At 41.1% G+C, this 288,358-nt stretch overlaps 4 protein-coding genes across 10 annotated transcripts; 2 read left to right on the top strand and 2 right to left on the bottom strand.

Moving 5' to 3' along the window:
- Nucleotides 1-7,570: 7,570 nt before the first annotated feature.
- Nucleotides 7,571-161,491, top strand: GREB1L (GREB1 like retinoic acid receptor coactivator). Of its 2 annotated transcripts, XM_079982605.1 has the most exons (35): nt 7,571-7,707; nt 25,152-25,233; nt 81,355-81,454; nt 92,813-92,969; nt 93,119-93,316; nt 98,972-99,148; nt 102,159-102,335; nt 104,264-104,401; nt 110,737-110,868; nt 113,074-113,211; nt 114,689-114,838; nt 116,924-117,061; nt 120,845-121,030; nt 123,546-123,869; nt 126,440-126,568; nt 128,551-128,685; nt 130,223-130,420; nt 131,411-131,591; nt 132,618-132,810; nt 135,348-135,481; nt 136,244-136,583; nt 140,885-141,000; nt 142,521-142,765; nt 144,479-145,032; nt 145,838-145,940; nt 146,593-146,748; nt 146,895-147,034; nt 148,693-148,854; nt 149,778-149,982; nt 150,854-151,019; nt 151,482-151,709; nt 153,094-153,235; nt 155,469-155,669; nt 156,124-156,262; nt 157,479-161,491. In XM_079982605.1, exons 4-35 carry the CDS (start codon nt 92,816-92,818, stop codon nt 157,640-157,642), a joined length of 5,943 nt encoding a protein of 1,980 aa, XP_079838731.1. In that variant the 5' UTR covers nt 7,571-7,707; nt 25,152-25,233; nt 81,355-81,454; nt 92,813-92,815; the 3' UTR covers nt 157,643-161,491. The 2 variants fall into 2 exon arrangements, with proteins under 2 accessions (XP_079838731.1, XP_079838732.1); XM_079982606.1 differs by lacking the exon at nt 104,264-104,401 and having other exon boundaries at nt 92,813-92,981; nt 135,345-135,481.
- A 341-nt stretch (nt 161,492-161,832) lies between these two features.
- On the bottom strand, nt 161,833-181,631 carry ESCO1 (establishment of sister chromatid cohesion N-acetyltransferase 1). Of its 5 annotated transcripts, none has more exons than XM_079982622.1 (12): nt 181,550-181,631; nt 180,330-180,529; nt 177,454-177,558; nt 175,318-177,350; nt 174,548-174,659; nt 172,691-172,757; nt 170,350-170,464; nt 169,619-169,750; nt 166,936-167,025; nt 164,861-165,001; nt 163,843-164,030; nt 161,833-162,676 (listed from the first exon to the last, which is right to left on the bottom strand). In XM_079982622.1, the coding sequence occupies exons 4-12, from the start codon at nt 177,346-177,348 to the stop codon at nt 162,529-162,531; spliced, it is 3,024 nt and encodes a 1,007-aa protein (XP_079838748.1). In that variant the 5' UTR covers nt 177,349-177,350; nt 177,454-177,558; nt 180,330-180,529; nt 181,550-181,631; the 3' UTR covers nt 161,833-162,528. The 5 variants fall into 5 exon arrangements, 4 of the variants coding, with proteins under 4 accessions (XP_079838748.1, XP_079838749.1, XP_079838750.1 ...); XM_079982623.1 differs by lacking the exon at nt 181,550-181,631 and adding an exon at nt 179,571-179,680 and having other exon boundaries at nt 177,454-177,555; nt 180,330-180,643; XM_079982624.1 differs by lacking the exon at nt 181,550-181,631 and having other exon boundaries at nt 177,454-177,503; nt 180,330-180,644.
- A 2,792-nt stretch (nt 181,632-184,423) lies between these two features.
- ABHD3 (abhydrolase domain containing 3, phospholipase) lies at nt 184,424-198,865 on the bottom strand. Its single transcript, XM_079982746.1, has 9 exons — nt 198,170-198,865; nt 196,735-196,898; nt 194,467-194,649; nt 193,281-193,326; nt 188,841-188,953; nt 186,772-186,945; nt 186,544-186,592; nt 186,295-186,460; nt 184,424-185,248 (listed from the first exon to the last, which is right to left on the bottom strand). The coding sequence occupies exons 1-9, from the start codon at nt 198,314-198,316 to the stop codon at nt 185,070-185,072; spliced, it is 1,221 nt and encodes a 406-aa protein (XP_079838872.1). The 5' UTR covers nt 198,317-198,865; the 3' UTR covers nt 184,424-185,069.
- Nucleotides 198,866-203,668: 4,803 nt separating this feature from the next.
- Nucleotides 203,669-246,217, top strand: MIB1 (MIB E3 ubiquitin protein ligase 1). Of its 2 annotated transcripts, XM_079982627.1 has the most exons (22): nt 203,669-204,116; nt 206,706-206,877; nt 207,164-207,293; nt 210,933-211,037; nt 213,379-213,445; nt 214,148-214,352; nt 214,673-214,856; nt 216,280-216,424; nt 217,651-217,784; nt 218,679-218,786; nt 219,779-219,976; nt 221,746-221,897; nt 232,322-232,454; nt 234,148-234,234; nt 235,726-235,887; nt 237,160-237,341; nt 239,672-239,864; nt 240,823-240,901; nt 241,375-241,488; nt 241,675-241,775; nt 242,977-243,002; nt 243,784-246,217. In XM_079982627.1, exons 1-22 carry the CDS (start codon nt 203,888-203,890, stop codon nt 243,812-243,814), a joined length of 2,937 nt encoding a protein of 978 aa, XP_079838753.1. In that variant the 5' UTR covers nt 203,669-203,887; the 3' UTR covers nt 243,815-246,217. The 2 variants fall into 2 exon arrangements, with proteins under 2 accessions (XP_079838753.1, XP_079838752.1); XM_079982626.1 differs by lacking the exon at nt 242,977-243,002 and having other exon boundaries at nt 203,671-204,116.
- The last annotated feature ends 42,141 nt before the right edge of the window (nt 246,218-288,358 follow it).

Here is a 288,358-nt window from a genome sequence, read left to right on the forward strand (position 1 = left end):
ATATCCATAAAATGGGATTATCCTAATCCCATTACTTCCCTCCTCCCCTCTCCCCTGGTTCCTTACATTTCTTTTTTAAATACATATCATTTCTACTCCAAATTTCTATTTTAACCTCAAGTTTACTGTACCATCTCTAAAATTACAAGTGTTTTTAAAATCCTGCCAATGTATTAAGATGTTTACAGTACTTTTTGTAAATATTTCCCATTCTTTTTTAAATTTCTCGTCATCTTGGTTTCTGAGCTTTCCAGTTAATTTCGCCATTTCAGCATAGTCCATTAACTTGGTTTGCCAATCTTCTTTGGTTGGGACTGCTTCCTCTTTCCATCTTTGGGCTAGCAATATCCCGGCGGCCATCGTAGCATATGGGGACTTAACGTTCCTCATCATCCTGGAAAAAGGTGACAAGTGGAGTACCACGGGGTTATTTTCCAGGGCCGTTGTTCAACAGCTTTATAAACGACATGAATAAGGGTATTGAGAAGATGCTCGTTAAATTTGAAGATGACACCAAACTGGGAGGGATAGACAAAATCAGGATTTAAGATGACCTCAACAGACTGGAGAATAGGGACCAAACCAACAAAACGAATTTCAATAGAGACAAACATAAGGCTCTGCACTTAGGCAGGAAGAAGCAGCTGCACAAATATAAGATGAGGGACACATACAATAGATTGCCAGTAGTACATATGAAAAGAATCTAGGGTCTTAGTAGACTACAAGCTTACAAAGAGTCAACAGTGTGATGCAGCAGCAAAACAACAACACTAATGCTATTCTGGGCTGCATCAACAGAAGTCTAGTGTCCTGATCGAGGGAAGTAATAGCACCACTCTATTCTGCCTTGGTCAGACCACACCTGGACCACACCATTCTGGACACCACAATTTAAGAAGGATAGTAACAAGCTAGAACATGTACAGAGGAGCATGACCAAGATTATCAAGAGTCTAGAATCCAAGCCTTATAAGGAACGCTTGAGGAAATTGGGTGTGTTTAGCCTGGAAAAAAGGAGACTGAGAGGAGATATGATAGCCATCTTCAAATATCTCTAGAGTTGGCACATGGAGGATGGAGCAAGCTTGCTTTCTCCTGCTCTGGAGGCTAAGACCTGAACCAATGGCGTCAAATTAAAAGAAATTAGATTCCAGCTAAACATCAGGAAGATATTTCTGACAGTAAGGGCTGTTAGGCAGTGGAACAGATTCCCTCGGAAGGTGGTGGGACTCTCCTTGCTTGGAGGTTATTAAGCAGAGCTTGGATAGCCACCTGCCATGTATCATTTAGTTGAGATTCCTGTATTTCAGGGGGCTGGACTAGATGACCCTCAGAGTCCCTTCCAGTTCACAATTCTATGATTCTGAGTAGACATGTATAGGATTGTAGCACCATTGTATTATCCTCGGTGGGAGCCTAACAGGGAATGTGGTGCCACTATTGTCAATTGCTGTAAGGTAAACTGAGAACTCATGTGGGCAATCATTCTGCAATTCTTCAGGATAAGTCTATTTGAAATAAAATCCAGACAGACTTCATACTGCCCAGCAGACAGGGTAACCAGGATGCCAGGATGGGGCTCCTCATTTAAAAATAAAATTAATGTGAGCCATGAATGAGTTACATGGAACTCAGTAGCAGCTTGTCAAATTGGGAATTCTGCCTAAGGGTTCCTTTATTTTCCTTTCCTTTCCTTATCTTTTCGTTTTTGTTTTTTGTGCCTTTCCATCCACGAGGACTCTCAGAAATAAAAACAATCAAATAAATAAAGATTTTTAAAAATGGTTAAGGGGACAGTGGGCAACCTTGTCTTCATAGTGCCTCTCCTCCCAAGACATCCTGGGCTGCCTTAACTAACGAGTAAGAGCTTTGGTAGGTGTCTGAGGGCTGGGATTTGACCTTTTCTGTTCCTAATTATCACCATTCTAGAGAACATAATCAATGTATTTTATTTCCAAGCACTCCCTGCTGCAGCGTGGCTCTGAAACAGCCTGTGTTTTATTGAAATGTTGTTATAGGCATGCTGGCCTTCCCCTTCTGTCATTATTACTGTTTTTCACTGGTTTATTTATTCTTCTGACACTTTCCTTCGTTCTGCATTTGGGCTAAATCCAGCATTAAGCCTTTCTGCAATGTGGGCTCATTGGCACTAGGTGTCACAATCCTTGCGTTTATTTTGTAGTGTGTGTTTTTCTAGAGCTGTCGATCAGTTTGTTTAATTAAGAAAGTACAACAAGGTGCAAATTATGGGGGGGGGGGCTGTAACACACCATTTTAATTTGCCTGTTTGAATTAGTCCTTTTCAGAACCACCACCAAAAACCTGTGTAAAGAAATTCAGAACTCAGGATGTATTTTAGGCCAACATCTATTAAAATGAATTGAATGTCATTTAAGGTATCCCATGGCAGGGTGGTATAGAAAATGGGGTGGGAAATGCATTGCATAGAAAATGCATCGCGAATTTTAGTAACTATACTTCATTATTACTGTTCATCTGAAATCAAACTTCTCTCAATATTTTCATGGGCCTGCATTTTCAATATAACATACAATGGTTAGCTATGCAATGGAAGGATTATTTGGACCGAAACTTTTGTCTGAAAGATGGGCACCATTGTATCCTGCTCTGACTGAATGCTTCATTAGCACCAAACTGCATATTATACTTATTTATTTTATTTATGTAAAATTGATATCCCAGCCTTTAACACAAGTGACTGCAGGACAGGTCACACTCACATATAAACAATACAATCACTGGGATCATTCAGGATTTGGAACTAAGTGTCATCAGTATATTGATGGCACCCATCTCTGTCACTCTGTTCCATCGGTATCAGGAGAGGCAGAGAACTAAATTTAAGATTAGAGAAACCAAAATGGTCAGATTCAACCATTCCTGAGCTCAGTTGGATGCTACTTGCACAGGTTGAGTTGGCCAATTTTCTTCATCTGCAGAAGGTGTGGGATGGAAGAGAATTAAAAAATGTGTAATGCAGGGGACAGGGGTCTGTCCTGTCCCTTGGTGCATGGCCTGTTCCCTGTGCTCCACACAGCTGCTTCCAAAGACTCTGCAGGTTCAGGGTGTGGGTTGGTAAAGGCTGGGCACTTATGGCAGAAACCAATTGCTGCCTTGGACCTGGCCTGGTGACGTTCCAATATGGGATCAGGGTTGTAGCCATGCAGCTTACACAATGAATACCTCTGTCTGGGCCTGTTGTGGTACTGTTGAAAAGGTCTTCACTGCCTCCTTGGGCCACAATGATTAGATCCTGAGAGCCAGGAGTGACTTATGAGGCTGGTGATTTTTATGAGGCTGGTGACTTATGAGGCTTGTGATTTGCCATTTTAAAAAAAGTGCAGCAAGGATTGTGGAAACTAGCATGCAGGCAATATGATAGCTGCTTGCTCCTGTTTATGAACCCATGGAGCCCAAAGATATTAAACTCACTGTTCAGTAAATGTCAAGGCTGAATTTCATCATGTTCTCCCAGAACATTTCTGTCTTTTGATTACAATCTATGAAAAGCAAGCAAGGTTGAAGCCAGACTGTTGGGTGAGCTTAGTTCCTGTTTACATTAATTGTCAAGTCATGACTGTTGATTTCAGTGGGATTGATTTCAATGGGAAGGAACCAAGTCCAAACCATTGTTTTGCTTTTTGTTGGGGGCAATTAAGCAGCAGCCACAAGTGTTGTGTATACACTTAGGTTATCCTGATATTTCCATGTGAAGAGTGACTAAGATGCCACAGGGTTCCTTCCAAGTTTGTTTTTCTGTGTCCATACGGAGTTCCCAGATGCATATGTTCAGATGTTTAAAGATCTTTGCACACAGCTATATGAAACCCACACTCTTAATGAAAACACGTGTACTCATAGCAATTGTGATGCTGTCCTAAATAAGCAACCTGCTCTCTCTCTCTCTCTTTCTAAGAAATGCCTCACAGATGTATGCCTTTGAACTATCTGCAGAAGTGGTTGCATGCCAGTTGCTCAACTTAGGTCTGTTGGGAGAGTGACTCAGTGGGAGGAAAGATAAAGAAAGTATGTCAACACTGGTTGTAAGAAACCTTCTTTCAACTTTCATCTCCTTGAGAACCTTATCTCCTGGATCTACTTCTTTTCTCTGTGGCAGTGGTCTTGAATTATGAAACCCAAGAACTTGATGCACACTCCAGTACTGTTATGAAGTGTGTATCTGTCAGATTATCCTCCGTCATCTCAGACACAATGAGATAAAAAGACAGACATAGCCATAAGGAACAGAATTCAGAGGGGGGTTTTTTTGTTGATCTTGCTGCAGAGGCTTCATGACCTTCAGTGAGCCTGCTAACTTCTGTATCTCAATCTTGCATCAACGAAAGAGTGATAGGAATACTTCCCTCCCCCCTGTCTTTGCTTTAACCTTCTGCTCTAGCTTCACTAGCACCACTGGCTCTGCAGAAAAGGGGGCATTGCGCTGCCAAAGTGGTTTAGGTTTTTCAACAACCTTTTGTGCAAATGTAACAGCTTACATGCACTTCAAGGACCTTGTGGTGATCAGTGCTAGAACAGGTGAATGTATATGAAGTGGGTCTTTTTTGTGAAAACTTCTACAAGCAACATGAGATTATTTACATCCATCATTTTTATCATGGGAGGGGAGTATGTTGAGATGGGAACAGTGTCTTCAGTTAAGGATGTTCCACACTCCTGCCTGAATCCCTCCAGTTTGAACCCAATTATCACTGTCTCCCTCCCCTCTAGGGTCCCTGGAAGCCTGCGTAAGGCTATTATAATAAAGTCTATTGCAATAAGGGGGGGGGTGGAATTGATGCTAATGTAATGGATGACATAAGATTTGCAAAGGCTAATTGAAAGCAGCATCAGCAGAGATGAACAAGCCACATTAATCTGAACAGTGAGCTGCTAGCTTGGGCCCTCCTCCAGAAAAGTACAAACAGTCTGGTAGCCTCGCAATTGGGAATCGAGATCTCTCTAGGCCTTTGACTGTTTAGTGAAGTGTACTAGAACTCTTTCATTCCCATGTATTAAAATCATCAGTACACTTAGAATTCCAGGAAGGGGGTGGTGGTCAAGCCTCCTCTCTAGGTCTCCTCCAACTGTGGACACCTATGCAGTTGTGGAACCCAGAACTGAGCCCAGTACTCTAGATGCAGTCTCATCTGTGCAGAATAGAGCAGAACTATAGCATGTGGGGGAGAGTGAGTGTACAAGCATCTCTGATGCAAGCCCATTGTTAATCTTCAAGATACTCAGATATATCAAACACACTGGAACTTAATTGTGACTGTAGAAGGAACCTGTGAGCATCTGGGAAGATTTATGTGGATACATGTGCACCCACAGGAACCACGTTGGTGACCCCTGGTGTGCAGGACAGCCTTAATTGACTTAATCCCTTCCAGTTGTTGTTGGGCTACATCATCTCAAGCACCACAACCAATGATCAGGAATGAAGAGATGGTCAGGGATGATGAGAGTTGTAGTCCAACAACATCTGTAGGCTGGGGTATGATAAAATTGCAATGTGGTCAGCACTTGGGGGGGGGGAAGTGTCAGGATAAGATGGGTTTATACAATGAACTCTATTGTAGCTTGCAATTCAAATAATATAAAGTATACCAAGTGCATCAAGATTTTTCAAAAACGTACCAGACTGTAATTATGCGTTATTTTAGTTTACACCAGCACAGCCTCTGAACTTTGGGTGCAAGGATGCCTCTGCTTTAGGTAATGGAATGTTTTAATTTGTTCTTTTTGACTCGCCTCCCCAGCATCCTACTCTGCAACTGCCAGCAAAGTTGTTGTTCTATCATGTAAGAAAAAGAGCTACTTATGTCATTCTCAGCCCCAAGGAGAGAAACAAGCCAAGGGATCATTTCTGGCTAAGCTCTTGATATCTCAATCTCCAAGGCTAGAGGCGCTCCCCTTCTGAAGGACAAGCAGGAAGGTGAGGGCGGGGGGGAGGAGGAGGAGGAATGGGTATGAGGTGGGTGGTCCAACTGAACAAAAGCCCATCTCTGACATCTTTCCCTCCTTCCTTCCTCTTCAGCTTCAAATAAGCCTTCACGGCGGCCTCTTCTGACTCTCACTGCTTTACTTTCTTCTATACTCCATCCCTGTCCTTTGACCCCCCAGCTCTAGGCCAAGTCTATCTGTGATCCCGAGAGGAACTCTCTGGCAACATTCTCAGTTCAATTTCTAGCACTGTTGCGAAACCCTCAACAAATTTAACTAGGGAGTAATCCCTACTGAAGAAGGTAGGGCCTATTTCCAAGAAAAGGTTACAGCTATATCCTCTCATTTGTCCATCATGCCAACCTAAGGCATGCAGAAGTGTGGTTTCCAGACCAGACTGAGGCCTACTTAGCTTCAGCAAAGGTAGGCTTGCCACACGCCAGGAAAATTACAGTGGTACCTTGGGTTAAGAACTTAATTCATTCCGGAGGTCCGTTCTTAACCTGAAACTGTTCTTAACCTGAACACCACTTTAGCTAATGGGGCCTCCCGCTGCCGCTGGAGCACGATTTCTGTTCTCATCCTGTAACCTGAAGCGTCTGTAACCTGAAGCGTATGTAACCCGAGGTACTACTGTACTGGCATGTCCTGGTTTTCAGGTGCAAAAATGGTGTGGGGGGAATTTTGCAGAAGTGGCAAAATGTTTTCCCCCTAAAAGCTTAACAATTTTGGTGGTTTTCTTAAAAAAACAACAAAAACCCTGAGCTTTGCGGGTGTCAGGAATTTTACTTTTTGAAATATGGCAACCCTAAAAAGGGGTGGTGCCGTCCCATAGAATCGCACGGGAAAGCTGCAATCCTGGGCACGTTTATTTGGGAATAAGCCCATTGAAGTCAACATTTCCTGCTGAGTAAATATGCAGAGGGGATCCCACTGCACTGCACTGCATAGCAAAGCCTCTGCCCATTTTCCCAGGTGCGGAGCAATGCAAACAAACGCAAGGAAGGTCTTTGTTCTGTCCGTTTACAACATCAAATTCAACATCACTTCAGAAAGCCTCTCCTAATCTAAGTTAGGATTGTGGTCCGTGCGGAATCTGGTGGCGATAGCGTATTCCAGAGTACAAGGTTGCGCTATTGTGCTCGTGTCCGCGCGCGCGCGCCCCCAACCCACACGCGCGCACAGCCACCCCTCAAACGTGGCCGGAATCCGCGCGAGAGCCACGACTCTTTGCCCTACTTCTTTCTCCCCCTCTCCGGGACTCTTCCTGAGGCGGAAAGGCGACGCGCTACCAAACCCCACTGAGGCGAGTGGGACGTTTCCGACCACGAGAGCCTCAAAACGCCCTTTCCTCGCCCCCAGTCAGCATGAGGCAAGGAAGACGCCTCTCCTGCCTGCCTCCCTCCCTGTCAGAGCCCCCTCGGAAGAGCTCGAAGGGCCGAATGGACGCGGAGCCCGAGAGCGCGGCTCGGACGCCCCTGGGTCTCTGCCCCTCCCGCCCGGCGAGCCAAGAGGGGCGGCCCCGGCCATGCCAGCCCCCTGTCAGTCTCCGCCCCTCGGCTGGGCCGCTCCTCCTCCTCAGAGCCAGCGCCAGAGAGGCAGCCGGAGAGCGCCAAGCCGATCGCCTTCGGAGAGTTTCGCGGAGCAGCTGTGCGGGAGGGGGCGGGCGGCACGGAAGGCAGAGACGGGGGTCCGGCGAGACCCCCGAGACCCTGCGCTCCTTTTCCTGCTCCTCGCACGGTAAGGAAACACAAGCGACCCCACTTCCCGCAAGGGGGGGGGGCGCTTCGCTTGCCTTTGCTCTGGTGGGATGTTGCAATAACAACAGCGACAATAATTAATAAAAAGCGGCCGGGGCGGGGAAGGGAAGAAGGGGGGGGAAGGGGGGGGTTCGCCGCTCGCTCCTCTCCCGGGAACGGCAGGCCGGGCCGGGCTGCACCAGGAGAGGAAGGGGCTGCGCTTGGAAGGGCTTGTTGAGGGCTCGGGGGGGGGGGTCGTCGGTTCTACATTCCCAGTAAACGTCACTACTTTGGGTGCAAAATGCGCCTCCTTGGGCTGGGGTGGTCGGGCTGCTTTGGGCTGAGGGACCCAGCAAAGTCCACTTTGGACCCAGTTGGAGAGAAGGGAGATTGCAAAAGCGGGGGGCGGAGGGAGAGAGGACCCGGGCGGGAGATCGTGGCCTGCCCCCGAGCCTTGGTCGTCGTCGTCCCCCCCCCGAAGAAGGCTGCATGTGGGTGTCAGATTCGCCAACAGACGGTGCGCCTGGCCCGAGCCCTTCGCTTCCCCCCAAACTTGCTAGGCCAGCCCTCTGCCAACAGGAGGCTTCGCGCGGAGCGACGAGCCTCTGGCCGCGAGAGGCTGATCAGCGCGCTCCGAGTGGGGCGAATCGATCCATCGGGGACGAATGAATTAAACCCACGCGGGAGGAAGTGGGTTGGAAACAATAGATAGTGACTCGCGCGTGTTTCTTTGGACTTGCCTTACCTCGCGCTCCCGGATAGTCTTCTTCCGTGTCGCTGGAAAGTTTTGGGATCCCTTTCGGAGACACGCAGCTGTGGTGACAGTTGGAGGTGACAGGCGCTTCTCTCCGACGGGAGGCGGGCAGGGGGAATTAAAATATAAATAAAAGGAATCGGCAGGAGGGTATTCCTCCTCCGCCCATTCCTGCAACATTTTTGCTCTTGGCGCTCTTTGGGGTTCATAGTTCTTTGGTGGGTGGGTGGGTGAATGAGGATGGCTTTTACGGTACCAATTGGGTTGCTTTCCCCCCTGTTGCAAACTACCAAGTACAGATGCGAGGGAGAAAGAAGTATATTTAGTGTAAAATAAACAAACAAACAAAAAACAACACAGAACTGTGCATGATATCGCTGCTGGGTCCTAAATTTACGGGTGTAAATTTGAAGTAGGAGGAAGGCGGTTGCAGAAGTGCCAAAGTCTGTACAGTGCTGTACTTGCCCGGAACTAGGGAATTGTTCCAGAACACTCAGGGAAACATTTCTATCCTGAATACATACCAGGCTTCACAGTTTTTACTGGACTCAATAATACATGCAGTACCCTGTTTGTTATTTAGTAATATAGACAGATTCTATGCAGATTTACTCCATGGATTTCAGCCGAACAAAATTCCAAGTAGTGGGGTTCCAGTCTCTAGGACTGAATTAAGGATGGCTGGCTGAGAGCACTTATCCTGAGAATGCCTTAATCAGTGCAATACTTTGCATATTTTCTTGGAAGTAAATTCCATCCACAGGGTTTAATGGTACTTGCTTCCAGGAAAACTTGTGTAGGTCTGCTGTCTTGATCTGGAACTCATCCCTTCATAATGCTGATAGTGTAGGATAAAAACCAGAAGAGAGCTGCAGTTGAACTGATTTGCCTGCATCACTTTTTTTGGTTTTTTTATACAGATGTGAAAAATGCAAAATAGAGCTGTAATCCTATGCATACTTATTCAGGAGTGATTCTGCTTGAGCCCAATGGTTCTCAGTAACCATGCATCAATGCCCCATAATAAAAACAGTCTCATGGAAAAAGTCATGGAGTTCAGATTATTTACTTTCTAGTAAATGACTTATATTTGTTTTGCCATCAAATTTATGTCTGTTGCTAATTTTAACAGCTGATATTTTTAAACACCCCATTTTTACTGCTTACTCACTGTTTGTCAATTCATGTTTTAAATATCACGGTTGTGCTTCCTTTTTATTTGTGTTTTAATGTGTTGTGCATGGGTTATAGGATGTAGGTACCCCGATTCCAATATTATGAGTAAGGAGATATATTGTGGTGCAAGACAGATGGTCTGTTGAAGGAGTCAGGGTTAGATATTTAAGAGCTTTCCCTTATTTGTTCTGTTTCCCTCCCAAAGAAACCCAGATTGTGTTGTCAGCAAACCTTTATGCCTGGTGCTGCTGTTCTTGAATGCCACCCAGGACCTGAGCCTGGATGAGGCTGTTGATCTTGCTGGAAATTGGAGACCTCTCTCTTTTGTCTAGGATAGTCAACACAGCACTCTTCAGATGCTGTTGGAATCCAACTGTCATCAGCCCCATCCAGCATCGCCAATGATCAGGGTCATCTGACTGGGTTGCCCCAGCTACTCTGGGAGGCTTCCAACATCTAGAGGGTACCACATTGACTGCCATTGCCATAGTCTATTTTTGATACCATCTCACCTAGCTGGACAGAATGGCAGTTTTTAGGGACCCTTTTTGGTGTATCATCTATCCTGCTGCCCAACAGTATCCCGGCCACAGGTGATAGAAATGGCCTTGGGGTCCTCCTGATAGATATAGCTCAGGACTTCATTGTCACCAAGACAACCATGGGGTTGTTACAAGTCATCTAGGCCCTTTCACATGTAGTAGGGCACACACTCAGTGGTTGTGATCAGTTGTATAGTGTGTGTGTGTGTGCGCACACACATTTTTTACTATTTCCTTGTCATGGTTATCTGGTAACACTGGAATGGGGAACATTGGGCCTTCCAGATGTTGTTAGACTCAGGGACATCTTGAGGGCCATAGGTCACTCCCCTCTGCAGTAATTTTTAGGCTATTGATGACCTTAATGTTTTGGGAGCTGAAGGACTTGTTCAGATTACCTTTGGCATCTGATGGATCCAATGGTTTTCAAACTGCCCTGGGAGATTTTCTTGCTGACATGGCTTGCATTTTTGCTGATACCCTGGTCAGTCTCTGGAATTTGGACTTAATCTGGGTAATCAACCCAGGCTTTCCTAGGTGTTCTGTCCTGCTGGTTAGAACCATATCAGCTCCCTTGTTTTCCAGGGAGCTTGGGAATCAGCTGGTGGATTAACTGGGATACAGATGGAGTAGAAGCTGATAACAAGTCTGATGAAATGCTGGCTAGAGCCATTTGAAGGCCTACTTGGTGGTAAAGGTAGTGTGGAAAAAGAAATACTTTTCTGTTCTCTGCTAATATTACACCTGTGCTGCCTTAGCCTAGTGGAGCTTTTCTAAATAATAAGACATTTTCTCCATCTCGACCCACGGGCAGATTATCTTCAAAAACCAATTGCAGCACCCTTGGTAGACATTTTTCAGATAAAATCATTTGCTTATGCCCCATCTCCAGTTATTCGGTTACAGGAATAAGCCTATAGATCTAGCTGGTTAGTATTGTATGGACAAATTTACGTTATGGATGTACAAGGCATGCTTGAAGAGGTACTGGCTCTCACCTATCCCTCTAACTCTTGCCCATTATGGCTTACAAAAAGTAGCTGAGAGGAAGCAGGTGGGGGGGGGTCTGGGAGGTACCTTTGGAGGTTGGAGCAAGTTTTTCTCGCTTCGTTGAGTGGGGTGGTCATGGAGTTATTTCTGGAGAGCCCCTCCAGCTTCACTTTTTTTTAGCAATTAAGGTCTTAGTCCAATACTTTTATCTGATACTTCCCCACCTTCTGAGGCTAGGTGGATGGTTAATGTAGAGAGGTGCCTGAATTATGGAACATTCTTCTTTTTCAACTCATTGACTTGTCAATTTTAATCTGCTACTTTACTTGTTTCTTTAGAAGTGTTTTACTATTTTATTTTTATGTGATTTGTTTTATTTCTATGTGGTTTTCTTGGGAGCCTTAAGGCAAGTGTAAAATTCAGAATACAAATAATGGACTGCAACATAATACTCCAATTCTAAACACATTTCTTTAGTATTAATTTCCAATGAATTTTGTGGAATGTACTGCCAACCGAGTATGCTTAGAGAGCACAGCTTGAGGCTCTAGTCATAAACAAGGGGTTTACTTGCGTTTAAATGTATAATCTCTAGTTAAATTGTGGTAAGACTAAATCATGTGTGAAAATATGTAGGTAGTTTATTTGGATGATCTGATGAACAACTATGCTACGTCACTGACACTGGGATCTTGCACTTGACTTTAAAAGTAGCCTAGTGAAAAGTAATGCAATCTTAATGGGTTGAAGGGCAGGTAAACAGCTCATACAGTGTTTTTTTTTAAAAAAAACAACAACAACAACACCCAGCCTGAAATTCTTTGTAGTTCAAGCTGCAGGTTGCACAATCTAGTTCTGTCCCATTGCATAGAGGTCAGTGGGACAAAATGGTTAAGTACATGTACTTCAAATAAGTGACTTGCGTTTTACTTTTGTCATTAGTTCAGTTCAGAAGTGGGAGCACACACTATTGTTTGCCAGCCAATTTAGCAACTAGATTTTCGGATTTATGGATTGAAAGGTTGATTGATTTAGCTTATATACTCCTTCATATTTCAACAGAAACCTCTAAGTGGTTTACATATCCCAACGACAAAAAAAATATAAATATAAATATAAAATATAATACTAATTCCACATTCATAATTCCACATACTACTCCTCCCACATTTCAAGTAACACAATTAAGTAACGATAAGTATCTCAAACAATGTACATAGTACATAGTAAAATAAATACGAACTACAATCACACTCTCCTTACACTCACCATATCACTTTAGGCACACAATTCTCACTTCAATTTTTAAAAAATAACTAACTAACCAATAAGCAGGTGCAGAAAAACAAATGCAACAACAACAACCCCTCATCCTGAAACCACTAACTTCCATCCAGTTCTTGGAATTAACTGGTTTATTTGAACAAAGTTCACTACATACTTCAAACATCTCTGAACTACACTTGAAAGTAGTTCCAATAATTGCTGGGTGAATGAAAGGTTCATTTTGGTGTAAAATTATGAACAATTCATATTTGTTCCCTCCCTCCAGTCCTAGATTTCATTTAAAACAAAAAGTAAGTCAATCAGACATATATAACAAAGTTAGAAAGCAAACTATGGAAGAAATGTTCTAAGGTTTATTAGGTTGATATGGAGGTGCTGCTGTTGCTAAGGTTGCTTAGCGACTTAATCACCATGGTTAAGCAACCAACAGGAAGGAACAAGAGGCATTTCCTGTATTTTCCTTGCTGAAGAATTTTGCTGTCTTCCAATACTGGCACAAAGTGCAGGAACCAAGTGCATGATGCCTTGTGACATTAACAGCTGTGTGGCAAGCAAAAATTAAACAGGGTTAGCCTTTTCTGGCATGGAATTACAATTTTAGGGGAAGCATCACCTGTTAATATTCTGTCTGTCAAACATTTTATTATATGATTATGGTCCCAATTTACTTTTAGACCCTTTACTTCATCACACAGCTTGTAACATTCTGAATGCGAAAGACAAACTTTTTATGAACTAAAAAGTTAATTTGGATAAACTTGAACTGAACTACCGTATATTTCAGTGTATAAGACTAGGGGTTTTTTAGGTTTAAAATTGGGGCTCATCTTATACATGGGTAGTGCTGAGGGGTGTTTTCTTAATTTGGAGTCCCCAAAAATAGGGGGCATCTTATACATGGGAGTTTCTTATACATGGAAAAATACAGTACTTTATTTTGTAGAAGGAAAAACTTAATCTGGAACCAGCTCCTTTTAGACAGGATGAACTTGAACTCAAACTGCTTCCTTTTTGGAGTGAACTTTCCAAGCACCGTTTCCACCCAGTTTCTCACCAAGGAAATGCCCCTCTTTTCACCTAGGGAGTTAAGGACCTTCCCCATAAACAGACTCTCTCCCTGCAGGGAGTCTGGCACAGCCACTAGCACACCTAATGCTTACCACCTTGCAGGGGGCATCCCTGTCAGATAAATATAAAAACAAACTCCCTTCAAGAATAATAATACTCTAAGAACAACACAGAAGAGGGTAGTGCCCTTGCTCTTATGACAACCCCAAAGTGAAAACCCAAAAGGAATTATCCCCTTTGGTGTCACCCTTTTGGATCTAATCCCTGCCCACTAGGGTTGCCCAACCACATTATCGTGGTTTGCTTTTTTATATCTATGTGCATCAAATGCATAGGCATAGCCAGAGGGTGCAGGGGGGGGCAGCTGCCCACCTAAATCAAGTAAATAAATAAAAATAACTAACTAACCAACCAACCAACAAGGTCACAGATAGCTCAGTTCTGCCCCCCCCCGAAAACCTAGTCCTGCCCCCTAACATAAATCCTGGAGCAAATGATGATCAGTTGCTTAAAATCTTGTCGACCACTGTCACACCTTCATGAGAGTATTAATAAATGAAATATTTTTTATTAAAAAACACTGAACTGAAGTTTTAAAAAACAGCAACATTAGAAATCAGTGTATTCTACAACAAAAGCTTTTCAAGTAAGTGTTATGGCACTTTGAACACAGTCAAACTTATATCTGCCTCATCTGTTATCTTTTAGATGTCAGGTAAAGTCTGTGTGTTTCTATGGACTGCTGGTGGCCGATTTGTTTATAGTTTAGGCTGTTTGGTTCAATGTGTAGAGTTAATTTTACCACTTTTCTCATCATGGAATCGTAGTGAAAGGAAAAAAGTACCTAGTGGAATCTTCCCATCTATTGTCCCCAATCCATGTCATTTTGCTCAGTGTCGTATATAATGATGGGTAGGAAACCTGTGACCCTCAGAGTATTGGTGGGCCACAGCTGGTGATGCTTAGGTACACTGACTTAATGTTTCTGAAAGGAAAGCTTGGCAAGCAGTCGTTAGCGGAGGAAGAGGAGTGCGGGGGCAGCACACGGCTACCGGCAGCGTGATCCCGGTAGGGTGCCATCGCGGCTGCCCCCCGCCCTCACTGGGTGCCACACCCCTGCAGACGGCGTGCCCTGCCCCGCCCCTGCAGTTGGTAAATCTGGAAAACATCCAGCTACAGCCAGTATGCAGACTGAGTGTGTTGCTTCCCAAGACATCTGTCATAGTGGTTCCATGAATAAATCTCAACTGAGTTTAGCTATAGAAAGTGTTGTGTGAAAACTGTAACAATGCAATTGTAGGCATATTTATACAAGTGTTAGTCCCACTGACTTCAGTGAATAAAAGTCCTCTGGGTTACAGCAGAGACCCTACAATGAGACCCTATATTTTCCTTTCAATGTTTTCTTTAGAAACATTTATATAAGCAATGCTTTAAATGTCAAACCATATTTTAACTTTTAAAAATCCCAAACTAGGAGTGCCATTTTGAATCCCCATGACGGGGTGAGCTCCCGTTGCTCAGTCCCTGCTCCTGCCAACCTAGCAGTTTGAAAGCATGTCAAAGTGCAAGTAGATAAATAGGTACCGCTCCGGCGGGAAGGTAAACGGCGTTTCCATGCACTGCTCTGGTTCGCCAGAAGCGGCTTAGTCTTGCTGGCTGTACGCCGGCTCCCTCGGCCAATAAAACGAGATGAGCGCCGCAACCCCAGAGTCGGTCACGACTTGACCTAATGGTCAGGGGTCCCTTTACCTTTACCTAAAACCAAAGATTCTGATGGAAATAGAACATACTTCCTGTTTTCTTCCTTTCAGCCTACCTAAACAAGCCATTGCCTTAAAAAAAGACAGAAAGAGTGGGCAGAGTACTGTTGCACTCAAGCTCTGCTTTCAGACTTCCCACAGGCATCTTGCTAGCCACTGTGAAGATGCTGGACTGGATGGGTCATTGGCTTGATTCAGTAGGCTTTCCTTTTGTTCTCAAGTAGAAAGCAGAGTGCAGTCAGATGGTGTTAGCATATTTGCCGAGTCCATGCTTTTGCTTATTCAGGGATCCTTCCCTTCTGAACCTTTGGAACTGCTTCTAGATGTTGGTGAAAAGAGGCAACAGATTCTGCTCCCTACATGTTGTGCATACTTCAAAGCTTCTGCAAGAAGGGCTTGCCCATTCCTGGCCCACTACTCTTCTCCCTCACTGCCCTAACTAGGGCTTCCTCTCCTTCCCTTGAGGAGCTTCTTCCATGAGGAAGAGATTAGAAGGCTGCCTGTCGTAGAGTGTGCCTTGGTGCGAAGGCAGTGTTACGTTAAGCCAGGCATCCCCAAACTCGTCCCTCCAGACTCCCATGATCCCTAGCTAACAGGACCAGTGATCAGGGATGATGGGTATTGTAGTCCCAAAACATCTGAAGGGCCGAGTTTGCCTATGCCTGTGCTAAGCCCTGCACCGCAATGATTTTTCCCCCCATTTTGACTGGCTGAAATGAACTAGGAACAGCACAGCTCCATAATACAGCATGGTTTAATTGAACGTCTCTACTTTTTGCCTGGTTACCAGGCATTGTAGTGCCTGATTAATTGGAGTCATTAAAAACAAACAAATCATATGGTGAAGATTAAAAAGAAAGACGGGGGTCATAGCTTCATCTTAAAGCACTTGCCTTTAAAGGTACCAGATTCAATTACCAGTCTCTCCTGGTAGAGGAGAGAAAGATCCTTGTTTAAAACCCTGGAGCTGCACCCAGCCAATGTAGACAATCCTGAGCTACGTGGACAAATGATCTGACTTGGTATAAATCAGTTGCCTAGGTAATACCAACCAAATGTTGTTGGCCCCAGTAAAAATGCATACTAAAAACGTCCACACAGTTGTTGTTTTTAACTTGGGTAGCTGTTGTCTCTCTCCATCACAACAAGCATCAGGGATGAACATTGCTGGAGACCTGCCAAGGCCTGTGTCTCAGCAGAGAACCCCTTGACCCTCAATTGCTCTCAAAAGCCTGTTTATCTGTGCTCTGTAAGTGAGGGAGCCATGACAGCAGCAGCAGCACCAGGAGGAGCTTCTGCTTACATTATCCTCTTCCTTTGGACTGCTGTGCATATTGGACCCAGAAGAAGAGTCCAAAAGAATAGGCAATGGAGATAGAGGCAAGGTGGGTCCATTCAAGGTGGCGGGAACTGATGGGTCTTGCCTGGGGATACCACCCACAAGCTGGAATTGGCACTCCTCCCCTTGTTACATGGGATCTTGCTTTCTCCAATTCTCCATTTTTTTCCTGTTGTCATTCCCACTGAGTTCCCTAGTTAATGTTTTTAGGACTGTGCCCTTGACTGTCTGTTTACAGCTTTACGAGATACTTGTACCAACTGCTGGGGCTGCATGAGAAGTATGGCATGTAACTTTTCCCCATTGGAGACGATGCACTAGCTAGATTGCAAAATGTTGCTATCAATCAGTCCCTCTAATAACAAACTCGAGTGTTGACTGCTGATGGAAGTGGAGCCAAAACAGGAAAACTGGGAAATAAGAAGGGTGATATCAGTATGTCCAGGGGAACTACAGGGTTTGCAGAAGCACAAAAATGGTTTTAGGAACCCCCAAAACCTAAGAGGAGAATTACAACTAAAAGGGAAAAGCCCATTGAGTACTGAGCAGACTTAATGGCCACAGATGGTTCAGTATCGTAACAGTGGAAAAGAGAAAAGAAAGAATAAAAATATAAAATGAAGGGAGGGGGCATGGAATGGTCTCCTGGGGGAGGCCATGGCCAGCTGGAACCCCAGTAAGGACTACTCCTGCTAGGGCAGGGGTCTGCAACCTTTAAGACAAAAACAGCCACTTGGACCCGTTTCCGAAGAAAAAAAAAACTGGGAGCCGCAAAACCATTACAACATTTAAAACAAATATATCTCCGGAGCCGCGATCTGATAGCGGGCAGGAAGGTGATGTCGGGACGGTGCGTGACTAATGCACATACCGCCCCCATGCGACGTCACAGCCAGTACAGCGCCCGCCACAGTGGGGAGTGTCGGGGCGCACAATGCGCCTCCTCCCCTCGCTAGTATCCACCCCGGAGCCGCGGCAAAGGTGTAAAAGAGCCACATGCGGCTCCGGAGCCGCGGGTTGCTGACCCCTGTGCTAGGGGACAAGTAGACATTGCAACATTTGGTAGCAGATCTCACATAGGTATAATTTTAAAGCACAGTAGCGAAAGAAGGCATCTTTCCAACTCTGGAATGGGTTTGCTTCAGTGCCATGAAGATTGCATGCTACTCCAGTTGTGGAGCGAACTGTGTACTTACCTGGTGATAATCCGTTGAGTCTTTCTTTGATATGCATTGTACATCCATTTGATTTTTTTTTTTTTTGAAAAAAATCACCCCAAATTCTTTCACATTAAATGATCAGTCCACTGCTGTGAAATAATTCCCTCCCACCACCCCCGCCTGAGACTGATAGTGGAGAAAGCTGTTACAAAAGTCATTTTGATGGCTGGTTATTCTAGCTGCATACACTTTGAATAGAACGTTTTGTGTCTTGGAACAGAATCCAGCTGTCTGTCTACTTGGCACAGCTTGTGACCAGGAACACATTCTACCAGTTCTTTGAAAACCAGAACATTGGTTTCTGAGTGCAATTCAGGAATTTTGTTTCAGTTTCCCCTCCCCACCCTACCCGAAAGTTCTCTGTGATTGATCGTGACTCTTTAACAATTCCCCACCCCCAATGTTAAGGACAACCGAGAGAGCTGATTGAAATAGCATTATCTGGCTTGGGCTTTGTTTTGCTTTTGAGTCTGGAATCTGTTTAATCTATGCGGCACAGCAACAAAAGGCAGGCTTTGCTGAAATTTAGTACAATACCTTGCATTTAATACATAATCTACATAGAGCAATTGGGATCTAAGAAATTTTAAATAAAGGTTATCACTAGGGTCTCTTCCCTTCTGCAGGTGGAATCACCTGGAAAAAAACACCTCTAATACAGATCTTAATGTATTCTTAGCCACTCTTATTCTTCTTCCTAGTGAACTTTTGCAAGCTAGAAGACAAGAGCAGCCTGCCTGTAAAGGTTTCCTTGTTTATTTAATTTGTCACCTCACCCCATCCTGAAGAGATCCAAATTCACAGATGGCTCCTGTCTCCCTTACAAACACTGTCTTGCACACTAGCTGATAAGTCTGTGTTCATAACCTCAGTGTGATTCGCAATTAGCTGTAGTGTTGCTACTGCCACTGATGCCAAATGGGGATAAGGGGAGGGGGCCGACTCTGGGAATAAAGGTAAGGGGTGAAAGGATAAAGCAACTTGCGAGCCAGCTGTTCTCCTGGAATGTCTAGCGAATGGTATTTACAACTTGCCTCAGGGTGATGATGGGCTACACAATGAACTTAATTTCTGAGTTTGGAATAAATATTTCATTCATGTAAAAGGATAGGCACTCAATCTTCACGGGGGTTAAGGAGACCCTTGAGGACGTGGAAGAGTTACTGGGGAGGAGGTCATGCATTGCTGGGATTCTGGTACCTCTGGTGGTTTGGGGTTTGGAGGGGTCAAAGACCTGCTATTATTTCTGTAGCCGAGTCCTGTCTCCAGCATTCTAGAGCTGCCTAATTAGCATGAAAGGGGAGCTTTTTAGCCACAGTATGCTTGAAAGATTGTAAGAAAAATGAAAACACAAGGCACTTGAGTTTCAAGAGAATAGCATGAAGGCAGCAGTGTACCTAGGGGTTGACTAGGTTGGCCCCTGCCAAGGGTGCAAGCCCAGGGGGGTGCAAAAATCTCACCTCTCCACTCTGGCTCAGAGTTGCTTTGAGCCTGCCCACTCACCGGGCAGAAGGGTCAATGGAGGAGGAGGAGGAGAAGGGGAAGGAGAGGCGGAGCAGAGCAGACGTGACCCCGATGGCTGCAGAGGAAAGGTGCCATAGCACAAACTTTTGGGATTTCTGGTCCATGGTCTCTCCAAGCTTTGGAGGAGCCAATGCAGCTCCTTGCCAAGGGTGCAAGGGATCCTAGGCATGTGTCTGCGTGTGGGTTCTGTTATGTACAATGGAACTTCATGGAAAACACAACTTAATTCACTCTGAAATATGTTATTGGAGCACTCCAAGGAATTTGCCCTTGTATGTGCACAGAAAATAGTAGATATTGCTGAAAGGCAACATTGATCACAGTGATGCATCCCTAATTGTTATTGTATAATTATCAGATGATTGTATAATCTTAGAATGGGTGTGACAGTCATGAAGGGACCCTGAACTTTGCATTTGCCTCTACACTACTGTCTGCAACACTCCTGTTGGGATGGAAACTCCCACCCACAGCTCCACTTTATCAGAAGATGGTAAGAAGCAGCTGTCCTCCTGATTCATGTGTAGTGAAGTGGTCCTGTTACCCAGTCTTCTGCTCAGGGAGTAGCATATAACAAATACAATCTATATAAAAGAAAATGCAAACTTAAAACCATGCAATCTAAAAGCAGCATTGTAGATAAAAATAGCAGCAGAAATTTTTATTTTATTTATTATGTGCACCTTCACCTGATGGTCCCAGGGCAGAGAATACATACATGTACTAAACCCAAAAATTCACAATATAAAACTAAACAGAATGCATGCACATCATTAGTCAGTATTAGCCACACCCGCCAAACACCTTTTGGTACTAATAGCCCTTGTGATGAGGAACAAATGTGGCTTTAATGCTGTGGTCCTAGGAGCTGTTTTGTGACGCTATTATTGTGTAAGTTTGGTCACTGAAACTCCCCTTTCTGTCTTTCTTTCTGTTGGTACCTGCTGGCAGGGAGCTAGTAGAAAACAAGATACCTACCACTACCTATTTTTGAAGGTCCCCACTACATATATCATCAGTAGGCATGCATGAAAGGATTGGAAAGGAAAAGAAGAATTATTATTTTAAGGGATCTCATACTCCCGCCCCCTTCATTTTCCCGAATAGAAGCCGCACCTTTAAAATTCAAGGGGGGAAAAAGAAAAAAAGACAATACCTGAATATAAGCCGTTCCCTTAAAATTCCTCAGGCACTCACACCCGTTCCGTTTTACCGTGTGTCTGTTTCAGCAGTAATATCATAAAAACCAGTTTCTGTAAGGTTGCGAATTTAAGCCACACTTTAACTTTTCACGGTTGGAATTTGGAAAAAAAGTGAGGCTTATATTCGGGCCAATATGGTAAGTTTCACCCTCATTTCCTGGTTCTGAGACTAGCAGCTGCTTTGGCACTCAGCTTTTTATTGTTGGGCACAGGATTGTTGGGTTCAGGATTGGGCATAGCTGTGATGTTGCCCTTTTGTGCCCTGTATTCTGCCATCAGACTGAGATCTGGTATCCATTATATTCCTTGCAAAGAGAAAGGTGCACGTTGTACTCCTCACACAAAGAAAAGGTGCAATTTCTAAAATATAGAAGGCTTTGATAAAGAGGATGGTCCCTCCACCACAACCAGTCACCACCAAGATCATCCAGCAGTTTCATGGAGATTTTCTTGATTATTGGTATTAATCTAAGTGCTTGCTTAGATTACACCCATGAGAGGCAATGCCTGGGACCAATTTAAAGTGTTCTCTCTCTTTTTTCCAATAGAGACACTTTTTAAACAACAGCTGTGTGATTAAAAAAAATTGACGGACATAGGTACCGTAATTTTGTATTTATCTTTTTGTAAATTGCTTTGAGGTTTTTGTTTTGTTTTGTTTTGTTTACAATCAAGAGGTATATAAATACATGTCAGTAAAGGGCTTAATAACTTGAACTAGGCATTTGTGAGAAGCATAGCCCAAAGTTAGGAAATAACTTTGACTCACTTTTATGGATAAATCCGCACCTATTGAATATCTGCCTGTTCCACATGTGTTAAAATCACAGTGGCTCCACCAGGGAAAAAGCAGCAATCCCAGGGTGCATAATAAGTAATAGCTATCGCAACAGCTCAGTGTTAGGACCTGTGTCTAGTGTCAGGTTGAGCTCTGCCTTATATAAGGTGAGTTATTTTAAGGTTACCAGATTTTTTTCAGTGAATCCGGGGACACTTTTCAAGTTCAATGGATTTTGTATGGGGACTGATTTGTAAATCCAGGGACTGTCCCCAGGAAACGGGGACGTCTGGTAACCTTAAGTTAATTGCACCAGTATTATGCTTGCTAAAGAAAAATAATATCTAGTCTCATCATAATTCATGCAAAAAAGGTGAACCTACCTAATCTGCACTTTCTGAAACAAATACGCAGTCTGAAACACAGGCATTCTTCTAAATCTGCACTTCTCTGAATTTTGCAATGCAGTTCTCCAGCCAAGTAAAGAGTACAAAAATCCATATGCCTCAACATGGTGTCCTTGATGTGTTTTGTACTCCCATCAGCTCCAGCCAGCTTGGAAAACTGGGAGTTGAAGTCCATAACTTGAGGACACCAGATTGGGGGGAGATGACCTAGAGGACTTGGATGATAATTCCAGGTGTGGGTTGCAATGGAGAGAAAAAATGCAATACAGTTTGTACGTTTCATCAGCACTCATCTATTTTATGTTTTCCCTATTCTCATACTGAATTCCCTATTCTCTAGTACAGTGGTACATTGGGTTACATACGCTTCAGGTTACATATGCTTCAGGTTACAGACTCCGCTAACCCAGAAATAGTACCTTGGGTTAAGAACTTTGCTTCAGGATGAGAACAGAAATCATGCAGCAGCAGAAGAAGGCCCCATTAGCTAAAGTGGTGCTTCAGGTTAAGAACAGTTTCAGGTTAAGAACGGACCTCCAAAACGAATTAAATACTTAACCCGAGGTACCACTGTATGTACGTTTCATCAGCACTCATCTATTTTATGTTTTCACTATTCTCATACTGAATTCCCTATTCTCTAGTACAGTGGTACCTCAGGTTACATACGCTTCAGGTTACATACACTTCAGGTTACAGACTCCGCTAACCCAGAAATAGTATCTCGGGTTAAGAACTTTGCTTCAGGATGAGAACAGAAATCACGCGGTGACGTGGCAGCAGCAGGAGGCCCCATTAGCTGAAGTGCTGCTTCAGGTTAAGAACAGTTTCAGATTAAGAACGGACCTCCGGAATGAATTAAGTACGTAACCAGAGGTACCACTGTACTGAAAATATTCTAGTGTTTGACAATAGTAGTGACCTCTTTTTATTAATGAAACAAAGCCTCTTTTTGTTACCTGCATATGTTTCTTGAGAAGGAGGAGTCGGCTGCATAGTTAGGGCATGTTCTGCTTACCGCAGTCTCCACACAGATCTGCAGTTGTCTTTAAACCAGGATAGTTGCGAAATTGCTACGGCAGTGAAGGGATTTCCAGATGCTCCATACGCTCTCCTTCCACAGTTCTTGGTTCTGTGCGTGGTTAATTCTTATCTGCTTACTGTGAACTGCATCCAAAACATGAATATATGTTCAGTTTTACAAGCTGATTCTGAAGGTTCTTGTGCGGAGGCCAGCCCTTTTGATGTCAGCCGCACTTATCTCCAAGTAAGCATCCTTAAGACTGCAGCCTTAGCTGACTGTCTTGCTCCCTGTCCTCAGTTCTGAGACTGACCTTCACCATTTCCGAGTGCAAATTGTGAGTTCTGAGTAACTCTGTATAATGTCAGGAAAGAGAACAGCTGCTTATCAGGAGAATTGGATTACATGTGCGACATTGAAATAGGTGAGTGGGAGGTTGCCTTCAGCCATTAATGACATAAAAAAGAGCATATGGAGGGAAAATTAGTGTAGTTTGCTGGTGAGATTTGGGGAAATATATATAAAAGACTTCTAATTCCCCATCCAGGTTGTAACTGTTACAATACAAATGGTAATGGTGAGTGAATTACTGCTGTGGCAGTTAAATGATGACATCTAAGGACGCATTAGATGGGATCCAAAGAGTCTTTATAAGCAAGAATGCTTATTTTGTTTATTTAGCATTTCTGTACCATTTATCTGCAGTTTTCAAAGGAAAATCCAAGTGCTGCTCAAAATATGAAAGCTGCAACAATAATTGGAAAAAACCCACTTTCAACAAGCAATAAAACTTCACAAATAAACTGAAAAAGATTGTTTTTTAAGAGCAGGTGTTGGTATTGAAAAGCACAGGAGATAAGGTCAAACCCTTGCTGTGCCACACAAGACAAAGACTAGTGAGGTGGAGCTGCCATCCTAAAGTGCTCTCTTTTGGTAGCAGTCCAGCAATTTGGAACAGATGGACTGCCAGACAGTGCCATATACTCCTGAAGAATTTGATGATCAATTTCATCAGAAGCCACTGAAAGGTCCAGAAGAGTGAACAGTTTCTTTCCCTCTGTTTCTGTCTCCATCTGTCTCTTCTCTCTCTCTCTCTCTCTCTCTCTCTCTCTCTCTCTCTCTCACACACACACACACACACACACACCAGTTTGTGAATAGGGACAAAACAATGTGGCTTCTCACTTTAGCTCAGTTCTAAACCCTGACTGGACTGAGTCTAGAAAATCCATTCAATACGTGGTTTACTTGTACTGTTTGCTTGATCATTTTCTTCAAGAGAGAGGCTTCCTGTTTTGGGCTTTAAATGTCTGCAGAAAACATTTGTATGCCACCTAGCTTCTGCACTCAGTTAAGAAATTACTGTAATGGCTAGCTGATCTCAGATTTTAAATTTTACATGCTTTCTATTGTATATGTGTATGGTTGTTGCAAACTGTTTATATATTTTTTAATTAAAAGCAGTATGCAAATACTTTGAATGAATGAATGAATGAATAGACAGTTCCCTGCCTCATAGGCCAGAACGTGGGTTTGACAAGCTTGAATAATGAGCTTGTTGTGCCTTTTAGGAACAAGAAAGGAGGAAGAGAGTTGTAGCAAAAAAACATTCCTCGTGAGTAAGTGTTTTAAGAAAATAATATTTCTTAGGTTCAGATGTCTGCATCAGTTTGAGTGCAGTTTCTTTCCTTGATATGTATGCAATCAGGGCCATATCACAATTACAATACACATTTATATTTGGAGAACCTGTGTTGAGAAAGCATGTGATTCAGGGAAACCTTTACACAATTAAAAAGGAAGTAAGTCAGGTGGGTCTATAAATTAAATGCAGTAGTTCTAAATGAATTTAATGAAAAAATTAGAATGGACGTTTGTTATGTAGGAAACTGAAAACGTATGCTCATTGAGAATAATGTTAGTAAATGTCTTGCCATTGTTGGTTTTATGCTGTATTAATACATATGTTCACAGAATACAAGTTAATGTAAGTTTTTTCAGAAGCCATGGAATGGCTAAGCAGTGCAATTGTACACCTGATTACAATTGTGAAATCAGGTATGCATGTTGTGTTAGGTATAATAACCTCAGCAGAACCTTTGCATGATCTTACAGGACCTATCAAATTCCATGTTTTTACATTGCTGAGTGTGTTGCGAATATGTGTGTATACAAAAAATGATTCTTTTAAATATGATTTTAATATACTTTTATTAACTGGTGATTCTGTAAATTATTGCAAGCTGAAGACACTGGCTATCTTGAGATAAACGGTGAGCACGTTATTATTTTAAGTTTTAAGTATTGTGAAGATAAATGTTCAATTTGTTCATTATATTTTTTAATACAACTATTTATTTATTTTTGTATGTAGAACTTATGCATAAGGCACTGCTGTACAGGAATACATGCCCCTGAGAGAAGCAGACCAAGCTGAAACACATCTGGCATTCCAGGTATTCAACAAACATCACTGAAGAATATTAAGAAAATTAACAAGCTATGCTGAGTTTTTCCGTCTTAGTCCTGTCATTATATGTTTTTTGCACATGCTGTGATTACATTATTATTATATTTTTACAGTTCATCTTTTTAGCAATCTGAAATTTCTGTTTCCTATAGCTTTTGTTTAAAAGTTGTACATCCTTAGTTGTTGTTTTTAATTGTATCCTTTTTATTTTTTTTCATTATACGGTTCAACTTTTTTGAATTGTTTGTATTCCATAAACACTCGTAGGCATTATAGCCACCAGGTTTAGTCTATAAATTGGTTGACACGATAGCATATTTACCGTTCATAGTTTGTTTGCTTTGCCTTTTGTTTCTGTTTCTCACCTTAAAAAAGGGGGCTGGCCACATGAACCAGAAAAACTGTCTGCGGACAAACGTTGGCTCCCTCGGCTAGTAAAGCGAGATGAGCGCCGCAACCCCAGAGTCGTTCACAACTGGACTTAACTGTCAGGGGTCCTTTACCTTTAAGAAGCCCTAAAAGAGTTGAGCCCAGGCTGTTTAAAACACTGTCTCTTGTCATATGAACTGGCCCAAATGCTTCAATTGGCAGCAAAGACCCTCCCATCCCCAGCTGGGGCACAGTGAGTGGGCATACAAGAGGACCTTTTCAGTGCTGATACCATGGCTTTGGAAATCCCTGCAGAGGCAACTAATCTCCTTTTTGCCTTTCAATGGGAAGTGAAGATGCTGCTGTCCATGTGGGTATTGGTTCATTGTTTGTTTCTAAATGTAGGGCCTTCTTAGGAATTAGTTTAAATTTAATGACTTCTAGGCTCTCTTTGTTGATTGGAGTGATAATTGCTCCTGGTTTGTTTTTAGCTGTGTTTTATTTATTTTTTTATATTGCTTTGTTGGGTGTCTTTTATGATTACCCGGTACTTTGAAGGTCCCATTTTGGGGATGTGAAAGAAGTTGCATTATATGATGATATAAAAGCCTTGTCAAACTGATTTTTTCATAATGACTTTCTTATATAGTGGTTTTGAATGTGTAACAGCTTCTCCCTGCCCCCTTCCCCCCTCCAGCTGTATCTGGTGCTGCTGCAATGTGTGGGAGGCAACGTGAACCAGTGGTTAGATTACATATTCCCTATAATATTTCTGTGGAGTCAAGATTATAGCTCGTTTTAAACGTAATTCTTCACTGAAATTTCCTCTGCCACTTGCTGAATTGCAATTTGCACAGCTGCTGCAGATCAAAGTTGGCGGAGGAGTATGTGCTTGGAGTTGTTTTGGGAAATCACCCGTTTAAGTTGACATGAGGCTTGGAAACTATTCAAATGTGGTGAGAAGGCATCTCATGCTGCTCGCAGCATCATCAAACACAGGAAGTCAGGAAGTGGGCTGGAGTAACATATAGAAAGAAAAGGAAAATAGTCTTATTGTGAAAGTTCCCTTCTGTACAGTTACTGGGAGAGCCAACAGGAAAGAGTCTGTTTCTACTACAGTGGTACCTTAGTTTAAGAACAGCTTAGTTTATGAACAACTTGGATTAAGAACGCTGCAAACCCAGAAGTAGGTGTTTTGGTTTGTGAACTTTGCCTTGGAAGCAGAACATGTTCCGCTTTCTGTTGAGTGTGTTCCATTTGTAAATTGAGTCCCCTGCTGCTATGGGAAAGCACATCTTGGTTTAAGAATGCTTTGGTTTAAGAACGGACTTCCAGAACGGATTAAGTTCGTAAACCAAGGTACCATTGTACTACTCAGAACACAGAATGAAACAATCTGAGTATTCTCTTTTAGTGCAGAATTACCTCCCACTCTCGGACATAGTTATAGCTGGTTAACTAAGGAAGGGGACCAACCCCTCCCAAATGAACAACAGTTTAGATAAAAACAGATAAAATGTGAATACGGGAATCCACAAGTGTACCGTGGCTAGCCCATCCTTAGTGGGGTACTGTGATAATGCCTCTTACACATCACAGAGAAACATGTGGATACTCCTGTGTGGGTCTACAGCAGCCTCCCCCAACCTGGTGCCCTCCTGATGTTTTGGACTACAGTGCTGGCTGTGACTGATGGGAGTTGTACTCCAAAACACCAGAGGGCACCAGACTGGGGGAGGCTGATCTGCAGGTTGCCTTACCAACTGCATAAGACAGTCAATGCTTGTGAAGCAAAGCTCACTTATTACTTTTATGCAGCCTGAACCTAGGTATGTGCAGCAGCATAGCTAGCCGCCTGGGGCGATGTGTGCGCCCTGTGCCCGGGGGCAGAGCAAGCTGCCCATGGGGTGGGGTGACCTGGGCAGGGCGCAATGCAGAGACTCCCCCTCAGCTGTAGGGCGGTTGAGGGGGAGGCAATGGGCAGACGCAAGCTCCACACTGCCGTTTCGGGCAGAGCATGCAGGCACCCGAGCCACCATGTCAGTCCCAGAAGAGATGTGTGGCTCGGTCAAGCTGCAGGCCCTGTGGTAAGTGCTGCCCCCCATGATGTGGCACCCAGTGCACCCCGTACCCCCCAAACTATGCCTTTGGTCATGTGTACTCAGGAGCAAGCCTCACTGTGCTTGGAGGAATTTAGTTCCAAATATGGAATGTATAGGAACCCAGTCATAGCGTTTGAACACATCGTTACTTAGGCTATGTTGTCATATTTGAGGCTTTTTCCTCATGCTGTTCTTATCTGGGATTTGGCTGTTTAGAAATAACCGTGGGTTTATTTAGATAGTTTATTTAAGAAGTAGAGTGGTTTGCTTTGCATAAAATGCAAAAACAATAAACTGTTAGGAGTTGCTTGCTTAGCGTCTTCATTTCACTGGCACTTGCCAAAGTACGTTGCTGCAGCTGCTGTGTGCAAAAGTGGGTGTGTAACGATGTGGAAAAATCAGATTGCAAAGCAGTGCACATTGACTGCAGACAACTGATGAGAAGAGTGGTCTCTCTTAATAGTTATCTAATACCCTCAGTGAGAACTTTATTGTTTGATCAGACCAAGGTCCATCTAGTTCTGCATTGTGTGTTTCTACCAGGGGCCAGTCAGACCTGCAGGAAATTCACAGCCGGGACAGGAGGATGATAGCTATGCTCTGTTGTTTCTCCCCAGGAGCTGGCATGCAGAGTTATGCTACTCTATACCTGGAGATTTCATTTAGCATTCATGGTGGGGGATGAACCTTGGGTAGAGTACAGTAGTGAACAATGTGTACATGTAGTATTTGCCACTTCAGCTCTGTGAATCTACATGTATGTGTGTGTGTGTGCATGCACGCGCACACACAACGAGAGACAGAGGTTTTGTCCCATTTCTGGAACCCTAGAATATATGCACCAGAAACAGTGACTTGTTGCCACACCCAGTACAGTGAAAGTACCGTTACCACCTGTGCATGACTTGTCCTGCTCTTTGTCTGCTTGGAACTATACAAACTTCAATTAGTAAAGGCGCAGAAGGGCTTGATGGTCAAGCTGTGGATTTCTTTCATCATTTATTAGAATTGCATTTTAGCTTGTTTTGTTGCATTTTATCCTAGATATCTTTGACATTGAAAGGCAGGATATAAATATCAAAAATAAATTTCTGGGCTGAAATGAGACTGATTATAGAATCCTAGAGTCGGGGGCGGCCTTTCTAGTCCAGGCCTATAGTTGATGACTGAAATCTAGTGCTAGAGAGTCCCTAAAAGATGGGTATTCAACATCTGCTTAAAGACCTCTAGTGAGGGTTGGCCCACTACCCCTCTAGGTAAATACAGTGGTACCTCAGGTTAAGAACTTAATCCGTTCTGGAGGTCTGTTCTTAACCTGAAACTGTTCTTAACCTGAGGTACCACTTTAGCTAATGGGGCCTCCTGCTGCTGCCGCACCGCTGCCGTGTGATTTCTGTTCTCTTCCTGAAACAAAGTTCTTAACCTGAGGTACTATTTCTGGGTTAGTGGAGTCTGTAACCTGAAGCGTCTGTAACCTGAAGTGTCTGTAACCCGAGATACCACCATAGTTCAATTATTGAACTGCCCTAGCATCAAGGCATTTCTCCTACTAGTCAGTCAACATCTTCATCCCTGTAACTTTCTTCCTAGTTGTAGTCCTTCCCTTTGGGGCAGCAGAGAATACATGGCCTGTCAAATGTTTTGAAGTAGAGTGCTCTAAAGACTCTAAAGACCTCTCACAAATTCTGTTTTCTAGCTGAAACATACCCAATATACTTCAACCTTTCCTTGTTTGCCATACCTTTGACCATCGTCATTGCCCTTCCCGGAACCCTTTCCAATTTGTCATCCTCTGGGGTAGAGAGCCCCTTTGAGCTAGAGGGCTGCAATCCCTTGTGGTTGGATTCCAAAGGAGAGTGGTAGCCAGAGGCAAAAGGTGGACAGAGCAAAGGATGCAACTCTTACCTTTGCAAGACTACATTCCAGACATGTGAAACTCGGAGGTTTGTACACCCCCACACCCTATATATCATCCACCCAGGCAAGCAAGAGGCATAATCACAGTTCAAGAACACATTCCAACTAGGAAAAAGCACTCAAGGTGGGAACAGATCAGGGGCAGTGAAGGGTGGGGCCTGAGGAAGGGGGGGGGCTTGGCCTAGAGACAGTCCTGAGGGCTATAGATAGCTATGAGGAGGCTTCATTTTGCTCCTGGGCCTGAGGTTCTCCCCCCACCCCAAATATACTTTCTCCTCAAAGCAGAGTGCCCAGCACTGTATGTAGTGCAGATGAGGTCTGACTATTGTTCTAAATCTCTCTCTCTCCCTCTCTCTTTGTGTGTGTGTATGTGTGACATCAACACCATACATTTAAAACACATTTTAAGTGCATGGCTCCCCTCAAAGAAGCTTGGGAACTTTTGTTTATTATTTGTGCTGGGAATAGTAGCTCTGTGAGGGGTAAACTATAGTTCCCTGCATTCTTCTTGGGAAGCCATGTGCTTTAAATGTATGGTGTGGTTGTGACCCAGGTCTTAAGGCAATTTACAGACATACCTTAAAAATAGATAAAAGATATATTTAAAACAATGCAAAATTGTTTGGCAGAGGTGTTTTCATCCAGAGGGGAATGCTTGTTGAAACAAAAATGTCTTCCATTTTTTCTGGAAGAATAGTTGGTTAGAGTGTGGTGCTGGCAACAGCAAGGTCGTAGGTTCGATCCCCATATGGGACAGCTGTATATTCCTGCATTGCAGGGAGTTGGACTAGATCAGTGTTTCCCAACCTTGGGCCTCCAGCTGTTTTTGGACTACAACTCCCATCAACCTTAGCTAGCAAGACCAGTGGTCAGGGATGATGGGAATTGTAGTCCAAAAACAGCTGGAGGCCCAAGGTTGGGAAACACTGGACTAGATGATCCTCAAGGTCCCTTCCAAATCTACAATTCTATGATTTTCAGTACTGGCTAGTCAAGAATAAAGTGAGACTAAACCTTGTTGTCTGACTACACCCATTCTGGCCTCTGATACGGCTTTATATTTTGGTTAGCATCACAGGGAGAAATGAGACAAGCATGGTCTATGCACACTTGGTTCTACTGGTGCCCGCTGCCGGTGCTTTTTTCCTTAAAAAAAAAGTTTAGGGGTACTCTCATTTTCCTACTCATATCAAAATACTGCCCCTCAATGAGGCCAAACTTAGATTCACAAAATGTTTAGGGGCATGCGCACCCCTGCATCCCCCCAGAAAAAAGCACCGCCTGCTGCCATTTTGCTCCTCCTTTTCCTCAGTTATTGCCCATTGTAGTGCCTGTATTTATTTGTTTTCCTGTGCTCTCCCCCCATCCAATTTGCTTCTTGCATCATGCCTATTTGATTATAAGCGCAGGAGACAAATGTAGCAACGCTTTAAGTGACAACATCATTGCAGAATAAGACGACCAGGACCTGGCTGCTTTCCCAATTGGTATTTGTTTTCTTTGGAGGTGAGGCTTGGTGGAAATGGACTCTTTAGTCAAGGTTGTTAGCTGAGTTTGGCATATCAGGGAGTCTATGGGGCTGTGTGTCCCAAAGCTTAGGAGTCAAACAGATGAGTCCTTTTTGGGAAAGGCACAGCACAGTCAGTAATGGACACACAAGCTAAAGCATTTGCAGACCACATGCTGTGGACAGCTTTACCCCTCTTCCTTTTTTTATTTGACCATATGTTTTGTAGTCTATAGGGGTTTTTTTCCCACCTAGTGCTGCTGACGCCTTTTCGTCTGGAATGTGTAAATGTTGTTAATGTGAGCTAGGAGGCAGAAAGTGGCCTCTTCTTCTTTACTTTTTTGTTTTGTTTTTAAGTGTATGTACACTGTGTGGACTGAATTCAAGCACACACTGTAGGTACTGCATTGAGTTGGCGAAACAGGACGTGCAAAACCTATTTGGCATCCCTTGTGAAAACAGCTTAAGAATGTGTTGGTAACAGATCAAGGGGCCCCCTACTTTAAACAGATGATCAGCTACTGTCTTGAGAAGTTAGTATCTTTCCATCACATTTTTGGGGGTAAAGAAGATCATAACTGTAAATCTTGTTTTATTGCAGGTCACTCGTGTGGATAATTTTAACTCTGTCTCTTTGTAGCTAGGCCTCTGGTAACCCACTTGCATGAAATGGGGTCAAACAAACGTGTTTGTTCTTTCTTGATCCTAATCTGAATTGAGCCAAAGGGCTCCTTCCCTCTCCTCCCTGTACTTGTCTCATCCTTCATTCTTTCTTCCCCTTCTCCACAGCCAGGACAGTCCTTCACCAGATTTCCCTCTGGGATACAAATGTTGATAGCATTTTGGAATTCCTGTTAGATCTTCTCTCTCTCTACTCCTTGCATCCCCCCCCCGCCCCCCAGTTTCCAGTGTTTATTCTTGATTGGTGAAACTTGCAGACATTTTGGAGCCATTTAGGCTTTACTTAAATAAAGTAGAAATGTGAAGGATGCAAAGGAATACTAATCTTTGTTTGTTTGTTTGTTTGTTTGTTTGTTTGTTTGTTTGTTCTGGAGCTTAAACACAAATATAATACAATTATACTGGTAAAGGGTGTGGGAGAATCACCCCCCCCTTAATCAAGATACCTTCATTAACTGAGTTGCCTTTACTACTGTGTAAATAATCTAGCAGTATCTTCTAGTGTTTTGCAGGCTGGTTTAGATGGCTGTGTTGTAATCTTTGCAATCCTTGCAAAAAAGTAAACTTGCTAGGTGAGGTTGCAAGCTTTCTTGTGACGTTTATTACTGTTAATTCCCTATGTCAAAGTCTGTATTTCCCCCTCCCCCCTCCCCAAGGTCTCTTGGTATGCATATAGTTCTACTTATGTGCATAGATACCACACAGATAAAAACAGACCCTATGGTTGCAGCTTTACATTGTCATGGTTTTATGTTGCTGGGTTTTTTTTTTAAAGGCAGTGTATGTCAGGTTTGCGGTCTGGGGCTGAAGTACTTAGGAAAAATAAGGCAGAAAGCCTTGAACTCTGGCAGGTTCCAGGCACATGTGAATCTAATCATTTCCTTATGTGGCAAAGGAGAGTTGCATTGCTGCTTTTGCTTTCTTTTTAAAAAAGAAATGGGGGAGTTAGGATCCCTCTCTGAGAGATCTAGATTATTTTTAAAGAACTAAGTGATCAAAGCCTGGAAAGCGTGATTTTTTTAAAGCTAGTAACTTTAACCACTTTAATCATGTGCTTTCAAGGTTTAAAATGCCAGCTTTAGCGGAAACATTCACAGCTGAGCTGATTTCAGTCCCTCTTTAAAACTCACCATTTTGGAGAACGACATTGTTTTCTTACATTAAATCAGAAATGAGCAGGGGAAATAACATGTAGTAAAAGACTTATGCCTTCTTCAGCTTGTTGCTTAGTAACAGAAAATACCTCCTAAGCTTATTTTTGTTGTGGGGAGGGATGAAACCTGAATCAGTGACCATCTGTCCTGAGATGGTTGGCTTCCTATTGAATTAGCTTTTGTCTCTCTCAAACAATTGGTTCTCTTTAGGGCCCATATACAATCCCAAATACCACTGGTGGCATCTCTTCCCTCCCGAATCCCGTCATTTGTAAACACTGGATAGCTGTATTTTAACACTGTAGTTTAACTGATAGTAATAACAGACACTCTGGAATTACAGGAGGTAATATCACTGATTGAATAATTGTGCTAAAGCTTTAAGCGCTGATGCCTTTGTGTGTTTTTTTAAAAAAAGAGCAGGGGAGCCAATTGGTGTTCTCTGTTTAAAAAAACCAAAACACTTATTATCATTTTAGTTTGTATACAGTATTTTCAAAACAATACAAGTAGAATGCATTGGCATTTCCAACATTTGGTTTCAGAAGTGGATTTAAATAATTTATATAAGGCTAGCTGTTTTATACTTCTTTAAAAGTGACAAGCTAGAGATTGGAAATGGTCCTGAATTTATCTGTGCTCTGGCCTTGATTCAAGTTTATCTGTAGGCACAAGCACTCTGAATGAGTAAATGGGCATCTACATTCTATTTCAGCATTGAGGCATGTTGAATGTACTACTGCATGCGTGGCCTAGTCATCAATATTTAAGTGGTTGTCACTATATTTTTCAACTCTTCAATAAATTCAGTTGTCCACTGCAGTCATAGATGGTGTGGTTCAGGACAATCTTAAACAATGTTCATAAGATATCCCAGTACTGACTAGGGCTAGATCTCATTAGCTTCAGAGACTGAACCACCTAATTTCTGCTAAGAAAAGAAACTGAGAGATCCCTGCTAAAACACAATACTTATTTGAAGGTGCACATTTTTAAGCATTAAACAAGTAGAGCTGTTCATAAGCATAATTTTCTTTTTATTATTTTTTAATGGTAGATAGCAGCATATTCAATGTGTTGTTTTTTTCTTATGTTGACAAGTTTTTCTGCTTCATGTAAGCAGAACAAATAAGTTATGCTCTTGAGCATCATAATACTTCCGGTTCAAACTAACATTTCAAGTAACATTTTGTATTGTCTCTAGCCTACCAAAACAATTCCTCTGATAATGTATATATTTGGGAGAATTGACAAAAAGAATTCATTTGCTATCCTACTTGTATCCTAACCAGATACTTTGTGTTACTATGTTCTTCATAAAAAAGAAGGAAGCACTAGATTTCCAAACTTTACTGTTGGAAAGTTTACTTTCCCTACTGCTCAGTTTAAAAGACAAAGAAGAAATACTTAGGATCAAGTGGCAACTCATAGATAAGGTTTTGTTTTTGTTTTTAAAAAAGAACATTCTGCCAAAAATAGTAGTATACCCAAAACAGAATAAAATTGGCCACTACTTTCCCACATTACAGTACCATGATCTATAACATACTTTATTTCTGCTTCTCACACAGATCACGAGTGGCATTGGCAGGTTTCTTTAAGCTTTCTGAGCCTCTACTTCTAGCCTCTATTTCCCAGTCTCTAAAATAGTAATAAACATACAGTGGTACCTCGGGTTAAGAACTTAAATTCGTTCTGGAGGTCCGTTCTCAACCTGAAGCACCACTTTAGCTAATGGGGCCTCCTGCTGCTGCCTCGCCGCCGGAACACGATTTCTGTTCTCATCCTGAAGCAAAGTTCTTAACCTGAAGTACTATTTCTGGGTTAGCGGAGTCTGTAACCTGAAGTGTATGTAACCTGAAGCATATGAACCCGAGGTACCACTGTAGTTGCTTATAGTTGTGAAGCTTCATGTTCCCCTCCACCATTTATAAGGGTGGAGAGAGAGAGAGGTTTTGTGGGTTTTTAAAAAAAGTTTTTTACCCTTTGTTGGTTAAAGGTTAACTTGGTATACCTACAAAAGTATGCCATTTTATTCCACACATGAGAGAGCACTAAACTACATGGATTATGATTTGGGGTTCAGGACTATAACTCACAGTACCATTCAGGGCTAGCTCACTGTGGTTTGCTTGGGAAGTTTACACTGGAGAAAGCAGTCCTATTTGGCATGGGTAATCAAGAGTAAGGCTGGAATTGCTCTTAGCTGTCATTCAGGTTTCCTTTCAAAGTCCAAGGACCCGCTGAGAAAAACAAAAAGCTAATGAAAGCTGACTGTATTCCAGCCTAAACCCCGGAGAATCTGAAATGAAGTCCTGACTGTTGGTGTATTCTTATTCTTCTACATTCTAATGGTTACTAAGGTAACTGGTTTTTAGAGGTTTCACATCTTCATTGTCAAGTATTTCCTACTCTTACTGTTACTGTTTTCAAATTAGGGCAATTTGAACAATGCTTTTTTTGAATGAGAACAAAAAGGGGAATCAAATGTTAATTGATGTAATGAATCAGTCGCATTCTCTTTTTATCAACTATAGTACGTTTTGTAGAAAAAGGTAAAAAAAAAGAAAAAAGAAGCCCTGTGTCTTCCTTGTCTTTTTTCCTACAGGAGGCAATCAGGATGAAGTAGTAATTACTTTTGAAACGTGTATGCTGCAATAGTGTGTGCTAGCTAATAACTCAATCCTCTGATATACCTATTGATAATTGCAGATTGGGAGGTGGATACTTCACATTAAGCATTTTTAAAAGCTGAAAAATTATTGACTCTGTCTTAACCTATGTTGGTATGGTTTGTGCTCTCCTGAGCTCAGATATTCCGTGAAGAGACGGGCATAATAAATAAAGCTTACTGGCATAAGTGTTACAGTTACTATAGTATGAATTTTAAAATTGAGTTTGATCCAGGATTTATACATTGTGTTAGAACAGACCCGCTGACATTTAATGGGGCTGAAGTTAGTTGTGATTCATTTACATTTTATTGATTTCAGTGGGTCTATATGTGAAGTATGATATGTCTGGATCCAGCCCACAATATTTATCAGTGAGAGATCCTGAGCTAGACATAATTTGGTAACCCCTGCTCAAACTGGATGAAATCTAACAGAGTCTGATCTTCCCCTTCAGCCCTCTATGCTCCTGAAAAATATGCTCCAGAGGATTGGTGAAACCTCTGGAGCGGATTAGGGGAACGTAAGAAAAGGGAGGAATAGTGGAAGCCCCATTGCATTAGCAATGAGCTATACATGCCATCTAAATTATTGGGATTCTGACCAACCAGTGGCGTAGCGTGGGGGGTGCAGGGGGGGCCGGCCGCACCGGGCGCAACATCTGGGGGTTAGGGAAATCCACGGGTTAGGGGGCGCAAATCCACGGGTTAGGGGGCGCAAATCCATGTGTTAGGGGGCGCAAATTACTTGCCTTGCCCTGGGTGCTGATAACCCACGCTACGCCACTGTGACCAACTACAGAGTTGTCCTATGAATTGTGGAATAAGGTACTGTATTCCCACAAAAATATTAATGGAGTCAACTTCTGAGGCAAAATTCTGAGGGTTTGGAAGGCTGCATTTGGTCCCAGGGTGCAAGGTTTCTCCACCACTGGTGTAGACAATACTGTAATGGTCTGACTTAGGTCACAGCCATACCAGGTATTTGGAACAGCATTATACCACTTTAAACAGTCTTAGCTTCCCCTAAAGTGTCCTGGGGAATGTAGTTTGTTAGGGGTGGTGAGAGTTGTTAGGAGGCCCCTTATTCCCCTCAAAGAGATACAATTGCCATAGTTCCCTGGGAAGAAGAATTGATTGAACTACAGGCAACCCACTCACCCTGAATTTACGTGGGGTTTACGTTCCAAGGCAATGTGTATTTACCATATTTTTCCGCCTATTTGGGGGGATTCAGATTTAAGAAAATGGGGGGAGATATATCCATACATAAGACATCCCCTAATTTTTGACATTACTTTTTAGGGGGGAAAACCTAGTCTTATACAAGGAAAAATACTGTAAGTGAAATCGCATATATTTGAGACACCATCAAAAAAGCCTGTAAACATCGCATTCTGCCTCTGCCCCACCCTGAACATTCAGAGCTGTCCAAATTGGCTTAGGTTGGCACCATCCCACCAAATTTGATAAAGTCCTGTCAGATGAGGTGGCAATATTTTCAGAGGTGTCCATCCTGCCTCAAATTGGATAAAGTCAAGTCAAAATCGCTTTTCGCTCCACCATCTTGATTCAGAATGGCTGCTGGGTACCCAAACAACAATGAAGACTTTCACTCTCACTTTGGGAGCCCTTGTGCCAAATTTGGAGGTTATATCTCGAGAGGTGGTCGAACCTATAGAGAACACATGGGCATTGCTGTTGTTGGCATCCATCTGCTTTGAGAGACAGCGCATGGACAAATGGACAAACTCCTTTTCACAGTATGTAGTAGACAATGGCATTTATATGAAATACACACAGAGGTTTCTTATTACTTTCCCTTACAAAATGACACTGTGAGGAAACATTTTACCACACCTTGATTTTAAAATTTGGCAGGCTGCCAGCTAAAGTTGCCTCAGGGTCTGGATCTGGTCTTTGGGCTGCCAGTTTGCCCTTCGTAATATAAACCAGGGCTGTGACAAATAGGGATGGAATTTTCTGCAAATCTTGATGTCAAGCTTATTCACACACAATTGTTTTTTTTCTAATTCCTATCTCACTCCTTAATCTTGACAAGAAGCAATTTTCCTCCCTCCAGTTCTGCTAAAATGTGAACAATTCTTTCATTATTATATGTGCATTATTATTTGCAAATATAAGCTTCCTAAAGTAACCAGAGCTTAAACAGATACAAGCAGCAAATATATAACTGTGTAAAATTGTATAAAACTGCACATAACTGTATAAATATACTTACAAAACTATGCTGCAGAAACATTACCTCATGGGGCTTAACCTTTTTATACATATTAAATGTATAACAGGCAAATATATATTTCATATAATTAGTTGGGCTTAAAAAAAAAGAGTGCAACAACAACTCTGACATGAGAGGGCACGAGGTGCAAGAGGCAGTCTGGTGTGATGGGGTCACAAACATAATCTTTTCATAAACCCATCTAAAACAGAATTATTCTCTCTTCCTAGTGGCAACATACCTCTTCTCTCTCATACGCACACACACTCCTCTCACTTCTCCCTCTCTCTCTCACATCATTCACAGGTGAAAAACTTAGGAGGCAATTTCAGAAATTTGGAGGACTGGCTGAAAGATTATAGGACGGAGTCCTGCTACCACAGAGATGGCAGCAGAATAAGAGCAACTACTAAAGGAAGAGTGGCCACTGGTAAATTTCTCCCTCTGAACTTTTCACTTGGGTTATTAGTTCATTTATCAAATTTATTGAAGGACTTTATGAGCCACCACCCTTTCCCTCCCGAAAGTTGAGCCGGAACTTCTCATTTGAGAGCTTTTGACTCAGTTCTTAAATTCCAAACAAGATGCCACCACCTTCAGCAAATAAAAAAGTTATTAAACTTCTTTGTAACTGCAACCAAATAATAATCTGGGATGCATTTTATAAATGCATGGCTTGTTTATGAGCTTGTAAAGTTCCAGTTCCAGTTTACAGGTTGATACCAAACCTGAACCCTTCTCTGACCCATACAAAGACTGTAACGTAGGTTTATAAACTGAAAGCTCTGATCATTGCTATGTTAGGCCTCCCCTCACCCATCAATGTCCTATAACTTTCATCCTGAAAGTAAACATTTGTTCTTCTAACACACACGCCTGCACTACTGGAAAAGTATCATGGTTTATGAAAGTGGAACCAGTGCATGTCACTTGAAGCTTTTCATGCTGGCATGAAATTAATTTGTAAATGGCCCATACACTTACTATGAAAAGTCCGATTTTCACATGGAAATTTGATAAAAGTTTGTTTTTATCTCTTACAAAGTTTATTTTACTTAGGGAGAGAGGTGGCTGCTAAAACTTGTCTGTTAGTTGTTAGGAGATATTTTTTATTGGTAGCTAAAATGATTGTGCCCAAGATCTGACTACTAACACCTCTTCCCCTTTAGTATAGTAAAGGGCTCCTGCCAACCTAGCAGTTCTAAAGCACGTCAAAGTGCAAGTAGATAAATAGGTACCACTCGGGCGGGAAGGTAAACGGCATTTCCGTGCTCTGCTCTGGTTCGCCAGAAGCGGCTTAGTCATGCTGGCCACATGACCCGGAAGCTGTCTGCGGACAAACGCCGGCTCCCTTGGCCAATAGAGTGAGATGAGCGCCACAACCCCAGAGTCGGTCACGACTGGACCTAATGGTCAGGGGTCCTTTTACCTTTACCTATAGTAAAGGGAGCAGATTGAGACCATACCTTGGAAGGGACAGGGAATCATTTATGATCATGATTTCTTAATTATTATTTTTAAAATATATATATATTTATATACCACCCTTCATCTAAAGATCACAGGGCGATTCACAACATAAAAATCAAAATGAGAACACAAAATACATAACAAGAAAACCAATAGCAAATCAATAACACCCCTCCTCCCACAAACACAATTAAAAGCCATACGTTGTTTAATCAGCCAAAGGCCTGGATGTATAGAGAAACATTTTTGCCTTGTGCCTATAGATATGTAATGAAGGTGCCAGGTGAGCCACCTTGGGGAGAGCGTTCCACAAATGGGGCATCACCGCAAAAAAGACCTCTTTCTTGTGTTGTCACTCTCTGAATCTCTCATGGAGGAGGCACACAAAGAAGTGCCTCAGATGACAGTCGCAGGATCTGGGTCGGTTCATATGGGAGGAGGTGGTCCTTGAGATATTGTGGCCCTGAGCAGGTTTTATAGGTCAAAACCAGCACTTTGATTTGGGCCCGGAAACTGACTGGCAGGTAGTTCAGGATTGATGTTATATGTGCAAACAGTCTTGAGCTGGTGAGCAACATGGCTGCTGCAATGAAGATGTAGACTCGGGGGCCTATGGAGGGTGTCTTGCCATCAGGCCTTTCAAAACATGGAGCCAGCACTATTTCTGTGTAGATTAAGAGGTCAGCCTGCTGATTTCTGTGGTCAGTGGAGGGTTATCTTTTGGATTGTGCCCCTTTATGTGGCAAATAGTGATCAAGCAAGAGACGGCAGACTATTTCATAATGGGCACTCCTGCTCAAAGTAGAAGGGGGCAGAAAGACAATTGGTTTCCAGTATCTTGGTATGAATACTTACGCTCCTGCTGCGCTTGAGTTCGTTTCTGGTAGCAGGCACTTCAGATAGATCAAGATTGCCCACACAAAGATCCAAATCTAAGCTGAAAGAAGGTGGTCTTTGTGCAGTGGGTAGAAGTGGAATAGATATGGAATTCTGATTGCTCTTCTGACTTAATCTGTCTTCTTAAGTAATGCCCTTACATTTTTCATGGTATTTACTTGAGAGTCATTTCTAGATCTCTTTTTGGTAAGAAAAAACTCTTCCAGCTTTTTTCATGTGATATTGTTTTAAAAACCTTGCAATTGGGAATGGCCTTACTTCCTCACATAAGCTGACATTTGAGACAGATGCATCTTGCAACTGTGCCAGCTTGTTTCCAAGGACTCATCAGAGTGAGCATCCTTGAAGCTCAGCATTAGGTACCAAAATTGTCAATGCTTATGGTAGTCAAGTTGAACACAGTTCTGTGATAAAATTATATTGTTTCCCTGTTTACTTTCAGTTATGTAACTTCTAACAACAATGTTGTTATAACTGCCTTTATTACTTTGTAACTTTAGAAACTTTTAAATGTGTTAATGTCATCTTCAAAGCTTTTCCATTGGGATATACTAAACATCCAAATTCTGGAAACAAAGAAGTGGCTTCTGTATTGGGAAGAAAACACAGTTAATCTATTATGTTGTCTGTTTGCTATGCATTTGGACACTTCTTAAGCTATTGCAACCAAATTTTGCATGATATCAAGGAGATCAAGCAGCAGGTTTTCATATATGTTTGGGTACAATTGGATGCCAATCTGAATCAAAGTGGCAGACTGAATCTTTCAAATGGCACTGGTTTTTTGGTTTCTTAAAATTTCTTAAGGGACGCAGGTGGCGCTGTGGGTTAAAGCCTCAGCGCCTAGGACTTGCCGATCGAAAGGTCGGCGGTTCGAATCCCTGCGGCGGGGTGCGCTCCCGCTGCTCGGTCCCAGCGCCTGCCAACCTAGCAGTTCGAAAGCACCTCCGGGTGCAAGTAGATAAATAGGGACCGCTTACCAGCGGGAAGGTAAACGGCGTTTCCGTGTGCGGCTCTGGCTCGCCAGAGCAGCGATGTCACGCTGGCCACGTGACCCGGAGTGTCTCCGGACAGCGCTGGCCCCTGGCCTCTTAAGTGAGATGGGCGCACAACCCCAGAGTCTGTCAAGACTGGCCCGTACGGGCAGGGGTACCTTTACCTTTACCTAAAATTTCTTAAATGCTGTGTAGAAGACTACTAGTAATGCTATCATCCTATCAAATTTGCAGCAGACATTCCTTCTCATAATGATCAATGTGGAAGGGATGGGAAGATTCATCCTCCTTTTTACTTAAAGAGAAGAGTGATGAGCCAATGTTTGTGCAGGGCTTTTTTGTGATTTCCTAAATCAGGAGTGGGGAACCTCAGGCCCAAGGGCTGAATGCAGTCCTCTCCATCCAGCCCTCAGAACTAGTCCCAGGCCACATCCCTCAGCCACACACCCATCAGGTGCTTTTGTGTGGTTGGAATCTGTTGAACTATGATAATGCCTCTTTCTTGGATGGGTGGATGGAGGATAAAGAGGTGTGTGTGTGTGTGTGTGTGTGTGTGTGTGTGTATAGTATCCTCTGACTTTTATGTGGTCAAAATGTAACTGTAGAAAGGTAAGAGTAACATGCATTGCCCTGCCCACTTTTCTTTCTGACCCTACCCATCACTGGCAAGCAACTCCCAGAAGATGGTCCATGAGGAAATGGGATGGAGGAAGTTTCCCACTCCTAGGCTAAACCACGGTTAAGTTGGGGTGGAAAGGCTACAGCCCTTCAGTTCTTTTTGGACTACAGCTCCCATCATCCCTTACCACTGAAAAAGTTCATAGAGGTGACTTCTATCTGTGCAAATGTTCTCTTTCAAAGTTTAGCTTAAATTCCAAGTAATGAGCAACCCCTTCAGAAGACAGTACTGACTTTCAACTCTCCTCCATACAGCTCTGACACATTTATTTATTCATTTTTAGCTTGTCTTGGCATTTCCCACTTTTGGCAATCAGCTCTAACTAGTTTGTGAGACAGGATGACACCACTGGGCCCAAATAGCACAAGCTGTGTGGGATGCTAACAGTGTGTGTTTGCACTCAGTAGCGTTGCACAGATTGTGCTGGGGGGTTGTGTGAAAGGCAGACAGCATCTGACACATTGCCATATGTTGCCCGCCACAGAGGTGATGTTTATTTCCTTCAGCTGTATTGTTCTTTCCGCCTGTGTTTGTCTGCATATCATCTTGCAGAATTAATCAGGGTGGTCTTGTGGTCTTAAGTGCTGATCTGATATTGGTTCCTGAATTCTTGCCAAGGTGGTAAATTTGCAGTGAGGATATCTGCATGTTGTCTGTAGTATTCTAGAAATCATTTTACATGCACTTCCAATTGTTGGTGAGAGCTATATTCTTCTCACTTCAGACCATAGTTTGTAGGAACAGAATTCAGAATCAGGAATGATTCTCTTCTCTGAAACTCCAGCTTGTGAGAAACATTGAAATTAATTGATAGCGGTGCAGTGGTACCTCAGGTTAAGAACTTAATTTGTTCTGGAGGTCCGTTCTTAACCTGAAACTATTCTTAACCTGAAGCACCACTTTAGCTAATGGGGCCTCCAGCTGCCACTGCACTGCACAATTTCTGCTCTCATCCTGAAGCAAAGTTCTTAACCCGAGGTATTATTTCTGGGTTAGCGGAGTCTGTAACCTGAAGCGTCTGTAACCTGAAGCGTCTGCAACCCGAGGTACCACTGTATTTGGGATGAATTATTCCATTAACTTAAAAAATAAATAAATCTGGCTGCCTTATAAAAAATGGTTAATCTATTGCTTGTTCATTCGGAAAGTTTTCAGTGTGTAATAATTTTTAAATGTTATAAGCGTATTCTCCTGGTATTTAACTTTTGGCAGTAAAACACTCTGTGTAATCACATCTGGTTTTGCAACACCACCTATTTCATGCTGAGAAGGCCCATTTCAAATTCTGGATGTTCGTTTCCCTATTAACTTTTGTTCCATTAAGGGCTTATCCACACTCTTTCCTCCACTCTTTTTAGGCATGGTCCGTGATTTAAAACATCGTGTCCAAGTGCCCCTTCTGTTGTTGTTGCTCTGGAGCTTTCCTTGTGAAAACTCTGTATTTAAAACCCATGGAAATCCCGAATTGACATTTGCTCCAATTCATCTTTAAAGAGCGGGTTTTCACAAGGAAAGCTTGGGGCAAAAACACACACACACAAAACACACTTGGAGCATTAAAGTGTGGACCTCTGCTGTCTGAAAGGAGCAGGTCAAAAGGTAAATGTGGATAAACCGTATGAGTTAGATGTTTTTAGATTTATTCATGTTGTTGTCACCTTGAACATAAATGAGAATGTCTAATGGTGTACCTTAGTTCCTACCAGTGGTTTGTGGTCAGTGGACTAAGGAGACTAGGCTAGTCCCCTAAATGTTCCTGGTAAATTAGAGTATTAAAGTATTTAAAGCCCAATGCCTCCTTTCCAAAGCCCAGGAAGCTTCTGCCTGGCTTAGGGAGGAAGGGCGATGCTCATGCACAGGACATTGGGACGTCCCATCCCCCCCGCCGGAATCGCCTTTGCATACTCATGTCTCTGGCCCTAACTGTTCCCCTATGAAAAATTTCACTGCACATCACTGGTTTCTACCTTTACAGGGGTTGTACTTGAGACTAAAAATAACTTTGCATAATATACGGCTTTATAATTAGTGTGAACATGTAAGATCTAGAGTAGTAGTAGGATACCATACACGTGTTATTTTAACAAATATGTAAACAGATACAGCTGAAGGGAAGGGCTGTAGCTCAGTAGTAGAGCATTTGCTTTACACGCAGAAAGTCCCAGGTTCCATTTTTGTCCTTCTCCAGGTTGGGCTGGAAATGTCCCCTTTCTGAAAGTCAGTGTACACAGTAATGAGTGTACACAATAATATGAATCAACACAATGCACTTTCCTTGTGTTCCAGGCTGTGAGCATAGCACTGCAAAAATACAGTTTCCTAAATTTTTAGACTTTAGCTCTTATCAGCTGCTCAGTTTGCTACTTCTGGAAGAGAATGAGGTGTTTAGGAACTTCAGGACACGCTTATCAACCATTTCCTTTGTAACAGGTGAATTGGAAAAAAATGTATATGTGGGGAAAATACATAGGAGCTTTCCATCAGAACCTTGTAAATGAGGATAGGATAGAATGGCCCTGCAGTTGGCAAAGAAGGGCCTAGGCACTAGAGCTGTCAGCACCTCTAGAGCACTCAAGAATCATGCTAACATCTTGGCATAATTTGAAGTTGGGCCTTTGGCATGATTGCATTTTCCCTAAGAAGTTGGCACTCCCAGTGCTTGGTGCTCCTTTGACATGGTTCTTTTGCTGCACTTTCTATAATTTATGAAGCCGTAAAAAAGTCCTTGTGTAGAAGAGATACTCTGTGGAAGGTAAGAGAACCTCTTTGTGGAACAAATCAAGATTTATTTATTTATTTATTTATTTATTTATTTATTTATTTATTTATGGTCAGGGAAAAACTCTTTGCCATTGATACATTTGACTTCTCATAAGTTCATTTGATTTCTCATAATAGAATGTATAAGATTCAATAGCATTCCCACTGGGGAATTAATGTAATTCAATCGTTGTTGCAGATTAGGTATGGTTTTGAGAGTCTGTCTTCCTCTAAGCAGTGTGCAGTACAGGAGTTTTTCCATCTGTTTACTTGGATTATGGCTGCAACATGCTGTGCTCTTTGTGATTACTAGGAACATGTGAATTGTGAGGGCAAAGAGTCTAATTCATGATTATGGCCTGTGGTTGTAAAAATGCATGGGTCATGGCCGCTGAATTTTATTAAATTTTACTGGCATCTAACAAAACTAGCTGTGGCTTAGGCAAGCAGGTCTGCTAACTCGGTTTTGTGGTTGCCGGTGGATTCTTTGCAGAGGAAACCAAACGTACTCTCTCATTTTTAAAATGTCCACAGCTAAGCTTTATTGACCATTTCTGTGTGGCTCCTCCATTGTGTTTGCACATATTTCAGAAACTTGACACTTTGCTAAACTCTTGGTTTGCAAATCCATAAGCATAAATTTTGCTGCAGGGACTACCTGTCCTTACGGGTGTGGAAATTAGCTATCTTATTCTCAGTGAAAGTCTTTTGCCCTGCTAGTCCTTTAATGCAGAACAATGATCCTATGTTGTCTGAAGTGTTTTTGTCCCTGTACATTTTAATACAGGTATATTGGGGAAACTGCCAGTAGGCATAACGGGAAGCTGCCACTGGACTCCTTTTCTGATTCTGTATCCAGGTTTACTGTGTGTTTTATAAAGGCTTTATTTTTTGCGGGGGTGTGGGGAACACCACTTGTGTCAAAGTGATCGATCCTTTGTTGTGTGAAATTGTGAAGTGTTTGTTCATGTATTTCTCAGGAGGATTTGTCAAAAATCTCTCTCACTCCCCACTCCCCAGAAAAATACAGGCCAAGAAGCTGAGTGCATATCACAAGATAACAGTGGCAGCCACAGCACACCTTTTCCGAGCAATTGCCAGGACAACATTTTAGCCAAAGGGGGTCCTTGGATCCCATTAGTGATCCTTCTACTGCTTATGTCACATGGGAGGGAGAGGAAATTGCTAATCCAGTTTCTTTGTTTGGACATAGCAGAAAACATTCCACCCCATGTTTCATGAGTGCCACCTCTTACTCGTTGTGTAGAAGAGAGCTTTCAGCAGAAGCACATGCACTGCTAGCAAAAAGTCCCGGGTTCAGTCCCTGGCATCTCAGAAAAGGCTCTGTCTCAGACCACTAAAAGCTATTGCTAGTCATTGTAGACAATAGCCAGCGAACCTTTTACAGCCTAAGGACTGCATTTCCTTGCGATCAGCATCCTTGGGACCATATGCCAGTGGCAGGTGGGGCAGTGGATGTGGCTCTTATCTTTGTACATCAGGCTACAGTTAAGCCACACACAAGGTCTGTTTTTCCTATGCGTATCTCTCTCCATCTAGGCAAGCATGACGCATTGTTGCCATTCAAGGACGTATTCTAGCGAGGCAAAAGAATTGGAGGCGTTGCTATGGAGAGTTCCAAGGCCTAGAGAGGCCTGACAGGCTGCTTTGGGCTCCTGGGCTTGAGGTTCTCTTCCATTGTTGCAGATAAGACTCAGCTGGATGGATTAATGTTTTGACTTGGCTGAAGGGAACATCCTACATTGTCGCCACAGCATAACAATCTGTGATGGGAGACCTGTTCTCCTTTGCATCCAATTAATGTTAGCTTTGGGACTGCTTTCAACAATATGTTTTCTCATGTCAGATGCTTAAAACATGTAAAGGGAGCAGATAGAAAATGGCCATAGGCATGCATTTTTATTTTTATTTTGTAATTTTGTGCCGTTTTGAGAGATAAAGCTAGCAACAACTATTAGCCATAATGACTATTTTCTTCTTCACTGTTGGAGGCGTTATGCCTCTGACCAGTTGCTGGGAATCACAGATGGGCAACATACTGTTGTGCTTGGAGGATTCCCACAGGCATCTGGTTGGCCACTATAAGAACAGGATTCTGGACTACACAGGCCATTGGCCTGATCCAGCAGGCTCTTCTTAAGTTGCCTCCAGCACCCTTTTCTGCCATCTTGTGCTCCTCTTCAGTTAGAAAGACAGATCTGCAGCTATTTCTTGGTCCCTTCCCTGCAATTCTTTTTCAGGATATATGTAGTAAAATATAATACCAGAAGAAGGAAAGTCCAGGATTTTCTCTTCCTCTGCTTTACAGTAATCACAGTGGTACTTCAGGTTACAGACGCTTCAGGTTACAGACGCTTCAGGTTACAGACTCCACTAACCCAGAAATATTACCTCGGGTTAAGAACTTTGCTTCAGGATGAGAACAGAAATCGTGCGGCAGCAGCAGGAGGCCCCATTAGCTAAAGTGGTACCTCAGGTTAAGAACAGTTTCAGGTTAAGAACGGACCTCCAGAATGAATTAAGTTCTTAACCCGAGGTACCACTGTACATGAAATTGTGCTATTTCTGTGTAATATGGTGGGGTGCTATATAATTGTTATGAGCTTCAGAGGTTTTTTTCTTTTGTGTCTGCACTTTGAATTTTCCTGTATACTATACCTTCCTTTCTTCCTTGTGGATTTTTGTTGTTGTTGCAAACCCAGTTATTTTTTAAAAATAGGTGATGATGCTTGTCTTTTAAGGCGTTGCTATAATTTTAAAATACTTTGTTGCTCATTTCAATATCTTAAAACGGCAAGGGGGTAATGTGGTTTCCACACCCAATGACAGGAGCCTCAAAATCCTGTCCCAAGACATTTTATAGCAGCAAAAAGAAATAAGTAATTTCCTAAACTTGCCCTTTTTACCTATGGAGGCTATAAAAATTGTTAATGCAAATGATGTTGCCTTCTGTTGTGTGATGGTAATTGGAAATGGATCACTGCGGTTTATGAGGCACTTACCCTTTCGGGTGCACAATAAATGGTTCACTTTGAGTGATGTTTCCTCATCTGATTTCCTCTTCTTTCACACCAGAAAAAGTGGGTAGAAGAACCAAAGATAAACATGGAGTTGATTTTGAAGTTGACATAATTTTTGTAAGCTGTGAATTTATGTTTATCATGTGTTTGCTAGAGCAGAGGTAAAGATTATAGGAGGTCATCTTCTTTATACCTTAGTTTGTTTTCTTGGCTGTGTGCTACACCAAAGATGCTACACCATCTTTGATTTCCAACCTCCCGCCCCATTCTTTTATTTCAAACGGTTTCACTTTGTTCTGCAATGAAACCTTTCATTGTGATCCTTTATTTGTTACTCTATTGATGTTTTGGACAGCAGGAGACATTTGAGGATGTTACAATAATCACATCATACCCTGTTTCATATTTCTCCACATTAACCTCTACAATCTTATTGCAATAATCAAGGAACTGATGAAATTCACGGTGTGAATTTACATATTCTTTACTCATTTCAAATGTTACTTTTAAATCTCCTATGACCCCTCCCCTCCAAAAAATCTGGGGTCACATCTGATTCTACATAGCAGGTCATTTAACACTTTTTGACAATGCTGTGCATAGTGTTAACATATTAACATGCTTACTGGGTTTAAATAATCTAGATATTGGATTCTGGTGGAGCAGAGTTACTGAAAAATCTTTTAGTTTCTCCGTTGAAGTTCCTGTCCTGCAGCTCAAGTTTCCAAATGCAAGTGAAATGCATGGTAAAATAAATGGTAGAGTAAGTCTGTTTGATTCTACTCACTTAAGTGTAATTGGTTTCTAAGTTCTCACTGTACTTTAGCATGACTGTTTAATGATTTTTCTCTCATCAGTCACTTCTGTAAAGGTGTGATGTTGTTTTACTCAGTAGGCTGTCACTCGGCTTCTTTGCACTTCAAAAAGATCTAAGCTTGCAGATTATGACTTTGCTATTTCCTGTTTAATTGTTATATACTTAAAAGGATTCCTTGTTTTAAAACCGTATGGTAATGAACACAAGTATAAATCCTTCAGACCTGCAAGTCTATAAAGTTTTGATATCTCTTGTCATTCTTCCTCTTCTTTTGAAGATTCGTGTAATCAAATTCTGCATTCGCTTTTCATTTCTGTGGAACAGATCAGACTTGAAAAATCTCTCCACGTTGAGTGGCCTGAAGACTTAGTTGCATGGGGAAAGTAAATCTGGCCCAGAGCATCTTCAGCCATAGGAGCCACTATGTGCTGGCAATTCATGTGAGCATGCAGCACACTTTTCAGTTCATGCAGATTGCTTTCCAGACAAACATCTGCAATGTGGCTGCCTCTCTGAAGGTGCTGTGCTGATGGGCTGGCATGGACTCACTTCTTTGCCTTCTAGCATCTGTGGTAGCAGTGGCCAGCATGTGGCAGGTAATCCGTGGCAGCAGCTGCACAGGAGTATGGCAGATGAGCCCTGAAAACTGTGTAGCTGGATGAGCAGCAGACAGGCCACAGTGGCAGAAGGATGGTGTCACCATCACCAGAGGGGTACTAGCTGAAGGATACCTGAAAGACCATCTCACTCTTGAGGGCCTCCTGCAGATCCCATCTTACAGGAGGTCCATTCTACCGCAATATAGGAACCAGACCTTTAGTGTTGAAGCACCTACCCTTTGGAATCCCCCCCTTTAGGCAAGAAACAGATACTGTCTCAGTTGTCTTTTCAGCACCTACTGCAGACTTTCCTCTTCAAACAAGCCTTTTAAGTAGGTATCTTACTCATTGTGCACTTGAATTGGAATTTTGGCAAACACACAAACGTCAACACAGCTAATCACAATTCCAAGAATAAATTTAATAAATAATATTAATGCTTATAGACTTAAAAAATGGCACCAGTATTGAGACACACATTCAGTATGACTCTGGACACTGTGTCTGGCCTTTCTAAAACATAAAATGGTACTAGAGAACCTGGATAGCCACGGTTTAGATCAACAGTGGAAGGAAAAACTATAGTCCTCTTAAAATTGTTCTGTGCTATAATCAAGATGCTATTTTCCACTCCCAGGCTATTTTGCATAATGAGTAATGCTATAGAACAAGGGTAGCCACTGTGGTGTCATCCCAGATGTTTCTGGATTATAACTCCCATAATTCCTTGGCCATGGTGGCTGTGGCTGATGGGAGTTATGATCTGTCCAGCAGCATTTTATTTACAACATTTCTATATATATATAATCTCTAAGTGATGTATAGAAAACTCAAGCAACATCAGACAACTTAAACAACAGATGTTACAGAAATATGCAGATATCTTATAGAAATGTTACACTGGACATAATTAATAATAAATATAAACCAGTATCATTTCTTTCACCGTTGGACACACCTTCCCTCTCAACCTCCTGGCTCTGACCCAGGGTCCAAACACACTCTGAGCTCGCCTGCAATCTGAAGGGTACTACATGGGTTATTCCTGTAGTTGAGTAAAATGATTTACATATTGAGGTGCTGTCAATAAATAAAATGGTCTCACACTCTGTTATGCATTAAGAAATGTGTTATGAAGTTTATTAAACACTGTAAGTAATAAGGGAGCCAAGATACTCAGAAAGTAAATAATAAATGATTATGTTTGATATGAAAGCAGATAAATACGTAGAAACAGACTTCCACTACTAAAGTGAATCTGCATAAAAATGTCCACAAATCTTTTCAGTATATTGGCATTTATTTGTAATTTATGATTTGGAGTACATGGTGGAACAACACTGAACAAAATGTACCCCTTGAAGATAAGAATTGTTGTAAATGTCTATGTTGGTGAGAACAGCATGCACTGAAGAAAAGTTATTCAGATGCATTTTAATCATTATCAGATTGAAGTCTTTTGCATTTGTATGTATGTGTTATATATACAAGTATTATTTACATATCTACAGTGGTACCTCAGGTTAAGTACTTAATTCGTTCCGGAGGTCCGTTCTTAACCTGAAACTGTTCTTAACCTGAAGCACCACTTTAGCTAATGGGGCCTCCTGCTGCTGCCACGCCACCGGAGCCCAATTTCTGTTCTCATCCTGAAGCAAAGTTCTTAACCTGAGGTAATATTTCTGGGTTAGCGGAGTGTGTAACCTGAAGCGAATGTAACCTGAAGCATATGTAACCCAAGGTACCACTGTACTATATCTGTAAAAAAAATTTATGGGAGGGAATATTTTCTAGGATTGATCCTGAGATAACTTGTGTTTTGCAGAAGGGCCCCTTCTGTCCATGGAAAGAGGTTTCATCCAGTGGAGGAGGCCTGCTGCAAATGGACAGGGAAGACAATTTTCACTCTGCCCTTTCCAACAGCCCCTTTTCCACCTCCCACATGGTTATAGAGGGTCTCCAAACACCCTGGACCAGATTTTCTAGGTGCTGGTGCTGATTCTGTTGCTATGTGCAACCTGATCCAGTCTGCCGGGTTGGAAATCATGGCAGCTTGAAAAGCAGATCAACCTGTTAAGATCGTGGTGGGTGGGAGAACGGAAATACTTCCTGTTTCAGCTGCTTGGTGGGTGGAAGAAGGGGGGCAGATAATCCATAGCAGCAATTCCAAAATGTATACAGTGGTACCTCGGGTTACATACGCTTCAGGTTACAGACTCCCCTAACCCAGAAATAGTGCTTCAGGTTAAGAACTTTGCATCAGGATGACCCAGAAAGCGTGCTCCGGCGGCGCGGCGGCAGCAGGAGGCCCCATTAGCTAAAGTGGTGCTTCAGGTTAAGAACAGTTTCAGGTTTAAGTACAAACCTCCAGAATGAATTAAGTACTTAACCTGAGGTACCACTGTACTTGGGAGTAAGTTCCATTGAGTACATCTGGACTTAGTCCCTGGGTAAGTAGGTGCAGGATTGCAGGCTAAAGCAAATATATTTTTTAAAAGAGCTACCCATGCACTCAGTTTTCCAGGTGATACCAGTTAACATATTTGAGAGACAAGTCCAAACGTTACAGGAATATTGGCAGCAACCACAAAGGTTGGATGAGGCTTTTGTTTGAGCCAACCTTACAAAATGGAGGCAACACTTCAGCTATGGGTGAGTAGGAAAGAGTAGAAAGTAGATCATAAAAAGTGTGTGTTTTGTTTTTCACATATACGAAACACTTTGTCAAGATTAGAGTCTTAGACCTTTGTGAAATAAGAGAGACAGGACCTCAAGACAAGTATAAGAGAAGGCAAGTATCTAGATACGGTAGGCACAATTCTCTTCTCCCTCCCCAAATTTAAAAATTGAAGACCCAGTCCCATCTTTGAATCAAAAACGTTTCCCTTTGAAGTGCAAGAGTAAGAACTGACTACCCTCCACAGAAGAACCCTGATTCTCGTGGACTCCCAGTGTTTCCAAGTGTACCATGTACGTAATTGGAAGGAAGAAAATCCAGAACAGTGAGATGGAGACATGAAAGATGCAGTCTTCTCTGTGGGCTTAGCATTTTAGGCTCGCAGGATCTTTAATTTTCACAGGACATTAGTCTCCTGGCTTACCATTTTGAAACTAGTGTACAGTAGTAAGATGTGTGTTTCTAAATAGCATTCATTCAAAATGTCTCCAGGCAAATTACAATTAAAATTCCAAACATGGAATGCCACAAATTCAGATGTGTAAACATCATAAAACCAATACCAACCACAAAACCCGACTGTAAAAGTGTAACAACAGAATCCCTGTTCAAGAAACAACCTCAATAAACCATATTAAGCCACCAGCTGAGAAAATATGTAAAAACTCTTAAAATGGTAAAAGTGTTGCTACCATAAATGCTACCTAACTACTGGAACTACTACTTTAGAAGACATCTGAAGGCAGCCCTGTTTAGGGAAGCTTTTAATGTTTGATGTATTACAGTATTTTAATATTTTTTTGGAAGCTGCCCAGAGTGGCTGTGGAAGCCCAGCCAGATGGGTGGGGTATAAATAAATTATTATTATTATTATTATTACTGGAAAACTGCTGAAAAGCAGGGTGGGTTGGTGGAGAAAAGCCTTTACCTGGTGCCAAAATGTGGGCTCTAGGGAGAGCACTCCATTTTTATTTTTATTTGCTTTTTAATATGTTTCTTAAACAAATAACATGTACATGGGTATATATAAATTAATTTAAGCAAATCAAAGCTGTTAAATGGAATTTTTGGCAGGATGGAACTTTCCTCCTCAATATGGATTCCTCCTTCCTTTTCCCTCATGTAATAAGGGATGGTTGAAGCTCCATTCTTTTTTTGTTTATCTTTATAACACGCACATAAACGGAAATGATTTTGTGGGATGTGGAAAATATGCTGAATTGCAATAATAGGAAAACAGCACTTTAATTGGCCACTAGTAATGATTTATTTTAATAAAGAGCTATATAACCTCGAATGGAGTGCTCCTCAAGTTAAGGACCCTCTAATGCTGGGAAATTATGTGAGATGTCTTCACTCCAAAAGAATGTCACTACTGTAAGAAGTATTTTGGAGAATACAAATACTTTTAAAATCCGTGTTGCTAATGTGCAGTTAAATTGGAGTTCTATTTTTTATCTTTGAAGAGTTGCTGCAGTTAGTCTAAGAGTCTTTTGCGTTGATAGTACTTTGTTTTAGAGACATACTTTTGCTGTGAACCAGCAGTGTAGAATAGCCATGAACTTCAGTGGCTGTGATTTATACTGTAGATATGACAGTGCTTCATTGCATTTTAGTTTTCTTTCACATGCCTCCATTGTCCTTCGGTTGCCCTCTCCTTTAGGGCCAGGGGAGCACTGTTTCTGGGAGAGAACAGGAGAAGGACACTTAACCCCTCTTCTGCCTGCTGCTTTCCCCTCAGCCCTTGTTCCAGATGGAAAGGGAACCCTTTTGTATAAAGATGTGTTCTTTGTCCTGGGGGCCAGCTGAATAACGTTTGTGTGCCTGGGGCACACCACAAAACAATGCTTCTGTTCCCCTTCCCCAGTCAAGGTGCCAGTCTGGGGCAAAGCTGGTCCAGGGTTTTATGTTTTTCCACCAGAGCAAGAAAATTCCAGAAGGACCTCACCCGCCTCCCTGGGAGTAAAAATAGTAGTAATAAATTAAACAGTTCAATCCTATACATATCTTCTCAGTAGTAAGTCTCACAGAGTTCAGAGGGATTTACTCCAGGTAAGAGTGCATAGGACTGCAATCTAAGAACTAAAAATGTTCTGCCTTTTCAAGATACTGCAAACCTCATGCTGTCTAATGGTAGGACTGTATCTGAAAGGCAAGCCACTTACCGTAATGGTTCTGTATGCACAGCTGTCCATGGCGGCACAGGTCAATTCTGTGTCCAGGGCAGCTGTCTACCAGCTTCATCTGGTATGCAGGCTGAGACCCTACCTGCCTGCAGACTGTCTCTCCAGAGTGGTGCATGCTCTGGTTATCTCCTGCTTAGATTACTGCAATGCACTCTACATGGGGCTACCTTTGAAGGTGACCCGGAAACTGCAACTAATCCAGAATGCAGCAGCTAGACTGGTGACTGGGAGTGGCTGCCGAGACCATATAACACTGATCCTGAAAGACCTACATTGGCTCCCGGTAGGTTTCTGAGCACAATTCAAAGTGTTGGTGCTGACCTTTAAAGCCCTAAACGGCCTTGGCCCAGTATACCTGAAGGAGCGCCTCTACCTTCATCGTTCAGCCCGGACACGGAGGTCCAGCGCTGAGGGCCTTCTGGTGGTTCCCTCACTGCGAGATGTGAAGTTACAGGGAACCAGGCAGAAGGCCTTCCTGCCCTGTGGAACGCACCCCCCATGAGATGTCAAGGAAATAAACAACTATCAGACATCTGAAAGCAGCCCTGTTTAGGGAAGTTTTTAATGTTTGAAGTTTTATTCTGCTTTTAATGTTCTCTTGAAAGCTGCCCAGGGTGGCAGGGGAAAAACCAGGAATAATAATAATAATAATAATTAATAATAAAAATAAAAATAAAAAAATGGGGGTGGGGGACTAGTTCCAATGGCAGTCCTCTCTCTTACACTTTACCACCTACTTCACCGGACACAATTTCTAATCCCAAAAGGGATTAAGGGATTTTGACCCTTCAGATGTGGTTGGACTCTGGAGTCCCTTTAGTCCCAGCCAGCATTTCCAGAGGTCAAGTTGTAGTCCAACAACATCTGAAGGGCTGCAGGTTGTCCGTCTCAGGCCTTCTTAAGGGGGCTCCTGATAGCAAGTGCAGCAAAGAGGTTCTGTTGTTAATTTTTCTCTCTTTTTTAAAACAATCTTCAGTAATATGTAAGTTTGGTTCTTAAAATCTTGTGGCAAAAGCTTTAGTTTTCATTAGGGCATGTCTACTTTGTGGTCGTCTTTTGTTCTGACTGATTTTTAGTGTATAGGATTATATACCAAGATAAAACAGGTATTCATTGCATGGACTTTGCATATCTTTCAGTTGTATAAATTCTGCCATTGTTCTGACTCCACAGTTTCCCATGGTCTTCCCTGTGGACTATCATGAATTTTGCAGGGGGTGCCGTGCAGCTGGTGTGATGTAGACATGAAATCCTATTGTCTGTAGTCTTTAAAAAAAGGAGGCATGGAATTAGAATGTGTTGGGCAATGAGGAACAAGTGTGTCAATCATCTGGGGAGAATGGACATTTCAGAAGTTTGGGTCTGTGTTCAAGTATGTGAGGGAGGGTTTGAGTTGAGTAATCAACTCATTCGATTTTAAGTTGCTTACATTAATTGTTGCTTCATAAGGTTATGCAAGCCTTCCCCCCCTTTTTTTTTTGCCTGTGTTACCTATTGCATCATCACATATGTTCAAAAGTTCACCAAGATTTCAGAAAGAAATCCTTGTATAGTAGTACCGGGTCATGTGTTTTCCAAAATGTTTTCATCACTTCTTCTCTAGAGTGAAGAAGCATATGCAAAGGGCCAAAGCATATGTTCTGCATTTAACATAAATGTGAATGTAGCACCTTTTGAGGCAAATATGAAATGATTAACCCTCCTGCACCTGCAGTCCTGATCTAGCTCTGTCCACAGCTGCTATTTAAACAGACACACAGTTTGATTTACATTAGTGGTGTGGTAGCCACCAAGTACTGATAGCGCTGAAAGCACTAAACTAGAGTTGGGAGACCTCTGCTCCCAGCAGATGTTGTTGCACTCCCAGCTCCCATTAGCCCAAACCTGTGGCCCGTAGTCAGGAAGTTGTAGTCCAGCAACTTCTGGTGGGATGCAGGTTTCCCACACTTGGGATCATGTTGAAGGATCCTATAGCATGGATACTTCAGTTCTGGCTTTGCACAGTGAGAACTGCCTTGGGAGGGGTGATGGTGCTATGAGAAAGGGAATCACATCATCAGGTCATTCCATATGGCCTAGTTTTCCCATCATTACCCAGAGCAGTGCCATAGAGGAAGAAGAGATACAGTCGTACCTTGGTTCTTGAATGGAATCCGTTCTGGAAGTCCGTGCGACTTCTGAAAACATTCGAAAACCAAGGCGTGGCTTCCAATTCGCTGCAGGAGCTTCCTGCACTCAATCGGAAGCCGCGGAAGCTTCCAAAAAACGTTCGCAAACCAGAACACTCATTTTCTGGTTAGCGGCGTTCGGGAGCCAAATAATTCGAGTTGCAAGGTGTTCAAGAACCAAGGTACGACTGTATTGAAGTTGTTTCCAGGCTGCTAAAGTAACATCAGAAGGGACATCAAGTGAGCAGTATGACTGCTTTATGCCCTTTGTTATCCCCAGAGCCTTAAATGTTAACTGTGTGTCATCACATAAATATGCTGCAGCGTTTAATATTTTGATTCTTTTAAATGCAGCGGTTGCCAAAGTGTACCATCCTGGGCCCTGGCAAACTCTTTTTTTAATTAACCCTTCTAAAACGAGTCTCCCCCTTCACACACATAACGAACAGCTGAAGAGGGCTCTGGTTGCTTTTCCTGTCTTGCCCCAGAGGGTTGGGAATAAGTCCAACCATAATTTCTAAATGCAATTAGACAGGAAAGTCTGAATGCAGATGTGGCACAATTCAAGGAGCATCGGTCACGCCTCTAGAAGATATGCATTAGCCGAGGCTCCTGCCCCACTTGCTGAAGTGCTGGCTCCCTTTGCAAACTGAGCGCTCTGCAATCATTCAGGATCCCTAGGGATGTACGTACTCTTGGTTTTCTATGCTCTAGCTCTGCTTAGGAAAGAAAGCAGAGCATGTTAACCATGAGACGTTTGATAGGGACAGTTGAAACTTTTCAGGAAAATTGGTAGATAAACTGCTTGGTTCTGCTTTTTATGGGGTTTCATTAGCCTGCTTTTTTCTAGTTCTTGGAGAAGGCTAATCTTTAGAACATTCTACAGCAGACAGTGCAAACAAATATTTCTATGATGCAAGCCCAGAACCAAACAGTCAAGGTTATAGCGGTACAGATAAACTTGAAAAGTTCGCTGAGTTCTCATATCTTGTGTGCGGCTGCTTTTCTTGGCAGTCTCAACAAAAGGGTGTACAGGATGCCATAACCTTTTGCTGTTCTGGTACAGCTCTCTAAAGGCTCTAGTCTAGCTTCCTCCACAAGCAGGTCACCAAGAGAACTGAAACAAAGGTCACTAAGAGAACTGAAAGATGTTCATCCTGCCCTCCCTGTTCCTAGCAGCCTCTGTCCTGCTCTGATTTTGGTGATTTGGTTCAGGAAGAAATAATTGATGTAAATAAGAAATCCACACAAGTTCTGTTTCTTTCCCTGCTTGTACATAGAGTATACCAAAGAACGAGGGGAACATAGAAGCATATATCTATATCATCTATATCTATATCATCTATCTCTATCTCCATCTCCATCTCCATCTCTATCTATATATATCTTGTCAATTTGCATATGTGTAATAGCAGTCATCCTAATTGAACATGCATGTAATGCCTCACCAGTCAGCATGACTAGAATGAGTGATGCTTTATAGTATTAAAGTGTTGCAACATATTTTTATTTATTAGAAATAATTGTCTGTAGCCATTGGATTTGGAGTACTCATATCTACTTTCTCCACCCTGTACAAAATCTTAGGTACCTCTATCAGGGATCCTCCTTACTCCCCTTTTCTCTAAACTAAGAAGTCCAAAGGTTGTAACCCTTCCTCATAGAGGAATTTCTCCAGCCTCGTGATCATTTTGTTTGACATTTTTTTAATCTTACCCACCTTTCCAATATCCCTTTTGAGGTGAGGCAGCCAGAACTGTGAACAGTTTTCCAAGTGCAATCACACCATAGATTTGTATGCAGGCATTTTTATTTTCAAGCCCATTCCTAATTATCCCTAACCTGGAATTAACCTTTTTATCAACTGCCACACTATGGGTCAGGTCAATGTTTTCATCAAGTTCGTTTCTGTTCAGTAACCGCTCGTTTTTTTCTCTTTTACACTTGCTTATATTGAATCGCATGTGCCATTCCCCCCCCCCCATCCACCCTGTTTAGACATATCCTTTTGCAGCTATTTGCAATCCATTTTTGTTTCAACCACACTGAGCAATTAGGTATCATCCGCAAACCTGACTGCTCACTCCTAACCCCTAACTCTAGATAGTTTATGAACAAGTTAAACAAATATACCGGTAATTTTAAGGAAGTTTTAAGGAACTATCTCATCACAGCCTGAAGAAGTAACCTACAAAGTTCACCTCATCACTCAAGGCAGAATTCACAGCCTTTTCTATCCAAATAGCCAGTCACTGTCAAGAAGAACAAGACAGTCAGCCTGATTCCATAGATTCATATTCATAGATCAGTGAAAGCCACATTCTATCTCATTTAAGATGAAAACGGTTATTTTCATTTTTATAAAATGTGCCTAAAAACTCTTTTCACTTAATACCAGGGTAGTGCTTCATTTGTATTTGAAAACTGCCTACCATACAGCTTCAACTGAACAAAGTACTATAGTTTTGAATACTTCATGATGTAAAATGACAATTTTGACAGTCTTTCCATTCCTGTAAATGCCTTTGCCAACCTCGTGCCCTCCAAATGTTTTGGACTACAAATCCCATTAGTTGGCTGAGGCTCCCATTAGCTGGCTGTGAATTTTAATTCAAAACATCTGGATAGCACCATGCTGGCAAAGGCTGCTGAAAGCACTTGAACTTGAGCAATTTTAATATTGCTGAAGGGCCTGTACTATTTCCAAACAAAAATGAGATGCCGCTCATCAAGGTAATTATCTAGAGATAATTGTAATACAGTGGTACCTTGGGTTACATACGCTTCAGGTTACATACACTTCAGGTTACAGAATCCGCTAACCCAGAAATAGTGCTTCAGATTAAGAACTTTGCTTCAGGATAAAAACAGAAATTGTACTCTGGCGGCTCGGCAGCAGCAGGATGCCCCATTAGCTAAAGTGGTGCTTCAGGTTAAGAACAGTTTCAGGTTAAGAACGGACCTCCAGAACGAAGTAAGTACTTAACCTGAGGTACCACTGTATAAGGCAGGATTTACAGCTTCCGGGACCTGAACAACTGCTCAGATCTTATTTACTGCTCAGTAAGGTTTTTATGGCTCTGGAATATTCTTCATTGTACACACAACAGACACCTGGTAATTTTTAACTGCATTGTATTTCTTCTGTTTCGTAGCTTAGTTCACCTTCTGGCATTCTTGCCTTATTCTCATTCTTTGGCTCATTTCTGTCAACTAAGCAAGATATCTTGTATGCAATTATACAGAATGGGTGGTAGTAACTCCTCCTGATACTTAAAACATTTATGTTGTAAGTGAATATCTACTTTTCTCTCCTCCCCTCCCTTGCCGGTGAACACATTGGTACCAATGGCCCTTGGCATGACTATGCTTTCCAGCTTCACAATTTCCACATTCTTGCAGAAATGTCCATCCTTTAGCACTTAAAAACTGTTCTACAGACTGCAGAACATTTTCTTTTATAGACTTAAGATATTTTTGTACTACCCATTAATTATATTTCCAGGATTGTTACAAAAAAGCAATGCAAGCATTGCACTGAGTAGGTGATGGAAGCACCAGTGTCAATGGTGGTGAAGTCTATTTTGTTAGCTCTGGTATAATGTGTGTTCTAGCAAATACATCTGTGACACACGAAGAAATATTCTAGCAACACAAAATGTGCAGACCATAGTGGGGGTGGCATAGGAGTGGTTGTTGCAGGCGCAAAATTGTCAGGGGCACAACATTTCAATACCTGGTGTTGCCTGAATACAGCACTTCCATTGAAAATGTCTTCTCCAGGAAGTGACCTCTCCAGACAACAGAACAAATCTCTTTATTTTCTTATCAATGTGGCTGCAATCTCTTGGGTAATAAGGATGCTATTAGGCAATTGAATGCACATGCATACTCTGTTTCCCTCCGTCCCCCTCTATACGGCTCCGGGCACTATCAACCCATGCTACGCCACTGGCAGAACAGCCTCAAAAAAGAAAGGAAGATGTGAAGGGCAGGGTGAACTCTCTAACAGCTGGGCATTGTGTTCATCCCTGCTTCTGCAGGGATCGGCTACACAATTGTGTTCTCCACAGGAAATTTGGCTGCATGGCAGATCCAGTTACATCTCTACCAGCACCACACATGTCATATATGATGCCAGAAGTGGGGCATTTGGGCATGGTTCAGGGCAAACTCCCTCATGAGCCCAACTGAGACCCATTCTGGGCTAAATTTGACCTGTTGGCTAGAAATCCCCTCCCCTCCTCACAGCTCTATCGACTTGTTATGGCATGTGCTTCCAGATGTAGTTGAAGTTCAGTAGGCTGTTGTCTATGGAAGCATATTCTGTTAAGAAACAGGTGATGTCCAAGAAGTGGCACCTCTCTAGCAGAGCAAGTCATGTTGAATTTATCTACCATTCCCTTTCATGGGAGTTGCCTGAGTTAAAGAAAGCCAACAGAGCAAAGAATATGTGGAAGACAAACATATACATATGTTGGTTTCCCTGCCTCTGTTTCTGCTTTAATAATCTGTCCACTGCTGGTCCACAAATTTGCTATGTGGTGGTGGGCGTGTTTGTTTTTAAGCAAAACTTAGTGGAGTTTTAAAGAGTGTTGTGTATGAATTAGTGCTGGGTATGCTACTCAAGTGGAAACAGGAGATCACTGGCTATTTGCTTAAGTTTCTCTTGTGTGTATATCTAAAATATAAAATCCCCTTTCAACATGTGTATATTCAAAGTCCCTTGTCAATAAAACTCATCTGGGTTTAAGATCCGGTTTAGTGTAATTAGCTAACTTCTTCGCGGTGCTTTTAGGTTAACTCTAGCAACACAATGGTTGATCTGGTAACCATTATATTTGTTTAACTGCTGTAAAGTAAGTTCCTAACAATAGATTCTTACACTTAAATAGCAGTGGAAGAGGACTGGTGCCCCCATCCATCATTTAGGTCTTCCCCTCCTGCTGTCTCTACTGATAGGCAGTTCTGCTGATGTTGATAGTTGGCAAAAAGAGATAAGGAAGTGGGAATGAGGGATCAAAACAATCTTCTGTCCTGCCCCCGAGGAAATAAGGAAAAACTCCTCTCTCAATGAACTTCTTTGTCAAGGGTGCCAAAGATGAATTGTGTTCATGGCACACAGCAGTGTTTCCTCCACTTTGATGGACTAGGATGTCTTCCCTCTGATCTGTGGCAGGACAGACTTTGCAAGGGGGGGGGGAACCTTAAAAGGCTTTACTGTCATTACCTTGCTGCCTTCAGTGCAAGCTTTGGAGTATACCCCTAGGTCAAGCAGTGGCTGTTCAAAGTTGTTGCCCCATGGACCTGATTCCAAGGAGCATTCCTGAGCACTTGCTGTTCGAGGCTTCTTTAGAAGCACTGAGTTCTTTACTTCTTGAAAAGCAGAAAACATTACTCTTTGGAGTGTGTGATTATGATCCTGAAATATGGATGGCTTTTCTTATAAAACAGTATTGTGCTCCAGGGAAATTCAGATTTCCCCCCTTATCAGCATTTGACTGTGGCTGACCAAAGAACAGGGAGGAAACAACACCAAAGCAAAATCAGTTATGGAGCTGAGTTCAAGTTACCCAGGTTGCAATTGTATGACCTGGGGTAAGTATAGGAAGGTTTGATATAGCTGTAAAATAAATTAAAACTGAGAAAATTTTTTAAAAGTAATATTTAGATTTTTTTCTCATCAGAGGTAGAGCTCAGCTAAAGTGCAGATTCTTCTCGGAAAACCACAAGAAATTGCTTCTGTTGAGCTGACCTCCCATTCACCTCCTGCTAGTTCTGAAACACATACAGTACTCCTGCACTCTTCATCCCAAGTACACTGTGTCTGTTTTCAACTGCACACTTCCCAATTTAATGAGAACAATCTCTAGGATGTGTTCAGTGTACGCTCTTCAGATATATACAAAAAGAACATTGATAACTTTGTTGTTGAATCTTGTGTTGCTGCAGGCCACTTGGAATCTTTCCCTAACACTCTCTTATTCTCAACATTTACTTTTTAAAAAGCAGGTTTGCTTTATATTGGTGAGGAGCCTGAAATCATGGAAATGTACCTGTCCAATCAAAAACATTTGAAAGTAGCATATTTTAAATAAGCACTGTTTTCTTTAACAATTAAACTTTTAAAAAGTACTGTATATGCATTATGGAAATAGGAAAGGGTAGCATGATCTTGCTACGCTTGATTTTCTCCACCTTTCAGCTTCGATAGGCAAGCACTAAATGCCATGCGAGTAGGTTCAATTTGGTAGGCCCTTAATTGCATTTGAAGTATATTGGCTTCACCAACTTGTCTGAAAGCTTCAGATACAAATTTTGTCCTGTGAAGAATAAAACTATACCGTAATTTTTTTTCAGTTTTTCTCTTCTATCTTATCCATCAACAACTAATTATACTGATTTAAAAATTCTAGTTTTGAGTCCTGTTTTAGGGCTTAGACACAGAAACATAGTAACTGAATGAGCAGACATACAGATTCCCCCAGTTTCTGGGTTCATCTATCAGCTGACTTTCTGTCTAGATGTCTAAAGGTAGAAGGTGATTACATCATTACTGTAACAACTGCTTCTTTTTTCTGTTGCTTCTCTTTCTCTGCCCCAGGTTCTAGACCCTGTTTCCATAACAAACATAAATCTGGAACCTGGGATGTAGGGGAAATGCACTTGTTTTCGGCCCACATCTGGCATGTGGAATCTGGAGCCAGAAACAGAGCTAGAGCTGAAGCAGAAAGAGCTGGAGATTAACAGTTCCCTTTGGAGCTCACTAACCCAGTGAAGGTCCAGAGGAGACTAAGGCTATGTACACATTGCTGTTTACTCTGGCTTGAGTGGGCTCCCACCAACTGGCATTTGAAGTCATGCACAGATGACGATATCCGCAATCCATATCTATCCTGTAGTATCTTGTTTGATACATTTCCCCACTAAACCAGCTGTGTTATTCCATTTGAAAACAGAAGGCACAGTTAAGCTGAAGTGTAGACATTTCAGAGAGCCATAGCACATGCGCAGCTGACAGCTTCATTGAATTGGGGTTTGAGGGTTGCAGGGGCAGGAAAACAAACACATAATACAGATTGGGTGAATATATCCCCCACTGTGTTTACAGCAATGTAAAAATGAGTATTGAGCCGTAGCACCGGGGGTGGGGGGGGTGGGGTGGGGTGGGGTGGGGTGGGATGACCTCACTGTATCTTAGCCTCAGAGCCTCCTTTATATGGTCCTCTCCTGGACTGCTGGCTCAGGATGCAGTCAAGCGGGCTTTTTGTGCAATGCAAGAAGAGGATATGGAGTTTCCACCTACAAGATCCCTAAGTGAACCCTTCTTCCATATCTCAAGTTTGCTGGACACAAGGAAGGGTCTCTTCCACAGAAGTGCCCTGGTGTGGATTTTATATATTTGAGATATAAAATCTGCTTGTTTCTTTTTAGGCACCAGGTTAAGATGTTGTTGTTTTTAAGTGAGCTGCTGACCTGAGTGGTGGCTGAAAGTTCTGGCTCTTTTATTCTTATTCCAGTTTATTGCTGCTGTTTTGTTCTCAGGTGCTGCTGTTTTTATTGACTACTGTTGTTGGCTAGTGTGTCATTTTATGTGTCCACTATGTGCTTTTATATTCATATTGTGAGCTTACCAGGATTGCCTGTCATGGACAGAAAGCTGAGATAAATGTGTGAATAAACTTTCCCTGATCAGTGTCGTATATATCTCAGAATTATTTAGGCAGAGGGATTGTGTGCTATGCAGAAGTTTATTTGTATGTGCTTTAAAGCAAACAAAAAACATTTGGATATGAGAAATTAAAAAATAGGTGGAAAGTTATTTCCTGTTGTCTTAAAAATGTTGTTTTGGACTTCAGCTGCTGCTGTTGCTGCTACAATTTGTTCTTGTTGGTGTATGGTATGTGTTGTATTTCTTGCATCATGAAGTACTGTACACCACTCCGAGCACCGAGGCTGAAAAGCAACTAAGAAATGTATTACCGTATTTTTTGCTCCATAAGACTCACTTTTTAAAAAGTAAGGGGAAATGTGTGTGCGTCTTATGGAGTGAATGCAGGCTGCGCAGCTATCACAGAAGCCAAAACAGCAAGAGGGATTGCTGCTTTCACTGTGCAGCGATCCCTTTTGCTGTTCTGGCTTCTGAGATTCAGAATATTTTTTTTCTTGTTTTTCTCCTCCAAAAACTAGGTGCGTCTTGTGGTCTGGTGCATCTTATAGAGCGAAAAATACGGTAATAAGCAAACAGTAAATAAAAACCTGCTATTTCAATAAATCTTGGCCTGAATATCAGTGGTGTCACTGAATAAAGGGGCGTCATCTTAAAAATGGGCTAGAGTTTTAATGCATATGCATCTTTGAAAAAAATCATTTGTGGCTGCTTCCTACAGGGAGAATGGTGATTGACTGTGATCTGCTGACTACATTCTGAATTCATGGAGAACAAGTTACTGAACACACTACTGTTTCCCAAGCAAATACAGAGAGAATGCTGGCATGGGCAAGGTTGTGTTGACCTTACCTAGAGGTCTGTCCACTGACTGACATGTTTCAAAGGTTAAACTAACTGTGGTAGAAATGTAGTCAGTCGCGCACTGGCATTTTTCCAAACCACACTGCAGCGTGCAATATCCAGGAGTGCTCTCTTTGGCAGGGGCCTCCTACCATTGCCTTCCTGCTTTCTACTTTTTCACTTTAAAAAATGGGTGTCAGTTGTACCAGGGACAATTGAGCAGAAAAAGAGAGAAGAGGGACCTGTACTCACCAAAGGACACACAAATAGCATTTTTTAAATCTCCCTCCACTTTCAATTTTATTATTATTATTTTATTTCACTAATCCTCTTGCCCCCCAATTTTTGTGTGTGCTGCCACTGAAAGACTTTGGCATAAGGGCCCCCGCCCCAAGCAGCTGCATCTGGATTCATTGACTGGGTAACCCTGTGGTCCTCCCAGAACTTTTAGTACTGAAGTGGCTCAGGAAGAGAACATGAGAGTTGGATTTGCAACAGCCTGGGATTTCCCATTGTGTAGTGGGGTTCATGTTCTCCGTTGGGGCGCAGTGGTGTGTGTTTTCAGGAATGTTGAATTAAGAAAAAATTGATGAGATTGTGACCCGATTTAGCACATTTATTAAGCTTATGTTCAGTCAACAAAGGCTAAAAAAAGAAGAGGTACACTATTATTATTATTATTATTATTATTATTATTATTTATTTTAAAAATACCTTTCAAGGTTTGTCTTATCGTGAAGAGTACTTGAACAAAAATATTTATTGGGGGGGAGCACCAAAAAAGCAAATATAATGGGGTTTAAATACTGTATTTATATTTCAATAATAATAATATTATAATAATTTATTATTTATACCCCACCCATCTGGCTGAGTTTTCCCAGCCACAAGTTCAAAGCTTTATGGGGGAAACATTTTTATCAGAACACTTGTGTATATATATTCAGACGTAACAACTTCATAGCATAAGTTTGCCTTGCATTGTTTACATTTTAAAGCAGAAAAAAATGAAGATATTGGTAACTGTAAATGCCCTCACTTTAGTGTGGGTGTGTAGCTTTTTTGAGGTAGTGCCTGAAAAAATTAAATGCTGCTTTGGGTAGCTTTCAGTTTGGCTGGAGTTACGTTAATAATTAATTGTATAGAATGGTGCTTGCAAGCTTTCTGAGAAGGCAAGGGTTAAACTATGTGCTGCTCTTATATTTGTTCTGAGGCCTTTTTTGTGCAACGTGCCCTTTCTCCATCATGCTGCAGGTGTGCTGTGACTGTCTGCAAAGTTAGTAAGAAGGCTATACTCCATGGTGGAGATAAAGAGTTAGAACAGTTTTGGTGTCCATTGAGTTAAGAGAGAGAGAATTTTCACTCTTTTGCTAGTGTAGTAATGATTTTTGTTTTATCATTTGCTGACTTTGTATTTCTTCTGAAGGAGCAGGTGCTTGGCTTGACTTCTTTGTTACTAGAAGTCCAAGTGTCCTCTGTGGCTAGGAGTGCCTTTAATGAGCTTCATCTGGCTCTCTATTTACGGCCATTCCTAGATGGAGATATCCTGACCACTGTAGTCCACGCATTGGTCACGTGGAAGCTAGATTACTATATTGAGCTCTGGCCTCTATGGCTGCCACTGAGTCTGTTTCAGAAGCTCCAGCTGGTGCAAAATGAGGCAGTCAGACTGCTGATGGCAGCTTCTGGTCAAGAACATGTGACACCATTGTTAAAAACAGCTGTGCTGGCTGCCTAATAATACAGACCCAGGTTGAAGGTTCTTGTATTAAATTTCTAAAGCCCCGAACAACTTAGGTCCAGGGTACTTCTGGAGCCTCCTGATTCCTTATATTCCAGCTTGATCCCTGAGATCATATGCAGGAGTGTCATTGGTCACCTGAGTTGGTGAGGCTCATTTGACAACAGCAAAAACTGAACCTTTACTGTCATTGGCCCAGTCCTGTGGAATAGATTCAGCAGGTGCCTTCTGTGCCAACTTTTAAATGCCTGCTGCATTAAAAGGTCTACACAGGCAAGTATGAGTACATCCTTCCACAATGGTTAATTGATGCCTATTTTAAACCTTTTACGGTTTTCATAGCATGTTTGTATTTTATTGCATTTTATTGTATTGCTTTACATTTTGTTTTACTTATTTAAAAATATTGATATATTTTAATGATGCATTATATAAACAAACAAACAAACAAACAAACCAGTCATGTGTAAAATTGTGTTTTATTGTAGCTTCCAGTAGCTGATACCTTTTGAACAGGATACCTAAGGAGAGCTTAGGGCTTATAAACTTCAGTGGTGCAATTAAAATATTAATGTGTGTCAAAGCAGGCATGTTAGGTCATGTTTACACAAACTGATGGTTGAGAAGCACTGTGAGCCACAGGAAGGCAGCAGCAGCAGCAATTGGCTCTGGAGGCAGCCCTGTTTCATAAATCAAGCCTGAGGCAACCGGGATAGCACTTGGCTGCACCCACTTACTCCGTTGATAGACCTTTGGCAGTTACCGAGTGCCAGCTCTTTCCTGAGCACTGCCTGCTTTACTGTGTCAACAGCTAAGGCCAGAGCCAGCTGTGCAAGTCTAGAGAGTCGGTAAACACTGGATGGTTATAGAAAGCATAACAATTGGCTGCTGTTGTCCAAACCTGAGATTGTGGTTAAAGATCTTACATTCTTAAGCAAGATCTGAAACCATAGGATGAACCTTGGGTTACAGAGTAGAGGACTGACCTGCTGGGAGCCTGAAGGCCCTGCTTCTCTCCATTTGGCTTGTGGCAGGGGCCTCACAGGCTCCATAAAGGACTGCGACTGCTGCTGCTGCTGCTGCTGGGCAGAGAGGGCTCGTTTTTCTTTTTTTAATTGCTTTTGTTTTTTATCTATGTCATTTTAAATTGTGATTGATCTTAATGCTGTATTCTTAGTTTTAGATTTTATGATTTATGTATGTGGAAATTGTTTTCCATTTGGTTGTGTACTTTTTGATGTGTTTTAGTTATTGCTTATGACTTTTGTTATGTTGGTAATTATGCAAATCTTGTAATGTTGTAAGCTACCTTGAGCATTGTTTTAAATATGGAAAGGCGATATACAAATAAAATGATGATGGTGAAAAATGATGATGATCTGGTTCAGACAACATGCTTAGGCAAACCTTGGTTTAGCTGCCATGCATAAAGAACCAGGGAGGCGCAAAGTGGGTAAGAGCTCCTATCTGGGGAAATGGCGCCTTTACACAGGCCCAGTAAGCCATAGTTTAGCTTACCATGTGTGTTTACCAGGCCACAGAATGCAACAATTTTACAACAAAATAATGTCAAAAGCCATTTGCTGTCTGAGAGGAGAATGAATTGTTTTGAACCTTATTGATATTTCAGTAGCTGTAACAAGGCACTAAGGTAACCAGACTAAGCAATAACAGCTTCTTAGAGGCCATACATGGTTGTCAAGTTAGATCAGGCTACAGCAAGAGCTTTCCAAACTGTCTGTTGTGACACGTTAGGGTGTCGGCTGCAGTGTGTAGATGTGTCGGACGAACGTTCCCCACACTCTTCCTGGGGCTGGAAAGGGTTAGGTTAACTTCTGGTTTGCTAGTAAAGCTGAATTACTGTGTCGCTAAATGATGCAAAACTGAATTACTGTATCGTGAAATGATGCACGTCCAAAAAGTGTGTCACCAACTTGAAAAGTTTGACTTTGAATTGAAGGAAGTTTCTCTTCCTTGCTTTAGATATGGAATACAGTATTTTTTCTTCACTACCTGCCCTCCCCCCGCCACCAGCCCAGCAAAAATGGCACTCTCAACACAGTGGGTGGTTCTGCAGTTAAGGTTGATACTACTTTTGGAACAATTGCTTCCAAGCTAAGGTGAGCACTAGCAATCATTGCCAGCAAACATCTGAAAGGGAAGGTTGCTGGTGCTAACAGCATAAACAATTATATTGTCTTGGCTTCCATTTCTGCCCCACAACTAGTTGTATCTCTGAATATTAGGACAGCTTGTATTTCATATTGTAAGAAATGTGGGTTGGATATATAGTATGGGCATATAGATGCAAAATATTTATGCTTGTCTATTTTTATCCCGCAAATTAAATTAAAAGCAGATCCACCTTCCTCTAAGGATGTTAGCAGTTGAGTTCAGCTGTTGTAGTCCTATGTATTGATTTTGGTTTAGCTATTTAGAAAAATCCAATTCTATATTAAGAAATCCTGAACTAACTTTTTAAGAAAAAGATTTCTATATGCTTAAAATAATTTACCTAAGAGTAAACATCATTGAACTGATTGGTACTTACACAAGGAATAACACAAGAGATCCAGGAAGCTGCCTTTATACTGAATCAGACCCCTGGTTCATCTAGCTCAGTATTGTCTGCAGAAGGCTCTATGCTGATTGCCAATAGCCTTATCTGTAGATATCAGGGATTTTCCTTGGAGTTGAATGTAGGGCCGGCTCACACATGAGGCAAGATGAGGCACCTGTCTCGGGTGGCAGGATTCATAGGGGCAGCAGAGCTGTTCTCTGAGGAATGCATTGCCTGCTGCTGCTGCCGCCTTTACAGCAGCCTTTCAGCGGATAGGAGGCATTGGTGGTCTCTTCCCACCCTTGTTCCCCATGTAGATCTTTAGTTCTACCTCGTTCCTGATATAGATCTTCAGTCACCCCATCTTCCCTGGAAGGGGGGGCGTCATTTTATGTTTCACCTTGGGCAGAAACTGTCTTTGACTGGCCCTGCTTGCATGCCAAGCATGTGTTCTACCATTAAGTTATGGCTGCTTCCTCAAGTAACTTCTTTAGGAACACACTGTTAGAGTTTAATTGCTTTTAATTAGTTTAACAGGAATAGGTGATTTATGTCCTTGTGGCAATTTTTAAAAGCCCAAAACAAACTCTATCTCAAGTTTCCCTGGGGGTGAAATGCAAAATTATACATTCTATTGCAAATATTGCTGACTTCTAAAACATTAATTCCTAATGTGAGTGAATTTGCCAAAATCTTGCAAGATCTCTCGTGCTGCATGACCTCTCACAAGATTTGAGCAAGATAGCTCTGGAAATTGGTGCCAACGCTGCTTCTGGCAGCAGGAGCAGCAGGAGCAGAAGGGCAGGTGGGGCTTGTGGGCCTTGTGGGCCTTGTGGGCTTCCACCACCAGAGGCAGCTGTTTCACCCCACTTCCACTTCATGGGTAGGTTGGCCCTGATTGCTACATAAATTATTACTACACCCTAAGGCAGTGTTTTCCAACCTGTGTGCCATGACCCACAAATGAGTTGCAAAGCCTGTTCAAGTGGGTCATTGGCTTTATAAGTAAACCCAAAATAATTATAACTTTTAGTCCTTAACTGGTATGGTGAATACCTCTGACAGCTTTTGTAGGCGTGCTATAATGCTTGGTAAAGGTAAAGGTAAAGGGACCCCTGGCCATTAGGTCCAGTCGTGACCGACTCTGGGGTTGCGGCGCTCATCTCGCTTTATTGGCCGAGGGAGCCGGCGTACAGCATGACAAAGCCACTTCTGGCAAACCAGAGCAGCGCATGGAAACGCCGTTTACCTTCCCGCCAGAGCAGTACCTATTTATTTACTTGCACTTTGACGTGCTTTCGAACTGCTAGGTTGGCAGGAGCAGGGACTGAACAACAGGAGCTCACCCCGTTGTGGGGATTCGAACTGCCGACCTTCTGATTGGCAAGTCCTAGGCTCTGTGGTTTAACCCACAGCGCCACCCGCGTCCCTTGTTAGGAGAGCTCTATTTCTTCTCACAGAGCTACAATTCCCAGAGTTCCCTGGGAAGAGAGGTTGTTAAACCCCTCTGGGAATTGTAGCTCTGTGAGAAGAAATAGGGCTCTCCTAACAACTCTACGAACCTTTCACAAACTACACACTTGTGTCACCATACATTTTTACAATATGTTTTATAATATATTTTATCGTTTATAAAGTAATATTCTGAAAACAGACAGTTGGTGTTCTTGCATTCCCATAAGCAAAACGATGAAGAGGTCCACATGAATAGTGGTCTGGAGCAAATGTTTGCCATTAAAATGTATGGAACTGATGGCAGCCAAAGACCTAAGGTCTGCATTTCTAGCGACAATAACTCTTATGGGTCACACCACAACAAGCCATTTTGGTTATGTCAAAAAGGCTGGGAGCCACTGTACTGGAAGAAGCAAAGATCACCAGTGTTGAAGCAATGATTCTTCAACATCAACTTCGTTGGACTGGTCATGTTGTGCGGATGCATGATCATCTTCCAAAGCAACTACTCTATTTCAAACTTAAAAATGGAAAGCGTAATGCTGGTGGTCAACAAAAGAGGTTTAAAGACTGTCTCAAGGCAAATCTATCTATATCTATCTATATCTATCTAACTATCTATCTATCTAGTAGTATAAACATTGACAACTGGGAAACACTGGCTGTGAGCGCTCCAGTTGGAGAACAGCCTTTACCAAATGTGTCATGGGCTTTGAAGACACTTGAACTCAGGACACAAGGGAGAAATGTGCTAAGGCACGCTTGACAAATCCACACTGTGCTAAACTTCCACCTGGAAACCAATGTCCCCACCATGGAAGGACGTGTGGATCCAGAACTGGCCTCCACAGTCACTTACAGACTCATTGTTAAAACCATGTTTATGGAAGACAATCTTACTCGGCTGCGAGGGATCGCCAAAGAAGAAGGCTTGATTAAGCATGCTTGATTTCTGTAGGAGTCAAACATAAATGCCCCATGAATGGTAGAAGGATAATTTGCTTATATAACAACAACCAGTGTTATTAACTTATACTGTAAGACGGCAAAAGGTTTATTTGTGAGACTTGTAAATCACCTCATTCTGGAACTGCACAGTTGAGTGTCAGACAGTAAATTGCAATGAGCTGGACAGCAAATCTTAAAATCATTACAGGTCTTTAAATTGTCACAAAGTTTAAAGGGGAAAGGGACCAAATTGCCTGGTAAATTGGATGCAGTAAAGAAAGTGTTACCTCCAGTAATGTCTCATGAGTCTTGGTGTCATCACAGTTTCATTGCTTCTAATGCTGCACAGTAAATGTGCGCTGGGTTAATGAAGATCATTTCTTGATGTGTCAGAATGACCCCTTTGTTCCCAATTTTATTCTTTTGTTGCCAGTACCTAATCTGTTTTTGTATTATCAGATTCAGGGATCTCACAATGCTAATTCTAGCAATGGTATTTATCTGGAATGTTGCCTTTTGTTTACTAGTTTTACCAGGCCCCCAGTGCTTTTCTTTGGTCATCTGGTATCTCCCACTAATGTGATTTGCGCTCCTGGGCTCTGCAGGTTGTCATGAGCTTTTATTAGGGAATTAGACCAGGGCCTGCCACCCTGGTCGCTGGTGAATCTGCAGGATAGCTTTTTGTGTGTTTTCTTTTCTTTGCCACCTTCATTTTGAAAAACATGAACTTAAACGTTGTGTGTTCCTTCTCATTGTGTTTGATTCTCAACTCTTTAGAATTTATTAGCCAAAAGGCATCCCTCTAAAATTGAGGAAATTTCCATAGCACCAAAGTTTATGTAGTTCTGACTCTGAGCTATTGTTCCTACAAGTTGGGGCACTTTTCCTGTATAGAGATTTGTCATTGTTTTGACAATCTTGTTTTATATGTAATTACACTGCACATTCGCAATCAATAGGATTTTTTCCCTTTCAAAAATTAGGACCCTTGTCAGGCTGTGGCTTGCTGAAATAAGGGACATTGGTTGTGAAATGTGGTCTTTTTAAAAGAAGGCGAATGTAGCAATCCAGTTTGAAAATAATCTTGAGAATAATCAGCCATTCAAAGCACTTTTACAGCAAAATTGATAAAATGAATCATTTTACTCTTTTTATTGATGCCAGTTTGGTGTTTTTAGCAGTGGCAAACTTTGAATTTGACTCTTGTGATCTTTGGATCACATACTGAAGCTGCAATCCTGTGTACTAAGGAGTAAGACCACTGAACACACTGGGAATTACTTTTGTCTAATGCAAAACTGATTCAAACTGTGTTTACTTGAAAGCAAATTTTATTGAAATCAGTGGGTCTTACTTCCAGGTTAAGGTGGTTCAAGAGTTGGGGGGTAATTACAGCAAAGTGGTGGCTTCAGTGAAAATAAACGTTAAGGTTTGCTGTTGCTTGTTTTAATTCTCAAATTGGAAAGAATGTAACTTTGATATTCACTGTATTTACTGGGCATCATCATTAATCACTAGAGCTAGATTTTGGTCAAACCACAGTGCTTTGCTTTGAAAACCACTCTAAAGAATGCAGTTACAGGAGGTATCTGATAATATGGGTAAAACATATAAATAGAGTTGTTGTGCCCTGACAGCTGTTTAAGAAGATGCCTGCGGTGCATAAAATTTCCATTTCCCTTGAAATTGTATGTGCATCTTAGCAAAAATTTGAAATGCATTCTGTGCATTGCCTAGTATAGGGCATGTTGTTAGTTTAAGTGACTTTGTATGTACTAAAAATCAGATTCATTCTAGGGTATAATCAGTGCTTTTTTTCTTAAAGAAATGTTTAGGGGTACTCTCATTTTCCTACTCATATTGAAATACTGCCCCTCAATGAGGCCAAACTTAGATTCACAAAATGTTTAGGGGTATGCATACCCCAAAAGCACTGGGGGTCACGAAGAGTCGGACACGACTAAATGACTAAACAAGAACAACATAATATGTATGACATGGAAAGAATCTGTTCTCACGTATACAAATGTTACACAATTTTAATTCCATGGGTTTCCAGTGCTTAATTAGGAACATTCTGGTTTACAAATAGCTCTTAATTGTAGATTGATTTAAAGAGACAAATTGTGCAAGACTCTAGTCTGGAACTTTTCTTTGAAACAAAATGGGTTATATACAAAGACTGTTGTTCTCTCTCTCTCTCTTTTTTTCTCTTTTCCAAAGTTGGCAGACTTTACAGCTCTGACCAGAGGCCAAAAGGAAGATAAATGACACCAAACCCTCTTGTATTTTTGCAATGTTTTAAACCCTGGGGTTTAGCTGAAGGGACTTAAGGAGTTTTTGAAGTGCAAATAGGTTGGTGAAGGGAAAGCCCTTTCAGAGTTTCATTTTGATGGATTTTTTTCCTGGGTGGACTTTTTGGCACTGACTGTGATCTGGAAAGCTACAGGGTGTTTTTATTTTGTTTTTGATCAACCATGCAATAAGAACTTGCCATGGGGTGTACTTTTTCTGCATTCATATTGATCCTATTGTGTTTAAAAGTAGTTAATTTAATGGGCTGTTGTTGGGTGTGTGTGGTTTTTTTAAAAAAACCCCCACCGAATAAGACATCGGTTAATGGAAGTTGTCGTTTCAAGGTCATGTTCCAGTTCTAGCAACTTCTTTTTTGAATAAAAGGTTCCTGTAGAATAAAGAAATGAGTTTGGTCTCAGCTTTCCATAGAGCATCATGTGCACACCAAAGTCCCCCAGGAGGAATGAACAAATCTGTCCCTTTTCAGTTCTCGAAGTTGCTCATTTTTCAGTCTTAAATTTTGCAACAAGGTGGAATTTATTTGTTTTTTTAAAAAATCATCATGAAAATCCATCAACATTTTAGTACAAATTTATCCATAAACATGTGCAAAAATCTGCACATTTTATATGCAGTTTTGACTAATATGCATTTTTTAAAGCGATAAGTTAATGTATGTTGTTTTCACTAACATACACATTTGTATGCACACTTCACCCTGGACGTTGCTTTTTGTACACATTACATGGCTGGAAAGCTGCATTGCAAAGTTCAGAGAAATGTGAATTTCCAAGACTGGCTGTGTTTCAGTTCAAATATTCTTTCAAACAGTGTGAAATGTGAACTGAATCAAATTTCTTCTCCCCCCCCCCCCGCCTGCAGAGATAGTAGTGTATGACTTAACTGGAAAGCAATGGTAGTTTATGACATAACTGCTGACTAAAATGCAAATAACATAATTTATGTTTTGAAGAATTCTGTGCACACTAATAGGGCACATAGGGGAAGCTACTTCCATGCAAATGTGCATAGGATTATGTTGTACAGTGTACGGTTTTAAATCTTTTTTAAAATATTAAACCACCATAGCTGGTCAAAGTTTTTTTTTGGGGGGGGGGTTCTGTTTCAGAACCTCTCCTGTTTCAAAGAGTGTCTAATTAAATATTTGTTGCCTGGGAAAGTTAATTTAAAGGCTTCTCACTTGCCTGGAGAAACTTAATTTAGCCTGGGTCTCTTGCTACTGATACTGAGTGTTTACTATGCCTCTGTTGTCATGAAACAACCCTAAAGTTTTCTACCTATGTTGGATCATGATAATACATAAAAGGTGGACTTTTTAGACCAAGAAGTGCTAATCTGCTGTGATTACTTTCAGAAGGAAGCTGAACCAGTCTCTCTACTTACCCATATAATTACTGGCAAACTTCAGCTTCAACCTAATCACATTTACTAGGGAGAAAATCTCATTGAACCTCATACTTACTTCTGAGTAAACTTGCTCTGCATGGCAGTCTAATCTGAACATGTCAGTAACTGGCCAGTGACTACTTAGTTTCTACAATTTCTCTGGATTAATCTAAAATGTTTGGATATTTGCACTCTGTCAACCAAAGGCTGCCTTGTTTATTTTAATGGAACAAGTTCTTCTACCTCTGCTTTTGAAGGATGTCATGCTATCTCTGCATGGGAAGCAGGCCTACAAAGGTCTATATAGCACATAATTGGACATAATTTGCTAATTCCTCTGTTGGTGCATATATAAGGGGAGGGGAACTCGCTCAAAATACTTAGTGATATTTAACTCCCTAGTATTGCTTGAAGCCTTGATTGAAGCAGGGGCCCCTTCCTGATATCAATAGGCAGGGAATTGCAAAGTGTAGGTGCTGCCAGGCTAAAAGATGGAATATGGAGATCATGTCTTGCATGTCTTTCTTTGCTTATTTAGTCCTTACCTGGTTGGTCCAATTCCTTAGTGTTCAGTGTTCAATGACTCCATTAATGTAGTTGTATATGTTAGCATATGTTACTGATACATGCTTCCTTTTTTTTTTGTTTGTTTTTTTTGTTTGTTTTTTTTTTTTTTGGCTGATATTATTTTCTCTCTCTTTTGGAAAGTTTAATAAAAATTCATTTAAAAATTACAGTTTTCAAAATACCCTCCACTCCTACTTTACTTTGCAGTTCCCTTAAGTTGCAGATGTTTTTGATCCCCAAAACATTTGCTGTTATACCTGTTCTTTATAAGGCTTGGAATGAAAGAAATCTTTAAATTTAGTGGCTGCATTGAGATGTAATAAAAATTAGCATCAAGTGTGCCTCAGATTCATGCAAGCCACCCTTCCCTCTTCAGGATGCAAGGAGGAGACTGGAAGTTTCTGTTTCTCTTTTAGATTAACCACAGTTTATCATATCATCTGGACCCTAAACTAGTTAATCTTAACTATAGTTTGTTGAGACAAGACAGCTTTATAACTAATACTTTGAAATTTGCTTACTTGAACACACTGCATTTTGTTGAGCTCTGGATGTCATGATAAACTACGTGCAGCTAATCTATGTTGGGGTGGGGGAGACTTCCAAACTCCCTCATAGGAGCACTGGCAGGGGAGGAAGAGTTAACAAGCCTATGGTTTAGCTTTATGTCTGAAGAAGGCTAATATTTGACCATGTGTTTAGGGCTCTTACTTTGCTTTCTGTTTGTAACTCATTAGGGACTTAACTAATGCATATGGTGCCAAATGGTATGTTGGAATCACACAAATGTATAATTCATTAAAAATGTTGGACCAATTGATCCATTCCTTTCAACAATACTGTTTTCCCCTTGTTTCCTCATTATAATCAATATTGATTTTTTCCCCTTTGTTGTTTTGAGGAGTAAGTAACCCTGTTATCTAGCAAAGGTTGTTCTGCACTTATAATTTGATTGGGAGGAAATAAAATTTACCCTTTCCCTAGAAAGAAATGAGTACTTTCAGTCCATAGTTTTCTCTTAGTAGAAAGGAATGACTGTTTTCATATGTGGCGTCTCATTAGTTTGTTGCTGGGAGATCTTAATATGACCTTCCTTTGTTAGAGAAGTGATTTATAGCTATTCACAGCATCCTTTTCTTTCTTTTATCTTTCTTTTTTGCATCCCAAGCTACACATTGTGTAATGACTAATTGCACTTATGAGTAAACGTTTAAAGACTAGAGTGAATGTACATGGTATGATTATGTTCTGGGTCTGCTGTTGTCCCTTTAATTTCAAACAAACAAACAAACAAAAACAAACAAATCTGCTCTAAAATGTCAGCTGAACCATACTGCAAATGTATTTAACAGTTCTAGCTCTTAAATAAAAATAAATTTTATTTTAAAGTTTGGTTTTTTTACTATTAATCTCCATACTTTGTGTGCATATTAGTAAATACACATCATTCTCCATTACTTCTTGCATTGAAACAAAGTGATTACCTGAAAATGTGTATTTGGGTTCCTACTGAGGTTGTCCTCTGTTTTAAAGTGCAATTCACAGAGTGGATGAATTGCATGGGTCTCAGCCTTTAGCTTATAAACTGCACAACATAAGTGTATGGAAAAATGCAAAGTTTGTTAATAAATATTATTTTTTTAAAAAATGCAAAGTTCGAAAGTGTTATTCAAATTATTACTAAATTGTTTTCTCTGTAACTGCTTTTCTTGTTTCACATCTGAGAGGTTTACGATGTGGCAACCCTCAGAAGAACGCAGTGTTAAGGTTGCTGTTGTATTTCTCCCTTGAGTTCCTAGAGGTGATGTTATCTTTTGTTCATGCAGCAGTATGGTCATTTCTAAGAGCATCTGTCACTTGAGGATGTATAAGATGGATGAGTCTCAAGTGGACTGCTAGTTGAAGCAAATGGTGAAAATAAGAAAAGACAAAGGGGCTGGAGGCTTTCAGAGCAGGCAGGCAACAAGGAAGCACAGTTAGGAAGGAAGGCAGTACCAAAAGAAAGCACCAAGATGGATCATATGTTGTCATCAAGACTTTTTAGTAGGTGTAAGAATCAGAGCTGGTCATCAAAATCATGGTAAAAAACATCTCATCAGCTTTTTTATTTGTATTTTGCCATCAGCAGGAGAGTCAGAACGGTGATTGTCTCTCTGTATAGGAAAATAGCCTCTTTATTCTGCAGCACTGAAACAGCATGGTATTTTTTAATGTTGTGTTTTGTGCATGGGTGATATGCATTAGGCCATACTCTTCAAGCCCTTTCCAAAAAAAAAAAGAAGGAAAGAAAGAGCCCAGACAGCTCTACTTCGTGGTTCAAACTGTTGTTGCCTGATTTTCTTCCTCATGAAAAAAGCGATCGGGTTTTGTTAGTTGCTTAGTTTAATAGGAAGTTTTGCCTGATTATATCATTAGCACTCGTGCTTTCAGAAGAAAGAAAGCATTTAAATTGTAAACATTTGGAATTACTCCCCGTTGTTTCAATTCAAAAGCTAGCTCCATGATTTCTTAGTGAAGCTTAATTGTGTTTGATATGTCTTACGGAATGAAAATGATTTTATTTACTTTTTTAACTGCTGATGCTTTAGCTGTCTCATAAGAGCAGACATACAGATGAGAGTGCTCTTCTACTTTTGACAAGCTTTCAGAGGTGTCAAAACTGTTGGCTTGAATAAACGACTCTGTCAAATTGCTTGCTGTGTTGTGGGGTGGGGGAAGCAGGGGTAGAAAAGGCAAAGAAATTAAGATGATTAGAAGCTTTAAAGCTTCACAAATGGTAGAGTAGCTCCCTTCTCAATGGATGTAAATAATAGATGAAAGACTGAGAATGACAACAAAGGATCAGGGTGCTTAAGAGAATGTGTGCAGCTTGAATAGAGGTCTGTGGCCCAGGGCCAAAGGTCTTAGCTTTGAGTGTAATTAGAAGAAAATACAAAGATGTCATTACTAGCAGGTGAAATGTTCAGCACGTGGCCCCAAAAATAGTGATTTCTGCCCTGAAGGAACTGTATTGTGGACTTCAAAAATAGTAAATAATAATAAGTAAAGTCTTTGCAGGGTTCTGCAGTTTGGTCAAAAACCATGTAGCTTGACTTCGATGTCCGTCTCACGTTTGCAGTAGTTTTAAAAACTGGCAGTGTGGAAAGTTGGTGCACCTTAGAGAAAGAGAGAGCAAGAGAGAGAGAGAGCGCTGCAAATGGGAAATGGGGCAAATAAAGAGTTTAGTGTGACTGACTTGATCCCAGGCTCTTTTGTGTGATAGTGGCAGACCTGTCTCCTACTCTACTGGGAAGCTAGAGTCTTAAATTATTCTTAGCACCATACTTTTTGGGAAGCTGTGGAAAGCAGTTAAAGTCTCTGTTTTTACAGTATTCTGCTTCCAGTTCCTCAGCACTATACTATTGGCATGATTTTTAAATTGTGTGCTGCTTGAAAATCAAGTTGTTCTGCTTATAGGACACAGTCCACCCAAAAATAATAATTATAGAAAACCTACCCAATAAGATATAATTAATGGAACTGCATCTCAAGGTCATGTTCCATTGTCAGCAACTACTTTGAAAGACAAAAGGAAATGTGTTTGGACTCTTGGAGACAGCTGTACGTTGCTCGATTAGATAATAAATAGGGTTTGTGGGAGGGTGTTATTGGTTGGTGTTTGTTTTATTATGTATTTTGTATTCTCATTTTGTATTTTTATGTTGTGAAACACCCTGTGATCTTTGGATGAAGGGCAGTATGCAAATTTTAATAATAATAATAATAATGTTCCCAATATGCCATGCTTCATGGAAAGGAGGCGGAAATTACATGACCACATGGTGATGGTGACTTAAAAAATGGATTGTTTAATGGCTTGAACCATGTAGTCTGGCCACACTTTTAAGCTGGGTTTTCCCACACTTCTGCAACCACTCAGAAATCTTGGCAAAGCTTTGCAAGAGTGTAGCTGATTTCTACAGACAATTGGTTCTCCATGTGGTTAAAACCATCCACGCAGGGAGTTTCTATGTTACCACATGATAGATGGTTATGTGATATCCCACTCCCAAGGATTTAATCGGAATCATTTTAATGCAAGTATGCTTACGCTTGTGTCAGCAGTCTATGAATGCAGATTAGTGATGGACTTCTATTTTTTTTCTTTCATTACTGAGTTTTCATCCAACCTTTTCTCCAAGAAGCACAAGGAGTAGCATTGACTTACCTCCTTTCCATTTCATTCTCTCAATAACACTGTGGGGTTGATTAGACAGAGAAAGAGTGACTGGTTGAAGGTCACCCAATGAGCTTCATAGCTGAGTGGGGATTTGAACTCTGGTCTCCCAGGTCTTGACACTTTAACCCCTACACCACACTGGCTTTTCCAAAGCAAGTTTCACTCTGTGGCACACTTCTTAGAACTTGTCACTGGTATTCAGCATTTGATTTCCAGGTTCTAGTATTCTCTCTTAAATGAAAAGCTTCTCTTACACAGAGTTTCTACTCATGGCATGTGAAAACAGTACAACAGTGGCATCAGTATGACAGCTGTATACAGGTCTTGAATGTTGGGTTTTTTGACATTGTTTAAATTAGTGGTTGCCTTTTTATCACAAATAACAATATTCTTTCTGTAAAACTATGGGAGAAAATGGATGTCACACTAAGGTCACTTAGCAGCATACTAGTTGCCCTAGAGAAGCCTCAGGAAGCCACGTCTATGATTCTTGCTCTGGTTCCATAACAGATTGTTGCTGTAGTTCCAGTCCTTTCTGTTGCTCAACAAGCTTCTGGTACTACAACTGTGGTGCTGTATTTGATATTGTGCAACCTTAATTTTTGCCCTTATGCTAGTGCAACAGCCCTTGCACTGGTGGACAGAGGGTGCCAAATCTGGGCCTATGCTCCCAAAATTTGGGTATTTTTATGAAGGGGAAATGTTGCCTGACAAATCTTTTGAGCATACTAAAGTTAAAATATTTATAAAATGTCACTCTGCTCTTAATCATCCTAATATGCATATAATATGCACCTTAACCCAGGCATCTCTGCTAGTGGCACAGAACTTTAGTTCTATGAGTAAAATTAGGTGGTTTTATTTCAAGTAACAGATTTTGCTGTAGCAAATGGAATTATAATTTCAAATGTGTATTAGAAAGCAAAGTAACTCCTCAAATATTAAAACTGTTCTCCTGCTCATCAGTGTTAGAAAACGTTTTAAGCAAATGTCTTCACTATAGCAAATCTGGAGAATGAAAACTTTTTATTTGATTCCAAAAGAAAACAGACATTTCATATTTCTTAACTTTTGATTTAGAACCACTCACCCTTGTGTTAGGCCAAATTGACACAAGGGAGTATCCATATTGTATTCAATTGAAATACAAACTGCCTGGAGACTGCTTGATGATCCATTGTGTTACTATATGAAGTGGTTTATTTGATATTTGGTTTTTCAGTGTTTTCAGTAGTTTTCAAACATGAGAGATTGCAATATTTTATTATAGCAGCAGTTTCTGGAGTTTTGCTGTTTCTCAGAAATGTGTTTGATCTATACTATAATTAGATCTATAGCAAAAAATGGAGCAACTACTAAGTGGGTTTGCCATATGAGAATTTTGTTTTCAGGCTTGTTTGTTGCTACAAATAATATTATTGGTTCTCTGCCATTTTCAATTATTTTAAACTATTTTTTTTTTATTTTACAGATCTTTAAAACTTTCGCCAATCTGGATCAAGTGGCAGAATACCTTTGAACAATTGTCCATCATGAATACATTTAGAAAAGGTTGAAAGGAATACAAAAAGGTAGTGTTATTTTCACATTCAGAATGCAGCTTGTATAATTACTGTATGCATTTATCATTGGTGACTTCATCGTCTTCAATAGCAGCGAGAGAAGTACAAAGATGTATTTTTCCTCAGCCTTCTAACATAGACATTTTCCTCAGAAGCATTCAATTACATTATCAATTTCAAAGTTTTAATTTGCACACGAATTCATACCTCTTAGGTTAGTGTGTGCCTCTGTGATGTTATTGTAACATGAGCATAAACATCAGACCTTGTGGAACCTTGTATCATTCCTAGTTACTTTACACTCTGGTAAAAACCATTAGTCATTGAATCAAGTTACTTATTTGTTGCAATAAATGTCTTTAAACTTTGAATATGCTGGGGGTTTTTTAAAAAAAAGCATAAATATTTTTGCTGAAATGTCAAACTAAAAGGTGTTTTTTTTGTCTTGCACACAAAACTTTCATTTTATATTTCAAAACTACTAGACAAAAGACAGTAAACATGGGCTTTGTATATTTTAAATCATGTGTAATACCAATACTAAGCAAGATACAGTTCGTATCCATTGTTAGTTATAAAGCTGACCCACACAAATGAATGGATTTAAGGACCTAAGGCCATTGATTTCAGTGGGTCTCTGGTGAGTATTCTGCGTATGAGTAATGTTGGATATCACACAATATACAGTCATACCTTGTGTTGTGTTCTGCTCTTGCTACGGACTTTCAGCTTATGAACACGGCAACCCCGGAAATGTTTACTTCCGGGTTCGTCGCCCGCACATGCGCAGACGCCATCTGCATGCTACGTGCAGAAGCGGCGCTCTAGTTGTGGACTTTTCGGAGTGTGAATGGCACCCCGAAATGGATTAAGTCCACAACTAGAGGTACCACTGTATATTATTAGTCTTTATCTTAATATTGGTTCAGTTATTTTGTATAAACATTTATATGCTGCCTTCCTAGTGCAAAAGGGGAACTATTACCACACATACATATATAAAAAAACCCCAAACCATCATTACAGAAGCAAACTAAGAAAATAGTAACAAAATGGAGAACTAGCATTCAAAAAAAGTCCTGCCAAACTCAAAATGTTTTCAGCGGAGAGAGGTGCCATAAATGAGGGAGTATTAGAGTAAAATCGAGTTCTACAATTTGAGTGCTGCCCTTGAGAATGCCCCCCTATGCTTCAGATGGGAGCTGGGCAGCTAAGAGGGCATTTCCTGATGCTCTCAGAATCTGGGCAGGAACATACAGGCCTGTTCTTCTATACAAGTCCAAAGGTATTTGTTTAAAAGTGTCAAGCTGAGTTTAGGGAAGATTAGATTTTGTCCAATTCTAGTCCTACTCAGAGTAGTCTCGTTGAAATTAATAAACATGACTAACTTAGGTTGATTAATTTCAGTGCACCTACTCTGAGTAAAACTTAGTTGTACAACCCATTGTATTTATAGATCTCTTCATGCATCCAGAGGTGCCCCAAATTGATTTACAGGAATAAAATAAGATATATGTTCCAGTCCTTTGAACCAGGCCTGGGAACAAACTGACAGCCAGTGCACTTGATTTGCTCCGAAAAGATAGTCTCCCTCAACAGTTCAGCCACCATCTTTTGTACCACCTACAGTTTTCAGAGGCAACCCTATGTAAAACACATTCCGGTAATCCAATCTTGCTGCAACCAAGTCTTGTAAGACCACGGCTGGGTCTGCCTTCCCCAGTAATGGGCATAGTTGGCACATCAGCTGAAGCAGGACAAAAACACTACCACTCCCTTAGCATCCAACACTATAGCTTTATCTGAGAGATGTCCTGAACTAACCTGCTTCTTCAAGGTGAGTGCAACTGCACCCAGAATGGGCTGAGCCTGAGTCAGCAAGCTTTCTGACTAGAAGCACTGCTCTCCTGTCTAGTTTAAGTTCCATTTTGTTTACTTATGTCTAGTCTGTTACACTACAAGAAAAGAATTAAAAACAGTTGGCATGGTATTTGTAAACTGTAACTGTGCATTTTTGCAAATTGAAATCAGATATATTCTTTCAATTGCAAACGCTACATTGGTAGGCTTTTTTTAGTGTATTAAGAGGATGGGAGATTCTGTGATAGAGATCACCGCTTGTTCCTTCTATCTAGAAATTCATGCTATAATCCATAAACTGTGGGTTCTTTTAGCCCAATGTTTAATGAAAACAAGATTTATGTTCTGCTCTCTCAGAAATATAAAATATGTAAAGATATGGGGAGCTGGGTAAAAGAAGCAGAAGGGAAAGTATGTGATTGATATTTTAATATGTGGAAGGAAAATAAAGAGGAATCCACTGACCTCTTCCTTGCTACGGGTCAGTTGAAGAGGCTTGATTTCGTTTATATGGAACATTGGACTCCTATTGTCTCTTGTTGTACTTAAGTATCCTAGTATTTCCAAGAGGCCAAAGATCTATTCCTGTTTTATGACCTGTTGTATCCTTAGGGGCAGGAGGCCCAACAGAGTATTCAGGCCCAAATGAACAAGAGGGTCATTGCCATAGTCCAGGTCTTAATTGTTGCTTCTTGGTTACCACACAGACAGCAAGCCAACTCTCAGAAAGATTTTAGAAGCGAACATCTGGAGCATAGTAGCTGTAGTGTGGGGTGGGGGTGGGGAGAAAGGCTCCCTGCATTTTGTTTCACCAGGTGCTAGGAGGAAGCAACATTAGCCTTTTTGGATATGGGAGGCAAGTTCTGTGGCCCCTGAAGTTAGGTTACAACAATTGAAGAGGTCAAAGGACAGCTGAGTGGGGTCAATGAGACACCATGGGGTGTATTTTGTTACTTAGTAAAAGGGGAGACATCCTAAAACCTTAAAGGGTTCTCTTGAAATCTGTGTCGTGAAAAGGTTTTATGGGTCTGATGGTGGAAAGGAAGAAGTGCTGATTTACCTAAGGAATGCTTGCTTTTGTCTAAATTAAAGGATAATCCTTCCCAAATGTTTGCAGCTGTGGTAGTGCAGTCGATGTAGGAATGGAAAGCATGATTACAGAATTGAAGGACATTCACTTTCACTTCCTAAAGTTTTACTTTCAAGTTGGTTTTTCCCTCCTCATAACGACTTGAGACACTCTGTAGTCCAGATTAATTAAGCACTTTAAACTCAATTGAGTTCAATGGGAGAGTTGAGAATATGCTTGCTTCTCTCAGTTGAAATGAATGGAACTGGCTATGGCTAGATTGTGCTCATTGAGAAGATGTTGAAAGGAAGAGCTTGCATTTCTAAAAGGAAAATGCTCTTTTCCTCAGAGTGCTGCGTTTGGACCACCAAATAGCCATTTTTTCTTCAATTTACAACTAAGCTTTTGTATGTACAGTATATAAGCGAAGAGTGCTAAGACCAAGAGGAAGGCAAGGGAGTTAAGTTATTGACATTTGCCCCAAAATGTCGAAATGTGCTCATCAATGAGAACGATAGCTTTATCTGGAATCAAACTATTTGCCTGACATGTTCACCACCTATAGCAGCCAAATAAGTCCTGTGCCTTGCTTGTTGTTTTGCACAAGTGCTCAGTTGCATTGGAAAATATTAACATTTAGAAAATAAGAGAGTGGTGGTTTTAAAACCAGCAGTTTCTGGTGGGTTTTATTTTGGTGCTGGAGGCAGATGAGAGAAAATTAAGAGATACATACATTTCGTTACAAAACATGGTTATCTAAAGAAGTTTTGACAATGGAACTCTGGAACACTGATTTTTAGTGCTGCCTCTATTAGGAATTTTGGCTAGCCATGGTATTTTTGTTATTCATATATTTTTAGTAATCTTTTGTCACTTATATTGATGTTATGTTGCAAACCACTTATTATTTTATGTGAAAGACAGCCTATAAATATTTGAATAAGATAAATAAGAGGGAACATCCTTCCTCTGTTTCGTGTCTCCCTTTAACCTAAGATATAGAGTTGTTCCATTCTTTCCTTTGTTCTACTTGAGCACATGGAGAGAAACTGGGAAACCCCTACGGCTCCTCTGATCTTGTCAAGCCTAGGAGAATGGGATAAACTTTTCTCATACGCCTGGAAATTTATGAGGTCCCTTGTTAGCACCTTTAACCAATTCAGGCTGCAATCCTGTATAAATATGTGTTTCATTATTTTTAATTGAAGATTAAAAATGCCTTCTTCTTTTTTTGCATGATTTTAAAATGTCCTTTTGAGTTCCCCTACCCCCCAGTGAAAATTCATTTTGAAATGGGCCTAGGACTTTTCCTAGCCCTCTGTTTACTAGGGCATTTGTGGTAAAGCCCCAATAAGCTCAATTAGTAAGTTAAAGTATGGTAAGTTGACTTCATTATTTGACATGCAAGAGTAAGGCACTGCTCGATGCAAATGGTCAGTCTTTAAAGGTAAAGGGACCCCTGGCCGTTAGGACCAGTCATGGACGACTCTGGGGTTGCGGCACTCATCCCGCTTTATTGGCTGAGGGAGCCGGCATACAGCTTCTGGGTCATGTGGCCAGCATGACTAAGCCGCTTCCGGCAAACCAGAGCAGCACACGGAAACACCGTTTACCTTCCCCCTGGAACGGTTCCTATTTATCTACTTGCACTTTGCTTTTGAACATGCCTTTGAACTGCTAGGTTGGCAGGAGCAGGGACCGAACAATGGAAGCTCACCCCGTTGTGGGGATTCGAACCACTGACCTTCTGTTTGGCAAGCCCTAGGCTCTGTTGTTTAGACCTCAGTGCCACCTGCGCCCGTCTTTACTACATTACAAAACGGCTACAGCATGTAAGCCAGAAATCCCTATGTTGATGATAGAGCAGCACTGATTTGCCTGCGATTTCTGTGAATAACTAAGAGTTTTCCATAACTGAGGTAAATAAGAAGTAGATTACATGAATTAAATTAAGCATGACTTCCACGACTTTAAAATTTCTGTGCAACAAATAATTATCAAATGTTGTAGAAGGACGATCTCATTCTAGACTTCATTCTAGGCTAATGGAAAACTAGGTTATGAGTGCTACATGTTTGTACATGTAAGGAGGATATGTTTGCAAAAATAGTTACATAATTGATAGAGCAGCCTATGGGGTAATTAATCACTATGCACGTGCAGTTACATGATCAGTTTATTATAATAAATTGGCTACAGTTTTGTATAGTGCAAGGGTATGTGTGAGTCTAAGGAAAATAATCATTTCCCATCATCTAGAGCAAGGATGGGGGAACATGTGGCTCTCTCCAGAGAGCCAGTGTGGTGTAGTGGTTAAGAGCAGTAGTCTTGTAATCTGGAGAACTGGGTTCGCGTCTCCGCTCCTCCACATGCAGCTGTTGGGTGACCTTGGGCTAGTCACACTTCTTTGAAGTCTCTCAGCCCCACTCACCTCACAGAGTGTTTGTTGTGGGGGAGGAAGGGAAAGGAGAATGTTAACCGCTTTGAGACTCCTGAAGGGGAGTGAAAGGCGGGATATCAAATCCAAAAAACTCCTCCTCCAGATGTTGTTGGACTATAACTTCCATAAACTCTGGCCAACATGGCCCAACGTCTGAAGGCCTGAAGCATCCCATTCCTGGTCTTAGGGAATAGCCATTGAATTGTCTGCTTTATTCTCTTTGTGAAGTAAGTTTCTCATCTACTAAGTGGTGTAGCGTGGAGGGCAGGGGAGCCATGGCCCTGGGCAAAAATTCTGAGGGGGCGCAACCAAGCACCCCTATGCAGGTGCTCGCTCCCCCAGGGACCCCTGCTCTGCCCTGGTGGAGGTGGCAGAACAGCCTGTCAGGAGGCTGCTCCCATCGCCACACAGGCGTGTCCTGGCGGCCCCCATCTCGGCCCTTGCCTGCCTGCCACTGGGCGTCTTTGGACCCAGAGCCTGGCCTGGCCTTCCTGCCATGGCTACGACCCCAGCAGAGGTCAGCGACCACAGAGGCTCCATGCAGGCTGGGCAGAGGGCTTGGTCTGCCTTCCTTGTACTCTCAAGGGTAGATTCCTGAGGGCAGGCCGCCCTTTAGTCTCCAGGCCAGGCTGCACTGAGCCCTGCCCCCTCGCTGAATGGCCACCAGGCCAGTGCTTGCTTGCTCCTTGCTCAGTGTGCTGTGCTCCCCAGACAGCAGTGGGAGCAGCCCAGGCCCATGGTGAACAGCCACGGATGGAGGGAGGTGGGCAAGGGGTGACTCCAGAGTAGCCCGGCATAGCACGACATTCCTCTCCGCAAACTAAAACATATTTACGACATCCTGGAGCCTGTGGAACTAAAACCTGTGGCTTTTAACAATTTTAATTTGCTTGATCTCGTTTTATTTAAAAACCTATTTATAAACCAAATTCCTTTTGGAGGAGTTCATTTTTTTAGTTTTATCATAGTTGTTGAAACACTGTTTGCTAATGCAAGAAGTTCAAGTGTCTTGCAATAGCCTTTTCAGGCCAAGCCACGTCCTTGAGAGCAAGACTGCATGATGAGCATGTTTAGATGCAATTTTAGGAGGAGCAACTACTACAAGAGCTGGCACTAGATCATTAGTATGCAAATTAAAAAGGCTCTGTGCCAGTATAGAGCCTTGTGCCCTGAGAAGCACTAACTGGGGTGGCCATGCACCCATCTATGCCACAACAAACATGAAGTGAAGTTTCAGTATAAAGCTTTTTAATTAAAAGAAGAACTGCCTTTTATCCATGGTTGTAGATGCGAGTTGAGCCCACATTCACAGTGTATTGTAGCAAAGCAGATTTCAGGTCAATGAACCTTCTGCATAATTGGCTCCTAATGTGTTTAGGACAGGGGTACCCAAACTGAGCTTAATACAGTGTGTTGCAAACTATAACATGCACATACAGACACATATATACTGTCTTTCCCCCAGCAGTGGAGAGAGGGAAGAAAAAGGGGGAGACAAACATATACACACAAACACTTCCTTTAACCTTTTTTTGCTGGTTTGTTTACTACCCTCATCAAGAGGTTTGTGCCAACTTGGTGTTATGTTCCTGTTCATATTTTTTGAACTTAAAGGTTGACAGACAACCTTTATTACCACTAATATGTAATGTACTTTACAATGTTCCTGACATATTTCAGCTTCCTGGATTTCCCCCCCATCTTAATTTAATTTGCATTTAATTTAATTTGCATTTAACTTGCATTTAATTTTAATGGTTCAAAGAACATCAGGCAAAATGGTTGGCCCTCACGCATGTTCACTTCATCAAATCTGGCCCTTTTTGAAAAAGGTTTGGACACCACTGTCCTAAAACAAAGGCCCAGCGTAAGGACTTCAGCATATGGTGAAAGCTGTGCAGTGCAGATGCCAGACATCTGGGGAGGGAGTTCTACAACTTAGGGACTGTCACAGAGAATGCCCTCTCTTGGCTCCTATTCCCCACTCTTCTGAAGGTTGTGGAACTATCAAGAGTAAGCCCTTTTAAGTGTTAGCTGTTTTAAAATTATATTATGCCGGTTTGATTAGGTCTTTTACTATGGCTCATTTTATCATTTATTTTTCTTGTACTGTAGGATGGTATTTTAATGTGTCTAATTTTTTAAAGTATATATATTAATACTGTGTTAAAACTTACTCCATGAGGACAGTTGCTCTTAAATGCAGTTTGTAAATCTTCTAAATCATTAAATCGAAAAAGTAATTTTCAAAATTTGTTACCAGAAACTGGCACATTACAGGTTTTTTTTTTATAAAGTGGTTAGACAGAAGCATGGTGGAGAGCGTTATTGAGTTATCAGCATGTAATCTAAAAAAAATTGAACATTTATGTTGAGAGTCGCTATCCCTCTGAGTATCAGCTCATGAGAACAAGCAAGACTAATATGATTATGGCCTGCTAGAGAATTCCCCAGAGCCTTCTGTCTGGATAATGCTGGAGATGGATATCTGGGCTAGCAGGACCTATGATGTGAGTCAGTAAAATGGTTCTTTTGTTTTTATTGGTAAAGTTTTCATACTCTCTGCAAAGTAGGGTTGACTGGGGTTTCTGAAAGGTTGTGGATCTCTGTGTGATGCAAGCTCAGTTGCATACATTCAGGATGACTGCAATACATTGCACCCCCTGATCTGCTGTCCAATCTGCTGCCACCCCCACTGCTTTTTATTGCCCCGAACTCTGTTTCCCCTCCTCAGAATTACTGCTGTGGTGGTAGCAGTTGCGGCACTCCTCTTTTTCTTCCTTGGCTTACATTTTAGCTTGTTGTTTCCTTTGCTGCTGCTTTAAAAGCAGGCAGAACCCAGCTTGCACTGTCCACATTCATACTGTACTTTTAAAGCATAGTGATACCACTTTAACAGTGAAAGCTTTCCCCAAAGAATTATGTGAATAGTAGTTTCAGGGTGCTGAGAGTTGTTGGGAGACCCCTATTCCCCTTCCAGAGCTACCCTTCCCGTAATATTTTAACAATCAATCCTTCATGACGGGGAACTCTTAAAAATTGTAGCTTTGTGAAGGGAATAGGGGCCTCCTAACAACTCTCAGACCCTTAACAAACTACAGCTCCCAGAATTCTTTGGGGGAAGCCAATACAGTGGTACCTCGGGTTAAGTACTTAATTCGTTCCGGAGGTCCGTACTTAACCTGAAACTGTTCTTAACCTAAAGCACCACTTTAGCTAATGGGGCCTCCTGCTGCCACCGCACTGCCGAAGCCCGATTTCTGTTCTTATCCTGGAGCAAAGTTCTTAACCTGAAGCACTATTTATGGCTTAGTGGAGTGTGTAACCTGAAGCATATGTAACCTGAAGCGTATGTAACCCAAGGTACCACTGTACTGTTTAAAGTAGCATCATAGAGCTTTCAGTGTTTTCTGTGAATGTGGCCATTATGTTGCTGTGTTGATGGTGAGGACCCTGTGTGTGTGTGTGTGTGTGTGTGTGTGTGTGTGTGTGTGTGTGTTTTTCCCTCAGAACAGGGCATTCCAGACACTCACACAGCCTGAAGCTTGGGCCTCAGTTTGCCAAATGGAAGGATTGAGCCTCAAGTTAGAGCTTAAATGGTGTGGGAGAAGCATGTGGGAATCATATCGAGGATTTAGGATCTGGGAAGCTGGGGAAGAACTAATTCTTCAGGTGTAGGTGCCAGGCAGGTGGATCTGTAAGGTTTGTTGGTTTTCACAAGGCATAGAAAATCCTCGTAAATTCTGATCACAGTTGCATTAAGCTGGATACAAGATTATTGTTGTCCATGATAAAAACTGTACTTTCTGTTATATTGAAGACCAACCAACCTACTGTAACCAACCTACTGTAAATTTGTAACCAACCTACTGTAAATTTGCTGGGAGTGAAAAAATGACCCACCCATGTTATCTAATAATCCTGTGTCTGATTAAAACAAATGGGTCTTGCCATGGCAGTCTGGCAGAGCACTTGGGGAAAAAACCTGCCTGAGGTTTACAGTTACAGTATTTTGCTGGAATACGTATAGTATATTTCAGTAGATGAATCAGATACTAATAAATTATTTTCAGTATGCTGTCATCTCTAGTAACATTGTGAAGACTTACTAGGCTTTACCTATTAATTATCACAGGAGGTGCAGTAGATCCTATCTTCAAAGTTGGCTATTTAGAAATGCAAAGCAAGTTGTTTTGTAAAGGCGAAGCCTTCATTAGTGGAAGGCTAAAGGTACAAGTTACTGCATAAATTGTTACATAAATCCTTTATGTGTGTATATACTGTATACACATCGAAATCCATAATTCATGTTGTTTCCTTAGTACCATGAAAGTATGATATGTATAGTTAAAAAAAAATCCTTGGGTTTAAATTTAGTTTTTTCTTATCAACCTGATACAGTTGTAGCCAAAACATTAACAGTTTGCATTCCAATTAGATCTTTGAAAAACAGCAGAAGCATTCCTGTTCCAAAGTTGCTGAATGTTTAATAATGGCAATTTGGGCAGAAAAGCCAGCCTAAACTAAGTTATTTTAAAATTTTCAAGTTAAGCAGGTGCTTGTAGCACTTCTGTTAAAATAAACTAAATTATCATGATCATATCCAGAATTACTAGCAAGCCAATGCCTTAACACCAATTTTCCTAAGTTTAGATGATAATTAGAGCAGTGCAGGAATCAGTTTTAGGCCACTATCTATGTATTTCATTCTAATTCACTGATTGCCTCTGCTTCAAAACAGTAAGAACCCTGCAAGCACAATTTTGCTGGCTTCTGTGCTTAGACCTGATTTAGCTCACTTTGCATGACATTGAGCCTACCCTTAATGCATATTTTCAAAGTCGATCAGGTAATATTAATGGGGAGGAACTTCAAAAAATACAGATCTCTGGGTTAAGATATTGGCACTAGAAATTGGCTCTGCACTGGGAGTTGTCTGACAATCTATCCTAGGGACGTGCTTCATGGTTCCTGGCTTATTTGACATCTTCACCTTCCTCCGCTCATTTCTTTCTCTTTTGCATTTCTTTCTACTTCATAAGGAGGGAGGCAAGAGCACCTCCTACTTGGGCACATAAGTGAGGATGGAGAATTAAACAGGACCTATAGCTTGTACTTTGCCAGACACATCACCTGCTTAACCTCTCTCTCATGGATATTTCTGCCGCGCTTCCTTTTGCATAGCAAGCCATTCCTGTCAAAACAGAATTCTAATCAAGTTTTGTTAGGCTATGGAAGGATAGAAAATAATAAAACAAGAAGTGTTCCCGAAATACATTGTTTTCACTATTTAACCTTGAATATATCTACTGTATAAGCTTCCTATTCAGACAGGCCTTTGGAAATGAAGGGGCAGGTGTTGTTTACAACTGAGCTGCTATCAGGGCAAACTGTGTTTGGATGCTGGTTTTAAATGTGTGTGTCGTTGCATTTTAACTGTTGTTGTTAACTTATTTGGTTTTTGTTACTTTGTATTCTATAATTATGTTTTTAAAAGTTGAATCCCAGTTTGAGAGAAGGGCGGGATATAAATAAATAAATAAATAAATAAATAAATAAATAAATAAAATTAAATAAATAAATAAATAAATAAATAAATAAATAAATAAATAAATAAGATAGAGCTGGCCTTGATCTTTTGCTGAACATTCCCTCTACCCCAGGTGAAACTGGAAATGGCAGTTTTCTTTTCTTTTCTTTTCTTTTTTTACATGGAGACTGGTGTACAAGCCGATATATTGCAGCACTTTTCAGTGACAGGAAGAACTCTATCAGTGAAAGGCAGATTGGCCGGCTTGAACAAAAACAAGAACAGTCCGTGCTTTCCATTATGTTGTTTTTATGGTTTTCTTTGCCACTGCTAATATTTTATCCTTCATGTGTGCACTATGCAAAACATTTGTTCATTCATCACTTCTTGTTTCCTGTAATTCTGGGATGTGTGTCTGCATATTTAACCCTAAATCTCTCTTACCAACCCTTTAAATTTGTTTTTCAGAACATGGGGAATTCGTATGCAGGGCAACTGAAATCTGCCCGTTTTGAAGAAGCCCTGCACAACTCGATAGAGGCCTCTCTAAGATGCAATAGTGTGGTTCCTCGCCCCATCTTCTCTCAGCTGTATCTTGACCCTGAGCAGCCGATTTTGCCGGAAGGTAACCAAGCAAGTATGGCATGTTTCAGTTGCCCTTCTTATCCTGGATAAAACGTTGCATATTTTTCGTTGAAAATAACTGCCTAAATATCTTCTCCTACCGTCACTTAAATGCAGGCCTCTTGTCTTTTTTTAAATAATGCTTTCTAGACGTTAAACCAAAAGTGGAAGAGCTGGACAAAGAATTGATGCAACGTTACACCCAGAATGGAATTTTGGATTTTTCTACTAGCCAAATAATTAATGAAATGGAAGAAGATGAGGAGGATGAAGACATGTCTGATTCCAATAGTCCACCAATCCCATATTCACAAAAACCTGCCCCAGAAGGGTCTTGCACTACTGATGGTTGGTTTAAGCCTTACTTATCTAAGACTTAACTTGAATTAGAATTTTTCTTTTGCAAAAGGCTACACATAGGCAGTTATGATAGCATTAATGTATAGCATTTTCCCGAAGGATAGCCATATTAGTCTGTTACAGCAAAAGCAACAGAGTTGTGTGTCATCTTGGAGTTAGCAATGCAATTATGTAAATGTCTACTTCAAAGTTCTACTAAGTTCAACAGGCTTACTCCTGAGTAAATAGATACAGGAGTTCCATCTTGCATAACAATTTTCTTAGTCTTCAAGTTGCCACAAAACTCTGAATTGCATTAATTTAATGTATGCAGCTGTGATTCTGTGCTCAGTTACATGTCCACGGCTTTCCATTCAGTCTGAATGAGCTTTTGTTGTATGTAAAGTAGATGCAAAATGTTTTGATCTTTTTGTAATTCATACGACTTTGAATTGCAAGCAATAATTGTGACAGTTAACGTTGTATTGCTTGAGGATATTTTAGTGCCCATAGTAGCAGGCCAGCCGGCCCATGAGGCAAGGTGAGGTGGCAGGATCTGCAGGTGGAGCAAATCAGTTTCCAAGGAACGTATTGCTATTTAAATCCAAAAATTTATAGTAAACCTGGGAAATGCTTTAACAAGAAGACTTTAATAGGCTACAGTGAGCATTTGTAATATTCCTATAAAATTATAAATGAAATTAATATCTATGGACAGCTTCTTTATAAACAAGGCTGCCTTAGTTTGTGATTTTTCTGGAGTGTTGCAATAAGATGTGGGCAAATGTTGTTGTTTTTCCTTACCCACACACCTTTGTTCAGTTTCCCATCACCTTAATAGCTGCTGGTTTCATGATTAGTGTCCTTAACAGAGCATCCAGGATATGTGTCAAGCACAAATAATACCAGTCAAGTTGTTTGGTTGTAAACTGCCATTTTTCTGCACTGTGTGAGAGCTGACACCTTAATTTCAGCACCAATTAGGTAGCCAGGTATTTAATACCTGATCAGCTGCTGTGAAGTTGAAAGTGGAAGAGACTGTGAATTGCAATTCTTATGCAGATCTTGGTGGGTAATTTCTTATGCCTTATCTTAAAGCAGCACAATAACAGGTCTGTACCCCACAGAGGGGATGTTAATTGTTAGTGTTAAGAAAAGAGGAGTGGGGAGTGGAGAAAGGGATGCAATCTTTGCTTTACACAGCATCAGTGCTTTTGTTTTATTTTCACAGCTGTGTTGGTCAAACTCCTTTCCTTTTAGCATATGAGTTCTGTGAGGTTTTTATTTTATTTTAGATGAGGTGATTGTAGAATGCAGTCTCTCATTGGCTAAAAAAACAGTCACTGAAGTTTTTTGGAAAGACAGAAATATTTTAGCAATTTGTTCATACTTAATGTCTTTATCGTTTTGCTTTATCATTAACATGTTGCTTTGCATTATTGAGGTGTTCAGCAAACTTTTCCAGTGTGTTTTTGCAAGGCCTGGAGAAGTAACAGTCATGTTTGCAGAATGCACTGAGGGATTTAGTATTTCAGTGCTCCACACTGGAGGCAAAGATTCACCCCTTGAAATTTACATAAGGTGCTACTTCACTTCATCATCCCTCCACAGATTTTTGTGCGTGTATCAAGTCCCCATGAAATAAGTGGCAAAGTTCAAGTATTTAAAATAATAATAATTCCCATTTGAATACATTTATTATAGAATTTATTAGTTGTTTTACGTTAGCGATGGCAAAGCAGTATCCCAAAAGGTGGAGGAATCCTTTAAAACAAGAAAAAATAATAAAATCAATATAGATACCAGTAGTAAAATTCAAGGTATTTGACAATGGACATGGCTATATAATGGTAACTGTAACCATGTGGAAGTTTAATTATTCAGTTGCTTACAAGTTCATTTTAAATTCTATATTCCATGCCTTTAAAGTCGACCAACAAATGTAAACATTCAAGAACCAATGCTTGTCTTTTCAAAAGATGTTTGTTAAAGACAGCGAAGACCTTAGAGCCCTTAACCTTACATTCTGGATATCATGATTGATCTAGTTCAGTGGGTCACAATTAGCTAAGTACTGCGACCCCCCCTGTTTTTCAAAAGTCAAGCCATGGACCCCCTACTTTTGAAAATTTTGATATCTCTATTGTAGTTTTTGCTATGTGAATGGTGGTTCAGACCCCCTGGGAAGGTTATGCAGACTTCCAGGGGTCTACGGACAACCATTTTGGAACCACTGGTCTAGATGGTGTACATGCATTCAATGTAACCATGGATAGTATAAATGTGTATGCCCCTTGTGAATGTAAGCATGTTGCCATCAGTCAGTTACCGGTATATTAGACAAAATAGGTAATAAACACCTGCTGTCGGTTACATTGTTTGCGATCTAGCAAAAGTTCACTCCAATAGCATAGTCAGGCCACTGGGATTCGAATCAAACTATGTCCCATCAACTTCAATAGGTTTTAAGCAAGAATTTTTTTTTAAGATACATGTTTTAATATAGTTTTTATTAAACTTTTTTGTGTTGCAAAACAAACAGGTAAACAGAGAAAAGTGCATCTACACTCTCCATTTTCAATTCATTGTCTTTTTCAAAGTTCGGTTCCATTTAGTGAGATACATTGTTGTCATAGATATCTTGCATTTGGGGGAAAGGGGGAGGGGCATTTTTTTCAGATAATAATTTATAATAATAATAATTTATTATTTATACCCCGCCCATCTGGCTGAGCTTCCGCAGCCACTCTGGGTGGCTCCCAATCGAGTGCCAAAAACAATACAGCATTAAACATTAAAAACTTCCCTAAACAGGGCTGCCTTCAGATGTCTTAGATTAAATAATTTGTGAAACAGAAAGGAAAGTTGGTTGTGTTGATCCATAAGGAAAAAAATCCATGTTCAGGCCTAATAAAGATAGATAGCCTGGCCATAGTTTTACACACAATTTGAGATTACTCTTGTTAAACTGTGGGGGATGTTGATTCAGTTGCTCTTGGGGCAACCCCATCTGCATTTCTTTAGAAGAAAATGTAAGATTTTTTTTACTTCAGAGAAGTAGATTTGCATTCCTTAATGATTTCTTGCTTTGAGCTAACACTGACATTCCTGGTCCAAAATGCTATTGTCTTTGCTGAGACAATACCAGAAGTGCAAACAAACTCTTGAGTACTTAAGGAAAATAACAATGAACTCTGCCTTAAAACAACAACCACTAATGGTTTGTGTCAGCTAAAATGGAACAGGTTGCCTAGCTTCAGAACTTTTCAAATGTTAAGAATATCATTAAATGCTGTAACTCTTATATTCTTGGGAGTTCAGAGGCCAAGTTTAAGCTTCAGCTGTAGATACAAAATAAACAGCATCTCACATATATTTAATCTTTAATTTCTAGTTATATAAATATATGTGAGCTTGTCTGGGAGCTTTTTATTGACCGCAGAACAGAATAAGAATGCTTTGAGTAAAGTAATAAATATATTTGGTGTATTTTCTCTTGGAATGATGCATTTAATTTGAACATGCTTATTTTTCTTTCTATTCCATATTTCCCCTCCCTCTTACCTAAAATGTCCCAAGTAGGAAGGGATATCTATCCATTGTAAAGAGTTGCATCTGGCCCTCCAGATGTTTTGTGACTACAACTCCCATCATCCCTGACCACTGGTCCTGTTAGCTAGAGATGATGGGAATTGTAGCCACAAAACATCTGGAGGGCTGAGTTTGCCTATGCCTGTCATAAATCCTGGCTACGCCCATGGTGTATTGTCAACTGTTTTAAGTCCTGCGCTATTCTCTTTGCTGATTCTTCATGTGAAAGTTTTAATCTGCCCTTAGATAAAGTAAATCTACCAATGGGGATAAATTTACAGCTTCTTCTGACCAGGAAGACCAGAAGCTGTTTTTCAGCTGCTTCTACCTTCTAATGGGGTAGCAAAAAGCTACCCTTTAGCTGTTACTGGACTACAGCACCCATAATCCCTGACCATTAGCTTTTCTGATTGGAGCTGCTGAGAGTTGCAATGAAAATCTAGTATTAGTAGAGCTTACACAAGTAAACATGTATTACTATTCTTTCCTAAATGGAGAAGAAATTGTTGGCAAGGATGAGTTTTTGGGGGTTTTTAAACCACAAAATTAACAATACTTAACTGTTGTAGATGTAATAGAATAGAATCAACATTTTAAAATCAGGTGGTGGTGGTGGTTCTTGTTATTTCTTACCTACTTACCTACTCTTCATCCAGAATAGGCTACAACAATTTATAAGTACAATAATAAAATCAGGTAAAACCACAATCAACAGAATAGTGTATATCCTAAAAAATAAACCTCAGGAGACAAAGTCCCAGGGTAAAGAGGGAACATCTTCATAGGCCAAAAAGTGCATTATGAAGGTGCCAGATGCACATCCATGGGGAGGGGAGATATTCCACAGGTTAGGGCCTTGGTCATATACAACCCTGAACTTCTGAGAGCCGTGGAACTAGGAGCAGCTCTCCTCACCCCTACTACATAATAGCAGAGAGTCTTTTGTGCTGATAAAAGCTTCTTGCAGACAGGTTCAGGGAGCCTTTGTTCAAATACTATGCTTAAAATTCACTCAAACCAGATGGCTTTAGTAATGTCAAATGCAATACAGTATTTGAACTTTCAAGAGTTAATACTCATTCAGGCACACCCACATACGGTGGAATAATGATGATAGCAAATAAGACATCAAAGCTGCTTGCTTATCACTTGTGGTATTTGTTTCCCTTATCAGTCATCTCTGGGTAATTCTGGCCATGGCAATGCTCTTTATATAACACAGCAGTAATCACTACTGTAAGTCCCAGCAAGAACTCTGAGACAGTATCTTCAATAACAGCTGTCAAAGATAACTCTGAATGTGTGCATAACTTTGTTTAACTTGAGATATTTATATCCCAACTCATCGCAAAACTTTGAGGCAACTTACAATATATAAAAACATAAGAGAATTAAATATAAACAACACTATAGTCAGTTTGATTCCCTCCTCCGGAAAAATGAATTTTTTTAAAAAAATGTGTCCTTCGGAAAGATGATAGTTGCAAATAATAAATATTCAGGATTGTAACCCCAATTTATGGGAAATAAAAACCTGGGGAAATATTTCGATGTCGCTAAAATTTCCAGTAGAAATATTGGTTTAAAAGGCAAAACAAGTCTGCTTCATTGCCAGTAGCTATCGCCCTACAATTCAGTGGGTCAGACTGAATTGTAAAGGGAGAGAGAAAGGGGCCTGTACTCTTTCTTTGCGCCTGCCTTGCCTCTGAGATACACTGAGAAAACCTCACTGTTAATTTATCAACAGGTTTTTCACAAAAAAATGTGGAATAAAATTTAATAGGACAAATATTACTGTATTTCATGGTAGTTGCTTAACACACAAACTGCTATCTTCTGTCACAGGTCTACATTTGTTTCATAAATTACTAATTTGTCTAGTGCCCTTTGTCCATAGACTTTATAGGGCTTGGTGAAATATTGAAGCAGGGCAGGCAATTGTTTCATGAGATCTTTTGCATGGAGGGCGTGGCAGTATTAGGCTTAGTTGTTCTCCTTAGTTGCTCTGAGTAAGTGGATCAAGACGACAGTAAATCACTTGTAGATATTTCATGATGTATTATTTCTTTTCAGGTTTTTGTCAAGCAGGCAAAGATTTGAGGTTAGTTTCGCTGTGTATGGAACAGATCGATATCCCAGCAGGATTCCTGTTAGTAGGAGCCAAGTCTCCAAACCTTCCCGAGCACATTCTAGTCTGTGCTGTTGACAAGAGGTTTTTGCCAGATGACCATGGAAAAAATGCACTTTTAGGTAAAAGGTTTTCATTAATTATTCTTCATGTTTTATGATAAATGTATAATTGACCAAAGCTTTGGGTTAATGGTAGGCTAGGCCAATTCAGTACATGGATTTCTCACCGGAATATGCAGACATTTGTTTTTAAAGCTTTTTATAAACAAAGCATGAATCCAGTTTTTCAATTTTAATATCATTAAAGCAAGGGTGGGGAGCCTCTAACTATCCAGATGTCATTAGACCAACTCCCATCAGCCCTAGCCAGCATGGCCAATGGTCAGGTATGATGAGAGTTGTAGTCCACCAACATCTGGAAGATAAGAGGTTTCTTACACTTGTGTAAGATTTCCCAAATCCTCAAAATATCCTGCAGTCCTGTACCTACTTAACCTGGTTTTAAGCCCATGGAAATCAGTGGGACTGACTTTTGAGGACACATGTAAAAGATTGCCCTGATTGTTTCTCATACTTGCCATAGAAGTCCATGCCCCATTATGTGCAGCCCATTGTTGACCAGAGGTTTAAATAACCACTTTCTGCTTAATAGGGGCAGCAAGCAATTGCCCCAGATGAGTGTTTCAGCTCTTGGGTGGAGTTTCTCTAGGCTAGGATCAGGTTTATCAAGTGAGGATAGGCGTGATTCAGTAGAGCCTATTTGTGACAGGAATGTAGAATCTGAGATAGTCCAAGGCCAGAGGCAGGAATTTGGTTTGCTGGACACAGAGGGAAGATAAGGGCTCTGGAGTCTGGAACACGCTGGACAAGTATTTTGACCCCTGGGAAAGATGATGCCTGGATCATAACATAGGAGCTCCAGGTCTTCATGACATGTTGCTCAGACTGGGACATCAGTTATACAGAGAAGAATTGCATGTTGTTGGAATCTGGGTGGTGGTGGTGCCTACTTTTTGCTGACTCAGAAACCACCAGCTTTTAATTTCTTACACCAGGGGTGAGGAAATATCTCTCCAGATATTGCTGATCTGTAGCTCCCCACAAGGTGCCTACTTCAAACCATGGTTCATGAGGCTGCTTTGTTTACATAAACCATACAAATATTAACCACAGATCGGGGTTCAGATAACATGCTAGACTGAGTTTAGTGGAAATCAGAAGCAAATACCCTTGAGCTCCTCCGCAAAGCTGTAGTGGAGAAGGAGACTTGGACTGTGTCAGACCAGCATGGCTACCACCTGAATACAAATACTTGTTTGCATACTCAGTTTGCTTTCCACAAATGAAGAGATTTGCACATACCCTTTGCATCCTACATGCATTTTAAGCTGTCACTTGAGTTTCTCCCCTCACCAGTATCTTGAGGTTTTATTAAAACATGTAAAGACAAATTCCGCATGTGTGGCCTGTCCCATTTTCAGAACTACATTCTTGGTTCCCCCTGCATCAGCTTGTCTGGGGGTGGTTTGGAAATCCTACATCCCTAAATTCCATCCTATCTGTGCCTTGGCTTGCTCTGAGCTGGAGTGCTGGCTGTTCTTATAAGGCACTCCATGTCCAATCATTTTGAGGAATGGAGGCAATAAATTGGCTGTTTCCAGAGTTTTCTTACATTTCATATGCACCAAGCTTCAATTTTCTATATTGAAACCCACAATGAATGTGTGAGCTAGTTTGGCAATGTTTTCCAAGTATCCTTACATAAATTATAAATATTACTTCTTGAATAGCTTATAGATAACAGGGCTGAGCAATTCATCAGACCCTTCTGATTGGGCTGTGGGGTTTTAGAAACCTCATAAATTTTCTGCTTAATTCAACAAAAAGTGAATTTCTAGTCATTACAGAAGAATTAGGTTTGACATGGTGGTGGTAAAAATTCCCAAGGATTGGATGCAAGCAAGGATGAAAGTATCCCCACACAAATGTGGTTCACGATTTCAAGTTCTGAACCAAATTTTTCTACATCTGGGAGCATAATAATGTAATATTTTCAAATAATAATGCTGCTGAATACATTAGTTGTGGTCATTGTAGCTTGCCTTCTGTCAGATTCAAGAAATAAAAAATGAACTGTTGATTAGGCAGCTAAAACAACCCTCGCTGAGTCCCTAGCTCATGGCTCATGTGTTGTGTGGGTCCTGCTGTTGAACACGTTGTCTAAACGCAGATTATAATCACCAGGGGACAATGTTTAGGAGATGGTTTTGTTACACCTCACTGGCCGATTGTCATTTGCCTTCTGTCGTCATGCAAAGTCCTCTTTGAAATCAGTAGGAAATCTACAATGGGTCAAGGATAATATATAGCCCTAACTTTATCCAGTAGAGCCCAATTAAAGATGTAATTTAGGCCACCTTGCGAAACTAGTTTGACCTTATGACCTTTCTTCCCAAGTCTTTTATGTTTAGAAGAGATTACAGTACTCTTTGGAGTGCTGAGCTTTCAACTTCTGTTTCAATGGTACTAAGTGCCTTGCCTCAAATATTTACTTATTTATGTCCTGTCAGAACCCCCTGTAAAAGGGAAAAGTCTGCTGTGAAAACATTACTTCTTACATCAGGGAATTCTGTGGACTAGAGAATATTGATTTCTCTCTCCCATCCACTGTAACTACTTTAAATCCTTTTTCCACATAAAATAAATCCAAGGGAAACCAAGGCAGCATTAACAGAAAACTTGAGACGAACATTGGGTTCTGGGTAGAAAATACGATCTTTGCATTCTAAAGCTGGCAAAGAAATATTGTTTTGTGGAAGGATACTGAGGATCTTAACAGAACTATCTGCTCCTCCTAATACTGTAGTGTTGATCTTCTAGAATGTACAAGAACAGGTGGAATCAAGGCTGGTGACCTGGGGAGTAATGATGAAGCTAGATGTCTCTCTTATCCTTTGTTTGTTCTTCAAGCTATTTGTGTGCAACTGGGAATATATTTGTTTCCAAGCAGGAATCTGGTGCATACAATTAGTATAAGAAGCAAAATGAAGAGTTGGGATTGAATTGTTTTACTTCACAGAATATTTTGTGAAGGATTTGATCTGTATTTTCTTTCCCCACCGCTCCTCAGGTTTTTCTGGGAACTGTATAGGCTGTGGAGAAAGAGGATTTCGATATTTCACTGAATTTTCCAACCACATTAACTTGAAGCTCACCACTCAGCCAAAGAAGCAGAAGCACTTAAAGTACTACCTAGTAAGGAGCTCCCAAGGTGTGCTGTCAAAGGGACCTTTAATATGCTGGAAAGGTAACAAGCATCCTGTTAGATACATACCCTTTATTTTGGTTTAGAGAACTTTAAATGTAGCTTGACTAAATAGTAAGTTGCTGAAGACCCAGAAACATAATAAGATGCCCTGAAAGTTTGCTATCCCTGCATGATTGTTTGCATACATCCATGAACAACTGCTGCAGAAATATTCAGAACAATTGATGACAATGTAGTAAGTGAAAGTATTGGATAGACTAGTTCAATATTTCTTAACCTGGAATGATCCAGATGTTTTGGAATGCAATTTCTATCACTCCCAGCCAGCATGGTCGATGGGGATCTATTGGCCAGAACATATGAGGGGCACCAAGTTGAGGAAGACTGAGCTACAACTTCAGCTCAGGTTAGAGTTTAGAGCTCAGTTTAAAGGAAGTAGAGTTAACAATAACACCTTTTCTGATACCTGTTCATAAATATTTATTATGTTTTTATCTCACCCTTCCAACAAAGCATTCAAAGCAGCTAACATAGTTTCCTTTCTTTATTCTCACAACAACCCTGTGTGGTAGGTTAGGCTGAGAGAGAGTAGCCACATTGACATAGTTTATTGTGATGTGCACATGCTGGAACAATGTTCTCCCTGGGCTCACATACTCCACGCGAGGACGAGGACTTTTGCAGCATCTGCTCTCAGTTTCCTTTAATCTCTGTTTTGTTTTTGTTTTGTGTGTGTGTGTGTGTGATAAACCGCAGTCTGATAGAGACAATAAACTGATTGAGATTAAAGGAAGTTGAAATTAGATGCTACCAATGTCCTCCTCCGAGCTGTGTGGGAGGAGAGAAGGAACCTGGGCTCGTTTTAGCTCATTTGTGTTATGCCAAACCATGTTTTAGTGTCATGTGCAACAGAGTTGGTGTGTGCCTGAGACCATTCCTTGTACTTCATAGCTGACTATAGTTAGGTTTTAAGACCCAGGCCCTCCCCATTTGCTGTTTAACACTCTTTTCAACAACACACACTGGCCTTCACTAAACGAACACTAAGAGCTTTGTGAAAACTGCGGAAATCAAAAATTTGGTCAATGTTAATAGAAAGATCAGCTTCAGCACAAAGAGCCTGAAGTCAATCAATCAAACCTTTATTGCATTAGCATACAGCCATAGCAGGATAAAACAAACTAAAAATGGTGTAGACAAGCAACCAAACAAGATTCAAAAGTCAAATAATGTGTTTCAAGAACATTTGACAGTGATGGGCATAGATGGACCTATGCCAGAATTTAAACTTTTTCATTTTGCTTTGTGATTGCCTGAGAGATGAGATCAGAGAGAACAAGAACCCTGGGCAGATGTTAGCCAGTCCTCTGGATGTTTACAAAAGGCTTTCAATTAGCCAGCCATGCAGTGGAATTCCCTAGTTGTCTTAATATTCCTGGTCGTGTGCAATTGCACTTAGTGTTGCTACTCCCTCACCTTCCTGCTCTGTCCTGTTCCCACATGTGGCTTTCAAAAAGCCTTGAGTCTATAACTCTGTGCTTTATTCCATTGCTTCCCCGGTGCAACATTCTAGGTGCACACAAGTGCAGAAGCACTGGTTTTGCAGTTATGTAGAAGCCCTTTCTTTTGTTGCTATACATTTTTAAAAAATTACTTTTGACTTGCATAATATACCACGGAATGGTGTTGTTATTTGGATTGATATTGAGCTCTCTTTGTGTGAAGATGTTCTCTCTCTTAAATCACCCTTGAGTTTTCCTAACAAAGCAGAAGGCTCATATTTGCTGCATGGAATTTAACAGCTTTCTTAGCTGAAAACAGCCCTTTTCTGACAAAATTCCAAGTGTTCCTTTTGAATGAATTTTTATATCTAGCATTTCAAAAATGTTTAAAAAGATTTGTTGATGTTTTTAAACTTCCTTTTTTTGCTGAATTGTGAAACCTGGCTGCCTTAATATGTATTGTAGCTACTTCACTTGCAGAATGTAGAAGCAGGCCATCTTCTTCTGCTAGCCATTCTGCTAAACCTAGTTCTTCAGCGTCTCCATCTGTGACCCCTGAGAGTGGAACAGCTAATGGATACAAGCCAGGGTTCACTCAGACAGGTAAACACTATGAGTTAATTGTATCCTAGAGCTGACACTTGATGAAGCAGTGACTGTGCTGTCTGTTGTGACTCACATCATATGGCTTGGGGTTGGCCGGAAGCCAAAGGCACGAGCCATCCAAGTGTGAGGAGTCTTCAGCACACAATGCATCTCACTGTGGCTTGTGCAGAAGACCTTCTAAAGCCCCCCTGAAATGAATCAAGGTTGTGCTTGGGAGATTCCAGCTTATGTGTTTCTCATGCCAAAGACAGATCAACTGGGAAGAAATGTTTTCCCAGTATTTAAATGGTCCATCGTTTAGGTAACACTTCAGTTAGGATCTCAATGAACAGCTGTTCGGATGAAAACTCTTGTTTTAGTTTTGGTTATGTTGTGTTTAATAAATTCATAGGCTCCTTTAAATTGCCACTGGTGTCTTAAAGGAAGTAAGTTGCAGGCTGTGTTTGGATGACAATCTGATGCTTCATAAACTATTTTATGATGCTACGAATGAGCATTGGAGTTGAGCACTTACCCTCCCGGCCTGTCTCTCCTTGCTCCTCTCATGTGCTGGTTAACCAGCATTCAGCCTCTAATATTAAGCCTCTGGTTGTATTAATCTCTAGGTTAATAAAAGCCAGAATCTTTGCACCAAAGTTGACATGCAGTGTGGGGCAAAAGAGACAGGGCGAAGAAGGTGTGTCTGAGTCCAGTGTCATAAAAAATAGTATATGTAGCCTCAGTTATCCTAGAAAGACCACATATAGCCAATGCAGATAATTCATTTAACTTTGGTTAAAAGACTGAGAGCAGGCCAAGCGATCACACACGTCATTCCCCCTCTCTATTATTGAGCTCAAATTTTACCCACCTGCTTTAATGGTATTTAAGTGACAGCAACTGTTAGCCATGGTTAAGAGTTCTTTTGCACAGGCTCATATTTTCAAATGGCATGCTTCAATAAATAAATATAAATGTATTTTTTTTGTACCTATAGTGCAACATTAAGTGGTAGAACAGAGTTGGCACATTCTATTGAATTGTCTGAAGTCTATGTAGAATTACATAAGCTCTCAAGGTAAATTGAATTCTTCATTGGCCAGAATCCTGATGAAAAGGGTTTGGTTTTTTTAATCACCGGAAAGTTTGTTTTCTCCTACTACACCATATGTCTTGGCCAAATAGGAGTTCTGGGACCACATGGCAGGAAACGATCCTGGTTCCCTCCAGATGTTTGGTACTACAACTCCCATCAGTCCCAGCCTGCTGACCTGGGAAGACTGGTTTGTGCCAATGACAACTCTGGCCATAAAGGTTTACATTGTAAATGTGCCTGTATCTAAGAAAAAGATCAGAAACCAAGACTTGGTTTTCAAACAGCTTAGTTCCTGAACATTTTGGCTTCCGAATGTCACAAGCCTGGAAGTGACTGTTCCAGTTTGCGAACTATTTTTGGAAGCCGAACATCTGACGGGCTTCCACAGCTTCTGATTGGCTGCAGGAACTTCCTGCAGCCAATCAGAAGCCGTGATTTGGTTTTCAAACATTTTGGAAGTCGAACGGACTTCCAGAACGGATTCCATTCAACTTCCGAGGTACGACTGTACTTTATTTGTTCTCCAGTGATGTCAACAATAAAAAAATACTGGGTTTCAAGAGTCTGTATTTCGACACACTTGAAGCAATGTAAATCATTATTACATTGTGTTTGAAACTTCTAGACCAGATTATTAAGGCTACAGCCCTGTCCACACTTTTCTGGGAACAAGACCCATTGATTTCAGTGGGAATTATTTCTGGGTGACTCTACTGTAAGAAGCCCCAAACCCAATGCAAAGAACGTTTTCTCTGTGTTTTGTGTGTGAGAGAAGAGAGAACAGGGGGTAGGGAGAGAGAAATATTGGCTTTGAGGCTTCTTGGCATAGAAACATGTAGTCATAGGAGAACCTATTCTACCTAGAACAGAGGTGGCCAACTCCCAAGAGACTGCGATCTACTCACAGAGTTAACAACTGGCAGTGATCTACCCCTTTTCGGGGGGGTTCAGGTCAAAGTTGTTCAGCTTTTTTTAGGGAGGAGGAAAGCCCCGTTTTCTAGTGGTTCAGGTCGAAGTTGGTAAAAAATTTTGGGGGAGGAGGAAAACCCATTTTTTAGGGATTCAGGTCAAACTTGTTGAGCTTCTTTGGGGAGGGAGCCAGTGATCTACCAGTGATCTACCACAGATGTCCAGTGATCTACCAGTAGATATGATCTACCTGTTGGATGTGCCTGACCTAGAATAATGAGTAATCTTATTACGCCTGCCAAGTCAATAAGCGTACCTTCTATGCTCTCCTTTTGCCTTATCAGCTCATCATTATTTTCATTTGGTTTGTTCTTCCACATCACTGTTTGTTTGTCAGGTCATAGCTGTCAAACCCTTTTTACCTCCTGCTAGAGTTATAATCTTTCAATGAAGACACTTATCACGTTACCTTCATCAATAAATACAAATGCCACCTAATATAATAAAAATTCAAGTTTTATTACATACACCAATCCTGAGGAGCCATGGCTTTTGATAGGATATGAGATTTATATTGTTTATTTAGAACATTTGTATGCTGATTTTCTCCCCAGTAAGTCACGGAAGGCAGCTAACAATAACTCGTTAAAATACCATTAAATCAATCACAGAAATGAAACTGAAGGAAACAGACAGAAAAACATTATCTCACAGTACAAAACTGGAAATAAACAAGCTACAGCACATTTAAAAACAATTCAGCCCTCTTTTACCAGCATGCCAGTCAGATCAAAGCTTCACCAAAAGCAGACCAGAAGAATAAAAAAGTTAAGTGACAAATGTTTGAGTTGTCTTTGCCTGGTGCCTAAAAGAGAATTTAACAATGTCTCAGGCCAATTCCTTGTCATTCAAAAAAATGGAGTGCAGAAACAAAAAAGGCTGCTTGGAGGGTGACTAGTTCATAAATTCCATGTGTTGAAATTGATTCCCTTTTTCAGGTGCATTTTACTATGCTCATTGTAGACAAGGCCAATGGGATTAGGAAATACACAAGATGAGTCTGTTAGGAAGGAGGAGGAACTGGAGTACACAGAATACCACTTTGCAACTTTCATTTTTGACAGTGATATATAGCTGGCTGATGGGAATTGTTGTCCAAAACATCTGAAGGAAACCAGGTTGGCAAATGATTCTATAGGTAGGATGTACAAGATGACAAGGCTCCTGTTCCTCCAACAGTTGGGGATTTCTAGAGGTGCAACTTGTCATGCAGGGGTAAGAAAACTGTTCCTGTTGCCTCTTCTACATAACTATAAAATGCACAGGAGTCCTATGAAAACATCCGGTCCCTGAATCTGGATACCTTACTCATGTTTTCAAATGAAAACCGTCATTTTCTTTTAGGATCCTCACACCCAGTGCTTGTGCATCATTGTGTGTTAGGGTTGTTTTTCTAACAAACTTCTAAGCATTGTATATTTTTAATATTTTAGTTCTTATTTATTTAATTTTATCACTTATACGTTAACGCTCCTAAAATTTACTAAATGCGGAAATTGAGAACAAGGCAGCCTCTGCCCAAAGGCTTGCACTCTAAAACGCATAGCAGAAAAGGAAATAGGGCAGGGCAGGGAAGTGGAAAATAAGTCGAGAGCTTCTGTTCTAGAAATGCTTCGTATTGGGCTTTATATTTACACATAATTCCTGTTGTGTTTCTTTGTAGCTACAGAGTTAAGACTGTTGCCTGAATATAACTAACCCGCAGAGATTATTGTTGTCGTTTTAGTCACTTTCACTATATAAGTCTGTACAGTATATGAAAAAATATGACCACTGGTTTGCCTTATACTGCAGCTTCTAGCTACCTTGGTGACTGGAACCATGATATGTAGATCTTTGTCATGCTGCTGTTAGTTTTTCCAAGCAGAATGGGATATATCCACCCCATATTAGCCCACAATTGAGTGATTCTGGAAGATATGGTAGTGCAAGAGGGTGCTCTTCCAGATTTCTTTGCCATGCTTCCCTGCACTGATCGTTCTCAAAAAGCATCAGTTTTATAGCGCAGTCAGACTTTTGGCAAATGATATTAAATTCCTGTGTCTATTCCTCACCATCATTATTCCAGCTGGCAAACAGCCCCCTTCTACCTCTCTTCCCCTCCCCAGCACTGCACTGGTTGTTCTCAGAGTGTTGTGTTATCTCTGGGGTATTTAATTTCTGCCTTCTGCTTTTTCTCAGTGGTTATTTTCACTGGGGCTGATGTAGGCTGAAACAAACAGGCCCTGTTTACTTTCCTTCATCTGCACAGTGAAATCCAGCATGCATTGTTTTCAAGGAAAAGTCCACTCCAATTAAATGCATATTGCGTAATCTGTTTTGCTTCTGTTAATTATGGGGAGGCGATGGTCATAATTATCCAGGGCTTTCCATGTGGAAATCATGATTAGACTGAATCATTCTGTTGCTGATGGCTTATGAGTCTGACGAGGACTCAGAGGACTGGAGAAGAATTATGGGCTATCACCGTGAAATGGGAGCATTGTCTCAGTTTACCTGCTGTTAATGGGGCACCCTTCTGAATGATAACTAGGCATTATTGAGCTCATCACTTACTTTAAAAGGAGAAAATGGGGCAACAGGATATTGCCTGAGGTGCTTTATATACACATGGGGCAGTGTGAAACTGCGTGGTGCAGGGGGTTCCTACACTTTGGGTGCCTATGGTAGCCAGCAAAACAGTAGCGGACACCAGGATATTTCACCAGTGAAAGAGTCCTGGTATCAACTAATACACCTCTAAAATTGATCATGAAGTCAGGGGTGGCTCTCTGGGTTGGAGACTGTTCTTGCACTGACACTACACCTTGGAAATGAAGCCTGCCTAGGTGTGAAATCATCCTCACACTGTTGTGCTGCAACTTCAGCTTCCCAAGTGCCTCCAAATCTAGTGCAACCCTGGGAAGATCCCTCCTAAGTTCCTAGGTTGAAAGGAAGGGTGTGTTTATCATATCTGCCAGAAGGTGGTAGACCCCTCTCCATGGCCAGCGTAATTGTGGACTCTAACTTGGAGCTTTCCCAGTCCCCCAGAACCAACTTTGTGATTCTGAGCTTGATGACCTAAGACATCCCCTACGGCAAGTGAGGCAGCAGCAACCACTAGTAATCTGGTGCGTGCGTGATAGGGTTGCCATATTTCGAAGAGCAAAAAAGAGGACACATTTGCCGACTTCTACTTTTAACTATGAATCGCTATGCAGACTCTCATTTTACATACCCATGCAAAAGAGGACATGTCCTGGGAAAAGAAGACATATGGCAACCCTAGCTGGCAGCAGGGAAGAGAAGCTAAAAGGATCTTATCCTGGGATTAAATTGACGTTCAGAACTCGATGGAATGCACATGTCCCCAAAACCTGGTGAAATAACTTGGGTGAGCTAAGCTACTGGCCCTAGCAAATACTAATGAAAATCTTGCGTACTCTCCTGAATCAGGTTCTCTTTATCTTCTGTTCAGCTTTCATAGATTTTCTGTGCTTATGCAGCAGTTGTTGAATTCTGGTAGCTTTGAGCATTGTATAAACTTTTCCTTCTACCCTAGTCTGGTCAAAGAGGCTTTTGAAACACCACCGACATCTATACTACCGAAGAATAAAGTATGTGGGATAAGCACCCATTCCCTGGGCAGTGCTCCTTCTCTATATCATACCATATCTGACACCTGTGTCCAGTGTAATTTTTGGCAAATACCGGTAGTTATTTCTGAAATTCTCTGGTTTCTGGAAGCTATTTTTTTCTTCAGGTGGTTAGTATATGCTATGGTCAAGTACAACAACAAATCTATAGGATCATGAGTCACTCAGTTCTGATCTTGGCTTTATTTAATTGGGCCGTTCGTGATTTATTTCTGCTTTGCATATCTGATAAATGGAAAGTGTACCTACTTGCAAGCTCTATGAGTTTAATTTACAGGCTTGTATCCACTTACCTAGGAGTAAACTCCATTTAACGCAATGGGACTTATTTTCAAGTAGAAATATACAGACTTGTTTGTAAGTCTCGTAAAAGATGAAACTGCTTACTTGGATGAAACCTTAGTTGAATACATGAGAGTATGTATTAGTAACTTGTTCCAGGATTTAAACCACTTTCATAGTAAGTATTAAAAATATATAAATGCCTTGAATGTGTTATAAGTTTACAATTGCATTGAATGTGCTATAAGCGGTAAGTATATGATATGTTTGTAAATAATCAGCATTTGCAATGAGCTCATGTAAGTGACATCTTAGGAAAATTCAAAGATAATGTAGATTTTGTAAAGTAGTTTCAACAATCTCTTTGACAGACTCCTCAGTGTTCAGTCCAGCACCCTCTTCGTCTGCTAATTTAAGTGGAATTCAAGATTTGTCTCGGAATAAGAACATAGTGAAACCACTTGCTTTGCCGGTACAACTTGTAGGAAACACATTTGCAACAGGTAACATGTCTTCCCCTGAGTTCAGGAGGGCTGATATAAAGTTATCTGTGTGAGGAAAAGGAGTCAGCTTGCATTCACCTAAATTTATAAAGTTGTATGTTAATTTTCTCAAAACATAGATCTATTAGCTATGCAATTTTCTTTCTGAAACAAGATACCACAACAATCAAATGTTTGATATCTCTCTAAAAGGTTGCTGTTATCCACACATTATTTTCATAATAATCATACAGTGGTTTCTCGCAAGACGAAAAGAATCCGTTCCGCGAGTTTCTTCGTCTAGCGGTTTTTTCGTCTTGCGAATCAAGCCCATTAGTGGCTTAGCGGATTAGTGCTATTAGCGGCTTTTAGCGGCTTAGCGGCTTAGAAAAAGGGGGGGAGGGGGGGGAGTCGGAAAAACTCACAAGACATTTTCGTCTTGCAAAGCAAGCCCATAGGGAAATTCGTCTTGCGAAGCACCTCCAAAACGGAAAACCCTTTCGTCTAGCGGGTTTTTCATCTTGCGAGGCATTCATCTTGCGGGGCAACACTGTACTGATGTGTGTGAGACCTTTATTTATTCTGTTTATGTATTTGTTTACAAAAATAGTTATATACTGCATACAGATCACAGTGATTTACATTTCCTCCAAGGAGATGAAGGTGTCATATCTCCCCTTTTTATCTTCATGTCCTATGATGTAGATTGGACTGAGATAGTGGCCGGATTTGCACATAACACTAAGCCATGGTTAACATTAGCCAATGTTTAGAAACTAACAACATATTGTGACTTAAAAACATGGTTTGTTCATGGTTAATACACCATGGCTAAGCTGCTGAACCAGAATCAGATAATCAAAATGTGGTTTAGCATGACATGTGCTTCATATCACAGTGGGAATTTGAACCTGGGTCTTCCCAGTTCTAGTCTGATAATCTGACTCTCATCATCAACAGATTAACAGTGCTGTGCACCAATTTATTCATTTAGTAAATAATAAATTAACTAAAACACAAAGTCAAAGCAGCATGGGCACTGCCCAAACATCTGGTTTCCACAATTGGTTTGTAGTAGTTGGTAATCAGGGACGCGGGTGGCGCTGTGGGTAAAACCTCAGTGCCTAGGACTTGCCGATCGTATGGTCGGCGGTTCGAATCCCCGCGGCGGGGTGAGCTCCCGTCTTTCAGTCCCAGCTCCTGCCCACCTAGCAGTTTGAAAGCACCCCTAAGTGCAAGTAGATAAATAGGTACCGCTTCATAGCGGGAAGGTAAACGGCGTTTCCGTGTGCTGCTCTGGTGCTGGCTCGCCAGAGCAGCTTTGTCACGCTGGCCACGTGACCCGGAAGTGTCTCCGGACAGTGCTGGCTCCCGGCCTCTTAAGCGAGATGTGCGCACAACCCTAGAGTCAGACACGACTGGCCTGTACGGGCAGGGGTACCTTTACCTTTACCTTTAGTTGGTAATCAGGCTTGCTAATTCTTGTAATAGGGGACCCTTCCAGAATCCTATGACTGGAAGAATATTAGCACGTCGGGATCGCCCCTCTTTCCAAAATGTTCAGTGGTTGGAAAACGATGGATATAAATAATCTCACGTAGGGCTTGTGAAAATTCCTCCTCCTAGGCAACTATTAAAGTTACAGGAGCGTTGTCCTCTTTTGCATCTAGCTGCTCAGGGCACTCTGACATGAACAAAGACTGTATAGAACTGTGCTTGATGAATTTCACCCCTTCCTAGTACATAGATTTCTTTTGTGTATCCAAATTCATATCTGAGCATTTTGTCCAGGTACTTAATGTACCTTCTGGGAAAATAGTGTTTCAGTCATTAAGGCTCTAAATATAGTTGTGTTTCATAAAATGAGACTAAAACACTTTAAAAAAACTAACAATTCTTGGGGGATCTAGTCAAGGCAAACTAAAATGATCAGATGCCTTTTTACTAGGACTGCCAACAGATTTACCTGAGAGTAAGCTCCACTGAACCGAGTGGGATTTAACTTTTGGGTAGACTTGCATAGGATTGTGCTGATCCCACTTTGTTCTTAACTTTATAGTTTATGCTAGAAAATATAGAAGCCCTACACAACGGTTCAAATGCATAGGGCGCAATTTGTGCATACATTGCTTTTATCAGCTTATTGTAGCCTTTCTAGGTTCTTCAATATGCATGTTCATTTGCCAACAGTCACCTAATGGGTACTCTGTATTTTGTTACATTCAGCTCCCCTGTCTCTGCGTGCCACTGATGTTGCTAGTGGAAACAACCATGGAGGAAGGACTAATGTGATAAGCTCTACAGTCTCCCGACCTGTGCCTCACTCGATGTCTCCTGGCCCTAGCAATGCAGCTGGGGAGCCAGGTAAACAGCAACAACACAAAACCCTCTGAATTTGTAATTACCGTATTTTTCGCTCTATAAGACGCACCAGACCACAAGACGTACCTAGTTTTTGGAGGAGGAAAACAAGGGGAAAAATATTCTGAATCTCAGAAGCCAGAACAACAAGAGGGATCGCTGCACAGCGAAAACAGCAATCCCTCTTGCTGTTCTGGCTTCTGGGATAGCTGTGCAGCCTGCAATCGCTCCATAAGACGCACACACATTTCCCCTTACTTTTTAGGAGGGAAAAAGTGAGTCTTATAGAGCAAAAAATACGGTATTTCAATGTAGCCTCAGTGCGTCTGCGGTTAACATTCAAATAATCAGAGTTTTGAATGAATAAGAGTGCTGCACCATATTGGAATGGAGTGCAAAAGAAACACTGTTTGGATGAAACTAGAGGCATTTCAGACATTTAGTGCCTGTAATAATGTTCTGGGCTGCCCCTCAATGCTCCCACTTACAGTGGCCACACCTCCCAGCCTTGCATGATCCAAAAAGAGGGTTGCTTTTCTTATAAGCCCAGCTGATCACTGCACTCTGCAGGAGTGGGCCTCCAGATGGTACCTGATCAGGAAGTCATTCAGCACAATACAGGAAGTGGCAACTGCCCTTTGGAATTCCCTCCTGCTAAATATTAGGCAGGCATCGTCTCTGCTTGTCCTTTTGGTGACTACTGAGGGCCTTCCTTTTTCAACAAGCCTTTTAAGTTCAGATCATTCCCAGTCGGCACCTGTACTGGAATTGCTTCTTAAATGTTTTTGTGTTTGTAGATGCTTTGGTTGTTTTTCATGGAGGGGGGTGCTTTTGAGTGGGAAGGCAGGATGTAAATTTAATAAATTAATGGTGATCCTAATCCCTGATCTGCAATGCTGAGGGAGTGGTGTGGAAGTGTCCCTCCTCTGGATACTGGTGCTGTGGAAGCCCCTGCTGTACCTGCAGAAGACTTGAGCTGATTTGCATGAACAATGTTCTTTCTAGTGGTAACCAGTAAAAGGCCCTGAAATGGGAGCTTTTCAGAAGCAAAGTGCGTCAGTCCAAGATCAGCCGGATTTTTAAGGCACCTCATTTTCTGAACAAGAGTTGAGGTCCCTCTGCTGCGCTAGCCTACAGCTGACACAGCAAAAATTTTAAAAGGGAGCAAAAACTATCCACTTCCTTCTTCCCTGACCAGAAATACATTCATATATGGTGGTGATTCTGTTGCTTTGAGCAAACCCAGGTGAGAATTAGGATTGCTCTGTCTTTTCCTCCTTGCCTGATTGTGGGTTCCCCGTAACTGGAACACTTGCTCATTTCTGAGGCAATTAAAAGTGTTAAGGGATCACTGGACCTTACTGGACAAATCACCTATTGTCAAGCTCCCGTTGCACATTTGTTTGGGTTTCTGTTTAAATTAGTGCAAGCTCTCATCTCTATCTCTTCTTTGTTTCGTTTGTGCATTGTTTCAACCTAGCATCCATGTCCAGTTCTGGCCCCCCCAAGAAACGACACCGGGGATGGTCCCCTGGATCACCAGCCGCTCCTCCTCCGCCGCCGCCGCCACCTCCTCCTCCTCCTGGCTTAGTTGTGCCTGTTCCTGCCATTCGACCTCTTCCGAGATCAGGCAAGATCCTAAGATGTGCCTTTGTCCACACTAAATTTGTCTCACTTCTCTGCAACCAAAAGAACTAATAGCACTGTGACCCACCTGGCTTAAACCCATCACTAAGTGTTTTCAAATGCATTTACAAATACATTATTGTTAGATGAGATAATTGGGTACGTCAGCATGCCCTCTTCTCCATGACGTGGAAAACGTTACTCCCAAATGTCAACACTTCATAATTGGCGAAGTTCAGTTGTCTTTTGCGTTCAGAGTAGACCCACTGAAATCCATGGACACAATTAACTTAGCTCCATAGTGCAGTAGTAAAACTTTGCAAAGCTAAGCAGGGTCCAGTATGGTTTTAAATTGGATGGGGGACTGTGTGTTGAGATTCCTGCGTTCCTGGACTAGATAACCCTCAGCGTTCCTTCCAACTCTATGATTCCATGAATTTGTTAGTTGGATGTAGCCCATTACTTTAAAATTGCATTCCTCTCTGTGTAGTTACTGCTTTACTGGGCTATCAATAAAGCTAAATGCATTTATCAGTCAAATACTCCATTTAAATCAAATGCAAAATTACATGCATATTTGCACACATCAGCTGTCTCATAGTCCTGCCTTCCAGTGTTCACTCATCCAGTGTTCACAGTGCAGTCATTCACCCATCATTTGCCACTACTTATTACTAGTACTTTGTGCATTCCTTTCTTTTGAGTTTTTCTGATCTGCAGTATATTTAAAATTATTAACCCCTATATGTATTCTGGAGCACAGTTGGATTTAACAAGAGCCTTTTTGATAGCAGAACGTTACAGTCACATTCTGGATGGAAATATGGGTTTAAGTTCCATGCTTCTCTTCCTAAGGGGCAACGTACAAATCCATTCACAACTCAGCAGCTCCAAAAACCAGTCTGCATGTGCATCTATGAAATGTGCTCTCTGTGCCATTTTTTGCTGGTAATTTTAAAGTCTGAATTTCTATAATGAAACTTCTCTTTATTAGAATATTAAAATTCAGATTGCACATAATTGACATGTACGTAAAATCACATATGTATTTTTCAAACCCATGTCTTGTGGTTTGGAAATATAGTGGGTGATAATCAGTGTTAGTTGTACTCTGAATGGATCCAGTGAAGTTAAGCAACATAGCTAACTTAGGTCCATTAATTGCAATGGGTCTACTCTGAGTAGGACTTAGTTGAGTATCATGCACCTTATGGGCACACATGGGATTTAAATTCTGCTACACAGAGAAAATGAGAAAGCATCTTTTGTGCTCAAGCCACTCCCTCATTTCTGTGGGATTACTTTGAAGTATGTTGTTAATGGATAACAGTAGTCCATACTAAGAGGGTATCAATTTTAAATAATCCAGTTCCTGGTTGATTAAAAACCCTTGTATAAATCAAGGAAGATACGTGTAGCTTCAAAACAGCAACCTTGTTTTACCTTTGAGCAACTTCGAGATTATTGCAGATCATGAGGGAAGCCTTACAATTACATAAAAGATGAGGATTATATCTAGCTCTTAAAATGCATTTGGGGTCTTCTTTTACTTTAAAAACCACCGTGGCTCCTTCATGATGAAAGCTTAATTTTAATGTTTGTGATTTCAGAAGCATGTAAACCAATGTTCAATTGGCAGACTGTGTTTAGTTCTCTGATCAGCATGTCATCAGTCATAGGTTAGCATGGACTCTCATCCTTTCTTTATGCTGACAGGTAGCCGTAAAAGGTGGCCCCAGTGAACAGCTCCTAGCCCAGCACCTGGCTTTGTAAGAAGATGCATATTCCTCTTTGGCCCCTTTAGTTTTCCCCCTCACCCTTAGCTACAAACAATACAGTAACTCCTTTTATATATATATAGAAAAAGGTCATTTGTTTTATGGGGTGGAGTTAAGGAAGGGTATTTGGTTCTTTATTTAAATTTGTTATAGCTGCTAGAGGAAATGCAGAAGTGTTTTGAATTTTATTGTGATTAATGATCAGTGGAAATGGGAGGGGTTTTCTTTCCCCTTAAATTGTTCGTAGGGCCAAATCACAGTATGAGTCTTTTAGTAATGGGAGTTTTCTTTCCCCTTTCTGTATTTTATAGAGCCTCTTTTGTCAGTCCCAGTTCCTCAATCAATGTTAACTGGAATTTTACAGCCTCAGCCCATCCCTGCAGGGGAGACTGTAATAGTTCCTGAAAATCTGCTGAATAACTCAGGAGTCAGGCCAGTAATACTGATAGGTAAGCTCAGAATATGAAATAAAACCATCTGATGTTATGTTTTGAGTTTGTTTTTTGTTTATTAAAAAAAAAAACTTTTGAAATCTAAATATTGCAGCTATTCATCTGTGAAACACAGTAAGAATCCAGTTCACTCCTTTTTCTTGCTGGAGAGCAGCCAGACCATTTCCAAACATTCCAAATGTGTCATCCCAGGGATGTTCTGTGTTAACTGAAGAATGTTTTATCATTTGAAACCCATTGCTGAAGCCTAACATGAAAGAGGCTATCTGTGCGTCATATTTGGCTCTTGAGTGAGGAACTAAAGGAAATAAGCTCTTTGTGCAGCCTGTGAGATAATTTATCCTTGACATTAGAACTGTGCTTTAATTAGCAGAGAATTTAATCATTGAAAAGCAGCATTAAGCTGCAACGTAAGAATCAAAAGAGGAACTGTCTTAAACCCAACTCCTTTTGATGTCTATATCTTCAAACCTTAATTTGCTAAATGAAAAAATAGAAAACAACTAAATGAAACAATTGATATTTTTTAAAAAGTGTACTTGTATAAAATATTCCAGCTCCCTCTTATAGGATGTTGCCTAGTTAAATGTAGATGACCGCCATTAAGAGTTTAAGTATAAGACCTTTTACATTCATGCCATACATTTAAAGCATATGGCTTCCTACAAAGAATCCTTGGAGCTGCAGTTTTTAAGGGTGCTGTAAATTGTAGTTATGCGTAAGGTTAATTACGTTCCCTAGAATTCTTCAGTGGAAGCCATGTACTTTATACATTGTGCATGTGACCCTATTGGGCCCACTTTGTTGTATTATTTAATTTGGAAATGTCAACTGCAAAGTGTCTTCGGCTCACTCGCATCCCTCCCCTCCCCTCTTTACTTCAGGGGAAATGTAGTCCTTTTAAATGTGATTAGTTTAATGGCCCTGTTATCTTTCTGGTGGTGGTTTTTTCTTTCTCTTTTGCAGTTGTGAATTAGGTTGTTCAAAATTATGTCTAGGTTTCTCACTTGTTAAACATCTTAAAAGTGTGTCCGTGCCAACTGTTTTTTTTCTGGCATTCTGTTGCATGCATCCTGCATCACATTCCCACTGATATCCTTGATCAGAGCTCTGCTTCTGGGTTTTGCAAGCTAGAGAGGGAGCACCTCATTATAACTGATTTTCCCCTGGCAGTATGCCTGAGCAAACATTGCTTGGTCATTGCCCAAGCAAACGTCTCCCATGAAGTGGCGGGAGCTCTTCCAAGGCTAGGGTCCTTGGTTGCAAGCAGAACCTGGCTGGCAGCTTCTGTGTTTAGTCAGTTTCATTGCTAAATTGGGTGAGGGTGAAGATAAAAATTTCCTCTAGTTACTTACTTTCTTTAAGAGCCAAGTGGACAAACCAGTTGCTTGCTTCTTGCCTGTGGGGTTTCACTTTAACACATCAAATGGCAGACACGGGCAGCCCCTGTTAGGCTGGAACACTTATTGGCAAGCCACTGATGTTGACTTGGCCCTGTAGAGTGCAAAGAGAACTATAGAAACTTGCCAACACTGGAGGAGGCTATAAGTAAGCACCTGAGGGCTGTCTAAACTTTGTCTGAAACTTGCCATTCCAGCTTTCAGCTGAGCAATGCAGTGTTTTCCTTGAGCAAAATAGTCACAACAGGCGTACAGGAATAAAGGCGTACCCTATGTCAAAAATTATGGCCATTAACGGACCAAAGAAGCACACTCTGCACCAAGAAAAAAATATTCTAAAAAAGAATTAGGTGTGGCATAGGAGTATAGGAAATTGTCTCACAGTGAATCAAATCATTACATCTAGCTCAGTGTTGAATCTATCTGGGGATGCTGGGGATCAAATCTGGGACCTTGTACAGAGAAATCATGGGTTCTACCACTGAGTTTGAGGGCTTCTGGGTGTGTCGTGACCCTTTAGACTGAGCTCTACTGTTAGCATGGGAAGTTTATGGAGCTAGGATTCCAGACTTGGGCATAGAAATAGTAACCAACAGAACAGTACCAATACTGCTGTTAGAATATTTTAACTCATGTTTTTAAATGAGGCAGGGATGTGGGTGGTGCTGTGGTCTAAACCACTGAGCCTCTTGGGCTTGCCGATCAGAAGGTCGGCAGTTTGAATCCCCGCGACGGGGTGAGCTCCCGTTGCTTGGTCGCTGCTCCTGTCAACCTAGCAGTTCGAAAGCACCCCCAAAAGTGCAAGTAGATAAATAGGTACCGCTCCGGCGGGAAGGTAAGTGGCGTTTCCATGCGCTGCTCTGGTTTGCCAGAAGCGGCTTAGTCATGCTGGCCACATGATCCGGAAAAACGGTCTGTGGACAAACGCCGGCTCCCTCGGCCTGTAAAGTGAGATGAGCACCGCAACCCCAGAGTCATCTGCGACTGGACTTAACTGTCAGGGGTCCTTTTCCTTTACCTTTTAAATGAGGCAAACCGTCAGTTGTGTTGGGCCTGACCAGTCTCAGTAAGGCTGAGACTGGGGTCTTGTCATCTGGGCAGCCCAGAACCTCCAGACACACTGCCCAGGCTTGCTCCCCAAGGAGATCGCTTTGGTTCTGCTAATGCCGTGATTTGACTTCACCCCCAGAGGCGCATTCATTCCATTGCCTCTCATGACAGATGGATGCCAACATGTCTGAGTTTAAGGCCTTCCCTCATATTGCAGGGGTGGGAGACAGCTGCGAAAAGGTTAAACTGCACCTTCTCAAAGCTGCACTGAGGGGCTTCCTCACATATGCTGGCATATAAGGTGTAGTTTGTCCACTAGTTACATATATTCATTTTTTTCCATACTGCATTTTTGGCGACATTCCCACAACACTTCTGGAAGAATTAGGCACATGTTAAAAGGCTTAAAAATGTGGTTTCAGAAGGACTGTCAAGCACATGGGCATAGTCAAGGGTGGGCAGGGGGGCAGTTGCCCCCACAGATCAAGTAAAACAGTAGAAATACTTAACTAACTTGACCAATCACATCAGTTCTGCCCCCTCTATAACAAAAATCCTGGCCCTCCCTAACAAAAATACTGGCTACGCCTATGGTTAAGCACATTTTGTTTTGGGGCAAAATAATGATATGTGTCTCTCTTCCTGTGAGAAGTAGAGTGCTGTTGCTCTACTGGGTTACCATGACATCTGATTGCCCAGTGGGGGGGGGGGAGAGTGGATTAAATAGGCCTTTGGCTTATTCAGTAGGACACTGCATTCATTCTGCATATTCTAAGGGCTAAACTTCATATTACATTAGCTACATAGCTCCGCCTTTAAGTACAGGGTTGTTTTTTACAAATTGCTAGCATGGGGCCCTTGATCTGAATTGGGACCTTCACATGCAGGGTAAGAGTGAACCCTTACTTCTTGCTGTAGACCCAATCCAAATCTGACTCTATGCCTGAAATTTGCATTGGGGAGAGGGAACCCAGTCACCTTGATGGAAGCGCTCCCCCCCCCATGCTAACCACAGATGTAAAAAGCCCCTAACTCCCGCACTGGCAAGTTGTGTTTAAAAAACCCCAAAACCTCCCACACTTTATGGCTTATCTTACTTTAAAAAATGTGGAGTTTGGCCCTGAGATGCAAGGATTCAAAGACTTTTCTCACCAAGTTTAAAGCCTCTACGCCACATTGGAGGGATCCAGAGGGCCACTAGGCCATCATCCCTTCTTTTATTAGTTATAATAATATTGCTTTGAATAAATTTCCGTTATTGCAAAATTGTTTTGAAACAACTTGATTAGAGTTTTTGTCTTTGTTTTTTTTTGTTTTTGTTTTTTTGAAGGTTATGGCACTTTACCTTATTTCTATGGGAATGTTGGAGATATTGTAGTAAGCCCCTTGCTAGTGAATTGCTACAAGATGCCTCAGCTGGAAAGCAAAGATTTGGAACTTTTTGGTTTGACTGGGAGTCAGTTACTAAGTGTGGAAAACATGATTATTTTAACAATACAGTATCTTGTCCGACTAGGTAAGTCATTACAAGTGTTGGTGTGTGTGTGTAACAAATCACTGTTTTTGCTAGTGATAAACCTTCTGCTCCTTGTTTCTGTATGTAAAAAGACTTCTATGCTCAGTGCTCCAAAAAGTAAATTTAAAATTGCTGGATCTTTAGAAGTTGGTCACTCTGCTACCCTTTTCAGAGTACCTCCCTTTTTTATCCTGCTGTTAAAACCTCACATTTGCTTTGGTTAAACCTTCAGTTACAGCGAATCCTTTTCATTCAGAAAGGCTTATAGCTGTAGTTTGTAGCTATTGTTTTAGGAACAGCAAGCAACCCTTTATGTGAAAGCAACACCTATTGTGTAAATAGTAAGCAACGCACAATTAACTATGGGAAGATTAAGAATCTTCTCTATCTCCCTTGTGCTAGGCAGCAGTTCCATTACTTCTGCCATTCCTATGTAGTCACATAGGGATTTTGGAGAGAGGGAAGGTAGGAAAACAGGATGGACTAAGACAAGCACATGCTTCTCCTGTCAGTGCAACTTACTGTCCTTATGAAATGTTCAGAATTTGTAAGGTAAGAATCCAATACAGCTGCTTACTACCATGTTGCCCCAAATATAAGCCACACTTTCCTCCCAAATTCCGATTGTGAAAAGTTAAAGTGCGGCTTATATTTGGAACCTTACGGTATTGCTGCTGAAACAGCTGCCCAGGAGAACCATCGGGGGTATGGGACAATGGCGTGCTGTCCCCCCTCCCCACAAGACTCCCAAGCCTCCCTGAGCTGTCAAAACAAAAGGGGAAGGGAGGGAGGCTGCCAGCAAAGCGCTGTGGCTCCCCCCCCACAAGCAGCCCGAGAGCGTAGGACAATGGCGTGCAGCCTGCCTGCTGCTCCCAAGCCTTCCCTGAGCTGTCAAGGAAGTGGGGAGGCTGCCAGCAAAGCAGCACAGCTCCCCCCCCCCCCCGAAGGAGCACATGACTTGGGACATGCCTGCCCTAATGGATCACCTCTGTCAGACAGGGGGAGTACAACTCTATTAATCCTTCTGCTTTCAATGCTATCAACCCTAATACCTTACTGGACCTCAGTGCTGTAAGAAGCTAATGAGCCAAACAACCCCTACATGAAGCACACTTGTATGAGTTTTGCCCAGTTCCACATGGAGGCTGTAATGGCTGTAATGTATGACTGTCAAGCATGAGGCAAGTCTCCTGACAGACAAACAGATCGGCTGAGGAAAGTGTGTCTTTCCCTCTTACATCTCTTGCTTTTCTTTTGGGTGAATGTTGAATGAGATGAAAAGAGAATGTGGTTGCCTCCTTCTCCATCCTTCAGCGCATCAGCAACAAAAATGTGAGCACTACAGAATCCCACTTCTGATTACTGCTAATGCTTTAGGCCTGTGGAACAGTTGCTTGCTTCCCTCAAGATCTCCAACTGCCTTGTCTCTGGTGCCTAAAATAACATTGTCAAAGAGTTGACAAAATTGAAGGAAGTGAAAGGCCTTCTGCTCTAACCATCCACCAGGCAATTCTGCACTCATTAGAGGTCGTTATCACCCCTTGCAACCCAAACTGCTTTGTGCCACCTGCTTAAAGGGGCTTGCATAAAAAGGTCCTTTTGAAAATGCTGCAATCAAGTTGCAATCAAAGCCCAAGCTAAAGGTTGCAGCAGAGAAGTCTGCATATTTTTCCCCACTGAATTTCTCTCTCCGTGAGGTAATAATCTCTGCCAGCCACTTTTTGCCTTTTATTTTATTGTATCCATGTTCTTTAAAAAAACAAAACAAAACTGGAGATGTTTGCTGTGGCCAACTTTGTGCTTTGAGTCCTGTGCTTTTAGATATCTCAGCACACTTCCCTAGTAATTGAATGAGACAGTCTGATGGAAGTGTGGGATGTATAATTACTAGAGCAGTCAAGTACAACATTTTCCTGTTGCCTAGAATGGACACACAGGGGAATGTGGCTCCAGACAGGGAGGACTTCCTGTTATACCTGCTCTGGAGCTTCTTACCTCTGTGTGTGATGGACGTGACCCAAGCTGACCAGATAAAAGGGCTGGCCCAGCAACCATCTCTCTCTTGGACCCTCTCTCTCTCTCCTGGCTCTTAGCCAGCGCATAGCTCAATCTCTCAGACAAGCAGAAAGTCTGAGATGTAACTCAGACTTCTTTTCACTGTAACCACAAGATAAAGCCTGCCTTCAGATTACTGCTGTGAACTGAATGTGAGTAAAACTTTATTCTTACTTTTAAAGATGACTGTGTTGTGTTGCTATTGTTTTAAGAGGGAAATAAAAGGGGAAACTCACCAGGAACAATCTAGACAGGACAAGCCAGACTGGATTGCTTAATTAAAGGATTGTAATGAATAATCAACTTGCTTCCAATGAGTTGCAAAGGGAATGTGCTCTTCTGTTTCCTCACTAGCGTGAGTGAGGAGGGATAATATCAAAACAATATATCCTCTCCTCCTACCACAGGAAGAGACTTTTTGATGACCTATTTTGATCGTTTAATTTATCAAAAATTACAGGTCCTGATAAAATACCACTCAGGGAAGAATTTGAACAGATCGTACTGAAAGCTATGCAAGAGTTTACTGTGAGAGAGCAGTCCCAACAAACGAGTGCTCAGGGCATCTTGTTGCCAGCTCAACTCCCGTGGCTTGCCAGGTTAATTGCCAGCGTCTCTCAAGAAATGGTGCATGTAGTGGTTACTCAGAATTCCCTGGCCGAAGGCATTTCAGAAACACTGCGATCTCTCAGTGAAATGAAACACCACCAAAGGCTGCCAGATTACGTTGTTGCCATCTGCGCGTCAAAGACCAGAGGGAACGAATTCTGTGTGGTAGTTTTAGGTGGGTACCTTTTCCCCATAAAACAATATAGATACAACTTTGGTAAGGTGGTGCCTTGCTAACAACCGGATTTCACTGGCAAAACAGAATGCAGGTGTTTCTTGGAGATCTCTTGAAGAGTGAAGACACAGACACAATGTTAACATGGATAAACATGCACTGTTTGGCTTATTTATTCATTGATAGTATTTCTACCCAGCATTCTCAATTTCAGTATCCCTTTTGTTAGGGATCTTTAATCTTTGGAATTGGGGTGTTTCTCACCCTTGGGTTGTAACCACTTCCATTTTGAGCCAGATAAGTTTGTCTTTAATTCATTTGCGGTATATATTGATTTGTGCACAGCCACCCAAAAACGGTATTAGTGAAGTCATCAGCATGTTGCACCTCTCAGGTGGGCGCCATTGCCATTATAAGAGAACAAGGGAGGTGTTAATGGTGAGTTTTGGCACCTCTTTTTCTAGAAAAATAGAGAAGGTACCAGCACATTTTGCCCCATAACCTTGTTTCTAGGAGGGCTAGAGACTTGCCTTTTTAAAAAATGAAAGCTGAGAGACTGGGGTATCTATGAAAATCTTTGTGGGTATCGTGGCAGCAACCACTGGAATACAGTATCATATTCCAGAACTTGGGAACATCCTACAGAATAGCCTTTAAATATTATAAGATTGGGCACCTTTTTTTTAGGAATGATACTTGCTTGGAAATTATGTAACACAATTTTAAAATCTATTTAAAATGTTGATGAAAATCAGAGGTGCTTTTTGAAAACAAAACAAAACAAAATCTAAACCAAAACTGGTTATAGAGTTTCAGCTCAGCTCTGATAATAGGTTAAGGTTATTTATTTATTTCCTTGCATAATACTGAATGCCAGGCAAATATCTTCCATAAATGTCTTGTTTAAGAGAAATTCCAGTTTGAGAGAGATTAATTTGTACCCTTAAAAAAGCCCACCTTTTTAATGCAGACAATTTTGTCTGACATTACGGTTATATACATAGTTATTCTTTTGTGTTTACTTGGCTTCTCTGCTCTTTCTGAGCAAGTTATTCCTCTGTGTGACTTCTTTTAACAAGAAGAGCACTCACAGGATTCAGGGGCCAGCCTGACCTTGAGGAACAGCAGGCAAATGATGTGCTGAATTGATGTGAAAATGCGCTCTCTTGTTGCTCCTTCTACTCTCAATGCAGGGAAGCACTTGCTCACACAATACTAAATTTGTGACGGGATATTGTGCTGTTATCTCTGGAACTTAAAATGCTGTTTTTGGCAGACATGCAGCCTTTTTCACATGGCATTAAATGCACCTTTGAACCTCCCTTACACTAAATATGTGCATGTATGATTGCTGTTAATGTAGGAGTGAACTAATTTTTTAATTGACTGCATATTCCAGCCCTTGTTGCTATATTTGCATTCCAGACGTGGATATTCAGAAATGCACTTTTCTAATACTCATGTGAGTGCTCTTAACACTTGCAGTCTAATTCTTGCATGTACACATTCCAGCAATATTGGGAAAGTACACCCTATGTGCCTTTTTTTCTTTTTTCTTTTCTGTTTTAAAGACTCCGTGTTTTAGGGCTTGCAGAAGGGGTAGAATACCATGTCTGATTTTCAGGGCTTCTGTCCTCCTCAGCACTCTCATGCCAATCAAATTATTCCCACCCACTTCTGCAGACATTTCTATGGCTCCAACTCCAGAAATACAAATATTTCCTGAAATATACTCAGAGTCCTGAAGTGATTTCATGCTCTTTATTGCAGCTTGTAAAATAGTGATTGAATTTCCCCACAAACCTCAGGCTTTCATATACATTATTTACACAATGAGTCCTGTCTGATTGGCTGATTCTGCTTCCCTCCTGGAGCCTGATTGGTCTTCTCCTGTAAGCCAATCAGTTGTTGCATTCTAGGATCCTACCTGCCTATTGTTCTAGGAGCCAAGCTTAATACATAACATTTCCAAAGCACAAAAAAGTACAAAGAAGAAGATCTGAATAAGTTGAGAGTAGTTGTGGGACTGAGACCACCATTTGCACATCAGGAAATATTTCTTACTAATGAGATTTTTTCTGTTTCAGAATATGAACTACCATTAGATATGATGGATACCTGTTAAAAACAACATTTGCGTATCAGCTCCTGCCATTGAATAATAGAGTTGGAGGAGACCACAAGGGTCATCTAGTCCAGCACTCTGCAATGCAGGAATCTTTTCCCCAGGATGAGACTCAAACCCATGACCGTGAGATTAAGACTCTCATGCTGTACTACTGAGCTACCCAGGCCACTTATTGTGTAGTAAAATGATGTACAACTGTTTTTATCCTTACGTACAGGGGCTTTTTAAATGCTTGGATAGAAGTTCAGACAGATGCACAAGGATCTAAATACATGAAGGGGAGTCATTGAAGGTCATGCATTTGGGGTTCTAGGCTAAAACGTTCTAGGCTAAAACTGCTTATAGATCATTAAGACTGGAGCTGTGACACACGATGTTCTTTATGAAGGCAGTACCATTGTATCAAACAACGTCCTGTGATTCTTCCCTTTCTGTTCTCTAGGTCAGTATCAGTCTAGAGCTCTAGCAGAGAGTATGCTTACTACCAGTGAGTTTCTAAAGGAAATCAGTTATGAGCTCATTACGGGAAAAGTTAGTTATCTGGCATCACATTTCAAAAACACATCTTTAGGTGAGTGAATTAAAATTCCTGTTGTTACTTCTTTGATTTAAAGATCTGTCCATTTCTCGCTCTCATATAAGATAATAATAGTAGAGTTTTTGAGATCTCTTGAGTCAGGAAAGCTCAACGTTTAGTATAGGAGGTAGATGTATAATATAGGAGGCCAACATACAAGGAAGCGAGCAGATAATATTATTCCCCATCCTCAGCTTAAAAGCATCTCTTGCCTCCTAATGCTTGTTTTATGAAGTGAGGGCTCCCCCTCCTGTTTCATTTAACATTAATCATTGGCATTCACTGCCGCTTTCTAGACTGGAACAACCACAACATTAGAGGGGTTGAGTTTCATTTGTTTACCACATTTCTACATCGTATGTCCCCAAGGCAAATTTTAAAGCAATTAGAGCCATTTTAAGGCAATTTGAAATTTTAACATTATAAAATGGTTTAGTGGGGGTGGAGAGGCCAACATTAAAAGCATACTTCCAGGGAAATCCCAAGTTTCCCTGGCTGGAAGAAAAAAAACGCTTTCACTTTGTTTCAAAATGAGTCCAAGGAAGAACATATAGACAGGTCTCTCCAGGAAATATGTTCTATAGCTCAGGAGCCACAAACAAAAATGATTGCTCTTAGTGGAAGTAAGTCCCAGTCCTTGGAAATAAGGCATTTGGAGCAGAGCCTCATTGGCAGTTCTTAAAAATGCTAAATTGTGGGCTTCATATGGGAAACTAAATTTCCTGAGATAGCTGAGGCCCCAAGCCATGTTGGGTTTAACTGAGCAAAATCAGCACTTTGAATGGTGATTGGAAATAAACTGGTAGCAAATGGAAATTTTTCAGAGTTAGCATGAGAAGTTCTCAATAGTTCACACCTATTAACAAATGGGCATCGGTTGAAGTTTCTGGACAGTTTTCAAAGAATGCCCTGTATAGAGTCTAGTCTGGTCTCCAAGGCCAATACCCAGGTCTCTCTCTTCTAGCACAACCATCAATCAACCAAAACTTATAAAAGGCATTCTGGGTCATGGAAGCTAACTGAGACACTTTACAGCAATGTCAAGCCCAATAGTTGGCTTAATTTGTTTTGTTTGATTTAAAAATATTTAACATTTTCAGAGCAACTCACAGTTTATAAGTAAAACCAATAGAAAAATCAGCAGCTACAAACAAGTACAACTAAAAGCCTAAAAAGAAACAGCACTGAAACAAGTTAAAAGTCCTATACAAATAAAAGAAACTGATTCATTTCAGGATTTCTAAAAAGACCCTTTCTCCTGCTGTCACTTGCTTCAGTTCCAGAGGTGGGCAGTCCTTGGAGAAGTGCTCTTGAAGTTGATCTCAGCATTTAAGCAGGTTCATGTGGGAACAGACATCTTTAGAGAAGTGTAGAGAAGATTCTTTTCCTTAGTGAAGAGAATGAGCCAGTCTACCACAAGGACTTCACCAGCTAGCCATTCTCTCAAGTCCTCCACTGTAAATAGCTTTCTCTTGTCTTGACTGAACCATCATTCAGCCCATTAGTGAAAAGGGAAAATAGAATTTAGCATAATCTGCATTTTTGTGATGCCTCCATCTAGATGAACTCTCCCAGTGGTTTTGTTGGGCTTTTAAAAAGCATAGAATATAAGCTTGAACCTAGTGGAAATATGTAGGGTATAACTCAGAGTGGGAGCAGTCTTCTCAGCACTAATTCTGGAACCTGCTTGTTAGGAAGAAACAGAACCATCACAAAGCAATTCCATCAATTCCATTGCAAATGTTACTTATTATATGACCTAACCACTGATGTTAAAAGAGCAGATTGGACAGCTCTGGTTGCCTTTTAACCTTTTTGTTAATCTTCATTTGTTCAGCAGTATTTGGATGGGAAATGCTGGATAGGTGTTCAATAGTGGCATGGTGTTTATTTACACCGTTTCTTGGAAAGATTTCATAGGGATGTGGTATACCTTTTAATCTACCTTATTGTTCTAAAAGAAAGTTCTTTACTAGGCGATGAACTGGACAAGTTGTTAGAGACAATACAACAGAGACGAGGAGATAACGTTGTAATCCCATTCAATGGGGATGTCAGTGAATGTGTGTCATCTCAAGAAGCAGCTGCCATGGTTTCCACCCAAGAATTAGGTAAGGGCTTCCTTATGAAAAACAAAACACTTTATGTGGAAACCAAATGTTAGCCTTCACCTGGGAATTGGAGAATATAAAAGATTGCTCTATTAAGATTCTACCCTGCTCTCATTACACTGGCCCAGACTATGAAGTCACAGAAAACATGGTATTTGCTTGGCATAGAAATATTGCCACCACATCCTAATTTGGGGGGGGGGGAGCAAGGGGAAGTGGTGTCAGTAGTTCCACAGTTGTAGTATCTTCTACCAGGTTTATACTGAATTTGCGAATAGTTGGCTGGCTGCACTAATGTGCAGGATGGTGTGTGTGTGTGTGTGTGTGTGTGTGTGTGTGTGACTGGGCTCAATAATGCTGAGAGGGTCCAGACAACTACCAGGTCTTCTGCCCATTATTGGGGCCCTAGCGAGTAAAGCTAACAACTATTTTCTGTTAACTGTAAGCTCTTTCAAAGAATCACCAAAAAATGAAATAGCCCAAGTATGGCAAATAAATTCATAGCAGGCTGCTGATAACAAAATGCCATAACAGTAACCACCTATTATAATCTTAGAAAGTTGTTTCCAGTGTGGTATGAATGAAGCGAGAAGGGTGTTAAAAAAGTTTCCTGTGTGGTTTTTGGGTCCACGGAGGGTATTTAAAAAGTGATTCAGGATGTGTTACTGCCCACATCTACTGCAGTTTTATGCGTTAGCAACCAAAACACTTGTATGAAGCTGTTTTTTAAACAAGTCACAGTCACTATGTAATATTACTATTTTTAAAATATTTATTTATCTGCTGTTTCTGGATTGAAAAGTGCTGGGTCACAAGGTCCATTTTGCTACACTTGTCCCTACACAGAAATGGAATTTCTCCTTCCAGAATATTTAAAAAATGATTTTTGTAATTAGCCTACTGCTTATCTACCAGGCATGAAGAGCCATCCGCTTGTGGGTCCCAGTTTGACCCTGTGGGTCCCAGTTTGACCTGCAAGGCCTTTTCATGTACACCAACGCCACCTGTCATGTATCTGACATCATATGTGAGGTTGTCAGTGCACAATTAGGAGCCTTAAAGTGCACTCCAGAGTGTTCAATGGCAAGGCAGATTTGCTGTCCCACCTGATCAGCTGAGAGCTTGCTTGAGTCAGCTCTGCTATCAGTTTCCCCATAGGGAATTTCATAGTGTGGCAAAATTCACAAAAAAGGGAGCTTAAAGTCAGCACTTACTGACTTATGGGTGGTGACTTCAAGCCATACTTGACTCAACATGGATTTTCCTTTGAGTCACCTGATGTCCTGGCAGTGCCAGGTGACTGACACGCCCCCTTGACAAAGTGGTCTGCTGAGGGTGGCAGAACCCAGGATCTGGCCTGCCTGCCAGATCCAAATCACTACTGGTCTACACACTTCACCTGAGACTAAGTTCCATTCAGCTCTCTTCCATGTACTGACCAGGCCTGTTTAGCTTCAGAAACAGAAAATAATTAATGGGCATCTCTCGACTATTTTCTGGCACCCAGAAGCTAAATTGTAGTTCTTTTTTCTCCTAGATTTGGACACTGAAACATTCCAAATTTATCAGCCACAACTCACAATTGCCAGAAAGCTCTTGTCACAGGTATGCGCCATTGCAGACAGTGGCAACCAAAGCCTGGATCTGGGTCACTTCAGCAAAGTAGATTTCATTGTTGTAGTCCCTCGTTCAGAGGTGCTGGTCCAACAGACCATTCAACGGATTCGACAATCAGGTAAAAGAAAGCAAGGAGAAAAGCAGCATATTAAATCCAACAAAGCGTTTTATATATGTCTGGACTGAATTCTTAATGAAATAAAACCAAAATACAAAAGATCATGATGTAATCTGTAGCTGTGCTCCTGTGAATTCTGCATCAAAGAAAAGATTATGTCCGTGTCTTATATATCTTACGCAAATCAGGTGTCTTGATAAGCATTTCCTTATTGTTTCATAACTCTGTTTCACCTAATCACTCACTGGCTGGAACATGGATTCTTAGGGAACTGATATTGTGCCCCAATGGAAACTTTGCTTGTCTCTTTGCTTCTGCTTTTGGGATTTAAGATTTCATCTTCCTTGTCAGCCTTTAGGAACTATAAATTTGATTTTTAAAAAATGAACTAAACACTCTTAGGTTCCTGAATTTTGTGCACAGTATAATTTCTGACATTCATAGTTTTACAAAATACACACAGTGACATTGAACAAATCTGGCAATGAAATGTAGCCTAGGGCATTTGAGAGAAGTTATACATATTTGATATATAGATAATATTGTTAGTGAAGAAAGTTTGTTCTGAAGCTGCAGTTAGGCTTGGCTTCCCGCCATGTGCAAACCCAGCATTCTGGCATCATGCTCCCAAACAAGGCAGGATCATAAAACAAATTTTGAATCACAAATCCTGGTTTGGGAGCAATAATCTAGTACACATCACAGGAAGCCAAGTTAATTGTTGCTTCCTGGTTTGTTTGAAGAGAGGTTTGGACAAAATTATCTCTGTGTGACAGTGTGCTACTTAGTCACAATAACCCAGGCTAAACCAGGAATCCTAGCTTACCATGCATGGCATGTGAACACTAACAGAGTTTTTCCTATATGTTGAGTTTCATGGCTGAGTTGGCATTTGATCCGTTCTGTAGCCTGTTTTTGGCATCTCCAGAACTTGTTTGTTTGTTTATTGGGCAAAAGCAAAGTTCCTGTCTCTGCCGTTTCTTCCTCCAGGTGTTCTTGTAGACTTGGGACTTGAAGAAACTGGAGCAGCTTACCAACGAGCTGAAAAATATGTGGTGCGGCTAGACAATGATATTCAAACCAAGTTTGATGTTTTCATGAGACGGGTAAAGCAGAATCCGTATACCCTTTTTGTGCTGGTGCATGACAGTGCCCATGTGGATTTAACAAGGTAATTCCTTCAAAGTAAAGCATATATTAACAGTTAATATTATACTGTAGGTTTTCATTCAAATTGTAGGTGTAAGTATGAGCTCTTAGGTTTTTAGTAAGTTGAAACAAGTGCACCCGTCACTGCAGTACAGAATGAACCATATCTGTCAGACACCTTCCTGCCACATGCTGCTGTTAAAGACACAGGAAGATACCCAAAATGATTATGGCTCTACATGGTGAAAGGCTTGTGTTGTGGAATATTGTAGATAAATGGCAATTGGGCAGCCACTTGTGTTCATTGGATCACTTCCATAGCAGCTCCCTCATTTATACCGCCATGGGTTTCAAAAATCCTGCCCAGTGACAGTGGTATGCTCTGTTCTATCTGTACTATCTCGCCAGAGCAGCTTCGTCACGCTGGCCACGTGACCCGGAAGTGTCTCCGGGCAGCGCTGGCCCCCGGCCTCTTAAGTGAGATGGGCACACAACCCTAGAGTCGGACACGACTGGCCCGTACGGGCAGGGGTACCTTTACCCTTATCTGTACTATGTCTTGTTGCGACTGACTGCCTTAAGACCAGATTTTGCAAAATGGGCAGAGTCATGGTGTTCATAGCATTAGGATGCTGACAATGGGTACCAGAGATTCAGAATAGGCCATATGATATGGCATGACCCACACTTTAAATTCCCCACTTTGGGGCCTGTATGCTGCTCACCTCTGCTTCAAACTTACTAGCTTTTTCTTTTCTTCCCCAACCTCCTGAAAAACACAAAACCACTTTTTATATAACTGGTACCACCAATTAGTAATTTTATAAACAGGCACTGCACCACAAATATTTACATGAAACCTTAATTTATAGAGTGGAGTAGGGGACATTAAGCCAATATTTGTACACCAACCCCATGTTTAAGTAGTTCCTGATTCTTTGTGGCCTAAGTGACTTCTGTAGCTCCTGTTGTAATCTTTTTGTTTTTGTTTTGATCTACAGAACACGAAGCAGACATTAAAAATGAAATGTCTTGTTGCTTTTCCTAGTGCCATCTCAAGTTCTCTATCCCATGGGGAGCCTAGTCATGGACTGGCTGACAGAATGATAAATTGCAGAGAGGTACTTGAAGCTTTCAACCTCCTTGTCCTCCAAGTGAGTTCTTTCCCATACGCTCTTCAAACTCTGCAATCCAGAATCAGCTCCGCCAATGAGGTACACTGGATACAGTTAGGCAACATGGTAAGAGGTCTAAATGTTATAATAGCTTTTAGGAAGCTTTTATGTGCTTTTATGAGCATCTTTGGTCTTTGTCTCTGCTGTTATCATAAAGTGGGAATTGATTTCGTCTGCTGATCTAATCAGGTCTAAAGTCAAGCTCTGATGGCATCTAAGAAGGGATAGGATTCATATAATGCTCAACTTGGTCGCTGTCTCGCCTACCAGTTGCTTCGTATGCTTTGGTAAATCCCAGAAATTGGTTGTTAGTGGTGCCAACTTCATTTATTTTCTGTGATGTATAGCCCATCTTTAAACAGCCAATTGACATCCACAGAGTGCTTACAAAAGACTTCAAAAATACAAATATTATAGAACAACTAAAACACCCCACCACTGCCCTATTTAAATTAAGGGCCTAATTCCTCTGTCTCTTTACCCCAGCTAGTACTCACAGAGTGCAGTTGGTTTCTGGACTGAAGTCTTCTCTCTGGCCCAGCCCACGCTTTGCTTCTCATGGACTTGATCGATCTTCAGCCACATTGCAGACTTCTTTCTGAAGAGAATCTTTCACTTTGGTCAGGACCGCCACCCTGAAGGCTGGCTTTAGTTTTCCAGCTGCTTGCTTGTTGAAGTCTCTCTACTTTCTTGAGCACAACTCCTCTGGAACCTTCCACCCCTTATTGCACTTCTGGTCCTTCCCATTTTAAACTTTCTTCAACCTCTCACACTCAGCTGCTTACCAGACTCCTCAGCTTCTGGCAGCTTCTGTCTCTTCAGTTAAGTCTCTTCTTCTGTCTTTCCCCTTTAAGCTGTCCTCTGCCTGACTCCACCTCCAACAAATTATTTGACGCTTCATCTGGCTTTCTATGCTTTGTTGTCCACAGCCTCTGTGGCCACCTCACAGGACCCCCTTGATTTTACCCAAGAACTCTCAGAACACCAATTGGATTAGCCCCTTCTAATGGCTCTGATCACTAGTGACATTCTCTTCCAGTACAGTACTGCTAGCTGCCAAAGGTGTTTCCCTCCTTCCCAGCTTTGGCCACATTCACACCTTACATTTAAAGTGCTAAGATACCACTTCAAACAGTCATGGCTTCCCCCAAAGAATTTTGGGAACTGTAGTTTATTAAAGGTGCTGAGACTTGTTAGGAGGTCCCCTATTCTACTTACAGAGCTACATTTCTGAGTGCCCTGTGAGGAGATTGTTAAACCACACTGGAAGGGGAATAGGGCATCTCCAAACAAATAAACTGCAGCTACCAGAATTAAGCATTTAACCATAGTACAAAGCATATCACCATTCATAAGACACTTAAATATTTGCATTAGAATAATAATAAATGGGTTTTTTTATACGTAGGATGAAAAGAACTCCACCTCCAGCCAGTAAGAGCTCACAGCAACTTAAATGAATTAATAACTTTAAATGTTAGCAGTGTTTAAAAGCCAGGGGAGGGGGGAGGAGAGAGAAAGGTATTTGCCTTGCACCAAAAATGATAATGAAGTGGGGAGCAGCAATCCTCACTGGGAAAGCCTCACTTCACAGATAGGGTGCCATTTCCAAAAAAGCTCTCTCCCTGGTTGCCACCTGCCTTACTGCTGATGTTGGGAGCCCCCAGAAAAGAGCCTCAGAGCTAGATCTCAGGTGAATTGTAAGAGGAGAAGATGGTCCAGCAGATACCTGTGTCCTAAGCCATGTAAGACTTTAGAAGTAAGCACCAGCACTTTGAATTGAGCCAGAAAACAAACAGGAAGCCAGTGAAGCTGTTACAAAAGAGGTGCGATGTGAGACCATCTCCTGGTCCATGTTAGCAGTCCACTTGCTGCATTCTGAAATCATTTGAGCTTTGGGTCTGTCTTTGAAGGCATCCCTACATTAAACTACTTCCCTCATAAAGGGATTTTAGGATAAACTAACTGATGTGGAGATCTATAATAAAGGTAAAGGTACCCCTGCCCGTATGGGCCAGTTGTGTCCGACTCTAGGGTTGTGCGCCCATCTCACTTAAGAGGCCGGGGGCCAACGCTGTCCGGAGACACGTCCGGGTCACGTGGCCAGCATGACGAAGCTGCTCTGGCGAGCCAACACCAGCGCAGCACACGGAAACGCCGTTTACCTTCCCGCTATAAAGCGGTACCTATTTATCTACTTGCACTTAAGAGTGCTTTCGAACTGCTAGGTGGGCAGGAGCTGGGACCGAACAATGGGAGCTCACCCCACCGTGGGAATTCGAACCGCCGACCATACGATCGGCAAGTCCTAGGCACTGAGGTTTTAACCACAGTGCCACCCGCGTCCGTGGAGTTCTATATAATCCATTATTTGGGACTATTTATAGTTCTTCATTCAGCTACAGAATCTGTGGGCAATATGGTGGTGGCTGTATTGAACAAATGTTATTTCATAACCTTGTTTATGAAGGGAAAAGGCCATTTATAAGATGTATGAACATAATGATAATTTTCAAGGGGAAGCGAAAAACACATGTTTTGTATACAGGACAAGTATACACTCTTAAGAATCACATTATTTGCATTATCTCTGTTTGGAGCAGGAGGAACTGAGCCAAGATGAGAAGCTGTATTTTGGCTTGAATGAATACAGCAAATCTCTGCAGTGGGGAATCACAAGCCCTCTTCTGAGATGTGATGAAACCTTTGAAAAAATGGTGAATACACTGTTAGAGAGGTAAATGCTTTTGGAATAGTATTTAGCTAAGTCCATGAGTATGCGTGTCTAGAAAGAGGAATGTCTAATTCCCCATCCTAATGAGCAGTGAGCAGGAAAGGATATTCAGTCCTTAATAATAATAATAATAATAATAATAATAATAATAATAATAATTTATTTATACCCCGCCCATCTGGCTGGGCTTCCCCAGCCATTCTGGGAGGCTTCCAGCAAAATATTAAAATACAGTAATGCATCAAACATTAAAAGCTTCCCTAAACAGGGCTGCCTTCAGATGTCTTCTAAAAGTCTGGTAGTTGTTATTCTCTTTGAGGTCTGGTGGGAGGGCGTTCCACAGGTGGGTGCCACTACCAAGAAGGTCCTCTGCCTGGTTCCCTGGAACTTGGCTTCTCGCAGTGAGGGAACTACCAGATGGCCCTCAGTGCTGGACCTCAGTGTCCAGGTAAAACGATGAGGGTGGAGACACTCCTTCAGATACATGCTATGGAATAATCTCCACTGAACATAGTGGGACTTAACCTCTGAATTGGATTGGATTGGATTAGACTGTGATGTTTAGGGTCTGTCTATAATTCTGCTAGCAGTATAGAAATGTATGCAAACACAGCGCTTATATGATTAATCATATAATTAAAATGAGAATACTTTTAAGAGTCCCAGGCTATGCCTCTTCCTTTTCTTTTGTCTGATGTTTGGACCCAACATCAGACCAGCACATACTAACTTGACTAATTAAAACTAAGCTGTGCTCTTTTCAAGGTACCCCAGGCTGCACAGCATGGTGATTCGCTGCTATCTGCTTATTCAGCAGTATTTGGAAGCATTGATGGCCCTCACCACCATGGCCTCCCTCAGGGACCACAGCACACCTGAGACTCTCAGCATAATGGATGACATCATCACTGCACCCGGCAAGGATAAGAATGGCCGTGGCCACATGCTTGTCATCAGGATTCCCTCTGTGCAGCTGGCAATGCTGGCAAAAGAGAGGCTGCAAGAAGCTCGAGATAAACTAGGCCTGCAGTATCGGTTTGAGATCATCTTGGGGAACCCAGCTTCAGAACTTACTGTTGCCAAGCACTTTGTGAAGCGATTAAAGGTTAGCTTAGGTGGCTTGTTTGCTTTTTTGTTACATATTACATAGAACTTACAGGTTTGCATGCAATAAGTGTACTCATGGTCATTTGTTGATGTGTGTTTAAATTTCCCATGGAGAAGAGACAATGTAATAAGCTACTTTTGACTGGACTCACTCATTCAGATACTGCCTTACTGTACCGTGCTTTACAATGTTCTGAGTAAGCAAAAACAGACCCGTTACCACTGAACTCATGTGAAAGTCATTGGTGAATGATTTCATACAGTCCACTTGCAAAGAAAAAAAATACATAGTTGCAGGTGTTTTGAGCTATCATGTCATACATGGACTTGCTGAGACATCAAAACATTCAGGATTTTGCAAAATGAGACCAGTGCAACTGTGCTAGCAAAGGAGACCATGGAAAGTCTTGGGAGAAGTAACATGGGGAGAAAGGGGATATGGTGGACAAGAGTCAACAAATAGTGACAGAGTCAAGGATCTTCCCCTGCTGTGTACTCTTGTACAGTTGCAGACACAAAATCTAATGTTAACTTACAAACATGAAGAGCCATTGTACAGATAGGGCACAGTATTGGGAATAGGATACTGACCCTATTTGCACATAACATTAAGCCAAACCATGGCTTAGTGCAGGCATAGGCAACCTCGACCCTGACCACTGGGCTAGGGATCATGGAAGTTGTAATCCCAAAAATCTGAGTTTGTCTATGTCTGGCTTAGTGCAAACAGTGGCAGAGGAAGGGGTGTGTGGGCCACCCTGGGTGGCATCACTGGGGAGGGGGGGGGTGACAAAATGATAAAAATATGACTTTTAAAAAATAATAATAAAATTGGGCTCATGAAACTTTTTAGTTCAGTCAACAAACGTAACAAAACACAGCTGGCACTGCGCGTCACACACTCTCCTGGGAGTGACGTGGTGGCTTGGGCGCTGCAGGCTCCGCACTGCCTAAAACGGCAACGTGGGGCTTGTGTCTGCCAACCGCCTCTCCCTCAGCCGCCCTACAGCTGAGTGGGAGGTGGTGGAGAGGCTCCACGCAGCGCGCCCCACCCCTGGCTGCAGGACGCACACGCCACACCGGGCTCCTGAGCCGGTTAGTCGCTGAGTGCAAATGAGCATATGTGTAGGTTCCTGGACTGAAGATTATGGCTGCTGTGCAACTGAGGGCTAAACCATAGTTTGGCTTAGTGTTATATCTGTTGGAAGGAGGCAGTGGTAAAACCACACCTACATTTTGCACCTTTAGGCGCCAGGCAAACACATTCCATTTTAAACAGGCCTTTGGTTGATTTGAATGACATCCTATGCCCTTTTAAAATGTGGGGGTTTTTGGAGGGGGGTTATTGGGTTGTTGTTTTTATTTTGATTATGCATTATGTGGTTTTTATTATTTTGATTTTATTCTGTGAACTGCTGAGACCTCCGGGTATAGGGTGGTATATAAAGTCAATAAATAATAATAGAGCAGTAGCAACGAAGTCTGGAGAGGAAGGCAGTGACTGCAGTACTGGGAGCCTTCTCGTTCGTACTGTGTCATCACTTAGCTTAGTGCTATGTGCAAACTGGACTGCTAACTAGCTTGCATTGGTACAAGTGCTGGTGCTGTAATGGCTTTTTATAGACATTCATTGGATCAAACTCTTAGTAGAACAGGATGCATCATGCAGCTTTCTGTTCATAACAAGTAGCATTATGCAACTTACTTTTTTCTGTTAAAAACAAAATAATTCAGTGTTTAAAACACTGAAGAACAAAATGCTGTGTTCGCAAGTAATGAGGTACAAAGAGTGGATGGATTATCAATTTATCACTAGGGAAGAAGCCAGTTTGAAGATAATGTAGTCTGTGATTTGGCAGCCAAAACTCCTATTCATGTCTTTCCCTCTCATTTCAGTCTCAAGTGATGCATCAGCCTGCACTTGAGACAGATAACCTGCTGTTACATACATGCCCTTCAGGATGATTATACAGTGGTACCTTGGGTTACAAACGCTTCGGGTTACAAACACTTCGGCTTACAGACTCCGCTAACCCGGAAGGAGTACCTCTGGTTAAGAACTTTACCTCAGGATGAGAACAGAAATTGCACAGCGGAGGCAGCGGCAGCGGCAGCAGTGGGAGGCCCCATTAGCGAAAGTGGTACCTCATGTTAAGAACTGTTTTGAGTTAAGAATGGACCTCTGGAACGAATTAAGTTTGAAACCCGAGGTACCACTGTATTTTAGACATCTAAATACATCTGAGCACAGCCAATGGAGCAGAATAATAGAAGCTTGTGATGTGCTCTTGAGCAGGGAGCTTTGTGAGTTCCCCCAGTGGGCACAGCCCAATTTGTATTATTTCCAGTTATGTGCTGCACATAACTATATTATTTCCAGTTATGCATAGCACCAGAGGCTGAATTGTGTGGAGAAAGAAAGTAGATCTCTAATAGAAGAAATGGCTTCTGCCCCAGGTCAGAGAAAGGAATTAGTCACAGGCCTTTTCACAGTGGAAACTACCAAAAAGCCGAGCCCCATATTGACTCACTTATCCACTGAAGTGTTTAATTTCTGACCTATTCTTTTGCATCGAACGAAAATACTCGTGGTGTGTAGAATATGTATGAGGGAGGCAGAAAGAGATAAAAAACATTGGATAGAGAGCAGCAAATAGTAGAGGGGAAGCTGTTGTGGAAAGTTTCTTCCTTACTGTGCACACATGTTAAGGACAGCTTTTCTTAAGATAAACACCCTTGAAAGAGACTCCACCTCATTTTTAATGACCACTGGGTGTTGTTGGTTTGTGCTGTGTTTCTGCTTCTTATTTGAAAGTATATGTTCTGCTCAGAACCGTAGCTACGGAGTGGGTTGGGGGGCTTGCCAGGTTTTTTGCCCGAGGTCAATGCTCCAGCGGGACACCATTGAGGCTCCAAGCCTGTGTGTGTGTGTACACAAACGCATGTTGTGAGGGTGCCAAACTGGGTGAAATAAAGCCTAGTTTTGCCCCAACTTCTGCTCTTCATTCAGATGGGCATGGTTAGATTCTTTAGCTGCAAATGTTAGCCATTATAGTAGGGGAAGGGAAGCTTTTTTCCAGCTTGAGGGCCACCTTCTGGAGAAACCTTCTTGAGACCATATGCAGGCAGGGCCTGGAGTAAAAGTGAATTGAATTTTACCTTTGCAGAGTAGCCTGTTTCCTTCACAAGCACGCATCCCTCATCCTACTCTATCCTCTATCCAGGCAAGTAAGAAGCATTATCAGAATTCAAGGACACATTCCAGCCAGGCAAAACCACTCAAGGGTATAAATTAGGGATGGTGAGGGGTGTGTCTTAGGACAGAGTATGTGACAGAGAGAGTCCTGCATTTTGTTATTTCCTTGAAAATACTGTACAGTTCCAAAGCCATGTATACTTCAGCAAGGAGAGAAGGAGGAAATGCATACGGATTGCAGATATGGATTGTTTTAATCAGGAAATTTCAAAAATAAAAATGTACATTCTTGCAGCAAAATATCAAATAAAACTTGCCCAGTTATTTGGAACAGGTAACGAAGCACAATACAGCTTTAAACACATTGAATTGCAAGGAAAGAAAGTGGTCTACTGCTTAATTCATAGGCAGTGGTACCTTGGTACTCAAACGGCTTAGCTCTCGAACATATCAGCTCCCGAACGCCACAAACCCGGAAGTAAGTGTTCCAGTTTGTGAGCGTTTTTCGGAAGCCGAATGTCCGACGGGGCTTCCGCTTGAGTGCAGGAAGCTCCTGCAGCCATTTGTAAGCTGCGCCTTGGTTTTTGAACAGTTTCAGGAGTCAAACGGACTCCTGGAAAGGATTAAGTTTGAGAACCAAGGTACCACTGTAGTAAGAAAGTATGGTGAACATTATAAGATGCAGTTGGAAAAGAATAATGATGGAAACCATGGAGGGGTGGAGGGAAGTCCAGTTATTCAGAGAATCCTGTGTATACATGATTATGATTTATTTGTGATGATAATTGCTAAAGATAAAAATGAATAATTTTTTTTTAAAAAAGGAATTGCTCCTCACCCATGCCAGCTATTCACAAAATGAATAGCACACACAGCTTCCCCCTCCCCCATTCCAGCTGGGACTGCAGCAAAGGGTTAACACACACCACAAAGCCACAGTCCAATCTGGCTTGCTGTCATCCCAGAAAAAATGAGCTTTGCAAGTCTGGTGTCCTTCAGAGAGATGCAACAAACCCGTCAGCATTCAGCTAGCCTCAGAGAATGACTTAATTTGAATACGTATGCAGTGGATCCCAAGCTTTCTTGTTGTTCTTTTCTCACAGGCCTGGAGAGGAAATGAGCGGGAGGATTGGCTTCCTCATACTTACCAGGATTTAGAAGGTCTGCCTTGCATTGTTGTTTTAACTGGCAAGGATCCACTAGGGGAAACGTTTCCCAGGTATGCTCCGAATTCTACAGTGCAAATGTTATTTCAAAAGCATCTTAAAATATATGCATAACTTCTAACCACTTATTTTATGTGATTATCTGCAAAGGTAACACTTTTTTAGTCTCTCGCACACCCTCATTGTAAAATGCACAACCTCATTGTGAAAATATATGTTCTTGACTGAAATGAATATTTCAATTATTTATTTGCTTATTCATTTCAATGGTTTCACAATTATTTTATTTAAAAGTATTTATTCTGCTTTTCAGCAGAGTTATCAGGGCAGTATGCAATCCTGGTAATAAAACACTGATATCAAAAGTAGAAAATCACACTTGATTAACAGGAGCATAACAACGGTTTAAAAAAATTCAACAGGGGCATGCTAGCCTTAAGGCTTTAGATAACTCTCAGCCTGGGAAAAGACCAGGGTCCTGATTCACCTGGCCTGGCTGAGGCTCCACTATTCATTGCTACGTCTTCTGCAGGCCACAGGATACATGGATAGACACAGTCAGGCTTTTAAACACAGACTATAATGTATATGAAGGTTTTGACTCCGTAGCCAAAGCTTCATGTTGAATTTTTGCAAACTGTTGTTCTGCTCTTGTTAATTAAGTTTGGTTTTCTACTTTTGATATGAGGGTTTGATTACCATGATTGCATACTTTTATATTTGAAAAAGCTGCTGTTTTGGTCTTTTACATTCCGATTTGTGTGGTTGTGGAGCATGAAAAGCTGCAACGGAATCATTCTCAGACTCTGGGAATTATGGAAGAGCCACATCCTCAAGCTGGGGCAGTGTAGAAGGAGGGTGCTAATGGCTGTTCCTCAAGTGGGGCTATTGGGGTGCCATCTGAATTGGAGTCCTCCTCAGGCCAACACTGGGGCCTTGAAGAAGAAGAGGAGTTTGGATTTGATATCCCGCTTTATCACTACCTGAAGGAGTCTCAAAGCGGCTAACATTCTCCTTTCCCTTCCTCCCCCACAACAAACACTCTGTGAGGTGAGTGGGGCTGAGGGACTTCAGAGAAGTGTGACTGGCCCAAGGTCACCCAGCAGCTGCATGTGGAGGAGCGGAGATGCAAACCCAATTCCCCAGATTACGAGTCTACTGCTCTTAACCACTACACCACACTGGCTCTCTTGAGGCCAGGGGGGTTGGTACCAAGAAAGGGGAAAACATTTTGCTGTGTCAAATCAGAAAGTAAAAGACCGAAACAGCAGCTTTTTCCAAATAGAAAAGATCAAATGAAGACTCCATCCCATAGTTCTATGGATTCCCTCGTTCCCGCATTCCAGTCATCTGCTTTCTAGTGTAACTTGAGAAAGCAGTATGTTTCTTGTGAACTAAAAACTGCATCTCCTTTTTTCCAGTACAGGTTATTGATGCGCTTCAGAGTGCATGCATATTGCTTAAACCACAGCCCAAAATGTTTTATTGAAATAATAATAATAATAATAATAATAATAATAATAATAATGCAATAATGCACCCCTTGTTAAATCCTTATATATTGATTTTCCAGATCCCTGAAATATTGTGATCTTCGGCTGATTGACTCAAGCTATTTAACTCGCACTGCCTTAGAACAAGAAGTGGGCCTGGCATGCTGCTATGTTTCAAAGGAAGCAATCCGAGGACCCATTGTAGCTCTAGACCTTAGTGAAAAGGAGCAGGAAAAGGCCAGTGTCAGTGAGAATGATACGGATGAGCTGCTGATTGACTTGGAGAGACCTCAGAGTAACAGCAGTGCTGTGACTGGAACTTCAGGTTGGCTGTGTATTTACCATTCCATACTGTCCTTGCTTGGGAATGAGTGTTCTTTTTCTTAGACATTGGACTTTGTGGAGGTGCTGAATAGTCAGCAGTTAAGCAAGCAGGAATGTAAGAAGCAATTTCAGTTTTTATAAGAGAAAATAGAAGAATGGGAATGAGGCATAGATCTCAGAGTGGGAAGGAGGACAAGGGGAAGATGGTATAGAGGGGAAGTGGAAAGGAAGTGATGTAAAATCAGACTTTTATTTATTTATTTATTTATTTATTTGATTTGTTTTGTATACCACCATTCATCTGTAGAGCTCAGGGGGGTTCACAACATTAAAAATACAAGCTAAAAACACAAAATACATAATAAAAACAAGAAGAAACAAAACAACACAAAATAATAACCCCCTTCTCCCCAACCCCTTCTGCAAACATATTTAAAAGGGCATAGGATGTTAATTAGCCCAAGGCCTGGTTGAAGAGGAACATGTTTGCTTGCTTCTGAAAGGTATTTAATGAAAGCACCAGCCAAACCATCCTGGAGAGAGTATTCCACAGGTGGGGAGCCACTGCAGAAAAGGCCCATTCTCATGTCACGGACCTCTGGTGGAGGAGGCACACAAAGAAGGGCCTCAGATTATGATCGCAGAGTCTGGTTAGGTTCATATGGAGAGAGGTGGTTGTTGAGGCATTATGGTCCTGAACTGCTTAATGCTTTATAGGTCAAAACCAGTTTGGACTTGAAACAAATTGGCAGCCAGTGCAGTCGTACCAGGATTGATGTAATGGCTTTTCCCATCATAGTGCTATATAAAAACAGGAGAATCTGTGTGTGGTAGGATGCTCCTTTCTGGACTCATGGAGACATTTGAACCCTTTAACTATGATCAGTTAATGACAAATGTGGGCTATCCCTTTAATCATAATCAGGAGCAGATTAAAGATACTTCGGACATATCGCCAAAGCATGGTTTAACACAGGGGTAGGGAGCTACAGCCAGCCAGCATGCTTGGATTCTAATCTCCATGAGTTTGAGGGATGAGTTTGATAGGTGGATGGGGCATTGTAACGCCAGGTGGCCCATTTTTACCTGTGTGGTTTTAAATCAGACAACGTGGGCAAAAAAAGTGTATGTTGCCTCAAGGCTTCCCAAGTGCCATCAGTCAGTCCTGCTCATCTGTCAGAGTTGGCCCGTCTTAGACCCTGTAGGTTGTTGCCTGTGTCAAGACAGGCAGGAATACAGTGATAGGGCCAGCCACACCTGTTAACACTTCAGCCAGTCATCAGACTTTTAAATGAGAATTCTCAGATTTGTAGCAGAAGAAGATCTGGCTGGTTAGATCTAATTCACTAACTCACCAACCGTTTCATCTCCTGCGTTTTTGTGGTGTCCATAAACAGAATGAAGTCATTTACAGTACAGTGGACACTTGGGTTGCGAACGTGATCCGTGGGGGATGCACGTTCTCAACCCGCAGCAGTGTGTCTGTGCACATGCGGGTTGCGATTAGCTGCTTCTGCGCATGCATGACCCCCGAAACCTGGAAGTAACCCGTTCTGGTACTTCCGGGTTTTGGCTGGTCCATAACCTGAGAAAACGCAACCTGAAGCGTCTGTAAACAGAGGTGTGACTGTATAAATCTTGTAAGGCAGAAAAGGTGTGTGACATTCTGTACTTTAGCTGACTGAGTGTTTTTCAGTTTCTTTCTTTCTTTCAGGTTCTATAGCAGAAAATGGTGTGAGCTCCTCCAGTGCTACGGACAAGTCTCAGAAGTTACCGCCACCCCTGAACTTCCAGAATGTGGCCCAGAGTTCAGTTGATGAAGGGTTTGCTGCCGGGGAGACCTTGAAACAAGAATGTGACTCTCTTGGCAACCAGGTAGCAAGCAGCACCACTTCTAAACTGTCAGCAGCAACCTCCTCCGTCAGCCAGTCATTCCGGTGGCCGGGCCAGTCTGTGAAAGAAGGCAAGGCTTTGCAGGTGTCCTTGCCCCGGACTGTGATCTTATCCAAAGCCGCCTACTGCCTTCTTGGTGCACAGAAGAGTGGACAGCATCCTTTCTCCTCTTCTCTCTTGCCTCATGCCGATGTGTCTTGGGTGAGCTCTCTGAGGCCTTTGATACACAAGGATATGGCCAGTGAAGAGCAGTCTTTGTACTACAGGCAGTGGACTGCAGCTCGGCAGCACCATGTGGACTACAATAATCATGGGGATACCACCAGCGGCAGGAACTTTCACCCACGGCGGCTGCTTCTAACGGGACCTCCGCAGGTAATGTCCTCTTTGGGACTGTTGTGGCAGCTCTCAAATTTCAGGGTCATTAGGGGTGGGTCAAAATATTTTAGCAGCTCAGAAGGGCCGGGCTTTAGGGTATAGAAAGGCATGTTAGGATACACACAAGCATGCCAGTAAGAAAAGTCAACTGTTTTTCTTCCATGCTTCCTTATTCCTGTGCTTGCATAATCCTGCAAACCACTGCATAGAACACTTTGGAAAGTGAGAGCAAATCTGGGGGTTGACTTGATATCAGTGGCATATGAGCAAAGTAACTACTAGTGTGATCATTGCAGCAAAGGTTTGCTCTAGATTTACTTACAGTGGTTTGTTGGAGTGAAACAAACTATGATTCCTGGTTCAAATGTAATGCTAAGCCCCAAGCATCATGGCTTGTTTCCTCCTCAAGCAGGTGATAGCGAGACAAAACAGCCCAGTAAGCTTCCTTTACGGTAAGCCACCAGCTGGTTTACTGTGAACTGGGCCAATATTGTATCACAGTATTGCTGTATCCGCTTTGCTGCAGAAGGACAGCCTTCTTGAATTAGATATCTATCTAATTCTAATTCTTTTCCCTTTGATCACAATAAGATGATGTTGCATTATGTGACATAAGATCACATAATGCTCTCTCTGCAAAAGGACAAATACAAAAATGGGGACTTAAACTGCATAGTGACTGGTGATGGTTGTTGAGCCATGCTGGGCCACTTTAGCAGATCTTCAAATGAAAGTTCATAGCAGACAAAAATACTTCTCCGATTATACATTTTTCTGAGAGTTTCCTCCCCCCTTTGTTTAGGTTGGGAAAACTGGTTCTTACTTGCAGTTCCTACGAATTCTCTTTCGCATGCTGATCAGGTTGTTGGAAGTGGATGTGTATGATGAGGAATATATTAATACTAGTAAGTACTAAGGTCCAATTATAATTTCTTATGTAAGGGGTGAAGCTTTCAGAGTGCCCTGGGAAGAGGGATTTTTTTTTTAAATACTGCTATCAAAGATTTGTGTACCTTTTGTAGGAAATGTATACTTTTCTGTGCATTCTGCAATTTGTACAAATGAGTGAAAATTGGACTAGAAATGCATGAGTTTGTTAGACTTGCATTCTCCTTGTCCAACATTCTCCTTGATCATCATAAATAATGTACATAATGTAACTATAAAGAATATTTTCAGACACAATTGCCTAGCTTTCAAAGTTGCTAAGTTGAACTGCCCAAGCTCTGGGGTTTTTAAACTATTCTAACATCTTGGCCCTGTTTTACTCCTAGGAAAGCTACTGTCTAGTTTGTTTAGGGTGCTGGGGATTATAACTCTGTGAGGGAAAGAATGTGCTTTGAATGTGCTGTAAAGATGGAATGTGCATGCAACCTCTCAGCACCAGACCTTCATCTGTAAAAATGGGAGTGAGTTTTAAGTTGTTGTTAGAGCAGTTGTGACAACAACATACTGAAATGTGTGTTGATTGTGCCTGGAGAACTTAGGTAGTATAAAAGTACTGTATAAATAGTAAGATTTTATTAGGTATCAGTATTCATAAAATTCCTTTTTCAGGTCATACAGAGGACAAAGAAATTGTCCAGCCTAGCAATGATCAGTGGCCTGATGTTGAAATAATCAGCAAAATGCCTTTTGACCTCAGTGTGCATGATCCTAAATATTTCCTCATGAGTCTGGTATATACAAACCAGCTACAGAGAATAAAACAAGGCAAGTGAAAACTGATTTTGCTGCTTTCTTCTTCCTAGCCATTTGAAACATTTTAGAAAGCAATTGATCTTTCAGTTCTGTTGTGAACATTTAAATAACTAGCAGGAATGTCATTGCCTTTGTTCCTTCATTGTCTCCATCCACAGAACCAAGCAAAGAAACCAAAGCTGAGGAACACAGAAAGCGGGCTACTGTGTCTATGATGTTGACAAAGTATGCAGCTTACAATACTTTCCATCACTGTGAACAGTGCCATCAATATATGGACATAAACCCTTCAGCTCCGGTACGCACGGCTTCCATTTAGCCCTGGGCTTCAAGTCACACAACCACATTAACAATCGTTCATTTTATCTTGGGAACAAGTTAGAAACCTTTACAGATCTGCTGAAAAGCACCCAGAGATCTGCTGATGGACCTTTTGATCTACCTTCTGCCAACCTTTGCTCCAGATCACTCTTTCAGAGTAGAAGACAATAATGCTTCTAGTACAAGGGGTGGGGAACCTTTTTCCAGCCTGAGGGCCACACCCCAATCTAAGGCAGCCTCCCAAGGGCCACATTCTCCAGGGGTGGGCAGAACCAGAGGCAAATGTAGGCAGCACAATAAATGTGAATTTTTCCTTCGTATGGTAGGCTAGTTCTGTGTCAGGGACTGACAGAACGCGGACGAGTGTGCACCAGGGCTGAAGGAGGGCTGGAGTATGACTCGGAAGAGGGAGTCAGTGATTTATGGGGAACTGTTCCAGCCACAAGGCAAGGGTCGGAGGCAGGGGAAGCTCCAGAGCTGGAAGGTGGAGCACAGGTTGGGTCGGAAGAAGAGGAGAAAGAGGCAGGTCAGGCAAGTGAAGGGCCAGGTGCTTCCCCACCCTCCCCTGCACCACTGTCTCCCAGAACCAGGAGGGGATTGAAAAGGGATGAGCAGAAGACATTGCCACGCAGGCAATGTCTCTGCCTGCATGCACGCAGCCCATCAGGGGGAGGTACATAAACTGGTTCAGGGGGAGTGGTCCCCTGTTGCTGCAACTGCTCCATAGAGCACAAACCTGGGAATTACTGCCCAGATGCTAGATTGGGGGTGGGGGTGGTTCTAGAACTTTAGGAGTGACTGTATGTGTTCTCTTGGACACTAAAGAGTTAACTATCTGCCATGTACATTCCTCTGGCTGGGAAGCACCCTTGACATTCCATCACACTCAACTTTCTGCCTCTGTCCTCCATCCAGGTAAGCAAGAAGCATTATCAGGCACATTCCAGCAGGACTAAAGAGGGGTGTGACTCAGGAGGGTAGCTCTGGGAGAGTTCAGAGGGCGAGATAAAGAGATCTGATCTAGCAGAAATGCCTTAATGCTTTACCAAATCCCAAATTGTGGAATTCTTTATGAGAAGCTATGATGCATAATGGTTTAAAATCAACATAACATTGTAGATCTGCCCTTTAAAGGGCATGCAGTTTTGCTGAATTGTGTTCTGGGACCCGATCCATCTGTTCAGCTGTAAGATGTATCATTCTGCCATCGCACACATAACCACACACATGCAGTGCAAGAGGTGTAAGGTGTACCTTGTCCATTGGCTTCCTTGCCCTTCTGCTCTGCAACATTCACCCTAAAAACCTTCTTCAGTTCAGAAAACTTGGTGGTGCTTCTCTTTTTCCATTATTATGCAACAATGAGTAAAGACAATGTGTAAAGTAACCAACTTGTCCTAAACGACAGGAGTTTTAAAGCAGCCTGATGTAAGAAGTGAGAATGACAAATGCCCTATACTGTAACCTTGCAAATAATAAAACTGTAGAAGACTGAGCCACTGTAGCTGTGTTCGTAGACTTAGTAGATTACTTTCTGTGCAAGATTTATACAACTATGTTGCCCACACTTGTTGAAATGCATTGGCATGTGGCCTCTCTAGTAGGTTACAATTTCTTTCTCTTCCTTGCATGCAGATGTCTGACTCCACCCTACATGCATTTACATTCTCATCCTCAATGTTAGGAGAAGAGATCCAGCTTCATTTTATCATTCCCAAATCCAAAGAGAGCTATTTTGTCTTCAGCAAGCAGGGCAAGCATTTGGAAAGCATGCGGCTTCCTCTTGTATCTGATAAGGTGGGTGAAATCTGTCTTAGCTATGTAAAACACACCCTGTTGTAGCATAGCTCAGCTCTGAGAAACTGATCTAGAGTCTGAAGTTAGTTCCCCTCTACATTTCTCCTCCCCCTCAAGAATCACAAGCTTCTCTGGCCATAAAGTAAGCCTTGAGTTACTATGGGCCATGGATGACTAGGTCTTCACATCAGTAGAGTTACCACAACCCAAGGAAGCTACAAGAGGTGTTCAAGTGAATCCACACCCCTCACTCTTGCTGCATATTGTTAGAAGCTTGCTGATCTTCTGCTTCTTGTTCTGCCGTGAATTGTATATTATATATATATTAACAATATTTGGCTTCATGGATGAATTCATATGCCACACTCCCAATGCCCCAAACTGCGCTTTGGAAGATTAGGAATATGCTCTTAGCTCATGGACATTCTCTTACAATCTCTCATGCATGGATTCCATTTCATTTCCTAGTTTGCATGACCATAGTTTGTTGTGACATCCAAATTAGGAAAATTCTGGTTAATAGTAAACAAAATTGCCCCCAAAGCCACTTTAAACTATACATTTCATCAATTTGTCTAATCCCCTTTTAAAGCCACCACTTAACTGAAAGCACGAAGTGAGAGCAAAACAACTTTCTCTCTGTTATGTTGTGGCCTGCAGAGTTTAGGGAAGGGGCTAATTTTTTTCACTCAGCCTTAGCAGACGCATCAATGTTTCCTATAGAAGTCAGTTGGAGTAATTAATTTCTGTAGGAAAAGGATGGGACAAGTGAGAAATATGAAGAACCCTCTGAATGGCAAAGTTTGGTCTACCAGTGTGCATGTTCTCCCTACAAGAAAGTTGGGTATAACACCTCAGAAACAAAGAGAGATGTGTTGTGCCCAACATATATGAACTCTTCTTTTCTCCTGTGCTGCTAACAGAACATGAATGCAGTAAAGAGTCCTATTTTCACTCCTTCAAGTGGACGCCATGAGCATGGTCTCTTGAATCTATATCATGCTATGGAAGGCATCAGCCACCTCCATCTGCTTGTGGTGAAGGAATATGAAATGCCACTTTACCGCAAATATTGGCCCAACCACATCATGCTGGTTTTGCCAGGAATGTTCAACAATGCTGGAGTTGGTAAGCATTTATATAGTCCTATAACTTTTTGATTCTAAACATACCAGTTTATGACATGGAAACATAATTATATGGAGCAGTATCCAGTTAGCATTAAATGTGTAAGTAGTGAAGAGATTTCTTTGTTGTTTATAATTCTTTTCTTATCTATGCACATGCAGGCACTTTCTCTCCCTCCCTCCCTCCCTCCCTCCCTCCCTTTATTCTCTTTGATTTCCACTACAATTTTACTTACATGTACTGTTCTCTATGGCATGTTAATGGAGACGTCTAAGATGGTCTTGCTCACATTGGGTATTTGGTGTTTGTTGGTGATCGAGCAGTTAGCAAAATGTTGGGGGAATTTTGGAACTTAGGAAGTTTTGATAATATTTTTGTTTGTTGGTTACATTTCCTGCATTTCCTCCAGACAGATAATGGTAGCATACATACAGTACTTCTCCTCCCGCCCCCCACCCCAGCTTCTCCATTTTATTCCCACAACAATTCTGTGAGGTAGTTTAGGCTGAGAGATAGTGGCAGAATGCTTATTCCAGAAATCGGAAGTAAAATCCGGCCACTCTTCTAGGTTCATCTTGGGGCCTCCCAGTTTCATTCATGACTCCATGAAGAATAAGATCCCATAATTCAGCTTCACTGAATATTTTCAGAGATTCAAATACTGCTTAAATATATTAGCATAGCCAGCACTCATTGAACAGTCGGCCAGTTTCCAATTAGTCCTAGCTTCAAAGTCTGTCTTTGGACCATTTCATACAGCATAATTCCACTTGATTCCTACCCCTTAGCATTCATAAAAGCCATTCTCCATATTGTCTCTGAGGTCTCTGTTTCCCCCAAAATGGTAAAGTTCTATGCTACATGTTTTCAGGTGCTGCCAGATTCCTTATTAAAGAGCTTTCTTACCATAACTTGGAGCTGGAGAGAAATCGCTTGGAGGAGCTAGGAGTCAAGCGTCAGTGTGTCTGGCCCTTCATTGTGGTTATGGATGACTCTTGTGTCTTATGGAACAGCCATGCCATCCAAGAACAGTTCAGGTAAGTCAGTGTCTCAAAATTAGAGACTAGCAACTATAGCAGAATCTTGGATCACTACACTATTAGCCCCTTCACACATTATCCATGCTTTGACGGGACAGCAGTGTTAGGTGATGTTGAGATAAGACCAGCAGCAGCATGGCTAAGCTGCCCCTTCTCACACGTGTAACTGGATAGCATGTGTGTTTCTTGCTGATTTGATTTGGAACACTGCTCTATACTTTTAATATATCTAGTATTTCTACGTTCTAGACCTAGTTTTTTGAAAGATGAGCAACATGAAAAAGAGACAAAGAGTATGATAAGACTGATTACTCCATGCAGCCTAGTATCTCTTAAAGCAAGCACAATAATTTCCAAACAACCCTGTGAGGTACAAAGCTGCAGTAGAGTCAGATTGCTTGGTCATAATTTGTTCCTCTGAGTGGAGTTGTACAATAAAAAATATTTTGCATTTCATAGTCAGTCCATGGATCAAGGATCAACGAGTAAAAATGTGTCTCTGAAGAGCGTTCTACAGCACATTGAAGCGACACCAAAAATTGTCCATTATGCAATACTGGGCATTCAGAAATGGAACAGCAAACTGAATTTCAGAGCTCCCAAAGCTCCTTTCTCCAGGTGCCACATACATGACTTTATACTACTCAACGTAGACCTGACCCAAAATGTGCAATATGATCTAAACAGGTAGGAAAATGCAACCCTTTTGGTGTCAGATGCTATACTAGTTTTAAATGTACTGGAGTCAGTGAGGCTTAAAGGAAGCCAACCCAGTAAAGAAAATAAGCTGAGTTATTTCTGAGATTGTAGTTCTGCCATATACAAGTTGGTGGCTTGAACAATAGATTGAAAATAATACAGGCGTTGACCATTTTAGGTGTGTCCAATTGACATGAGATCAGCAATGCGTGGTTCCTTTTGGACCTGGAAGAAGGCAAAACGAGGTCAAAGCAAAGGCGGAACGGGGATGGGAAGGGGAGAATGGGTTGGGGCGGCAGGAGGCAGGAACGGAAATGGCCACCACTTGTATATGAAACCAACAAGAAATGGAGGTGTGTGGGTGTGTGTTTTGTTTTCTTTCATTTAGGGCATTTTAGTGGGACTCCAGTTGGACCAGAGTGTACAGTCTTTGAGACCTTTCCCAGCACAATCCCCACTGAAATAGGAGTTTTCTAAGAGCACAGATAATCATATTTTAAAATACCATATCAAGGACAGTTTGCACATGTGCCTTAAGCAGATTAGCCAAGTGTCTTAATATGTTTGTTTGACCTATTTAGAACCTGAAGGGACAGAACAACTGGTGACTGAAAGAGCAGCCTTTGGCTGCTGTGAATATGATTTTTTTATTGATTTGGACACATACAGACACATTCAGAAATAAGGTTACTCTAAAGCCTTGATTTAAGCTATTTCCCTGTAAATGGCAGGCTCACAGCATGGTCTGTGGGGAGCCATAGGGAGGCCCACTTTCAAATCCCCACTCAGCCATATAGGTAGTACCAGTCACTGTCTCTTGGCCTGAAGATAAAAAGGGAAGGATAAAGAACTATGTATGTAGACTTGAGTTGATTAGAGGAAAATTGGGCTTTAGATGTAATACATTAAATATAAATATATTAGTGCAGAAATGCTATTTTTTCAAGAAAAGTGAATTTAACTCCTGCAGACATGCTTCTATGGTGCTGTCCCTTTCTCCATTCTTCCCACTTTCCATATTGGGCAGCGTCCAGGTGGTAACCTGAGACAAAAGCGTGTTATTCCTTCCTCCTATAAAAATCCTCTCTTGTCTCAGGCTACCACCTGGTAGGGGAGGGGAATACATATAGTGTGTGCTGTTGCCTTTAAGAAATTCCAGGTCACTAGTCAGGTGAGCCATCTATACGTGTGACTGCAAAGGCCATTCATGAGGAACAACAATTGCAGATAAGTGTTTTTGTTGCAATCTAGGATTATAGGAGAGTTGGTCTCAATATAATTTATGGTAATCAGAAGGTGCGTACCATGAACTAGAAATCAGTGACTTTAACAAATACATGACCGGTTAAGTAAATCTGTATCCATTTTTTAGGTATTTCTGTGAAGATGTAGATTTTAATCTGAGAACAAACAGTAGCGGCCTACTTATCTGTTGCTTTAACAACTTCAGCCTCATGAAGAAACACATCCAGGTTGGAGGTCAAAAGGACTTTGCCATTAAGCCTAAAATCATGGTGAGTAGCATCACTGAACAACAAGAAGAAAACAAAACAGTGTTTTTGCTTTCTTCAGTGACAACAGTTTCATTTTACCTCATAAGAAGAAAAGAAGAACTCTGATGGATCAGGCACAGGCTCCATCTTGGTCAGTATCCTGTTTTCACAGTAGCCAACCAGATGCCTATGGGAAGCCCGCAAGCAGGAGGACCCAAGAGCAACATTGATTTCTCTCCGCTTGTGATTCCCAACAACTGGCCTTCAGGGGCATACTACCTGCTTGTGGTGAAATCACTGATGAAGGGGGAAGATTTTTAATAACTGAGTGATTAGCTATCTCAAGGGGAAGCTGTCTTGGCTATTAGGGCCTCCTAATAATGTACTCTTAGGGGTTTGCAGGGGAGCAAATATAACTTGCAAGAATTAAAATGCATTATTTGACTCCTGTGTATACTAATCTATTTGATACTTGAAACTGTAATCTAGGTCTGCATACAAATCCTGGCTTCCAGTCATAACCTTTTTTATCAGTTTTAGGTGAATGATAAAGGCAGGCACACACCTGTTTGGGGGAAACTTGATGATTCAAGGTGTTTCCTTTCATGTTGGCATATTGTTTTAAGAGCATGTTTGTGTCCTCCCAAACACTGATTCCTGATTGCTTGTGCTCTGTCTGTGAGCTCATTGGTGGTGCTGGAAGCTAATGGGAAGGACTTTTGTAGGGCGGTGGGGGGGGGAGGTGTCTTTATAGCATGTCATGAGCCCATATAACCCTAAATCGGGGTGGCAAACAATATCTGGAGAACCTAGGTTTTTCACCCCTTTTCTACATATTAGGGGCACGGGTGGTGCTGTGGTCTAAACCACTGAGCCTCTTGGGCTTGCTAATCGGAAGGTACAGATCCCTGCGACAGGGTGAGCTCCTGTTGCTCTGTTCCAGCTCCTGCCAACCTAGCAGTTTGAAAGCATGCCAGCGCAAGTAGATAAGTAGGTACCGCTGCGGCAGGAAGGTAAACGGCATTTCCATGTGCTCTGGTTTCCATCACGGTGTTTTGTTGCGCCAGAAGCGGTTTAGTCATGCTGGCCACATGACCCGGAAAGCTGCCTGTGGAGAAATGCCAGCTCCCTTGGCCTGAAAGTGAGATGAGCGCCCCAACCCCATAGTCACCTTTGACTGGACTTAACCATCCAGGGGTTCTTTACCTTTATTTACATATTTCCATTGGCCTTAGTTTGTGATGTATCATTCTGAAACTAAATTTGTTCGTTTTTGTATTTTCTCTCTTTTTAATTAATAGTGGCATTCCCAGTAGGACTCTGGGAATAATATAACAGTGAGGCATCTCTTATGTTGTAGTCTGTTAATTTAAAAATGCTAAGCAAATGGCTTAAAAGACAACAAAGGCCCTGTCCACAGGGTTAAGCTACTAAAGATGGGATACATCAAGGGGGTATGTGCCTTTGAGGACCTTTATGTGTGCATACTAGACCTCTGTTCCCCATACATCCTAAACCAGGCATGGCCAAGCTTGGCCCTTCAGATGTTTTGGGACTACAACTCCCATCATCCCTAGCTAACAGGACCAGTGGTCAGGGATGATGAAAATTGTAGCCCCAAAACATCTGGTAGGCCAAGTTTGGCCATGCCTGTTAAACCATTGTTTCTTGAGCCTCCTTTTTGCTCTCCAAGGCTGTCCTCACTCACTTCCTGACTACTCCCCAATAGCACACAGCTTACTGGTGTCTTCCCATCTGTGTAGTCGTCATACATAGCAGAATATCCATTGCGCAGCAGGGCAACAAGAGAAGTTAAGAAATCTCTTCAGAATGGACTCTGGCCTTTTCTACCTTGCCTGGTCTCAAATGACATGGCCACAGTCTTCCTACCCTGGCACCCAAGTACTATCTTAACCATTGCTCTGCTGCCAGTCGTTGGGCACATAAATGTGAAAATATCCAACTAGTTATATTTAGTGTATACTGTAGCTGTGTATATTTTGTGTGCTGCTTTCGCACCTGTTCATAGCAAGTCAGTACATGCTTCTGAGGAGCATAATGTAGCTGCATGGAGGCCTCTAGTATTAGCTAGAAGTAATGAAAAACTTGTTAAAACTCCAGAGAGTAAGTGTTCTTCAAGTCTTATGATTCTTCTCAATTTTGGCATTGGCACACATTATCCTCAGGCCTGGTGATTGAGATGCTGCTCATTACATTTCACTTTTACATATATATATATATATTTCCTTCACAGGTATCTGAGAGCTTGACTCCCATAATGCCTCTTCAGTATGTCTGTGCTCCAGACAGTGAGCACACACTCTTGGCAGCTCCAGCTCAGTTCCTCCTGGAAAAGTTTCTTCAACACGCCACATACAAGCTTTTCCCAAAGGCTATCCACAACTTCAGAAACCCTGTATTAGCGATTGACTGCTATCTGAACATTGGGCCTGAAGTATGTATCTATGAATCTTACCAATAATCAACTTTGGAAGGGGGGATTCCAGTCATTTAAAAAACAGAAGATGGCAAGGCAACTGTGCCGTGATTTTCTTAGGCCATTAGCTTCCGTTTATGCTGCTGATATACTGATATTGTTGTATTCAGTTGCTACAAGCGGGGACCCATGAAAACTGACATTACATTGCTCATACATTTCTACTCCTGCCCTTTCGTAGGCAGGATGATGCTTTTACATTTTTTGTGGATTCATTCAATATTTTATTTTATTTTATGCAGTTACTCCTGAGTTGACTCTTTAGATGTTGGGGGTAGTAACTGCAATTTATTCAGAGTGTTAGTCCACCACTGTTGTGATGATGTTCCTGTTGGTAAGTTAGAGCATAAAACTTTAAAGAAAAAACAACAACTCAAACATATATAACCATTTTTTCTCATTTCTGATTTAGGTAGCTCTTTGCTATGTCAGTTCACGGCCGCACTCTGTCAATGTCAACTGTGAAGGGGTATTTTTCAGTGGACTACTTCTGTATCTTTGCGACTCCTTTGTAGGAGCAGATTTTCTTAAGAGGTTCAAGTTCCTGAAAGGTAATGTGATTTCTGTTCTGACCTTTTGTGTCTAGTGCTTGCTTAATGGTTTTCTAGCAGAGTAGATTGGGATGGCATTGTCATTACATGCAGGAACTATAAAGCTTGTCGCAGTGTAATGGCAGGTGATATCACCATCCATGCCTGCTTCCTTTTTCTCTGGGGCCTTTTAGAACTGGGAACCATGGTAGTTGGCAGGAGCCTAAAAGACTGGTGGGAATATCGAGGCTCTGCAAGCCAAATCCATTGCAGACACATCCAGGGAAGCACATTCTCCTGGCAACTCAGGAAGTATCCCTGTTGTGAGTTAGTTAATTTGAGTTGCTTCGTTACTTGTAACTACCTTTTTGTACTTTTTTCTAAGGGTAGAAAAAACATTCGATTGTTCCACTTGCTTTTGACGCCTGGTTAAAGGTGAAGTGGGAATTCTTCTTACAAATATGGTAAAATATTAGTAAAAAAAGCATGTTAGGCCTTTTAATGTTAGGTATAATATGGTTACTTAACTCCCATTTAAGACTTGGCATTACAGTTGCAACTGGAAAAGCAGTTCCACCTTGTTGGAGCTTGATCGTATCACAGGTTACGATGACAGACCGTGTTTGAAGAAACATCACATTATCACTAGTGGCATATTATGGGCAATCTTATGAATAACAGCGTGGTGGCTTTTGGCTTTCTTAGGAAGTAGAACCTGAAAGCTGTTTCCTGAAGGGAATAGTGGAAATCTGAAAAACGTGGGTTGAAGGAGTGCTGTGTACTGTATACAGTGGTGCCTCGCAAGACGAAAAGAATCCGTTCCGCGAGTCTCTTCGTCTAGCGGTTTTTTCGTCTTGCGAAGCAAGCCCATTAGCGGCTTAGCAGATTAGCGCTATTAGCGGCTTAGCGGATAAGCGGCTTAGAAAAAGGGGGGGAGAGGGGGGGGAAGTCGGAAAAATTCGCAAGACATTTTCGTCTTGCGAAGCAAGCCCATAGGGAAATTCGTCTTGCGAAGCACCTCCAAAACGGAAAACCCTTTCGTCTAGCGGGTTTTTTGTCTTGCGAGGCATTCGTCTTGCGGGGCACCACTGTACAGTGAAATTAGGCTGGGAAAGGTGCATACCTTGTGTATATGTAATATTTCCAAGTAGGAGGGAGAGATATCAGAAAATTAACAAAACAAACAAACATGGAAATGAAATGGTGGTATAAACTGTCTTTTGTTTTTTAACCTAAGGTGCAACCCTGTGTGTCATTTGCCAAGACAGGAGCTCCTTGCGGCAAACAATAGTCCGTCTAGAGCTGGAAGATGAATGGCAGTTTCGTCTGAGAGATGAATTTCAGACTGCTAATAGTAGCGATGATAAGCCACTCTATTTTCTGACTGGGCGCCATATATAAGTTTGAGAGGAAACAAATGGCAAAGGAAAAGAACAGAACCTGAGAAGTCGGATTGTGTCTTTTCCCCCCTTTCTTTGAAAGTACAATCACTGTGGAGCAAAGTGCAACCAATATTTATGTTCACTACTCTTAAGGATCCCCCAAATTTCTAACCCAGACTTTATTTTTTATGACTGAAAAGTGAATTGATTCAAGTTGATTCCTCGTGGGTCACTTACGTAATGGCATACCCATGATGACCCATGATGTGGAGAATAACATTTTGGTGGATGGCAAGTTCTCCTGATCGCTTTATACTATGCTAAAGGAGGAGAATTAAACAGACTTTTGGCATCTGTCAGCTTGAATGTGTTACATGCGGTTCGCAGTAAGAATGTGGAATTATTTGAAGATAATATGCTGAGGAATGCTGTCCATTTCTCTTCATGTCTGTACTTTTGGTACGGTATAACTCAGGGGTTTGAAAAGACAAAAAGTAACCTAGAATTGTGTGTTTGAAAGATTATTTTTTGTTCACTTTCTGTGCAGTGTTAGCTTAAGGTTTGTAATTTTATATGTATTGAAACTTTTGGCAAAATTTCCACAAAAGTTAAAGTTTACTACATAAGCCTGAACAAATTGATGAATGTAAGGCAGGCATTGTGTGCACATGCTGGTTTGTCAGAACAGCTGTTATTTCACCTTTTGGAGTGAAATATTGGTCTGAATGGAAAGATCTTCAACTCAGTAGGTGATCAGCCTTTTCTCTCTGGTAGCATGCCAAGCCATGTGCAGGAACCTATTTCTGCACATGGATCAATCTTGACAACCAGCCTGCTTACGCATATTGTCTCATCGGTGTGCTTAAACTCCACCAAAATGATGTAATACTCAGTACTATCAGAAATCATTTTGAGGCGACACATCAGCCTTCTAGCTTGTTCTCACACAGCAGAAGTTCCTTTATTTCTTTTTGCAGTCGGTGTCTCGCTTGCTTCAACTTTCTCTATAGTTTGTTGGGTAGAGAATGCTATATGTGTGCTTATATGGAGAGCATTTACTAACCCATGAGAAACAGACGAACCATAGACCAGAAGCGTGAAGTATTTAATGGCTGAAGCAAGCTGAGCCACAAGTTCTGAGAGCCATAAAGTCCATTAAAATAACTTCTAACTGAACTGGGACCAACAGCAGGAGCTGTGTGTTTATATACATACATACGTACATACATAAAAATAAATATATATATATATATAAAGGTCTTAAGCACACCTGGAAAAGTTGGCCAGGTCATTTTAACTATTTAGGGCTTGATCTAATGGAGCACAACTCCAGCACCTGTGTTCCACTGAGTTCAATAGAGCTGTTTTTCCAACTCCCCAATGCAAGCACATGGGCATAAACAGCATAAACAGGTAGCATGAAAAGACAGTGGAAGGAATGGAAAGTCTGAGAGCACTTTCCATATTCTTACTGTTGCACCATACAAGTTCCTTTTGGTCCTAAACATAAGTAGCATACAAGGCACAGAAATAGAAGGGGGGGTACGGGAGGTGGGCACAGATCTCCTGTCACTGCAAGTGCCCTTGTAATGCCTCAGTACATGCTTGTTTTGATGGAAACAGGTACAGCAGAACTCAGCTGGGGCCCGTAGACTTCTTTCATCTGTAGGTACTGAATGCGTGTGCTTAACTGGATCAAGCTCTGTGCTTTGTTTGAATTAGAGAGGTGTTAAAATAACACTATTTTAAAATAGGCTGTGAATTGTTTTAAGAGTGGGTTTCTTTATACCAGCACTTTGTGCTGTGAAATATGCTGAGAGTTTAAATGAGTACGGTACAATCAGGGCTTCATAATGCAGTTAACATTTATGGATAGAATTCGCTTCCTTTTTCCTACTCTGCTTTTTCCAGCTTTTCCTAGTTACGCTTTGTGGTGGTTCTTCATTCACTGCCATTCTTACACTTTTTCTTGTCACACCAATATTTTATATGCAGCCCGTTTTCATCTTGTTAGTGAGAATTTCATTCGATGCATTACACTTATTATGATCTAAATATAATTAAGAACACAAAAAGTCAATTAAGAAGCACCTGCCAAACTGCATTTAGAACAAAAGTGTTAATTGTACAACTTTTTAACCTTGTGAAAAAGCTGTTTACAAATAATGAAAAGCATAATATATTGATTGAAGTTGAAAGGGAAAATAATGGTTTTCATACCTGTTCATTTTATTATAGCTTTATGTAAATGTAGCATGTTTCAAATGAACGATTGTTTACTTTAGTGTAGGTTATTTGGGATTTTTTGTGCCCATAAAAAATCTGCCTTATACTTAATGAGTACCTTAATTTTTATTTGGTAGGAGGTTATGCAAGAACTGCAGTTAGGAACTACAAGGCTGGTGTATTCACTGTGTAGCCTATTAAGACACATGTAGAATTACTGGCATTTTAGGGTCTTGTTCTGGTTTCGTTGGCTGAACTTAATACCCGCATAAGGTGAATTTGTGAAAGTTTTCATTTTAATGCAAACTTTGCAGATAAAAAATCTTTCAAAAAATCTTTGTATATATGATGTTTGCACTAAGTTCTTAAAATTCCATGTGCTGAGAGTGATTAGACCCTTGGTAAAGAGGTACAAGAATATGTGTAAGTTGAGAACTTGGAGGCTAAGCGCCTTTTCACACAATCAGGGTTTTTTGGCCATATTTGTAGCAGACTGTCTACATACCATCTCAGAACAGTTTGTGTTTATGGGTATCAGTTTCTAAGCACTATATTCTCTACCTAGAAAAATGTACTATCTCCTTGACAGCATATTCTTATCCTTACTTGATACACTGCTTTCTGAACATGGTTTTCAGTAGTATTAGTTCAAAGTAACTGCCTGAAGCTCTTGCCCCTCACATTGCTACCCCACTTATGCAGTTTTTGGTTAGGGTTTTTACTAGTGCACTCCACTGACCAACACGTGCAGAAATATTTTAAATCATTGTTGGAAGTAAAGAAGCTCAACTACTCTGTTATATTGGGGAATGCTTTGTGTAGAAAGATTCTAGTTACATCTGTTTTCTTTCTGTATTGGACAAGAGCACATTCAAAGCATTGTCACTTAGGCAAAGAAATAAGTGTTTTGGTTGAATTCCAGCTGAAATGTATTCGGAAATTAATTACTGACATTCATATGCTTTAATAATGCAAGCTCTCTAAATGATTTTACGGGACAGTACATCAGGAAAAGATACCAGATGCTACAATCTAATATTTTGGTTACAAGCCTTGCCAGCAAGGCAGTGACATGAATGTATTAAAGAGGCCAGCATTATTTTACCGGTAGACTTGTCAAATATAAGTAGTTAAGACACCGGTAAATATTGAATGTAATCTGTAATTATAAAACAAATCACTCATATCTGTAATTTATGCAGTTGTTTTGTGTTACCTCTGAAAAGGGTTTAAATATTTTTCTTAGGACTGCTTCACTCCTGACCAATTTCCTATACTGGTAATTTTTATTTTCTAGGGTGAAAGGTATGCAAACTGTAAATCCATAAGTGTGATTATCCCATGTCAGATTTGTTACAATATATGTATATATAACAAATCTGTGTTGTAGGCATCATATATGTTGCTCTGCATTGTCTGCCTGCTTTTTCTCTATGTAGGGGTACATAGTCTCTCTGTGTAAGAAGTTCATCAGGTCTGAAGCAATCCTTGATGTAAAATTCTCTTAACCAAAGCTTGGTGAATTTAGCTTCACTAGCCAGTCTACCTCACATTTTATTGTTTGAATTGAAATTGTCTGCAATTGTGGCTATAGTATGTTTATAATGTTCTTTCATTAAATTCAATTAATGTTATCACATTACCATTCAAGAGTCTGTCTTATTCTTAAAATTGTGGAAAATCTCCTGCCATCAAACTTTTATTTGGTGAAAAAGCAGCACTTTTAAAATCTGTGTTTCCAGTGTTACAGTAACAATGTAAAGGTAAGTGGTGTTTTGAGCTGCGATGGCTACATGTTGTAGGGCTTCCTAGAGGTAGTTCACCAGCTACTATTGGAAATGAGATAGACTCTTGTCAGTCAGTCTCATTTTAGACTGAAAATTTCCATAGTGACACTAGGAACCTGATATATTAGGTCTTCAACATTTTAGCTACCATAGTTGGTAATCACCCCATCATGTTGATATAATAATCAGACTAGTGTTTCAATCAACTTTTAATATTCAACCATATCAAAGGCATTGATTAAATTTACTGAGCATTAGTACATTATTTTAAAATTATCAAATACTTTACTTTTAATCTACATTATATACAGGTCAAGAAAGGCCACAGCAGTTTTTCAACATATGCACCCTCTGAAATTGGAGGGATTTTGGATAAAGTATCAAAGTGAAGTCCACAAAAAAAGTATGCTATTGCTGAAAAAAGTCAGGGCTTCTCCTTCTCAGGCTAATCTATTGAACACTGTCTTTTTTAAAACATTGTTTTCCATTCAAAGTGTATACGGAAACTAAACAATGTCATGCTGTAGAACATCTTTTAGCGATGATATGTATGTATAGGCTCTTATTGAAAAAAAATGCTGTCACTGCCCTGGTATATTACTTCATTGTGAACTTCAAAATGTACTTTAAAGGCGACCACAGTTCTTGCACTAGTTGACAGTCCACTATGAACAATTATATACTGCATGTAAACATGACTAAGTTACTATAGATATAATACATTCTTTATATAAAAATAGCCTTTAAAAAAATTACCCTACTTTTTGTATTGTTTACAGTTAACAAAATACAGCAACCACATTTTGGTTGTTACTACTCCTGAGTTAACTGCTAGGAAGTGCCCCATTCTCTGTCTGCAGCTGGGCAATAATTTTGCTATAAAATTTCCACTCTAAGCAGGTTGTTGTCCACTGAGAAAGTTATATACCAGGAATTGACTAGTACCAAAGTACCGTGTTGCAAACAGTTTTCCATCAGGGGTAGGATCAGAAAATGCGATTTCTTCTTTACTCAAATATGAGCCATATATAAAGTTACTCCTGTTTAAAGATATTTTAAAAAGGAATAGCGTTAACATAACATATACGGGTACCATGCTATTTGATCAAATAATCCCCATCAATCAAGTGAAACAACTGGCACCATCAAATGCCACCCTATTCCATGTTTTTGAAAAAGCAGTCTTAAAGACCGGAGGAGAGGGTAAGAAGAGAAATTATAGCAGTTCACACAACTTTTGAAATATGACTATCTACTCTCTGGACTTATAGTTACGATAAAACAGAAGGCTTCCAATAATAGCAAATAAAGTGAAAGATGTGACTGGCTGACTATTTACTTTTTATGTTTTGCAAGCATGCTTATTTAGATTAAAGTGCTTCACAAATCAGAATATTAGAGTATTCAAATGACTGTATAAAATGCTAAATATTTTGGGCACTATTCAGCTGTGTCCTGCCCAAGAGTGGAATGAGATTCCCCCTTTCCTCCTCCAAAATCTACCCCTTACAGCATCTGCCATGTTCCACAAATCTGGAGGACATCAATGCGATCTGTGATTTGATGCTGGTTTTCAGCTGGTACCTTGTGAAAATCACGAGGAACTGGGCTTTGGGTCCATGAACTGCTCTGTAAAAATACTCTATCCAACACTCTAAGATACGTCCACCCAACTGGGAAAGCCACAGCTGTGGGGTGCTGTTGAGGCCTGTGGCTTATTTGGATGGAGAGAACTACAGAATTGCTCCCCAGTCATTCAGCCCTCTCTCATGGGACTTTTTTTGGGGAGGAGATCCAAAAAGCTCCCACTCCCTCCCCACAGAAGGGGGGGGGGAAACCCCTGTGGTTATTGCTGCTAAAAATGTGCCTTGCCACTTCCCTTTCACAAACACACTATCTTTTTGTTCCTTATTGACACATCCACCGCAGCACATTCTCTCCTCACCTCTGGCTAGAATTGAGAAGGGAAGGGCAAAGATTGTAGGGCATTTTAAAACCCTGTACAGAGGCCAAAGAAAGTGGAACTATTCTTAACAGACAGCAGAGGTGGAAAAAGCCTTCAACCAGCTAGTTTTTGTTTGTTTCTAAGGACTGAGATCCCCTCGTGGTTATCAGGGATGGTGTATGTGTGCCTGCAGGCACCATGATAGGGACTCCAGTCCTATACTTAACACATTTCATACTAAAATACAAAATAAATATTTACCTCAAACATTCTAACATCCGAGAAGCAATTTTCTTCCGACGCATCATGCTAAACACCCAGATGCGACTAATTCCACAGATAGCAGGCTCAGGAGACGTTGAGCAGCACCAAGCCTTTTGCCTTTCAAAGGTGACTTTCTCATTTTCTGAACTAACTTCTGGTATCTTTTCTTCGATAACTCTGTATCCCTAGAGAACAAACCTAGCTTCAGCATACTTTACCAATGCAAAGTCCACTAAAACAGCTAATGTAAGGTGAACTTGTCTATTATAGATGTTTTCATTACTACCTCCTTTCAGAATTTTGTTCAGTCACACCGTTGCCATTTTTATTACAAGCAAAAGTACAAAAAGCAGGCAGCTTTCATGTTTCAAACTGAGAAATTGTCTGCTAGAGTCAACAGTCACTCCCTAAAATGTGGAACTTTAGAAGTTAATTAGGGTATATGGTCTGTACCAGTCCCCCCCAGGGTGTGTCTGTCCTCTGACCAGCTGGGCCAGCATGCAATTCATCTTGACAGTATCCATCATTCGGATGTGTTTTTTGGGGGTAGAAGGAAATACCTCATTAAAAAAACACCCCTCAGCTATGTTCTTTATGATATCTGAGCAGAACTAGAGAACATTGTCTTCAGGCAGCTTGGAGCTTGCAACAGACAGACAGAATTCTGAGTAAACCCACTTACAGAAGACATTCCAGATTGCTTCAGGCATAAAGCTAACAGCCCATTTTATAAAGGAAAACAGTTCCCATATGCTACTCCTTCCCTCCGCAAACAGTTCACATTGCCCATTACAGAAAGGGTTACTGCCATCTATGTCAAGAAGCATATGGAAGTTTAAAAACAGAACAAAAGCCAAAAACCAGCCTTCAACATAACTCAGAAGACTGAGCCACTTGCAAATAATGCTCTTTATAGTATGGCCTACCCACAGAAAATACTACAAAAATGAAGAGAGCTTAAAAAAACCACCCAATGAATGAAGAAGAAACTTGTTCTGGACACAGCCTTACTCACCCATTGGATATGTTCGGCGATTAAGCATCCTGTTACTTTTTTATCATTAGAAATAAATAACAGTGTCTTAGTTCTGGAGCATGTAAGAGGAGCTTGTTGAAATCCCAGATCATTATCTACCATCTCTCTGATTTCATCAACCTGCCAAAAATTGCATAATATAATTATACCCAGTATATTCACAAGTAAAAAAAGATTTTTAAAAAATAAGTTCTAGGTCTACTGAAGAATCTGTAAAGAAATAAAGAAAAGTAAGTGCAACAATGAATATCTTGGAAAAGAACAATGACTGTTTCTGTTACTGAGCAAAAAAAAATCAATATGTGTCTTTGCTGAAATATTAAAAGGAACTTTGGAAACTTTTTATTTTAAAAATAACCACCCACAGTTGGGACATATGAACAACAGTAATTCTGCCTTGTTCCCTGTTACAGTAACTCAACAGAACTCCAAAGCAAGCTGTTCATTGTTCTGGGAATATGAGTTTCAGCCCTGCCACATACTTATATTTATCAAGTGATTATATGTTATATTGAACTCAGAAATGCCATGAAATGCCATTAACAAAATGAAAATGAGCCACACTAGTCAAGCAATCAGCTTTAGCTGATTAATACAGTGAATAACGTCATCTAGGAAAAAAGTTCCAAAACATAACAACTTCAACTACAGGTTTAGGAAGAATCTAAAAATTAAAAAAGGAAATGGCTTCAATGTACTCCACCAGGAATGCTGTCTTTTCACAGTCAGTCAGCTATAAGCCACAGGATCCCGGTTTTCCCACTCCTTTCTTTGGCATGCATGCCCAGGGATACTTAGACACATGTTCCCACCCAATCTGCTCAGTCAAGGAAAGCAATATTGATGCTTCCTCTTCCTTGATTTGGCAAATGAGGTGGGCTAGATGGGGATATGGCCGATGTGCCTTCTATTTCCTGACATGGCCTGGTACAGTTCCTGTGTGTACACCACTTCACACACACCAGTGAGAAAGATGGTTTAGATTCAGCCTGTGGGTCCCCAGATGTTGTTGGACTACAACTCCCATCATCCCTGAGCTCTGGCTTTGCTAGCTAGGGGTGATGGGAGTTGTAGTTCAACAACATCTGGGGACCCCCAGGTTGAGAAAGGCTGGTTTAGAAGAAAGGGTTCAGTTACGCTCAATAGAGATCCTGTTACATTCAGGCACTGTGCTTGCACAAACCCTGCATATTTCCTATGAGGCAATTTTAACCGGTTTTAGTATTTTCACTTTTGTAGGTTTTAAAGTATGGTTGTGATTTTATTGTTTCATCTTTTAGGAAACCTCCTGCTTGCAAAAAATTCAGGAAATAAATAATTGCCTATGACAAGGCTGTTTAATATGCTTTCCTACCTAGTTCCTTAGAATCAGTACTAAGAGTGGTTATATTTCAGGAGTCTATTTCTCATTCAGATCTTCTATGCAAGTTCTGACATGTTTTTCTTCCATGGAGGAAATACATCACACCTCAATTGCAGGTTTTTGCTTTCTTTGATCAAAAAAGTAGCCTCTACAGTAGAGTACAGTAAGTTCCAGCTTGGCCTTGTAAGCTAGAAATTTTTTCCTACATTTTTTCCTTCCAGAGCTCAGCAGTGGCCTGTCAGGATAATTATCTACTTCTATTCAATAACAAGCTCTGGCCTGGCACTTTAGCAAACATGATGTTATCAAAAATAACTGGACCATTCATATCTATTATATCTGTACCTTTACATGCCACAGGTCCATGTGGATAGTCAAAGGCAACAGATATTTAATCTCGGGGAAAGGTTTACAAACAGTCAGCCCCTATGCATTCACTTCATTTTCAAGTTTCTCTAATCTACATATAGACCCAAAAAGAGAGCACTAAAATAACACTACTAGTAACAGGTATTTCTGGTTGATGATTTGTGTGCTGATTAGGAGACAGACAGCTAATGTTAACAGAGGAACCAACCTGTTAAATGCACCTGAAATTATGAGCCAAGTTCATACAAATGCTTAACTAAGCTATTTGCTCATGTGAAAAAACAAAGAAGAGATTAGAGGTTTTTTTAAAGGTTTGTTCTACCTTTCTTAGTGCATATTTTGGATCATCAGGAAGTACCATTATTATCTTGCCATCAGGATACTCAGCCAAAATTCTCTCTTTTTTCCAGCCCTAAAAAAGCACATAATAAATACTTGACTAAATAGACACTTTTACATTGCTTAACCCAATGTTCGCAACTATTATTCCTTGTAAAGGTAAAGGTAAAGGTACCCCTGCCCATACAGGCCAGTCGTGTCCGACTCTAGGGTTGCGCGCTCATCTCGCTCAAGAGGCCATGAGCCAGCACCATCCGAAGACACTTCCGGGTCACGTGGCCAGCGTGACGAAGCTGCGGCTGGCGAACCAGCACTATTCACTATTCCTTGTAGCACTATGCAAAATGATCTGTATGTAAGAGGAATGGATTTCTGCTTGTACAACAGGACTTCACTTTCCCCTACCGCAGCGCTCAGCACACCCTTAAAATCTGCATCTTGTTTAGTAGGCAACAAACCCAATTGGGTTGTTGTTTAATTTATTCATATTAACACCATCAAAGTGTTTTAATACTTCAGAATTTTTCTCGTTTTTTCTGTGGTTGCCCCAAACAACTCTAAGACAAATTAGCTGAGAACTGGTACATCTACTTGGTTATCGGAGCCAATACCCCAAATACCAAAGCAGAGCAACTATATGTGCAGGTGGATGCATTCTAGTCTCTAGTGAGCAGAAATGAGCAGATTTTAAAAACTGAGTTTCTTTAACAAACATTGTTACCTCCATAAATACAAAATATTACATTTTAACATCTTGGCATGCAAAAGACCTCCAGGAGGTTTTCCATGAACTGAGTGGCATGCAATGGTTCAAATACGGAATCATTCATTTTGTAACTGGTCATAACGATCATAGTCACAAAAATGAGGCTATAAAAAGAATAACTACCTTCTAAGAACCTAAAGGGATAAGTTGCTATGCTGTGTGTATCTGAAGTTAAACATACTCAAAAATTAGGTTATTAAGTCTTCTTCAGATCCACACTGATGGTGATTAATGAGCAGTACCTGCATGGAAAAACAAAACAAAAAGCCACTTAAGTCTATTAAGATGGGACTTAGCCAGAAATTAGAGTTTATGTTGCTCAGAAAGGATGCAGAAAGTTATGGTATATTTCACTAGCCTAAGTGACGTATATCTGAGACACAAAACACTTTGAAGGAGGGAGAAAGGGGAACTCCCTGGAAGATATGCTGTCTTCTAAATTTAAAACATTACTTAAAAATAATAATCTAGAACTGTTGTTTTCCGTACTACATGCTTTTTTCCAAACAAATAATAATAATAATGTACTAAAGCAACTAACCACTGCTACCAGATGAAGATCCTTTTCAGCACTAGCAGTAAGAATTCATTTCATCAAGGTATTTAGATTTCTATTCCACCCTATTCAAAAGGTAGGTTTCAGTTTTAGAAACCCAGAAATATTCAAAAAAAAAACTTCCTCAAAGTCTTCTAATATGCATTCTCATCTCCAATTTTGGATTTATTTCTCCCTTACTAATAGCGATACAGGGCATCACAAAATAAGGGTAGAATTTGTAAAAGATTAGACAAGGGAATGCATCACATATTGGGCTACCTCCAAAGACAGTTTGGGAACTGCAGTTAGTTCAAAATGTGGCTAGCTGTGACCAGGTATTATGAGCATAGAAGCCAGTGCTTTGCCAACTTCAGGGGCTATTGCTCCATTTCTGGGTCAAAAAACCTCTAACATGCACCCTTAATTTAGCTTTCAGTTTATATCAGTCATTAAAAAAACCAATTTAGTTCTGTACTTTCATACAATCAAAGAGTCTAGAAACAAGAGCCTAATTAGTAATATCAATTGCTATGCTGTGATCATTTTGAAGGCAGCCCTGGAGAGCAGAAGTTTTTTAAAAAGCTAAAATGGCTTAACTACCTTGTGTAGGCAACAAATACTGGCCCGATCGTTTTCAGATAGCCTCTCTTTTAACTATAAATGTTGTGATATATCTGTGGATGATTACTTCTTTTAAAAATTATATGACTGCGAATTGTACAACTATAATGATATACAAAAGATTCTTATATCCCAAGCTAGATTTGAACCAAAGATTGAATTTGTGTCATATATAAATTAAGTAGCTTGGTGAATTCAGTTCAGTTGTCCTGGAGGTCTTATCAATGTCAATGTACGGAAGGTAACATGTATGATAAAGAAAACAAACTTCCCTGGCTTTAATGGAAGTTACAGGGGCATATTATGTTTAGACTAACAGCAGTTTTGTTTGGTGTGCAATTTTTGAAATTAAAAGTCAGACTATGCAAAGTTTAGCATTTTCTATTAGCCAAGTTACTTGAAAATATGACCATACCTAATTTACACATATTTACAGTTTTATGCAAACAGAGAAACTACTGACTAAATTAGTCCATTTTTGAGTGCTAAATCATATACTGTAATATTGTATTGATGCATAGGAAAAAATACCAGGACCAGAAAAAAGCACTTGAAAAAGTATGATGAATTAGCATTGATAACTGACTAGCATTCAAAAATACATTTAAATGGATCTAACACTTGCCTACACTTTTTAAGGGTAATTATTAAATAGTCTATATTCAGCAGTAAATGCTGTTCTGGTTAATCTATAGCAAAAGCTCCAAAGCATACAATGTTATATTAAAGAAATGTTCTTACCACATATTTTACAGCACTTATGAACTGGTTGTGGAAGAGTAGATGTTGAGTTTCATCCTCAGGATTTGAAGCACTATAGAGCATTCCACAAATGTTGCAGGAAATGGCTCCAAATCGCTTTTGTCCTGCATCCTATATTAAAAAGTAAATATAGTGCTCATTCAGGAGCAGTAATACGCACATTAAACAAAGTTTCTTAACACAAAAGGGAGTTTACAAAAACATGAACCCCTGCTGACTCTTGCTCAAATTTACACTACTTTCCATTAGTATGAGGACAAGATTTTCTCAATCAAGTGATTTGTTTGAATTCTGTATTTCATACACAAACCACAAAATGCTGATGTGTGTGAGAGTATGGAGGTGAGTTTCTATTTTGTTCACTCCTGGAACAATACCTGTCAGTAGTGATCTGGGCTCCCAGAGTCAGTAGTACAAGGCACTATTTTCCTCTCTGTGACCAAACCCCCAAATTTGCACTTTACATTTCCTTATATAATTAAATAATAACCATCAACGTATTTAGGAGGAATAAAAGTGGGCGCATCCATGACATTGGTGGGTGGGTATTTGGTCACTGGGTTGTAGCCAACGCTAGTCCTACGCAAAGTAGACTTAGGTTCATTAATTTCGATGGGTCTACTCTGTGTGAAACTTAGTTGGACGCAATGTATTTGGATTAAAATTATGCACAAGAAGAACATAAAATACTTACAATGCACAATACTTACTATGATCAGCTGCTTATCGCTATCTTTTGCTACATCTTTTGGTTTTTGAATATGTTCTTCAGATGAAAGGAAACCACCACATTTTGATGCTAATGCAATCTTTGGCAAACATGTCCTTTAAGTATAAAAATAGTTCAAATGAACAAAATGTTGCCTATTTCTCTATATATTTTAATATGAACTTAAATTCAGCTAAAAATACAAATATTAAACTGAAGTAACTGGAACCTACTTTAATGCAAAAAAAATCTTTAATTGTTCAAAATTCTTTAGCTATGCTTTGTTGAAAAAATATGGTTCATATTAAAGAACAAGCAAAATCTACAAGTGCAAATCCTACACTCATTTGATAGACCAGGATTGTAAATAACCACTTGCTTGGCCAACTAAGAATTGCTTCCAGGTGACCACCCAACTGACCAACCCCATCATGATTCTCCCTTGAGCCTGAAGGAACTTACTGGCTTTCTAAAAGTTCAGTGAGAGAAGCCAGCCTGCTGGGTTTGGGAGGCTGCACTAGTGTCTGTTACAACCATGCTATGATTCACAGTGGGTTGTGCAAGCAGTACAACATTAATGGAGGTTGTTCTATGCAGCTTCCCATTTGTCCTCAAGGGTGGTGGAAAATGTAGCCTTAGGAAAAAAGACATGGACAAATGGTGGGGTTGGGATGAAACTCAGGCAAGGAGGAATGATTTCTCTTTAATATGTCATTTGCATGGCAGACTATCAGAAATATCTATGGGAAATTGGGGGGGGGGGCTTTCCTTACTATGAATGATGAAGAAGTATAGTGGAGCCTATTTAGAGAGGGCACCATTTCAGCATGTCCTGCTTATCCTAACAATATGGTTGCATACAGTTATGAACATTTAAATTCTCAATAGCAATCTTTTAATTATATCATCACTCAGGACTTCAGTCAATACAAATTGCATACAACTCCCACAAGGAATAACTGCATTTATATTCAATAAGCTAACAAGGGAGAAATATTCAACAGGGAGAAATGTAAAGTATTGCACTTGGCAAAAAAAATGAGAGGCACAAATACAAGATGGGTGCCACCTGGCTTGAGAGCAGTACATGTGAAAAGGATCTAGGAGTCGTGGTTGACCACAAACTTGACATGAGCCAACAGTGTGACGCGGCAGCTAAAAAGGCCAATGCAATTCTGGGCTGCATCAATAGGAATATAGCATCTAGATCAAGGGAAGTAATAGTGCCACTGTATTCTGCTCTGGTCAGACCTCACCTGGAGTACTGTGTCCAGTTCTGGGCACCACAGTTCAAGAAGGACACTGACAAACTGGAACGTGTCGAGAGGAGGGCAACCAAAATGGTCAAAGGCCTGGAAATGATGGCTTATGAGGAACGGCTAAGGGAGCTGGGCATGTTTAGCCTGGAGAAGAGGAGGTTAAGGGGTGATATGATAGCCATGTTCAAATATATAAAAGGATGTCACACAGAGGAGGGAGAAAGGTTGTTTTCTGCTGCTCCAGAGAAGCGGACACGGAGCAATGGTTCCAAACTACAAGAAAGAAGATTCCACCTAAACATTAGGAAGAACTTCCTGACAGTAAGAACTGTTCGACAGTGGAATTTGCTGCCAAGGAGTGTGGTGGAGTCTCCTTCTTTGGAGGTCTTTAAGCAGAGGCTTGACAACCATATGTCAGGAGTGCTCTGATGGTGTTTCCTGCTTGGCAGGGGGTTGGACTCGATGGCCCTTGTGGTCTCTTCCAACTCTAGGATTCTATGATTCTAAGCTAATTGGAAGCCATAACTAAGTCTATAAAAGTTTAATACTTCAATAATAAAAAGATAGCAACCTCTAACATTTGAAACCTCTAATTACTTGATATACAGAATAGCGTATGGCAAGAACCAAGGCTTGCATAAGAAAAAGTATGGGTAGCAGCAATATTTGTTTCAGAGTCTTCATAGGAATGTCAGGGGGAAGTACTAGTTTTGGCAGAGCCTGATCATGCCAAGAGGAAAGCATACCCATGAGTTTAGAGGCCTGAAAATACAGGATCTGCAGCCACTTAAAAGTTTCTTTTTCAAAACCAAGCGCAATACAAAAAGGAAGGTATCCTTGCATCAACAGCTTCTATCAGTAGAGCATGAGAATCTTAATCTCAGGGTTGTGGATCCAAGACCCACGCTGAGCAAAAAGATTCCTGCATCGCAGGGGTTTGGACAAGATGACTCTTGTGATCCCCGGCAACTCTACTATTCTACAATTCTATGATTCTATTAGTTGTGGTGAGAAGGACTTAATACAAGCTTTAAAAGGTTCACTGCAGGAACAAAGGCAACAAGCAATGCAACTAATTGATACCTGCTCTCATTTGTCTCGGAGGTTTTATTTGTGAACAGAGTCCGAACCAACTGCTTGGGAGCTGCATCTATAAAGGAATAAATGTGTTACTTTACTTACACAAACACACATACATACATACATATATAATATCCCATGTATACCCAGTATTTGAGATTTTATCTCTTTGATGGCAGAGAATGACAGACATGCAGAAATAAAACACAAATATTAACCTGAAATAAATCAATTTTCTGAGTAAATTTGCCTTACAATATACAGTTTTATATTATTGAAGGTTTATATCTGGCCACTAAAGAACTTTTGAAACCAAATGCAATGTTGGATTCAGAACAGTCAAACACAATCCCTTGAACTGTACACTGAACATAGGAACCATTACAGCTGCTATGTGGTGTCTGCATATGGAAAAAAATGGAAGGGGGCAGAACTCAGTGGGAGAGCTTTCATGCAGAGGATGCCAAATTCAATCCCTGGCACCTCCAATCTTAAGAATGCCAGGCAACATGACTAAGAAAGACCTAATCCGAAGCTTCACCAAGATAGCTCCCGTGAAAGTAGAGAACACTAAGCTAGTCAGAACTATTGTATGACTCAAACATTAAGGAACAACTGCCAACACAGTAGCACTTCTAATAATGATTCAAGAATTGCAGTATATAGTATGCAGCCAAAGAGCTTAGTGCTTAATATGTAGTACTAAGACCAGCATTATACTTAAGGTGATATACTAAGGTAAAAGCAGTAGTCTAGTCAGCAATAGCACAGTCTGATACGAATAAATACCAGGGAGTCCATTCAAAGAAATGTGAACTTGGTAAATAAGAACAATGGGATAAACTGCTGCGTGTCATTATTTGGAAGGGTGGGCAACCCTTTCGTTCCCAAGGACATATAGCAGTGGATGCGCAGTTGGCAATCACATGCTAGTCAGCATGGCCAAAGCCAGGGATGGTTAGGACCTGGACTAGTGGTTGGTAGGGCCATTCACACATACATTCATATTTTCTCACGCACACAGCACATGATTGTGTTTAGGCTTGCTCTTCCACGTATAAATGGCTTAAGGTTTATTTGGTATGACACCAATCTCATTTTGCCTCCAAGCGAGTCATTATTACTTAGCTACACAGTTCTGAGCTCCTTTCTGGACTAGATTAACTCTACCTCTTTATTTTCAACAGCAAAAGGCCAGAGGGTCTTGCTGACCAAGAGGTCTCTCTCTGCAACACCCACTGTGGCCCTGCAGCTGCCCTGAAAATGTGAAGCCAACTGGAGCTTATTGGGTTGTTTTTATTTTATTACCTAATTTGTTTTTTTATATTGTGATTTTATGCTGTAACAACCCTGAGACCTGCAGGTGTAGGGCAGTATAGAAATTTAATAAATAATAATAATAATCTGGTGCTGCTACAGCTCTCCTTCCTAGTTGAGGCCAGATGCGCTGCTCCTTGCCATCTCTGCACCACCACCACAAAGTCACAGCTGCAGGCTCAAACAGTGCTTGGATCATGTTGATAGTCCAGCCCTAAAGATCTGGGGCACTTGCCTCCCTTGCAGGACATATGGAGCAATTTACATGGAAATTTGCATGTAATTCCTGCAAGGAGAGCCTGAGACCCATGAGCTGCGGTCTAATTAGTCAGCTGCCATGATACTTTCAGCTTAGCCTGTCAAGGGCATAGTGCTGGAATGGATGATACACGGTGCCTTTTCCAATTCCTGCTTCTACAGTTTTATGAACAAATCCATCAAGAGCTTCCTGTAATACAACTTGTAATTCAGCTACTGATAATTCACACAAATAAGATGTTATAAAGTTGTGAAAATGTATGGAACTTGTATTTTAAGATTCACCTTGAGGTTTTATTTCTGCTCTTTCTTTTTTTACTTCCTTCACTGGTGACTGTGCTGTAATTATTTTCCTTGGCGTACTTTCTGGACTTGAGTCCAAATGTAAATTGAAGCCCTAAAGAAAATATTGAAACATAGCATTTTAGACAAATTATTCCACTATGTGTCATGTGTCTTACCAAACCAGACTTAGAAAAACCTGTATGAATTGACCATATTAGATAAATCCATATAAATTTACTATATTAGCAATCTGACAATAGATCCAATACTGACAAAAAAAGTACAGCACTTGGGAAGCAACAATCATTCACGTTATTTATTCCTGTTTAATTTAGTAACTGAATTACACAAATTAGCTTTAAAAAGTCTAGTGGCAAAAATATTGTGGACCACTTTTTGCACTTGGTGCTGCCCTGCACATGATTCTATTGACCACAGAAAGCAATTATGCTGTGGTACACTGCAGAGATGCCTGGTTTTGCTGTTGAAGGGAAGCTTTGGAAAGCTTCTGTTGTACTGTAAAACAACAATGGACGTACTAGAAGATTTTATGGGCAGCCAACCATGCACACCTGCTTAAAGTGAAATTGGCCAAAATAGCTTTTTCACATGATTTAGAAAAAGTAGCAGTAATGGGATGAAATGACCCATTTTAAGCAGATTGCACCATGGTATATTAAAGTAACTGCACAAACTGCCTCACAAAACATTTCTAATCTGACGCTGAAAATGTGTGCAATCATCATACAATAATATTAAAAACTGATTACCTCATCTGGGGCTGGCTCAGGGCCATGGTGCTGGCTTAGGGTAGAGAGACCATTTTCTATAGCCACCCTAGCTTTAGCCTGGATTCCTTTAGAGCAAGGTATATTTAACTTCTGCTCATGTGCTGTGTTACCATTGTCCTCTGATTGTACCTGTTTCCTTTGGGCTTCTGGAAGGTGCATTTCTACAACTGCTTCTTGTTGTTTCTCTGGAATATTGCACTTTAACAAACCAAGTGCTGGAGTACTTGAGGAATTTGAAGGACTTTGGTTCACATGATTAACCTTTGCTAATTTTATTTTGGTCCATTTAGAGTTTTTGTTTGCAGTACTATGTCTGCCATTCATAGTACATTTGACAGACATTCCTTTTTTGCTGGGGAAAAATCGCTTACACTGAGAGTTCTGATTAGTTTCCTCTTCAGTAGATACTGCAGTCTGAGGCAACTCCACTACAGTATCTCTCTCTTCCTCTTTTCCATATTCTGCATTAGGATGATCTCTTTTTACTTCCACAGTGTCTGACTCAATCTCACCTGCAATTTCCTCACATAGCTCAAGAATGCTAATCTTTTTTGACTTCATCACATCCTCTGGTTGATAAGCAGGTTTTTGACTCAGAGAGTCTGAAAAACCTCTCTTTGCTTTTACACTGATTTTTCCATTTCTGTGCACGGATTCCTTTTCTTTACTTATTACCCTGCATGTTGATGTCACAGAGCTGGAAGTTGTGTTGACAGATCCATTAGTAGATTCTTGAAGGCTAGAGTCAGGATTATTTCTTGATTCTCTTACCTTCTCTTCAGATGTGGTCAAATCACGGATTTTAGAACCCACCTCATGTTTTTTCTGTTTCAGAGAATCAATTTTCTCAAAACTTGTTATTTCTATTTCTCCATTATTATATTCATCACTTTTCATGATTTTTTGTTCCATTATTGGCTGAACAGAGTCCAGCTTTTCATTTTTAATACATGGAACCTGTTTTTTCAACTGGGTGCATTGCTTTCGAGTAGAAGCACGTCCTCCTTCAATTTTTCTGCTGCGCAAAGATATGGTAGGCACATTAGATGCTTGCTGCAATCTTGGTGATCTTCGAGTTTGATGCTCATCATGTGAAACAGCAGGTTGTGACTGAGGAACATCCTGCACAGTCTCCTTCCAAGACACATCTTTAGCTTTTGTGACATGCAACTGCTCTTCTGTATTTCTAACAGTACTTTTTTTAGAATTAGTATCTGTTGACCTTGTAGTTTTTTTCCCTTTGTCAGATTCACAAGCTTTTTTATCACTGAAAGTTTTAGTCCGCATCTGTTCAATGCTTTGAGAAGCTGATTTTTTTGCACAAGATTTTTTGGAATTCTGAACCTCAAAGTTAACCTTGTTACTTTTAAGGAATTTAGTGGCTTTGGTAGTTCTACCCTTTTTGGAATTTTCTACCCTTGATTTTGATTCAGAGGACAAGTTCTTATGAGTAGCTCTATTGTGCAATGCTGAACGTCTATTACACAGAGCTTCAGTAGAACACTTTTTAATATCTGCAGATGAATTCTTTTGCTTCTTGGTTTCACGAGAAGTCTTACTTTTGACGGCACTGGATTTTTCCTTCCCTGTAGAAGTGCGTTTGGAGGAAGGCTTTGTATAGCTCAGATGGTTACCATGGTTTATTTTGGAAGATTTTAGGGATGCTTTCGTAGAAGATAATTTTCCTATAGGCTTTAGGGAAGTTTGTTTCACACGTACTGCTTTACAACTTTTCTTCTTTAATTCATTTGAAGTCTGTCTGGAATACTTCTGTGCTCGTTTAGTTTGGGAGGATGGTTTAGAGGATCTGTTTATGGAGTTATTGACAGCTGTCCTGTTAGTTTTTGTAGAGACTTTGTGCATTTCTTTCTTCAACGCAGTATTTTTATTTGATTTGGCATGAAGCACTTTTTTTCCTTTGCTAGTTGATACTGATTTACTATTCTTATCCAATTTCTGCCGCTTAGCAGGGGGTTCTACCAGCACAGATTTTCTTTTCTGTGCTGCCATTTCTGAAAAAGACAAGTATTAAGTCATTTATACAGTATTTCCAACTATTTCTGCAAAAAATAGAACTTAAATGCAAAGTTTAACATGATGACTTGGCTTACTCACAGGTACTGCTTTATAAATAAACTCTGTCTCAGCTGAAGAAATGTGCTGATCTGTGAAAAACACATTCCTTATAAATTTGCATCCAAGGAGAGCATTACATATCTCCTATAAACACAGAAACAACAAAATATTATTGGAAATGACAGTGTTTTACAGTTATCCCTCAGTCGTATTTCATTACAGTAGTGAAACTTATTTCCAAGAACATGCGTTCAAATTTTCAACTAGTTTTCTAATTCTATGGGAAGCTGCAGATATTTTGTGAACCATATATCAAATAAGCAAGAGTTTCAGGTAATAAATAATATACACATTTTATGCAAATTAAATAGGGCACAAAATTATTCCAGGGATGGTGAGCTGTTGTCCTTCCAGCTGTTGTTAAACTACAGTTCCAACATCCCTGACCCACTGGTCATGCTGGCTGAGGCTGATGGGAGTTGGAGATCACAGGTTCCTTTCCCTTGCCTGACTCAGCTTCAAGCTGCTCTGTATGTTGCACTCTTGATTTGATTCTAAAGTAAATGAAATTTTAACAGGATTTGTCTTGAAGAGCACAGCATCAACATTTAAGAATAAGCATTCCTTCTAACCATCTCAGACTCCTCCAGGCCTTATTCTACTTCAGATTCTAATAATGCCATTTTACCGTGCACAAGTTATTTTGAAATTTCTATTATTTTTGCCATTTCACATGCTTTGGGGGGGGGGGGAATACTGTGTGTTATCAAGTCTCCTTTTGAAACCTATGTTTTTCTTACCACTGATTGATCAGGAACAAATCTATAGACTCAAACTATTAGTGTCACCATATTTAAGAGGAAAAATAGATAATTTGTCTCCTGTGTAAGTTTCTCTTAATTACAATAGCAAGAAATGAGAACAAGTACAAACTTCCTTAAACTTTTTTTTTATTTAAAAAAAGGATGTGTGAGAGGTATATGTACTACTGAGGGGAAACCTAATTGGTTATCTCTAATATCTTTAGAGCTACTTTAGCTATCTGGCAGCATGGTGGATCAAGATAGACAGATAACAATATGTATCTGGTTTTTTCTCATAGCAAGTATTTATTTGATAGTTGAAACAAATAGTTCCTGTAAGTGCACAGAGCAATGGCAAACAGGTATGTGCTGGGAGCAACAACAACAACAACAACAACAAGAAGTAATGTTTTTGTTGTGTAATTAAATCTGTAGCATATCTCAGATTGAACTGAAAAGTAAGTCACATAAAGCTTCCTTCTCAAGTCCTGGATCAAGCTATCTCTGGAGCATTAGCGATTCCAATATTCCCTATGGCTACAGGGACGTGGGTGGCGCTGTGGGTTAAACCACAGAGCCTAGGACTTGCCGATCAGAAGGTCAGTGGTTCGAATCCCCACGATGGGGTGAGCTCCCGTTGCTCGGTCCCTGCTCTTGCCAACCTAGCAGTTCGAAAGCACGTCAAAGTGCAAGTAGATAAATAGGTACCGCTCCAGCGGGAAGGTAAACGGCGTTTCCATGCACTGCTCTGGTTTGCCAGAAGCAGCTTTGTCATGCTGGCCACATGACCCGGAAGCTGTATGCCGGCTCCCTCAGCCAATAAAGCGGGATGAGCGCCGCAACCCCAGAGTCTGCCACGACCAGACTTAATGGTCAGGGGTCCCTTTACCTTTACCTGTTATCACAAAAGCCCACACTACCCCAACTGTGAGACCACCTGACTTGTACCAAAGGCCAGGTTTTATACACAAGGCCATAGATTTATGCCCATTATAAACATTTTCATCATCAAGTGCCTCATATGGACATTATATTGTATCTTTCATACACACACTTTGATTTGTATTCAACACAGCCACCCCGCTTGTACAACGGAACTTCCCTCACTCGGTAGAGCACGAGACACTTAATCACAGAGTTGTGCATTTGAGTCCCATGTTGGGCAAAGAGAACCCTGCATTGCAGGGGGTTGGACTAGATGAACCTTGTGGTCCCTTTCAACTCTACAATTCTATGATTTCTCCCTCATCTCCCCACAAACCCTTAAAATCTGATCCAGAGGGATGGGGGGAGGGGGCTGCGAGAAGAGGAAGGCAAAATCTTGTTGTGTGAAGTAAGTGCCACTTACACAACATCGAATACTGTTTGTGGTCAGTTCAGGTGATATCCTGAACTCCTACAAAATCTTGGGTTGTGCTGTCTTACCATGGTAGACCGTAAAGAGGAGCTTGCCAAACCAGTTCCTTTATCAATGCAATGGGTGCTATTTAGCACATCCAAAGAAGTTTAACACATCCAAAGAAGTGGCTTTGTGCCACTTCCCTTCTCCCCCTCCCCCTCACCTGGCTAGTACCTAGCAGAACAATAGCCAGATTTGCCCGTGAGAGGGAGAGAAGCGGGGAGCTGGAGGGAGGCCATGTTACCTGCGAGCGAACCCCACTGAACTGAATGGGGCTCCCTTCTAAGTCCGTAGTTAAAAGACTGCAGCCCAAGCCCATGTTGCCTATTGACACCAGAAATCCCTAATCCGCTATGCACCACTTCGGGGCTCCATGGGAAAAAGAAAGGGGAGTCGAGCTTGCAAATACAAAGAATGTAAGGAGTGTTTTGAGGCGCGCGGGGGGGGGGGAATAAGTGGGGGGAGGCGTTGCTCCTCTTCCCCAAGGCGCTTCCAACAAAGCCAAAATTCCCATAGTCGAGAAACGGGCGAACTCCCGTCGGTTTCCTTCTCTCTCGGGGTCCCGATAGCCGAACTGGGGTTCGGGGAGGGAGGGGGGAGGGAGAGGGAGACTCAGGCGGGGAAAGGCCACAGCCTCCGTATATTTCTTTCTGGTTTTATCCCCGCCCCTCCCCACCGGCTGCTTGAGGAAGGGCAGGAGGATTGTCATTTACCTCTTGAGGAGGAGGAGGAGGAGGTCGGCCAAGTTGCCCCCTCACAGGACGAGGCGCTTTGGGGCCGTGGCGCCAGGTGGGCAGGCGAGGCGGCGGCGCGCGCGAACAAAGTGGCGTGGGGAGGGGGAGGGCTCCGCTCGAGGCAGCGTCGGTGTCACCCGCGCAGGTTCCTCCTGTCACCCGGCCGGCGCCGAATAACACTGAGCGAGAGAGAGAAAAGGGAAGCGACTAGAACGCCTCCTCATATCCGGGTATCACGCCAGCCCAAGGGCACTCGTAGAATGGCTTTCTATGAGGATCTCCGGTTCCCGATTACAGCGCTCACAATCCTCCATGTACGGGGCAAGGAAGCGAAACTTCTATTTACTTATGAAAAACCCATTCGAGAGTGAAAGGTTACGAGCCCTCCTTTCGCTGCACTGCTTTGAAATAATTCTGTCTTTGACTCCGGGAAATGATTACATCCTTGCCAAAAAGCAACAACTGAAGGGCAGCGGCTTAGAGGAAGGCCGGGCGAAAGTGTTCCACTGATTTCCGCCAACTGCCTCACAAGAACCAGGCGCGCTGAGTGTTTTTGTTTTTTTGAAAAAAGTAAAATGTTTATTTCTTTTGAAATAACCACCCAGCTGCATTCATGCAAAAACCATTTCTCTGCCTTCTACTGCACCCGACAAGAGTCAGTTCTATTTCCAAACCCCAGAGTTCTGTTCGAGTAAGCAATCAAGAAAAAGTATTGTTTGTTGTGGAGGAGTGGGTTATGGCTGCCTGAGCACAACCATCCGCTGCCCAGTGCACCTCCATCATTCTTACCCTAACCAGTGTCAGATTTAGGTATAAGCTAAACAAGCTATAGCTTAGGGCCCCACTCACTTGGAGGCCCCCAAAAAATGTAAAGGAAAAAAACCCTGGAGGTACATTTCCAAAATATAAGGTAAAAAATAAAACCTACATATAGCAACAGTGTTTTGTGTTGTGTAGTATGATGTAAGTAATGGCCCCTGCCTGCTAGCCTGCTTCCTAAAATATCACTGGTTTGCTCATTCCTATATATAGGGGGCCTACATTCTGCATGTGCAAATGGCTTTAGATACCTATTAGGTCCATAAATTACCATATAGCATATATTCAACACAAAATAGAACGACAATTTGTTGTTGACAAAAGGCAACTGGACATATAAAGGGTCCCATTAACTTCAGTAGCTTAGGGCCTCGTCAAACCTAAATCCGGCCCCGCCTACTGCCGAAGGAGTCGAAAGACTGCGTTGAGAAACCAGAAGTATGATGGTGGCGGGAAAGTCTTGTTGCTTTAGCCTCCCTTTGCGAAGACACCGTTTTAGTCCCGCCCCCAAAGCGCTGCCAGCTGACACCTGACAGTCGCGCTTACTGCTGCCCGAAAAGCCTCGTAGCGTCTGGGCCGGATATCCGGCGACGAGCTTTCTAAGAAGCACCTGCGCATGAGCAGTTGAAGGCAGTTGTCCTGTTCGGGTGGCTGTTCGTTCCTTTTCATCTCCCTCCAAAGCTCGGTGTTCCAAATACACTGTGCACACTCGGACTGTTCCTTGTGGGAGCCTGGGGTCCCGGCGTACATACGTATAATGTATATGTATATACATCTGCAAACCTCATATATATATATATATATATATATATATATATATACACACACACACACACACTTCTGCAAACCCTGAGTCTTCCCACGCCTTTCTCTTTTGTATCTTCGGCTTCATACGGGCAGGCTCTAGAGAGAATTAAATTCGCAATTATATACTGTAAGCCTTTTTATATAACGGAATTGTACCCTCCATCCACCGATAAGAGACTGTGGCACTACAGCGACCTCTTACTGCTCTCGTCAAGAAAATGTAGTGTTTAAAGGGGCTTACTCCAGGAAAGCGTGTGTAAGGAGTGCTGTATACGAAAAGATTTATCTTTATTTTCTGGTTAGTGTTAAAATCACTTAGCAATTTATTGTGGCCTGGGGGGGAACAGGTCAAACGAATGGCATAGCAGTGCTCTTAGTCCTACAAAGTAGGTAGAACTGAAAAAAGGTTGGGGATTGTTTGTAGTGCAGTATTTGAATATTGAGAATTAAGAAAACACTACATGAATAGAATTATAAACATAAGTAACTTTATAAACAAAACAAGTAGTTTGGGAACAGTTCTGGTTTTAGAAAGTATTTTTTATAAGAGAAAACTACTGAATTTCTTGATTTGGCAATACTGGGAAGATAACTGAATTTGTACTGTATTTCAATGCTAATGTCCCCATAACACACAACTCTGTTATAATCCCATACAGTTGATAATCCTACCAATTTCACTTAGACTTCTAACCCAAGAAAGGGTTGAGTGGATTTTCCCTGGAGAAAAGTTCCAATTAAGTCAATGTACTTCACTTTTAGGGACACGGGTGGCACTGTGGGTTAAACCACAGAGCCTAGGACTTGTCAGTCAGAAGGTTGGTGGTTCAATTCCCGCAACGGGGTGAGCTCCCATTGTTCGGTCCCTGCTCCTGCCAACCTAGCAGTTCGAAAGCACGTCAAAAGTGCAAGTAGATAAATAGGTACCGCTCCAGCGGGAAGGTAAACGGCGTTTCTGTGCACTGCTCTGGTTCGCCAGAAGCGGCTTAGTCATGCTGGCCACATGACCCAGAAGCTGTACGCCGTCTCCCTCGGCCAATAAAGCGAGATGAGCGTCGCAACCCCAGAGTCGGCCACAACTGGACCTAATGGTCAGGGGTCCCTTTACCTTTTTTACTTCACTTTTGCTTCTACAGTGGTGCTTCGCAAAACGAATTTCCTATGGGCTTGCTTCGCAAGACGAAAATGTCTTGCGAGTTCCTGCGGGGGGTTTTTCCCTCCCCCCCCTTTTTTCTAAGCCACTAAGCCGCTTATCTGCTTATCCGATAAGCCGCTAAAAGCCGCTAAACCGCTAATAGCGCTAAGCCGTCAATGGGCTTGCTTCGCAGGACAAAAAAACCGCTAGACGAAGAGAATCGCGGAACGGATTAATTTCATCTTGCGAGGCACCACTGTATAGAAATGAATAGCAACAGTCTGCTTTATTAGTTTCAAGGCTCAAACTGAAAGCAAGTCTTGCTGTAGTCAGTGCATGTAGGATGGAAATCTTCATCCAAAATCTCTCAATAATCAAGTTAATTTTAGAATTAAGCAGTATGACTCCGTTTCAAAGTATCTTATATGAAAGGCTTTTGAGCATATGTTTTCTGGCTTTAAATTCTTCATTGTCATCATATTAACAAGACAATACATTCTCAGACTCCTTTTTTGAGGTCTTGTTTCTAAAGCACTGTTCAGGGAGTCAGTGAATGAAAACTTCCAGCAGCTGCTGGTTTATGAGGACTATTTTAGTAAGAGGATTATTTGATAACTTGTTTTAGAGAATAATTGATATCTCTCCCACATGCTGCTTGATTTTGCAACCAGTGCATTCTGCTGCGGAGAAGAAGCAGGTTTAAAAGCTTCAGAATCTGTTACAAGGAAACTAGGGATGATGTGTGATAATTCATGATAATAGGGATGGGGCAGAGGGATGGGCCAACACCTGCTCCCTTCACCCACCGCAAACATTTTTTAGCTCCCTGTTAAGTTCTCTGTATGGGCTGTCCAGCAGAATACCAGAGGTGGAACTGTGCCTTAGACAGCAGTGTAGAAGGAAGCAAATTTACTTGTATTGCTTCACTATTCCATTCTGTTAATACGAATAGAAGAATTTGTGTATCTGGAAATGTGGGAAATGGGCTGTATTTACTCAGGAGATCATTCTTGAATATTACTCCACTACATAGGAAACAGTGGAGGGACAAAGTAAGAAAACATTCCAGGGCATAGTCTCAAATTCAAAACCTCCTGAAAAATATTTACATTTATTCCTGAAACTGTTTCTATTCCCAGTGGGATGGAGAGTGAGACTGAAAATAATCCAGTGATGCTATTCAGCCTGGGGCAATTATACTTTGTATTAAATATTTCCTAATCTTTCTAATGAGAAGCTTAGTTTTCCTTCTATGAAACATACTTTACATACAAACTTTACCTGCTATTGCACAGAAAATTAAACGAATATGTTTCTTTAAAAATGTAATTTATTTCCATTCTGCATTTCAACATAAAACATCTGGTATAAATATAAATGTTATTAAGTTAATTAACAATGTTTAAAAAGTAAGACATATATGGCATCAACATAAATGAAAAAGCAGTACATATAATCCCCATAGGGTCTAAAGTGCTGTAATGCTATTGTAGCCCATGGCTAAAGTTAATGATGGCTTTTTAAACTCCTATTTGCATTACTTTTAAAATCTTCCTAAAGCATTTCCTCCATAAGTGCCCTTAGAGACAAGCCCACTTCATGTATTACAATAGAATCATGGTTTTGAATGTTATGTGCATGTGAACAAGTATGCAAGATTCCTAAATAAATTATCTAAATAAATAAAAAACCTGAGTAATTTTTATTGGTTTACTTACATGGTTTTGGTTAAGTGCAATTTAATGTGTGCAGAGTATTCTTTTTATTTAAGGTCATTCTTATAAGGCATGTTAAAATAAAAAAGTAACTGTATTGCAAAATTATCAAAGCAAACTATATTTCGCTCCTAATAATGGATTTCATCCATTTGCTGGCTTATTTGCTAAATCGTGTGCATTAAGCTTCGTTACCCTGATCATAATATGCCGCTGTGCTGCAGTCATGGTTCTGATAAGTTGCTATATGTTAAGGATTTTGCTTCCGTGCTCAAACACAGCTTGAACAAATTGTCTGAAGACTCTGTCCATGTATGTGCATCTTCTTGGCCACAGTCCTTCCAGAAAACCAATATGGCCTCCACAAGCAGTAAGAATCAAAGCCACATTAGGATTTTGTTTTGCAATTTCTACTGGTATGGCTAAAGAAATAAGGGAACAAAGTATAAGCTCCCATCCCAACATTTCTCTCTCATAACTATCATTCAGTCTATAACACAATGAATGTTTTGGTGAAGTGCAGTTCTGCTGTCAGCAAAATGCAGCTTTAAAAGATCAATTTTATGAAGACCAGTTTTGGCAATATAAGTTTTAACTGAGCTATGACGTACGAAAGTCTGGGGTTCTGGGTTGCTAAAGGTTATATTTTCATTTTACATAATTAAAAATAGAGCCACCCAGAGATGTTAAAAAAAAGGTAAATGTACCCCTGCCCGTACGGGCCAGTCTTGACAGACTCGGGTTGTGCGCCCATCTCACTTAAGAGGCCAGGGGCCAGCGCTGTCCGGAGACACTTCCGGGTCACGTGGCCAGCGTGACATCGCTGCTCTGGCGAGCCAGAGCCGCACACGGAAACGCCGTTTACCTTCCCGCTGGTAAGCGGTCCCTATTTATCTACTTGCACCCGGAGGTGCTTTCAAACTGCTAGGTTGGCAGGCGCTGGGACCGAGCAGCGGGAGCGCACCCCGCCGCAGGGATTCGAACCGCCGACCTTTCGATCGGCAAGTCCTAGGCGCTGAGGCATTAACCCACAGCGCCACCTGCGTCCCTACCCAGAGATGTTACACAGTAACAAAAAATCAAGAATTATGACACATGCTTTATGTAAGGCTTCTTTTTCTGACTATGAAGTCAGAGGACCTTCTCGCTAGTGACGCCCTCCTTTCAGATGTCAAGGAGATAAAGAATTATACAACTTTTAGAAGACACCTGAAGGCAGCCCTGTATTGGGAGGTTTTTAAGGCTTGATGTTTTTATTATGTTTTTAGATATTCTGTAAGACGCCCAAAATTATTATTATTATATACCCTTTATTGGTGCAATATTTGGCAACATGTGCATTGAGTAGAACACCATAAGAAAATTACACTGCACACCCAGTTCTGTACTAACTTCTCATTCTATTTCAGACACAACTCAATCGCTGAGGTCAACCAACAGCATCTTCTTAAAAGGGGGAAAAACTTACCATGATTTGGTGAGAAGACATCATCCATAGCATTTAAGCACAACACTGGAATTCCAATTCTCTTCAGTCTACGGCATGGACTAGCATCTGCATAGTAATCCTCAATTGTAGGGTAGCCAAACATGACTGAGGTGAACTGCTTATCAAATTCCCTAATGGTCTTAGCCTGAAGTACAGAATTCAAGGATTTATGTAAGTGTTAGTAAAAATAAAAACATGAAGTGAAATACAAATGGCTAACCCTCATACCTTCATGACAAGGTTCATATTGAACAGCTTATCAAACATTTCCCGATGTCTGTAAAATAAATAGAGATCCGAGAGTAACCACATGAGCAAAAATAGCCGAAGATGACAGCTTTCGCTTGGGTACTGCTTCCTTCAACACACCATAACATATTTGACATGACTGGCAATGAACCTGAATTTCATACTAATATATTATGGTCTTTCACAATGGATGTGAGGTTGACTCACCTAATAATTGAAGATTGTAGACAGCTGGTTAAGTAGTAATTAAAGAGAAGCCAGTTCACTGGCTTTTCCAGTGAGTCTGCAGATTCAAAAACATTCCATCCTGCTGAAAAAATTGCAGCTGCCTTCAGTGGTGTTTCTCTGCCAGTTTTGCCCAAATAATTTAAAAGGAGCATGCTACAAACAAGAGATAAACAAATAGGTAAAAAGAAGAAGATATCACAAATGAAAATACCTCAGTCCTAAACATTTGTAGTAGGAGATGAAGTGCTGAAACTAGTCAAGGCAATACTAGCCATCATGTGCATGGCATTGTGGGGCCAAACATTTTAATATGCTTCCATCATGGCTTATGATAAGGATAATAACCTTGAAACTTTCAAACAACTAAATGAAAAGTTTACCTGAACTCACTGGATTGATATCTGACTCAATCTGAAGAAAGCTGTCGTGGGTATTAGCGTATGTGTGTTTTTCCCTGAGTGCTTTGGATATATTATTGCAGTATTTCTTGCCCAAACTCTGCTTGGTAGTCAACAATATTATTCCCACAAGTAGGGACCTATGGAAAAAAACTCATGCAAATGGAGATGCAATTTCTGCCTACTTCCTGCTCCTCCCATAGTTTGCCACACTGTATGTTATGTACTGAAGTTCTTACCCTGGGCCAGCAGGGGGATACTGTAGATAGGATCGAAAGTGACGTTCAGTGATTGGATAGTTTTAGAAAATTGTTACAATTATGTGTACTGGAGCTCTATATAAGCAGGCTGACTGAGCCCTTCAGCTCAGTTCTGTTCTGGCCTCTGAATAAAGAAGAGCTGTTTGAAGAATCGCTGTGTCGTCTGATATGTTCACCCACAACTTAACACTATACTCCACACTATTCCCAATATCTCCACCACCTCAGGATCAATTTTTCAAAGGCACTGGGGTTACAGTGTAAAGGAATGGGAAGGACAGCAAAAGATAGGCAAAAGATAGATCACAGCCAATCAGGGTTTGTTTTTTTGTTGCTTCTGCAAGACTAACATATTAGTATCAGCAGCAGCAATTTTTGTCATTCCTCTGGGGCCATTTTATGTGTAAGGTTGTGTATACAATATAGACTGTATGTGGCAAACATTTTTGCTTCCCTATGATGTCTGAAAAGGTCTTGTAAAAGTTTTTAGTGTTAGCTGGCCTGGTGCCGCTCTTTTGAAGAATGACAAAGTCTGGGTTAGGATAAATGTGTTCCAGTTTACAGCTGATGGTTCATATGCACAATAAAACAGATAAAAATGTAGGGGAAGAAAACATTTCTTTGCTGCCTCCCTTTTATACAATTTTATACAAATTCTTTAATAAACAAACAGACTAGTGTACAAGGTTTTTGATTATGTGTTTATGTCTTAGAAGTCCCCTACTAACAATAACCAAATCCCTAAGGAATATAAACAGTTACACAGAGCTGACTGCCTCAGGTAAGCAGCAAAGCATCTCTCCCTCATGGTACTACAACCCTATGATAATGACTTGTAAGCCAACTGCCATAATCAAACCCAAATAAGAAGGAATGTGACTGGCCCAAAACAATAAATGGTATCAAAAGATGTAGGTTACATCCCACAATTCTGAAGACTGGTTACATTAATTATATTAATCATATCCTACAATCACACAAGATGTATATAATAATAAAATACTGATTACTATCCTGCAGATGCCTTTAATTCAGGTCTGAGGTTTATAAATAAAATGCTGCTTAAATGTTCAAACATAGCTCCCACTAGTCATGTATGCCAATTATTGTCACTTGTTTTCTGAGAGTTACCATCAGTTCCAGCAAATAAACTTGTAAGTGATTATGGTAAACAAAAGCATATCATGTGGAAGGTTCAGTGAGAAAAATCACTCTTCCCCTGTAAAACTTTCTTTCAAGAAGAAGTAGAAACATGATGGAAAATTAGACTTAGTACATTTCCCAAGGAGTCTGTGCTGTGTATGCAGAATCTTTATTGAGGGCCTTTGCAAATTGGTTTCTAATGACCACAGAGTTACACTACTGGGATTTATGTTGCATAAATACTTACCCTCCCATAGAAACACCTGCTGCCATCAACGGAGCTGAGGAGTACAAGTTGTGTACATAATGAATAACAGTTTCCAAATCCTCTGTATTAGCAGCACAGTAAGTCCTTGGGGTCTGTAAGAAACCAAAAGTGGGAAAGAGGACAATAAACACTTGTTTTGCCTTTCAGCCAAGGCCAACACAGCACCCGGTTGGTTGATACAGCAATATAATACAAAAAGATTAACACAAGCGCCAATGACATTTTTAGAAGTTATGATATTCAATGAGGTAAGATTTCAAGTGCATTCACTTTTAGTATTAATAGCAGCACTACTAAAATTTTACAAACTCCCTCTTCCCGTTACACTATAACTTTTGCAAAGCAATTAAATCCTACTAAGCTCACAATATGTTAAGGAAATGTATTCTACAAAAGGTGTATATTTGTAATTAGGCTTAGGAGCCCAGTTACAAATCAGTGCACACAGTTAGATGCAATAACTGTTGCACTGGTGTCCAAGTTGATTGAGAGTACCGTAACAGCGTACAGAAGCACAGCAACACTGGCAAGAGCCATCTTCACTAAAACCATTGTGCACAAAGTTCTTGCACAGTGCGGAATTGTAACTCATCTGTACCACTTCCTAAAGGCATTTTGTACCACAACCTAGGATAAACCAATAAAAGCTTTCAGCTGGGTTGCTGCTGCCATAGCAAGGTACCATAGACCTGCCCCACTTGTCCTGTGGAACAATGAAGTTGTAAGGGTGCTGACACCTACTGCTTGGTATCCCATGATGACTTATTATAATGGTCATATAACATGATTTAATATTTAAACAATGTGTTTTTTTCTTTAAAGCTCAAAATATTGCAAACAGTCCTCTCTAAGCAAACTTTTAAAGCAAGCCAGCATTATTATTCTTACAGTGGGTGGGGTGAAGCTTAAGAGGTATTAGATCCTAAAATAACAAATAATATTGTGGCATCTGAAAGGCAAGCAAGTTTATTATGCTGTGTTTTCATGAAAAAGAATTTAGAGCTTAGACATTAAGAGGGAAACACAGGCTTCCATACCCTACAGGAGGCACTTGAACATCCGGGGGAAATGGAGCATGGATACCCCTTCCACACTCACAAATTCTCCCCTATAAATGCCAGAAGTGTTTAATTTTTGGGTTCTGTCTGAAACAAAAAAAAAATGAGTCAAGCTGAGGCGAAGCCGATAGGAGAGGTGCATGCAGGTGGATAATATGCAGATTCAGGGCTGATTAACTGCCTCTTCCTCTTTAGTTCTGCAAATGCTGGGTTGGGACACTCAAGCCTAAGCAGTGAGTCCACAGCTTAGCTGAAAATTGAAATGAAGACCTACAGCTAATAATTGGCATTTGATGGGTTAAAACCATGGCCACTTGATGTTGTCTCCGTTGCTCCACCTTCTTTTCCCTCTGACTCCATCCATCACAGTCCATTACAAGATGAGCTACAAAATCAACAAAATTTGGAATACTTCGGCATAGCATTTTCTTTTTAAGGGTAGTTCACATACAATCTATCTAAAAGGGAACTGTGCTCAGTGCAGATGTGTGCGCAGAACAGCCTCTGACTCCTGAGTAAAAGGGAGAGACCTTGATTTTTCAATGCAATGACTCTTCAGACTGGCCCCATTAGATGTTTTAGGCTGAACTCTACACTTGCAATTTAGTACTCACTTACTGAACTCAATGGGAGTTTTGCCCGCCAGATGACATTAATAAAACAGCAAGGCTTACTTCTGAGTACACATGTATATGATTTCACTGCTGTTTTCTTCTACAAGCTAAACTCCTAGGTAGCAGAAACATTAAAATTTCAGCTTCCTTTAAATTATTTAATTAGGAAAAAAATCTCTTACTTTGCTTGACAATATGCAGTGCAATTCTAAGCATGTTACCCCAGAATTTCCACTTGGTTAAATGGGGTTGATCACTAGGAAAGTGTGCCTTAAGCCACCGTCCTCTGCATGCTTAACTAGAAGCAAGCCACACTGGACAGAGTAAACGTGTGTAGCACTGCACCATTAATCTTCTGGTATTTTATTTGCAATTTAGTTCTTTAAAAATGCATTGTTTGCCAAAATGAGGGAGTTTATTTGTGCTCTGAGGATTAAGATAACTTACTTGCATGTGCCTGTGCTTGTCATAACTCATTTCTTGTTTATCGCTTCAGAACCATTATGACTGGATTTTATATCATTATGCTAAAAATTCTACACTGGGCGAGTTACAACTGCAGCTGTTTATAGGGGAAAACAGCCTTTTATTGCTTAAACAGGCAAAGCCGATTACACAGCATTTCACAAAGTACAGCTAAACAAAAGATCTTTTCACTTCATCTGAAATATAATCAAAAAGGGTTTGGTGTGCCACAAAACTGCTTTGTACATTCATCTCCAGAAGTATGCTGAAAATGGATTCTCACATTTCTTTCATTATGAGAATGTATTATTCATACTTTGAAACCAGCATGTTAAATGTGTAAAACTGTACACTGTGTTTCACATGCAAAAATCCTCTCCAGAGGCTGGCAACAGCTGTTATATGACAAGACCAAGACCTTAATCATTTATATAACTTCTCACTGACTCCTCATTTTTTGGGGGGAAACTCCTCCATCTTCTTAGTTGCTACTGGGGAAAAGATAAATTAATTTATTTCACTTTATTTATTAAATTGCTATACCACTCTTCATCTGAGAATCACAGGGCTGTTTATAGTATATTAAGCCCGCATCTTAAGTGTATTTAACTTGTGCACATTCAGCTTTACACACGTGGCAAAAAATGGATGGAAAAGGAGTTCTGGGGGGAATGACTTTGGCAATCTCACCCACCATTGAACCCAATGGGTTTGGACTAGACACAATTTTGGCTTTAGGCGCGATCCCCAGAACATAACCCCCACATAAGTTGTGGGTTTATTGTATGAAAACACAAAAATACATAAATCTGAAGTGGTAGTAAAAGAGACATCTTTCAAAAAGTATATGGAGCAGCAATGGTACGTGAGCTTGACCCTTTTATCATCCCCCTCTACAACCTCAGCCCACAGCACCTTGTAGCTTGCAGAGATAGGAAGGATGCACTGAATGTGCATCTCCACACCTTCTGGGGAGGCAGATTAAATGAAGGAAGGCAGAAGGACCGTGTGGGCTTATAGGGTACCTTAAATCCTCGCAAACCCTAAAATTGTTTGGTCACTGATCCGAACAAGTAGGGAAGGCTGCTTCTGCATCTCCACATGTTGCCTTCAAACCTACTTCCAGAGCTGGGTTTAGGTTTTGGGGTACTGCAAAAGTTGCCTTTGATGAGCTTCTCCTTACGCTTGAGTGAGTATCTCATCTCTTGACCTCCTGCTTGATTGTCTAGAGAGCCAATGGGTAAGTGAACATGTAGGCCATAGTGAGGAGCAGCAGTCTCTGTTTGTTCACCCACCTGCCCTCTCCCCCTCTGGACAGAAGTGGGATTGGGTCCACTGGCCCATTCGTCACCAACAGTGACCAAGGAGCTGCTCCCTGTTGGCATCACTACTTGCACACTTTGGGTGTGTGAGTGAGTGAGGAACGATGGAAGCAAGAATGTGCGGACTGGCCCTCCATACGGCTGCCTTGAGGAGAGAAATCAAGCAACAGCAGTAGCTCCTCCTCCTCTTTCCTACCATCACCATTTAGGCAAGCAATCAAGCAACAAGAGAAAGTGACAAGGAGCAGCTTCTATCCTCTCCTTCTGTGTAGCGAGCAAGAAGAGTGGCCACAGAGTGGCAAGGTCAGGGATAAACTTTGGGCCTTTTTCAGCATAGATCTGAAGCCTGGCAGCTGCCTGAACATGCCAGACCTTGACACTAGCCTCATCTTGCCCCCAGCATGACAACCACCAGGCCTTACAACTCAACACCATCTATTGCAGTAAGTGATAGGTAGAAGCGCTTCTACATTCCACTTCCTCCTCCTGTCAAGACTCTCGCAAAGCGCCAGCCTGGAACTAGTGTCTCCTTTGGCAGCTGTCCATGCCTCCTTATGGGGGTTCGCTGCACAAACCTCCAGTAATGTTTCAATTGAATCTACAAATCTGGAAGTCCTTATTTTGTTTTCCAAGTTAGAGAAATTTCTATGTAGGTAAATCATTTAGTAGATTAATTAAACGCAATTAAAACATGAAAAATTACTGATTAATTTAATGAATGAATGAATGGATGGTGTAGATTCCTTATTCATATGACATTTACTTACTGTTTTATTTTCTTATCTTTGCGTTGTATGAGATAAAGAGGCACAATTGTCAATGAGGAACAAACCCTCCCAGAGATGGAATTAACCATAAATTGCTTATGAAGTGTTGCATGCTTGCAGGTATTCACACCCATGCTATATGCTAACATTATGGTTGCTCAGTGTTCTTACTTAATTTAAGAGCAATTCTTACCAAGAGATTTTCACCAGCAATTCCTCGATAGTTTAAAACCACACACCTTTAAAAAAACAGAAGAGCACCGTTTACCAGAACTGTTAACCTGTGTGTCTTTGGATGTGAAGATCCGTACATTTCAAAGCTGCTCCAGTTTAAAAATATAGAGTTGCCAATTATTCAAAACAGGGACATCAACATACACATTGTTTTGCACAAACGTATGACATATAAACAGGGAGCGTGTTAACGTGGCGGGAGGGCGAGTAAAACAGCAATGCTTCCTCACTGTTGAAAGGAATGTTGGTATGGAATTGGGATGTAATAGTCTCTGCCTCTACTGAAACAATCCTTTGAAACAATTCCCATCCCCAGGTGGAGAAGGGCAAGTTCCCCTCACTGATGAAAGAAACCTTTCTCTCTCCCTCTCCCCTTTCCTTTCTCTCACTGTGATGGATTTGGCTTGGTGGACATGCATCACAGAGCTTACATCCTCTGAGACCAATTCCTTCCCTCCACAAAAGCTTATGCCTGTGTGGTGATAGCTTGGACCATTGAGGGCAACGTGAATACACCACCCTCTGCGCGCACACACACACACTCCTGCCCTGTCTTCCACACTCCTGCATTTAGTTTCTGGGGTGTCTGAACTACACAAGCAGAGGTATTGGTTAATACTGACCTTTCCTTAAGTGTTTCACATACATAACCTCAGTAAACCTTGCCAAGTAGTTCATTATTATTACTATGATGCTCTTAGTGCCGATGGGTTGGCAGACTGAAGCTAAGTAACAGTAACTTGCCTAGGTCCACTAACAGAGTTCATGGATGGTCAGATTTCAGCCAGGGACTTCACAGCTCATATTCTTTGCCACTATGCTAAGGTAGTCACCAGTTCTTTACCCTAGTCAAGCTAAGTCTGCATGGATCCCTGATTGAAGTTTCCCAACACGTCAGGAACCATCTTTGAGATGGTCTGCTGTAGTGGTAGTGGAGACTGGAAGTAGGTCACGGAGACAGCTACCAAAGGAGCCTGTGGCAGATCTGGTGGATGGAAAGTCAGGGCCAACAAAGGGATAAAAAGTGTTTCCAAGCGCTGTCTGTGCTACTCTTTTACCCGCTACATATGATTGTGGCTTCCCGCTTGTGCAGATTTAATCCGAGTGGTTAAAACAGAAACATTAGCAAGCCAAACTGCTTTTACCTGTAGCCCAGTGTTTTGCTCTCCTGAATCATATGGAGAATGTAGGATTCCTTGCTGGTTCCCGTGAGGCCAGGCAGCAAGAGGATAGTGGGTCTGGTGCTGGAATCTGGGTAATGAATGCTATCATGATTGTCAAACCAGTCCAGTGAAATCTGCCCTCCATCGGTTGCTGTAATAAGCTCACTGGAAAAACCAACAATGATTAGCTTTGCAAAAACAACAATAAGGGGGTAAAAATCACTCTACCGCCTTCACTCCCATTCATTAATCAGATGTTTCATGGGTGGACACAGTGAGTAGGAGAATGGGAGAAAAAAGAGGCCCCACCTTAGGACAACTCCTCAAGGTATGCAATAAAGTTGTGTTGTTGCTTAAAAAAATGGGGGGGGGAGAGAGGTCAGGGCTGTAATTCACACTGCTTTCATGCTGTCTCCAAACATTGGCAGCAGAAAATAGCAGGCAGGCATGAGGCCTCAACCAGCTGGCTGGAAGACAAGGCACAGCTGGCTACTTGTTTCCTTCAGCTTGGGTCTTAAAATGGGGAATGAACTGGTCCGGGATAATATGCAGCTGAGAGCCCAATTCTCTTTCCCAGATCCTTTAAACTGTGGGATGGAATGTCCCTTGCAATGTCAATAATGGCTCAAGTCAGGAGTTAGCCTCAACCCATGCACAATCTCACAGCCCAGTCTCCACAGGAAACCTGCTGAAGCTCTTCTTCTCAAGTTGTGAGGAGGATCAGTGGCAGTTGTTAGAGCAGCAGGTGCTTCCTGGTTTCCTGAAACTGCATGTGCTGTCATTAGAACTGGTCTCATGGAGTCAGCCAACCTGATCAAATCCACACAAGGAAACAGGTTTCCATGCATAGATCATTGGCCAGATCAAGAACAGTAGGTCTAAATCAGATGTGCTCTAACTGGATAACACTGCTTTTTGTGGAAGGTGCGTTCAGATGCACTTTCAAACATGCTTCCCTCTCCAGAACATGAATCCAAATGCACATTCAGCTGAAAACCATGAAGTGCAGACAGAGAGCATCTGCATTCAGGCATGCATGTGGATGTGCATCCAGTTCACACGTGCAGGTCAAGGTCCATCAAGTGGACTCCTTGGTTAGACTAAGGTGAGTAAGCACATATAGGGATGGAGAGGGAGGTAAAAAAAATCTGCTTTGCTTCTCTGTCTGCAATTCTTTAAAAAATGATTGAACATCTTTCTATATGCATTAATTTAATGTACAGTAGCAAAAAAGGGCAATCAAGGTGAAACTATTAAGTCAGTTCTAAAAACTTACTGCTGCATAAGCAGAAGAGTGTGAGCAAACACATGACTAAGATACCAAAATAAAAACATCTGTGCTGCTTCTGTCTAGCAGCTGCTGTGTACCACTACTGAGGAGCAAACATCTGACCACTTTGCTTAAGTGCAAAAGTTCTGAAAAGGAAACCTAGTAGCCAGTTTTAGGTCTGCTTTCTCCAACAGAATACTGTATGAACTAAGTGTGTGGGAAAAACTTCTGTTGCCAAGTGGGCTCTTGTTACATAGCTCTTTTGCACCCACATCCCTGTTAACAATGGAAGAGCCATTTATTCCCATGCTAAATAAATATCAGAGACCCCTTAAATAGAAAGTAAAACTTCCCACTTAACTGGAATTACAGCAAATTCTCAGGGATCCTTAGAAAATAGACGGCCTTCCACCAGTCTGGTGCCTTTTCCGAGCCCAGAGGTTTGTCATGTGCATACAGCCTAGCTCTTCAGGATACTGGAAGTGCCTCAAAGACACTAGCTACAATAACATATGATGCTCAGAAGTGTGACCAGTTCTCATATATGTATGAATACACTTGCTCCTTCAGAAGTTACCTTCCACATGTTCCATAATGGTGTGAAGAGGGGTGGGGCAGGGCAATATGCGCCGTCCCCATCCCAATGACTCCACTTGTACCAGCTCTGCCCTCAGACTTCCATGCACCCCCATGGGCATTTTGGCTGAATGCATACAGGCTCATCTATGCAATGTGGAACCTGTGTGATTGTGAATCCTGACTGTGCACATTCAGCTAAATGTGCATAGGTTTTCCCCTTCAAGCTGACCTTCCACCCAACACATGTGGAAGGCAACTCCTGAAGGGGCCTAACGTAGCACAGTACACCACACTAAGATCTTATGTTAGAGGTAACAGTACAGAACCAATCTATAAAGAATATGATTGAACCTTCATAAATAATTCACAGAAGAAAGGTTTCGAAGGACAGAGGCACTTACTTCCGGTATTGCACAGATGGTCGAGATGTGATGAAAGGGCGAAGGAGAGTCTGAATACGGCCCTCCCAGCACCACACAGTGGGATAGTATGTTTCTGTCACCACAGGGCAATGGTCCTGTAGGAAACAGGATAAGCCTTTGCTGCCAGTCACCAGCTGAGGTTTCTAAAGCGAGAAAAAGGCAAGTGTGTTGGCACTGTGTTCAATGTGACTTGCTCCTGGGTAAGTGAACATCATACTGCAGTCTTACATTTATTCATGGCTTTGGTGGAGCAAGATCCATTCTTTGCTCAAGCTATTCCCCTCCTTCAGGTTCTTCCTAACAACTTATTTTCACAGAACGTTCTTCCTAATTTACTACAGCCTCACTTTACATGTCCCTTCATCACTTCCTAATTATACAGAAACCCATCCCACCAATTGTATTATTACAGACATGTTGTGGGCCACCTGGGTAAAGCTCAAGCCACAGTTTGGGGCTCTGATCTAGAATGTGGCAATGAGAGAGAGAAGATCTTTTCTGGGGCTTCAGCCTGGAAACACACTGCCCGTATGGGTTCAAATAGCCCACTTGCCATTTTCTGCCAGTGTAGTTTTCTACGCTGACAGCCTTTTGCTGCACTCAGCTGAATTGTGAATCCTGAAAAACGCCTGTACGACTCATGAGTTTGTCACCATGAAATGTACTTTTACACAAACTATTTGAGGTGTTGTGAAAGGATAGGTCTATCAATGTCTACTAGTCATGAAGCATACAGATGCAACCCACAGGTTCAAAGACAGAATACCTCTGAGTATTCCTTGCTGAGGAACAAGAAGAGGAGAGGAGCTACTGCCTTCCTGCCCTGAGAATGGAGGTTCCCTGAGGCACTGGGTTGGCAAAACAAGGTCCCTAACTAGCTAGACCTCTGGTCTGTCTGCTCCAGTTGGGTTCTTCTTAGGAGGCAAAAGTAAAACTACACACATCCTGAAGGAGACCTCAACTCCTCATGTAAAGTGTGATTGTTTGTATAAAATAGTGTATATAATTCTACATGTTTTACCCCAGGATTGAGATTTCACTTTTTCCCCCTTCCACCTTGCTTTTCACCTGGAATATGCGCTGCGCAATTCCGAAGCACCAGGTTGCCCAGCCAGCGGGGAACTCAAAGTCAAACTGACCTGCATTTCACTCCTTCCCAGTGAAAACGAAAAGGGACGCCCCCCCCCCTCAAACTAGTCCAGCAGCCATCGCCCTGCAATAGGGCGCCGCGCGCTGCAAAGGCTCCCTCCGCTGCCTCTGCACCCGAGGCGAGCCAAGGACAATAGCCCTGCTTATTTCAAAGATGGGCTTAGCCTGGCGCTGACCTCGGCTGGCCTTTTCCGCTTCCTGCGGCTCCCTCCTCCATTGGCCGGGGTCGGCCCCGCTTCCCCAGGGACGCGAGAAGCCCCCCTACCTTGGCGATGCTGCTGAGGTAATAGCAGGCGTAAGCGGCCCCGAAGCACAGCACCAGGGACCACCCGACGCCGGAAGCCAGCAGCCCCTCCCGGACGCGGCTCTCCAGATAGAAGGACACCCCGCGGGTCAGCCCTTGCAGGTTCATCTCTCCAGAAGTCGCCGCCGAGCTGCGCGGCCGCAGCTTACATCACAGCCCCGGGGAAGCGCGCGGCACGCCTAGGATGCTGGTGGTCTTGCTGCTGCTGCTGCTGCTGCTGCTGCCGTCGAGGCTGAGCCCAAGCAGGATAGCGCCCCCTCCGGAAGGATCCGAGAAAAGCAGCCACCTGCAGCGGCTGCAGCAGCACCACCAGCAGCAGCAAGAAGCTCTCCGCCTCCGTCGCCGCTTCGCCACAGGGCATAGCAGGACACGCTGCTCCGCCCTCGCTCCCCCTTCTCTCCCTGGGGAGGATGGGTGGGCATTGAGGCTGGAGCCGGCCTTCTGGCAATCGGCAGGACGCGGGCATTGATTGGCCCTCCTTCCTCTCTGTGCAGACCGACCTTTATCCCGATTGCAAACGTTGAAGCTGAATTGGGGGTAAGCTGCTCGTGGCAACCAGGCCGTGACGCTGGTTATCCGGACACTATCCGTTTCCTGGGGACGTGGCTCGATCGGCCTTTGTTGCGGAGGCCACACGCTAAAAAAAAAACATTGGCAGCTACTGGAAAGACCTATGTCCAAATATTAGCTTTGATGCTTTTGGTTATTCTGCAAGAAGTTGCAGGGCTGCGTGGCTGATCTCTTCACGGATTAATGATTTTCAAATCCCATTTTCAGTACTGCCCGTACCTTTCAGCTATCAGGATTTGTGGCACTCACTGAAAGTACCATATGCCTAACAGTTTAATGCCTCAATTATCCATTTAGTCTAGGACTCAGATTTTTACAGAAGCAAATCAGATGGCTGCAGGAATCCCCCAAGCACGTAGGAACAAGGAAAATGCCTTATATAGAGTCAAATTTAACTCCATAGGCATCCACTGTAGGTATGGTCCATCTGGCTCGGTATTGTCCACAGGGCCAAGTGGCCAGAGCCAACTGTGGCCAACACATTGTGGCTCAACACCCATCAATTCCAGACAGAATGGGAAATACAGTACATTGGTACCTTGGGTTACATATGCTTCAGTTTACAGACTCCGCTAACCCAGAAATAGTGCTTCGGGTTAAGAACTTTGCTTCAGGATGAGAACAGAAATCGTGCTCCGGCGGCGCGGCAGCAGCAGGAGGCTCCATTAGCTAAAGTGGTGCTTCAGGAACAGTTTCAGGTTAAGTACGGACCTCCGGAACAAATTAAGTACTTAACCTGAGGTACCACTGTAATCATGTTAGCTCCCCCTGCTGGAGACAATAAACCACTTTGAAGTTTGTTTGCTATTTTCTTTTCCAATCAAGAAGTATATAAATGTTATGAAATAAATAGAAAAAATAAAAATACCAGGTCAGGCTATTTGTTTACCCAGACCAGTATGTTCTACAGCAGAGACAGCTAATCTGGTGTCTTCCAGACTACATCTCTCATCACAATTATTTTCTGTGCTGCCTGGAACTTATGGGGAGTTCTTCCACATTTGGAGGGCTGATTTTGGCTACCCCTAGTCTACAGACTGGCAGGATCTCTCCAAGATCTCAGGCAGAGGTCTTTACCACCACTTGCTATTAGAAATCTTTTTAAACTGGAGATTGCACCTGGGACATTTTGTATGCCAAGAATGTGCTCTTGTCAAGGCAGGGGTCGGGAGCTGGTCAGCAATAACTCACATGGTGTCAGTAAAGTTAATTATTTACCCAAAGAAAGAAAACAGATCAGGCCTAAAGAGCACAGCAGCTCTTCCTAGTAGGTCTTGTCGCAATGAGGACTGAAGGTCCACTGCACTCTAAGGCTCCTCCTCCCCTGGGTCCCTGCTTAGCAACCTGAGGCACCTTCATTTTGTCCCTCTTTGTTCTGCCCTCTTCATTCCCCTTCATGTTCTGGGAGACTAGCGGGGAGGGGAGCTGGTTGCAACAGTGGGGGGGGGGAGGGAAACCCCTTGATTCTTCAGCAGTCTGCCTCTTGGCAACCCTCTTCTCCAGCTTCCACTTCTGCCTCTGATTCTGGACTGCTCTCTGCCACAGCCTCTTCCTGCTCACTAAACCCTGGTACCTCTTCAGTTTTTGACACCTCCTCCCAATCTGCTCCCTCTTCTTCCTCTGGCCATTTGTCATCACCCCATTACCGGTCCCCTAGCTTTGAGCCCCCTTCCCTTGGGGGTTATTCAGCTGGTGCCTCCCACCACTTCTATGCATCCAGTCAGTCCATGACAACTGTACATTGTTATCCCTCTACATTTAGTTGTCAGACAAAATAACTATTGATACTAGTCTCTTCCATCAATTAGTCTAATATCCCTTTAAGCCATCTCAGGATAATAATGGACTAGAGTCCCCAAATTTCCCAGAGTTTCAGCAGCTTTCACAATCCACTTCCTTCCTAAAGAAAGTACTAGAATCATAACAGGTTTCATAGAACTGTGCTGTTGTTGTTTTTTAATTAGGGTTACAGGCTGAAGATGAATTGCTTGTATCATAATTGCATTTACAGGGATCATGGTGATTGAGTGGGGAGGTGAGTGAAGGCTTATTTTATGCTACTTTAATAGCTCCAGGCTGTGGTGTGCTTTATAAATTTGTGAAATATTGACAATAATATTTTCCATCAGGGTTAAAAATGCAGAATCAGCCTTTTGAGTTCCATAGAACTTTTTGTCAGACTAAATGTTAAAGGCGAATGGTGCCTCTGGGACTGGCCAGGGGTTGCTTCCCAGGCCTGCCCCTGTGGGGCAGTGAGAGGAGGCACCTCTCTTTGGGGCAAGGGAGGAGGGAAAGCTCAAAGGCTCAGGCAGCAGCTGTAGCTGCCCAAAGGACTCCCAAGGAGAGGGGAGGGGAGAGGAGGCTGAGGGAATACTCCCAACAGGGTGGATGTTTGAAAAAGGGTGAGAGGCTGCCAGATCTGCAGGCAAGGGGTGACATAACTGGGCTCCTGAGCCCCACAGGGGTGTCGCAGAAAGAATGCAGTTGGTCACGGGAGCCATCAACCCCAAAAGCTTGAAAAACCTTGAGGGAACAAAAAGCACAATGACTATGAGCCAAGAAAAAATAAGGCAAGAAAATTGTAAAATCTATAAAAGTGTTTTGCTCTGATAAACAAATTTATTCATTTATAATAACAACATTTATATGCTATTACATAAACAGATTTCTCTGGGCAACATAATAAAAATGTTACAATCCAATACAGAGTGTGCTGTGTTTCATACTAACTTACCCTTTTTTGTAAAAAGTAAAAGTAAAGGACCCCTGACAGTTAAGTGCCGATCAGAAGGTCGGTGGTTCAAATCCCCACAATGGGATGAGCTTCCGTTGCTCGGACCCTTCTTTGTAGCTCATTACAGTGGTACCTCAGGTTACATATGCTTCAGGTTACAGACTCCACTAACCCAGAAATAGTGCTTCAGGTTAAGAACTTTGTTTCAGGATGAGAACAGAAATTGTGCTCCGGCGGCGCGGCAGCAGCAAGAGGCCCCATTAGCTAAAGTGGTGCTTCAGGTTAAGTTTCAGGTTAAATACGGACCTCCGGAACAAATTAAGTGCTTAACCTGAGGTACCACTGTATAAATGTTCAGTGTACATCTGGTCTTACTGTACAACCCTGCTCCTGTCACATGATATCTCATCTTCAGCCATCCACCCCACCCCACCCCAAAGATACTCAGTGTCAGAAGCTAAGCTACCAGTTGGTACATGGAATGCACCTGCAAAGCAAAAGAAAATTCCATCATGTATAGAATGACAAAGCAAATCAAAAGTTGAGACCAGCACATTTGAATAATGGCTAGCTGTAATAGGCTTGGGATGGAATGCTAGGAAGGCACCATCAAGCAATAAGGAAAAACAACAAAGGCACCATTAAAAGGAAATTGTTAGCTAGGTAATCAGAATGAAAATGGAAGATGTACATGTGTTGCACGAAGGGTGCTGTTACGTATCAGGAAATGTATTGTATGCACACAGCTGGGAAAGCTACCATACACTGACACAGCTTTGTATCCAGTTATTCTTTGAAGAGGCAGAAGGGGTATAACAATAGAGTTCCCTAATTAATACTCAGGACACATTGCATCGGGCTTCCTCAGGGAATCAGTGAAGCCCAAGACCTGAAAGAAAACAATGGGGGTTGCCACCTGCAGTTTTCTCACTTTAAAATAATCCCCCCCACCCCTGCTGCTCCAACTTTAGACGGCTAGTACCTGCCATCTATTGGGTGGAATTTGAATTGTACTTGTTTTTTGTTTTCAGTGGTAAGGGAAAAGTAATGAATTTGGTTTGACAGTTTCTAAGGTGCCAGCTGGTGCGACACATACAATCAAAAGCTTGTGGACTTTAGTACAAAAAAGGCATATATGTCATAATAAAAGGTTGCTTTTTGCACCAACCGACTCATACAGCTAGTCCTCTGGAAGTTATCACCAGGCTATTATTAGTAAGGATATCTGCAAGGATGACATCTTTCAATGCAATTCCAGTGGATGAAATAGTAAAATCTCCAAAGCTTTTTTTAAAACAAAAACAAAAACAAGTTAATGAACACATTATTATTTGTAAGGCATGCCTGTAATACCAGGTTTCTTGAGGTTATATATTTTTGTCTTAATAAAAACTTTGCTGGCATGAAGTACTTTGCCCATACAGTATCATTTTCCCGATACGTTCAGGCTGTAATTCTGGACAGAGTTTTGTGTACCAAGAACCCATAAATTTTATGGAACTAGCATCTGTCTCTATTAAGCACATAAGAGTGGTGTGTAATAGTCTTGTTTTATAGCCATCATCTTTGAATGACTTTTACTACTATCAAGACATTTGGACATTTTTACTACTATCAAAAAACAGTTGGACGCTTTGGATGAAAGATCTTGGTCGCGTTCGGTGTGATGAGATGATACCGGTTAAAAGGGGCAGCAGTGTTATGGGGATCCTGGCATCTATAGCTCTCATGGACAGCAGCTGAAAATCTATACGGGTGTACTTAACAATCCTAAACACTTTTCAATTCAGACAAGATCCCCGTTTACCTTTTTGGAAAGTTTTCAAGGGAAAGCGGAAACAGAAAACGCCTTTAGAAAACGCAGTAGACGTCTCGGCTCCCTAGGTGGCGCTGAGAAGCCTCTCCTCTTTGTTCCGCGAGGGGCCATTCCCTCCCCCGGCAGCTAAAATGGCAGAACCGGGGCATGCGCAGGAGGGCACGTCGCCCTTCCTCCATTCGCCAGGCCGTGGTGGCGCTGCCGCCATGGTGCCCGGATGGATCAGCTGAAGCACCGGGTTCGCCCCTTCATTTGGAACCTGTAGGGAGCGGCGCGAGCGCCTTCCGCGGGGGGAGAGACCATCGCGAGGAGGAAAGGGGGGTGCCAGCCTGCCAGTAAAGCGGCAGGCGTCGCGCTCCGCTGGCGGAGGCCGCGTCCGACCCCACCCCTTTCCAGTGTGAGAGACCGGCCGGCCCGGCTCTGGCTCTGGCTCGCCGCCTTTGTTGCCCCCCGGCGTCGAAGTGGACGCAGCCTTCGGGCCCTCCTCCCACCTCCCTGTTTTCCGTTACTGGCCTCAACAGCCCGTGAGGCCGCGGTCGGGGGAAAGCGCTGAGGCAGGATGAGCAACTCGAGGAATAACCGCGTGATGGTGGAGGGCGTCGGGGCCCGGGTCGTGAGGGGGCCTGACTGGAAGTGGGGGAAGCAGGACGGCGGCGAGGGCCACGTGGGCACCGTGCGCAGCTTCGAGAGCCCCGAGGAGGTGGTCGTGGTGTGGGACAACGGCACGGCCGCCAACTACCGCTGCTCGGGAGCCTACGACCTGCGCATCCTCGACAGCGCGCCCACCGGTGAGGGGGAGGCAGGGGCCGAGCGGGGAGTGTGGGGCGGGGGTCGCTTCCCAGCGAGGCTCGAAGGAGAGAGAGAGGGCTTATTGTTCTTTGTGGAGGAATGTCGCTTCGCCCTGCCCGTGGCTGGCGTCGCGTCGTCGGGGCGCCGGCTTGGATAGTCGGTAGACATCCAGGCGGCCCTCTGGTGCCTGCGATGGGCTTGTCCGCCCTCGGGCTCCTCACTGTGATGGAAACTCTGTTTCCTACAACACCCCCCCCAAAAAAAAAGCTGTGACTCGGGGGGAAACGGACGGGTGGGGATGCCACGCAGCGCAGAAGGGGCGACAAGCGCGACCCTGGGCTCGTCCTGCTAGGAAGTCAGCTTCATTGACTGCAGGTGGGCTTGCTCACAGGCCAGAATGCGTAGAACTATTGCTTCTGTTGAGCATAGGCCCTTGGTATAAGTTTTTATTTATTGAATGCACAAATAAAATTTATATTTATAAAACTGCAATAAGCACAGTGGGGACGGCTGTCTTCTTGAAAATGGGGACCTACAAATCTAACCTTGTCGTTCGTTGTTGAAAGGAAGTCATCATTTCCTTGCAACTTTTTCCCAGTTGGTGGTGTTAGGTCTGGGATTTTATAGGGCGATCCTTGGCTGCTTTAATCAAAAGAGCCACCCCCGGGTCTTTAGGGGTGCTTTCTTCTTCTAAGTAAGCCTGCGCTGGATTGTAGCCTTTGACTGTGATAACTTTGAAAGGAGTTCTTTGAAAGTGAATGCAGCTGTGTTGAGCATCTTCCTTCTAGCAGTAAACTTGCAAATGAATGTTAATGGCAGATGTCCCTATTTTGACAGATACAAATTGGTTTTTAGTGCCTGTGGTATAATCGACATTTCAAAAATGCTAACAAACTACATTCCTCTCAGTAAATAGTAACATGCAAAACCAGGTGGTTTGTACATTTTCCTGCTCAATTTTTTAATTAAAATACTCTTAGACTTTTTTCTCAGATTATGCATATTAACTAATAATGGAGCCCAATTCTATGTATATTTACTCTGAAGCCCCTATTGAACATAATGTGACTCCCAAGTAAATGTGCATAAGAGTGTAGTCTTTGTTATAGGGCATTTTACACTTGATGCATCACATGCAAAGTGTAAAGGGCATGCATATGTGTATATTCATATTGCTTTGGGGGATTCTCAGTGCTGATTACAAACATCACCTAACATTTTATCAGTACTGTCACACTTGCCCATTAGGCAAGAAGTTGGGCAGAAAATAAAGTTTGTGCCTCGTGATGAGGGACAGATACTTTTCCATTGCTATATTTTTCTGTGAAAAGGTTAGCTAAAAGTTTTTTTAATTAATTTAATTGGTAGTGTAATAAATGGATACTAAAATGGTATCAGACAAATTGGGCAGTTTCAGAATTGTAAATATACTTGACAGTTGCTTTTTGGACATGCTAAAATGAGTATGTTAAGCATCCTTAGTAGTTTCATAAGTTTTTCTTAACACTTAAAGCAGTCCAAGGGAAGTCATTGCTGTTGAATTATATCTTTAAAATATGTGCAAGTATTTTAATAGAATTTCAAAATAGAGTTTTGAATAGTTTGAAAATTACATTTACAGTGGAATGTATACTTAGAAGTAAGCTTGTTGAGTTTGGTGGGACTTACTCTTGGATAAGTCTTGGGATTGCAGCTGAGGCCCAGGGATCCAAGATGGCCCACACCTGTTGTCAGCCTTGATCTGCAACCTCCCTGAATGTTTTTGCCTGGCTGGAATGTACCTTTGGCCTGTGATAAATGTTTGGGGCTGCGATGTGTTGGGGGTATATAGAGAGAACTGATTTTTGTGTGGCTAGAATGTAACTTTTTGTACAAATGTAAGACATCAGTTGCTTTTGTCCACCTTTGTTTCTGGTCCTGCCCATCACAGGTGCATGGCCCCTAGAAGGTTTGCTATGAGGTAATATGATCCTTGAGCTGAAGACGTTTTCCCACCCTTGCTATACATACTTATCTGAGAGTACTTAATGCAGGCTTCCTTAGACTCAGCCCTCCAGATGTTTTGAGACTACAGGTCCCATCATCCCTGACCTGCTAGCTAGGGATCATGGGAGTTGTAGGCCAAAAACATCAGGAGGGCCAAGTTTGAGGAAGCCTGACTTAATGCATACTTACCTGATCTCAGTGAGGTTTACTTCTGAGTAGACACGCTTGGGACTGCACTGTTAAAATGCTTTGTCCCCTTCCTTTCAAATAAGTTCATTTCTAGTGATTAAAAACTTTCTGATGTATTGAGATACCACATTTAGATAATATATTACTGTCTCCATTGTATCGTAGAGTAGCTAACGTGGTGAGTGGTTTAATGCTATCTACATCTGAGAACATCTGAGTATTGGAGCCTTCAGTGATCAGCTGTGATGCTTTTTCAGCGTTCTCAGTTACATGGAGCAGTGGTGGGGAAACCTTGGCTGTTTAGCAAGCTGTTTTGTGTATACATATGCTGTTGATGTATGTGCTCTTGTATATTGCATATGCTTGCATGTATGCATTTCAAAATACTGTTCTAACTCTATTCCTTTCCACAGGAATTAAACATGATGGAACAATGTGTGATACGTGTCGCCAACAACCAATAATTGGTATTCGATGGAAATGTGCAGAATGCACCAATTATGACTTATGCACTGTGTGTTATCATGGGGATAAACATCACCTTAGACATCGCTTTTACAGAATAACCACACCAGGAAGTGAAAGGTATGTTTTAAATGCTCATTTTCATTAAAATGCCTAATTATGAGACTGTGTTGGATATAGAAGGGTCTTGTCACCACCTCAGATAATGAGATGTCCAATGTATTGAAATTTAAGACATGTTAAAATTTATTTTTATTTAATTTCTATCCCATACATTCTTGCAAAGGAGCTCATGGTTTTAATCAAAACAGTTCCTTTTGATTCTTGAAAATTAAAGATTTGCTATTGAACAACTAGTTTTTAATCTGATATTTCTTGTAACTTACCATTTGATATTAAATTTTAGGGTGTTGCTGGAGTCTCGCCGTAAATCAAAGAAAATCACTGCAAGAGGAATCTTCACAGGTGCCAGGGTGGTACGAGGAGTTGATTGGCAATGGGAAGATCAGGATGGCGGCAATGGACGTCGAGGCAAAGTAAGAGTTCAGAATATGACAACTCCCTTGTCATGCATAGTTCAATATCTGGTTAGGTTTTTAATACAGGCCACAAAATGATTCTTCAGAATTGGTGGGCCTGTTGCATTGATGCACCTGTGGGCATTTACAGATTCAAATGTATTCTTGGTGTCTGGGGGATTTTTCTGCTGAGGTATTTGACAATCTTGCTGAGGCCCTCATCCCCCTCTGGAAGAGGGGCTGTCAATACATTTTACAGGTCAAGATGCTAGTATCTGTACCAACTTGGATCTCATCATAGTAGCAGAGCCAAATATGGATATAGTGAGTGTACCATCTAGTCATGTTATAGTGATTACTTTTCTACTGTTACATGCCTAGATGATACACTTGGTGCACTGAGGACATAGACAGTCTGCGTATGTATTCTTGTATTCTTGATCCCGGTCCCTCATAGTTAAGTAGAGCCTGCCCATGGACTACCTGGACCACAGAAGTGACTTATGCTTCTCTAAGAGAAATGCGGTAAATGAAGACATATTGAGACCCTTTGTGGGGGGGGGGGACTGACTGACCCTTAACTACCATCCAGTTTCTAACTTGCCTTTAAACTTGCTATTGAAATGCTTGGTGGTTTCTCCAATTAGTACTGAATAATGCCAATTGCTTGAATCCATTGTAATATGTTTTTTGGCCTGGTGCCAAGAAAATATCTTTATTGTCCTTTGAGGGATAGATTTAGGTGTCTGGTATGTGTGTACCTACTGATTCTCCTGGATCTGCCTTGGTATTGTGTCTGGTTTGGCATGCTGACTTGGAACTGAGGACACTTGTGTTGCAGCCACTCTAGTCCTTTCTGGAAGGTTGATGCCAGAAGGCAGTGCTGGGGGAAGGCTGCTCTGCCTCATGGTTTTGGTGAGTAGAGTACTACAGGGTTCCTTTTTGTCCCTCAAGCTTTTTAACATCTCTAGGAAGCCATTGGGTAAGATCATCCAGAGGTTTGACCTGAAGTGCTGTTAATGCCAGTAGCAGCTCTGCTTATACATTTCTACCAGATAATTCCAGGGAGGTGGTAGACACCCCAAGCCATTGTTAGGCAATACTGGAATAGATGGGGGCAAACAAATGGAAGCATAATCAAGACAAGGTAGAGGTACTGTTAGTGGGGAATTCTATTGAACAGGATAGAATTATGCTCCCTCTGACAGACCCAAGTTTTCAGCTTTTGGATTCTGGATCTGATGCTAACCCTAGATGCTCAGGTCATGTTGGTAGTCAGGAGTGTCTGCTAGTGGTTTTGGATGACTCTCCAGTTGCAACCTTAAATGGAAAAACCAGCCTACATCAGCAGCGGTAACACTCAGATTGGATTAATGCAATATCCTTTAAGTCAGGTTGCCATTAACGACAACCAGAAGCTTTATTTGGTTCAATATGTCGCTGCTAAGATGATGATAGGAGCAAAACCATTTAACACTATCTTACACCAGTTACACTGGTTACCAGTTTGTTTCAAGGTTAAATTTAAGGTGCTGGCTTTTACTTTTTTTCTAACTGTGAAATGGTCTGGGACCTAGTTATTTAAGGCCCGTTTATGCTCATATGTACGGGACGTGGGTAGTGCTGTGGTCTAAACCACAGAGCCTAGGGGTTGCCAATCAGAAGGTTGGCAGTTCGAATCCCCGCGACGGGGTGAGCTCCCGTTGCTCGGTCCCTGCTCCTGCCAACCTAGCAGTTCGAAAGCATGTCAAAGTGCAAGTAGATAAATTGGTACTGCTCTGGCGGGAAGGTAAATGGCATTTCTGTGCGCTGCTCTGGTTCGCCAGTAGCGGCTTAGTCATGCTGGCCCCATAACCCGGAAGCTGTACGCCGGCCCCCTCAGCCAATAAAGTGAGATGAGCGCCGCAACCCCATAGTTGTCTGCGACTGGACCTAATGGTCAGGGGCCCCTTTACCTTTTATGCTCATATGAACCTCTCCAACTGGATTTGGGATCTTCATTCTAGACTGACCTTTCACTAAATCAGACCTATTTGAGTACAGAAACTTCCTTTTTTGTAGTGGCACCCAGATGCATAATTTAGAACTGTACACTGGCTCACGCTGAATCCCAGACCAATTTGGGTTGACCTAGCATTTAGCTAGAGTAGGTTGAGGCAGTCCCATGTTGGATTGTGCTTGCCCAGAGCATCCAGGGCCCATCCAAAGGGGGTGGGGGAGTCAAGGGGTTGAAGGAGATGCATACATCACCTACTCCCCATGATTGCATGTTTAATTAGTGTTTTAAACCCTGATTAAAGTCAGCAAGTCTCTTTATTTAGCTCTGGTCTAGAAGTGTGCTGGATTGAGGCTGCTTTGAAGTGCCAGATTGGGCCCTGAATTGGATCCGGGTATGTGTGCATGGGGTGTACACATTCTTAATGAAATTCTCTTTGTGTTAAAGCCTTTCCTAAATAAAATTATGCTTATCTTGATATGCTAGGTTTTTAAGACAAATTAAGCTGTTTTACGTTTTGCTATGTTGTGAATTTATTGGTTGTCCAGTGTTTTTATATTTTGAGTAAGCTTACTTCACTAATGTTTAAACTGAAGGAAAGCTCCTCTTTTGTTACTTGGTTAAAAACATAAAATGGAGGTTTGTCTGTTTTCTTGTGTCTAAGGAAAGACATGGTACTTATAGCTGATTTTAGTTTGAAAATTAAGACTCTTCCTCTAAATGTGTGTAAATATTGAGGCATAACTTAGCTTGCTGCTTTGCTGATATGCAAGCATTAGGTCACCAACAGAGACCCTCCTGTGTGTTCCAAAATTTTCTAAGAGCAGAGAAGAGGGTGACGAGAACCCGCTCGCCATCCGTAAATAATCAGTCTCACGCCAAGATGGGTTGAAGAAGTCTGGCCGCAGCTCTCTCTAGAAGCTGCTGGAGCACAGCCTTTATTGTGTAAAGTCAGAAAGATACAAAATACAAGGAATCCCACTTGTTCTCAGCCAGCAGATAAGGGCCATCGCACTAGACCACGTATTTGATCATGCTGTGCTACGTGAACCAATCATTGGATGGCATGAGCTGTCCACGCGCTGATCATGCTCCAAGCAATGCTTTCTGCTATGAAATCATCCTTGCAATAATGAACTTTTGCCCATGCTCTTATGGACAAATGACCATATTCCCACAAGAGGGCTTTGTGGGGACAGTACCCAGGCTTTGGAACTCCTTTCCCAGAGAGAGAGCCGCCTTGGCCATTCCCTGATGCCGTGTGAAGAGCTTCCTTTTTGAAAACCTTTGGCTGTTAAGGGGTTTATCTTTCCATTTTTTGATGCTGTGTTAATGTATTTTTAAATAATGATGTTGTAGTTTTTTGGGGTTTTTCGTATTTTTATTTATATATTATAACTTTGTTTCTTGGCTGTCTTGAACTTTTTCAACAGGTAGCACATAAATGTCTTAAATTAGGACGCGGTAACCTTTGGCCTTCCATTCCTATCAGCCCTAGCAAGCACATCCTATGGTCAGAGATGATGGGTGTTGTTGTTCAGCAACATCTGGGAAGTCAAATGTGCTGCACAACTGTTTTAAGCAAATGATCTATATGTGGTGGATAAAGATTATTTACGTTTTTGGCAACATACTCCCATTCCTCTTCTTTACTTTGCTAGGTCACTGAAATCCAAGACTGGAGTGCATCAAGTCCACACAGTGCAGCATATGTTTTATGGGACAATGGCGCTAAAAACCTTTACAGAGTTGGCTTTGAGGGCATGGTAAGGAGTAAAGCAATACAAAGAGTAAAATTGCTTCATGGGGGAATAGTAAAAATGGCTTGCGCTGTGCTATTATCTTCTTTTGTTATATCCTTCTGTCAGTTTGCATGCTATTAGCCACTTCATTGTTCCTACAGCTGTAGGGACAACTCATGCATATGCATAAGTCTGGTCTCAGTTCATTAAACATGCAAACTACTTACAACTTATGAGCTAGCTTCTATTCCAATCAGAGACATTTAGTTTTGTAAATAAGATACTTATTTACAACAAAATAAATGAGAAAATTGCTGAAAAGAGTTTAGATCCCTAATGTTAATTTATTTACATCCTAGGCTGTAGTAAACATTTGGATAGTTTCATAGTATTTTAGTGCTCTTTGAAGTTTGACTAAATTTCAAGTTTTAGAAGTGAACTTCCCATATGATTCCAATAATACTACAGAATCTTTGGCAAAACTGGGACAGTTTTTACTTTTCTCCAGTTTGACACAGTGCTATGTAGCAAACTGAGAAATACTATGTTTCAGCAGAATAAAGTAATGTGTTAAATGGGACTCATTAAACATGACCATACCTGCTATAATAGTATGTCAAATGTATTTCTTCACATTAGTGAAGTCATTATTCCCTTTTTTAAAATCTCAGTTTACTGTTACTGTGTTTAGTAGTCTTAGTAGTTTGCACAAATATTGTCTAAACCAACTTCACCCCTCCTTTTCTATTTGGAAACAGTGATTTACTAATTTTCAGTTGTCCCTTACTTGCGATTTATTTCGTATGCAGGAAAAGTTTCCTATATGGCAGTGCCAAAATTTTGTAACTAATGTGTAAATATAATTATACTTTTATTCCTATTGTGTTGCCTGTTGTATTTAAATTGACCTTTCTCCTAAATTCTGAAGGAAATAGTTTTATTTTGAAACAACTGTTGCTGAATAGAAGGTATCATTTGAGTCTAGAATCCTCTTTTGGAAGGTTTTTTTTTCCCTTCCTATTTCAGCAAAGACATATCTAGCTATTGGAAGCAGCTCAGTCATTTGTTTTTCATGTACATGTTTTGATTCTTTCTGATCACACTGAATTGGTGAGAGGAGTGAAAAAAGAGCAGTGCATTTCAATGAATCCTTAGAAATATAGGGTCAGATTATAGCAAGCATATTTGTAACATCGCAGCGTGCTATGTGAATGAATGCATATGTGTTTTGCCTTGTACTTGAGGTATTTTTTTTTAATAAATGTTCTGGTTCTGAGGTAATCTGTTAGCAGCCTTTCATTTTTTAGGATCATTCTGGTGTGTGTTCATATAACTTGGTGGATGACACGTTCTTTTCATGATGCAATCTGCCACTACCTCAAGTTTAGTACTTGGGACCTTTTTTTCTCAAGTAAGAAAAAGAAAGATTTTTGAACAGCACATGGCTGGCCTATACACCACCTGTTCCTTTGTTTACTCCTCTAGTTCCAGATGATACAGATTAGAAGACTCTTCCTGTTCGCTTCACACTTTAGTGTACATGCGTTGAATGACCTTTACCCAATGGGAATTGCTTCAGAGATAGCACCAGATGGCTGCTATTTGGATTAGGAATAGTGAAAGCAAGAGTTAGGGAAGAAGAAACATACTAGAATTTGCTGCTATCTACGGTATATTCAGTAGTGATTACTTTTTAAAATAAGTTGCTTATGTATCCTGTAAAGGATAAAATAGCACCCAGAATACTTCAGTGTGCTTGTTCAAAATTCTAGAAACCATAAATTTTGGTAAAACTATTTAACTACTGTGCATAGAAAGTTTATTTTCACTTTTAAAAATACAAGTTAAACTTTTGCAGACTATTTTGGGAAACTTTAATACAACATGGTACTATTAGACTGGTGAAGCAAAGGATGATAGTGTTGGACAAAGCCTTCTGTGAATTGACTCTGATTGAGAGGGCGCATGACATGAACAGGATTATTGATGAAAGCATTAATTTATTTTCATATATTTTATTCATAAAATATATCAGTGGTTTACAACAATACTACATAAAACCACACAAAAATGCCGTATAAAATTTAAAATTACATCCAAATCAACGACTAGCATTTCCCTTTATAGTGCTCTTGAATTAGCACTTGAAACAGTATCTGTCACAAAGCACAGTGATCTATTTTTCAAATTTCCATAGGCCACAGAAGAAAGGATATAACGTAAGGAACATTAGGGGGAAGCATGTTGCAAAAATGGTCTAGATACTCGATTACTACTGTGATACAAATTCTGGCTCAGTATTTAAGTATTCAGATACTTAAAGCTAAAGATCTGTGTCTCTGTCTCTGCATTTGTTTAATTTTAGTCAGACCTTAAATGTGTTCAGGATGCGAAAGGAGGGTCCTTCTACAGAGACCACTGTCCTGTGCTTGGTGAGTTAAATGTAACATAATTTGAATTTTGCTCTGTGATTATTTTGACCTAAGTCTTTGTGTTGTATCCAATACTGGAGCTCCAGTGATACAGTGGAATTCTGTGCGTGCAATGGAATGTCTCCTCTAGCTTCCCACAAATCCTCAGAAACAGTTATGAAGGGTTGAGTGGACCCCCTTCCACAGATTTAGAGTTGGGATTGGGGTGAGGAGGAGAAACAGAAATCCCATTGTACCAGTGGAACCCTGCTGGTGCAGCATTCGATACAACCCTGTGTGTGTGCATAACCTAGTAGGGAATTGACACCACTCAAGGTAAAAATACTTTTTTGTCTAGTATTTATCATAGTTAACAATTCCTAGCTGTATGCTACTTCTGTTAGCTGTAATGGTGATACTATTATCTATATTGCTTAGTGAGTTGACTTCTACATACATTTCACCGCTTGCTGGTTACACTACCTCTTCTCCTTGCCCTGCTCCTTCCCAAATCTCCTCTGCAGGGTTGTGAGGGAGCTCCCAGATTTACTGGGTGCACAAGAAAGAGAAGGGGAGGGAATTCTGCTCTGCCAAGGTTAAATCATTGCACTACCAGAATGAGAACTTTAGCACTGCAACGGATCCAGTTGGTAGTTTTGTTATTTGTGAGAGTGAATGAGGATTCATAAACATTACCTTGTCTTTTTAAAATTCTAACTTTAGGTGAACAAAACGGTAACCGAAATCCTGGTGGACTGCAGATCGGTGATCTAGTAAACATTGATCTTGACTTGGAGATTGTTCAGTCTTTACAGCATGGCCACGGAGGATGGACTGATGGAATGTTTGAAACTTTAACTACTACTGGCACAGTTTGTGGCATAGATGAAGATCATGACATTGTTGTTCAGTATCCAAGTGGCAATAGGTACATTCTGCCATTATTTCTTGCCTGGGATACTTAATGGGAGTCAGCCTTGGGAGTCAGTTATCAAATTGAATTAGCATGTGGGGCCAGTAATTTATTACAGAAATGTGACTACATTAATCCTTTTCATTTTACTTTAAACATTTGAGGGATACTCTTAAACTACTAGATACAACCATGGAGACATATTGGATTCTTGCAAAATCAACCAGTTGTAGACTGGCAGATGTGGGTTAAGATTGGTGAGTAATGTAGCTATATAGTTAATATAAACACTAAACACTTCATCATAATGTTTCATGACCATTGATACTTTTCAGGTGGACTTTTAACCCTGCTGTTCTGACCAAAGCCAATGTTGTCCGAAGTGGAGATGCTGCTCAAGGTGCTGAAGGCGGTACCTCACAATTTCAAGTGGGTGATCTTGTCCAAGTTTGTTATGACCTAGAAAGAATTAAGCTGCTTCAAAGAGGACATGGCGAATGGGCTGAAGCAATGCTTCCTGTAAGTTTAAGCTAAGTTTGGTTTCTTCTAAATGAGGAACTGTTCAATGCTGAAGGGAAACCTTTCATTTTTGTGCTAATAGGTAAAAGGTAAAGGTACCCCTGCCCGTACGGGCCAGTCTTGACAGACTAGTATGGTGCAAAAACCCTTATACATTCTTGCTGTGGCAGTTGGGCATAAATCTGTGCACCAGTACAGATGTTGGCTCATGTACACTATTGGCTGGTGTCAATTGTGCCATTGTATTAGTGTCAGGATGCTGGTGTCCACTCATGTCTTGTGGTGCTGGTATGGGAATTCCTAGTATAATGCTATAATTCTGTCTCTTAATGCTTGGAAACAGAAGAATTTGATAGTGAAATGTTAGCCTTGAGACCTCATTAAATCAACATGTGAAGAAGACGTGTCATTTCCCTCTTTCTGGACAATTGTTCTAGTTGTTCTTTTACAACCACAGCTTATCCCATAACATAATTAATTTCTGTTAACAACACCTTCAATGAGATTTTATGGATATTTGTGATACCCTTTGAAATAAAAGTGTGGCAGGTCTTTTTCCTATGGAAATTGAGACCACCATCCCCATATAATTAGCCCAGTGGAAGGAGAATACAGTATGTGTCTTTTGCTGGATGTATTTTCAAGCTATTTACTTACATTTGCCATTGTGATGCGAGTAAGGGACAAGTTGGTGGAAAAGCATGTCCTTTTTTTAGAGGAGCACTGACAGTTGTCATTCTCATTCTCTGGCCTCTCCCCATTTATCAAGTTTATGCTAAGGATTGGATAACTATACAATGTTGTAACAATTGATTTTCTTAGAAATTATTAATTTTCTGGCTCTGAGGTATTTGAAACAAAAAATTCCAACAGTAGGTGCTTGAATAGCTATAATGGTCTGGAAGATGTAGGACCACATAAGTAACACCTGGAATTATTGGAAAATAACATGTCTTTCTGAACAACTTCATAACAGAAATTAACTAGATTTTAATTTAATGATTATTCTGCACATTTCTAGCTTTCATCTTTGCCTATTGTTACGATTCAAGCAATAGTGGTGCCTTTTCCCACATGGTACTATCAAAGTTTTGGACTATAACTCCCATCAGCCGCAAACAGCATGGCCAGTAGTCAGGGATGATGGGAGTTGTGGGGGGGGGTTGTTTTTGTTTTAAAAACTCAGTTTCAATTAATTTCATGAGTCTACTACCCTAGGTTAGTCATGTTCATTAATTTCAGTGCATCTACTCTGAAGTGGGCTTGCATTAGATACAACTCGTAGTCCAAACCTTCTGGAAGACAGACTGGGGGAGGCTAGGGTATATTCAGCTTGATTTAAAATATAGTATGGGATGTGACAATCTGTACTTACAAAGCTGTAACATAATAAATGTGTTTGACTGTCTTGTCTTCAATGTAGACTTTAGGTAAAGTTGGAAGGGTCCAGCAGATCTATTCAGATAGTGACTTAAAAGTAGAGGTTTGTGGAACTTCTTGGACATACAATCCAGCTGCTGTGTCAAAGGTAGCATCAGCAGGCTCCGCTATAAGCAATGCATCTGGGGGTAAGTTAGAAAGTTAGTGTCTACCCGATGTGAAATTATGAAAGGTGTGTTATCTAAGAGAAAAATATTTAGTGAAAGTACTACATTAACTTTCAGGGAAATAAAATTTTCTTAATGTAAAACAGTTCTGTCAATTATTCTGTTTCCAGAGGAGAGTGGAAGGATAATTGAGTGCTTTTACTTTATACATGAATTGATTTTAGAAGATACTTTTGTTGTATGGTGTTCTAAATTGCTTCAGAAGAATAAAAAAGCAGGTTGTGGATATAAATAACATGCCTCCTTAGAAAAAGCCCTATTGAAGTCAGTGGGGTTTACTTCCAGGTAATCTTTTGTAGGACTGCAACCTTACTAGGTCAGATGCACCTAAAACGTTCCATCAGTAGTAAGCACTAGACAGTCCACAAGATGGTGCAAGAAAGCTTGTAGGCAGTTTCAGTGGAAGTAATTCCTTGCATGTTCTCAGTCAGGCTAATTGAAAGCCAATAAACTGAAATTTAATCTTGGTAAGACAAATTCTGTGGGTGAACCACTGGTAGCTCAGACAAGTCAGGTGCCATTTCATGTCTCAGCTGCGCTCAGCTATACACCTATTTCTAAACTCTCACAGTCTGCTCAACTTTAGGTTCCTTTAGAACCTTCCTTTTCTTTTCTTCGGGGAGTAGAAGTGAATGCTGTCCATAGAAAAGAATAGAGAAATCCATAATTTTAGAGTTAAGTGGGAGGAAACATACTGTGCTGCTGTCCAGCCACACCTAAAGGTAGGAGCCAAAGGCAGAATTCTCTGCCTTTGCCATTCATTCTGAACACTCAATGAAATGAGTGCTTTCTTATCTCTATTTCCTCAACATTCTGTAAGTCATGGAATCTCACAGGGCTATATGTGTTTTTAAATGTACAGTCCTATAGTTCTGTATGCCATATGAATACCCTCAATATATAGAAGTGCTGCTGTATTGTTTGCTGGCCATGTTTTACTTCTAAATGGATAGGCACTTGACCCACCCATGTTCACTACTAGAGGGAATGATTCTTAATATTTAAGTTATGTAGTGGTGGATCTGTTTTTGCCACTATTTTTTCTGGAGCAATTTGCAACATTTTAAGTAGATAATTTGTTTGGTTTATGTGTTTTTGAGTCATAAATACACAGAAGTTCATTCAAGTGCAACACAACATTCAGATATTGTGATTTGTATTAAAATAAATTGTTACAATATTCACAGAGCGCTTGTCCCAGTTATTGAAGAAACTGTTTGAAACTCAAGAGTCTGGGGATCTTAATGAAGAGCTGGTTAAAGCAGCTGCTAATGGAGATGTAGCCAAAGTGGAAGATTTGCTTAAGAGACCAGATGTGGATGTGAGTACTTTTATGTTTTAACTGTTAATGCAAAAAGATACTTCCAATTCCTTTCTAGGTTTTTCTTTTTTAAATGGCACTTCTCAATGGTCAAAACAAAGATAGGCCTTTCTTTCATTATCTTTGCAGCTAGAGCTATAATGGCATTGAGTGAAAGGAAGAAGTTTAATTGTACAGTGTTTAAAAGGGAAAATCAGTCCAACTCTGGTGTTCTTCAGCTTGTTGCTTTCATTAGTTACCTGTACACTGTATTGTTGTCAAAAGCTTTTTTATATTGTTTCAACTCACCCAGAAGAGGAAGTTTTAACCTGAAATATTTGTTATAATTATCCCTTCAAGTAGCTAGGATTTGGGTGGAATGCCCTGGTTCATCCAAGAGAAGAAATAGGGAATTATGACATGTAGCCTTCACCTGATTGTATTGCTTTGGATTTCCCTGTATCTTGGGATCTACAGATACACATTTAAAATGTCTTGAAAAAGTAGTTGTATTGGTACTGTTTTAATAGATAATAATTTGTCAGAATTTGATTCGAGCTAGCCAAATGACTTTAAGGATGATCATTGACACCCCATTCCATAATCCTTTGGAATTTTTAAAATTTTAATTTAAATCTTAAATTCTTTAGTAGATTTAAAGGTCTTTATAGTGCATTACTTTAGCTAAGCTGGTAAGTGAAAGAGATACTGGAATTTGAAGAGACAATTCATCAAATGACAGGTATTAAAATGTGTTCAATACATTTTTTGTAAAGTATGCTAGATTATTTACCTGTTATTCAATATTGAATTTGTTCTCTAGATAGTTTGGTGCAGTTCTTGAGCATATGTACATATAATAAATGTATGCTGTATTTGTAAGCTGCCTTGACTTGATTTGTCATGTATTTCCAGGTGAATGGGCAGTGTGCAGGACACACAGCTATGCAAGCTGCTAGTCAGAATGGGCATGTTGATATTTTGAAATTGCTTCTGAAGCAGAATGTGGATGTAGAAGCTGAGGTATTTAAATCTTTAATTTGTCAACTAAATGCTACTAATAGAAGTCACTTAGTGTTACATAATGATTTTAAACTTTCAGATCAGTCATTTATAAATGTTTCTGGCTAAGGAATATTTTTACTTTTTATGACTCCTTCTTTTATTGCAATCTGTTTAATTTGATTGTTTCCAGTCTTTTTAAGCAAAAACACCATAGCCTTGAGGCATCTTAAAAGACTAACAGACATATTAATTAAACTTTTGTGGACTACTATCCACTTCATCTGATGTATTCAGTATTATCCTGAGTTGCAGGTATGTACATATATGTCTGTACCTTGGGGAGAGGATTGTAAACAGTGAGGTCAGAAGGAAATGAAATGCAGAAAATGATAATTACATAGTTTAACAGTGGCCATTCAAGAGATGAGACGTCCATATTGTGATAGGGACTGCACTTTCAAGTGAAGAGGCACGAAACCTGTGTTCTGCAGCTTGTGCTGCCCTACTAAACTATAGAATTCTGCCCTAGTCTTTGCATTGTAGCTTCACTAGACTATTACATGGAATAGTTGTACATTTTAACAACAAAATAACTGGTGTGATGCATAAGTAGTGCAATTTGTGTTGTTTACATCTTGCCAAAATGTCACATGGACTTTACTTTATACAGTATTCTCATTTATTCTTTCTCTAACTGTTAGGATAATTGTGATGTTTTATGACATTGCAGCATTTTATTTATTTATTTAATGAAATATTTATAAACCTCTCTTTCAAAAGAAATATATAGGCAGCATACAACCTGTACAATATAATAAAAACAGTAAAAGTATCCATAAAATATAAATAAAACATCAGTAGATATTGGTTGGTTCAATAATGAAATTTCTGTTGTGAAGACCTGTATAAGACAGTTTTGCTATTGGTATAGAAAGTGCTTAATCATAAGCCAGAGTTATTGTACAGTGCAAGAGTAATATGACTAATTCCACTGAATGTTGATCATTTAGGACAAAGATGGAGACAGGGCTGTTCACCATGCAGCTTTTGGTGATGAAGGAGCTGTAATAGAAGTTTTGCACAGAGGCAGTGCAGATCTCAATGCTCGCAATAAACGTAGACAGACACCACTTCATATTGCTGTTAATAAAGGTCATCTCCAAGTAGTAAAGACATTACTGGATTTTGGTTGCCACCCCAGCCTCCAGGTAATTTAAGCTCCTGTTTATTATTTGTTTGATACAATAAAATGTAAAAAAAATGTGGGGTTTTTGAATGTACACAAGTAACATTAAAGTTATAAAATGGGATCTGCCTCTAAATTTCCATATAATTGTTAGATTTGAGCAGTTTTTCTTGCTGTATACATTTATATGTATATGGAAATACATGCAATTATGACCTTAAACATGCATTATAACATTGATCTATGCAATCATAACCTTGATTTGTTGCCATTATTTCTTGGATTTGACTTGAACATGTTACTATCAGTTCAGTTGTTGATCTTCTGTGGTGTTTAATAGTTTAGATCATAGACAGACAACTTTTGTAATCTCGGGGATCTTCTGCTATTGATTGAAACAGTATGTCTCAGATTTTCAATGAAGTTGGTTTCATCTGACAGTAAGGGCTTCATCGTTAATAGAGTGCATGTATGTTCAGGGATAGCATGGTTTGTTGATGTATTACATTGCAAGATGTTATCTAGAGATCTGGAGTGCAATCATAGCGGTATACTGATGGCACCCAATGCTCTCCCATCAGATGCCAGGAAGGCAGTAGAAACTCTTAGTCAATGTTGAGAGGCTGTAATGAACTGGATGAGGGTGAACAAGCTGATCTGGAAATGGGTGTTCAACCTCTTCTGGATGGGATAGGTATCACCTTATCAGGTTATAGTCTGGGGACACTTCCATTCACAGCTGTGCTCCTGCAGGCCAGTTTATGGCTGTAGCGAAGCATGCTTTGGTATATGCTTTGATTATGTCGACATTGGACTATTTCAACACACTATACAAGAGGTGTCCTTTAAATAGTGTGTGGAAACTACACTTAGTATTTACAGATACTACAGATGCAATTTCCAAACAAATGACAAAAAACTACTGGAATTCCTCAAACATAGATGGAAATGTATTAGACATTTTCATCATACCTGGTGTTCTTTGAATATATGGTTGGTCTCTACTTACATTTTTTATGTACAGTGGAACCTTGGTTCTTGAACTGCCTAGTTGATAAACAAATTGGCTCCCAAACACTGCAAACCTGGAAGTAAGTGCTCTGGTTTGCAAACGTTTTTCAGAAGCCAAATGTTTGACGCAGCTTCCACTTGAGTGGAGCCAATCAAAAGCCACGCCTTGGTTTTCGAATGGTTTCAAGAGTCGAATGGGCTCCTGGAACAGATTAAGTTTGAGAACCAAGGTTCCACTCTAATATATGCTGCTATTCAGATGAACCTTACAAAGTGGTTTACATAGAAACAGTAAGCATAAATTAAAACTGTAGAATGAAGCAGCAAAAAGAAGCTACAAAGGGGAAAAGTTATATTGAAAGTTGTATTTCTCCTCCCCTCAGGGCAAGATAGATATTTAGTAGCCTACTGGAATAGTTTAGGAGAAGGCAGGACCACTTCAGCTGAAATATAGGGAGCTAGATGCTAGATGATGGACAGCTCTCCAGTCTTTTCTATCTTTTCCTCCTCCCCTCAGGGCATGATAGTCCTTAGATAGCCCAGTGGTGGTTATTGGAGTGGGGAAAGCAACCTCAGCTGAAATATGGGGAGCCCTCTTAAAAGATCATAGTATTTTATCAAAAGTCACATTTTGCATTGATCAAGTTAACATTCGTGTTTTTATATTCTGCATAGGTGTAATCTTTATATAGCACAAATTACTAAATGTAACTTTTGCATCAGATGTTTTCCTCTGCAAATATGCAGTATAAGCCAGAATTAACTAATGCATATTTTTAGGATTCTGAGGGTGACACGCCCCTTCATGATGCAATAAGTAAAAAACGTGATGACATCTTGGCTGTACTTTTAGAAGCTGGAGCAGATGTTACCATTACAAATAACAATGGATTTAATGCTCTCCATCATGCTGCACTAAGAGGAAATCCAAGGTACAGTAAACATTTGTTAGTTCCTAAAGTTCATCAAGAAAAAAAATAGATTTCATTGTGGGAAAGACTATGCATTTGTTCAGATGCAAGTTTCATTTGTATATTATGGCTTTTCTGTTGCTAAGTGGTTTAAATGTTCCCAGCATCCCAAGTGAGCATTGCAGAACTGGTTTCGAGAGTTGAATGGACTCCCGGAACGAATTAAGTTCAAGAACCAAGGTTTCACTATAATATATGCTGCTATTCAGACACAATGCAGGGCCTGTGTAGACATGTGCAGTTTATATTATGACATGTTTCATGCGTAACTGCATTTGTATTTCCATCCCACCTCAATCCTTTATTTTTATCCTGTGTTGTTAACTGCTGCCCATGTTTATCTGATTGCCACCGTAATTCCTTCTTTTTGGTCTCTGATAATAGCCACCGTGTGGGGCTGTTTAGGCTACCAGTACATGGCTATAACATATTATTGTGTTGAGACTGAAATTGTATTCTCATTGCTTAAAAATTCAGGTAACTGAATAGGTCGAGAAGTGATATATTTGAGGTATGCTGATAGAAACCATGAAGAGGATTGATATAGAAGAGCCTTGGAATGAAATAGATAGTAACTGATGTATCAAAACTATGACACTGGTCCTCAAAGTTAGAAATAAAGGCACATTTCCCATGTATTAGAGTTGCATAAGTAAATGCTTCCCAGCACCTCAATCCTCCACTACTCTCTGCTGCCATAATTCTGCAGCTCTCAGAAAGCTGTAGGTACACTGTCATTTACAGTGCCACCTGTTGGTAGATGCCACTGCAAAGTAGTGTGAAGACAGCCTAAGAAAAATATATACTAGAAAAGATTATATGGGATCTGCACTGTGCAAAACAGCATTTAGAAACTTTTATAGCTTTGGATGGCCTGCTGCCCTGCTCTTGAGCAGGAGATTCTATGCCCCTATATGGTGGCTGGTGATAGAACTACAAAGAGACCTTCCTCTGCATATCTTAACACCTGAAAAGGTCAGTAAGGATGGAGGTTGGCAGAAAGAAAGGCCCTTAGTTGAGCTTTAAACACTAATATGAGCACCTTGAATTGGGCACCTGTAAATGAACTGGCAGCCATTGCAGCAGTTTTAAAACAGAGGTTATAAGACTTCTAAATAGAACCCCAGCCGGTAATCTGCTGCATTTTGGACCTATTGAAGTTTCTGAATTGTCAAGCCCCAAATTGAGTGCATTGCAATATTCCACAAGTTACTGTAACTAAATAATTACACTAGCAAGATCCTTATATCGTCAGTTATGTATGCACTGAGTTTTATGCACATAGACCCTGTAAAAATGTCATACTTACATAATGGGCCCAGAGTTGGGATAGTTGGACCCAGTGGGCAAGAAATAATTCAGGACATTTTGCTTGGCATAGACAATCTCTGCATCTGTGTGGTGCTGCCCTCATTTTTTATTTAAAAAATATTAACCATTTGTGTATGACTCGTGTGTGTTTGTTTGTGTGTGTGTGTGCTACTGTTCAGAGGAAATGAAAGCAATATTTTAACTATGTTGTAAATGTATTGTTTCTTTGCTGCACGAACTCACAACAATGTATTTCAATAGAAACAATTAGTTTATCTCTCCCATTCTAATTTGGGTCCTATAATTGTATCCTAGAAGGTGATGTTTAAATAAATCCCAGGGTCCTAGCATTTAATATTTTTCTATAAATCTTAGCATTTCTTAGAAATATAGCTTCGCTTTGCATGCTGGTTTCTGGAGAAGAGATTGTAGCTGCTTTGCTCCTCCTCCAGTTTTCTTCCTGCTGTGAATTTAGGCATGGTTTGGCTTAGTTCCAGACAAGTCATGAGCTGTAACAAAGTTTATTGAAGGTTTGAAGCTTGTGATTTGTCAAGAAAGAGTAACTATGAGCCTGGTTTCAGATGACATGTTAAACCAAACCACATTTTAGTTCACAGCACCAGCATGACTGGATAGAGAAGCAAAGCAGCTGCAGTCTTCGCTTCATGTGCTAAGTCATAGTCTGTCTTAGTATTATGTGCAAACCAGGTCATAGTTAATTTAAAAGTGAATGCTCTTCATGTCTGCTCAGAACTTAAACTCATTAAGCTCAATGGGATTTATTTCCAGAAAGATGTACTTAAGTTTACAGTGTACTTAAGTTTGCTTAATTTGTTCCCGTTGCTTACACAATTACTTTTTATCTGGACACCGATTGCTTTCCCAAAGCTTTAGTAAAAGCTATTCTACTTACCTTGTACTTCTAGTCATGTGATAACTATAAAATTAGACTGCTTGCAATGCTTTCCCCTGCTCTTCTTTGAATTTATTAACAAGCTTATCAACTCAGTCATAGATCCTACTGCTTCAGCCCTGGAATAATGCCATTACAGTGCTACCTCAGGTTACATACGCTTCAGGTTACATATGCTTCAGGTTACAGACTCGGCTAACCCAGAAATATTACCTCAGGTTAAAAACTTTGCTTCAGGATGAGAACAGAAATCGTGCAGCGGCCGTGCAGCGGCAGCAGGAGGCCCCATTAGCTAAAGTAGTGCTTCAGGTTAAGAACAGTTTCAGGTTAAGAGCGGACCTCCGGAACGAATTAAGTACTTAACCCGAGGTACCTTTGTAGTTACTTTCTCCAAACTATGACTTGATATATAATAGTTGCATGTTAACCGTATCAATTTGATCTGATTTAATAGGATAGTTTTTGATCCCATAATGCCCTTGTGGAAGAGTACTACTATCATAGATTCATCTCATCTTAAGCTTTTATAGTGGTGCTTGATATCTGTATTGGCCCTTTGGTGTTGAAAAAACACTGTAGTTTCATTTTCATCTTTGTTAATTTTTGTAGAACACAATAGAAAAGAGGTCATAGTGAATGCTTGCTACTCTTTAAACTTAATTTGAGTTGTACAAAGATAGTATTAAAATAGAGGAATTGTAGCACAAATATATTTACATGTATTTTGCATTTATTTTATAAGAACTGACATACATTTACTCTTTTTTTAAAAAAACCAGTGACATAAAGCAAGAGGAACTATTAACTTCAAATTCATATTGATATACAGTAAGAATGTGCAGATGAGACACAATTTCCAGTATTGTGGATTTTGGTTTGGAAGTGCGGTCCCTACTATAAGTTTGCCAGGAATAGATGCTGGTGGTCAGTTTTTGATAGTTTGTTTGCATTCATGTGCTTGACTGCTTTTAAAAAGCCTTCTTTTTCTTGAATATTATTTCCATTATTAACATATCTTGTTGATGAAAGCATTTGTCCTGTAGTGATCAATACATAGCTACAGCTGGTTGAAGGGGACCAAATCCATTAAACAAGTGATTTGGTTCCATTTTACCAGCTTTAGCAAAGCATTGAAGTTTAAGAGGCATACAATTGTTTCCATGTTGTGTTCATTAAAGTGTTATTGTGTGAATACAAGAGCTGTATGCAGTATATATTCCTTTTTAAATTTACAATTTTCCAAAGTTTCCCTAAATGGCTCATCTTTCTATAATAAAAAGTTCAAAAAAGTGAAACTCCAAATGTTAAACAATAGGAGAAAACACTTTCGTGGCTTGCAATAGTTGGTTTTGTTCTCTTTGTATGCTTTTTGTGATCGTAACTTGTAATCATAATAGAAGATTCATAAAAGAAAATTTTAAGTCATGGCCTTAAAATTGAATGTTCTCGTGAATGTTGAACTATTTAATACTAGTAATGTGTTTCTCTTGGCTATCGGGTATCATATTTATCTCCCAAGGGGATTACTTCAGTTAAAGAGAATACTATTTTTATATTAGTTTGCTACTGCCACATTTAATTACAGCAGCTGTTGACAGAGAACTGATTACGGGAAGGTGAAGAAGGAGCAATGTTAGCTTGCTAGTGGTGTTCAACAAATGCTTCTATAGTTGTACTTTGGAACAACCTTGGTTCATATTTCCGTGTTCTATAAGGCCTTTTCTGTAGTAATGTTCATTCAGTATAGAACATCTCTGTGTGTGTGTGTGTGTGTGTGTGTGTGTGTTTACATAAACAGTTCTTACCTCTCCTTGTTGTTTCAATTACAGTGGTGCCCCACAAGACGAACGCCTTGCAAGACGGAAAACCCGCTAGACGAAAGGGTTTTCCGTTTTGGAGGTGCTTCGCAAAACGAATTTCCGTATGGGCTTGCTTCGCAAGACGAAAATGTCTTGCGAGTTCCTGCGGGTTTTTTCCCCCCTTTCCCCCCCCTTTTCCTAAGCCCTAAGCCGCTTATCAGCTGATCCGCTGATAAGCCGCTTATCAGCTGATCTGCTAAAAGCTGCTAATCCGCTAAGCTGTCAATGGGCTTGCTTCGCAAGACGAAAAAACCGCTATACGAAGAGCCTCACGGAACGGATTAATTTCGTCTTGCGCGGCACCACTGTATCATAATACATAACCCTTGATATCAGAGTTAAAAGTGCATACACTTTTGATTTTGAAGAAATGTCAGTACATGCAGTAAATCAATATATTTAAAGGCTTACATTGAGCCAATCAAAAGGAAGGGTAATGTTCAACTTATATATTAATAATGCATACATTAAATGTATCCTGCCAGCTTTGTTGCAAAGTGCCCTGGTGGTGATGAGATTTCTGTAAATATGCACTCATTCCTTGCTATTAAATATAGAAACGGCACATATTTGGCTTAAACCTTGAGCAGCAATAAAGCTGGTATCTATTTTTATCAGTTATATGGAAACTGTTGTACAGGTCCAGCTGCTCGAGTGTTCTTTTGGATGGCAATAGTTTCATGTACTGGCTATATCAGGATAAAAAGTGACCATGGAAAGAAGCATGGTAGCATTTGATAATGTCAGCATCTGTTATCCTTGTCAGTCAAATGGTTGAGATGTTTGAGTTACAACTGTGTCAGCAGATGTCCAGAGTTCATCTTGTGCTTAGCTAGAATTCAACAGCTGACCTAAGTGATGGGGATGACATTATTAGTGTGGCTATGTTCTAAGAGAAACAAGACTTTACCGAGTTCGATGTGATTTTTATCTAAGGTTTGTTTTGCTGCTTGTTTACAATACTAGTGCAGGAAAAGGTGCAAAGTCTGACTCATGTTAATGCTCAATTTTAAGAATGTGAGCCTTCAGAAGTTAATCTTTAATTTGTTGCTCAGGTGCCCTATTTCTAGAAATGAGCAGTGCTTCATAGAAATAAGCAAGGTTTGATTCCTTTGCTGCTAGTGAATTCTGCTCTTAGATTATAAATTGGTTGATTATAGTGTTAGTTATAATACCAGTGTTGCTTTACAAACTATCTTTAAATATTGGTTGCTGGCTAAAACAAAATGTGCTTCCAACATACACAAAAACCATAACTTTCAATTTCAAATCTACATAATGAGAAACATTCACATCTTTAATATAATCCGAATTTGAAAACTTTTGATATTTTTAACATTACTCCATTTAGTAACAGCTAGAATTTGGTTTTGAGAATCTGTACTACTTATGAATTGTTTGATATATGAAATGTTAGTATGAGCTGAATTAATATATGTATTATGAATGTTTCTTTAAGGCTTCAGCTCTTGTTTTTTCAGTTTTTATCTGGTTCTTGCAAGTAATAGTTTAGGGGTAGAGCAAGCATTTCATTTCTTAACTCTTAATCAAAAAACCTGTTTAACAAATAACGAGGTAATTTCATATTTTGTGGTTCAAATTTTGCCTCATGATATTCAGATTTAATCTACCATCTTTAAATTTCTCAAAACTTTAATTAGCATTCTTCTGATTTTTGAAAACAAGCCTTTGGGAACTAAAGACATCTGGTTGCTGACATATGAAAGCTTTACACATGAATTGAATGAGAATTTAGAGATGGCTACTTGCAACATAAGCAAGTATATGGTGCCTTATGGCTTAGATGTCATTGTGCCATAATATCAAATCCACTTACCCTGAGTTTTCAGCTAAATTAAAAAAAAAAAAAGGTTATGACCCTTAATTGATTAGTAGTGATATTCTCACATCTACATGCTTACACAAGTGTCATGTTTTTATTGTTTATTCTAGTGATGTTGATTTTATTTTCTTAGGATAGATTTAGGATAGAAAATAAAATGTCTGCTTCTACAACCAATATTACTCTGGCAATGAAGATATATGCAAATGTTAGACAAATGTTAATGTTTCACAAATTGTACTACTATTCACCTGATCCTTTCACCCAAATATGACTAAAGTGGATTCCTCATTCTTTGATCAGCTTAGTTCAGTTTTCTTTTAGTTGTAGTTCATACCTGCCAAAAATACATACTTCTTTACATTCCATAATATTGTATCTGCATATGGGTACATAAAGAAGTATGTGCTCTGGACAGGTTTTAACAGCCGCTAATTGCCAGTTGAAACTGAAAACATTTTTTCTTTATCCTAAAGTGCAAAATAATTGTTCCCAATTAATTTCAGGAACTGGTTTTTGTTTTAATCTGCTGGTGAAGCTAAAATTCACAGTGTAGTTTACCTGCGCAGTAGTTTAAAGCATATTAAAAGTCATTGTTTGTCTATGAGGATTTCAAGTACTTGTCTGGACTTCTGTTTCTTCTTACTGTCAATTAAACTTGCATATGAAGAATAATCTGCCTTCATCAAAAGTTGGCTGTACCAATTATATCCATGAAATGGGATGTTGTACTCCACTTTGAGCTTGGTTTGCTGGCTGTCTGCATCCATATTTAATTCTGTTCATTCTAGAAGCTGACGGCAATTATCCAAATAAAATGGAAATGATTTTCTTTGTAAAAATCCCAATGCTAGTAGTTTGTTGTAGCTCCCACAATTTTTTTTATCGAGTTATTGAAGATGATGCTGAGTACAAAATTCAAAGCAGGTGACGGGAAATCTTCTAAATGTTAGGATTTGGCCTATAGTTGGCTCTAGTTCACGGATTGTGAGCTGGTACTTACTGAACATTTATGAAATAAGTTCATGCAATAGTTCCTATATTTGCAATACAGAGTCATTTGCCAGCTTACTACATTTACTATATCAGATATATTGCAATATTTAGCTATCTAATTAATTCCATCTCTTTCTATTGAATCTGTTAGTTTGGAATCGAAATTACAAGATCAGGTGGCAAAAACCTATAAAATTTGTTTGTGGGGGTCAGCTATTTTTTAAGAGGTGAAATGTACAAATAACAGTTTTGAAAGATGCTTAATTGCATTTGTGACATTGATTCATGATCTGAACAAGGAAATAGGTTCTCATAAGTATTAATTTAGAGAAAAGCTTGAGTAAAACATCTAAATGGTAGTCAGGCAAGAGAAAAACCATGTATGTTCAATTTCTGCAGCCCATGACAAAAAGCTAGTGAAGCTGATAGAGAGCAAATCAGAGTCTAGCAGTAGCTAGCACAGTACTACAAGGAGGAACAGCAATGCAGCATAATAATTATAACTTGCTTGTTTTCAGATTTGAACTGGATTGTAATCATGCTTAAGAATAAAATACCTTTAATGTTCTCTCTTAGTAAAAGTGTTGTGCAGTTAATGCATTGCCATCCTTTTTCCTTCCTATAATAAAATGGTCACAAAATGCTAGCTAGATGTGGTTTGAAAGGGAGAACGAAGTGATGCATTTCTCTAAAATTAATACTTTTAGAAATTGCTTAGATAGCAATGGATGCAATGTTCTAAAATACAGCTAAGACAAGATTTCTTGTCAAACAGGCACCTGCCTATGGTTTTTAGGTTAAATAGGATTTTTCCAAATTTACTCTTTACAGATGCTTGATACTTAAACACACTGGCAATAAGTGTTACCTACAATAGAGATTAACAAAAACAATCTATTAAATGATACATGCAGACAGGAATCCTTTAAACATGTGGAATAATTTAGGACTTCTAATGCTCTGTTACCTGTAAGCTTATCATGCAGCATTTGCAGTTGGAAGAGAGGTAGTGACCTAGAGAGAGACATCAGCAGCAGCCATCTCATCTTGAGTGTTCACTCTATTCGCTGATTCAGCTCTTCCTTATGTGGGAGGGGGAGCAGTGAGAAGGTGAAAGTGAATACATATTTCACTTTCTAAAATAGTTATATCTAAAACGTAAACAGGAATTTTAATAGGTATCTGCTATGTGGATGCGTGGAAACAAGTTCCTTGTGGCTGCAAGACTGAAAGTAAAATATCCAGGGTAAAGCTGCTAGGAAACCCAAAGCAGGACAAAGTCTTCTTGTTTGTCAGTTGAAAACAACGAAAAAAATGTTCATGAAATCTTAAAAATTAAGCATGCACCTGCATCACCCCCACCCCTTCCCAATAAAGTATTTCCCCCTTCCTTCACTTCAGATGTTGCGCTTCGTCTCTCTTCTTCCTTGGGTTTAGTTTCCAGCCAGATTTGTTGTAGCTATTTTCTGTCTTCAGATGTCGAAGAGATGTTGTTAAGGTCAGGGCTCCCACATACATGCTATTTCGACTGGATCTATTTGCCTCTCAGAGTGAGCGAGCAAAACTGTTTCAGCTTTATAGGCAGCTAAGCATTCAAAACATCCACTCCCAGGCAAACAGACTCTCTTCTGCCTCTCTCTTCCCTGACCATATTTAGTCAACCATTGCAAAAAATAGTATCTCGGCTGTTGGTTGCAGTTCCAGGGGCAGAGCGTGGCTCTATCTTTCTTTCTCTATTGATTGTTCATCCTGCAGTCCCAACAGTGCTCAGTCATTTGTGCTGATATGTTTTTAGCAATGTCAAATAAAGCGAGGTATTCTGTTTCTACTTAGGTTTTTCTGGATTTTTTTTATCTTGAATTCACAAGCCTCGAGCATCTGTGACTCTGTTTTGAGGCATTAGACATCAAAACGAGGGGAAAGATACTGAGAAAAAACCTAATGAATAAGCAGCATTTAAATGTAATGCCATTTTAGAAATACTTCTGTGTGTGAAAACAAATTAAAATTTGAAGAATTGAACCTAAATCTGTTAATAAGCAAGATGGAAAAACTGTGCCTAGTTTTATTTTAAAGTCTTTCATAGCGCAAGGGCAGTTGAGCTTAGGAAATACTGCAGTATATCTTATGAATAGTGAAAACAGCAGACAAAACAATATATTAAACATGGCTATAAAGATGGTATTTCCTATTCATCTCTTGATAAAATACCTTATAGCAAGCAATTAGGGGTGGACTCCAATCAGATGGACCTCAAACAAGTAATTTCTATGTAGCATTCCTGTAATCACAGCTCTCCATTTATGGGAGGACTGCTGAAGGGAAGGATGGTTGTTGCTGTTGCAGGAAACTCCAACATGCAGCATTCAGAAAAAGGGGTAGAGAGGATGTGGGGGACAGCATCCCTTATTAAATGTTTTAAAATATTTGAAAGGAATAATGTGTTGGAAATACAATATGTAAGTGCAATATAAAATAATTGACAAATAAGAATTATTTAACCTTAGCTATATCACAAGGACTCCCTGGTATTACCTGTACATGCCTTTTTCCATGTTGCAACCTGCAAATGTCAGATGGATGATTATTAGATAGATAATGGTCATTTTCTCTGGTGGCACCCCATGTTTGGATTCTCCTGCCTAGGTCCCTCCACTGTTTAAATATATTAATTAAATTAATTAAATATATGTAAGGTATAACACACATGCATTTCCTTTCTGTACTCCCCTAGCAGCATCTTCTGTTCTAACCAAAGTACTAGGTTCCATGTATGTTCTTGGGAAATTAGAAAATTTTCCTGGCCTTTAAACTATGATAAAGAAAAAAGCAGTGGAGCTCTGTTGCTGCCATAGAATCTTGTATCTGAATTCCATTCATATAAGTTAATAGGAAGAAAATATGTAGTGTCAGTCTAGCAGATTGAAGCACACCAGGTGGTGCATGAGCTGCATGAACATCATTCCTGAATGTGAAGTAACTTAATCACAGGGAAGAAGCTGAGATTGAGGGCAGGGTTGGAAGTAGACATTCTACATATGTACTTCTCTAAAAAAAGAAAGTCAGTATTTTCTTTCTTCAGGCCAACCCCATATCACTGCATAATTAGGACATTGGTACAACATCACCTTCATGATAAACGTTGGGAAGCTGTTTATAATTTATTACTTCTGGAATGTAATAATGTCCTTTTTGCATAGTTCTCATTGAGCTTGAAAGTTAGGATGAAAATTTAGTAAAATTCAAAGAATCTCGCTAAAGTGATTAAAAATAACTTACTTAGAAAAGAATACCAACAGATTTTGGGGGTATGCGGATACTAGAGTAGGCACAAAGAAAAACAGGAGTCCTATTGCACAAATGGATTTCCATTATGGAAACAGGTGGAATGTTGCCCAATATCTGCAACTTGACCATTGGACCATTACAGGATAACAATACAGTACTTTATATTTTATTTCAGTGCAATGAGGGTGTTACTGTCTAAGCTCCCAAGACCATGGATTGTAGATGAGAAAAAAGATGATGGCTATACTGCCTTGCATTTGGCAGCACTTAATAATCATGTGGAAGTGGCAGAACTCTTGGTGCATCAGGTAAGGGTTGTTTTTTTAAAAATATACTTTGGCAATATTTTTTTTAAAAGATATCTCCAAAACTTTTTTTCTATGCCAGTTTGCCTTTTAATGAGTTAGATCATTTGTACATGAGTATTTGTACAATGAGTATTGTCTACTCTGTCACTGACTTTCCATGGTGTCTGGAAAAGTTCTTTTATCATTGCCTACTACTTGAGGCAACTGTGGAAATACCAGAAGTTGAATCTAGGATCTTTTTGCACGCAAAGCACCTATTCTTCTAGTGAGCTGTGGCCCTGTCCATAATCCATGCAACACTGGTTTGTTTGTAGAGGTAGATCAATGGAATACACACATATTCTGAGGGATCTGTTTTGCCAATTCAGATATGACAAAGTTATATTTTCTACGTTATATTAGTGTATTTTACGATGACCCTGATTTTTTAGTGATTAACATTTTTGTAAGAACATAAGAAGAGCCTGCCGGACCAGACCAATAACTCATCCAGTCCAGCATCCTGTTCTCACAGTGGCTGGCCAGATAGATGCCTATGGGAAACCTGCAATCAGGATTCATACACAAGAGCCGTCTCCCCTCCTGTGGCTTCTAGTAACTGCCATTGAGAAGCATTGCTGCCTCCAACTGTGGAGGCAGAGTATAGCCATCATGACTTGTAGCCCTTGATAGCCCTCTCATGTTTTCGTTTAGGATTTTTTGAATCCTCTTTTAAAGCCATCCAGGCTGGTAGCCATCACTGTCTCCTGAGGAAGCGAGTTCCAGAGTTTAACTGTGTGCTGCATGAAGAAGTACTTTCTTTTATCCGTTTTGAGTCTTCCACTTTGAGCTTCATTGGATGTCCATGAGCTCTATAATTATAAGAGAGGGGGAAAACTTTTATCTACCCACTTTCCCCAGGCCACTTTCTCCACTTTCTCTAAACTAAGAAGTCCCAAGCACTGCAACCTTTCTTCACAAGGAAGTTGCTCAATCCCCTTGATCATTTTGGTTACCTTTTTCTGAACCTTTTCTAACCCCTACAAATATCCTTTTTGAGGTGAGGTGACAAGAACAGTATTCAAATGTGGTTACATCATAAATTTGTATAACTGCATAATAATGCTGGCAGTTTTAATTCCTTTCCTAATTATCCCTACCATGGAATTTGCACTTTTCACAGCCGCCGCACACTAGTTAACCTTGCAGGAAGAAAGGCTCCCCCACTCCATTTTACCAGCTAGTCCCAGTGTAGCTTAAGTTGCGCATTTGGTAAGGTGCTCATTCAGAAGCAGCTGTCCTTATTGTAAGCAAGTGGGAAAGTTACCAACTGAATGTCTAATCTAGTAAGACATTTTGAGGGTTGTTGCTTACATTAATTCCATTTGCAAGTAGTGTTATGCTCTTATGTATAAATTAGGTTTTAAAGATGACTAATGGAAAGATCTAATGCGGTTTTCATGTCACATGATCAATATTTAATGTATGCTATTATAAATAGTTAGATATTCATTTGGTTTTAGCCTCATGAACTAATATGTAGATGAAATATGTTTTGGGCTTTTGGGAACATGGCAAGGTGGCTTCATCTGTCCACCCCATCTGTCCACATTCATCTGTCCTGCTTGCCCATGCACGTCCCAAGAAAAGGTCCAGTTCAGGATTTCTTGTTGGTTTTAATGTTAATAAGTAACAATTGAAACATCTCTTTCAGGGCAATGCTAACCTGGATATCCAGAATGTAAATCAACAAACTGCACTGCACCTTGCTGTAGAACGACAGCACACCCAAATAGTGCGGGTAAGGTACCAATAGTAGACCATAAGGCAGTTTCTCAGACTGTAGGTTACAGTTGCACAATTTGGTGCTTTTTTCTTTTACCAGGCCACAAGCACACAATTCCTGTTGTGTGGACCCTGCAATATATATGCTTGCTCATTCTCTCTAGTATATATCATGCTTAAATTCTGTTCAAACACATACTGTCTGTTGCTATATTAACATTAAAAAAATGAAATATACACTTGCTTTCGATATTCTCGCTAGTTCTATTGTAGATTGAAAAGTAGGGTACATTGATTGATTTGCACAACAACACTTCTGAATTATGCCTTGTGGCTGTCCCAGAGGAGAATTCGGGATGAAATATTCCTAAGGCTTGTTGTAGCGTGTTCCTGTCATGCTAAGCTATGGTGTAGTGCAGTGTCTGAGCTGAGCTTGTACTCCTTACATTTTCACAGCAAACTTGTATTTTGCCTCCATTTTATCCCAACTATATTAATATTCCTAATTTGGAAATAGGGAGGCATCAGAGGTGGTGTTGGTCAAATGAAATAAATATATATTTACAATATCACTGAATTGAAGCAGCTGCTGATAGAACACTCTTTTTGTTGTGTCCCAATGGTTGCATGAATGGAAGACAGCTTGTGCCACCTATCTCTTTGCCTCTTCCCTCTCTGTATCCCTTGTATTTCCTGCTAAGCCTCACTAAATAGACTCCTGAATAGTGGGAGGTGGGGAAAATAGTCTGAAATCAGATGGGGGAACCTTGCACAGTGCAGTCTCACTCTTCCTGTACATTGTGGCCTGCACTGTTCTGGAACCCTGTCCCCAACCCCATGGAGAGACTTTGGAGGGGGTGTTAGGGCTTCAGTGAAAGAGGAAGAGCAGGTTTGGTTGTCTGAGCTGCCTTCTGGTCATGCAACTATAATAATAATATTATAATAATTTATTATTTATACCCTGCCCATCTGGCTGCATTCCCCCAGCCATTCAACTATTAGATGCAGCCCATTCTTATCAGCTTGTTACTTAACTCTGACATATCAAATTGTATGCTAGTTATATTTCTTGAGATTAAAATTAGATTTGGTAAAAACGGAGTTTAAAGAATACAGTGGTACCTTGGGTTGCAAACACCTTGGGTTACAAACACCTTGGTTACAGACTTCACTAAGCCGAAAGTATTACCTCGGGTTAAAAACTTTACCCCAGGATGAGAACAGAAATCGTGTGGTGGCGGTATGGTGGCAGTGGGAGGCCCCATTAGCTAAAGTGGTACCTCAGGTTAAGAATGGTTTCAGGTTAAGAACAGACCTCTGGAACGAATTAAGTTCGTAACCAGAGGTACCACTGTAAAGCGTAAAAGATACAAATAAGTCTGAACATAATTAAAGTGACTTTGCATGGCAAATTTATGTGCTATTGTGCACTTCAGAGTTTCTAATGTGTCTATGATTCATTATATGAGAAAATAAATGTTCAAAAGGCTGAATTGTTTCTCCTCAGCTTCTAGTTCGTGCAGGTGCTAAACTGGATATTCAGGATAAAGATGGGGATACACCCCTCCATGAAGCCCTGAGGCATCATACTCTGTCACAGCTTCGTCAGCTCCAAGACATGCAAGATGTGGGCAAGGTAGATACTGCTTGGGAGCCATCGAAGAACACAGTAAATAATTTGAATTTATTTATTTCTTCTCTACTATACTTTCTCTCTGCAGTATGTTGCAAGATCCTGTTTTGTTTTGGACTGCTTTCTGTTTTCTGAAAAGCAATTATTTAAAGATAATATTCCATTAAATATAAATGCCAATTGAGAATTAGTTTGGCATATTATCATGGACAACTTTGGTAGAAAAACATTTTTTTTAAAAATCCCCAAATATTTCTGATTTTGGTAATCAGCTTATATTTCTTTTCAAAAGTTCATAAAATGTCATTTGAATTAACAAGCAGTAATCCAGAACAAAAATGAGCTAAATAATTATAGTATGCATGGCTTCTAACTTTTCAGTTGTATGCTTTGTACTAAACGATAGAAACTGACCATAGAATTTATATTTATGTTTTAGATAGTGTTTTGAGCATATTTGTCTGTGTGGTTGTATATACAAGGAAAGTGAGTTAATTTTTATTATTCAAGTAGTTTCATTGAGGCAGAACAATAGGAAAAAATAACTGCAGAGAAATTAGGTGATTTTTATGGCAGTAGTGTTAACAGCAGATGAGGGTTAAATTTTAACTTAAAAATATGGCAAATGCCAGAATTGTGCTGAGTTGCACATGAAGGGTTGGTATGTGGGATGAATGGCTTGGTACAAAAGAACTGTCAACATCATGCATCATATCCAACACCAGTGCTCCACTAGTGCAGTGGACTTTCCCAGTGGGATTTCCTCCTCTTCTCATGTTCTCTGTAGCTCCCCATTTATACTCAAAATCAGCTCCATGGGGTAGGAGGACTCCTTAGAGCAGATTTAGATGGTATGTGGGGAGAGGGAGAGGAAGGGCAACACTTCCTGATCCAGAAAGCATTGAGAGAGCTTCAAAACCTTGATGCCGCTAGACTGTTAGATGCCCAAATTTATCCTTTGGGCTCTCTTTGGGGGTACACATTACCTCTGTGCTTCCCCCCAGCTCTCACAGCAAGTGAGCTGCTCAACCGGAGCAAAACCCGCCATCCGCCATCTTCTGGGGCAACCTGGTAGTCCCACTCACTATGCCACTGGAACTCTGCATGTGCAGTGTTTGATACTACCAGACGATACAGTCTTTCACTCTGTTCAAGGAACTTTGAAAAGAACTAACTGTGTGAAGTTACACTTCAGGGCTAGTATTTGCTCAGATCTATTAATGATACAGTTTTGTCTTGTTGGTTTTGTTTTCTCATAAGATATTATTTTTCAGGTACATCATTAGTTGCGAATTTACTTTCTTTCAGTTGATAATGGGACTGGGTACTCAGGGAGCAGAAAAGAAGAGTGCAGCATCTATTGCCTGCTTCCTGGCAGCTAACGGAGCTGACCTTGGTATTCGTAATAAGAAGGGTCAGTCGCCCCTTGACTTGTGTCCTGATCCTAGCCTCTGTAAAGCATTGGCTAAATGTCACAAAGAAAAAGTCAGGTTTGTATTGTAGCAGCGCAATAGGATTAACCCACATTTCCTTTCCAATTTTCTGTTTGCTATAGAACAGCTGATAAAGTACACACACACACATATGTTGTAACCTGCCCTGGGACGTTATGGGGTGAAGGGTGGGTAATAAACCTTGTAAATAAATAAGTACGTTTATCCCAATTCTAAGAGAAGCAAATAAAATTAAGGTAGATTTGCATTCTCACAATATTTAGTTTCATGTGAGCTAAATTGAATAGTGGTGTTCTCATTTAAGTTTCTTAATGTTTTAATGTATACAATCCTTGGTTTAGCTGACAAGCTCAGTTTGGCTGCAAAGACAGTCAGCCCTGGTATTTTGCAGGCATTGACTGAGAGAGGGATTTCTCCTGTATACAGTCAATACTTGAAAAATTCAGGCTTCTTTCTCTGCTCCTGATCACTTGATCAGAAGGGGAGAAAGAAGCCTTTGCTAGCCCTATGTCAAACATAGGAGAAGCGCCAAGCATAGGGCTGACCGAGAGGGGAGAAAGGTTCCTTTTGCAAGCATTGACAATGAGAAGTTCCACTTGCTGTCAGTGCCTGCAAAGTGCAGACTACTTTCTCCTTTTCATTCCCATGGTGCAACACATGGGGCAGCAATGCCCCTTAAGATATATACCTTGAGCTATGGTTCTCAAATGCTTGGGGTACACCATATGCAGGGGATTTGAATGGGCAGGCAGGACAACCATATGACATCATAATGACATGTGATACACAGGTGAGTTATTCTGCCCACAAGTTGTCCTGTGGGATGGGGCCTGAAAAAAATCAGCCCCTGGAGCCAAAATGTTTTCTCCACCCCATGGCTAGTGGAAGCCTTTTCTTCAATCATTTATTTTATTTTGCCATTTACTTTTAATTAACATTTCATACAGTGTTTTCATTTTTGAATTTTGAATTCACTGTCCACTGTGGCTATTCTGTGCCCTCAGCAACATTTTGAAATTGGTCAGAACTTTGAGATAGAAAATTACTTAATGCATGCTCCCTGTTCCAGATCACACAGGAAGTCAGGAATTTTGGAATATGAGCCATGATCAAAATCGGCTCTTCCATCCACATGCACACTGTTGCAAATATTCTCCCAGGGGCAGCACCTTGTGTGTCATGGGATATTGGTGTAGAAAGCCCCTGACCATGCATTGGATTTTTGAGCTGCCTAGGAAACATGCCAATTGAAGGAATGAGGTAAAGGTTCCTGTGCCCAATCTGAACTTGTCTGCAGCACTTTAGATCCCAGCTGTTGCCTCTTTATTCTTCAGTGAGCCTCACAGGTTTTTGAAATATTTAAATAATAATCCAAGGTTTTGCCAGTTTTCCAACATAAATTTAACTAAATGTCAGTCGAAAGTTCATATAGCCATGTTTTCCTGTTAAGGGAGGGGAACCTCAGAGAAGAAACTGTTCTGTAATATATTTATTAAGACCATTTGTCAGGCTTTTTTGCATAATACCTAGCCTGATTGAGTTTTGATGAATTCAGCTTTACATGCACACTTTGTGACGTTTTAAGAAGTATTAAAGAAATTCTTCTGTTATTTGTTTTCCATTTTTACTAAATGTCAGTGCCGCTCTTAAGTGTTAAAACAGTCCAGGAGGAATGTAAAAGAATTAAAAAATTAATATACTTACCAAGCTTAAGGTTTTTTGCCCTTGGCATGATTTTAAGCTATACAGAATAGCCACCTTTTTCTACCTAATTCTTTCTACCTTAATGGCAGGGTGCATTGTTTACTATTCCCCTGAATTTCCAATGCAGATGAGTAAATATTAATCTTGAAGCAATACAACAAAGTATGATATAATGCAAAATGATTACATATACAGTCATACCTTGGGTTACAGATGTTTCAGGTTGCGCACCGCGCCAAACCCGGAAATTCCGGAACGGGTTACTTCCGGGTTTCGGCGCAGAAGCGCCGAATCATGAGCCATGCATGCGCAGACACGGTGCTGCGCGTTGCAAATGTCCCTCCAGCACGGATCACGTTCACAACCAGAGCGTCCACTGTATAGGGTGGAATTGAACACCCATCTTTTTCCAATCATTCAACCTGCAAAAGCATTGCAACTTACCAAATGGAATGATGCCCCCTCTCCCCTCCCATGTACTCTCTTCTAGGGGTTCTCATCCCAAGCTAATTTTGGGGGATGCAGGAGGTGGAGAGGAGGGGTAAGCCCTGTTACGCATGTGGAAGTCATTGTACACGGCTTCCACTAACATGGCTGGTTAGGTGAACTATGCAGATTATGTTGAATATTTATATAATATCTCAATGAATATTTGTGTTTAGTGGTCAGGTTGGTTCCCGGAGCCCTTCTATGATCAGCAATGATTCAGAAACCTTAGAAGAATGCATGGTATGTTCTGATATGAAGAGAGATACTCTATTTGGTCCATGTGGGCATATTGCTACCTGTTCTCTCTGTTCACCAAGAGTCAAGAAATGCCTTATCTGCAAAGAACAAGTTCAATCCAGGACAAAGGTGCGTGCTTTTATTTCCAGCTCATTTTAGTATGACATACCTTAAAATATAAGTTTTTATGTGCCATTTTAAACTTCGAGCATTTTAAATGATGCTCTTAGAATCAAACAGCAGAAACACTTAAGCAAATGACAGTCTGGGTCATAGTCCTAAGCAGCAGACTGTTATATTCTTATGAATTACTTTTGATTGTTCTAAATCCTCTGCCAATTGTTTTCATTAGATGATCCCAAGTTCTGGTGATATGAGTAAAAGAAAAGAAATCTCTCTCCACTTTCTGCATGCTTTGCTCCAACTCTCACTGGTTGGCTTTTGAAGCTAAAGCCCGCCCCCAGCTTTTCACCTTCCTTTGTACAGAATGTGCTCCACCCTCATGACTATGTTGATCGACTTTCTCTGCACCTTTACTAGGTCTACAGTTTTGGGAGACATCCTTTTGCATCTCTGCAGTTTCCTTTGGTTTTCACCACCCTGAAGAATTTGGTGTTTGCAGACTTGCCCACCTTGCTGCTCCTCTTTAAGTCCAAATCATTTATGAAAAAATTAAAAACCACTGGTTGCTTAGGGGACCCTGTCTCACCTCACTCCACTGTGAGGACTGTCCATTTATTCATTCTTTTTTTTTTTACCAGTTTCCAATCTGTTGCTAAGCTAACTCAGGAGTATTTGTGAGAGATTTGTGAAAAGCTTTTTTTTTAAAAAAAAATACAAGTGTATTGTGTCTATCAGATCATCCTTTCCTAAGTGCTGACACACTCAAAGAATGTTCAAATGTTGTGAGACTGGAGCCATTGTGTCTTCCTAGCAAGATGTGTTATTCTATATGCTTTATAGTGTTATTTTTAATCATATTTTGAACTAATGTGCCCAGAACAGACATTAAGCTGATTAAGCTACAATTGAGAAACTAAAAGCTTCTTTATGAAAAGTTGAAGAGCTATGTAATTTTTCTTTGTAGATTGAAGAATGTGTAGTATGTTCAGACAAAAAAGCAGCTGTGCTCTTTCAGCCGTGTGGACACATGTGTGCTTGTGAAAGTAAGTTCTTTTGGTGGCTAACAATTGTACTATGGAATAAAATGATTAAATTCACTTACTGAAGTAGATCGAGTTTATTGGAAGATGGATGTATTAAAATATAAAAGTCAGTTTCTGAGTTTGTCTCACTCAAATGTATAAGGGGTGTTCTGCCCACCCCCTTACCAGAGAAGAGGAAAAGCTTAGTCGTGAGATTTATCCCTTTGCTTATAAAAGTGAATAACTGATTGTAGATGTGATGCTGGTGGGAGGAGTATACCTTTTTGAAACTATCTTGTGCTAGATGATAAACTGTCTCCAGTTCCTAACATGGATGAATCAATATTCACTGGTGAGGACTATGCAAAACGGGTGTGCTATGTGTTCTAGGCTCCTTACGATATTTTCTTGTTAATCTGTTCATTACATTCCACTTTTACATTAAATAAGTAAAAAAACCTGCATCAATCTGAATAATTCCCCCCCCCCTCCAGATTGTGCCAGCCTTATGAAAAAATGTGTACAGTGTCGGGCAGTGGTAGAGCGAAGAGTGCCTTTCATTATGTGTTGTGGTGGGAAAGGTACAGAAGACTCCACAGATGACATTGGTGAGTTTGTTTATTTTTCTTCTTTTAGCAGTGGTTTCAATTTGCAAACTCCTTCCTGATTCAGGAAGTGGATTGCATTGGAACCATTGTTCTGATGCAATTAATGGGCTAGTAGTAATTTTTAAATTGGTTCAGCTCTTTTGTAAGTATTTCGTGTCACCATTGTCTTTTCTCTGCATTGTGTAGCAAGTGGAAACATTCCTGTTCTGCAGAAAGACAAGGACAATACCAATGTCAACGCTGATGTACAGAAATTGCAGCAGCAGTTGCAGGACATAAAAGAACAGGTAAAAAAAATAGATAACTTTTATGATCAATATCAAAAGAAAGCTTTGTTTTTTTTAAGGCATTATATGCAAGTTATCAATATAAAGGTTTATGTTATGAATATTATTATTGTTATTTTAATTTATCACCAATCCTTCATCTTAACATCATGGGGCAAGTTACACTAATTAAAACAACAATTAAAGGAATATAAATAGTAGGCATACTGTACACTGCAGTTATTGTCATCAACTCTAGAATATCTCCCTAAGCATCTTTTAGGTTCAATAATAAATTTTATAAAAAAATGGAAAAAGATTCAGGACGTATTCTTTCTTCTGTTTTCACATAAAATGTCCACAGACACAAACTGGATTTTTAAAAAATGATGCATGGATGTATGTTGCGGAAAGGCAACTCATTTCACGTATGTTTAACAATTGGAATGTAGGACAAAAGCCACATCATTTGAAAGAATTACATTTCTTTTCTTCAGACTTTATGGCAGATTGAATATGGATTTTAAACCTCTGCAAATAGTGAAACCCTGCCATGTAGAAGGGTTGTTTTTTTTAATAAAAAAATCCTTATTAGAAATGGCATTTCTATTTGGACTTTATCAACCTTTATCTATTAGTCCACTATTTTGTTACCCAGCCCTTATCCACAAAGCTGTTGGTAAAAATAAATGACAGTGATAAAAGTAAGACAGTAGTTCCAGGCAGTAGTGTTGAGTTCAGCTCCCTCTGAATCAGGGCAGCAAGAAAGTGCCAGTAGGGTGCTACTGCTAAGACAATCACTGCAAAGGCACTCCCTCATCTATTCATGTCTTATTCTTTCTCCTCTCCTCTGCCCACTTTCTATCACAAACACTGCAGAAAGTATAAACAGCAATGGTTCTTACGTAAACTGCAGAGCAGATCATGGGGGTGCGTGGGGAGAGAAGAGGAAAGGGAAATCCCAATGCATGAGTGGAACTGTTTGTACAGTGCTGGATATAATCCATAGTCTCTTCTCCCCTGCCACCAGAGAACAGAACAAGAGCCAAAGAGAACAAATCCACAGGAAACTACTACTAGTCCTGATTTCAAAAGCATTCCTAATTTTTATGCTTTTATTAAAAAGGAGGGGAGAAAGATGAATACGCAGATAAAAAGCCGAAAGCCACCTTTAGTTTGTTCCCCTCCCCGGCCCCAAACTTATATTTAAACTTATTTTCAGGACAGCAGTGATCCTCCAACTGAGCAGTGAGTTTCCTGAATGGTCTATCCTTCCAAGGACAAATCAGCTAAGTCATCCAAACTAGACTCTGCCTTCCTTTCTGTCCTGTAGGCAGGACCAACAGTCTTCTTTCTGGCCTCCTTTGGTACAGACAGCACTTGGGCATTCTAATAAAGTCATGGCCTCCATTTTTATTTAATATCACATCAGACAGAGTTCTACAGACTCAAAGGGGTCATAATATCTGGAAATATATGGAGATTTCATTTTTAGTTGCCATTAGAAATTCCGAAAGGGTTTGTGTGTTTCCAAAATTTCAGAAGTGTTTAAATGAGCTTCGCAGTCTGTTTCTGTGTGACAGATTTATTTCATATTTCACTATACCTTTTAATTGTATAAAATAGATGTCATTTACAAAGACAGTTATGTCCTTAGCAATGATGGTCATAATAATAAAAATATGAAGAATGTAGCATTGCTTCAAAACTTTGAATGTATTTAGCAAATGTGAAGTTGGCCTAAGCCCATATACAACACAAAATGATTCTGGTGTATCTTTCTGTGAGGAACGCTAAAGATGTATGTTAAGTGCTTTGAGAATTTTTAATCGCTGAGTTAAATTTTAGCAACACTACTTTAAGGCAGGTGGTTGATGAGTATCCTTCAGAGTTTTTTTATGGTATTTATTTCACCAGCCTCACTTTCTGAAAATGGTATTTACATTAGGCGTAGTAAGCTAATAAGGTATAATACTTGGTTATTATTTGTCTCCAGACAGTTCTTTAGTTTCATTTTTGTCTCTTACAGACCATGTGTCCCGTGTGTTTGGACCGTCTAAAGAATATGATCTTTCTCTGTGGTCACGGAACATGTCAGCTTTGTGGCGATCGAATGAGTGAATGTCCTATTTGCCGAAAGGCTATTGAACGAAGAATCCTTTTGTATTAAAATATAAAGTGTCTTACAGTAGCTTGTCATATTATTACTACATTTTGCTCATTGAATCTTCATAAGCTTTAGTGGCAGCTAAAGTTTGTCCTGAAAACATTTCTAATGCTATGGAGTTATTGCATTGTAAGTGCTTAGACTGACAATACAAATCAGTATTTGAGTGGTCAACCTCTCCTATCAAGAAAGCTAAACCAAGTTTAGGTTAATTAACAATGCAGTCTTTTTTATATCTTTTGCCTTTCTTTTTCTCCCCAACCCCTTTATGTTAAAGGGACAATTTCCTGTTGGTATTTTTATTTTATATGTATGAACTCTTAATTTCAATGTTGATTTTTATACTGTCAGCTGCTTTCATGTATAAATATTTTTAATTCTCTAAATTGTATTTGTTTTAAATACGTTTTCATAGTAGTGTCAGTAATAAATTGCAAAAGCAAGCTAAGCCTCGGAGCTAGGTACAGGAATTTTTAAAAATCAGCACAATAAATGAATCGTGTTTCAGTATTACAAAATGCCTCTAAAATCTGAACGCCTATAATTTTGTATGGTTTTCTTATTGTCCCACATTAGTTTAAAGGAGAATGAGGATTATTACAAAAGTTGCTGATTTTAAAGGGCTGCTTGTAGCCTCCACATCCATAGCAGGGGTGCCTTCTAGAATTGGCCTCCTGAAAAGCCGCCTCCACAAATGGGGAAAACTCCCAATGTGATGGTGCTGAAGACAGTACAGGCTGTTGCTAGTAATGAAAAGAAAACGCCCTGCATAATATAGCAAGCCCTTCTTTCGGCCTGAGAGGCTTTCAGGATCTCGGCCATAATCCCTTCAACTGAGAGAACAGTTTTTAGAATGGTGACAGACATTATTATTTGTATACTTGCAAAAGAAAACCATTCTATCTGTAGGCTAGAATTTAACATTTTAAGTCTAGTAATTGGACTTAAATGCCACCTTGCAAAAAGGGAATATACAGCAGAGAGTTTTAAGATAAATAGGAACAATAGCTTCTGTAATATGAATATTACTCATTTTGGTGCAGACTTCGCAGTATGCATAAACTTTTCTTTTCTGAAACTTCATTGGGACCATTCAGTTAATAACCAGGACAGTGCTTGATATGTCTGTGAGATTTCTATAAATTGGGGGCCTGTTTAGGGAGGATAAGGCAATGATGGGTTAATATAAATGCTATCCAAGGATATGGAAAAGCATCTTGCTCTGAATGTTCTGCAGTAGGCTGTAGATAGTCTCCCAAAGATTAAATAACATATCTTAGATGGTGCATGATTGCAGAAAATAAGTTAATTTTTGGATTTATAATTAACAGATACACCATTTATTTGTATTTAACTCCAATTCAGACAAATTCTTATAAGCATGTGGTGAAACATTAGATTAGAAAGAAAATTGCCTTTAACAATTTGATTCCTGTTAAATGTACTCAAAGGGAATTACTTGCAGGAATAGACTATATTTGGTAAATATAATCTGTGTCATATAAATTTGAGTTGAGATTTTTATTTTATTTTATGCAGAAGTTTGCAAATTGCCTGGAACAAAGTTAATCATGTCTTAGGAATGGTTTGTGATGAAAGAAGGTACAGAAACATTGCATACATAAAAATATCCATGGTATATAGGATTGTGCTGCAATTCCTAAGCACAGCCATCTGGAAGTTCCACAAAAGCAAACGGGTCTTGGATCCCTTACATTTATCTTTCAAAAAAAGATGCATATGATTGTGTATTAGAATGAAGTATAAATTTGTTAAATAAGTGTGAGCTGCTTGACTTCTTAGACAAGCATGCTTACATTTATAAAATACTTGTTTCTGTTCTGATTTTGAAATTTCTGGCTATTTAATTGTATAGTTGCTGCAGTATTTCAAAAGTGAAATAGCTAGTTCCAAGAACAATTTGGATAACTATTTCCACAAACGGTCTTCTGAAATTGTGCATGCATATGCACAGAAAAAAGACCTTAGAGAGTTTATTAATAGTAACATAATTAATAAAATAATGTGGCACATGAGGTAGTTTTTTTTTTCAGGAGTTTGCCATCAAAGAACTTTTCATTGATTTTGAACAGCCAGTTTATATAAGGAACTAAAACAAACGAGGCATTTTATGCCGAAAAGTAAAGGAAGAATGTTGTATGTCATAGGTAGGGCAAATGTCAATGCTTTGGTGACAAAGGAGTTTCTGGTATACAATGGTGTAATTCTGTGTTCTATTATTTTAGCACAGCTGGAAAAGTTGAATGATAAAATTATTAAATCATTTTGTATCCTCTGTCCCTTTTCTCCGTTCTACAAAACACGTTCATAGCATGACTAGTCTTATAAGCAGGTCAATTAAGTTATTCATTGTCTAAGAGAATGGACGTGAGGTGCTGCATTGACCTCAAATCTAGTAGAAGGAAGTAGGGCACTTGTATTAGCAAATCTTACTTTTTGTTGCTTTGATGCTATTTTATGTCATTCTGTTCACAATGTAGAGAACAAAATTATTTTAACGTCCCTTAGCCAACAGAAAACTACATTTGTTTAAACCTTTCTTAATTTATTTAATAAGTAGTTTGTTAAACCTTTATAGTATAGAAGACAGATGTTGAGACTTGAATTTATACTTTTATTAAACTGTAAATATAAACCTGAAGTGTATGACTGTGTCAAACTATATTCTAATCTGCACTATATTAGAAACAGTACTTGCAGTCCTGATCAGAGAACTACGCATAGGGCCCAACACCTATGGTAAAAGGGTTCCTATGGATAATGTTCCAGTAATAAGCTGCCTAAACTAGCCGTGTGCTCCCTTCTCCCTAACTCCAATGTTCTGCACTGTGCCTGTGCTGTATAGCAGCTGGGGGTGAGGAGGGTTGCCAAGGGCCACCGGAAGTAGGACACTACAGTGGTACCTCGGGTTAAGTACTTAATTTGTTCCGGAGGTCCGTTCTTAACCTGAAACTGTTCTTAACCTGAAGCACCACTTTAGCTAATGGGGCCTCCTGCTGCTGCTGTGCAGCCGGAGCACGATTTCTGTTCTCATCCTGAAGCAAAGTTCTTAACCCGAGGTACTATTTCTGGGTTAGAGGAGTCTGTAACCTGAAGCGTATGCAACCCGAGGTACCACTGTACTTCACAGCCAATAGGTGAAAAGAGCAGCTGTGCAATACAGCAGCAGGAAACTACCGTATTTTTTGCCCTATAAGACGCACCTAGTTTTTAGAGGTGGAAAACAAGAAACAAGAATGCAACACAAAGCCTCTTGAGCGAAGAGGGAGGAGTGCTCCCGCTGCGCTCAATAGGCTTTTCGTGGCTATCGCTGAAGCCAGGAGAGCAAGAGGGATCGCTGCGCACCGATCCCTCTTGCTCTTCTGGCTTCAGCGATAGCTGCGCAGCCTGCATTCGCTCCATAAGAGCACACACATTTCCCCTTACTTTTTAGGAGGGGAAAAGTGTGTCTTATAGAGCGAAAAATACGGTGCATTTCTCACATGGGCCCTAAAACTACCAAGTCAGCTGTAGTCATCCTGTTGCTTGAAGATAGGAAAATGTCATCACTGCCAACAGAATCTTTCACACTCCTTCCTTAGAGTCAGTTTGGCTTCTAACCAGATGTAGAAGAATACCTAATACTCAAGGAATTACAATGCAACATCCATAAAAGCACAATAACACAAATACATATGTGCACTGGCTGCACTCTAGACATTTGGGTCTTCAATTATTGCATGTATGTTGGTCAGCAGTGGGATGGGGGTGGAGTCCTGGTTTTCTCCTAGTGCTCCCTCAGAAACACCCTTCAAGTGAGGAGAGTGGTCCCTTCTTGAGTGGGCACTAGGACAACAGCAGTGTTCTTAAGCTGCTCCTATTGACTTAAGTGAGTACCAGCTAAATTAAGTACGTATTTGAAATAACCTGCTGGAGGAGACACTTCTGAAGCACAACCTCTGAAAAAGAGTACAAATCTATTTTGCAATATTTTGTGAATATACCGTACTTGGGTTCAGCCAAGTAGCTACCTGACACATGTTGCAATGGTGCATTTGTTGAAAATGCCTGCACTTGTGGCCACTTGAGTAGACTGAGTTGTGTCATTAGGAGGCACCAAATTCAGAGAACTGTAAACTCAACAAATGACCCAGACGTTATTCTGCCCAACAAAAGTGAACGAAATGACCCAAGGATTCTGTTTTGCAGAAGGATTTAGTATGATGTATATAAACAATGTCCTATGAACATCTAGAGATGCATTCTAAGATGGGTTAATTGGAGATAGTCACAAAGTGGATAACATCAATTATTTCAGCTTGTGGAAAACTGAATTTATCTCTTGCAGAGTTCAGCAGAATGTGCTGGTTTCTCATGCCTCTGATCTTAAACTTTCTGTAGCATGGATTCCAAGTGTCTAGATGTGGGGATTCCAGAATCCAGAGGTTGGCAATCACACTTCAGTGGTCAAATTGTGAAACTACTAAGAATGAAAGGGTAGGGGAAAGCAGGCAAGAGGTCAAAACAGATTACAAAATAAACTCTAATGTGGCTCTAAAACTGGACTAATTCCAGCTTACCAACTAACAGTATAGTATTTCTAGACTATAGAACAGTATAGTATAATATTTCTAGACAGTGTTACTCTGAGTACTGAGGGTGGTCAGCTTCTGGTGGTATGGAAGATGCAGTAGTGGGGCATGTTGAATTTTTCAACTTTCAAATTCCAAAAATGAGTGCTCAAAAGTTGTAACATGTTTTGGGAATTCAAAAGATATTTTGGTTAGATTAAAATAATTCAGTTTTTTAAAATGGGTGTGATGACAACTTTTGTTGGCTTCAATATTTCTAGGTCGGTACACGTCCTCTTCCGATTGCAAAGTGTCAGGGACTGGCAGGGCTCCAAAGAACGTGTGACTGAGACAGGGGACCAGGGGAGTGACCCAGAAGAGGTGACCACTGATTTATGGGGTCTGACTGCCCGCAAGGCAGGAGCCAGGAGAGAAGGGCAGGCTGAGACAGGAAGGCATGTCAGATGTGGAGGAAGAAGAGGAGGCTGTTCAGCTGACCTTCCCCTGTCCCTCTGGTCTCCTCGAACCAGGAGGATCTTGAGGTGGGAAGAAAAGTGGTGCCTTACATGGAGGAAAAGTCTCAGGTTGTGGGCATGCAACCTGACTGGGGAGGATTTATAAGCCAGCAGCAGAGTAGGGTCTCCCTGTTGCTCCAACTGCTCCATAGGGCCCAGATCTGTGGACAGATGCCTGGAGACTAGAAGTGTGTGTGTGTCCAGAGCGCCGTGGTAGCTGCTTGTAAGTGTTTCTCTTGCAAATAAAGAGTTCAGTATTAGACGTGTGCCTTTTTTTAATATCTAGGACAGCCCTATGACAGAAAGGAAGGCTTGAAAATGAAAGCAGAGCTAGGTGTTCTGTCACAGCAAGTGCACATTTTTAAAACAATAAAATTTGAATAAAGATGAATCTCTAATAAAGGTTATGCACCCCATCTCCGAAGTCCAAAAGCACTTAAGGATTAGGTGACATTTTAAACAAGGAAAGAAATAACAGTACAGTAGTTGAAATGAAACCTGGATCACTTTGATAGCTCTCTCTCTCTCTCTGTGGGGAGAGAGAGAGTCCACTAGGGGGCAGTAATGTACTTTACTGCTAAGAAGATCATATCATAATGCAAAGTTATTAGTTAAATCTTATCTGCATAAATGAGAGTGAGCTAGAAGACTTCCGTTCTTTCTCTCCAAGTCTGCTTTAAGGTGGATGACTACTAACACTAATTGATCTTGCAACATAAACTGAGAGCAGAGCTGCAATGGAATTTCCATACAATTGGAAATACCGCACCAAGGATCTTTAAAAAAGAAGATAATTTTGCAATAAGCATTTATTCATTTAAGCACGATGTCCATAATTACCCATGGAATGTGAGAAGAAGAAGAGGAAGAAACACGAGTCCTTAATGTTTTGGATCAAAAGTGCAAGACTGAAAAGTATTTACCGTATTTGGGGGGGGGGGGACACAATTAGCTAAAATGGTGGTGGGAATGGTGGAGCTAGGATATTCATAGCACTATGAACGAAGACTACAGAGCCTGCCAAAATCTACAGTATTAACATTTTTGTAGCCTGGCAATCACAGGAATGATAACCCACAATACAAAGGTTTCCAAAAGTTTAGAAGAGCCAGAACATTTCTATACTGTGGTTGGACTTCTATTATTTTTACCAACGGGTTATTTCCTAGTGGTGCAATTGACTTCCGACAAGCACACACAGTGTGAACAAGACGGGGGGGGGGTCGTTTAATTTCACTGCACACAGGTGGTGTAGTGACAATAAAGGTTTATTATTATTTCTTATTCAGTACCAGAACTCTTTGGTGCTGCAAGCAAAGAAAATGCAGAGCTCTTAATGGTTTCATTAACTGGTGTCTCCTCATATCTTCAGATTTTGTTGACCAATTACAATAATTAATTCGTGGCTCCCTTAGTTATTTCTGATACTTTTGTATTATTACGTTTGTTGTTTTGTTTCTGTTTCTGTTTCTGTTTTATGTATGATGGAAGAAAATTAATTTATAATAATAAAATGGTGGTGACCATTCGGATTGTTTTAATTTACCATATAGGACCATAGAAATATAATACTCTTTCATTTAAGCAGTGTTTCACTAATATTTTTAAAGGGTTATCACTCCAAAAGCTTTTAAGCGCTAAATGCAGATAAAATGTATATGTAACTGAGCTATAAAATGGTGTCCCGTGTAAAGCTTATGTAATGAAAGTGTGTTGAATTGCAATATCTTCACATGTGCAATACATCACTGTCCACATCAAAACCAAGCCTCCACTGCAAAAGGAAATTGCTTATGTGTTACCCTTCCATTCAGATGCTGTTCCTGTCTATTCCAATATTCTCCATTTGAAAAAGATTTGGAATTTATTATGGTATCTGTTGACTGTGGCTTTGCCTTCTTAGTACCATTGGGTGTCACTGTTGCCACTGGTTTTGGGAAACTGGGAACATTTAAATATTCCCAGGGCACAGATGACCAGAATGAGATTATTAAAAAGAAAGAAAAAGACAACAATTTACTGGAGTTGGATTGAAATTAGTATGACTAGTTGCATTTTTAAAAGAAAATTAAAAGTGTCAAGGCTCTTCATTCCACAAAATTTTTCTGTCACTTCCTTCCATTCACGGGACTTGAAATAGTCTGCCATGCATATTAGGTTATTTTCATAGGCTGTGTGTTAGCATTGATGATGATAATGATGGTGATTAAAACGAGAGGCCTTTCTCCTTCAGAAAGCCCTGTGAAATTGTCTCTATTTGCAGATCTAAGTGCTGAAGGTCATTCTGGCTCAAAGGACCCAGCCCTCTCAGGCTATTCACCTTTTACCAAAGCCAGACTTCTTTGGAAGAAAATAGCCTTTAAAGCTGGTGCCACAAAAATGTATATACACACTTGACAACCCCCACCTTTTAGCCACCCATAATCGCACACACAGAACAGCCACAGAAGCTTTGAACTGTTTATATGATATACATCGCACAACGGGGCCTGCACTTTCCAGAGCGGCCTCTTTTACACAGGTCATTGCTAAGGCTCAAGTTGGCTCTGTGTGTGTTATTGTGAAGATGACATTTTAAACAGACCTTATCACTGTGTGTTCAATCAAGGTTTATGAGGACCGATAAAGTTGCTTTTGTATGTTTATTAAAACACTCGTCCATGGTAGGGAAAATAATATCATTAATACACGCTACTTTCTACCCATCTCTTGCTGTTCAGGAGGAAATAAAAATGAGATGTTTTGTTTATCTAATTAACTGCTTCAGCTCAATTGACAAGCATAATTATCTTTAATATCACAGCCTATCATAACTGCTTACTTAACAATGCAGTGACAGGTTTCATATGGCAGTAAAATTATGTTTGTTTTCTCCAAACGATGAAGGGTAATAACACTGATATTAGTTGGAAGGGTTTCACAAATGTTTTTCTGTGCTGGTTCTGTGTGCTGTAATTCACCCAACTGATTGGAAGTTCCCTCCTTTCCGTAAAAAAAACTCCCCAACAACCAAGTATCTTTCCAATCTATTATTTTAATAGTTTACTTATGCAAAGCCAGACCATTGGTCTAACTCTATCAGATTCTATCTGGTATTTTCTACACTGACTCGCAGCTTCAGATAAGGAGGTTTTCCCTGCTTCATGTGGAGGTTCCTGTGCTCTTGCTTCCATCCAATCGTCGGGGAGGGCTGTCGTTCACTGGCAGAGCACATGTGTTGTATGCAAAATGTCCTGGATTCAATCCTTGGCTTCTTCAGGTAGGGCTGGGGGAAAATTCTGTATTGAGAGTCACTGCCAGATGGAGGCCAATAGTCCACTTTTTGCATATGACAGCTTTTTGCATTCCATATTACTCTTGTCTTGCATTGCATTGCTGTTGTTTGAGGGATTGCTCAAACACTGATTTTAACCTTGAAAGCCTTTGGGGTACAGGTCACATCTGAGGCTCTGATCATGGTCCTGCCCATACATGAAATCTGATGGGCAAGTACCCATGACAACTTTTCGGTGGTGGCAGTACAATTTTTAAATTCCTTTCTCTCAGAGGATACACCAAACTCCTCTTCTTTTGATATCTAGACATTTTGGTTCTTGAGTTTTTAGCGCTTGCTATGTCTGGCTTTTTAATCTGGTGTTTCTGATTTTGTTTTATCTGCTGCTGTTTTATAGCTTCTTTTGTTACTTTTAATGTCATGTTTTTATTTTGTGTAACTTACACAAGGTTAAAAACAATCACTTAATATTTGTGTTCTATGCACTATTTTTTAATATATAGACTTGCACCATTGCAAATTTGAATCAGCTCTAAAATTGACTGATATATTATTTATTTTAAAATGTTTTTATACCTAGTGCTTTTTTCTGGGGGTACGCAGGAGTATGCATACCCTTAAACATTTTGTGACTCTAACAGGAGAAGAAACTAATTTTTTTAAGAAGTTTCTTCTCTAGCACGCTGAATCATCAGTTCCGTTGTTACCCCGATGTCCATTTACTATATTTATTTTCCCCAATTTGAACTATAACATGGTGATTTTCTTGAGTCAAAATGAGAATACCCCTAAACATTTTTTATTTAAAAAAGCACTGTTTATACCACTTTGTATATAACAATCACAATGTGGTATACATTACAATGTAAAAATCACAATAAGTATACAATCCTTATCATTTATGGAGAATAATTTTCCATGCTTGCTCTTTGTAAGGCTACATGCATGCTATCTGAACTTAAGCGCACTGCTGGTATAATTACCTTTCAGGTAATTAATTTACCTATTGTAAAAATTTGTGCGATGAAGTAGATAGTTGGTGTGCAGTATTGAGGCTGCAATATTAAGCACACTTACCAGGGAGTAAGTTCCACAGAAGTCAGTGATACTAACTACTGAATAAAAATTAATAAGATTGCACTGTTAAACCTAGAGAAGCTTGGTGTAAATTCTGATGCAGATAAAATTAGAAACTTCCATGTATCTATCTCTGTCTATGACTAGAATAAGCCCATTTCAAAAGTTGTAAATATAAAAGTATAATTGTGAGATGTGATGTTTGTTTGCCACATATACATAACACACAGAGATTGGATTTCACCAGGTATTGCCTTTTATATGTCAAGCATGCCATGGAATGTCCTGTCCTGGGAGAAGCATATGGTTTCCTCCTTGACAGTCTTAAGAAACTTGCTGAAAATTCCCTATTAGCCCTTGGCTTTTAGCTTGAAGTTTTTGCTGGGTTTTTTAAAAAAAGTATTTTTATGATTGACGTGGTATTGTATAATGTAAGCTGCACTGGGCATTTTAGATATGAAATGGAAAAGCGGGACAGAAATAACACACAAAGCCACCATCTACAAAGCACACTGAGAGAATCAAACTTCTTCCTTGCACAGAATTAATGTGCACTATGGAAAAAACCACAGAGCCTAGGACTTGCCGATCAGAAGGTCGGCGGTTCGAATCCCTGCGACGGGGTGAGCTCCCGTTGCTCGGTCCCTGCCAACCTAGCAGTTCGAAAGCACATCAAAGTGCAAGTAGATAAATAGATACCACTCCGGCAGGAAGGTAAATGGTGTTTCCATGCGCTGCTCTGGTTCGCCAGAAGCGGGTTAGTCATGCTGGCCACATGACCAGCTCCCTCGGCCAATAAAGCGAGATGAGTGCCGCAAGTCACAACTGGACCTAATGGTCAGGGTCCCTTTACCTTTTTATGGAAAAAACATGGAAATTAAATAGTGCCAATTTAAATATGATGCTGCCGTTTCCCTAATTTATGCACAATAGTTGTATCTAAGCAAGCATAAACAGTTGTTCCCTGACACAGCTCTTCAGGAAGTGTTAGTTAGCCATATTTGAATTTGGTTTGTATGAAGTCTGACCTTGAATCTGATAGTTAAGGGAGGGTTTCTGCAGTTTAGAAATTAGACCTGTACTATATGTAATCAAAGGGCTTCTAATATGACATTAATGGGCTTTTGTCATATGATATGAGCTATAATAAGTCCAGGGGACACGGGTGGTGCTGTGGGTTAAACCACAGAGCCTAGGGCTGCCAACCTAGCAGTTTGAAAGCACATCAATGGGCAAGTAGATAAATGGGTACCGCTCCGGCAGGAAGGTAAACGGTGTTTCCATGCGCTGCTCTGGTTCGCCAGAAGCGGCTTAGTCATGCTGGCCTCATGACCTGGAAGCTGTACGCCGGCTCCCTTGGCCAGTAAAGCGAGATGAGCGCCAGCAACCCCAGAGCCGGCCATGACTGGACCTAACGGTCAGGGGTCCCTTTACCTTTACAATAACTCCAGATTTGATCCAAGAAGCCTTAGTCCAGAATTTCAAATCAGCAACAAGATATTATTCCTGCTTTTGAAACAATTCATCTGGGTGAGTCAATTAATGTCTGTTTTGCACGTGTTTGGAGAGTAATGCAACTGTTTTGACGAAAAGTGTGAATTCTTAATCTGTAGGAAATGGTTTTCAGTTGTTTGACTTGCATGTGACTATATAGTTTGAGTATAATACTGTATATGTTATCAGTGCTTGCACACTAATGGTGCTTATTATCTTGTATTACATTATGATTACATTACAGAAAGCTGTGTATTGCTTCCAGTGTCTCTCTCCGTGTTTACAAAAGTAAACATTTATATAAGTAGACTTTGTTATTAATTCTGCTATATCTATCTAGGGGAGCGTTATTGTATGGTTCTTCAGAGGCCAAGGAAAGCCAGATAAAATGGTTTTATTAAAATTTATTTTAGTAGCAGCACGTATATGGTATGAGGTCTACCAGGAATCATTCACAGCAAGTTAGCTTTTATAGGGAGTGTGAGTCCTGACTGAAACAAGAGTTTGGATCTGTTCCAGATTATGCAGTGTTAGAACTACTAGAAAAATATGGAGTGGACTTCTAAACATTGCAGCTGCCAGAATCAAAATTGCAGGACGCTACATCTCCGAATGTTGCAGGAGGTAAGATAGCAATGTCTACTGCCTGCCTTCTTTCTCACTGGCTCTCTGTGTGGCATACTCAGAGCCCTGATCAATTCCAGGATGCTGGGGAGAGGGGGAACAGAACCAAAGAGGAAATGGGCAGGAGAAGTCACATTTGCTTTATTTTTGGTTGCTGGAAGAGATTATGTTCTCCCACTCAGATCCTGGCAGTCCAAATGGCAGCTTCTCGTGCTTGGGTAGAATAGTCCATAACTTGGGAAGACAGAAAATATCCTGGCAGGGAGGTGGATATAAATCCACTGGATTATGAACTGGATATAAATCAAAAGCTGGATAAAATAAATACAATAAGTAATAAATAATCAATAGTCCTGCTCTTGTACTCAAGAAGAAATAAATAGGAAGAACATTTAATAAACTGAGCAGCACTAATTGCATGCCTAGATGTCAAGCAGATGAATAAACATCAAGACAATGGACCTTGGCTAATTTGTTTTGCAATTTCCCTTTTTATCATAACCTAAGGAGGCAGCTAAAATGACTGCTTTTGGTTAACAATAGGTGCATTATCCATTATGTTTTACTTGTAAAGTGGCATATAAAGGAGTGCAATGGGCTTAGGTCACCTGCCTCTACAGGGGATTAAAAAGGGGAAAAAATCTGTCTTTAATCCTTTCGTTCTCCTAGATGCTCACTTGGCAAAAGATGCATTTCATCAGATGCTGAAAGCCATTCCAAGGTGTCTTGCCAAATATTGGCCATGGTAGTTACTAAAAGATGTGTAGTAACAATAAAGCCAGTGTGTCTCCAGTGAGGGCGGTGTGGATGTGTCACTCCCAGGGCTGAGTTCACTCCAGTATTTTAACCTGATTATCTGCTGGAAAAACTAGGGTGGGGGGAGCCTCTGTACTGGGGTGTTGTTAGGGTTTTTTTTGGGGGGGGATTGTTGTTGCTGTTATTGGCTTTTTTGTATTTTTATTTTTAGATCTTGTGATCTATGTGGAAATGGTTCAGCTTGGTTGTGTGTCTTTCAATGTTTTATTTACGACTACTTTTGTTATGTTGTGGTCATGTGTTTTTCATGTTGTAAGCTGCCTGGAGCATGGTTTGAACCACAGAAAGTTGGTGTAGAAATAAAATGAGGTGTGCATGTATGTATGTACCACTTGGCAGTGGAGTTTGTCCTTATAGGAGTTCAGTGTTAAATCTTTCTTGGGTGGAAGTCCATTAAAAGTGTGTGTTTCAGGTACCAGAGGAAGGAAATGTCACTAGCCAGGTGATCACGGTTAACATTAGTTCCATGTACTTCTAGTAAACATGAAGCTAGACCCTCCTAGAAAACCATAAAACTGTTCTGCCAAGATGGTACCAGGAAGCCCACCTCTCTTGTCTCTCTCCGTTTAAAAGGTCCATCTGGTCCCAATTAATTGCTGAACAGGTAGCAGTTTCATTGTTATAGCTTAGAAAGGTGTTAAGAGATCTGGAAGTGGGTGCTCATAAATTATTACCCCAGACTAGGCTTTACCTCAACAATCCTCATACAGGTAATGACTGGTGGCGGCTAATTAATTGATCTGTCTCTCACTGCTGCAGACTTTGTTAGCTCAGCAGCCAAATTGCTCTGCATGGAGTGTTTATCAGGGAATCTGTGTCTGCAACCTCTCTCCCTGTTTTAAAATAACAGCTAGCAATGGCCTTCCATTCACTTGCAAATTCCTCATTAGGTCTTTAGTAAGAGGTGTGGAGTAAAAACCCCTCCCCCAATCCCCATCCCTCCCACTCTGAGAACAGTGAATTAATTACAATAATATTAATTACATTATCTATCCTGGCATAGCAATCAGTGTTTTAAAACACAATCTGTTGCACATGGATTGGGACTAGATGGCTACAAAGAGCGCTGCAAAAAAAAAAAAAAAAAAGGCTCAAAATGCCCCATTTGCGGCAAAGATATGGTATACCTCTCTTGCTATTTATACCCAAATGTGTCAATTTTTAAAATAAACTTCAGGAGTCGTCCCTGCCCCTGCCCCCAGCTCTATTTGCTTGTAATGGCATTTGCTCTCTGATGCTTCTTGTTACTTGTGGACCACTCCAGCTTTCCATGAAGACAGTGGAACATCCTATAATTACTTGGGAAGGAGGCATCTCTATCTTGTGATTTTGTTGATGGCTGTACTTGACTGGTGTTTTGATGAACACAAGGAACAGATTGTTTTCACTAAGCTGTGATTGGGGGGGGGGGTTCACTGCTAAAGAACAAAACCAAAACAAAACTGAGAGACTTAAGACAGAACTACAGAAGTTTTCTTTACCAGAGTAGTTATTCCTCATAAAATATCAGTAGCAGTAGCATGCTTTAGCAACCAAAACTGCATTGGACCAGCCTTATGGTTCTGCATGTGAGGAAGAGTACATGTGGCCCTTGGAAAGGTACACACAGAAATAATAATATGGAGGAGTATTGTTTTTGTTTGTAATTATGGTATGCAACAACAACAACTGCCAAATTATATCCAGTGTGTAACCAGTATGGAGCTCTGCAGTTTATCGTACTGGTAGGAACAGCTATCCTTTGCAATAATAATGTGATTTTTCTATGAGCTGAGCTTGGTGTGTTCCTTCCATATCATCTTCCAAAATAAGATTTGCCTATTCTAGTTTGAAAATGATACCCTTCCCCCCTCACCTCCCTTTGGGGAAGGGCCGGAGCTAAGTGGTAGAGCAAGGTCTTTGCATGCAGAGGGTCCTTGGCTCAATCCTCAATTGTTGTTGTTGTTGTTTAGTTGTTTAGTCATGTCCGACTCTTCGTGACCCCATGGACCAGAGCATGCCAGGCACTCCTGTCTTCCACTGCCTCCCACAGTTTGGTCAAACTCATGCTGGTAGCTTTGAGAACACTGTCCAACCATCTCGTCCTCTGTCGTCCCCTTCTCCTTGTGCCCTCCATCTTTCCCAACATCAGGGTCTTTTCCTGGGAGTCTTCTCTTCTCATGAGGTGGCCAAGGTATTGGAGCCTCAGCTTCAGGATCTGTCCTTCCAGTGAGCACTCAGGGCTGATTTCCTTAAGAATGGATAGGTTTGATCTTCTTGCAGTCCATAGGACTCTCAGGAGTCTCCTCCAGCACCACAATTCAAAGGCATCAATTCTTTGACGATCAGCCTTCTTTATGGTCCAGCTCTCACTTCCATACATCACTACTGGGAAAACCATGGCTTTAACTATACGGTGTAAAGGTAAGAGACTCTTGCCTGAAACCCTGGAAAGTCACTGCCAGTCACTGCAGAAGGAGCTAGACTGACCAAAGGTCAGACTTAATATAAAGCAGCAGCTTCCTATGTTCCTTTCATATACTGTGCAATTGATGAATTTGAAAGAGACAGAAAGGTAGCTTTAAAAAACAGGTGGTTAGATGTAAGCATGTAGAATGCTAGTGAAGAGAGGTGTGCAAAAACCCTGAATTATCTAAAGCTGTGAGGAACAGTGCAATCTTTCTATGAGAGCATGCAAAGCCAAAAGCACTAGATGCAAATACAGCATAAGCAATGCTAAGCAACCCTCACTAAGAGAGAAGCAGATTACTCTGCCTTAGTCATATTTCTTGCAAGGGCAGCGAGCAAAAATGCACATCCTTGGAGGCCTAAGGCAGTATGTTTGGGATTTCCTCCCTCTTCCACTGGTGTAGGAAACAATACTTTACATGAGAGCAGAACAGTCATTTAGATTCTACATAAAATCATGGCTAGGTGCTCTTCCAAGTAACTGATTGGCACAGTTCCCCATCTGTCTATTATTTACAAAATCTAAGGACCCCCTTTGCATAAAAGAGATGACTTTGGAAGGAGGAGGGAGGGAGGGTAACAGCCAAACCCAGTGAAGCTGAAATCAACCATGAGGTTCTAACCCAGGGAACGCCCAGGACTGAAGAGGAAGGAAGAGGGTTTCCTGGGAAAGAAAGAACTTTATTGACCTTTAAAAACTAACCTAAACAGCCAGAGTTGGCTCTATTGTCTGAGGGAGGCTTAATCCAATGGAAGCTGAGAGGGGGAAATGAAATAAATATCAGAGACCTATAATACAAACAACAAACACCACCCTCACCCAGTGTTGTCGTTTGTCCCCTGCTGAGAACAGACCCCCTATTGTGGAAGGCACATCAGAGACACAGCTTGTACCCAAAAGCTTAAAGCTGGAATACAGTTGATCCCAATAAATTCACATTCTACCTGTATCAATGCACCCCTATTTGTTGGCTCCCTGGAAAATTACTAGTAACTTCCTTAAATTATTATGTTCCTTTCACTTAAAAAAAAAAAAATCAGCTGTGATGTTCATTAGTGTGTGTGTGTTGTGTGCATGCATTTTTTAAAAATTACCCCTTTGAGGTATAAAATGAGGGAACAATTTGAAACTCAATGTGAGAGATCTCAAAGGAACAAAGCAGCACAAATAGTGGGTTATTCATGCATGGTGGGCTATTGATTTTTGTAAATGTTACATGCCTATACAGTGTGCCAAGGAACATTTGTTTTAAGTATCTTAATTATTCAGGTTTGCACAAGCATTTATCCTCTTCCCTCCTTCTCTTCTGATTTGATATAACTGGGACAATATAGGACATGAACAGGCCTGGTTCCTCAGCCTGAGCAGTTCTTCACTCAAGAAGCTGATACGGAAGGAAGGGGGGGGACACCTTTCCTCACCTCCTCCTCTTTGAAAGGGGGCCCGAGGCGATGACCTCGACAGCGCCCAGCTCCTGAAACCTCACACTGCTGCACAAGCACCACACTATACCCCTTAACTTTATAAAATTATATTCTTCCCTCCGGACTCCATGATGCTACCCTCAGCCCCATAATCCTCAAACCGACAGGTCACGTACACAGGAAAACCTTAATCCTGTCAGATGGTCCAGTCTAGCCCTTCCTCCGGGCAATGCCAGGTGGCAGACGATACATATCTGCGCCATTGTCTTGCCATCACCTGTACTCAGGAAACGTTTATGCATATCTCTTTACTCTATGCAACCCCTACCTTACTGAACTGCTGATCTATGCAACCCCTACCTTACTGAAGTGATGATCTGTGTAACCCCTACCTTACTGAAGTGATGATCTGTGCGACCCCTACCTTACTGAAGTGATGATCTGTGCGACCCCTACCTTACTGAAGTGATGATCTGTGTAAACCTCCACCCACTTTCCTGAAGTGCTGATCTGTGTAATCCCACCTCTTGTGATGTATTCGTGACATTTCTGCACTGTATTCTGGGACTTGGAGGGAACTTTTAAAAGTTTATGTCGCCCCATTCTCGGGGTTCAATTCCATTTTGAACCTGTTGCGCAATAAACTTGGATCTTCTGCTGTTTGCTCCTGTCTCCGGCTGAGCTCATTTTCCTCCGCAGGGACCCACGGACTTAGTCCGATGAGCTGGGTGGCAGAGCAGCCTCGCACCCAGATTTTGCCGTAACAGTTGACGCCCGAACGTGGGGCATGCGGTTCTCCCGCGTTGCTGACCGGGGCCCCCGAAATCTTCAGCCGGCACCAGGCCATTTTGCCAGGGAAGATCCTTTGGACCCCCGGCCATCTTCCGGGCGGTAATCGAAAGCCCCAGGAGTTCAGCCGGGGAGCAAAGAGGGATCCAGCCGGCTTATTCATCGATCCCGGGATCATCATAGAAGACGCGTGAGTATAAGGAAAAGGAAAATCCAGTGCACTGGTGGGAAAGGGGTGGAAATTTCCTGGCAACTGAATTCTCTGCCCTCCTCTCTATCGCTCCTTCTCGCCTGTCTCTTGGTCCAATTGATGAGAGAGACCGTGGACTGCTGCTCAACCCAAAAGGGGGGTTCTGAGCTCTATCTCTTTCTCCTCTCAAACCCTCCAGTCAGCCGCACCAACTGAGAGTCCGAAAGTAAGACGGAGAGACCCGACTTGAAAAACAGCCGACTCTCCGCAACGGGCATCTCAGTTGAAAGCAAGGGGCTGGAGTTCTTCTTCCGAACTTCCCGAGCGCCCTTATGGAGGGGGCAGGAAGGGGTCTGGCTTTCTGTATCAATCCCAGCTGCACTGGTCGGTGCCACGTAACACGTGTAGCGTGCATGAGCCCGCTTCCAAAAGCAAGGGGGATTTTCAGTTCGAAATTCTATCCAGGGATCACCCGATCTGGCACCGCACGGCGCAGGCGTTCAGTAGGGCCCCTTTTCCTGAGATTGTGGCGATAGGTAGGAGGTTGCCAGGAGGGATAGCCCATGAGGAATTGGGCAGGATCGGCAGAGTGGAAAAGGACCCCAGGTTATTGACTAAGGAAATAGGAAGGAAATATAAGGAACCGGATAGCTAGAGCTCTTTAAAAACCCACTAAGGAAGTCGCCAAGCGACGAAAGACCCCTCTTTACTATAGCCCCCTGTACAAGTTACCCAAATCCTAATCAACCCCTCTCCTTCTCCCTTCTCTATCCCCCCCCAAAGAAAACAACAACAAAAGCAACAACAACAACGCATGCTTATATAAAGGGGTACCCAGTCAACTAAGCATTGTGAGCCCTGCCAGTTTGGTTAACTGGTGGTGTTTGAAGAGGCAAGGAGGCTCTTAAAACCATGTGGGACCTTCCTACTAATTTCACTTAATGAAGCTAAAGGAAGCAGCCCAACTCCTTGCAATAACCAACTAAAGGATGAGAGTATATATGTTTACATGTTGTCTGTTATGTGTGTTGTCTGTTCCTTCTGTCTCTGACAGACTGCCTTTCTTAAGCGCGCATAGTTTAAACTGCAAGCTTGCTTCAAAATTTAAATCTAAGGAAGCCATGCTGGACCTTATCAGTCCTAAATAAGACAAAATGAGAATGAAGGGTGCAAATGTTTACCCCACCTCTTGCTTTATTTGAGTGGTTATATCAACTGAAATAACCCTATGCTTATAAAATATTCTCTCCCAGATTCTCTTCCTATCTTATCTTAGGAAACTGTTCTTCCTTTAGAGGGTTCTGTATAAAGCTGGATACTTTTATTTTCCTCTTCCTTAGTACATGATAGGAGCATTGAGTGTGCTCTCTTCCCCAGTAGTGCCTGTGTACATAAGTATGTGTGTGTCTCTTTGGTAGTACAAATCTTGCTGTGAAATCTTGCTGTGAACCCTATATTTTGGAGGGTTGGACTAGATGACCCCAGGGTCCCTTTCAACTCTCCCAATTTGTGGCTGTGTGGAAGGACATGTGTCCGCAAGCATTGCAGGGTAATTCTTAATTCTGGTGTGGTGATGGAGTTGAAATTCAGCCTAGCTTTGCTCTTTAGTTTTAAAAGGTGAGAGGTGAAGCTGTGATGTTTTGAAGCACAACTGGTAATATCAAGCATTTGAGTGATTATAGTGTTTACCATTTTGTCTACTATTTAAAAATCAGACTTCAAAGTCAATTCAAAGTTTAAACACATACATATACATATGGGCCTTGACCAATCCTGTAAATAAAGGGGCAGGAAAAATTTTGTCTGCAAATGGGAAGGCCGAAATAACTTAGAATGTTAAAAAAAAAAAAATCCTATGAATTCTGACTCTCTAGCCATTTTTCCCATATATAAGGGCGTGGCATTGTTCCGCGAATGGCCAGAGGGATATTAGCCCTTTCCTGTACATAAAGGAAGCAGTCGCTTTGCTTGGGCTGAAATTGCTACCTTTTGTTGGTGAATACTTCAATTGCTGAGTTTCTCTTTTTTGTTTAAATCTAACCCTCTTTTAAAATCTACTCCTCCTTACCCTTCCCTTATTCAAATTCTAATTTTGCCAAAAGATGCGACATTTCAATAGTATAGAAGATTTGCTGAGACATGAACTCCACACATGCACAGAGACTAGATCAGCTAAAAAAAAAAAAACAGCATTTCCTGACAGGCTTCTCACATGAAATAATTTTCCCTTTTAACAGGATATGTGAACCCCGATAACAAAGTGTTTGTCCCTTTTTCTTCCCACAACAACTTTCTTTCTGTTCTGTGAAATCCCTGCTGTAGTAGTGACTTCCATCTCTTTGTGGCTCTGACACTTTTAAAGTTACAAATAATCTGTTTCCATTTATTTAATCCGTTTTTCCATGGTCTATGAAATTAATCGAAGCATAACTAAACATTGTTTGTGGAATGGTATTTGTTTACCTTTTGCCTGAGCATTTCTTATTAATTCTGTCATTTGGCTAGTTCAAGGTACTTGCACAACTTTAAATTGCCATTAAGTCATTTTCCAGTATTTTGCTATTAACATTCTAGCCGATGTTGTCACATCAAGAAACACTCTTTTATTTTCATTGTTACTTCAGATTTCTTAAAATTCTGTGTGTTAGCATTTATTTATTTTGGTTCCTCATAGGTCATTGTGTGTGTGTTTGTGTGTGTGTTTTATTATTTTAACTGTGTCTTTTAAGTCCACCCTGCCCTTACAGGATATCACTTCTACAAGTGTGTTACTACAGATCCAATGAAAAGCTTCGCCACCACAACAACAGACACCAAAGTTTTCAAAGTGGCCACAGCTATCTCTTTCAAAGGATATAGACTGTCGGGGGAGTGGGGCTGACAAAGGGGGGTGGAGTTGAATTACAAGGACATTTTCTGACTTTTGAACCTCAAGATACATATATAAAATATCCCAATTGTCTCAAGATATGCAACTGATATTTAATTAGTTTGTTTTGTATTATGTGTTATTACGTAGGAATGTTGAAATGTGTCTGACAGTGTGTCATTTCCACAAATGGGGGGGCTATTTTTGTGGCTATTTTTGTGTGTAAGTGTTTTATGTCTAATGTCTTATTCCTTACACCCCAGTGGAGGATCCTCATACATTTTATGCCTTTTAACAAATCAGGCTATTATGTAGTCCAATGTTTAGACTTAGATAAATTTATAACCATATTTCGTTGTTTCACCTGGCACTCTGCCAACTTCCCTACCCATTTTAAAAATGTGCTAAAACTCACTTTACCAAGGAGAAGCTTCAGGAAGGTATATATGCTTTGGTTTAGCAGGAATAATCCCTTATAGAGTTAAATTGACTTATTTGGACGAGTGCCCTTTAAGAGTGGTTTTATTTTAACTGATTGGTTTGGGAAGTTGAGAACCATGGGGCAAGATAAATTCAAATGGGACTCAGTTTGAATTGGGCGAGTGTATCCAGGCTGCAATTAGCTTTTGGTTCTTAATGTGCAAGTGAGCAACTTCCCATGACTGCAAGACCAGAGCCTATAATAATAAAATCCCATGGAATGGCCAAGGCTAGGATATTTCTCTCATGACGTATCCAAACCTGTGCCAGCTGTGATGGATGCCAGGCAACATGGTTAATATGAAAGCCCTAAGTGGATTCACCAGAGATTGCCACTACTGTGAGACCACAGAAGAGTTACCTTGACACCTGAGAACACAAAAATGGCGGGGGACAAAGCAAACTGCATTTTTTTCAGTCAGTAGTGGACCTTCCTGCTAAATGTAAAGCATAGACCACTATTAAACAAAATACGACAGGTGTCCTTTTATGCGATATCCTATATCCAGCTATCTGCACTACTATACTTGCAAATGGCCTTAAGAGGCATGATTTGCAAGTCCCTTTCAGGTTTGCATAAACCCACACCTCTGGTACGGTAGATACCAAGTTATTAGTTAGCGCATATCTATAACACGCATGTACATTGTATTGGTCAGTGTTGCTCCCTCCTTTGCTGCCCTGCTCAACCCACCTCCTTTTCCATTAGGGCCTATTCCCACTCACACTGCACCCCTACCTTCACCGAGATTTAGGGTGCGGAGAAAAGATTTGCAAGTTCTTACAGAACTTTAATGCAAATCTATCTCCGAATGGGGGACTGATACGGAAGGAAGGGGGGGGGACACCTTTCCTCACCTCCTCCTCTTTGAAAGGGGGCCCGAGGCGATGACCTCGACGGCGCCCAGCTCCTGAAACCTCACACTGCTGCACAAGCACCACACTATACCCCTTAACTTTATAAAATTATATTCTTCCCTCCGGACTCCATGATGCTACCCTCAGCGCCATAATCCTCAAACCGACAGGTCACGTACACAGGAAAACCTTAATCCTGTCAGATGGTCCAGTCTAGCCCTTCCTCCGGGCAATGCCAGGTGGCAGACGATACATATCTGCGCCATTGTCTTGCCATCACCTGTACTCAGGAAACGTTTATGCATATCTCTTTACTCTATGCAACCCCTACCTTACTGAACTGCTGATCTATGCAACCCCTACCTTACTGAAGTGATGATCTGTGTAACCCCTACCTTACTGAAGTGATGATCTGTGCGACCCCTACCTTACTGAAGTGATGATCTGTGCGACCCCTATCTTACTGAAGTGATGATCTGTGTAAACCCCCACCCACTTTCCTGAAGTGCTGATCTGTGTAATCCCACCTCTTGTGATGTATTCGTGACATTTCTGCACTGTATTCTGGGACTTGGAGGGAACTTTTAAAAGTTTATGTCGCCCCATTCTCGGGGTTCAATTCCATTTTGAACCTGTTGCGCAATAAACTTGGATCCTCTGCTGTTTGCTCCTGTCTCCGGCTGAGCTCATTTTCCTCCGCAGGGACCCACGGACTTAGTCCGATGAGCTGGGTGGCAGAGCAGCCTCGCACCCAGATTTTGCCGTAACAAAGCCAATACATACCTTTTTCAACATCATCTTCGATGGACTGGTCATGTTGTTTGGATTCCTGATTATTGTCTTCTAAAGCAACTACTCTATTCCCAATTTAAGAATGGAAAGTGAAATGCCAGTGGACAACAAAAGAAGCTTAAATACGCTCTCAAGGCAAATCTAAAAAATTGCACTATAAGCATGAACAATTGGGAAACACTGGTCTGTGAGTGCTCCAATTGGAGAACAGCCTCTACCAAAAGGTGTCATGGACTTTAAGAAGCACAAACTCAGGATGAAAGGGAGAAACATGCTAAAAGGAAGGGACAGAAACCTACGTCCCCCACTGTGGAAGAATGTGTGAATCCAGAACTGGCCTCCACAGTCACAGACACACTGTTAAGACTGTATTCATGGAAGACAATCTTACTTGGCTATGAGTGACCGCCAAAGAAGACATACCTTTTTTTCTGCTTCAGAACTTGCATTGGCTTGTCAAATTTGCTACAGCCCTTTTATTTTTAGTTTTTGTCTGCTGGCTGTAGAACCTCACTTCTGGACCATGCTGCTTGCCTCTGGCTCTTCGGCTTCTTAGTTGCTACTTTCAGATGACCTGTGCCAACCTTGGACAACAGCATTTTCTTCTGACCCTGCTGGACTCTGATACTGTCCACTAGAAAATGTGTATTTGTTTGCACATCTGCACTACACACATAAAACCTGTGCACACATAGGCTGTTACACATGGTTAGATGTTTTGCAGGGTCTCTGACTGTGCCTGGAGCCCAATTCATAGTTTGCGCACATGTAGGCAAGCTGCAGATGTGTAAATTTTCACTCCTGAGATGGGATGTGTGGCTTGGTGCTGTGATCCTACACCCCACTCCCTCCAGACATGAAGACCCAGCCTTATACAGTGGTACCTCAGGTTAAGAACTTAATTCGTTCTGGAGGTCTGTTCTTAACCTGAAGCACCACTTTAGCTAATGGGGCCTCCTGCTGCTGCACCGCTGGAGCACGATTTCTGTTCTCATCCTGAAGCAAAGTTCTCAACCTGAGGTAATATTTCTGGGTTAGTGGAGTCTGTAACCAGAAGCGTATGTAACCCAAGGCACCACTGTATCTGACTTTTGCACATAGCTGTCAACGTTTCCCTTTTTTTAAGGGAAATTCCCTTATTCTGAATAGAATTCCTCGCAAGAAAAGGGAAAAGTTGACAGCTATGCTTTTGCATAATTTTACATCTTTTACATTACTTGATTAGGAAATCTGTATTAAGTCATCCTGAGAACTCCTATCTAGACTCTATAACACTGAGGCGGGGGCCTTTTCAGTAGTGGTGCCCTGGCTATAGAATATCCTCCCCCCCCCCCCAGGTCTGGTTCACACGAACACCTTTATTGTTTGGCTGACAGGTCAAGGCTTTTTTTTATTCCTTGAGTGAATAGTGGCTGCTATGTTTCTTCTGATTTTATACTGCTTTTTGTTTATCACTGCTGTTCAAACACTTTTGTTTTGATTTTTTTGAGAAATGTTTATTGTATCACTTTTTTAAAAAAGTAAGACTGGCATGTACATACAGTATTCCAAATAAATAGCCCTGCTGGATTAAAAGCAAAATGCCAGTGACTTAATTGGGATGATAGCTTTCCTTAGTCACTCTGTGCTGGGGCTCCTGCTCTTTAAGACTCTATTGTTCAACAACAGATTGTGCTAAGAATAATATTTACTTGTGCTGAGCTAAGTGTTCACATTGCTCACTAACCTCACTTGTTTTTCTAAGCAAACTCATTCATTCACATGACCCTCTTAGTACACCAAGCTTTGAAACTGTTGAAAACCAGTCTTCTGATAATGCTTACATTACTCCTGGTTTTACCATTCTTCTTCTTCTTCACTGGCGATCACTCATAGCCAAGTAAGATTGTCTTCCATAAACATGGTTTTAACAATGAGTCCATAAGTGACTGTGGAGGCCAATTCTGGATGCACACGTCCTTCCACAATTGGGACATTGGTGAGAGTTGATCACAGTGTGGATTTGCCAGGCATGCCTTCATCTTCGCACATTTCTCCCTTTCGTCCTGAGTTCGAGTGTCTTCAAAGCCCATGACACATTTGGTAAAGGCTGTTCTCCAACTGGAGCACTTGCAGGCCAGTGTTTCCCAGTTGTCAGTGTTTATACTACATTTTTTTAGATTTGCCTTGAGACAGTCTTTAAACCTCTTTTGTTGACCACCAGCACTATGCTTTCCATTTTTAAGTTTGGAATATAGTAAGGTAGTTGCTTTGGAAGACAATCACCAGGCATCTGCACAACATGACCAGTCTAATGAAGTTGATGTTGAAGAATCATTGCTTCAACACTGGTGATATTTGCTTCTTCCAGTACACTGATATTAGTTCACCTGTCTTCCCAAGTGATGTGTAAAATTTTTCGGAAACACCGTTGATGGAATCTTTCAAGGAGTGAGTTGGAGATGGCGTTTATAAGTAGTCCATGTTTCACAAGCATATAGTAAGGTTGGTAGTACAATAGCTTTGTAAACAAGCATTTTGGTTTCCCTGGGAATGTCCCGGTCCTCAAACACTCTGCACTTCAATTGGGAGAAAGCTGCACTCATAGAGCTCAGGCGATGCTGGATTTCGGCATCAATGTTGGCCCTTGTGGAAAGATAACTGCCTAGGTAGGAGAAGCGATCAACATTTTCCAACGTTACACCATTAAGTTGGATTTGTGGTACTGCAAAGGGGTTATTTTGTACTTGTTGCAGCACTTTGGTTTTTTGGATATTGAGTGGTAGGCCAAGCTTTTTGTAAGCTTCTGCAAAGATGTTTAGGATGGTTTGGAGGTCATCCTCTGAGTGTGCGCACACTACGTTGTCATCAGCATACTGAAGCTCTATGACGGAAGTTACGGTAACCTTACTTTTTGCTTTCAGCCTGTTCAGATTGAAGATCTTTCCATCTGTTCAATATATGATTTCTACTCCGGTGGGGAATTTCCCTTCGACAAAGTGTAGGATCATGGCAATGAAAATAATGAATACCTTTACCATTGTAACATACTAGATCTCTATGTTTATTTTCAAAAACAAAAATATTTTCATTAGGACCTACGGACAAGTTGCAAAGCAGGAAGGGATCTTTCAAGTTCACCAGAACTCTTCTTTAGAATCCTGGTAAACTTGAAAGCTTGCTCACACCTTTTGCTTAGCTGGTCCTAATAATAATAATAATAATAATAATAATAATAATAATAATTAATAATTTATTATTTGTACCCCGCCCATCTGGCTGGGTTTCCCCAGCCACTCTGGGCAGCTTCCAACAGAGATGAAAAATACACTAAAATGTCACATATTAAAAACTTCCCTGAACAGGGCTGCCTTCAGATGTTTTCTGAATGTCAGGTAGTTGTCCATCGCCTTGACATCCGATGGGAGGGCATTCCACAGGGCGGGCGCCACCACCGAGAAGGCCCTCTGCCTGGTTCCCTGCAACTTGGCCTCTCGCAGTGAGGGAACCGTCAGAAGGCCCTCGGAGCTGGACCTCAGTGTCCGGGCAGACCGATGGGGGAGGAGACGCTCCTTCAGATATACTGGACCGAGGCCATTTAGGGCTTTAAAGGTCAGCACCAACACTTTGAATTGTGCTCGGAAACGTATTGTGCAGTTTGGTTCTGCCCCCTCCCCCCCATGGACCAATTTTGCTGCCTCCTTTTTTTATTGTACCGTTTTTAGAAAACACGGCTTGGTGATCCAAAAAGTGTACTTGTGGTAAAATTTTTACATGACACCATGTCACAGATTCAACTGGAATACGGTGGCAAGACAAATCGCAGTCTGGATGCATCTAAAGTAATTCCAATGGACCACCCAACTTAACTGTGCACAGCCAGTTCTCTTGTGCAAGGTGAGAGAAAGGAACAGGCTGCTGCATCTCTCTCATCTTTCTCTCATCTTTCTTCCCCACCAAGATCACTTCCAGTGTTAGGGAAGCGCTATCTCTGAGCTGTGAAGCACTGAAATTAGTGCTTCATTTCAACTAAAAGATTATTGATTTACATATTATTATTATCACTTCTAACTTACATATCTCTGATAACTCTGATGTGTATGCCCATCCTCCTCACCATGGTCATCCTGGGGCTATTGAACTGAGCGGATATGGTAGGGCAAATGGGAATGTACATACTGAGAGTTTATTGTGTCCAACTAGTTAACCATGAGGGACGCAGGTGGCGCTGTGGGTTAAAGCCTCAGTGCCTAGAGCTTGCCGATCAAAAGGTCGGCGGTTCGAATCCCTGCGGCGGGGTGTGCTCCCGCTGCTCGGTCCCAGCGCCTGCCAACCTAGCAGTTCGAAAGCACCTCCGGGTGCAAGTAGATAAATAGGGACCGCTTACCAGCGGGAAGGTAAACGGCGTTTCCGTGTGCGGCTCTGGCTCTGTCTCCGGACAGCGCTGGCCCCTGGCCTCTTAAGTGAGATGGGCGCACAACCCCAGAGTCTGTCAAGACTGGCCCGTACGGGCAGGGGTACCTTTACCTTTACCTTTAGTTAACCATGGCTAGAGCTGGATCAGGGTCCATGTAAATATCTCAACAGCTGGTATTGATGGTGGAGGGCTTTTGGCTGTCCCATGTTCACCTCAAAGAACAATAGTTATAATATTCTTTCAGCTGGGAATGGCAGCATTTTTCTTTACTATTTTTATTTGTTTCATATTTTCCCTACCTTTTATCCTAGTATCTTAGGGGTATGTGAAGGCTTCCCTTCCCCCGCTTGCCTGTTTGGTCTTCACAACAACACTGTAAGTAAGGCTGAGAGATGGTAAAAGGCCAAAGATCACCCAATGAGCTTCTTTATCTTTATTCCAGGGTGGGCAGACTTCAGACTTGCAGGTTTTACCCCAAGATCCATTAACTGAAGCCAGGTGCAAAATAGTGTCTGGGGGGGAGAGGCATAGAATTAAAGAACATGGTATATCTGAGCACATGATCAGTTCAGGAATTTGTTTTCAGGTCCAGAACTGAGTTTCTAATCTTGTCACACGAAAAGTTTCAGCGATATAGCATGCATGCCTATGACATAAGTCACTCAAAACCCTATCATTGAAAATCCTAATCATTTTCATCCTCCCAAATCAATCATAATAATCAATGATAATGCTAAAAAGTGGGGGTAAACAACCGATCGCTGAATAAATAGCTGGTTCTTCTTCCTCTCCCAAAGTCCTCCTTTTTCATTCCTCAGGTTTTTGTCACCATCTGTATGTGGTTAGCTGGAGAATGTCTATTTTATCATTTAGTTACCTTTTTGAATTGTAAGGGCCTGTTGTTTGATGTGCCTTCACTTTAATGTAAAGCACACCATTACTAGGTTAATGATCATGAGCTGTCATCGCAGTCACTTTGAAAACGTGGCAGTGATGAATGGAGCCAGCAGCTCTGAGGGAGGTTGATCACTGAATGCACAGTGAAGTTTATTTAAGCTGGGCTTGATAATGGGCCTGTATTTGAGATGGGGTGTTTCTAGTCACTTTTGGAAGAGGAGACATTCCCTGGCATGACATATCCCCCCTCCCCCTCCCCCACCGCCCACTTTCTCTCACACAAACATTATGGAAAAGATTGGTCTGTATTCTGAAATCTGTTATTCTAATTGGCTGCCCCAGAGTAGTACAGTTGTGCGTTTTAGAGAAGGGTGTTCTCAGGCATATTAGAGGTAATGTGTAGCCCTCCCTTGGTACTACAGTCCCAGAATGCTTTATACATATATATTGCTTGATATCAACAGGATTCACAAACCACTTAGCCTCAATGAAATTGTTACATGTGGAACAATGACCAAATCTAAAGTTACCTCTAATGGGCTTTACTACATTCCTAGGTAAATTTGCACATTAGCATTCCAGATGTTCTCTGGAGCATCATGCACCCACTTGTAAGAAAGACAATCTGTTTCTTTCCTCTCGCACAGCTCAATACAGTGGTAACTCGGGTTACGGACACTTCAGGTTACAGACTCTGCTAACCCAGAGTCTTTAAGAACTTTGCTTCAGGGTAAGAACAGAAATTGGGCTCTGGCGGAGTGGCGGCAGCGGGAGGCCCCATTAGCTAAAGTGGTGCTTCAGGTTAAGAACAGTTTCAGGTTAAGAACTGCCCTCTGGAACGAATTAAGTACTTAACCCGAGGTACCACTGTACAAATGTAATGTTATGAACATACATGGGCTTAGCCTGGATTTATGTTGGGGTGGAAGCAGGACACCTACCTGCCTTCATCCTCTGTTTGGCTCAGGCTAGCACATCTGGAATGAAACGACTCAACAGCAGTTGTTTTAAATTACTTTCTTTTGACCCCAAGTGCTCAGAAAAATCTGACAAAATGTTTCTACAATTTCTACATTTATTTAAGTATTTTTATTTGTTTACTTGATTTGGGAGGGGCAGCTCCCCCCCCCCCGGCCTATGCAGGGCTATGTCCCTGGCTATGTCCTTGTGAACATAAGACATGTTTTTCTTTTCTTTATTTAAATGTTAACTATTACCACAAAGCCATTTTTATACAGGAAGTTCTGTTTATATCGGGGTGGGGAGCCATTTTCAGCCCAATGGCCACAGATCCTTCAGAAGCAAAAGTAGGAGGAGCAGCAAATACAGTGGTACCTTGGGTTACATACGCTTCAGGTTACAGACGCTTCATGTTACAGACTCCGCTAACCCAGAAATAGTACCTCTGGTTAAGAACTTTGCTTCAGGATGAGAACAGAAATCGTGCTCCCACAGTGTGGCAGCAGCAGGAGGCCCCATTAGCTAAAGTGGTGCTTCAGGTTAAGAACAGTTTCAGGTTAAGAACGGACCTCCGGAACAAATTAAGTACTTAACCTGAGGTACCACTGTACAGTTTTTACCTTGGTGCAGTTGGCTAGTTTGTACACACACTCACACAGCCCTCTCCCTCCTCCAACCAGACAACCAAGAAGCATTATCATAGCTCAAGGACACATTCCAGCCAGGCAAAAAGTCTTGGGGTGTGAAGTAGGGCTTGTGAGACGTACAACTGGGGAACAGGGTGAAAGGCCTGAGGAAGGCCTGACAGAGATGCGTGGAGGCATAGGTGACAACTCCCTGGGGCCCCGGGTGCCCAAGCACCCACAGAATTCCCAGTGAAGGGGCCAGGCACTCACAAATTTTGGTGCCAGGGCCATGCACTCTGCATGGCACCCATGGCTCTGGGCACCCACAGTCACGGAACCATATGGCCCATTAGTCTCAGGTTCTCTATCCCTGGTTTATATGTTTAAATTGCTGTGCACATGAACATTCATTTATCTAACACCCATTCATTTTGTTTTTATATACAGTGGCACCTCGGTTTTCTAATGTAATCCGTTTTGAAAGGCCATTCGAGATCTGAAAAGTTCAAAAACCAAAAAGTCAATAGCCGATGGCTAGGCCTCAGGATCTTGCACTCAGCGGAAGCCGTGTGGCATGTTCAACTTCTGAGGCATGTTCAAAAACTGAAGCATTTACTTACGGCTTTACAGCGTTCAAAAACCGAAATGTTCATCGATGGAGATGTTCTAAAACCGAGGTACCACTGTATATAAAAACAAAGTGAATGCGTGCTAGATAAATGAATGTTCATTCTTGGTCCAATTTTTTTTTGAGGGGAAGGCTGGAGAAATACGTGGGTTTTTTAAAAAAAGTTTTTAAAACTGCAAACAGTTAAAGAGACATCACATGACCTCTTTATTGGGTGACCATCTTCTGCTGATATAAGAGCATCACTTCAACTGCAGTATTCACTTAGCATGTCAGGAAGCCAGGCACTGCCACCGAGTTCTGTGTAGAGGATGCATGTTTAATTTATAGAGTGAGAGAGAAAGAGACTGCTAATCAGAGGCAGAGAGATAACAGTATGGCAGTGAGAGGGGGGTGTAAGCTGGAAAGCCTTTGGGGTCTTTCGCCGTCTGTGGAAACTTTGTGTCACCGCCAGTCCGCTTGAATCTCAAGGATGGGAGTAGAAACTAAAAATTGCTTTTGTCGTTCAGCTGGCGGCAGGCACTTAAGTTGTGACCAGCAAGTGGTCGCAGTGGGACTTGGGAGTTTACAGACTGGGAATGCTGATGCTTTAGGGTTCAGAGCACCAAGGAACCAAGATAAACAAATTGGCCGGTGAGAGTGACTTGTGTTAGGTCAGCCTAAGGGTCACTAAAAGGTCAAGCTGCCTCAGATCTGGATATTTTGGTTGTCTGTTTACCCACTGGGCAAAGGCAAAGAGATGCTGTGAAAAACTCTGATCCTCAGATTCATGGTTGTAGAAGTAGTCTGGTGTGGGGGGTGGGGGGTGGAGGGAGAGATAAAATAATCTTGGAGAGATCTTGTTGTCAGCAAGCGCAAAAAGGCCCATAGTCCATTAGAGGCTCTTACAGCATGAACTGTAGGCAAGTGCCTCTTTTATCACATGGGTGATGAGAAAGCAGAAGGTTTAGGTACCCACAGCTGAAAGATACTATAACAGGACTTGAAACACACACAAACATTTTGACAGGAAAAGTGCTAAATGTGAGCAGAGCAACATCATCTACTCATTTGCTGGAGTATCCCAAAATTATGGTTGAAATAAATCAAGCACTTCAAAGGAATAATATACAAGTGTCATTGTACAGTGGTACCTCAGGTAACATATGCTTCAGGTTACATACGCTTCAGGTTACAGACTCCGCTAACCCAGAAATAGTACCTTGGGTTTAGAACTTTGCTTCGGTATGAGAACAGAAATTGTGCTCCAGCGGCATGGCGGCAGCGGGAGGCCCCATTAGCTAAAGTGGTGCTTCAGGTTAAGAACAGTTTCAGGTTAAGTACGGACCTCCAGAACGAATTAAGTACTTAACCTGAGGTACCACTGTAATTTGGAATGTTACAAAAGACTGGCGCAAATGATCCTAATGCAGAGTGGCTATATCTTTTAATGTGCATTTTTGTTCCCTTGATAAAGATGGCATGCTAAAGTAGGAATGTGATGATACGTCAACAGAATGTATAAAATAAACTATGAATAAAATATCAAAATGATTAATATGTTATATCTTGTATTACAACTCATATCAAAGGTGCATTTTGGGGTGCGTTACTGGTTTGGTCGCACTGAATGCGAAGCCTTGGGGGTGCCACAACTATGATGCAGAATGGTGCGCAAGAGGTGGGGCGCCACCGAATTTTGGAGTCACACAAGGCACCGCTGACATTTGAGACCCCAAGGTCTGCCACCGCTCATATATGGGATCTTCTGGACATTCCAAGTTCATTTGTCTAGTCCATGCAGGCATAGAATATATATATTAGTTTAAAGCAGTTATATACCATTTTATATTTCACACAATATGCTGTCAAAGCATGCAAACAAAAACCAGTTGGAACAGCAATAGACAAACAAATTAAAGAAAATAAAATAGAAATTCAGACATGCAAAGTGGGGTCCAATCTTTTGGGTCAGAGAAAGTCCTGTTAAGGGTGCTCAGAACAGTACCTATTTGAGGGTTGAACTACAGTGTCCAGGTTTCTTTGGGGGAAGCCATGTGTTTTCAATGTATTGTGTGTATGCAACATTGGTATACTATCATTCCATAATTTTCTAGCTGAATTTCCCTGGAAGACTCTAGTAAGCCAGTAGAGTTTTTCCTTCTGTGTACCTCAGAGATTAACTCCTTTACACAGTCACAGTGCAAGCAGCATAAGGGATCTTTCCCTTAGAGTAGTTTACAAAGTATCTGCAAACATTTAGATCTATTAAGTTACAGCTGTCAGTTTTTTTGTCTCCTTAGTGAAACTTTTCTCTGAAAGTTACTTACCAGAGGACAATGTTGATCAGACAAATGAATTCCATAGAAGTTGAAGCCTCCCTCCTACTTCTTTCCGGCACCATGAAAGGTGTGATACCATTTATTTAGAGCAACTTGAATATAATTTCCATTATTTGAAGGCAGAGTTAGGAGAGCCTGGTGGAATCCAGACACATAGAAAAAAAAGGTTTTGAAAAAATATTAAATTTGCCATAGCTCACCATCGCCATCTAGTGTCACAATAGTATAATGCACTTTACAACACACTGGAAACGCAGGTGGTGCTGTGGTCTAAACCACAGAGCCTAGGGCTTGCAGATCAGAAGGTTGGCGGTTCGAATCCCCGCGATGGGGTGAGCTCCCGCTGTTCGGTCCCAGCTCCTGCCCACCTAGCAGTTCGAAAGCACGTCAAAGTGCAAGTAGATAAATATGTACCACTCTGGCAGGAAGGTAAATGCCATTTCTGTGTGCTGCTCTGGTTCGCCAGAAGCGGCTTAGTCATGCTGGCCACATGACCCGGAAGCTGTCATCGGACAAACGCCGGCTCCCTCGGCCTATAGAGCGAGATGAGCGCCGCAACCCCAGAGTCATTTGTGACTGGACCTAACGGTCAGGGCTACCGTTACCTTTACCAAGCTGAGTCCCTTGACTGGAAGAGTAGTAAGTTTGACTTCTGGTTCCATCCACAACAGAAGCAGTTAATTTTTTTACTTGTTTTGTGGAGAACTAGCTTTTTTGTTGTTGTTGTTGGTTGTGATATCTCTCTCTCCTGACATTGTTGACTGAAAGCTCCTTTTTGTAACACACTTTTCCTCTCACAGAATGATACCTTGTCCCACAAAAACAAAGGAACATGGTGTGCTCCAATAAGCTCTACCTCAGTTTCCAAAAGGTTAGCTGCTATGGCATATGCAGAGGTCAGAAACCATTCACAGTGGTACCTCCGGTTACAGACGCTTCAGGTTACAGACTCCGCTAACCCAGAAATAGTGCCTCAGGTTAAGAACTTTGCTTCAGGATAGAACAGAAATTGTGTGGCAGCGGCGCGGCAGCAGCAGGAGGCCCCATTAGCTAAAGTGGTACCTCAGGTTAAAAACAGTTTCAGGTTAAGAGCAGACCTCCAGAACGAATTAAGTTCTTAACCCGAGGTATCACTGTATTGAGGCATTCACACACCAGCTAGGCTGAAGATTGTCCCATGAAAGTGGAATGAGGCAGTTTCCTATGTTCCTTTGAAAGCAAGAGAGAGAGAAGAGATTGAAAATAGGTCCAAATGAGTTTTCTAATACTTTTTAAAAAGGAGATAGTTGTAGGACTTCATCTCTGGAGAAGCGTTCTGATATTTATGGATAACATAAGGGGGGGGGGGGGGTTCCGTAAAAAGCTTATACTTCTGCCTAGCATGATTGCGAACAAAAAGGCCAGTAACAATGTTTTGATTTATGGCTATCAGAAACTGTGGCAGGAAGCTGGCTCCACCACAGTAACCCAAAACTCCACCTTATGTCAACAAGCCATTGAAACAGAAGGCTACAAGGCCTTTGCACGGCCTGGTATTGTACACCCTAAGCAACCCACGTGTTACGTAGAAAGGAAAACACTGTGACGGCTCTTTTCCGATGGCAAGCAGATTAGCCAGCCCTCCGCTATTTTCCCCCTTCACTTCTCTTTCATTTCCACCAATAACACAAAAAGGTTTTGTTATAGCCTTCTGTTCGAGTTTACCTTCTTTTTCTTTCTTTCTTTTTTGCTTCACTGCCGCCTTTCTGAGCTGAGATGTGGGCAGACTTGCTGAATTTTTAATAGTGTGGTTAAGAAAATGTTGACCCTTTTGGAGTTGATGGATGGTTTTATTATTTAAACATAGTTTCTGTCTTCCTTTGTAATTTCAGCACAGGGAAATACAATGGAAGGAACTGGCACTAAAAATTAAGTAGGGAATCAAAGTACATTGGTACCTTGGGTTAAGAACTTAATTCGTTCTGGAGGTCTGTTCTTAACCTGAAACTGTTCTTAACCTGAAGCACCACTTTAGCTAATGGGGCCTCCTGCTGCCACCGTCTGCCGGAGTACGATTTCTGTTCTCATCCTGAAGCAAAGTTCTTAACCCGAGGTACTATTTCTGGGTTGGCAGCGTCTGTAACCTGAAGTGTATGTAACCTGAAGCATATGTAACCTGAGGTACCACTGTACTGAATTTCAGTAAAATGCTGATATGGGCCTTGTTTGGGCCAGTATTACTACTCTGAAACTTTGTTTAGAGAAAACAAGTACTGTATTTTTTGCTCTACAAGACTCACTTTTTCCCTCCCGAAAAGTAAGGGGAAATGTGTGTGCGTCTTATGGAGCGAATGCAGGCTGCGCAGCTATCCCAGAAGCCAGAACAGCAAGAGGGATTGCTGCTTTCACTGTGCAGCGATCCCTCTTGCTGTTCTGGCTTCTGAGATTCAGAAATTTTTTTTTCTTGTTTTCCTCCTCTAAAAACTAGGTGCGTCTTGTGGTCTGGTGCGTCTTATAGAGCGAAAAATATGGTAGTCTTTCCCCACCTTGCTGCAACTCTTTGGAAGCTGGATCTCCCTTCTCCTCAGCAGCACTCCCCAATGCCACCTCTACAGTGGCCTCTTGGTGAATAGGAGGCACTGCCCATCTCCTCCCACCCTCGTTCCCAATGTATATATTTATTCCTCCCTTGTTCCTAATGTAGATTTTCACTCATCCCTTCTTTGCTGGCAGGGAGGAGATGCTATTTTGTCATTTGCCTCTGGTGCCAAAATGTCTTTGGCCAGCTCTTAATCATGTGCTTCTGATTCAATCAGTAGGCAATATTACAAAACTGAAGTGGAACAGACTCTTTGCTATTGTCACATGAGAAATGTCATAAAACACCCTATCAGTTGCAGAACAAGGTTTTAATTTAAAATGAAGCAAAGACATGATTCCCCCCCCCAAATAATGTTTTGGAAACACTTTTAACCCGCTTCCTGTCTTACACTGAATAGAGCAGAACGACCTATATTTATAAAAAAATGCTGCGTCACTTGATGCTTGGTAACTGTAAGGTCAAAAACCAAGCACAGTTTTAGGTTTTAATACAAAGCAAGAAATACAAAGCAAGAAATCCCCAAATCCCAACGGGGTGAGCTCCTGTTGCTCGGTCCCAGCTCCTGCCAACCTAGCAGTTCAAAAGCACGCCAAAAAAAGTGAAAGTAGATAAATAGGTACCGCTCTGGTGGGAAGGTAAACGGGGTTTCCATGCGCTGCTCTGGTTTTGGTGTTCCATTTGTGCCAGAAGCGGATTAGTCATGCTGGCCACATGACCCGGAAAAACTGTCTGCAGACAAACGCCGGCTCCCTCGGCCTGTAAAGCGAGATGAGCGCCGCAACCCCAGAGACGTCTGCAACTGCACTTAACTGTCAGGGGTCCTTTACCTTTTTAAGAAATATGTGTGTATACATTAGCTAAAATTTATCTCCATTTTAATTACAAGAGTGCTAGAACTGTGTTGATCTCTCAAAAGGAAAAACAGGGGCCAAGTCGAACACGGGGGTGCAGTGCCCATGCTGATTGATATCCGTGTGTTTATGACTGTATGTTATGTGTGCTTAATTATGTGTTGGATTGTGGAGAAGGTCATTCTAGCAGGAAAATGCTTTGAGTATCCAGTGCCGTAATTTCATGCATGTGAAGTGTGTCTACAAGGCCAAATGACAGACCAAATGACATGTATCACTTGGCTTCAGGGTGGTGAGTACCGGCTCCCTACTTTATTGTTGTTCTTGTTGTTTTTAAAAAATCAAAATTTGATGTGGACTGTTGATTTCTTTTGGGAGGGAAACTGCTGAATCAGCTGCTGAAAACTGCAAAGCAGGTTCAAGGCTACTTGAATATCACTACTTCTCTAGATCTCTGCCAGCCTGGCTTTTGTCATACTGGGACAGAGCTTGTGGCTTGCATAAGCCAAGATGGTATAGCAGGTCTGATGTCAAAGTAAGACAGGTTTGAACCCCCATTTGGCCATGAAGTTCGTTCTTTCTCAACCTAACCTTCATTACAGAATTGTTGTGAGAGCAAAATGGAGGCAGAACTCTGTCTAGACTTCTTGGAGGAAAAATAAGGCACAAATGTAAAAATAAAGATAAAAATCAGAATATCTCTCTTTCAGAATAGAAGTAGGATGAATTGGGTCCTTTTGATCATGTTAATTCTGTAATCTTTAATACTCTTGACCAGCAGATATTGGCCACATGGCTGCCGGCATTCCCAATATCTCTTCAGCGTTAGTAAAATATTGACAGGGGAAATGATGGAGAAATGCCAATATTGCCTCCCACTCACCAGTTCGTCCTGTGTATCTATTCTGTCTCTCCCACTGTTTCAATTGAATATGGGTTCACTGGCTGAAACCACAGAGACATGGAATCTGATGCCATTTACTCTGTATCTTTTCACCTGGCCCAGGTCTAAGAGCTCAATTCTTACTCCATATCTCCAGCTGTAGCATTTTGATATATCACACTACTGTACAAGGTGCTAAGGCTACTATACATGGGGCTGTTTTAATGTATCCTATGGTGAGCAGAAGGTAGAAAACACAGTGCCTACTATCCTGACAGGTAGATTGGTCACTGGAAGCATAGCTGGTCAGTGTCTGCCCTGACTTCTGGTGGGCATTCAATGCACTATTTTTTACCTGCAAAGCCTTATATGGTTTGAATCCATTAAACCTCATACCTGCTTACTTTGTGTTTGTCTGCAGTCTCCATTATATCACCCGATAGGATCACATTGAGTAGCCACTTTTTGTGACATGTTAGTGTGGGAGTGGGGAATCTTTGACCTTCAGATGTTACTGAATTACAGTTCCCATCAGCCCTAGCAATCATGGCCGATGACAAGGCATGATGGGACCTGAAGTTCAGCAACACCTGGAGGGTCAAAGGTTCACCACAACTGTGTTAGAGTAGCAAGAGCAAGCAAAGAAACAATCTTGGTGGTTGCTCCCGGGTCACAAACTCTCTTCTTCATTATGGTATCACCCAGGCACACGGTAGTGCTTTTGGGTCATGGTAAGGGATACCTTAGAAATAGATCTTAAAACATGTGGGTCATTTGTGTGTATGTGTACACACACACACACAAAATTATATAAAAACTGGTACATTGCTTTAATAAGGCTAGGCTAGGACAAGTCAGGTCTTCAGCATCTGCTGATAGGCCGTTGGGGTCATAAATCTAAAATGAATAAATAAGAGCCCCAGGCTGCTATGTGTTTGCACATAGCTCTTAATTTCAGCCTCTGTGTCCTTGATTCAGCTGCAGAACAAAGGTGCAAGCAGTTCATATAACTTTGAGGTAAATGGCAAGGTTCCCACTGGTTCTAATGGGATGGGATTGCATTCCTCATATTCTAACAAGTAGGCATCTATTATGACTAAAACAGAAGGCTGCAAATTGAGTCACTTTGTGTCTTCTGCAAGGATGTGAGCCAAAATGAGCCAGAAGACCTTGATGTTTGTGACATCATGGATAAGAAAGTGGGGAAAGCAGCAGATGTCTGACCTTGCCTATCTTGTTTCTACTTTTTTGCTGCTGCTGCAATGAATAACATCTTCCCAAGGTTTCAACACTAAAAATAAGGAAATGGCAAGAACCACTAATGCACTTAGAAGTAAAAAAACCATTGAAGCAGTTACAGTAGCAGAATTTCTCACCCACCTTCTTATTTAAATTATATTGCAAAATTCCACTGATAGCTTAATAATGTGTAATCGACTCATTAATGTGTAATATATACTGTTTTTGCTAAATATACATCCATATTGATACATATTATATACACATCAACACCAGCCAATACACACCCTGGTTGATACAAAAAAACTACTATAAAAACAAACTATGCCATCTGTAAAAAGCCTCAGACTGAACATGTCATAAAACAACATGTAATACTAGCAATGGTTAGGAAAGTACCCAAATGAGTTTACAGCAGGGAAGTTTAAAAATAGCTGGAGGTGAAATATAGAGAAAGAACAACAGCTATGAAATTATAGGTAATACTTAAAAGAACTTAGTTCAACAGTTACTTTGGATTCAATAGGTCAACCATTACATACAGAGAGTCATTTTAAATCTTACTTCAGGAATTAAATCTGACATCAGGAATCACAAGACAGAGAAACCAGTAGGAGAACAATTCAGTCTCCCAGGACATTCTATACAAGATCTCAAAGTAGCTGTCTTATTACAAAAGAATTTCAGAAATAGACTGGAAAGAGAAGTTGCTGAATTGCAACTTATAACCAAACTTAAAACCATGGAGACACCTGGTCTGAATAGAGACATTGGATTCTTACCTCATTATACATGATAACGCTATTTTTAGCCATCTCACCCCTTGCTTTTTCCTGTAAGACCAATTGCAGTCGTTAACAGTCCTCAACAGGTTTACCACACCTATCAGGCAATCACCCATTCCCACCATCCTTCTGAGTAATACCCCTCCCCACCCTCTCATTATATACAAGGGTCTGGTGACTTCTGTTTCAGTGTATCTGAAGAAGTGCACATGCACATGAAAGCTCATACCAATAACAACCTTAGTTGGTTTCTAAGGTGCTACTGAAAGGATTGTTGTTGTTGTTATTCTATCTAGGTAGTAAGTTTTTTTATGATCAGTTGGCACTGCATAATTTCCTAACAGAACAAACAGCAGATTACAATGAATGATTTTGCCTCATCTCCATTGGCAATGCCACCACCCACCTGTTGCCCAGGCACATAGCCTTGGTATTTATGTTTAAACCCCACCCACTTGATCCAAATATTAGTTGAGCTGTCTTGCAAGTCCCGTTATTGGGACAGAAAAGGAGGAATAGAAACATTTGACTAAATTAATATTTAGTCCATTGCCAAATCGTTTTGCCTCTCCCTATGCAATGTGCTAAATTTCTGACTCTTCCTCTGCATGTCTCCTTAGCTAAAATTCTCTTTCATCTTCTGGGTGTCTGTGCCCCACCTTGACTTTCTCTCAGTTGTGCTGTTTTGCCCAGGTCTTGCTTGCGCGCTTCTCATAGACACCTGGCTGGTCATTGTAAGAACAAGATGCTGAAGCAGATGGACCTTTGGCCTGATCCAATCACTCTCCTATAAAAGATACCTGCTATAAAAGATACCTCTGCCGCATTCTCCTTTGCTGCCCCCCCCCCGCCCAAGAGACATCCATCTCTATAGCTCCCTTCAGAACTTTTTTCCAAGCTCACTTTTCCCAAAAATTTGTTTAAGGCAGAATATTATTATTATAACTCTGAGCGGCTTACAACATATCTAAAAACATTTTAAAAACACCAGGCCTTAAAAAAACCTCCCGATATTGGGCTGCCTTCAGATGTCTTCTAAAAGTTGTGAGATTTTTTATCTCCTTGACATCTGAAGGGAGGGCGTTCCACAGGGAGGGCACCACTACCGAGAAGGCCATCTGCCAGGTTCCCTGTAACCTCGCTTCTCGCGGTGAGCAGAAGATGCTCAAAGGAGGACCTCAGTGTCTGGGCTGAGCAATGGGGGTGGAGACGCTCCTTCAAGTATGCTGGGCTGAGGCTGTTTATAGGTATGCTGTGTCATATTGACACGAAGCGGATAAAGACATTGCTTAAAATATAATAAGCAAAACAAATGGGAAATTTGACAGCCAAATGCCAGCTGAACCACATATGTCTTGTCTTACAGCCCTAACGGCAAGTGGAGCAGGAGGAGCAAGCTGTCCCTTGAAAATGGATCACTTGTGTCACTACACATATCTCAGACACTCTCAGCCCACAGAACTAGGATGCAGCAAAGTTGGTTAAGAGCAGACTTTTTGGTTTTGTAAAACCAAGTTAAAGACTCCCTTTGTTCAATACGAGTGAAGCAGATCATTAACACTATACAGCCTCTGATCTCAGATCAACCATAGTGAATGCTCTGCTCCTAACAGTGAAGATACATCACTTATGCTAATTCAATACTTTTTGGGGGTATATTAGGAGAGGGATAGTAGCTCTGGTGGGGGGCATGCCATGCGCCTTCTGAGGTACTTTGTCCACCTTTGGTCCCCACTCTGCACTCAGCTCTCACCTGTGGCTCCTGGAATGACTGCTACTGGCTGGCTAATCCAGTTGAGGTAAGCTGATGGGTCTCAAACCCTTGGTGATTTAGAGACTTCCCCTGCACGCGAAGACAGGCTTCGGCGGATTGAATGGACAAGATCAATAGTGGGTCCAACAGTCAAGAAGGCAGTGTCGGCACGTGCTGTAGAGGAAAGTGAGAGGTGGATGGGTCTCATCAACCTGGGAAAGCAGCCCATCTAGAAGAAGGAAAAAACTGATCTTAAACCTCTGCTGCCTTGCGGGACATCTTTGGGAGAAGAAAAGATTAAGGAGTAAACCCTACACAAATCTGGTGCCTTGTTAGCCTCCTTCTGGCGGTTCCTGCAGCCAAGCTGGTGCCAAATGTATTGCACTGCTTTCCTTTGAACCACATTAGTGAGACCAAGGGGGGGGTCTCATGTCTGGGCAGTGCAGGGCCCCATACGCACTTCCCAGGCTTGTGCCCTGTGGAGATCACTTCAGTGCTGCTAACACAGCGGTTTGACTTCTCCCCCAGAGATGCACTCCATGGTCTCTTGAGACAGACAGATGCCGCCAACAACAACTTTTGCATCGCTTCCCTAGTGGCTGCTGTTTGTGCTGAGAAGAAAACTACCATGAGACGCTGCAGGGAATATCTTGTCACAAACCCTGCCTTTATTCACCAACAGGTATATAGTGCAGCCCAGTTTCCTTTCCACAGTTTCATTCTTATCAGGATGGTGCATATTTCATTCCCGTGAATGAAACTATGGCACAGCTCCCAGCATCTCTGCCTGCTGCCAAGGCTGAAGTTAAGAAACAAAGATTTTAACACACACACACACTCCGCCCCCAGCCCAGCATTAAGGATTAGGAGGGAAATGTTCTGAGAAGAAGTGGGTAGAAGAAGAAAAATAGAAAAATGGAAATAGCTTTAAGCCCAGTTAAACAGCCAGAAAACAAAGACTAGATGGAGGGGAAAGGCTGACATAGATCTATACAGATGCTTTGCCTGGCTCAGCTTGAGTTTCCTCACTCCTGTTACAAGAGCCAAGGACAAAACGAACTGTAGGGGATGTTCATGTTCCTCACTTTTGGGTCAGAGTATATCCTCCGTCTTTGTCAAGCAGTCAGTCGCCTAACACTTGACCCTCTGGCTGACACTGTTCATGCAGCTGCTTTGCTCAGTTCTGCATTCATATTTCTCCTGTTAAGTTTGCTTTGCAAAGAATACATGGAATCTTGGAGGTAAATTGCGAGGATGGAGAAGATGCAGAGCTCATTCTATTTCTTGGTTGCCGCCGCTCCTTGTGCCTAATGGTTTGGTTTTGTGCGCTGGCCACTCAGCTATGAAGAGCAGCCACAAAGTCCATGCAATGATGAGTAAAATGATTGGGCTAAAATGACAGTAATCAGAACCGCAAAATATATTATGGAACGAACAGTGAATGACACTGGAGTCACTTTGATGCCTTTGTTACTGATTCTAATTAGCCACTTTGAGACTTGACTTGGGGGTACAAACTTGTAGGTACATCTATCAGGGCAACCTCCATATATGTACAGAATTTTACAATGCAATTCTTGTTTGTTTAGTATTTCCTGTGTGGCTGTGAAGCTTGTGCAACGGATGTGTAAAACTGGCTGGTGTGGTGGCTTGGAATGTTTGGTTGTTAATGGGTAGGGCAGCCATATATCCGGAATTTCCTGGATATAGGAAGAACATCTGCGGGTTGCCATCTGATTGGATTTTATTCTGATCCTGATCTGATTTTAGGATGTATTTTAATTGATTGCCTGATTTTATGTTAATGTGTTATACATTTGATGTTAGTCACTCTGAGCCCGGTTTTGGCTGGGGAGGGCGGGGTATAAATTACAATTATTATTATTATTATTATTATTATTATTATTATTATTATTGCAGTCGAAGCAGTGTCTGGGTGGAAATCTCTTAAATGTCCGAGAAAATCCTGATGAATGTCGATCAATGTCAGAAGTCTAGATTTTTGTAAATTCCCTCAAGAACTTTTGTGTCCGGATTTTCACTTTTCCAAATATGGCAACCCTAATAATGGGACAATGTTGCTTATGGAGTAAACTAGCTTCTGTGAGGCAAAGGAACATTGTCCATTTTTCTGGGATTAAAAACCTTGCACAGAAGATGACTAGGGATTAGAAAGAGATTTTGGGAGGTAGAGAAGCAGCCAAGACACCTTTTAGCAGCTTCTTGATATGCAGAAATTTAACAAGCCATCCTCATCACTTTATCTCAATACCAAGGGAAATGTTATCTATTGACATTTTTTCCTTGCCATACATCTTTCAAAGGCACAGAAGACCTTCTGGAACAAGAGGTGGCAAAACCACTTGTACTGTTTATCATCATCATCATCACCACCATCATCATCACCATCATCATCATCATCATCACCATCATCACCATCATACATTTTGGTCACTTGAGCATTGCCTCCTCTTGGCTCAGAAATTAGACAAAAAGAATATCTTGTTTTCAGTAGTTTCACCTGCTCTCTATTCTCCAGAATTTCTGTCAGAAAATTTATGACCCTGAGGAAGACAGTGTTTGAGCAAACAGAGGTTCAAAGGTGGGAGGAGACCAAAATGAAGTAAAGGTATTTGGAGATCAATTTTGTTGCCTTTGCATTTTACCTTGAATAGTAGTCAGCCCCAATGTGCTGAGAAAATACTGGGACGAGGGCCTTTACTGCCCATTATTTGCTCAGCAGTAATCTCTCTGCATCATATGCCTGTGGGTGAGAACTCTACCTTAAAAAGCAAATAAAAGGCCTCTGGACAGTGACCCTCAAAGGGCTGAGTTTGCTAATGACATTGAAGATAGATATAGAGCAGGCTGAACAATTTGATTGGGGGGTGGACGAAAACCATCCTGCATGTTTGCTTCTTCTGTCCAGTATTTCTTTAACACTAGCAAAATGATTATCGTGATGATACATCGGACAGTGGCAGCAGAAGAATCTGAATATTACAGGGTGGTACAGGGGTGGCCCAAGACATTTTGGCACCTGTGCCAAAATGTCGTCTCCCTGCCACTGCCAGGGAAGAAGGGATGAGTGAAGATCTACATCAGGAACAAGGGGCGGGGGTAAAGATTTACACTGGGAACAAGGGTGTGAGGAAGCCAGCAGTGCCTCCTATTTGCCAAGAGGCCACTGTAGAGGTGGAAAGGGGGGGGCAGTTGCTGAGGAGGAGACAAATCTGGCCTCCAAGTTTCGTGCTGCAGCTGCCATTTCCACTTCCACTGCAGCAATAGGTGATGCATTCCTTGAAAGCTGTATTTGCCACCTCATCTTGCCTTATGATTGGACCAGCCCTGCAGGGGTGCAGGGGCTGGGGAGAGGGAAATGCAACCCATACCTCTGTACTCTGCAACCTCCACTGGACTGAGGGTGGAGTTTGTGCAGACCCAACACATGTCTACCCACCTCACTACATTATAAGTATAGATAAAGGTAAAGGGACCCCTGACCATTAGGTCCAGTCGTGACCGACTCTGGGGTTGGGACTCTCATCTCGCTTTATTGGCCGAGGGAGCCGGCGTACAGCTTCCGGGTTGTGTGGCCAGCATGACTAAGCCGCTTCTGGCGAACCAGAGCAGCACACGGAAACGCCGCTTACCTTCCCACCGGAGTGGTACCTATTTATCTACTTGCACTTGACGTACTTTCGAACTGCTAGGTTGGCAGGAGCTGGGACCAAGCAATGGGAGCTCACCCCTTTGCGGGGATTCGAACCGCCGACCTTCTGATCGGCAAGTCCTAGGCTCTGTGGTTTAACCCACAGCGCCACCCATGTCCCATTATAAGTATAGTGCTTTATTATTTTCCTATATGAGTGAATGGGAGACCTTCAGTCTGATGGAAGAAAGTCAAATACAGCATATGAGGATATTGCTTAGTTGGCCGCAAGAGTACTTTGACATGGAACCCACAGGTCACACACTGCCTTGTCACATGGGAGGGGGGAGTGAATCCAAAATTTGATGCCCCCCCAGCCCTCACGCTGCCCTCCCCAAACCAAGTAAGCAAGGCACTGGGCTTTGGGAAGGAGGTGTGAGGGGTCTGATAGGGTCCTATAGCCTTCCACCTCTTTCTCAAAGTGTAGTTAGTGTTCTCTCAGCTTTCGGAAGAAGGCGGGAGCACTCTAGGACTCTGCCTCCTTCCCAAAGCCCAGCACCTCACTTAACTGGCTTTGGGAAGGCAGCGCGAGGGTTGCATGGGGACCATCAGATGTTGCCTAGGGCCACCAAATAAAGCCTCA

Source organism: Podarcis cretensis (genome assembly GCF_951804945.1).
Source record: "Podarcis cretensis genome assembly, chromosome: 7".
Classification (NCBI taxonomy): Eukaryota; Metazoa; Chordata; class Lepidosauria; order Squamata; family Lacertidae; genus Podarcis; species Podarcis cretensis.

What these genes read in the sequence shown, in the direction of transcription:
- ABHD3 (XM_079982746.1), bottom strand. Translation starts at nt 198,316, where the DNA reads ATGAACCTGCAAGGGCTGACCCGCGGGGTGTCCTTCTATCTGGAGAGC. An exon ending in TTGCTGGTGAAAATCTCTTG is followed by an intron (nt 188,954 to 193,280) that starts GTAAGAATTGCT and finishes GGTTTCTTACAG; the next exon opens with ACCCCAAGGACTTACTGTGC. An exon ending in TGTCTTCTCACCAAATCATG is followed by an intron (nt 185,249 to 186,294) that starts GTAAGTTTTTCC and finishes TTATTTCTTTAG; the next exon opens with CCATACCAGTAGAAATTGCA.
- MIB1 (XM_079982626.1), top strand. Translation starts at nt 203,888, where the DNA reads ATGAGCAACTCGAGGAATAACCGCGTGATGGTGGAGGGCGTCGGGGCC. An exon ending in CAGAACTCTTGGTGCATCAG is followed by an intron (nt 232,455 to 234,147) that starts GTAAGGGTTGTT and finishes CATCTCTTTCAG; the next exon opens with GGCAATGCTAACCTGGATAT. An exon ending in AAGTTCAATCCAGGACAAAG is followed by an intron (nt 239,865 to 240,822) that starts GTGCGTGCTTTT and finishes TTTTCTTTGTAG; the next exon opens with ATTGAAGAATGTGTAGTATG.
- GREB1L (XM_079982605.1), top strand. Translation starts at nt 92,816, where the DNA reads ATGGGGAATTCGTATGCAGGGCAACTGAAATCTGCCCGTTTTGAAGAA. An exon ending in CAGGCCAGTAATACTGATAG is followed by an intron (nt 117,062 to 120,844) that starts GTAAGCTCAGAA and finishes GTTTTTTTGAAG; the next exon opens with GTTATGGCACTTTACCTTAT. An exon ending in GCCATCCAAGAACAGTTCAG is followed by an intron (nt 151,020 to 151,481) that starts GTAAGTCAGTGT and finishes TGCATTTCATAG; the next exon opens with TCAGTCCATGGATCAAGGAT.
- ESCO1 (XM_079982622.1), bottom strand. Translation starts at nt 177,348, where the DNA reads ATGGCAGCACAGAAAAGAAAATCTGTGCTGGTAGAACCCCCTGCTAAG. An exon ending in TCCGAGACAAATGAGAGCAG is followed by an intron (nt 170,465 to 172,690) that starts GTATCAATTAGT and finishes TTATACTTAAAG; the next exon opens with GACATGTTTGCCAAAGATTG. An exon ending in GCGATAAGCAGCTGATCATA is followed by an intron (nt 169,751 to 170,349) that starts GTAAGTATTGTG and finishes TTTTTAATATAG; the next exon opens with GATGCAGGACAAAAGCGATT.